The 288358-nt window shown below is 43.8% G+C and overlaps 3 protein-coding genes across 9 annotated transcripts in view; 1 reads left to right on the top strand and 2 right to left on the bottom strand.

Moving 5' to 3' along the window:
* THSD4 (thrombospondin type 1 domain containing 4) overlaps window positions 1-45625 on the bottom strand; it is a 698655-nt gene extending 653030 nt beyond the window's left edge. Inside the window, exons 1-2 of one of the 3 annotated variants that reach the window (XM_090028684.1) lie at window positions 45499-45625; window positions 1-65 (exon numbers count right to left, since the gene is read on the bottom strand). The exon at window positions 1-65 is cut by the window's left edge and continues 33 nt beyond it. The gene's annotated coding sequence lies outside the window, so the exon portion shown is untranslated. Of the gene's footprint in view, window positions 66-45078; window positions 45176-45498 lie in introns of those variants that run through there. The other 2 variants (XM_090028685.1, XM_090028683.1) reach the window with 2 other exon arrangements.
* Window positions 45626-117947: 72322 nt separating this feature from the next.
* On the bottom strand, window positions 117948-250384 carry LRRC49 (leucine rich repeat containing 49). 5 transcript variants are annotated; one of them, XM_090028492.1, is made up of 17 exons: window positions 250247-250384; window positions 249456-249518; window positions 248532-248619; window positions 247867-248058; window positions 240699-240801; window positions 234618-234821; window positions 223497-223563; window positions 202789-202932; window positions 198149-198210; window positions 189755-189902; window positions 169597-169680; window positions 158201-158355; window positions 143388-143625; window positions 132939-133124; window positions 125317-125426; window positions 122250-122403; window positions 117950-119357 (listed from the first exon to the last, which is right to left on the bottom strand). In XM_090028492.1, the coding sequence occupies exons 1-17, from the start codon at window positions 250298-250300 to the stop codon at window positions 119154-119156; spliced, it is 2256 nt and encodes a 751-aa protein (XP_089884618.1). In that variant the 5' UTR covers window positions 250301-250384; the 3' UTR covers window positions 117950-119153. The 5 variants fall into 5 exon arrangements, 4 of the variants coding, with proteins under 4 accessions (XP_089884620.1, XP_089884618.1, XP_089884619.1 ...); XM_090028493.1 differs by having other exon boundaries at window positions 250256-250315; XM_090028491.1 differs by having other exon boundaries at window positions 249456-250348.
* An 8056-nt stretch (window positions 250385-258440) lies between these two features.
* Window positions 258441-283913, top strand: LARP6 (La ribonucleoprotein 6, translational regulator). The gene is made up of 3 exons (XM_090029053.1): window positions 258441-259815; window positions 274396-274588; window positions 278164-283913. The coding sequence occupies exons 1-3, from the start codon at window positions 258914-258916 to the stop codon at window positions 279232-279234; spliced, it is 2166 nt and encodes a 721-aa protein (XP_089885179.1). The 5' UTR covers window positions 258441-258913; the 3' UTR covers window positions 279235-283913.
* Window positions 283914-288358: the final 4445 nt, after the last annotated feature.

Below are 288358 nucleotides of genomic sequence, written 5' to 3'. Positions count from 1 at the left end.
TTTTACTGTGAAGTGTCTTGAGGGGAAAAACTCTGTTAAAATACGATGCAGATTACACAAGAATCCTGCAGAATAAGAGAGAAAAACATCTGTCAGCATCTTCTACTGGCAATTTTCCAAGATGCCTATGAAACTAGAGATGGACCCACACCAAACATTTATAGCCAAACTCCCTTGAACTTTGCAACAGTTCAGGTTAGAACTTAAGTCTGTCCCTGTTCAGCAAAACATGAAACCTATGCTTACCGCCCACAGAAATCAATGGGTTTTAAGTGCTGAAGTGCTTTGCTTAACAAGAATGAACTGCTAACTCAGGAATAACCAGGTTCATATAACTGGTATTAATTTATATCTTTATTTCACATTCCCTTTTAATCCCTTTGAAAGCTTCAGGTCCTCTTTCTCCAACACATGCCTTACCATTATTTCATAACCCATAGCAAGCTGAGGCCCTGTGTGGTGACTTATTTTAGAATAGGACAGACATTTTTTTTTTAAAGGTTTCCAAATATTGGTACCAGCGCTCCACAGGAGTGTATGTTGCCTAAGCTTTTGGATACACGCAGCAGAAAATGCGTCTCTGAGTACAGCCAAAACACAACAGCCAATACATCCTTCTATGAATTCAACCTTCTATAGTTTACCTCTCCACGTTGCTCCAGTAATATCCGAGCACCTCCCAACGTTCCTGCTGGGCACCGCTGTTACCCTTGTAGACGGCAGCACTGAGGAACACTGAAAGCTCCTGGCAAAGCACTGAACCCAGAGTTCCCCAGTCCCAGCCAACCATCCTAACCATGAGTTTGGCCTTCCTCCCCTCGTAAGAGAATATTTTATATTTGTGATACTTAGTTCTGCAAATCCGTAGGTGATTTCTGTTACCCAAATGTAGCTTTATTGTGTGGTTAAATCCTAAATTGTTGAGAAACTAAAGGACTTATTTGCTTGGTAAAGTTTCAGACACTGGGAAAGCAAATTGAGATACTAATAAGAGCCCAAACAACTGATGTGGGAGAGCACAGTATTAACCTTAGGAAAAAATAATTTAGTTTCAGTTAAGGACTGAACCTACATCTACAGATCTCAGAGCTGAATCAACTCTGGCCTGTATTATGCCATTTACAAACAGTTATGTGTTGAAATGCAATGCAGTGAACAGAAACATTAGAGTATTGCTACTTGTAGATAAATAATTCTCAATTTTTGCCAGCCAGTCAGGCAATTACAAATTGGTTAGAAAAGAAAAAGGTTTATGAGAGCCTTTTAAAAAATATGTAGTTAGGTAACCTACACACACTGTTAGAAATACTTATCATTTATAAGTATCTAGACAACCTTCACATCCCACATAATCCAGGAAATTTCCACAGACAAATCTGAAAACAAAGTGTCCTTTTTGGCTTTCCTTTTTCTACAATCAGTTTAACAGAAAGGCAAGGAAGAAGAGAAATGTTGTGCCAAAACTGTGTGTGTTTGTGTATATATAAGCACAACAGGCTCAAATTGCTCATTAGGACGAAGCATTTCGGTTTAAAAAACCTACCCTGCTACCTTGTTGCTCTGCCTCCATTGAGATGATTCAAGGGCCTCTCTGTAAGAGTGCTTTCAAAGTATTCTCCTTCCTAAATACAAATGCCTACAGCTACATAATTTTGTTTTAGGAAGATATCCAGTACTTTGGGCTAGATCCTCTGCTGGTGTCAGTAGGCATGACTTTCTGCCAGAAATGTACCACTTCACACCATCAGCCCTGCTCCCCTTTAGATTCTTGCCAAACCTACAAAAAAAAATTTCTAAGCATTTTGACAGATGCCCTAAGAAGCTATTTACTAAAGACATTCTTGCAAAAACTGTTAAGGAGACAAAGACCTATTTTCCTGCTACCTGATATATAATTATCAAAAACTCCAAGGCCAACAATCTTGGATTCACGGTAGTAGAAGCTAGAGGATACATATGCAACATAGATTGCCACCAGCACAGTTTCAAATCCGATTTACCAGATGTACTTTCTTCCTCTGATTTTTTTTACTCATTCCAAGATAATCTTTTCTTTCCCCATGCTCCTATGGGAGGGGAAGGCAGGAGGAGGGGTAGAAGAATGTGATCCCAGTCGAAGATTGTGATACTAATTCAGACAAAAATAAATGTGTATCAACCTAATCTACTCTGCAAATGACACCTTGTTCTGAAAAACAAAGATGTTCTTATGGACACAGCAGGCATGTCTACATGACATATTTACTGCATGGTAGACTAATTAGCTGTGCAGTACATGTTGCATATCTACACGTGCACCCCTACTAAGCTAAACTAAGTAACTATGCAGCAGGGTAGTACTTGTAAATAAAAGCAATATCTTGCTGCAGAGTTTTTTTTTACTCCACAGCAGTGCACATATAGATGCTGCCCTGGCTGGCTGGCTGGGGCTCGAGGGTGCTTCAGTGCAAGGGGCTGTTTGCCGGCTAGCCCCACACTGAAGCACCCTCATGCCCCAGCCATCCCCTCCACAACACATTTAGCTGGGGGGAGCAGCACCAGGCTGGCAGACTGACTCCTCCCAGTCTCTGCCAGCAGAGTCTGCTCCAACCCAACTCAATTTGCTGCAGTCCCAGGCGCGTGTGAAGACACGGTGCCCAGGAACAATAAACTCCAGAGTTTCTTATGCACATTTTACCCAGAGTTTTTAATACAAAGTTCTGAAACTATGTCACTTATTTGCCCCCACTGGGATCTGAAGCACACAATGATATGTTAGATAGACAATTAATGTAAGGGCCACACATAACAGATTTTGAAACTTCTAAAAGTCTTACAAGCATTCTACAGCAGTTAATAGTTCTTGAGGTCTTGTAAATACTAAAACAAACATTTTTTTAAATTGAAGGAATCTGAAAGTATTGCAGATACATCTAGCAACGTGCAGTCCCATATACCCATGCACACCACAATGACTGCAGAAGGAATAACACACAGTGCATCTGGTCATGAACTGTGGTGTTGGGTGGTGCTGTTAAGCAGAGATGTATATGACACTTAACACAACATGAAAATTGTTGAAAGTTTCCAAGATATTCTATAGTCTACCCTGGGAAAAAGCCAAGACTTATGAAAGTTTTTCAAAAACCAGAAAGAAGATGCACTGAATTTGCATCTGCCCTATTACCACTAAGCTTGCTGGCTTTCAGGTCATAGAAATTTCTTAATCTCACTATAGCTTTTTCCTTTTATGTAATTAATTGGACCAGAGCAAGAGACAGTAGTGGCTAGGTCACTCACACGGGAAGGTTATCCTATTAAAAGGCCTGTATCTCCCACATCCCAGGTGAGTGTGCTAACCTCAGAACTATCCTGGTGGATAAGTACAAATTCAGGCTATTCTGAGGCAGTTCTATCATGCCCAGAGAAACTTTCTCTTCTGTTAAAAGTGATCTTTTCCACAAAAAGTTTGGTTTTTTTTACAAATCAAGCCTTTTATGACCAACCCCCTCCCCCCACCCACTAGGCTTACTAGACTTTACTTCTCCCCTCCTCAATTCTTGACCAAGTTTGCCTAGCCCTAGAGGGTATTACAACTGATTGTGGTCCCTACAGTCATACTACCTCTCACAATTTCCAGTACTCACACAGGATCACCCTTCCGTAGCTCTACTAGATGCCAACATTCGGCACTTTAAATGAATCAGAGCGTTACTAATAATAAAGGCAATGTCAAAATGGAGTGAAAAGGAGAATAACAGCTACTCAGAGAAGAAACATCTACTATAACTATGCTTGCCATTTTTTAGGAAGTTACACATAATATCTTAAGCACTGTTGAATGATACAATACACAAAAATATAAATCGCTGAGACAGATCTGATAGGGCACAGAGGTTAAGAAAAGAAGCTTTGCTGGGAAGCCACTAGTGAGCTAAAAACAATATCCATGGGCTAATCAAGTTAAATACATTTTCCTCCTTTAAGAAAGTTTCAAAAAAATATTCAGAGAGCTAATTAATTAGTTATCTTAACCTCTTAAATATCATGGGACCTATCACATGGAATTCTTCAAGTGACTGTACCCTTTGTTTATTGTGAACAGAAAGTATTTCACTTTCAGGAACTCCCATACAATCCTTAGGAAGCCTTTTAGCTCCTCATTCCTTTAATTCTGTCACTTCCTATTATCTATGCATTAGCTATAAACTTAGCAAAACCTTCTTAATCTGCCTGTGTTTACACATATGCAATGAAAAAATCTTATAAAACTATTTTAACCTGAATCAATGATGCTTCCATCATCTAGATATACCCAAACTCAATTATGTTCAAAATAGGTCAGAGCTGTATGACCTATTTGTCTTGTTGCCTTAAATACATGGCAAACCAAGTTAAATTTCCTTTGATATTTATCTTTCCAGTTAGATAGTATATCTCGCCAGCTATTGACAATGGCTATTTGAAGTAGCTATGAAACTTGAGTGGCTTTCTAAAGTAGTATTTTCCAGTGATTTACAGCTCACTTTTTTATTAGTTAAGAAAAGTTCAATGGCAAATAATGCTGAGTGAGATTTGCCTTTCAAAATTTTAGATAATCCTTTTAATAAAGCAAAGACAGTCTTTGACTATAACCTCCTACATACTGGAAGAACAGTTTACTACAGAGAGGCAGCTAATAACCATGTACATGAGCCCTTTGGATTGCCTCCAGTTCACTACATTGACAACACCTCCATACAGAGTTGCACAGTACAGTACATTAAACAAGCTGGATACATTTGTACAATCTCTGCACAAACTATGGGCAACCAAGGCAGGAAGGAGAACAGGGAAAGAGGGTGAGTCATATTGCATCTCTTGACGTACAAAGCCAAATTCATCTATGGAACCTGGGTTATAATGGGATGTCTAGATCCAAGAAGGACTTCATTGATTAAAGCATTACCTAAACAGACTTTAGGCACCTACATGCAAAATTGTGATCTATACACCTCCACTTAGCTGCTATTTAATTCTGGGAATGCAGAAATTCACTGGAGTCAGTTTAAACTCACTTTTTTACTTTAAAGGTCTCCAAGCACCAAGCACCTACAGTTCAGTTGCTGAGCCTGCTCTTAACAGCAGAGCACCTAGCTCCTTTGCCTAAGCCTGACTGGGATCCAGAAGCTAAGCCACTTAGGAGATGGAGGTGGAGGAAGCAGTCTGGTAGGTATGCTCTAGAAGCAGCTAACACACTGACAGAATTGGGCTTCCTACAAAATGCAGTAGTAGCCACCATTTAACCTTTTTTAAAAAAAACAACAGGGCCACTAGTAGAGAAGGAAGCGCTCTTACACCCAATGGAAAGAAGGGGTCATCACCAGGGAGGACTATTCTGCAGTTACTCGGGGATGTAGGGGGGTAGTTAGGAAGGCCAAGGCAGAGATGGAACTGGGACTAGCTTCCCAGATTAAGGACAATAAGAAGTCCTTTTTTAAATTCAAGGGGGTAAAAAGAAGGTCCCAGGTAATGTGGGGCCCTTGCAGGACGTGTTGGGAAATTTGGTCGTCACACCAGACGGCAAAGCCAACATGTTTAACAATTTCTTTGCCTCCATCTTCCTAAGTAGGGACCAGAACAGCCACTTCCCTGCTGGGCCCCCCTCGGGCCCCGGGGGAGGCACACCTGGGCCACGGGTTAGCAAGGATTTAGTTAGGGAGCTTCTGGATGGGCTGGACATATTCAAGTCAGCCGGTCCGGATGATCTCCATCCTAGAGTTCTAAAGGAACTGGCCGAGGTCATTGCAAGTCCCCTGGCACGGTTTTACGAGCAGTCATGGTGCTCAGGAGTGGTACTGGAGGACTGGAAGAGAGCCAATGTGGTTCCCATCTTCAAAAAAGGGAGGAAGGAGGACCCGGGAAACTATAGGCCAGTTAGTCTTACCTTGATCCTAGGCAAGCTGTTCGAGAAAATTATTCGGGCCAGCAGGGGACTGCATGCTTAGGGGCAACCAACATGGGTTCATCAGTGGCAGGTCCTGTCAGACCAACCTGGTGGCTTTTTACGATCAGATCACCAGATCATTAGATGCAGGGGTAGCACTGGACATAGTCTTCCTGGACTTCCGGAAGGCTTTCAACACTGTCTCTCACCCCGTTCGCATTAAGAAACTGGGGAACTGTGGTGTAGACACCCACACAGTCAAATGGGTCGCCAACTGGGTGGTGGGCTGCACCCAGAGGGTGGTGGTGGGTGGGTCCTTCTCAACCTGGAGGGACGTGGGCAGTGGGGTTCCGCAGGGTTCGGTCCTCGGGCCCGCACTGTTCAACATCTTCATCAGTGATTTGGACGAGGGGATAAAAAGCACCCTGTTCAAATTTGCTGATGACACTAAGATGTGGGGGGACGTGGGCACACTAGAAGGAAGCAACAGGCTACAATCAGACCTAGACAGGTTACAAGGGTGGGCGGATGAGAATAGGATGGGATTCAACACAGACAAGTGCAAGGTGATGCACCTCGGGAGGAACAACTGGCACCATACCTACAGGTTGGGGAACTCCCCTCTTGTCAGCACAGAGGCGGAAAAGGATCTTGGGGTCATCATTGACTCCAAGATGAACATGGGCCGGCAGTATGGGGAAGCAGTTAGGAAGGTGAACCGCACCTTGGCATGCATCCACAGATGCATCTCGAGAAGATCCAAAGAGGTGATCCTCCCCCTCTATGCGGCACTGGTCAGGCCGCAGTTGGAGTATTGCGTCTAGTTCTGGGTGCCACACTTCAAGAGGGATGTAGACAACATGGAGAGGGTCCAGAGGAGGGCCACTCGCATGATCAGGGGACAGCAGGGCAGGCCCTATGAGGAGAGGCTACAGGACCTGAACCTGTTCAGCCTCCAAAAGAGAAGGCTGAGGGGGGATCTTGTGGCCTGTTATAAACTAGTCAGGGGGATCAGCAGGCATTGGGGGAGTCACTGTTCCCCCGAGCACCGCCAGGAGTGACCAGGAATAACGGTCACAAGCTGGCAGAGGGCAGGTTTAGGTTAGATATCAAGAGGCGCTACTTCACAGTCAGGGCGGCTAGGGTCTGGAACCAGCTTCCAAGAGAAGTGGTGCAGGCTCCTACCCTGGGGGTTTTCAAGAGGAGGTTAGATGTACACGTTGCTGGGGTCGTTTGACCCCAGTACTCTTTCCTGCCATGGCAGGGGGTTGGACTAGATGATCTGCTCAGGACCCTTCCGACCCTAGAAACTATGAAACTCTCCCAGGAAGTAGGAGACCCTTGGCCAAATGCTTCCCTATACCAAGAAGTTCAAACTCCACCTTTCCTACCTTGCAGGGCTGTGTCCTAAATACTAGTCTATAAACTAGACTGAGTGGGGGCTCTCTCCATAACTGTTATTGAAGCTGTGCTACCATGCAAAAAAAGAATGCAAGCCTGACTGAACTAGAGAGAGCACAGCTCTTTAGGCTCTCATGTAGCTGATTTTTTATACAACACCGTAACTGCTTAGTGCGCAATGCAGAAGTAGCAAAGACCAGAACATTCAGAAGGATGTTTTCGGTGAAATAAAGTTAAGTGCCTACCTTTGGGAGAGGAGTCTAAATGCTGGACCCCAAACTGACAGGAATTTTCTGTGGAGTCCTGAGGGACCTAAACCCCAAGAGGCGAGGAATGCACAACCCTCTCATCAGCTGTCCCTACCACTTTAAGAAGCTCCTTACTCAATGAGCTGGATATTCTAACTATTCCCATGCACTTAGAGCAGCCGAGGCAGCTAACACTGGCTCTGGATTCCCCTTGGAGGGGACAGGGGGGATGTACCTAACATTTAGTTAATACAGCATCCAATCTTAATCTTCTCAGCCCTTTACTGGATCCAGACCCTAATTCCCACAAACCATTTGCAAATAAAGCTGTATTTTGTGCTGCAGATGGTCAATCTGTGGAGTGAATACATTAAAGAACAACCAGGATTATATGCATTGGTGGTGCACCCCCTGAGACTGACTATGGCTGACAGTGCCTGCGGGTGGTTGCCGCACCCCATCCACACTACCAGCGGTGTCTGCTGGCAGTTGACAATCACCACTGGCTGCCGCCACTGCTGCCGCTACCGGCAGTATCTCCGGGTGGTCACTGATCGCTGGCTGGTGCTCCCCACCTCGCCACCAACACCACCGCAGCTGCCTGTGGAAGCTCCCCACTTGCCACCACCACACCCCCACCACCACCCACCTGCCAGTGGTCAACATGCCCAGCCTCAGGAGGCATGCAACATTCAGAATTATATGATTTGTCTTGTAAACTGCAAGCACATGCCAATATTAAGACTGGGAACTGTCTATTGTGGTGGGGGCCAAACTTTTGGGCATGCATGCCACAAATAAGTCCTAAAGCCTCTCTAAGTGCCAGTACCATAGCAGGGAGGGGCCTATGGGGCTACTGCTCTGGGAGCTGAAGCAAAGGGGCACCGACAGGCACTGTCCAGCCAGGGCAGGGTGTAAGATGGAGCCTGTAAGTGGATCTATATGCAGGACGGGGGCAGGCTGCCACTGCAGGCTTTGCTGCAGGTGCCAAACTTCATTGCTACAGTACAGCTGAGTGCTACTCTGATCATCTTCACCTGTCCAATCTGCCACCTTTTTCTGCTCCCTGCCCTATCTGCCATTGTCCTACCTATCCCCTTAACTGGTCTGCCGTGTGCCACGAACAGAGGCTGCCTATGCCACTTACAGCACGTGTGCCACAGCTTGGCCACCCCTAATCTACTGGACATGATCTGTTGAATAAGCCCCTCAGTATTCATACAGCTTTCTTAACATTTGTTTTTTTGTTTATGCCAGCAGTTTACTCTAACTTCTATTGAATTACTGAACTTACATTTGTAATTGAAGACGATAATAACAAGGCCACTTAAATCTGCTGTAGAGTTTTTCAGTTCTATAAATATGTTATTTACTAAAACATGAGCTGGGGGAAGTGATCAGGTCCCTGAACATTTTCCCAGTTCCTGGTTGGGTTTCCCAGCTCCCCGATCTTTCCCCCAGCTCTTCCCAGGGGGCATGGGCCCCCGGATGACGTGGGATGACAGCAGGCTGCCGCTGCTGGTTGGCACCAGTGCCGAGTACTGCCTGCACCAAGTGCCAGGAAGACTGGTGCTGCTGCTAGCCCCAGCCAGCAGTGACAGCCTGCTGTCATCCCACACACAGATCTGGACAGGGCTGTGCAGGGCTGTGCTGGACTCTTCCTGGGGCGGGGGGCCACAGGCCCCTAGATCTGCATACACAATGACAGCATGCTGCTGGCTGGGGCCAGTCCCAGTACCCACGTCTGCCCAGTGCAGCCCACACTAAACACCAGGAAGAACCCAGTGCTGGCACCAGTCCCAGCTGGCAGCAGTAGTCTGCTGCCATCCCATGTGCAGGTCCAGGGGCCCATGCCCCCCCAGGAGGAGTCTAGCACAGCCCCACAGCCCCTCCCCGGGAGTGCGGGCCTGCAGATCTGCATGCAGGATTACAGCAGGCTGCCACTGCTGGCTGGGGCCAGCACCAGCACTTGGTGCCAGCACTTGGCATGGGCTGTGCTGGGAAGACTGGGGTGCTGGCCTGGTGCTGGCCCCAGCCAGCAGTGGCTGAACGCTGTCATCCTGCATACAGATCTGGGGGCCCACACCCCCCAGGAAGAGTCCAGCACAGCTCTTCAGTCCTCCCAGGGGGCACAGGCCCCCAGATCTGTGTGTGGCATGACAGCAGGCTGCCACTGCCAGCAAGTGATACGAGTTTTGCTTTGAACCATCTGAGGTGCAGTTTCCGAGAAACCCATGCACATACCTCCTTGAAACGTGGCAGGACTCATGCCCTGAGAAAGGGCTACCACTCCTGATATTTGCAGCAAAATCAGGCTTGAAATGAAAAAGTGATAGGTATTTTCATGATTCCCCATTATAGCCTATGGGCAAAACGTCAAAACAGCAAAACAGTTTTGACAAAACAAAATGGAATAGCACTTCAAAACAGAAAAACAAAACATTGTCCCTTCAAAACAGAAGTCAAAACAAAATGGTGCTGTTTTGCACAGCCCTAATATAATAGCTTATTGCTAGAGAAACTTTTTTGTTGAAGTACAAGGTAAAAAAACCAACACAAATATGTTGATAAAATCCCCAAACTAGTTGAGAGACTTCAGGGAAGGAGGAGAAGTACTAGAAATTACCATCTTTTCTCAAATAAAAGAGAAGGTTTTTCTACCCATTCAACATGGAGGGGAGAAACCCCTTCCTTTTATATTCACAAACAAGGAAACCTCATTAAATAAATACACTATCATTAAACTTCTGCCAAAAGCAGCATATGCTCAGTAATAGAAACCAACTACAAGTTTGATTAAATGCAGACCACACTGACTATAACTATAAGACACATGGCCCATATTGGGCAAACATGCCAATGGGAACCTACCACAAGCATAAGTTAGTGTAGCCCATCTGAGTAAAATACATAATAGTGCCATTAAGTGCAGTCCCCCTCAATATTGACTTTTTAAAGTCACTGTGAACCACCACATTGCATACATTTCAATTTCCTCTTCACTTCCACATTTGAGTTGTGCCTTTCTTTCCCCACTTACAATGATTCCAGTTTCTTCTCCAGCCTCAAACGTCTGGAAAACACGACTGAACAGAGCTGCAAAGAGTTCACCTAGAATCCCTCTGTTGCCCCTTTTCTCAGCTTGTTGCATACAATTAATGTGGCCCTGCCTTCCATGAGATGGAGCCAGACCAGGTTGCCCTATGCCTCATCTGAATATAAATTTTTGGGGGATCCCAGGACTCATGGCACAAACACCCAGTTCCAGCCATGAGTGGGGGGTCTAATTAGCATGTGGATCTTCTGTAGAGGGTATCTGGAGTACACACACTTACTAAGCAATGAGGTCACCATGGCTTGCAATGCTGTTGCCTCTGATGGGGCCCAGTCCGATGACCTTTAAGGTAAATCATGTGCCTTTTGACTAATATCACACATAGCTTGTACCATGTAGAAGGAAGTGCCAAAATACTGCTTAAAATTGTGGTTATAGAGTACCTGTGCTAAAACTTGCAGCAGTTTCAAAAAAGCTAAACTACATAAATTCTAGGTGAACTACGTCTACGGGAAATGCATCCAAATTTACCACAAGTGTATTTATTTCAAGGTCAGTGTTTTCAAATTTGCTTCTCACTTCATGTGCTCAGGGAGAGCAGGGTGTGAAAATAAGGGGAGCAGGAGAAGTGGCTGCCAGGGGAAGAAGTTGAGGGGGTCAGAGGGTAAGGGGCTACTTGATACCCCCCCAGATTTATTTTCCTTGCTATAGCAGTGGGAAGAGGGACAAATTCAAGGCAAAGCAATAATTAGATTCTACATCTGGAAAATTATAGTGAATTTATAATATTTTTCATATCTCAAATCTAATTATTGGAGGGTCATCTTATATTTGAGTAAATACAGTAGCATATCTCAAAAAAATTTTGCTGGCACTCAGTTTCCAATTGATAGCTCTCATCAGCCTTTAGCTAAGGAGAATTTTATTTTCTAACAATCATTTTAATTATTACCCTTCTCTTTTGAGCATGTTATTTTCTTACAAGGCTGAAATGTACTTACAACCTCATCTCCAGTTGAACAATGTTTGCTTGGTAATCTCAGTTTTGATTCATGTTAACGACTGATCCTAAATCTATGTTGTCCTCCATTGCATTTCTTTTAAAAAAGCTACTATAAAATTCAGAATTAGGATTCCATTATGCCTTTATCACATGACTGATCTTTCTGTAACTATTCTTTTCACAAAGGAACAATGGTCACAGTGTAACATTTTCCACAATTTTCTCTGAAGTAGGTAAGCTAAGCATTATATCCTATTATAAAAAGCTCTCATGCTTCAAAAGATCCTACAGGCAGAGAAAAAGCATATTAATAACACTACGCCAAATCAGGAAAGGCTTCTGCCTTCATTTAAAAGGCTGAAACTCTTCTGAAATGGTATCCATGTTATTTTTCTGTTCCTATTAGGAAGTAAAAATTATTTGTCATGAGAACCTTGCAAGTTTATCCAAAAATCCAGCCTTCTTGCCTTTGACTCTAGTATTGAAACAATCCCATCCAATGCCACTTTGGAAAAAGATATGTTAGACTGTCTTTTGCCAAAGAGAAGAAAAGAAAAAGAGCAATTTAGTTCTGTAAACTTAGTTCTGCCATGGCAGACAGAAAAATTCTTGTGAAGCATTCCCATCCAAAATGCGAGTAACAAATGATCAAGAACACATATAAACATTGTAAATAAGGGATGGTTAATACAATTCATGGGACGGTTAATACAATTCATTTATTGTCTTAAAAATATCAATACTTAACTTTATAATGATCGGGGATCCGGATTTTCTGTTTGCTGTGGAAAAATGAAGAAAAAAGCAAGGATTTTTCTCCTTCAGCAGAGAAAAATGTTGATTTTTCTCTTTTAAAGGAGAAAAAATGCAGGAAACCATGGGTTTTACTTTGCAGGTTGGCTGAGTTCCAGCCTGCAAGGGACTGCTTGGGCCTGGAAGGGAGTGGGAGAAGGGTAATCAAGGCAGAGGGCACCGCATGCACGTGCACATGCACATGTATGTGGAAGCCAAGCAGCAGTGGAAAGCAGCTCCCTCCAGGTAAATCTATGGGGGATAGAAGTGAAGGAAGGGGATGGGGCACAGGCCACATGTTCGGTGGGTGGGGGGCAAAACAGTACAGGCCACACAATGGAGGAGCAGGGGACACAGGTCACACAGCAGGCATGTAGGGGGGCACGTCCCCCTAAAATTTCTGTGCCTACAGTTGGGTGTGGGGCTGCAGCAGGACGAGAGCAGCTCTAGTCAGGAGCCACCTCCATGGCCATCGCCACAAAGATGAGGCACCTCCTGCCTGCCTGACAGTAGCAGGGGCACAACTCCATGCTACTGCCACCACACTGTGCACATCTCACCATGGTGGCATGGTGCTCCCTCACACACCGGGTCCCACCTGCTGGGCTGCAGAGGCAGCTCCTGCTCAGAGCTAGTTCCTGCTACAGCCCTGCAGCCTGCTGTTGGCACAGAAATCTCAGGGGACATGTGACCCCCCCACTGTCACCTGCACCACCCCCCAACTTTCCCACACACCCACTCCCTTCTTCACACACTGGGGTCTGGGGGCAGGGGGCAGTGAGTCAGGAGTGAAGGGCACTGGCAGGGCTGGGGAGCTGTGGGTTGGGAGCGAAGAGCACCAGCAGGGCCAGGGGGCTATGTGTCTGGAGTGAAGGACTCTGGCAAGGCCAGGGACCTGTGGATCAGGAGTGAGGGCCACCAGCAGAACAGGGGGGCTGTGGGTTGGGAAATACAGGGCAATGGCATGGGCAGGGCAATGGCATATCAGGGCTGCTCAGCGCCAGAAAGCAATGTGGGGGACAGCTGCAGTTGGACCCACATCCTAGTGAGCAAAGGGGGCAAGGGAAGCTCTAATTTTTCATGATAAAAAAAACAAAATCAAACACCAAAATGTATAAGTATTTAGAATTTATTTTATTATAGTGACTGAGGCACTATTGGGCTTTCAAACTGCTTTAAAAAGGTAAATGTATCAACAAAATATTGTGTTCAAGTGACACACACACACACACACACACACACACACACACAGAGTGACATTTCATTTCAATTGCAGAAAAACACAGATTTTGGGCATCTTAATCAGTGAATCTGAAATTTTTAAACAGAAACCCAGGATCCCTGATAAGGATTACCTAGGAAACTGGCAAAAGAAAGCCAGCAAGCTGTCTGGTTACACTAAGAAGCTATAAGCTATTTCTTGAGTTCCCTAGCATCTATCAGGAGTAAATCTACTGGAGTAAGTTTAGTTAATAGCAGTATATAACTGAGTAGAACTAGAGCATGCTCAGGTCCCAATATGCTGGAGACCACCTGGGGACTTCCTCAGCAATTCTCAAATAAATGAAAAAAGGCTCTGTAAGGCTATTTATTATATGGTTTATTCTAGGACTTAAAGCAAACAAGTACACTAGCCTGGAAGTATTAATTATAGCACATACTGGGAAAGAATGCAGCAAACAAGATGATCTTCATTTAATGGCTGAAGCTATTAAAGGGTCTTTGGCACATTTGCAGTTATGTGGAAAGCAGCCCATAAAATTCCAAGCCTCTCCCCTGTCTAATACTTTTTCAAATCCCCAAAGAGCAAGTGAGTCAATGAATTCCAAAAAAGTTTGCTTTTTTAGCAAAGTCATAGGAAAAAGAGTAAAAAAAACCAAAAACAAAAAGCACTAAACTAATGGATCATGTGCCATCCTGAGACTAAAAGAAAGCTTTTTGCAGCAAGTAATCTGAGCAGAGAGGAAAATAATAGACAGCTGCATCAATGGAGTGTACAGCACAACTCAAGAAGGCTTTCTTACGCTCCTTATCTTAACTCAGCTCTGTTCTGCACTACTCCCTGCAGCAAAAATCAATGCCTCAAGATGCCAACGGATGAGTACATGGAGGGGCAGTAAACTGCCATGCCATACCTCTTTCATTTCAATTAAGCCTCTGTACCATGGCTACACAAATGGGGGAGGAGAGCAGGAGACAATATACGAGATCTTCACCATTGGAAAAATCTCATTACCTACAGAAAACCTCCCAGGACAGCCACTAAAGTGCTAAAGTGACTGTGATGCAAACCAGAGTCTGGACCAAGCTATACATTGTCATTTGAAAGGAAGCACTAAAAAACTGAGAGAGAATATTACCAGGTGGGGGCATTTATGAGTTAACAAACATAGCATTCCAAATTCACAGATGAGCAGGGAGCGAAATAAAGAAGAGCAGCAGTGCTGACATCCTTAGTATGCTACTTAATGGAGAGGGGAAGTGGGGGTGGGGGGGCAGATATTGCCTTTTCTAATCAAGACACTTCCATAATCTAGATACTCCTTCACTTTTTACTTTGACAGATCACTTAAGATAACATAGAACAGCCCAGAACAATTACAAACACTCCAGAATCTGCATGCTGCCAGTGCATGGTTGTCATGGGAGACTTCAACTACCCTGACATCTCATGGGAAGAGCACACGGCCAAATCCAAATGGTTGCAAAGCTTCCTCGTGTGTGGACGAGCTCTATCTGACTCAAGAAGTCTATGGACCAACGAGAGGCAAAGCACTGCTCAGCCTGGTACTGGTAACCGGGGATGCCCTAATCAGCAACCTAACGATCAAAGAGAAGCTGGGAGATAGTGGCCATGAGCTGATCACCTTCACTGTCCACCATAAAGCTAGCAAGTCAGTCAGCAATACAGAAGTCCTCGACTTCAGGAAAGCTGACTTTGACAAGCTCAGGAGGCTTGTTGGTGAGGTTCTAAGGGACCACAACCCAAAGGGGAGGGGAGTTCAGGATGGTGGTTGCTTCTCAAGGGAGCAAGCCTGAAAGCACAACAATGTCTATCCCATCTCATAGGAAAGGCAGCAAAAGGGCACAGCAGCCCCCTTAGCTCTGCAGGGAACCTGTGGACCTCCTGTGACTAAAAAGAAAGACCTAAAAAGAATGGAAGACTGAATCCACCCCAAAGGAGGAGTATTCTTCAGTGGTCCGGACCTGTGGGGAGCGAACCAGGAAAGCCAAGGCTGTGACTGAACTCCAACTGGCTACATGTATCAAAGACAAGGAAAAGCAAGGGTAACATTGGACCCCAGCTAAATCATATGGGACAACTCACAACCAACGCCCAGGAAAAAGCCAACCTGTTTAATGGGTATTTTGCATCGGTTTTTCACCAGCCCCGAGGGCCAACCCTCCTCAATACAGTATGGGACGGCCAGGGTGAAGAAGAATTGTTGCCCTTCATCAATGTAGACCATGTGAAGGAACACCTTGAGAGGCTGGACACCTTCAAGTCAGCTGGCCCAGGCAGTTTACACTTGACCTCTATTCTGGGGAAGATCTTGGAAAAAATTATCAAAGACCATTCTTGACAAACTGGCTGATGGCAACATCCTGAGAGACAGCCAACACGGGTAGGTCTGTTGTGAGTAGGTCTTGCCTGACCAATCCCATCTCCTTCTATGACAAGGGGGAGCAGATTGACATTATATATCTTGATTTCAAAAAAAGCCTTTGATCTGGTGTCCCATGATCATCTCATGGAAAAATTGGCCAACTGTGGCCTTGGCTACAGGAATTGGCTCAGAGGTTGGACCCAGAGAGTGGTAGTCAACAAAAGTAAATCATCATGGTGCACTGTGACCAGCGGGGTCCCCCAAGGCTCCATCCTTAGACCTATACTCTTTAAAATCTTTATTAATGATGTGGATATTGGTTTCAGAAGCGGACTGGCCAAGTTCGCTGATGACACAAAACTTTGGGGTGAAGCATCCACACCTGAGAACAGGATGGTGATCCAGGACAACCTGGACAGGCTCAGAAAATGAGCAGACGAAAACCTGATGGCGTTCAACACTGAAAAATGCAAGGTATTCCATCTTGGGAAATAAAGCCTGCAGCACACTTATAGGCTACGAAGTGCTACGCTTGCTAGCACCACAGCTGAAAGGGACTTGGGGATCGTGATTGACCACAAGATGAATATGAACCACCAATGTGATGTCACAGCTGGTAAAGCGAGCAAAACTCTGGCTTGCATCCATAGATGCTTCTCAAGCAAATCCCAGGATGTCATCCTCCCTCTGTACTCGGCCTTGGTGAGGCCACAGCTGGAGTACTGTATCCAATTCTGGGCTCCACAATTCAAGGAGAATGTCAAGAAGCTTGCAAGAGTCCAAAGGAGAGCCACACACATAATCAGAGGGCAGAAGAACAGGCCTTATGATGAGAGGCTGAGAGCTATGGGACTCTTCAGCCTGGAAAAGCGCAGGCGCAGGGGGGACCTGGTGGCTGCCTCTAAGTATATAAGAGGTATACATCAGGATCTGGGGGAACGCCTGTTCACCAGAGAACCCCAAGGGATGACAAGGTCAAATGGTCACAAACTCCTCCAAGACTGTTTCAGGTTGGACATAAGGAAGAACTTCTTTACTATCCGAGCCCCAGAGGCCTGGAACAGACTGCCTGTAGACGTGGTACAAGCACCTACTCTGGACTCCTTTAAGAGACATTTGGACATTAATCTTGCTGGGATCCTTTGACCCCAGCTGACTTCCTGCCCCTGGGGAGGGGGCTGGACTCGATCTTCTGGGGTCCCTTCCAGCCCTAATGTCTATGAAATCTATGAAGAAGGTGCCATGAATGCTCCAAGTGGGAAGGAATGGAAATTTTTAGGATTATGTTTGTGAGGCCTTTTTCAGAAGACAAACTTCATTAACATTTTCATGAACCTAATTGGCATACTTATGATTATTAATACTGGAAGAGCAAAAAAAAGGAAATATCTAAGCAACAGTTGGTTAGTCTTACCTCTCTGTCTAGGCACAGGTTCAGTTTCTGGCAGAGGTGAGCGCACAACAGATGAAATGTGTTGCTTTCAATTTTACTGTTACTAAGAGAACCGTGGCCTTCCTAAAATGTGGACAGTAAGGGTAGGGGTTTGTACTTGACCAATAATTTCCCTCCCTCCACTAACAGAATATGTACCAGTTATCATTCTGACTGCTGCTCTGTACCACAGGTATAAATCGTGGTGTTTTAGGTGTGTAGTTCACAACCCACTCCGAAATCCTCCTTATAAAATAGCATTTTGGCAGATTAGTGGTATTAAAATAGGTTGCTTCTTTCTTGCGCTCTCTTTGTCAAGAATAAAAATGCCTTTTACATTACAGAAAAACAAGGCAACATTTCAAAGGAATTACACACACACATACACACACACACACACGAGCTTGTGAAGTAAGATAATGCAGGTTTGCCTATAGAACTAGTAGAAGATAAAAATGAGTTGCTATATAAGAACTTTCACAAACCGTTAACTTTCTTTATCCATACTTCTTTAATTTAATGCTCAATGCATATAAACAACTCACAGAAAATAGTCTTTATCTTATTCTCTCCTTTCACCACTTGCTAAATGAAGGCTAATTTTCACAAGGTAAGATTTCTTTTTGAAATCAGAGAAAATTACCATAGTTAACAACGCATGCAGCAATTAGCCCTACTATTTAATGACTGATAATGCTGGTGGTGACATTAAAAAAAGGAACAAATCATTCGGCAAAAGCTATAAGCTATAATACTTTGCCTGGTCGTGAATACCTTACTTTCACTGTTATATAGATCTGTTCCTATAGCAGAAAGCAGGATCACTGGCCTGCAGCCACTTTTCTTCAGCTTGATCCTTCCAGCAATAGACTAGAGGTAGCACATGAAAACTGATGCATAGTTTTCCTAGATTCTTTTTAATCTTGGAAAGCCACCAAATGAGATTATATGCCAACAAATAGAATGCTACCTCTGATGGGATTTTACTTTTTCTAGCCCCTCTTTTTTCAACACTTACTAATAAAACTTTGGATGGGGACAGATTTTAAAATGCCAACTGTTTTTGCCCAATTCACTCTGTGATGGAAACATGCCCTGAGTCACTTAGTTTCCTATCAGACAATGTGCTCTGAGATCAATAACCAACTAAAAATTTCCTTATCAATTGAAAACAGGCAGTGATATTTTGACACTCCAACAGCTTTTAATATGATTGTTTTCTCTTGTCAGAAAAGGTGCTAGGTGTCACTGTACCAGATCTGGAACACACTACTCTCAGCTTCCCTTGGGATGACCCCAAAGTATCCAAAACTCACAACCCATTTACCCTGTTTTCCTGAGCTACCTCCTAAAGTGGTAGGAATTACCACAGGTTTCCTTCAGCTGCATTAAGTCGACACAATGTCCTGTGATGGAACCTATACAAATTTATGAGGGTCAGACCTGGCATGTTACCTCCAAAATCCCATATTTTGTATCATAATACTTATGAACAATTGAGATAAAAGTTGCCAACACTCTCCAAAGCTAGGGACAGAAGTTGCACACAAACCAGTTTAAGTCTTCAGAAACTGGTTTAAACCCGTAACAGAAAAGAAGCTTAGTGCACATAAACCTATTTCAAAATGGCTGAAACTGGTTTAAGATAAACCTGGTTGAATATAGTATCAGACTTAACTAATTTGGGTCAAACTGGTTTATGAAACTTCTCTCTCAGACCCCTTCCTGGTTCAAGTTAAATCACAGTCCCCCAGCATCCCACCATAGACTGCGTGTTCACTTCCTCTTCCTGCTGCCCCCTGAGGCTTCTGGGATTTGCAGTCCAGAATCACAGAAGCAGGTCTATGCAGGGTTACTTATCACTTCCTCTTCCTGCTTCCAGGTGCCTCTAAGATTTGTAGTCCATGATCAAAGCCAGCAAGACTCTGCAGGGTTGTTCCTTTCTGTTCAATACATGCTCACTTCAGAGAAAGGACTGTTCCTGTTCAAGCTTTTATGAATTCAGTGCTACTACCTTTTTCCCCACCCCACCCACCTTTCTCAGCCTAGCAGACACTGTCCCTCTTCCCCCAGCCTTAACTCAGGTGTGGTAATATTAACTCACGTGTAGAAATGACTAATAGTGAAGTACTGGAAACACTGCCAAGACACTCAAGAAAGCAAGATTTTGTGATGTGAATTGGAATTGAGACGCATGTTTAACTACAGTGACTACAGGACTGATGAAATAATCTTTTGAATATTTTTTGCCTGGTTTGTTGTATTTTTTAAACTTCATATATAATCTACCAAATTAGTGCACATTTCAGTACTTATATTTATTTTTTGCTTTAATCTTAAACTGAATAATATAGCATAGACTCCCCTAGCATATTAATAAAACAAATTTCTGTTTAACTGAAGATTCAGTTGTTGTTATAAGTAATGATGTGTCACATCATCTGCACCCCCCTTCTCAAAATCCTAGATCCAACTATGCCCAGTGGTCCCTGAACAACTGCTGCTTATCTCGCCATAAAATCAGATTAGCAACAAGCACTCTCTTTATTCACACTTGGGAACACTGAAAGATGCCTTGTGTTTAACTGCTCAGTCAGTATGCAACTGTTAGCTAAAGCTTCAGAAACAAAGAATATTACTTTACAAGGCTTAATATATTTTAAATTAACATAAAACATTTTTAAATCAATGTGTTATTAATGAGTATCACTTACCAGTTTAAACAATTAGCCATTATGCTATGCTTGGTTACTCAATATTTGAGTAACATCCAGTACACAAATAGTCTAAGGATCATAAAAGCTCACTGCTTAACAGGGTACTAAGAATTTCAGGGAGAGATATATATCCATTTTAGACTGGGGAGGTTTGTTTCTGAATTCAACTTTTTACTTTGGGCAAAAGGGGCTTTTATATTATTATTACTATTGTTGCTGTTATAGAAACTAAATATAATAATTAAAATAATAAGTATTTTTATCTTTTACTGTAAACCACTACAACCTATTTTGGAAAGGGTGGCATATAAATCTGCTGGGGCATGAGGAGCAGCCATTACATTATTACATCAGCATGATCCTGTAGCAATACAAGTTAGTCAAGTACTCTAACGTTGACCCTGGATTAGCGCTGAAGTGGTTTTGTTGTATCTACTTTCCTTGGGGCTCATTACATGTAAAAGTTAGCATTTGTGCTGGTACCCTGTTTCCTCTGTCTATACACTCAGATACTCACAGATGTTTTCACTCAAAAACATTTCATGAAAACTAAATTCTTTATATAGAGCTTAACAGACACATTCAAGAATCTTAAATGCCCTGACTGATTAGAGGCAAGGATTCATTTATGTCAATATCTTTTATTGCACCAACTATGTAGCTGGGACAAAGTTACACGAGCTCTCGAATGGAACGCACGCTTCCTCATGTCTCTTGTATTCAAAAGGTTGTCTAACTATATCCCAACTACACAGTTGGCCCAATAAAAGATATCACCCTAAGAAAGCCTTGCCTCTTGCATAATTCTGGATCATCACAGCTACAGCATCACTCTTACTACCTGATTGATCTGGGCACTGGTCCTATGATCCTATGTTTCTTGATACTTGCAAGGAAGAGGAAAGGAAGACCAAAGAGGAGGATGGAGAATTAAAGGAGAGTGGTGGTTAAAAACGTTAGAATGGGAAACGGTAATTCAAACCAGAAAAGTTTTTTTCCTGGTGCAAAGTACAGATAACTCCATTTGTATCAACTTAGCTAAACTAGAATAAAATCATTGCAAACAAAATGCAAACAGGGCCTGTACAAGAGAAAGAAAGTAGATCAGATACACAGCACTCACTGAATCTAAATGCTTAACTGCCACGGGTGTGCAAAGCAGGCCGCATTTGATTTGAATTTAGATTTGGACCAATTCAGGGAAGAGTGATTCAATTAGTTGATTCAGATCAATGTCCAGATTCAATTCAGCCGAATCTGAAGATTTGATGCTGATTCAGAGAATCAGTGATTTAGCCGTCAAAACATATTTAAATGTTTTTTCAAAAGGTAGCATGGATGGAGCATTCCACAGGACCACCGGGGGGGTGGGGGGGCGCATGCTCAACAGCCGAGCATCCAAAGGATCCCCTTCATGCCCCCTAGGCTTGGCGATTGGCCACAAGGGGACCCCAGGTACCCCCCAGACCCAGGAGGCACCAGTCGCCAAGCCTGGGAGCAGTGGGGGGTTTCCCCCGCACACTCTGCAGTGGACCCGGAAGTGGACCTGCAGTGCTTCTGGTCTACTTCCAGTCTACCACCGAGCACACTGGGACCATCCACCCCACCATCTCAGCGTTCACGAGCCACCTGGTACCTTGAGGTATGTAGAAAAAGCACTTAAACCTGTATCTATGTCGGAATCATCAAATCTCTCCAAATCAATTCAGAGGGTTCCGATTCGATTCAGAGCGATTAAAAGGGTCTCCTGATTCAATTCAGATTCAGAGATTTGGCCGCAGCATTAAGCCGAATCTCCACCAAATCCAATCAGCAACCAAGGTTTTGCATAGTCCTACAACTATGCAATCACCACCTTTCAAGGCCAGGCTTCCTAAGCTTCATTACAAGACTTTATTAAAGGGGTAAATGCAAGCAACCTGACAGAAAAAGAAAGCCACAATATCAGATGATAAATGCCTATTCTATATCCTTAAGTGCCTCAACCAGAAAGCTTGAGCACCTGACAGCTGCAAGAACTTTTGATACAAGGGGATAAGTACAGACTCTGGTTAGTCCCTGCCTGGCTGGTTTCCCACTCCCTCTATGGGAAGGTAAGCACTGTAATCAATAAATTCATTGTTGAAGCTACTCAGTTCACCAGACGTACAGAGGGGTGCTTTGAGTCTAAAAAGGGTGAGAACTGCTAGCCTAGAGATTCAGCCCCTATAGGATCTCTTGTAATAAGATGCCCACCTTTGAAAAGAGAACCTTATGGTCAGCCTGCACACCATACATGTTTTTTAAAAGTGAAATAATTTGAATTCAGAAAGTCTCTCACTAAAAGTCTCACAAATATTCCCAAAACAGATCTTCTGCACACTTATGGCTTAATAAACATCTTGTGCTTCTTGATAAACACAAATGAAAACAACAGCATGCCCCATGTGCACACACAATGACTTCTTACACACCTAAAAATGGGGGCACTATGGATTCAGTTGCATCAGAATGACTCTGATGACAACTGGTTGTGTCTTTCCTTAAAAATCCCCTAGACAATATGATTAAACCTACCTCAAGTCCTCACTGGTGGCATTCTAGATGGGACATAAAATTTCCTTGAGATGTGTGTCATATGCTTTTTAATTATGGGCACTTCTTAGCTCTCCTAAGTAGCAATTGCCCATCTCTGACTCTTAGATCCCCCCTGCTGTTCTCCTGCTGGGCTGCAAACTATAGTCTGGGATGTAAGAATGGGTACCCCTTCTCTAGAAGATTCAAACGCAGTACTGTAGAGTGACCGGCAGCCAACAGCTCAGACTGTGATGAAGGCAGATGGGTTTTATTTTGGTTTCTCACCCTGATTAGTTCTAGTGCCATGTCTAAGTGGCAGAACCAGTACCATTCCTCAATACAACCGAACCACAAAGCACAGATGACTTAGTTAGTCTGGTTCTGCCTAGAGCACTTCTATAGTCACAGCTATTAATTGTTTCTAAGATTAAAAAGCCTTTTCCTGCACTCCCCTGGAATTAATCAAATAGATGTGGTGTGGTACAAACAAGGCAAGGTTAGGAGGTCTTCCATTCCCAACCTATCTCAGCCGGAGTCTCTCCAGAATACAGACTTGCCAACAGCAATTAGTCACATCAGTTTATATCATGAAGTAAATGATGGTTGTCAGAGGACCTAGGCTAAATTATCAAATTAGTATTTTGGATGGGAACCAAGGGCCTAACAGCCTTTCAAAAATTATGAATTATGAATCCTACTAGAAAGGCCTTAAGAAACAAATATTTCTGTGCAGTTAACTGGAGGCAGGCATACAGGGAAATTTAAGCACAATATATATCAGCTAATTCTTAAAAGTGGCAATATTCCTCATATCCAGTAAAATATAAAAGCTGTACAGGTGACCCCTGCCATTCGCGGAGGATATGTTCTCGTATCCCCCACAAATGGCGAAATCCACAAATAAGACACTGAGTTCATGAACGCCATCTGCATTCATGAACGCAGTGCCCCTGGTGGCTGGGAGGGGAGGGCACAGCTCCAGTGGCAACAGTGGGAGCACGGTGGCAGCAGGAGCCTGGCAGCGACAGCCCAGCAGCAGCAAGCGCAGAGCTCCCAGGGAGCTCCTGTAAGTGTATAAAGTGTATTTAAAATGCGGGTTCGGCATTCGCAAATATTTGAAACCGCGAATGCTGAACCCACCAATATCTCTGATGAAAGCCAAACTTTCTGCCTCAGGAAATACATTTTTTCTGCATTGCCTGCTTAATGATAATTCCTGCCAGACAAAAGATAAACTATATCTTAATTTTTTAAGCAAATTATGAGCACTCATACATAATGTCCAATCAGAATTTTATACACTTCTGAAAGGCCAGACCCTACCATCTTAGAAAGAAGGACTAACAGTAAAACAGGAGCCCAATTTGTTTAAGGGTTTGGGTAAGTGATTGCTTTGCTTACAGTTCTAGCCTTCTGTTGTTGCCACAGATTGGTGGCCTATATGAAGTCACTGAGGTCCCAGAGGGGAGGTATTTCTCTCAGAGCCACCACAACTTTAGGACTGTGAAAGAGAGACAGAAGAGACAATAATGCATGAAGCATCCAGAGTTCTCTCCTCCTAAATCAGGCTGATGCAGAATGGCTAGTGATGTCAAAATCCTCCACTTTCCAGGTAGCTTCTCAGATGAAGAAATTAAGTGAGAGTCAAATGACTAACTTCATGAGCGTCTTCAAGAATTCCATTCTTTGGAGCAGAGGATTTGATGCAAGCACACCCAAATGTTAGAATAGTGGCAGCATAAAGAGCTGTCACAAAGTCCTCCCCTTGCACAGACTCAGGAGTGGCCTTATGGCAGATCAAACCAGCAACTGCTTGGGACTTCAAGCTGATCTCAGGTCCCACATCCAGATAACTTCCTGGTGCAACTACTGGAGAGACCAACTGGGGCTGTACTCTTCTTGACCTACTACTTACAAACAGGGAAGAATTGGTGGGGGATGTAGAAGTGGATGGCAAGGTGGGCAGCAGTGACCACAAGATGACTGAATTTAGGATCCTGGAAAAATGAAGGAAGGAGAGCAGCAGAGTAAGGACCCTGGACTTCAGAAAAGCAGACTTTGACTCCCTCAAGCACCTCATGGGCAGGATCCCCTGGGATGCCAGTCTGCAGGGGAGAAGAGTCCAGAAGAGCTGGTTGTATTTAAAGAAACCTTACTGAGGGCACAGGAATAAACTATCTCAATGTGCAGGAAGAAGAGCAAATGTGGACCATCTTGGCTTAGCAGAGAACTCTTCAGTGAGCTTAACCACAAAAAGAAGGCTTACAAAAAGTGGAAACTTGGACAAACACCTAGGCAGGTGTATAAGAATATTGCTCAAGCATGCAGGGATGAAGTCAGGAAGACCAAAGCACAACTGGAGTTGCAGCTAGCAAAGGACATGAAGGGTAACAAGAAAGGTTTCTACAAGTATGTCGGTAGTAAGAGGAGCACCAGGGAAGGTGTAGGTCCCTTAGGGAATGGGGGAAGCAACCCAGGGACAGATGACGAGGAAAAGACTGAAGTATTCCATGCCTTTTTTTACCTCAATCTTCACAGGCAAAGGCAGCTCCCAGACAACTGTACCTGGCAGCACAGTTTGGAGAGAAGGTGAGCAGGCCTCAGTGGTGAAAGAACAAGTTAGGGGCTATTTAGAAAAGTTGAACGTGTACAAGGCCATGGGGCCGGATGCAGTGCATCCAAGGGTACTAAGGGAGTTGGCTGTTGCGATTGCAGAGCCACTGGCCACTATCTTTGAAAACTCATTGAAACAGCGGGAGGTCCCAGATGATTGGAAAAGGGCAGATATAGTGCCCATCTTTAAGAAAGGGAAGGAGGATTCAAGCAACTACAGACCAGTCAGTCTCACATCAGTCCCTGGAAGAATCGTGAAGTAGATCCTCAAAGAATCTATTTCTAAGCACTTGGAGAAGGTGATTAGGAACAGTCAGCATGGATTCACTAAGGGCAAATCATGCCTGACCATCTGATTGCTTTCTAGAACAAGGTCACTGGCTCTGTGGATGCACGGAAAGCAATGGACATAATATACCTTGACTTAGCAAGGTTTTTGATACCGTCTCCCACAGCATTCTTGCAAGCAAACTGAGGAAGTATGGGTTGGATGAATGGACTGTAAGGTGAACAGAAAGCTGGCTGGATTGTCAGGTTCAACAGGTAGCAAAATCAATGGCTCAACAATACTGGCTGCCTGCTAGACAAGGGAAGTGCCCCAGGAGTCAGTTCTGGGGCCACTTCTGTTCAAAATCTTCATTAATGAACAAAGGTAACACTAAATGGCATAAACTCCTGTTAAGAGCATTTTCTAGACATATTTGTCTTTTGTCCTGAGTGTTACAATTGGTAAGAGGATGCTAAGGCTGCATCTGAGAAGGGCGACTCCAACACATGCAATAAAACCAACCGTCCCTTCAGTCCTCTAGCAACATTTTAGCAGAGATCGTCCATGACATACACCTCCAGCTCTGCTTCCCTCTCATTTTTTAAAAGATCATCATGGTGAGCACAGGAAGGCACTCAAAAGAATAGTCATTAAGATTAAGCAATAAATAATATTTCAATTGAATTTCATATGAATTATCTAAATATCTATTAGTTATTGTTTCACTAGCTATAAGAATCCCCTCCTTTGTTATAGAAAAGCCCTATAGAATTAAATAATAATAAAACCAATAGAGGTCTATGAGTATCAAATCAAATTACCATTGAAGTTACTATAAAAATTTCTGGGGTTCAATTAACAGTACGCTCATGCATCTTCAATACAGTTATCCCAGCTTACACAAGTGTTAATGGAATAAGAATCAACCTCAAGGCTTTTCCTAGAGAATTACCTTCCCATTACAGAATTGCCTGGTTTGATTTAAACATTTTAAAGAAAGGTTGTCATTCTGTATAGGAGTGTAATAGGACTTTGTCATAAAAGCCATTCATGAAATAAGGAAACAAGGACAGTAAAACTTCTTCCTTTGTTATAATCAGGACTATTCAGTGTTTCATTATTTGCATATTTACCTACAGACAAAGAAAAATACATTTACAAATGGATAGCTCCAGACCACAGCCAAATAAACGTCCTGTTTCAATGTTTTCACAGTGCCAGAGCAATGCTCAGAGGTCCTCATACTCTGCTGCACAGTACAATGAGCATCTGCTGTGACTCAATGCAGTGCTGCATTACAGATCACTGGCTTCCTGTACTCTCACGAATGGAGATGAATGTGGGCATGCATCCCAAAATAACTCATCAAATCCTTTTCAACACAAGTTTTCAAGGACAAATGTTTTAACATACATTTCACTACTGCCATTACCAGGGAGAAAAACAGCAGCAAATATCTACTGACGTACATTTTGTACTAACTAATGTTCAGAAATGGTGAGCAGGGCTCAAGTGATAAACATTAAATATTGGGAACTCCTATTCCTTTTATTCCTCTCTCAGCAACTAACCCCAACTTCTTTGTTTTGGCAAGAGGAACCTATTTCCGTTATCAAGTCAAGCCTCACTTATACCAAATTAACTAGCACTGTTCAGGTGCTGCTCTAACTCAGCTGTCATTAAATGGCCACATTGTAGCTTTAAGCCCTAGTTCCATGCTTCAGCAATAGGGCACCAGCACACTCGGTTTGCACCACAATTTACTCCTAAAGATAACATACTAGATTCAGACACAGCACCATCAGATGTGCAAGAGAATTTGGGTCCCAAGTAATCTTTGAACAGAGGCAGAAGATGAGAGCACCCTGGGACACTAAAAGTCTCTCTGCCAATGGCGGGGAACGGATTATAAATAGCACATTTATGTAATCCAGGTAACCTAAGGCTGCAAAAAGGATGGCTAAATCATAGCTAAATCATAGGTAAGTCATTTAAAGTATAATGCAATAAATCAACATCCCAAGTCTGCTCCTAAAGAATTCAAATTCCCTAGTAATTTGACTTGTTTGTATTGCTTTTCATTTTAAAAAGTCAGTATACTGATAACAAATGATGGATCATGGGTAGAACTGCAGCCAGTATTTTAGTTGGTTCATTTCACGTGGCACATTTTGGAGGCTGGGTATGTCATTTCAAAACAGGCCAGTTGTTAAATATTATTTAAGTTACTTTGTTACGAAATATTGCACTAAGAACTCAACATGCATGAAAACTCAACACGCTTGATGAATTTCCAACTTATTTAAAAACTGTCTGATCAGGATCTCCACATGCTGGTACAGAATTACAACAATGAAAGCACTCTGAAGATTTATTACTTTCTTGCATATTCCTATATAATGATGAATAATAGGTCTAATTAGAGGTCTTAAGAGTGCTGTGAAACGAAATATTTCTGTCATATTTTTTAAACAGAATATCAGTTTCATAGTTTCTGGGGTCGGAAGGGACCTGAGCAGATCATCTAGTCTGACCCCCTGCCATGGCAGGAAAGAATACTGGGGTCAAATGACCCCAGCAAGATGTGCATCTAACCTCCTCTTAAACACCCCCAGGGTAGGAGCCTGCACCACTTCTCTTGGAAGCTGGTTCCAGACCCTAGCTGCCCTGACTGTGAAGTAGCGCCTCCTGATATCTAACCTAAACCTACCCTCTGTCAGCTTGTGACCATTATTCCTGGTCACTCCTGGCAGTGCTCAGGGGAACAGGGACTCCCCCAGTGCCTGCTGATCCCCCCTGACTAGTTTATAACAGGCCACAAGATCCCCCCTCAGCCTTCTCTTGTGGAGGCTGAACAGGTTCAGGTCCCGTCGCCTCTCCTCATAGGGCCTGCCCTGTTGTCCCCTGATCATGCGAGTGGCCTCCTCTGGACCCTCTCCATGCTGTCGACATCCCTCTTGAAGTGTGGCGCCCAGAACTGGATGCAATACTCCAGCTGCGGCCTGACCAGTGCCGCATAGAGGGGGAGGATCACCTCCTTGGACCTGCTCGAGATGCATCTGTGGATACATGACAAGGTGCGGTTGGCCTTCCCGACTGCATCCCCACACTGCCGGCCCATGTTCAACTTGGAGTCAGTGATAACCCCCAGATCCCTTTCCGCCTCCGTGCTGACAAGAGGGGAGTTCCCCAACCTGTAGGTATGGTGCCGGTTGTTCCTCCGGAGGTGCATCACTTTGCACTTGTCTGTGTTGAATCCCATCCTTTTCTCATCCGCCCACCCTTGTCAGTTCATTTAAGACCAACATGAAAGGCCAAATCCTGAATGGATCTCTTAGAATCAACCGTAAAAATGATAAGAAGCCTAGTAAATGCTTTTGCAAATACCAAATTGTGCATATGCACTTTTATTGTGCATGCAAACAAGTAATGTGGATGCAGTTACGAATCCTCACTGGTCCATACAGTTTTATTTACAAAGGGAGTGTTTCTCCCTCCATTTCGCTGAGCCTTTATCACCCAGGGAGGGAGCACTTATAGCTAAATTTTAATTCATCCCATAGTCATAAAATGAGCAAGTTGTAATAGAAAGAGAAATGAAGAAAGGTTACATTTTCTAGCTTCCCTAAGTAACAGGGATGGCAAAAAGATAACACAGCATATTTACTCAAATCTAAAATGAGGCTTTTATTCCTTTTGAAAATGGGGTTGGGGGGCTCATCTTGGATTCAAGTACATATTGGGAGGGACAGCAGCTGCCCCTTTGACTAACCCCAAGCCCAGGGTTGGAGTCAGAGCCATAGATACTGTTCCCCCAACCCCACCTGGTCCCTACAGCCTCTGCTCCCCATCACTTCTTATCTTCCCCTCGCAGCTGCCCCCTCTGCTGCAAAGGCTCACGCTATTCATTGCTGTTTTGTTAGAGCCTGGGAGGAATTTTAGGCATATTGCAGATCTTCGTTTATGTTTTGCCTCCTGTGCTCCGGTGGTCCAGATAACAGTTAGCATTTCAGTCCTTCTAATGTAAACTATACCAAGTGTTGTACTTCTACAAGTGATTCAAGGTCCAGACACACAAAACAGATAACCAAGCAGTAAGAGACTCTCAGGCTACCAAATCATCAGATAGGAAGGCTACAACATTTTACAAGCTGAACATTAAAATCTCCCTCTTCGGAAAGAAATTGTCTGAAGACTGCTGTGGAAAATCAGTTTATGAGTTTGGCATAGGTAGCAGGCAATTATCCACACCACAAAGGCACCACCAAACACTGGCACCTGCATTAGCAGGGGCAATGCATAGGGGGGTGCACACAGGTGCACGTGCACTGCCCGAGCATGACGGTGTACCCCCTACAAAAAGGTGCCACTCTCCCCCCTCCTCCCCACACTGCCGATACCACCAACGGCATCTGCAGGCAGTCAGCGATCCCCACTGGCCACTGCCAACGCCACCAGCAGCATCTGTGGGTGGTTGCCCCCTCCACTCCACCACCAACAGCTTACCACCGCCGTGCTCCTGCTGCCACCGTGCCCCACCAGCCACTGGGGGCACACATTGTTCAGTGCATTAGCTGTTCACTACAGAAGCCAGAACTCCCCTCCAACTCCCAACTGTCCTCCCTTCCTGGTCAGCTTTCAGGCCTAAGGTTTTCTTCAGTCTTTATACAAACTGCTTCAAGAGCTGTGTGCCTGACAATATGCCTAAGCTCCAATGGCAGCATTTGGCTAAATAGCAGCAGGTGATTCAAACTCACTCAGAGCCCACATCTGCAACTCTCAAGCTTCATGCTGAGTGTATGGAATCCATGTGATGAACTTGATGCAACAGACAGCTACGCTAAAGGAGGAAAATAATAAGTTCCTAGCTGAAACCCACAAAACATTTGCGATCAAATTTTGATTGCAAACTATGTCTTTAAATACCAGATTTTTAGTTATCCTTTGACCAAACAGTTTAACGGAATCACAACTTCTCACCCTTGAAAAGGCTACGTAAAGCTGTCCATGTGTAAGCACAGGCTTAGGAATAAAAATACATATTTTGTCAAAAGTCTGACCTAGTGACATGTTTATAGCCATAGACTAAGAGGGCACTCGTACACATGAGGAAATTGCCTCTTTTAGTGGTTTAATTGCCCTTTTTAATGATTTAATTGCATAACAGTATACACATTCGGTGGCATGTTACAATTAAATTTTGTAACAGTGTATACATTTGGTGGCATATTTCAATTTAAATGACTTTTTCACGTAGCAAATTAAAACACTTCCCATGTATTTTACTTTGCTATGTAACGAATTACAGTGATATTCCTCACGTGTACAAGGGCCCTATCCAGAGAAGGCAGCAGGAATGGTACACAGGGCACTGGAAGCTTCCCTGAGCCCGCCCGGCCTTCCATGCCAGACTTTTCCCTGCTGGAGTGCAAGGGGTATGGGCATGGACCACCAGGCTCAGGGGGTTAAAACCCCCTCTCCCATCAGCAAAGGCCCCCAAGCCAGGGTCTGCTTGACAGGAGTGGGGCAGCCCCTGCCAGGCTATTCCCCCCTCACGGCTACAGCAGAAGGCTCAGGGTGTCGGGTGGGGTGTGGGGTGGAGAGGGGAAGCCTAGGAGGGACTGACCCCCCCAGGTAAACCCAGGCTGTGGTCCGGATCCAGGGAGAAGGTTTACACCTCCTTCCCCAGCTCAGTGCGCTGGCCCTGGGCTGGGGCAAGGCCACACCCTTTATACTCTGCTTGAGCATGGAGCAAAGGGGGGCAACAGCCTGCCCCCAGACAAACAGTCCCAGGCACCCCTGTGTCCTGCTCCCCTCTCAAGTGAAGCCTGGGGCGTGGCCACTCCCCAGCACCAGGCCACTGCACTGAGCTGGGGAAGGGGGTTTAAACGCCCCCCCTGGCCCCAGGCCTCAGCCAGCGTTTACTTGGAGGGACAGTCTCTCCCAGGCTTCCCCCCCAACCCGGCTCCTCGCCCCATGTCCCCGCCCCCACCACTCCAGCAGCGAGTGGGGAATAGCCTGGCAGGGCCCGAGGGGCTGCCCTCCTCCCCACCTCGAGCGGTGAGCTGGGGGGCAAAAGGCTGGCAGGCGCTGCCTAGCCCCCACCCAGGTAGACCCAGGTTGGGGGTCTCATGCAAGCCATGAAGTGGGGTTTAAAGCACCGCCCCCCCTGGCCTCAGCATGCCAGCCCTAGGATGAAGCGTGGCCATGCCCCCCAGAGGGAAGGAGGAAAAGCCTCGGAGCTTCAGTCCATTCCCTCTGGCAGTGGCTGGCAGGCTGGGAAGCATGTTCTAGCACCCCCCTCCCCCCTCTTCTAGCCTGAGCCACTGCAGGCATGTGGCTGCATTTTCTGAATCAAAAGTTAATTTCTATTCACTTGCTTCTCAGTTTAATCTCTGCAGTTTACACTAACTTGCAAAGACTGAATCGATTTAGCCTCTGGCTTTTTGACTGTCTGTATTTAGCCCAGGTGAAAAGACAAGAGGGGGGGTTGATTTTGCTCATCTCATTCAACTTTATACCTAGCTTTCAACTAGATTTCTTTCCTTCTTACGCTATCCAGAGGGAAAAAACAGTTTCAATGCATTAATTTAAGCACTGTTGACTCATAGAAAATGCATCTGAATTACAGGATTACACCAGCACTTTCACAGGCAGAGGTTTTAAAAAAAGAATGTTCAGTAGTAATTTAAAGTCAGTTTACATGCAAAATCAGTCACTTGGAAACTTAACTACCTGCATTTTAAGGAAAGAAGAAACCAGTCATCTACTCTGACTTCATATATAACACATCCCAGGGATTTATTAGTATAGCTTTAATAAAAAGTATTAAAGCTGTATATATGTAAGCACTATCACCCCCAGAGTTTATCTTTCTTTAAAAAGAGGTAAATTTTGACAACCCTCTAAAGTTTTGGTCAAGCACAAAATGTGCTCTGGCCCCAGCCTCTCTTTTTATATCACACTAAATCCTAAAACTAAGCCTGATCTCCCAATTCATCCATAATGTAGTAGCTTCCACCCCCACCATAGAAAACTTGGGTCTTTTGCAGTGCTTCTTACTCAAGCAAGTCTTTTGAAATCCCTAGGAGTTTTGCATAAATAAAATGTGAGTGAAGAGTTCTGAATACGGTTTCTATTGTCAGGTTAAAAGAAATAAGAGGTCAGTCCTTGGCAGATAAAGGGTGAACTTATTTGTGCTCAAGGGCAAGTTATTATACAGAGCTGAGCTTCACCTGACACCAGCTGAAGCTGTTAGGCAAAACACCCATGTGTATACAAGTGAAAAACGGAGATTCACAACATACTGAAAGAAAAACTTAATGAATGTAAGAGAGAGTAGCAGAGCTTAGCACAGCTATAAAGTGCTGAGGCCAAGGTTTTGACTGCACTATAAGAAAATGACTGTAAGAAACGAACATTTTTCCAGTTTATGGTTCTTCATGCATCATCCAGCAGGTTGCTTGTTTTAAATATCCCCTGATGTCTCATATTAGACCCTCACAAAACTAAGACACCCAATATCTGAGCTAATCTTTCAACATACTTGTCAAGCTTTATGGACTCAAACTGTTGCTGTTTTTAAAGAAGCTTATTCATAGCATTTTACTGTAATTCTGCATAGCATTTAACACAATCAGAAGGCAAGGCAAGAGCTTTTACTTTGACCCATACAAAAGCAAATTGGGAAGGGAGCATGTAAAAGCAATAAGAAGCAGCACTGCCAGATCCTATGTGTTCACTGAAATTTTGGATTGTGGCTCACTGACCCTCTCTGATATCATAGCAGTTTGGGGGTTGTACTGGGTCATTTCATAATGAAAATACCCTTATGAAATTTCCATTTAGGGGAAAAAAACCTACTGAGTATTTCAAAACCGAGGGTTTAGAATAAAAGGTTTTGAAAACTTGTTGCGTTTAAACTAGTAAAATTAATGAAAGATTAACCACAAGTAAGTAATAAAACAAGTTTCAGATCCTGGGAGTAGAGAAATAGCATCACATATCCTAATAGCTGCCACATTGATTTCTTTTTTTTCCCCCAAAATTATGTTAAATGGCCTCAAACTGTGCTCCCAGGCTGAGCTGTACTGTGCCAAGTGTCAGCCAATGCCAGGTGTGGTCAGCCAGGATATAAACTCCACAAAAATGTTTAGAGACAATTTGAAAATTAACAGCATCAGCATAATAAATCAAAACCTGGTCTTGCAATATTTTTCACATCCTCTCAGCAGTGAAAAGTGCTTTCAGCTCCCCAGGCCCATCAAGAGTTCTGAGCACTCGGCTGGATTGGAACTCTAAACTGTGGGCCGGTAAACGCTAATGTGTTTCATCCTTTACCGAGCAATATAGGATATAATTTAAAAACAACACAGTACATAATGAAGAAATATAAGGTATTACATTTTACTAGTCAGTTATTAATGCAAAATCAAAATGGAGATTCAGCTTTAACCCTAGGGTTGCCACAAAAGCCTGAAGATTTCACAACAGTTCTTTTTCTGCTAAACCTTATCAGTTAATAGTTGATTTCCTTTATTTTCTTAAATCCTGTTCTCTGGGCTGCTCTGATAAAATGCTTGAGTTCGACACACAGCCCGAAAGGGTCTGCAAGCCGGTTTACCTGCTGTTCCATTTTCATTCCCCCCTACAGTCTTCCACAGGAGTAAGAAAATACAAGATACAGTTTTCACTGGTGCCACATTCAGCAATTTCATCTACCCAGCAGGACAGCTTGTCAGGGGATATCATGTTAATTTTATTTAATATCTTTGAGTAGGACTAGACATGTAAGTGTTTCTCTTTGCCAAATGGATGGACAGGAAATGTCTTGGACTTGGGTTAGGGGCAGACATTACACATAACCTGGTTTAAGTGATCAGAAACTGGTTTAAACCTGTAACAGAACAGATGTTCAGTGCATATAATGGCTGAAACCAGTTTGAAAGTGGCTGAAACCAGTTTGAGATAAATCTGGATGGGATCATCTGACCCCAGCAGTCTTCCCTGCCTGGGCAGGAGGTCAGACTCGATGATCTGTTGAGGTCCCTTCCAACCCTAGCATCTATGAATCTATTAATGTAGTTTTAGACTTAACTGATTTGGGTCAAACCAGTTTACGCAATGGCTGTTCCAGACCCCTTCCTGGTTTAAGTTAAATCAGAGTCCCCCAGCTTCCCAGCATGCTCTCTGCGCTGGGTGGGGTGCTTTGCTCCAGAACTGAGCTCGCTGCACTTACAGCGTAGTCTGCCTGTCTTCTTCCTCCTCTCCCCTCCCCCTGCTCAAGCAGGAATTCCCCCCTCCCCTCTACCTTACACAGATACCTCTCAGTATTAGCTAGCAGACCACGTACTGGTTACGGTCCATACTGTGGCAGACAGGACTGTGTCAGCTTAGAGCTTTTTCAAGCTAATCAACAGGTAGCTGGTAATTGTCCCTCCATTCCTTCCTTGAAAAGCTGTTTGAGAAGAGCTTGAACTAATGGAGAGGAGCTGTTTGTTTTCTTAATGAGCTAATAAACACTGAGTTAGGGGTGATAAACACTGTGTTAGCAACTCCCTGCTGGGTTGCTCAGGAGGGTGGGGGGAACCCCTCCCTATTCTGATCATCCTGCCAGGGCCTGGCCACGCCCTCCTCAACTCAGCACTCTTAAAGGGAAGGGAGGGCTGCTCTAGTGCCTCTCCTGCTCTTCTAGCCTGAGCCACTTCAGGCATGTTGATGCATGTTTTCAGTCCACAGGGGATGCCTGTATGGCTAGAAATCAGCTTAGCCTATCCAGGTTAAACTAACCTGCAGAGATTGAATCAATTCAGGCTCAGGCTTTTTGAATGTCTGTCCCTAGCCCTGGTGTCACATGAGGCTCTCAAGGTAAAACTAGGGAACTATGGGCTCAACAATTCAATAGAAGGATGGGTAAACTAACTGTGGGGTCAGTCTCAGAAAGTATTAATAAACAGGTCTGTGTCAACCTGGGAGAAGGTAGCCAGTGGGATCTCCCAGAGTTCACTACTTGGACCAGTGCTTTTCAACATCTTCATCAATGATCTGGATGTCAGGGTGAAAAAGCGCACTGGCAAAGTTCACTGATGACAGTAAGCTGTGGGGAAGCACGGCCATGCTTCAGGATAGGCTGACAATCCAGTCATACCTAGTCAGATTAGTTAGATAGGTGGATCAGAACTAGATGCTGTTCGACACTGAGAATATAAAGTGCTCCATCTGGAGACGAAAAATCTGCAACAAATTTACAGGCTCTGCAATGCTACACTAGCTAGCACCACATCTGAAAGAGACCTGGAGATCATAATTGACCATAAAATGAATATGAGCTACCAGTGTGATGCTACAGTTCACTGGCATGCATCAACCAATTCATCTCAAGCAAAACTAAGGAAGTTATTCTCCCACTCTACTCAGCATTGGAGCAGCCACAGCCGGAGTACTGCATCCAGTTCTGGCCACCATACTTCAAGAAGGATGTGGAAAAGCTTGTGAGAGTCCAGAGAAGAGCCACTCATATGACTAGAGGCCTGAAGAGCAAGCCACACAAGGAAAGGCTGACAGACATGGAACTGTTCAGCCTAGAAAAGAGAAGCTTTTGGGGGGATTTGGTGACAGCTTACAAATATATCAAGTGTGAGCATCAGGGGCTAGGTGAACAATTATTCACCAAAGCGCCCCAGGGGAAAACCAGGAGCAATGATCATAAACTCCTAGAAAAAGGTTTCAGACTGGATACAAGGAAAAACTTCTTCATGGTTCATGTGACCAGATGCTGGAATAGACTCCCAGTGGGGGTGGTGCAGGCATCCACCCTAGAGATCTTCAAAAGGAGACTGGACATGCATCTTACTGGGGTTATTTGACCCCAGCAGTCTTTCCAGCCCAGAGCAGGGGGGCTGGACCTGATGAACAGCATGGTGTCAGGCAGGCACCACTGCTGCTGCTGCTGTGCAGGAGCAAGGCTGATGGACTGGAGCAGGTGCCACCCTGTCTGCATGTCCCTGGCCTGGCTCCTCCTGAGCAGTGGCTGGAAGCAGGGGGGCTAGGCTGGGCTGGGCAATGCTTCTCCTACCAGGGAGGGGGAGGTGGGGATTGGGTGGGGGGGAGTGGTGCTGTAAGCATGAGCTGCTCACATGTGTGTGTATGTGCTCATGTACGTGTGTGTGGAAGCCTCCTAACCATCACGCCCTGGGCAGTTGCCCACGTTGACCAAACCTAAGGCTGGCTCTGTTGTTGGCTTCTCAGTCCCAGGACCAGGTAGTTTCAGGTGGTATTCTGTTGAATGCAATTGAAGGGCCAAGTCATGTTTGTTTCCCATTGGCCAGAGAAGTTGTGTTTGTGTTAGTGGGACAGAAAACTAGTCTTGTCTGACTTGTGTGGAGAAATGGCCAAATCTTAAACCTCTGAAAATAAAGTTTTGTAGAGAGGATGAGACTTAGCTCTGTAGGAGCTGAGGCTCGACAAGATTTGGTCCATGGTGCCAGCCCCAAACACTGAAGCGATGCCAACATTAACCATTCAAAAATCATGAGGTAGGCCCGCTTGAGAATCATGAGATTGGCTTACAAATTATGCAATTTTAAAATTAATGTGTTTTGTCCTAAGGTTGTTAAGCCCGTGAGGTTTACATTTTTAGCCTTTGCTGCAACTATGAGGGCTGGAAACTTATTTTTGTAATAAAAAATAGGATTGCTGTGTAATCCGTGGCTTCAGGATTGGAGTTTTCAGAATAATTGCAAAACTCAGGTTTAAACTGTCAGGAGCTGGTATCATTAAATAAAAGTCAGCTCAGAGTAGAGGACCAGAGCTGACTTGTTTACCACTTAAACTTTTATTTCATTTTCAAAGTCAATACCAGCATAACATGTCCAAGGCCCTAAGAAGGACTTGTAATGAAGATGCTTTTATGTGCGTGCTCTGCTGAGGCAAGTTTTACCATTTTGTAAAAAAAAAAAACAGGGGGGAAATTGCTGCCTTCTGTGATCTTTTTATAGTTCCCTGTAACCCAGGGCTGGGCAAAATACGGCCTGCGGGTTGGATCCGGCCCATGAGGCCATGCTATCTGGCCCGCGGGGCCCCTAAAAAACATAGAAAATGAATATTTCTCCGTCAAAAATGACAGGAACCAAGGGCAGTAGGACCCAGGGGAAGCCCAGCAGGCTCCAACAACAGTGGGGCCCACCTGGCCCCGCCCCCCAGCCGGAAGCCCCAGCCAGGGCTTCTGGCTTGGGAACACATGGCTGCCCCATGCTGGAACCACAGGTAAGTGGCAGGTGGAAGGGGAAGAAGGGCAAGGGGGACCCTGGGTAGGGAAGCAGTGTGGGTGGGGGGAAGCAGCCCCTTCCCTGCCACATGGCTGGCGCCCTGTGCTGCAGCTGCTCACAAGCCCATGTGGGGCTGCCTGTGCCTGCTCCAGACAGCCCTGTGTGGGCTGCGAGTGGCTGCAGCAGGGAGTGCCAGCCATGGGGTGGGAGAGGGGCCACTTTTTCCCCTGTGCTCAGCTTTTCCCTGGGCTCCTTCCATGCATGGAGAAAAGCAGCCCCTCGCCTACCCCATGGCTGGTGCTCCCTGCTGAAGGCACTTGCAGCCCACATGGGGCTGTCTGGAGCAGACACAGGCATCCCCAGGCCGGCTGCGAGCAGCTGCAATGTGGGGCACTGGGCATGGGGCAGGTGAGGGGCTGCTTTTCCCCCACTCCAAGCTCAGCACCTGCTTGTAACCCAGTCCCACTGCCAGGCTGGCAGCGGGGCCAGGTTACAAGCTGGTGCTGAGCATGGGGAAGAGCAGCCCCTCGCTTGCGATGTGGCTGGTGCCCTGTGCTGCAGCTGCTTGCAGTCTGCCTGGGACTGCTCCAGACAGCCCCGCGTGGGCTGCAAGCTCCTTCAGCAGGGAGTGGTGAGGGGCTGCTTTTCCCCATGCTCAGCACCAGTTTCTTCCCTGCTGGCAAGTAGGGGGTTGGGGCTGTACGCTGCTCCCTGCCTGTACTGCAGGGGTGGGGGGCCAGCAGGAGCACAGGGCCTGCCCCGGTGCCCCGGGGTCAGTGCCAGCGGAGCAGGGTGGCAGGAGCGCAGGGTCCCAGCTGGCAGAGGCTCTATGGAGCCAAGCCAGCTCCCCCTTGTCCCGGCTGGTGCTGCCCAGCCCGGCTCCACAGACCCCTGCCAACCCGTGCCCTGCTTTGGGTCCTACCAGTGCTGGCCCTGGGACATTGGTCCCAAGACATTGTGATATTGGTCTTAAGATGGTGACCAGGGGACGGGGCACTTGTCAAGGGGTGGGGCTACCCATGCGGCACTCAACAGCCTGCCAAAACTGGGTAAGCAGCCCTCTGCCTGAAATAATTGCCCACCCCGTGGGTTCACAAGTGCATAGCACAAAACTGTTTTATAAAGTGCTAAATTTTCTACTGCGTTTTTTATTTAGGTCACTATCATTTTGTTCGGTTCTTTTTTTGGATGTCTAAGAACTGCTCTGGTAAGACAAGACCGCTGGGTTTTTAATTTTAAAAAGTCTTTTGATAGCATGCTGTGATAATGCAATGCTAAACTTCTTCATTTGCTGAACCCACATCTCTGCTCATACCCTCTGCTCATAAAGAATCCAAACCAGCACCAAAACCTATGGAATTTTGTCTTAAAGCAAGAGAGCTCTGAAGAGAAAGAAGTGGCCTGGTGGGTCCGCCTGCCTGTAGGGCTATCTGTACAATTTTTTTCTTCAGTTCAGGAAGGATAAAATCCTGATACTCACTGCTTATGCCAAGGAGTGCCTTGTTTTGTAGGATTACAGTGATTCACAGTGAGTGTGGTTATCAATACAACATGACATACTAGTGACTGATGAGAGACAGGAGCCATTTAGCACAGATAGGACAAGTGTCTGTACATATTTTATTTTAAAAATTCTGTCACTGCAGACTTCTAAATGCACTATCACACTTCTAATATAGTCATAAGTAGTCCAACTGCTATCAACAGGTGTTTTGCCTGTGAGGACCATAGGAATGGGCTGTGGGATCTTAAAATGTCTCGCTAGGCTAAAGACTGGGTGTATATTTTATATTTTGTGCATATTTTAGAAAAAATACACAATTTCAGTACTCACTCACCATGCTGATCTGCATCCCACACCTGTGCCCACCTGTCTCTGCCTGCAGCAGCTTCACTGACTTTAGGGATGGCGGGAGAAGGTGCCCAAATACAAATTCACCCATAGTACTATTTTCCCTAAGGCGGTCTCTGGTCAACAACTACCACCACAGACACTCTCTGGGGTTGAGGTGACAGAATAAGAGGATGCTTTTGGAAAGAACAGTCCCTATTCCCAAGTTTCTTGGAACAGAAGAACCACATTTCTAGATGGAGAACTTGGCTCATTTACCTTCTGATCATAGTAACATTTTTCATTTTAGCATCGCAAAAACTAGTTGGAGCATTTTACACCAAGTGAAAATCTGGTCCAGTGCTTGAGAAGACCTCACTGTCTGCATCTGTTCTGCCAAGTCATTCTCCTAGTTTCCATTCCCCTATCAGTAATCACAGGGTACAGAGAGACACAAAAGATGCATTGATATGAAAGGATATGGATATAAGCTGTTACGAAGCAACTGTTACACTTGCATGATTCTGAAGAAATACAGGTATAGCAAAACCACTGTTGCTTTAACCCTGCTTCATGCAGGGTCAAAATAAGGGCAATTTAAGCTCACTTAGGTCACTACAGGAGCATGCATACTTAACCCTTAGAGCAAAACAGCTGATGTACATTCCTGAGCAGCACAAATTTAATTACTACCTTTAAGGACTCATAGAGACTAACAGACAATCTGTTGTCTAGAGGAGATGCCAGCAACATTAGCAAGACTCTGGATTAGACCCAGAGCTGGGGACTCTGGCAGCATTCAACTTCAGGGGCTTTGCCCACACCACAGCCTAGCCAGGTAGGGAGAAGCAGGAACAATGACCAAGTCCTAGCACTGGCAGCTGGGTCCTGGTGCCAGCCCACCTCCAGCCCAAGCTGCATCATTACAGCCTGCTGCTGGAAAAAACTTTATCAGCCATTGGTCTAGAGACCCATGCTTTGAAATTCTGATTGGTTTGTGGCCCAAATCAATGACTTCCTTTCAGTCACAGTCCTACATCCCAAATTTGGGTTTTTGATTCCAAACCTATTCATGTTAGTGGCAGCCTCTGCACTGATTTCAAAGGATAGAGTATCAGGTGTCTGAAGAAAACATACTGGCTCTTGTACTTGCTGAAACGGAAAAAAAAAAAAGAATCTACAGAACTGATAGAAAATGTGTAATTCAGGTTTTCCATATAAAGAGCATGGAATCTTCTTGTGAAATGAAGTTCCAAAGCCAGGATCAAAGTAAATACTGGCAGGAGATGCCAAAAAGTAGCAACCCAGGACTGTCACAAGCTGATAGAAAATAGCCAACAAGCAAGTGTTTGAGCCACAATTTGAAGACACACATTGACAAGTCTGAAAAAGCACAGACTGTATCATTTGATTTCTTTATGCATTAAAAGTGTTTTTATTACAGTTTTCATGCTTCCACTGCTTCTCTTGTGAGTTATCTTGAAGAATTTTCAAAAGTCAGTAAATGAATACCGTGTAAGGAACAGTATTATTATCCTCATTTTAGGGAGACAAAATGGAGAGAAGCTAGATGATTTGACCAAGATTACAGAGCAAGTCAGGAATAGTGTGAAGAAATAGAAACCTCTCCCAAATTCTCCCTAATCCCATACAATTGTAGATAATTTTATCTTTGATTTACAAGGGACAGTTGTGCTTTATTTACACCATCACATTTTAAGAACAGTATTTGCCCCTAAAATGTCAAACACTTGTCAATACTTACTACCTCTTAAAACAAACAAACAAAAAAGAATTACTAGCATCTTTCTGGGAGATATTGGCAAGCAGCCACTCAAAAGAGTATTTATACACATACTCCGGGAGGCGGGTTAGCGGGGAGGAGCCTTTAATTAGGCGCTCTATTTAAAGTGCCCAGAGCATCACATGTATTAGTGTCCTCACACTGAAAAATGGCAGCAGGGGCAGTTTAATTAAAGTTCAGACAAGTTTTAGTTAAAGCACCTCTGCAACCATTTTTCAGTGCAGGGACACTGATGCTGGAATTTGCTGGAGTGCAATAATTACCACACTCCAGCAGACGCAATTGTTCTGCAGTGCATTGGAGCAGCCTCAATTCACGTGTATAGGTGCTATTTGCTATATAGTTTTTAGCAGCAAGCATATCATGATTAAAAATATTGACCAAAGTTCCAGCAATGCCGAATCCACAACTGTGAAAAGCAAAGTAGAAATAGATCCCTGTCATGAAGTTCATGGGGCTCTCAATGAAAACTGGAGAGAACAGGACATTTCTATAGTTTGTAAGCACTTTTTATTTCAGTTATTATCACTTCCTGCAGGCCAGATGAGCTGCAGAGCCCTGGAGACTGAAGCTCCTTTTTAAATTTTGTTATCTTTCCTATCTTGCTTCTGCCGGAAGCAATAAAATACCTAGTGAGAAAAACATACTGAGACAGCTCTATGAGACCATGAGTGTATGAGGCCGTTCATAGGTAAGCTGGTAAATATAAATTAATCAATCAATCAATCAGGTAATGTCAATATAAAACAGGATCCAGGGCCAGATCCTGAAATAGTATGAAAAAGAAAAAATATTTTACTCCACTAAACTGAACCACACTGATTTACACCCTATTACAGGGGTGCAAAGATCCAGCCCACAGAGTCCTCTCAGCCAGGCCACAGTGCTGCCTGTGGGTCTCACACCAGCCCTAGGTGCCAGCCCCAGCCCTGAACACTGCACTGACAGAGTCATTCTGGCACATACTGTACATGGCAAGCAAAGCTATTTCAGAAAGCGTGCTACATATGGCACCAGTACCAAACTGGCCTTGCTTGCTGGATCCAGTCCCGGTCCATGTAAGACAGATCAGCCTTGCGTGCCAAATCACCACACAGGGCCCGTCTGGCACAGCTGGCATGTACAGCATGTTCCCTGGTCTGGCCCTGGCTGCATGCAGCATACAAGGCCAAGGCTGACATATACTGAATGTGGTACATGGGGCTGAAGCTGGCACCTGCACTGCACACAGGGCTGGTCTAGGGCAGGCATTGGCTCCAACTTGCAAGCCAGTCTGTGGGCTCAATCCAACATGCAAACTGGTCCCACACTCCCTTCAGCCCAGATAAGCTTAATACCTCTGCCTTATTAGAATGCGAGTTCAATACAAGACGTACATTATTTCTACTGCCTCACATATACCAGGAGAATTTTCTTGTCTCATGAACTACCTTGAATGTCACAGAAATCCAGAGTCTCCTTGAAGTGCCTTGAAGTCTCAGAACAGCAGAGACGCCCTATGCCTGAAGAAGGATGATTGCGCCCAAAAGCTTGCTAAGAACTTTTTTCCAACTACTCAGCTGGTGTAATAAAAGATATCACATCTGCCCAAAGAACCTTGCCTGACAGAAGTCCAGAGAAGTCACACAATTGATAAGTACACAACAGACTGCTCTTCCATAATATACTACAGGTTAAAAATGTAGCACAGGGTAATCAACTGACAGGTTTAGGCCACAAAAGTTCACAGTGAAGTTTGATTCACAATTATATTCCCTGGATTGCACTTGAGGCAGGGTGTGCTAGTCTATGAAAAGAAAATGCATTCATACCTATGAGACTAAAACATGTGTGAGATAAGTTTTCAAGCCAATTTCTGCATAGTGGTATATTATGACAAAGGAGGAGTTTTAGAAATATAAAGGGATAAAAATTTGCCAGATGCTAGGAGCATGCATCTATAATGACAGATAAGATACTGCCAACACAGAATACTAGACTAGACTTTCTGCTCTCCTATGGCAATCCTTATGTTCTGACACATGCTGCAGTATACTTTTTTTTCCTATATGGAAAAAGTAATGGCTTTATCAAATCAAAACCTTAAGATAATACACATGTTCAAGTGGACAAAGCTCAAGTCCTAATGCGTGGCTGATTTAGGTACTTAGCTATCTAGCTTAACTGTTCTCACAAAGCCTGATTCAAAGCCCGATTCACATCCAGCAAACAGCCAACTAAGTGTAGAAACAACAGAGCTACTGCTTGTCTGAGGGAACTACTCTAGATTTAAGTCAGTGTAAATAGGAGCAAGATCTGAACTACTCCTAAATTCAACTGAACTAGCTGAGGTCAGGGGCCAGAGTAAGGCAATGCTGCATTTGCCTACTGTGCTTAGACACCTTTACCCCTTGAGGAAAAGCAGCTAGTACAGTCCTTCTAGACAAATCTTAGGATGTGTCCTTCATGTGTGGTGTGTTTCCTCTCAAAGGCAATCTGTTTTCCTAGTCTCTTCTGTTTAATTCTGCTACGACACTAAATTATTCTGAAACTTTCACATAGCTTTACACACACACAAGAAAACAAAAATTGTGTAACGAGGTCAAGGATTAGAGGAATCTGTTCAATTCCACTGTCCGGCGTTTGCATGGTGAAACGGGGAGATTTGAGTGGTTTGGACTGTGCCCGCGTACCTTGTACCAGGCAGAAGTCTAAGCTGGTCGGATCCAGCTCCCAGAAGCAGATGGACAAGCTGTCACTGCACTGATGGTACCATGGTCAGCACTAGACCAAGGAAAGCGCTGGTTACCTCCAGTGTATTTTCTGGTTGTAAAACAGGAGTTGGGGACAGAAGCAACATGCCTGGGAACTGGTGGTAAATCTAAAGACATCAGGCACCAGCTTTTTTCCTCCACCGTGCAACGTTCGTGTCCTGAAGAAGCTCTGAGTGCGGCTCTGGCGACTGCAGTGGCTGCCCTGATCAGTACTGACAGCAAGTGTTGATGCAATATCTATTTTGCAGAGCTCTTCTGAGGAGATCTTGCGGGAGCCACAAACAGTGTTTAATTGTGAAGCTGGTAAATTAAACAGTGTTCTTTGACCCCCCGCCCCAATATCTCTCGCCCCTCAGCAGGGCTGCAAAATAAAGGTCTATCAATGCAAAGGATCGACCCTGAGCAGGGGCAGCTACTTCAGTCGCCAACGCCGCGCTCGGGGAAGTTCTTTGGAGCAAAGCAAAGCCCAGGGGCTCCCCCGAAAGCATCGCTGCACAAGACACCGCCTCGGCCCCGCTTCCGAAACGCGCAGCCCCGCGGCAAGGACCAGCCAGCCCCTCCGGTGCGGCTCCAAGGGCGGGCACGGCGGGCCCCACGAGCAGCCTCCACGTGCCGGAGCCGCCGCACGGCGCTGCGGGGCGGCCGGGCCATGCGCACCCGGGGCAGCAGGTGGGCTGCGGAGCCCTGCCTGCCCAGTGGGGTCGGGACGGGACGGGACGGGACGCGACGGGGGCCGCCCCCGAGCGCAGCCTTCTCGGCGCGGAGCCGCCCGCAGCCCGGTCCCGCGCCTCTCCCGCCCGGCCCGCGCGCCGGGCAGCGGGGTTACCTTGTCGGCGGCCACGCCGAGGAGCGGGCGGGCGGGCGGGGCCGAGCGCCGCCGCGGGGAGCTGCGAGCGGGCGCGGGAAGGCGCGTGTGTCCCGAGCGCGGCTTCCGCGGGGCAGCGGCGGCCCGTCCTGCCGCCCCCTCGCGGCTGCGCCGGGGAACGCCGCGCTGCGGGGCAGGGACCGGCCCGCGCCCCCGCCCCGCCCCGCCCCCGCGAGCCGCCCGGGGCTGCCCCGGCATTTCTTGCACGGGAGGGAAAGCTGCGGCGCTTGTTCCCCCAGCCAGGCACTCGCTGTTCAGGCTGTTTTCTAATTGCAGTGAGTGTTTCGGGAGACTCCTTTAGCCTTTCTTTTCTCATCTCCGTGGCTTGCCCTCCTGCAGACTGGCGTGGCCGTCTCCGGTCACCTTCCAGCCCGCCCTTACCTTGGGACACGTCGAGAGAGCAAGGCCGCTCGTTTTCTGGTTGCAGGCAGCATTTCAGGAGCCTCTTTAGCCTCTGTCTTTGCTCATCGTGAAAGATCCGCAGGGTTCTTCATCCACCCGTTTCACAGAAACACTGAACACGTTGAAAAGATTGTGTTCAGCTCGACACATTAGCCGCGAAGTTTGCAGCAATCCTCAAGTTGAAGCCAATCTGTGTTTTAAAGAAGGGTTGTGTGACCCAGCACGGGCAGGGGGCTGGTCGCATCAGGAACAGGAGGGTTTCTGTGCACTAATGGGATGAGTATCCCTCTGCTTCCAACACCAACATCAGCAAGGTTACGTTTGATTTCTGCTGGAATGCGCAAACTTGAATCTGCAGACAGCCTCCGAGGCTTGTGGAAAGTGAATCACAAAAGGCTCTACACCAGGAGCAAAGAGCTTTCCTTCTGACCTTCCAGGTAATAACGGAGAGAATTTATGTGGCACTTTCCAGCCTCCCTCCTTCATGTTAAATGTACTGAAACCTAAGCTATAATCAAGCTGTGGCTCCTACAGGTACTATGAATAACTCTTGAGTCCTATAGAGAGCTCTGAACCACATAAGCAGATAGCCACACAAAAAGGCTCACTGCAACATGAAGAGTTATGTTTTTTATTGCTATTAGCCAGGTGCAGGGCGGACACTGAGAACACAACCAAGCACGCTGCTTCTGCTGGCAAAAGTCTTGGGTTGGGAGTATCACATCTTACAGTAGTCCCTAGCAGACCCAATAAGAGCAGCTTCCCACTCTCTTACACATTGCACACACTAGCGTTCAAGGAAAGACTGTCCTCTCCCCAAACCGGGTAGATATAAACAGGAGAGGCATACAAAAAGAATGAGACCTAATAAGGCAGAAGTAAGAGTTGAGTAGCAAAGCAATGGTAGGAGGGTGGCTGCTTACATCCAGGCTGCTGCCGCCCAGCTCATTATTGGGACCAGCTGAAGGCCGTTGCGCAGCTTGGAGTCAAAACAGCCCACCAGCTCAGGGCTAGTCACTCCACCACCTTCTCCGATTCCTCACACCAGCATCCACATTCACTTCCTTCAGAGCAGTTGAATTTTAATGCAGTCAATAATTATGCTGCTCAGTCTAGTTTACGTGCCACACTGGTGTTTCAGGGGAACCTTCTCCCTTCTGAAAATCAGGTCAACGGCATCTCAAGTTTGGTCGTTCAAAAATTGGAGCTTCCAGAATGATGAGCCACATTCCTCAGACTACAGCTGTTTTAATAGTGGTCTGTAGTTCTCCAGGTGCATATGGTGAGCCTTGTAAAGAAAAGCTTAACATCAAACCTCCCAGAACCTGAGAGGTGGATTGACTTAAAAAATGCCTGTCTGATGACAGACAGACTATATCCACTATTATGCCAGGTCACTCTCCATTTATAAATATTAGAATGTATTATGGTTAGAGATACAAGAAGAAGTTTTAAAATTATACAGCTAAAACCCAACAAAAAGTATCAGCTAAACCAGCTCTCCCCGATTCTTGGAGCACATGAAAGCTCTCAAACTTACCAATAACAGTCTATCTGTGAGTGGGTTATTTCGAGGAGTCAATAGACCTTGCAATGTTCATGCCCTGCATTGCCTGAGGAAGGAGAATTAATTAGTTGCAAAACTGCAACAGTTTTGTTCTGAAGTTAATATATGGGTCAGCCCTCCTTGTTGCGTCTCTGATATTGCCAAAATCAGTAAAGAAGTTACATCTGTACAGCAGGGAAGATAGATGTTTTTCTTTGTCATCATTTGTATGCGCTTATAATACGACACCGGTGAACATTATACACCCAGATCATTGACTACCTCTGTGTTGCTACCTCCTACTGTTCTTCCCAGAAACCCCAACTCCATTCAAATTTCCCAACATTATTCCCTCAAATTATAATGCAGTAGTTTGTGAGACATCTGGTTGGGAACACCTTAAGTTGCTGCATGAGCAGAGAGGTTTTTTTCCAGGTGAACTTCAGAGGGAGGGGATGGGGACAACTCCCTCTGACAATTTCCCTTTACTTGATCCAAGCTTACCTACTCATAAAGATCTCCTCTTGTGATTTAAGGAATGGAGGAGGATGCTATAGAAGTGGCTCACCTGTTTTTCAGAACAAGTAGGTGAGATCCTTTATGCATGGAGCGGGGTGTGGAGAAGTTCCTAGGAATGTGCTGCCTTGTAAAGCACTTGCTTGTTGAGAGGTGGAAGCAGTGACAGGCTGTGGAACTCAAACAGCAAGGACTCCTCCCATAGCGGTTTGCAAATATTGACTCTGGATAAATCCTTTGAAAAACTTCTTATTTTTTTACTTCTCACTAGTAGATTCCCAGGGTTAATTTGCCTATGGCAATACACATGACAAACAAGAATAAGCCCTTTGAATACTGATGCAATTGCTTAGTCATGAAATAAAAAAGCTGACTTTTAATTGATAGTCTGATTTTCGGGTGCGTTTAACTTATTCTTGGTTCTTTGTCACCTCATTGCTATTCTTGCCAACATGTCAGAACTTTATTGAACATGGACTGAACTTCTATTCAAAAATCTTTTTCTGAGCTTTACACGTTATCCATTTTCTTATTTTCTTTTCCTATGGAAATTATACACTTTTACCTGTAAATCTTTTCCTTGCAGTCACTTTGTAAAGTATAGCCATCCACATGCAGTGGGCTTGACTATCCTCTCACCTGTAGCAATGTAAAAATCAAAGTAACTAGAGTGAAACTACTCTAATGTATTCCTGTATGAATGAACAGGATTAAGTCCAGTATAATTTAGAACAGGAGTATTGTTCCCACTGTGAAATAAGTGCACTTGTCTCAATCTAGTTCTCAGCAGACCAGTTCCTATCAATAATCCCTATCCCAATTTGTACATAATGCCCACCGAGGTACACCTACATAAACGTTTCACTTGAGTGTTAGTGATCCCAATGTAATTGCCTGTAAGCATCTCTTATGCCATGACACGCTTTCCGCAGAGATCTGTTAGTGAATCGGAAGTTATCAGAGAACATTAGTCTGTCAGATGCAAGTTCTGGACTAAGATACATTTTCTTTCAAATGTTTTTAGAACACTGCTTTTATTTTAGCACCCAAAGGTGCCTTATAGCCAAGGATCTGGGTTTTTAAAAAATAATTAAAGGGTTAATGAGAACAAAAATATTTAAAAAGTACCTTAGAATTTTGGAAGGGATATAAGCTTCCTTGCATATCCAGGCATAAAACAATCATCGACCGGAGTCGAAGCATTCAGTGTAGGAGGCTTAAACAGAGGGCTGCCTTCAGCAGGCTTTCTTGGGCCTTCCTCTGAGGCAGAGGGTATTGGCTAGATTGGAAGGAGGATAGATGGGCCCCTGATCTGATCCATATGTATTTGTCTGGGCGCTGCCAGTCACAGTCTCCAATAGGATCTGTCAGATCCTCTTCAGATGCTGACTTTCAAGGGACAAATCATTATCCCACTAATGGATACAACGTTGCCTGAGGCACTTAGCTCCATGTTTACAGTTTTGTCTGTTAGTAAAGCTGTAGATTTACAGATACATTTTATGAAAAAAAAGATGTCATATTTCTTTTTTCCTTAACCAGGCCTCATTAATAGAGGGCAAATTTAACAGATGTGCGTGCTCATTTATAAATTTGTGTATCTTGATAAAAATGCAGGATAAGTTTTATTTATCCAACTTTTTTTGCAAAACTTTATTTTTTTTAAGTAAAACACTTCCTTAGTTTTGCCTTTGTCATAGTAAGCATTGTACTATAGTGGATGCACTGAGATTGTTTTCGTCTTATTCAATTTCTGTGTCCCTTATTTGTTTCAGACGGATCTTGATTTTCCCAGTCAGTGCGCAGTAATTAGCAAGGAACGCTGTGGTCCAGTACTGCATAAGTGGAAACTAGCTGTCAATGCTGGTACAGTTAAGTCATAATCCTAGTGCTCTGCACTGAAGTGGAAGCAAGACCATCAATCCAGGACAGAACTTAAGCACATGCTCAACTCTAAACCACAGTTTATGGGCTTTGCTGACTTAGGCCTACATTTTCAACCCCTTATTCTCCTAAGCAGTTAAAACTAAGGGGACGTGCACAGACAATAGTTGCACCTGAGCAGACATGAGGTAAGCATAATCCTCAGCAAGGAATGAGGCACGTAGCGATGTACTCTCTCTGCAAGAGGCAGAGTAGCTGGGTAGCCTCCAGCAGTTTTCTCATTAATTTAGCTGGCTATTCCTTATTGCCCTGCTTATTCTTTTTTCACCTTGCACTTACATGTGGAACATTGTGCACCTGTGCCATGCAAGCTTAACCCCCTCAAAACTGAACTGAAATCCAATCTGAGAGCAAACTTCTATGTATATCAGAGGCTGCCTCTCATAAGGACAATTATAGATCGTCTCTCTCGGACTTGCTCACTTTCCCCAGTCTCCTGAGAAGACTGGTTGAAATCATCCAAAAACCATCAGGATCCAAAACTGATCAATTTTTCATCTGACTAGTCATGATAGTAATATAATCCATGTGACTACCTGGAGGGCAGAACCCCAGTACTCCTATCTCTCTGATACAGCTCTGCACACAGATATTGGATTATAATGAGCTGGATCAGCACTCCAACTCATCATGTTTCTTCATTCTGTATGCTGGCAATTTGTTGTTAAATAGTTTAACATTCAACAGGTCAATCGAGGTATTAATTTGAAGCAGAAGAAACTTGTTTACAAAAAAATAAATGAGAGGCTTGTGGGTGATGTAAGTGCAAAAATATGTGCCTGCTTTCCCATGCGCTGGACATGCCTAGATGTTTTACTCCTGATTCATTAAAACAGTTGGAGCCTAAGTGACCTGCATACCAAACTGCAGGCAAGTCTAATGTCAAAACATTGGTCTATACTGAAAATATTTTGACTTCATGAGGACCAGCATGAAACTAAACATTTTGGTGCACATCTCCCCTATAAGCATAGACTGCACCACTAGATCTTCCTCATTATCTGGAAGGCCTTAAAACTCACACAGTCACATCTGCCTCCTGTCTTGCAGGCAATGAAGATGCACACTTCCTACCATACTCATACTACAAAGTAATTAAGGAGAAAGTTAAGGGAAAATAGACCTGTGATTAACTAGAATTTTAAAATAGAAGGCGGAATAGGACAAGGCATCTTAAATGAAACATTACTATTATTCTGGCTTTAAACATTTGTCATGCTAGGCCAGAACAGAGATCATCATTTGTCTATCCCTTGCACATATGATAAAGACATCTGTCTAGTTGCTTCACATTCGCACACTGTTTAAGGTTATATTCTGAGCCCAAACCCTTCTATTCTAGAAGTCAGTTGGATTCCATGTGCAAATATAGTCAGCAAGATTTGACCTCCTCCTTTATACTGCAAAAGAGTCAATTCTGGCTAAGGGTACCAAGTCACATTACATATTTAGACAAGTACTTCAGCTGATGAGTTCTCAGGAAAAGATCCATAAGTATAGAATATGAGTTTTTATTCTTTGAAAAATAGACATGTTCTTGAAAAGTTCTTCAGGACAATAATTATATAGAACTAACCTAGTACTGTGTGTTGGAGATTCAGGTCAATTCAATTTTAAAAGGTGACTAGTGATTTTTAGGACATTCAGTTTTTGATTCTCCAACTTAAAGCACCATAAAAGAACTGATTTTCCAAAAATGCTCAGCATTTCCCTTATGAAAATCAGGCCCTCTCTTCTTTTCTTTCATATGACATTTTAGGATTACAACATTCATAGATTAATATCTAAATTTGATAACCATTTGACTGCTTCACAGGTAGCTGCATGGATTGATTTTAGATGGCTACCAAATGATCTAGTTGGACAATTGTTCACAATGTATTGTACCATCTGAAAAATTGCACCACAGTCATGACCCAGACTCTCTTTCATGCTCCATTTATGGAACCGATCCACATTTTCCATGAAGCATCCAGATACAATTTAAGAAGGACCAAATCTTTCTCAGTATGTCAAATCCTGGCTGAGGGATTGTACGGTCACTGATTTTGGCAGCAGGCTGGTATTTGCCCAGACTTCCCTCCATTTTTCTTCCATGCTCTTGTTATCATCATAGAGCTTCTTGGTCTATTTTCAGAGGGAATTTCTAGATTTGAGCCTATCTGACGGTGGCATGGTGATGTCCTTGTTGTTGGGAGGTTTGGGTTACTGATGGCCTTCTGGTATTCCCTCACGCATACGACATCATGCTTTTGTGTTTATAGCAACGTTCTGTAGATGTTCATGACAGGGGAGGCTGATTGAGAGTTACACTGAGATATTTTGGGAACTTCTCATGCTTAAATTCTTCTCCATAGTGACAGCAAGTGTCTGGTTGGTGTGGGCATTGTTTAAATGGAATGACATGACAACAGTTTTCCTTAGATTTGGGCAGTCTTCAACATGCAAACTATTCTTTTAAGTAACTTGAGGTCTTCACAAAGATCTGTCCAGACAAAGCAGTGAGACCACAGAAGAAAGAAACTTCCCTGTAGGACTGCAGAGCAGCAGAAGAGCTGTTATTCCAGAAGATCACAACTAGAGTTGACTCCACCATGTAAGCGCACCCCTTCATTCAGAGAAAAGATGGAAATCTGGGGGATTCATACAGAAGGCCCCACGTCTGGCCTTCTCACTGTCCTGGCCTAGTCTGGTCCCACATCTGCTGGAAACTCTGGCACCACATAGAAAAGTTTGGTAGAAGTGGTCTCTACACAACCCATAGGCAGATCTCCTATAGCATGCCCTCCCCTTTCTTACCCTTGTGCAGCAGCATTGCTCCAGTTCCACCTGCAAAAGTAAAGACAAGCTCCCTTTTCTCAAGAGCCTCTTTAATGCAGAAACAGGTAAACAGATTTAAGTTAATTTCAGCCAGATGATCAACAAATATTTCATATTGGGAACTAGCTTAGGCAAGCTACCAATGAATAACTGAAGTAGGGCTTTCAAATCTCCTCAGTCTAGACATTAGGGCTGTTCAAAGCTTCAGTCCCTGATTTGATTCGGCTGAGATTCAGCCTGACTTGGTGGCCAAATCTGTGAATCTGAATCGAATCAGAGGACCCTTTAATCTCTCTGAGTTGAATCGGAACACTCCAAATTGATTCAGAGAGATTTGGAGATTTGGACATAGAGACAGCTTTAAGTGTTTTTTCTACATACCTCTAGGTAGCAGGTCGCTCATGAATGCTGCGATGGTGGGGCAGATGGAGAATCCCACAGAAGTCTGGGGGGCTCCCCAGCATGCTCAGCAGCAGACCCAGAAGTAGACCAGAAGTACTTCTGGTCCACTTCTGGGTCCACTGGAGAACGTGTGGGGGGCCCCCTCACACCCCTCCCCCCGAGGTCACTGACTGGTGCCTCCTGGGTCTGGAGGAGCGCCTAGGGTTCCTCCACAGCTGATTGCCGAGCTGGGGGGGTACAGGAGGGCCCCCAAGTACACTCCCTGGCGGACCCAGAAGTGGACTGGAAGTACTTCCAGTGTGTTTGGTGGTGAGCCCAGAAGTGGACTGGAAGTACTTCCAGTCTACTTCTGGGCTCACCACCAAACATGCAGGGAGCCTCCTGCACTCCTGTGGGATGCTCTATCTGCCCCAGCATCGCAGCATTCATGAACCACGCTGGTACTTCAAGGTATGTAGGAAAAAACATTTAAAGCTGTGTCTATGTCCAAACTGCTGATTCTCTGAATTATCAAATCTTCAGATTTGGATTCGGCTCAATCAAATCAGGGACAGTGATCTGAATCAACTAATTGAATCACTGTCCCTGATTCGGGGCAAATCTGAATCGAATAGGGCCCACTTCACACACCCCTGCTAGACATGTTCTTGGGATACTTTTCATTGCACGTCATGCATTCAACCCATAGAACACCATCTTTTCCAGACTGCAAGACTTATAGCAGAGGTGTCAAGCTTGTCTGGCCATGTGGGCCAGATGAGTGGTGCGGGACTGGTCCACAGTCTAGATGGATGATGCAGGCCTGGCCCCATGCCCCTCCTCCCCTTGCTGAATTTAGTCAGCACTTCCGGCTCAGCACAGTCTGGGACCTGGGATTCAGGCCATACTCAGGCCATATTTGAATATTCAGGTTACATTATGACAGCAAGTTTCTACAATCGTGGAACATGTATTATATTGTTGTTTTTCTAATGAAATTTCTGCCTTGTATCCAAGGTAAACAAACAGGAAGATTCATTCACTTGAGCAAATTCTTCGGGCAGATTTGCTTCCTGCCCACTGAATATTGGTATCTGGGTTGAGATTCCTGACAGAGATGTTTGCTTATGTTCTGCCTGTGATGACTTTTTTTCCAGGATGGGCATATATAACGAAAAACTTACAGTAAGAAGTTTAAGTCCCACTGATTTATCCTCCAGCATCTTGGCATTTGCTAGTGTTCAACAGAGTGGCAATACTGTATGATAGCACTAGCTGTAGTACCTCTTCTTCACCCAGGTTGTTATTTTTGTAATTGCAGCGTTTGTTTATTTTTAAAGAACATAGCACAACATATCTAATATTTAATATCTAACTAGGAGTGAAAAAAAGGCAAGCATCAATATAATAATGACAATTGAACTGAATTCACTGCATCCAAAATGGAGCGGTACCAGTTTGTTATCTGAGAAGCAAAGTAATCCAGTCAATGGAAACCCCAAAAACGGTCAAGTGAAAAATAAGTTAAATAACCCACCTATGATTTTCTTCAGGTGGTATTCAGTGATTTTTAGAGGTTTAGAGTAGATAGGACCAGCCATTCTCGAGTTATAAGCAAACATAAAAACATACAGACATACACTTCAGTTTATATATTTAGATATATGTACAGCTCTAAATAGGTTAGATACTCTCCCACATTCACCAAAGGAGTAAGTAGTACTACTCACACCATGGCCCTGCCTGAAGTTTTGAAAGAAATTGCGCACTCCTTCCTGGAGAAAAAATGTGGAAAATTAATAGGTGTCAAGATAATTTATTATTTCAATCAACTTTAATTCCTAACTGTTCAGAGGTAAAAACTGCTTTCAAAAAGTCCAGCTCAGCTGCACAGAGAAGAAGAAATTGACTTGTGGCTTTGATCAGGTGCCATTGGTGGACAAGTTCAGTTATATAGAAAGAGCTCCATGTACAGCCCTCCTTGGAGTCTAAGTCCCAAGTTCTTGTAGCTTATAGATCTATTGCAGAGTTAAATAAAACCCAGTTATAAAATTAAATAGGCATGAGGAAAGCCAGAGTGGACATTTTATGTCAAAAGCATTTACCTCATATGCAAATGCTGCCAAGTATGCATGTGTATACATCTGAGCAAAGGTTATGCTTTGGCCAAAGCAGTCACTTATTAAATCCAAGTGGTGCGAGCTGGTCCTTTGGATAAGAGAGTTTTGTGCTGTTGTCCAAGCTTATGGCAAATAAGAAAAATTACAAGATGGCAAATAAGAAAAATTACAAAATGGCTATTCTAAACCACTGGATTTTATTAACATCAAACCCCGGAAGTCTTGAGTTCCTGTCCCCTGGACAAATAAGTCTTTCATATGGGTTTAGTGTTATATGCTCTGGTGTTTAAAACATAACCTCATCAATTTTGTGAGCAAGTATGTAAAATATAGTTAGAGCTTCCAACAAGAAAAATCTCATATATTCCTTACATTTCCTGTGACTCTTCAAAGCCAGTCATTGAAATCAGTCAGTAAAATCAACTCAAGACTCCTGTGGACTTCAGCAGGTTTGCACCAGACCTCCGAAAGCAACAGATGCTTACATTCAATTTCTAGGTAATCTTTTCATCCACAACTCTTCATGATTGTGGAAAGGGCAAGATCATTTCCTAACCCAAGTTTTTCTGCCTAGGAAACTGTCCTGTCTGACATAGGCAGAGGAAGAAAATATGATTTGGAGGGGCTGAGTATGTGCGCAAGCACGCCCTGCCCCAGCAAGTAAGTTTGTCATGGGGAACGGGTGTGGGGAGGCAGATCAGGGCCCCCACAGTGAGAGGAGGAGTGGGGCAGGGGCTGGGGTAAATGGGGCCCCAGGGCTGGGGCAGGTCATGGGAAGCTCAGAGCCCAGGCAGCTTGTCCAGGGGTGGTGGGGGGAGCTCCTGCTGCTACACGCACCCCCAGGGTAGGCACAGGGGACACATGCCCCCCGATCTGTGCATGGGATGGAGGCAGCTGCCACTGTGGGCCGCACTCTGCACCCCACTGCCAGTGCCCCAGCAGCCATGCGATACCATGTGCCTCCTGCGCACTGGCTGTGCTGCCTGCCCAGTGCTAGGAGGCACATGGCATCACGTGGCTGCCAGCGCACCAGCAGCAGGGTGTGGAGTGCAGCCCACGGTGGCAGTCACCTCTGCCCCACGCACAGCACAGATCAGGGAGGGGCACATATCTCCTGTGCCCGCCCTGGAGGTGCGTGCAGCAGTGAGAACTGCACGCCCCAGGCTATGAGCCTTCCACGACCTGCCCCAGGGCCCCATTCACCACCACCCCCTTCCCATCTACACATTTACCTGCTCATCTGCATGCTGCTCCATGCACAGCTGGGCCAGGCCAAGTTCCTGGCTGCTTGCAGGCTCTGGCTGCTCGTCTCTTTCTGTGTGCACCCCCCCAACCCCAGCAGCTGCCAGGAGCCCGCACCCAGGCTGCCTGCATTTGGGGGGGCTAAGCCCCCTTAACCCTGGCCTTCCACCACCTATATTGTCTGGTATTTCCAGGGCACCATTCACAATTGAGAAAGAATGCTATCCTTTTTGGAGAAAAGAAGATGTCTTGCATTGCTCAGTAAAAACCATGGGCGACCGGTGCCTCCTGGCCAGTCAGTGACAGGAGGGAGGGTCCCCTCACGGCTTATCATGCCAACCTGGAAGCACAAGTGGCACTTCTCCTGGCACCCACACACCCTGGCCAGTGCTTGTGCCTGCCCCCTTGCCCATTGCCTAACCAGGGAGCACTGACTGTCAGGGGGTGCACATGCACACCCATGCACCCCTATGCATCACTGCTGGTAAAACGTTGCTTTTCAGTGGGGCTCATGCCTCCACAGAGTGCTATGCTAACACTACAATGTTGCTTCCAGTACATGAGCCAGTTCATTTCTAGCCTGGGAATTTCTTCATAAGATTGAATTGTGCCACATAGCTATACCCTGACTTTCCAATGGGAATAAAAGGATCTGCCTTTCCAGGATACAAATAAACCTTGATGGAATAACAGAATACTGAATATACATAGTTCAGACAAACCAGTTTTATTCAAGTTACCCCATGTATTTTCTGCTGACAACATGAATTGCTATAATAACAGTTACTGAGCAAAAGTTTTATTACATTTAGATGCCTTCACCCAAAATCCAAACAGATATCTTTTGCTATTGTTGAAGGTTTCTGGAGAAGCTGGCTTTGACATCTTAGAATGGTCTTGCAACAGAACTTTGGAATTCCTCACATGTTTTCCAACAGATTTTAAAGTAGTGGTAACAGTGTATTCCAGTGCTACCTGCTAGCTGTCAGTAATCAGTGTTGTGTATGTATTCACTAATACAGTTTCCTATGCAGGTGCAACATTTCTTGGTTATTTATAAAACTACAGAAGTGTATGTAGCAAAACACTTTAATAGCTAATCAAAAAATGTGCCACAGGTTACTTGCATTTACCTCTACTATTACTATACCAAATGCAATCACTGAATATCCCAGAACATGTATAAGTTCAAAGGAATGATTTCCATACACTATACTGTACCACTGTAAATTTTGTAAATCTTTCCCATTTGGTATAACATTTTACCAAGGCCCTGGTGCTCATTTATAAAAATTTGTGTGATTATATATTATTTTTTCTTCAATTGCCCTTTCTTATGAAACGTCAAAAATAGGATTCCAGGTAAGGCTGCTGGGGCCAGCACTGTTGGCACAGGCACTCCCCAAGGACAAGTAGCAGCAGCACAATGTATGCTGCTGCTGCCTGTCCCTGGGGAAACACACGTCTCTGTTTATCTGGGTGCACCCTGTGAGAGCTGTTTAACCTGGAGTTTTCTGGTATACCCACAAAAACCCACAGAAGGGTTAGATGCCAGATAAGCATTGGGAAGAATATAAAGCTGTTTTTGGGATAAGAAGACCTTTCCGTGCTACAAGATTCATGGATTTTCTGATAGACCATAGGTCAGCCGTGTGGCCAGGACTTGTTGTCCATTCTGCAAGGAGGCAAACACCACTCTGAACAGGCATAGTTAGAAAGCCCTTTTTTCCCCCCCACAGTAAATTTTGTGCCAAAACAGTTAAATTTTTAAAACAAATTTTAATTTCATTTAATTTCTAAATAACAGTTTGAGTTTTCAGTTTAACGTATTGCTTTGGTCCACTTTTCAAAACTGAAAAGCGTTGCCTTTCTGGTTAAAGTTTTCTTGGATTTTTCTTTCCATTTTGTTCCTTTTGCCTCTGTCTTTTTCTCTGGACAATAGGGAAGGAGTCAAAAAATGAAAATGAAAAGGAAGAAAATCCTCTTTTCATAATCTTTTTAGTCTTATCCAGCTTAGAATTTGGAAATCAATAAGAAAGTGTCTGAAAATGGGGAATTTCCCAGTAGAAAAAATATGATTTGGCTTAAATCAGATTTATGCAAGTATAACTCTGTCTATTTTGGGAAAGTATTCCTGATTTACACTCAAATGTTCACACTCCGGGAACAGAATGTGATGTTTATTTGTGCCCTGGAAAGCCAAAGTCTTCTTTACATTCTGAGTACATTCAAACTCTCTGAATTTTTTTTCTGGCACAGTATCATCAGCTTCCCAGTCCTTATTAATCTACAGCTGTCCCTTCGTAAATTCAGTTTAAATATTAGAGTGACTCCAGCCACCCCTGCTTCTAGTTTTGTAAAAGTACCCAGAAGTAACCCAGAAGAATGTCTAAATACAAAATATAAAGTACCAGTATTATCAATTAAAGTTTGAAATACAAATAATTACAGTGTTTGGAATTCCAAGATTATTGTCATTACCAACTAAAGCCGAGCTCTAGGGTCGTTCTTAAGTACCAGATGTGGGGGAAAAAACACTATCATAAAGCTTTTGATAACTTGAAGAGATATAAGGTCTTCCTGACACCAGATGGAAAATATTGGGTAAAAAAAACAAACAAAAACACACATCTGATTTGGAAACATTCTGTTTATATTGTTTCAGAAAATATTATATCACTGGGGATTACTATAGTATGAACTGGGCATTTTGCCTTATCCCCCTTTATACGGTCTTGCTCTTGCTTTAATAAATTGGTCATTCAAAGTAACATTATGAGTTCAAGGAGGGAATAAACAGCAAAAGTACAATATTCCAAATAATAAAACATGCAGCAGGGAAAAACAAGCCAAGCACATGACAGGGGCAGAACCGTTTCCCTGTAGAGTGTTTGGAAACATTTTCTGTAAGGTGTCAGTTGCTCACTGGACCCTACATTTTTGCTCTGTGGGGTCAGGCCAACTCTCAGGATCTCAATATTGCACTGTTAGGCAGGAGGGTGTGACACAATTGCACATATACAAACACACAAATCAATTAGGTGCATACACACACACACTACCAGCTCAGGCACATACACATCCAAACCAGCCTAGGCACATGCATGCCTATCACCAATTCAAGCACATACACTATACACCCCAAAAGTTAGACACAGATCACTAATTCGTATATTATGCACACAATGCCATATATACACACACACACACACGCACACACCCTAAGTTGTAAGTTCCTAACTTGGATGGTACGGTATGTATGTGTGTGCTTGGGGTACCTGGGGGAAGGTTCAGGTGAGAGAGAGAGAGAGTTAAAGTGTAGGGAGTGAAAGTTGCCAGAACCAGGATTAGAAGCTGGCTGAGGAACTGAGGCTTTGGGTTTACTTAAGGTAGACTAGGGCTGGAAACCGAGGCAGACAGCTGGAATACTGGGGGAGGGGGCAGATAAGCGGTGGCAAGGAGGAGACAGCCAGGAAAGAAACTGAGGCAGAATCCTGGTTGCTCGAGGGAAAGGAAAAGGCAGTGGGGATAAGACAGTGGCAAAGAAACAGGGGGCTTGGAGGCAGAGAGGAGCTCAGGACAGGTGTTGGAGGTGGCGGTGAGCCAGAAGCAGGAGAGGGAGAAATGAGACAGAAGTTAGAGGGGCGAGGAGCAGAGATTGGAGCAGGGCCAAACCATAGTAAAGCAAAACCCAACTTAGGGGTCCCAATAACAGTTTTATTACACAGACAACACACTATACAGCCCCATGAAGTTATTGGTTCACACACGCATACACACACACTCACAATAGCAGCAGGAGAAAGAGACTCAGTGGAAGGGCTGGCGTCCAGGTAGGGAAGAGAAACAGAGTCCCAGTCCTTGGTTAAAGAGGGGGTGTGGGGTGATAGCTACCTATCCAGGCTGGAAAGGGGTCCTTGTCCAGTAGGTGTTGCCCAGAGGGGGGTTGCTGGCAGGGCCTCTGGGTGAATAGGTGGTGTGGCATGACGCTGGTCCAGATGAAAAGGGTGTCCCACTGGGTTTGTCTTCACTGCCCCTTTTTATAGGGACAGACCTTTTGTGATCCTAGTGACAGGAGACATGCCCAGACAAGGGTCAGCCCCTGGCATACTGATACGTGTGCTCCACTCAGGGATGTGCAGTTTCTGGTGTCTGTAATGGTGGGGTACAATGGTAGAGTTGCTGGTTCTGCAGAGTCGTTTGTCTTTCAAATGCCAGGTTCTTGTCTCTGTTCCTGGGTGAGGTTCTTGGTTCCTGGATGAATCAATGCAAGGTGATGGCCCAGTCGTTACACCAAACTTTGGGGCAAAGCATCCACACCAGAAGACAGGCGGGTGGATCCAGGCTGACCTGGACAGGTCCAGCAAATGGGTGGACAAGAACCTGATGGTGTTCAACACCGAAAAATGCCAGGTTCTCCACCTTGGGAGGAAAAACGTGCAGCATCCTTATAGCCTCGGCAGTGCTATGCTGACTAGCGCTATGGAAGAAAGAGACTTGGGGGTCATCATTGACCACAAGATGAACATGAGCCTGCAATGCAATGTTGCAGCTAGTAAAGCAACCAAAACGCTGGCTTGCATCCATAGATGCTTCGAGCAAATCCCGGGACGTCATTCTCCCCTTGTACTCGGCCTTGGTGAGGCCGCAGCTGGAGTACTGCGTCCAGTTTTGGGCTCCACAATTCAAAAAGGATGTGGAGAAGCTTGAGAGAGTCCAGAGGAGAGCCACACACATGATCGGAGGTCAGGAAAACAGACTTTACGACAACAGGCTGAGAGCCATGGGGCTCTTTAGTCTGGAAAAGCGCAGGCTCAGGGATGATCTGATGGCCTATAACTTATAGGTGGCCATCAGATCAGATGTATTAAAAAAGAAAAACTGGGAGTTTTGCTACAACATCAGGGCAGCAACACCGCAAAGTCAATCAATCTCATGCAAAACTGCAAAATAACTCCTGTTGAGGACACACATAGGCATGCTGCGCACTGGAGAAGAGGCAGAAGTTAGGCATCCTCAGGAAATTAGAGGAGAGGGACACAGAAAAGATTGGTTTGTAGTTTTTCTTGCCAAAATCATTCTATCTGATACTGTCATTTAGGGTACAGGAAACATGACAATGTCTCTAGGGAGCCCAGGTGCTCGGCCTTACTGCCAATAGCTCTCCCCTGGACTTCAGCCCCATTCAGCACCTTGCAGAGTTAAACATTAGGATGGACAGCTATGAATCCTCCTGACATGTTGAACCCAGCTTGTTTTTATCTTATCAGAAGAAAAATAAATTCTTTGTAGAATCAATCCTTCCCGGACACTGAAAGCTTTAGAAGATGGAATTAAATCTTGGTAACAAAAGATGTTGTGGGCTGCAGGAGGGATTTTTACCTGTACTCTCTGAGGGACAGAATGGCAGTGTTCTTCTTTAATAAAGCTGTAACCAGCCTGCACAAATTGTTTTGCTTCCCAGTAAGTGGAGTCTCACATTAACAAGGAAATTACATGCAAGTGTGACCTAGATTACACAAGTAATGATTTCCTGTCCCTGACTCCCTCTTCCTTATCCTACCAAAGCCTCTGAACCTTGGTACATTTATAACATTAATTACCCTTTGCATTGTTTAAGAAACATTCAAGTTAAATTAAATCCCCTTTCCTGATAGCAGTCATTTTTTTGAGAGCATCTCATCTGTCAAGGAGTACAATATCCTGGTCATTTCAAAAGAGTTACATTTATCTCAGCTATTGTGTGCACGTACTCCATGCAGAAGATAATAGATAGCACATGAATGCTTGTATGACACAAGGTTTAGTTTCTGCTTGTTTCAAATGACTTAACATAGCTCATTCTTTACCAATTGTAAATTATGTCCTCCAGGCCAAACTCATTTTACTGTTTATTTGTATTTAAGATATGAGTAGGATCAAAGCAAAGCAATAAATGTAATGGAAACAACTATAAAAACTCACAGGAGCATTACTATAAAACACTCAGTCAATATGAAGAGGTCCATCACTGAGATCCCCCAAACCCCACCTATATCACCTACACTTCAGCTTTTCTGAAAAAAGTTAGGCTTGCAACATGAAATTTGGGGTTATCTTAGACAGAGAGACAGGATCAAATGCAAAAATCAGATGCCCATATCAACAGCACCTCACTGCAGTTGTGACTGCATTACCTGGAAAGAGAAGTCAGATAAGGAGAACTTCAGTCATTCAGTTGTTGAAGGATAAATTAAACAGTAAGTCAAGTAAAACTGTCTGACAAAAAAAATGTGTCCCCGTTTCCTTCTCTGCTGCGTTCCCCATGGACATATGCTCATCCAGGGACTAATGATCCCTAGGAAGTCCTGGACATCTCATCTTAAACAACTATTATCCAGATTGAATGGAAAAAGAAATGGTTCTTGGGAGCTGAACTATTTCAAGAGGATTTACACTCTCGCTCTCCTCTCTCTCTCTCTTTCTCTCCCCGCTAATGCTGCAGTTGCTAAAGCCTTTTGGATTTGGAAAAAGACCTTCTGAAAATATTTTAATTAAAGAAAAGATTATTAGAGCTGCAGCAGGGCTATGAACTGTCATAAATTTGGACTGTTTTGTCATGTGTATGATAAATTGCTGTAATAGTTTCACCTACTGTGGCACTTTGCCGGTGCTGGCTTGCATTGCAAGGACAAGTGCCAACTCCAGCTCAGTCACTTTCCCATTGCTTACTTGTATGCCTTAATATACTTTTCCCTCATTGCTCTCATCTAGGAGTGCTCAAAAAAGGGTTCCTCTTGCATGTTTTAACAGAATGAAAACTTTTGAGTCTGCTGTTTCCATACTTGCCCAGCTTGCATATACCAAAGTTTGTTTTCAGTACATTCATTTTTACAAACTTATTGCTAATTCCCTCACCATCCATTAATAGTGAGATACTGCACTTCCGGGTACTTGGTTTGTCTTACAAGATTGCAGTGTGCTTCCTCCAGAAAACAGAAACAAAGGTAAGATTGATACTATTTCCCAGGATCGAGAGTGTCCTCTAACCATCAGTTACAGTTGCCCTGGGATATAAGCTGTATCCAAGAAATCTGGCCTGGAGCTTGCTGTCAGGAGATTCAGTTCCAGTAATACTTATGTAAATCAAACCCTGATTAATGTTGATTGGGTATGTGCATTTCCAGTTAGTCATGGTCTCTGACCTGTTACCCGGAACAGTAAAATATGGGGCATGAAGGTACATCAAATCCAAAGCTGTATATAGCTCTTACTCAAGGCAGTACACATGTCTGGGCAGGAGGGTTGTTTTTGATGGCTTTTCCTTCAAGCACTATAGTGTGGAAGCAAACTGAAAAATCACTTGGCCTAGGGACAAATAACACATAAATTGGTATAAGTGCACATAAACTGCTTTCAAAATGACCAAAATCAGTTTAAGATAAATCTGGATGGATGAGGTATCAGATTTAACTGATTTAGGTTATATTGGTTTATTGAACTTCTTTCAGATCCCCTCCAGATTCAAGCTGTCTGCTCCAGCAGAGCAGGGAGGCATACTCTAGCTTCTGGCCTGGGCTACTGCAGGCATTTGGCTGCATTTCTGGAATCAAAATTAATGCCTGTTCACTGGCTTATCAGTTCAATCTATGCAGCTTAAACTAACCAACAAAGATTGAATCAATTTAGCCTTAGGCTTTTTGACTCTCTGTACATAGCCCTGAAAAATGGGTAGACTTGAATGAAACCTTCTGAAAGTTATTTGGGTAAATTGCCTCCTGTTATATTTGCAACTTTCCTAAAATAAAACATACAATGTGTTCTAGGCCATGGTGATTGCAGTCTGGAGACCACCATGTATTTCTTATGCCATTAAATGATAAAAACAGAGACTGCAGAGACGAACTCTGACAACTAGCCCACCCTCTTGTCCAGGCAAGATTATTTCTCCATTCTACCTGTTCAATCCATTCTAGTTTTCAATGTTTTCTTTGATGGTCATCTCCCTTACTTTTTCCTGGAAAACTATGAGTAGATCCACAACTGAGTAGACCTCTGAATAAGCTAAAACTCTACCCTTCCTCAGCAAACTACACCAACCCCGGGGTAATGTCCAACCTCACCCTCTTCTTGGAGTTGCTTAGGTGCCAAAGAGACACTTACGTCCTTTATCTGTGACTGAAGTAAGAAGCATCCAGCTACCAGCATTCCTAGGGACTAGTTACCCCAAGGTTTAATGACTGATACATGAATCTAGATTGACTCACCAGAAAATTGCTGTATACAATCTGCCAGTCCTGCACACGTTCATTATCTGCCTGATCTTATCACATTTCCCATCATCATTATCTGCCTCCTGATGCGTATTGGTTATTTGGGTGGTTCTACTTTGTTTTGTTGTTGTTTTTTAATTATACTACATCATTTCCCAAACTATTCCATTTCAAGGGCAGGCCCAGTAACCAATCTCACAAAAAGGGAGCTTGGATCTTGCGATAAAGATGTGAATCTCCTTTGGACCATATATATTTAGCTACTGCTTCCTAATCACTCTTTTAATAGGATTGATAATAAGGAGCATGATTTTTTAGTGTTTAGTTTTTTGTAAATTTGCCCAGAGAGATTGTGATAGACAAAGTGCATAAACTGGGAAAATAAATTCATTTTAATACTATTTTTGGAAAGTTACTTCTGCATCACATCCTGCTTGTGAGCCTGCCAGGAACATTTTTTGGTCTTTTCACATGAAGGCATTCCTGTGGGGCAGTAGTTACAAAGGTTTTAATCTTAAGCAACATTAATCATACTGTATTTACCTGCCCGTTTAGAAAAAGGAGCCACAGAAACCATACCAACTGCTACCAGAGCTAACAAACAGACTTAGTGCTAAGCTTAGAAAAGACGCACACACCTTGAGATTTTATTTCTATTCTCCGACTTTGTCTTAAATCCATGAGCAGAGGGAGATGTAGGTCATGTTTGCATATTTGTACAGAAAGATCTTTGATTTCATGCAGTCAAATTTATTCTCTAAATTGGTTACATGATTTAAAATGACCAGAACCCTCCAAAGATGAGACCCACGGAATAACCTTTATTTGGGCCCGGAAAATCTTGCTCTAATTCTTAATGATCCACCTTCCTCTGTTGTAGGTTCTGATGCAGGGAAAGAATAAGCATGACTTAATTATCCTATGTTATTTGCCAGCATTTAGTATAAGGTCCATGTTTAAGAAGAGACATGCTGGCCCTAATTCTTGTCTGCACTTGACTGCACAGTGAGAAGGAGCATCTTTATGACTCTTCTGTGCTCCTCCTGTCCTGATTAGTATGTGTGTTGATTTTCTGACAAATCATAGCAGCCTATAGGATGTTACAAGTTTTTTCAGCTGTGACAGGTTCCAAGGTATGGATGAAGTACCTGAAGATCTCTACAGCACAGACATGCCTCACCCTGTGGGGTCGTTCCCTCTCTTCCCTTTCTATTCTGGCCACTGGTAGGTGGGGGGCAATGAACTCTCAACAAATGGAGGATCCTCCTATGCCAGAATACTTTTCCAATAGCCAGTCAGATTGGCTTCAGAACAACATTTGTCAGTGATGTAACACAGTACTCTTCATGCAGGGGTCTGCAAAAAGGATTAGAGATATTTTCTGTAACTGAAGAATTTAATTTGTTATTTTAATTCTTTTTGCTAATCTTGATATGCTGAGATCATCTAGTACATATAATACTCAGAATGGTAGTGGGAATCAAGGCTTTTGGGCTCCTAAATAGCAAAGACATTTTAGCTTGCTTATCTGTAATCCAGTGTATCATATGACAGCCCTCTGCAAATGCTGCAGTCTGGCTGTATCTGTTTATGAGCCATGCACAGCAGGTAACTTACATAATGAAACCCCCACCCAGCACTGAGGCACGCCAAGCTCAGATACTGTATTCTGTGAGCCTCTTACTAATATACATCCTCCGGCTTCTGTTTCTTGTTAACAAGACTGAGCATGTATTAGTGTGCTCAGGTAACCCTTAAAAAAAACGCATACACACCTACATTTGGAATAAAAGGCCCTTAACAGTACACTTGATTTACACACAAACCACTAAGTAGAACGGCAATAAACCAGTCTTTTCTCCACTGGGAATTTTGTCACTAACTTCAGTAAGAGCAGGATCCAGCCCTCAGAGAGACAGCAGAACCTACAGCCCACATTTACAAGCCTCCCAGTACTAAAGGACTATAGCTTTCTGCCCATTCTGTCATACGGTGGGGTCTAGCCTAATGAAGAAAATTAGGGGATAATTGATATGAGGGATTAATTGAAAAAAGTAGTATGCATTTTACTTCCAGATTGAATTATTACAAAGCTTTCAATAAGAGCTGATAGACTACAATGGGATTTGCTAATGTATTCTCTAGCTATAAATTTACCTATTTTATTAATCCATTTGGAACCAAATTAATCTCTACTATAACTCCACCAAAATTAATGGAGGGACAGCAGGAATGAATTTTGGTGTTTATAGCAAAGCAGTTGTTGTTTTTACCATGTCAACAGTTTTACTTGCAAAATAGATTTTGTTGATAGCCCATACTGTTTGCTATGACCGAATTGTAGTATTCTAGATTTCATTTTCTGTACCATTCTTTACACAACCAAATAGGCTGTTTGTGCTTGCTGGTTAAGACTGCCACTGCACATATAAAACCCAGGAACCGGTTTGACTAACTTAGATGATTCCTTTCATGTACATTACCTTGCATTTGTCAACGGTCCTATTTCATCTGTCGATGTGTTACCAGATCACATGGCTATGTTCTTTCCTCCTAAACTTTCTTGCAGCATTTGCTAACATTGAACATCCTAAATCATCTGTGCAAAAAGACAAATTCAAAACCTCCCTTTCAATGAGAAGAACAGCAGGACAGTTGTGATTCATGAGGTTAGCCATGGCAATAAACCAAAATACCAAATTCCAGAGTTAAACCAGGTCAACACATCTTCATAAACTCCTTTCTAAATGCTTCATAATCACCAATCAGTGAGAGTCATTATAGTACATATTGGGCTATGGATGCCTTGAAGTTAACCCACAAAGGTCATAGTAAGTGCTGTTATTGAATTAATAGAGATAAGCTATTTCTTTCTTTTATAGATATAGTGCAACAAAAGCTGCTTGATGCAATTAGTGATGCACTCTACAGTGAGGAGTACAGGACAGAAGATTAGAAAAGGCAATTAGGGCAGAAGACTAAGAACTCCTATAGACATGCAGGGAGCCTGCTCTGATGCACTGGAAATCCTATGTGTTGGAGCAGGCTTGATTCACCGAATCTACCAGAGCACAAAAATTGACATGCTCTGGCAACCTTCTGCATCACACTTATCAGTGTCCCTGTGTACCCCCATGCTGAAAAAATGGCGGTGGGGTGCTTTGAAATTAAACACGTTCTATGAGCTTTAGTTCACAGCGCCCTGCCACCATTTTTTCAGCATGGGGACACACAAGGATGCTGATACATGACACACAGGTGCTTTTAATTAGTGTGGCACACCAATTAAAGGACCCAACGCCACATCCTTCGGCACCTGTAAAATAGTTCTAAGTGATGGGAGTGGCAGAGTCAGCTTTGTTAGTAACCATCTCTGAAACACATCTGGAATTTGTTTTTGTTTAGTAACATAGAGCTGCTGTTTTTTTATTTGAAATGTCAGAGACTATTAATATCTCTGGAACTCTTCAACATCGCTCCAATACTTCTGATTAACTGTAACACTGAGAGTGATGGCCTCAATACTGCTCAGTGAACTACCTCATAAGGTGTAATGCCATCTGCAGATGCTTCAGAAAGCTGCTGTTAGGGTAATTACTCCCACTAACCTATCACAGCAAATCACTCCCACTGCAATTGCTTCATTAGCTTCCTATTAGGCAACCTATTGCCCAGAAAATTACTCTCAGGATGCATCAACAATTGTCCTGCATTACTCCTTTGGATTCACCAGATTTGCTTTTTCCCCTAAAATCCCTAGTAGATCTTTGTTTATGTCAACAGAAATGACCTATGACTGAAAATGGGTGAGTTACATGCGTGCTGAACATCATAAAATAAAGCTTGCTTGGCATCCTCGGGTTTAAACACAGTTTTTGACATGGTGCTGAACATTACTTGTTCTCGTGTCCCTTTGTGGTTACACCACATTCAGCTGCAATAGTACTGACCCCAGTATCAGCAATTGGTAGTTTTCTTAGTATAGTCACGGTGGTTTCTTCTGCTGGATGCTAAGCTTTGGACAATTCATTTATGGCCCTAAAGTTTTTGAGGTGGACTGCTGAGGCTCTGAACCAGTGGCAATGCATAGGGGGTGCACATGCACCCCCTGAGAGTGCTGGTGCACCCCCTGACAGGTTGCGCTCCCCACCTAGGTGACAGGCATGGGAGGCCAGCAGGAGCGCCGGTGCCCCCCCACTGCGAGCACTGGCCGGGGGGTGAGAACACCGGATGAAGAGCTGCAGCCGTTTCTGGGAGCACTGCAGCCACCTCCCAGTTGCCACGATCAGCTGCAGGGGGACCCCCCCAGTCACTAACTGGTCGCTTGGTGGGGGGAGGGTGCCCCTCCTAAGGTGGCACCAGTTGCCTATGCTCTGAACCACAGTTTGTTTTTCATTTAACAAGTTTTTAAATTATTTTCCAACTTAATTTTATATGCTTTGGTCTGATTCACAGCAAATACTGCGAAGTTCAATATACCTCACACATTACAGCGAAACCCTGCTCACAAGAAACCTAACAGGAATCAGGAGGAGAGTGAAGGAGCTTACACTAACAGTCTGCTCCTCTCCTCTTGCTCTGAGAGCAAGCATGGCAAATAGAAGCAAGCTTGCAAATCATTTGAGGCAAAACCCATTTCTACCTTTATGTTAAATTGGTGCCCCTCACAAGGCCCTAATCTTGATTTATTTCTCTAGATTCTGCCATGACAGGGTAAATAATCTGTTGTCTGTGGTGTACTGAACATTGAAAACTTGACTGTGAAACTATACTGAACTATGAAAAACGTTCTCTAGTTATCTCATACATCTTTGTTTCTTGACCCAAATATGAAACAAAGTCTGCATGCAGAGGTAGCTGCAATAACAGAATATTAAAATCAATGAGGGATTAATCCCCTTCTGATGAGCAGCATTTTTTACTCCCTCAGTGTCATGATTCAGCCTTTCCAATGCAAAATCTTTACCATAATGAAAAAAAAATAGTCACTTCAAAACAAACTCATTTCAGTCTAGAGTAAGAGACAGCTAGGAGAGGATACAGAAGTGGTGAGTCATAATATGAACATTATATTGGGGCATTTTATCGCTGCTGTTGGTAATCAAAAGATGTCCAGCTTAGACACTTCTACCCCCACTGATTTCAATGGCAATGTCAGAACCTAAATAAAAGCTTGATGCCAAATAGCTTTTTTGGATCTGGCCCAAAGTGTATCATCTCGGGTAAAAAGAGGTAAGAGTTTTGGTTCTCAACACCACTTCTAATTTTTAATCTTTGCCTGGGATGATCCTTGGAGTTAGCATTCTTCAATATTGGAATTAGTGCTAAATGGCTCCAGTTCTAAATTCCTTGGCTTCAAAATGGACAAACACATTTCTTAAGCTTTTTATGTCATTTCATATTCAAATTAATCTGTCTAGTTCCCATGAACTGAAGCCTTGAAACTAGCCTTAGTTTATTCTTAACTTCCAATATTCTTAACTTACTGAGTCATAGTTATGTTTCAGCTATGCTGGTTGCAGATTGTCAAAGAGATAGGAAAGGGACCCTGCTCTCCACCTCTTATAACAGAGATGCATTTGCCATCCAGTCTAGTTTAATCATTCATTTATGTGCACCTTTGATGTGACTAGAAGTCTTCAAACAAATGCTTTTTATAGCATTTCAAAAGAGAAATATGCATATAAGGACTGGGTAACCAAGACATTCAGTGCATTGTTCTTTAATCCATACTAGGAGAAACTTTCTGGGCTCCTAGAAGAGATAGCCCATCTCACAAGAAAGCTGCACACTTCAAAATAATAAGCTGCAGATGCTCTAAAGATTCCCCACTTTCAGGAAGAGATGTCTCTTAATTTTTTTACCCACTGCCCTGGGATAAAGGTTTAGGGACTTTCCCTGTGTAAAACTAACAGACAGGATTTGAAAGGGTCAGGTGGAGAGTGGAATATATTACTATGTCCCACAATTTGCATAAAATATTTTTTGTTAGAAAGTTAGAACTATCCTCTGCTTTAGTTGAACAAAATGCTGAACAAGAGGATAGTAATAAAGACCTATATGAGTGTTTCAGGGTGGGTGGGTTGGGGGCAGGGAGGAACTGTTTTAATTCAAGCAGCTCTCGGGAGCTGCTCTAATTAAAGTGCTGACATCATCTCGTGTATTCGGTGTCCCACATTTCAAAATGGCAACAGGGGCAATTCAACAAAAACTTGTTCAATGAGCTTTAGTTAAAGTACCCCCGTCACCATTTTGAAACATGGGACGCTGAATACATGAGACACTGCAGCATGCGGGAGCCTTCTGATTAAAATGCTCCAGCAGACTCATTTAATCAAGTCTGCTCCCATGCGTTCGAATCAGAATGTGTCGGAGCGCATATAAAAGTGCCCAAAGAAACCACAGCTCTCCACCAGCCTGAAACCTATAAACAATCCTAAATGATCAGTGGGAGTCTTCTATGAAATAGCTGGGAAACCTGAAGCTTGTCAAACTTGAAGCTTGATCTGGATAGTCTCATCACATAAAGCTTTATCTCCCTAGTACACAGCATTCTGTGAAGCAAGCCTCCAATGACAGAGATAAAAACAGCACTCGGTGAAGTCAGAACACACAAGGAGCGGGAAGGCATGCCAAGTTAGCTCCCTCATCCAAATTCTTCACAACTTCTTGGTTATTCTGAAATAGAGGGGCAACAAAAAGATATCTCACTGTAGTTTACAAAGCTGAGTTGTTAAATCACTAATAAGATAAATAGCAAAATGATATTTCCAGTAAGAAGAGCATTTGTAATAAGTCATGGAGCTTGGAATGAGTCAACCACCTTTTTACTGTCAACTTGAGCCTTATAAATAACCATGTATTTAAAAAAGCTTAAAGAAAAAATGATTTAAAAAATAGCATATGCACATTATATTATAATTACACTTCACTGAAGTTAACAAAAGAGAACAAAGTACATACAATGTGTCACGGTGCAATTCAGGTAAATGCTGTACAGTTAGTCTTCACTCAGATAAATTCTCTCCCTTTTTCTACCAATTGTCCCAGATTAAAGAGATGAGCATGTTTACATATGCTAATTAAAATCATTCTAATAATTCAAATTCCAATGGGTTCAATCAGTCACTTCCAAGTATTGATTTTTTGGGGGGGAAATATCACCAGCTACATCTGTAAGAATATTATTCTACCCAAGGGGTGCCAAGGATCACCTTCATGGGCCAATTCTGGCCTGTGGAGCCATCTCATCTGGCCTGCAGTACTGCCTGCCACTGTGCCACATGCAACACATGCTGGCCCCAGCACTGCATGCTGTATGCAGTGCACAGAGCCCATCTGTCATGGGCTGCACACAGCATGGCACTAGCTTAGAGCACGTTCTGCATGCAGCACCCATGCCAGACTGGCCCTGCATGCTGGATTTGGGTCCTTATACACCACATGCCCCACAGGTCTGGAGCCAGTGCATACTATAACCTAGGGGCTGGGCTGGCAAGTGTGCTGTGTATGGCACCCACACCAGACTGGCCCTGCATGTTGGACTTGGGACAAGTCTGAATTGGGTCCATAGATCTGCCCTGCCTGCTGCATCCAATGCACAAGGCCAGTCTAATGCGAGTGCCACAGGGTAGCACTTAGCCACACATTCAATTAATGGCATGTTTAGAACAAGCTATTAAGTTATTCCACATTTTTTGTGGATTAACTTCATAGCTTAGTGCTTGTTTTATCATGCCATTAATTGGTTGAATGTTTAGCTGGGTCACAACTTAAGATGTGATGACCTGGTTAATCATGCCTTAAGTGTAGTATGCAGACAGGCACTCAATGACGCATAAAGAAGTGTAACTTCCATCTTTGACACTTGCATATGGTCTGGGATTCTTGAAAACAGGTGGATGAAGAGGGAAGCCAAGAAAAGGAATATATAGGGCCAAGAGGAAAAGTACAAGCAAGAGGGTGTGTAGGTTAGTAAGATGGATACTTCCTTGGAAGGGAGGAGACCATAGATTTTAGCTTGAGACCCTGCTCCCAATGGAAAAGGAACTTTCCTAGTGATGTTTATCCAGTTTATCCAATTAAAATTAAAACTAAGATGCAATGGCCCAGTTTCAAGGGTCGTACTAGAGAATGGGTGATGCTTGGGCCCATGGCCTGGTAGTTCAGAGCGCTTTGCAGAGTAGTGCTCTAAGCTTATGTTTACCTAGATGATTTTACTTCCTAAGCTGGAGCATGATCCTGTTGTGAATATGTTCAATAGGCATGCTCAGGCAGTGCTGAATCACACACCGTGCAAATGTTAAAAACTGCAGTTACACAGCTACATATATGTCATTTAGGCACAACAAGTGACACAGGATAAAGCCATTAGAGAGCTAGAGGTCTGAAAAATCTAAAGGTCCAGTTCTATGGGCTTTGGATCAGATGCTATACACTTACACAGGTCATCAGATTATAGGAAAATAGAACTGGAAGGGACGTCACAGGGTCATCTAGTTCAACCCCCTGCTCAAGAAAAGATCAGCCATGGCTAAGCCATCCCAGCCAAGTATCTGTCTAACCTGCTTTTAAAAGTTTTCATGGGTGGAGATTCCACAATTTCCCTAGGTATCCTGTTCCAATGCCTGACTACCCTCATAGTCGGAGAGGTCCCCAAGCTATGGAGAAGCTCATGTGCCTAAGAGATCCTGTGCACTTCTTTCCCTGCAATAAGCACAACCCACCTCTAATGATAAACCTTCAAACTCTCCCTTGATACTTGCGTGCCAACAGTAATGTGGCCCACGGCTATCTCTCCCCACCCAGCTCCCCCACATGCAGCAACTACCTGCCCACCTGTAGCATGCCCTCCCAGGCCCCCATCACTATGCAGTTGCTGCCACAGGACACCAACAAGGGGCTCCAAGAGGCCACTGCTGGGGCTGCCGTTGCTCCAGCCCCACCGCCTCTGGGCCCACCATGCCAGCCAGCACTGGTGGTAGCATCTTGTCCAGCAGAACAGGAACAATAAGCAATGGCTGAACACCTTTTGGCTAACCTGGGCCACCTTCGGGGACCTGCTACACCAGCTCCAGCCACACCTGGATTGCCAGAATACCAACATGTGGTCACCCCTCCCCACCAACATGCACTTGGCCCTGGCACTGCTCAAGCTGGCTATGCTCACCAGCCGCTGGTATATGGGTGTCCTGTTCAGCATGGGCAAGGCCATTGCTGGGGAGGCCATTCTGGAGGTGTGCAGCAACCTCCATGACATGCTGGCAGACACCACCTTCTGTGTTCATGGCCCCCAGGCAGTGGCTTCAAGGTTGTATGCTCTCGGGTTCCCCCAGTGTATCAGGACCCTGGACAGGACCTACATACCAGCCACCTGCCCACTCCATGGAGACTGCCCCTATTATAGCCACAGGGGATTCCACTTCATGGTATTGCAGGCTGTCATAGAGCACTGGGGGATGTTCATGCATGTGAGCACCAAGCCAGTCTAGTGTGTGCAAGGGGCAGGCAACATGCACAACACCTGCATCTTTCAAAACTCCAGCCTGGATGCACTGCTGTGAGTGGGTGCTTCGCACAAAGGGTGGTGGACCTGCAACTGGGTGCCATCATCTTCCCATCCCTGCTCATTAGGGACCCTGCATACCTGCTCTTGCCCTGGCTGATGAGGACCTACACCAGCCCACTTTAACCAGTGTCTGGGCTGGACCCACACCCTGGTTGATTTAGCCTTTGGCTGCCTCAAGGACTGTAAGTGCTCTCTCACTGCCCGCCACAAAGTTGCCAAGCAGAACCTCACCTGGGTCATCATCACAGCCTATTTGCTGCATAGTATCTGCGAGGCCCAGGGAGAGCTGTTCTGCAAGGCCTATGCAAAGGAGGTGAGGCGGGTGGAGTTGAACTGGCAATGGGAGCACCAGCTGTGGCATCTCCCTCTGGTGAGGCCCCAGCAGACCCAAGCACCAGCCACTGGGGGCAGGGCACCAGGTGCAGGAGGTTCTGGCTGACCACCTTCTGGAGCACTCCTCTCTGTAGCCTGCCAGCCCTGCCACTCACAAATCCCCTGCCCCCTGCCCACCCCCAGGACTACTCTCATGCCAGACATGGATCCAAGGAAGACATCTTTATTCCCTCACTGTATGCACCCCCATCCCTCCCACATCAACCAAAAGAGCTACCTCCCTAACAAACAGAGCCCCTCCACCACTCTTCCCATCCACCAACAATAAAAAACCCTTTTCCAAATTTTAAAACTATGTAGAGAGTCTGTGTTTTTGTGCCCCAGAGTGGGGCCATAGGGCAGTGACACCTAAGCGACAGAGCCCAGGGCAGGTGGCTAGCACCCTGGCCTAAGGTTGTTCCCCCAGCAGTTCAGGACCTCATCCCAGGCCCAGGGGCTCAGGCAGGCTGCTCATAGTGGTATATATGGCCGGATTGCAGCCTGGATCCCAGGGCACCAAAATGCAGCTGCTGCATAAAGAGCATGGTCTTGTGGGTATGGCCAGACCAATGATTTTGATTGGTCACAGACACCCACTGTGCCCACAAGGCCTTGACCTTTATGCAGTACTGCTGCACCAATTGGGTGTGCCCTCACTCTCTCAACCCACCCAACAGAACCTCATAAATGTGGGCATTTAAGTGTCCACCCTGCTTGGACTGGCACATCACCTCTGCATCACCCCAGATTGTCACAAGGTCACCAACCTCCTCTGGGCTCCAGTTGGGACCCTGGGTGGACAACATGGGCATGCTCATGCGGGCAGTGGATGGCTTGGATGGGGAGGATGAAGATATCATGGGTCCTGCACCATCTCTCTGGGCCCCCATGTGGCTGTCCCACTGTTGCTGGTCCTGGGCAATTACCAGGAGTGCCCAGCGCAGGGGCACGGCATGGGACTGGGAGTTGTGCAGGTGAGGCTATGTCCTACAGCAGCTGCAGGCACAGGACAGGCTGCTGGGGGTGTGCAGCAGGCAGGTGGCTCTGGCCCTGCTGCCAGAATCTACCTACAAGCAGCTTTGGGGTACTGACAGGCTGACCGGGTGCTGCAGCAGTTGCTGTGCACTCATCTGCTGACAGCAGCAGTGCCCTGGCCATTGTAAGGCTGGGCAAGGCCAAGCAGGAACCAACACAGGCTCTAGAGAGGAAAGCACAACTGAGCTGTGACCTGCCCAGGGGGACACACAGGGCCTACAGTGCCCTCAGGCTGCCCGCGATGTGTGCCTCAGGGCACAAAATGGCTGCAAGCTTTTATAGCCTTCAGATAGGGGCAAAGAGTGAGGCAGCTGAGCCCTGGAGCAGGGGAAGCTCCCAACCACTAGCCCTGGGGCTGGCCGGGGGAGTTATGCCTACATGTGTGCTACTGCACAATTACTGATCACACTTAAATTTGCTACCACTTTTCCAGGTAACAAACTTAATGGTGATTAACAGTTTTCACAGTGCAGTAAGCACGTACGCTTCCTGCACAGTAAATTAGGCAACCATGCAGTAATGCGTCTCATCTAGATGCACCTAATGTTCCACAAAGCAAACTGTTGTTCACTAGGGGTGTGCGAAAAAGGCCATATTCAATTCAGATTTGGCCCGAATCGGGGACAGCGATTCGATTAATTGATTCAGATCACTGTCCTCAATTCAATTCAGCCAAATCCGAATCTGAAGATACAATGCTGATTCAGAGAATCAGCAATTTGGCCATAGACACTGCTTTAAATGTTTTTTGTACATACCTCGAGGTACTAGGCGTGGTTTGTGAATGCTGCAATGGTGGGGCAGATGGAGCATGCCACAGGAGCATGGGAGGGTGCCCCGCATAGATGGCAGCAAACCCAGAAGTGGACCAGAAGTGGACCAGAATTGGACTGGAAGCTCAGTGATTGGCTGCGGGGAGAACCCGGGTGCCCCCCAGACCCAGGAGGCACCAGTCACTGAGCCAGGGGACAAGGGGTCCCCCATGTGCTCCCCAACAGATCCAGAAGTGGACCAGAAGTGCTTCTGGTCTACTTCCAGGTCCACTACCAAGCATGTTTGGGGACACCCCGCCCTCCTGTGGGATGTTCCATCTGCCCCAGCATCTCAGCATTTACATGCTGCCTGGTACTTTGAGGTATGTAGAAAAAACATTTAAAGCTGGTCTATGTCCAAATCATTGAATCTTTCCAAATCTCTCCGAATTGCCAGACCAAACACCACCCACAACTACAGCCCAGCCCAGACCAATGAGCGAAGTGAATAAACAGGTAAGAGATAGGGGCCAGGGTAACGCTGGGACTAGGGGGTCAGTACACACATCCTCAGGAGGCCTTAAATGCACAGTACACACACACAAATGCACACACGCACAATGCACATACACAAATGCTCGTAGTATGGGTAACAAGCAGGAGGAACTCACCCTCCTGCTGGCTGACACCAGCCCGGACATAGTGGGGATTACGGAAACGTGGTGGGACGCAACACATGATTGGGCAGCGAATGTCAAGAGCTATAGGCTGTACAAGAGGGACAGGATAGGAAAGGGAGGTAGGGGCGTGGCACTCTATATTAATTTCATAGATTCATAGACATTAGGGCTGGAAGGGACCTCGGCAGATCATCGAGTCCAGCCAGGAAGTCAGCTGGGGTCATAGGATCCCAGCAAGATAAACATCCAATTTACTCTTGAAGGTGTTCAATGTAGGTGCTTGAACCACCTCCGCTGGCAGACTGTTCCAGACCTTGGGGGCTCGGACAGTAAAGAAATTCTTCCTTATGTCCAGCCTGAAACGGTCTTGCAGGAGTTTGTGACCGTTCGACCACGTCATCCCTTGGGGCGCTCTGGTGAACAAACGTTCCCCCAGATCCTGGTGGTCACCCTTGATAAACTTATAGGTGGCCATCAGATCACCCCTGAGCCTGCGCTTTTCCAGGCTAAAGAGTCCCATGGCTCTCAGCCTGTCATCATAAGATCTGTTTTCCTGACCTCTGATCATGCGCGTGGCTCTCCTCTGGACTCTCTCAAGCTTCTCCACATCCTTTTTGAATTGTGGAGCCCAAAACTGGACGCAGTACTGCAGCTGCGGCCTCACCAAGGCCAAGTCTAAGGGGAGAATGACGTCCCGGGATTTGCTCGAGAAGCATCTATGGATGCAAGCCAGCGTTTTGGTCGCTTTACTAGCCGCAGCATCACATTGGAGGCTCATGTTCATCTTGTGGTCAATGATGACCCCCAAGTCTCTTTCTTCTGTAGTGCTATCCAACGTAGCACTGCCGAGCCTATAAGGAAGCTGCAGGTTTTTCCTCCCAAGGTGGAGAACCTTGCATTTTTCGGTGTTAAACACCATCAGGTTCTCATCCATCCATTTGCTGAGCTTGTCCAGGTCAGCCTGGATCACCCGTCTATCTTCTGGCATGGATGCTTTGCCCCAAAGTTTGGTGTCATCGGCGAACTTGGCCAGTCCACTCCTGACTCCAATGTCCACATCATTAATGAAGATGTTGAAAAGGATGGGTCCCAGGACAGAGCCTTGAGGGACCCCACTGGTCACAGGGCACCATGATGAGTGACAGCCATCAGTTACAACCCTCTGGGTCCGACCACGGAGCCAGTTTCCCAGCCAGCGGATTGTGGTGGACCCAAGGCCACAACTGGCCAGTTTGGCCACGAGGTGATCATGGGATACCAGATCATAGGCTTTTTTGAAGTCAAGATATATGACATCAATCTCTTCTCCCTTGTCCAGGTGATAGGTCACCTGGTCATAGAAGGAAATGAGATTGGTCAAACAAGACCTACCCACAACAAACCCGTGCTGGCTATCCCTTAGGATGTTAGCCTGGGCTAGTCCCTCAAGGATGGCCTCCTTAATAAACTTTTCTAAGATCTTCCCCAGGATAGAAGTCAGGCTAATGGGCCTGTAGTTAGCCGGATCCACTCTCCTCCCTTTCTTGAAGATCGGCACCACATTGGCCTTCTTCCAGTCTTCAGGCACTACACCAGAGCGCCAGGAGTTTTCAAAGATCCGTGCCAGGGGCTGGGCTATGACGCTCGCCAGCTCCTTGAGTACCCTGGGGTGCAGATTGTCAGGGCCGGCTGACTTGAAGGTATCCAGCTTCTCAAGGTGTTCCTTCACGAGGTCAGCATTGATGGAGGGTAGGGGATCCCCATCACCCGGATCTCCCTGTCCCATAGCAGGCATGGGCGTCCCATGGGACTGATGAAAGACTGATGCAAAGTACCTATTTAATAGGTTGGCTTTTTCCTGGGCGTCAGCTGTCAGTTGCCCCATCTGGTTTAGCAGGGGTCCAGCATTGCCCTTGCTTTTCCTCTGGCTCCCCACATATCTGAAAAAGGACTTTTTGTTGTCCTTGATGCTTGAAGCTAGTTGGAGTTCAGTTGCAACCTTGGCTTTCCTGGTTTGCTCCCTGCAGGACCGGACCAGTGCAGAATAATCCTCCTTGGAGGTGAATCCCATCCTCCATCCTTTGTAGGCTTTCCTTTTTAGCCGCAGGAGATCCCCTAGGTCCCTAGAGAGCCAGGAGGGCTGCTGTGCCTTCTTGCTGTCTTTCCTCCGTGTTGGAATAGATTTAGCTTGTGCATTGAGGATCGCTTTCTTGAGAAGCAACCACTCTTTTTGAACTCCCATCTCCCTGGGGTCATGGGACCTGAGGGACCGACTAGCCTCTTGAACTTGTCAAAGTCAGCTTTTCTGAAGTCAAGGACTTCTGTGTTGCTGACTGACTTGCCAGCTTTACGGCGGATAGTGAAGGTGATCAGCTCGTGGTCGCTGTCACCCAGCTTCCCATCGATCACTAGGTCGCCGATTAGGTTGTCCCCCATAGCCAGTACCAGGTCAAGCAGCGCTTTGCCTCTTGTTGGCCCATAGACTTCTTGAGTCAGGTACAGGTCATCCACGCACGAGAGAAAGATTTGCGACCACTCGGATTTTGCTGAGTGATCTTCCCACGAGATGTCTGAGTAATTAAAGTCACCCATGACAACCAAGGTCCTGCAGCAAGCGGCCTCAGTCAGTTCCCGGGCGAACTCCTGGTCAAGCTCGGGACTTTGAGTGGGAGGTCTGTAGTAGACTCCCACCGTTGTGTCCCCTGTGCCGTTTTTCCCACGAATTTTTACCCAGAGGGTCTCTAGCTGTCCATGCTGGTTGCCAACATCAGCTTGCAGGGACATGTAGCTTTCCTTCACATAGACAGCTACACCCCCGCCCCTTTTGTCAACACGATCCCTCCTGTACAGGGTATAGCCCTCTATACCCATGGTCCAGTCATGGGTGGAGTCCCACCAGGTCTCCGTTATCCCAATGATGTCATAATTCTTTGCACTGAACAGGAGGACAAGCTCCTCCTGCTTGTTACCCAGGCTCCTGGCATTAGTGTACATGCAGGCAAGTGTGCCCTTGGGGCTCTTGCCTTACCCACAGATTGTGCCAGGGCTGGGGCAGGGGTGGGCTCCCTTAAGTGCCTTGGTCTGCTGGCTTTGCAAGGGTCACTCAGTGGGCCAGCAGTGGCAGTAGTCAATATTAGGGAGGAATACACATCCTCGTCAATTAGCAAGGAGTCAGGGGAGGGGCATTCTGAAGTGCTTTGGGTTAGAGTACAAGGCAGTCGAGGGGAAAGAGACTTAACGGTGGGAGTCTACTACAGACCTCCCAACCAGGGAGAAGAACTTGACCAGGAATTCTTGGGTCAGCTCACAGAGGTAGTGAAGGCCAAGGATGTGTAGTCATGGGGGACCTGAACTTCCCAGACATCTGCTGGGAAGAATAGTCAGCCAGGTCTGAATGCTCAAGTAGGTTCTTGGCCAGAGTGCAGGACCTCCATCTAACCCAGGAGGTGCACAGCCCCACCAGGGGAGACGCCTTGTTGGACCTAGTGCTGGCCACAGGTGATGACCTGGTGAGGGGGCTGCGGGTGCTCGACCACCTGGGCGACAGCGATCATCGCCTGCTGGAATTCACCATCCAGCGCAAGGTGGCAAAGGCATGCAGTAAGGCAGCGGCCCTAGATTTTAGGAGGGCAAACTTCAACGAGCTAAGGAGGACAGTTGGAGAAGCGTTGAGGTCCCGGAGGGGAGGGGAGCCAGGTGTCCAAGGAGAGTGGTCGCTCCTTAAGGAGACTATCCTCCAAGCCCAAAGGAAGGTAAATCCCAACGAGGATCAAAGGGAGCAGGGGAGCACACAAGCCTCCGTGGCTCACCAAAAGCATCTGGGAATGTCTTCTTGCTAAAAAGGAGGCTTACACCCAATGGAAAGAAGGGGTCATCACCAGGGAGGACTATTCTGTAGTTGCTCAGGGATGTAGGGGTTAGTTAGGAAGGCCAAGGCAGAGATGGAACTGGGACTAGCTTCCCAGATTAAGGACAATAAGAAGTCCTTTTTTAAATACGTAGGGGGTAAAAAGAAGGTCCCGGGTAATGTGGGGCCCTTGCAGGATGCCATGGGAAATTTGGTCATCACACCAGACGGCAAAGCTAACATGTTTAACGATTTCTTTGCCTCCGTCTTCGTAAGTAGGGACCAGAACAGCCACCTCCCTGCTGGGCCCCCCTCAGGCCCCGGGGGAGGCACACCTGGGCCACAGGTTAGCGAGGATTTAGTTAGGGAGCTTCTGGAGGGGTTGGACATATTCAAGTCAGCCGGTCCGGATGATCTCCACCCTAGAGTTCTAAAGGAACTGGCCGAGGTCATTGCAAGCCCCTTGGCACGGCTTTACGAGCACTCGTGGTGCTCTGGTGAGGTACTGGAGGACTGGAAGAGGGCCAACATGGTTCCCATCTTCAAAAAAGGGAGGAAGGAGGACCCAGGAAACTATAGGCCGGTTAGTCTTACCTCGATCCTAGGCAAGCTGTTTGAAAAAATTATGCTGGCACACATCCAGAAGGGGCCAGCAGAGTACTGCATGCTTAGGGGCAACCAACAGGGGTTCATCAGTGGCAGGTCCTGTCAGACCAACCTGGTGGCCTTTTACGATCAGATCACCAGATCATTAGATGCAGGGGTAGCAGTGGATATAGTCTTCCTGGACTTCCGGAAGGCTTTTGACACTGTCTCTCACCCCATTCTCATTAACAAACTGGGGGGCTGTGGTGTAGACACCCACACAGTCAAATGGGTCACCAACTGGGTGGAGGGCCGCACCCAGAGGGTGGTGGTGGATGGGTCCTTCTCAACCTGGAGGGACGTGGGCAGTGGGGTCCCACAGGGCTCGGTCCTTGGGCCCGCACTCTTCAACATCTTCATCAGTGATTTGGATGAGGGGGTAAAAAGCACCCTGTTCAAATTTGCTGATGACACTAAGAGGTGGGGGGACGTGGGCACACTGGAAGGATGCAACAGGCTACAATCAAACCTAGGCAGGTTACAAGGGTAGGCGGATGAGAATAGGATGGGTTTCAACACAGACGAGTGCAAGGTGATGCACCTGGGGAGGAATAACTGGCACCATGCCTACAGGTTAGGGAACTCCCCTCTTGTCAGCACGGAGGCGGAAAAGGATCTTGGGGTCATCATTGACTCCAAGATGAACATGGGCCAGCAGTGTGGGGAAGCAGTTAGGAAGGTGAACCGCACCTTGGCATGCATCCACAGATGCATCTCAAGAAGATCCAAAGAGGTGATCCTCCCCCTCTATGCGGCACTGGTCAGGCCGCAGTTGGAGTATTGCGTCCAGTTCTGGGCGCCACACTTCAAGAGGGATGTCGACAGCGTGGAGAGGGTCCAGAGGAGGCCACTCGTATGATCAGGGGACAACAGGGCAGGCCTTATAAGGAGAGGCGATGGGACCTGAACCTGTTCAGCCTCCACAAGAGAAGGCTGAGGGGGGATCTTGTGGCCTGTTATAAACTAGTCAGGGGGGATCAGCAGGCACTGGGGGAGTCACTGTTCCCCAGAGCACTGCCAGGAGTGACCAGGAATAACGTCACAAGCTGGCAGAGGGTAGGTTTAGGTTAGATATCAGGAGGTGCTACTTCACGGTCAGGGTGGCTAGGGTCTGGAACCAACTTCCAAGAGAAGTGGTGCTGGCTCCTACCCTGGGGGTGTTTAAGAGGAGGTCTTGCTGGGGTCGTTTGACCCCAGTATTCTTTCCTGCCATGGCAGGGGGTCGGACTAGATGATCTGCTCAGGTCCCTTCCGATCCTAGAAACTATGAAACTCTGAATTAATTTGGAGGGTTACAATTCAATTAGAGGAGATTAAAGGGTCTCCTAATTCAATTCAGATTCGAGGATTCAGCCACCAAATCAGGCCGAATCTCTGCCGAATCAAATCAGTGACTGAAGCTTCGCACAGCCATGCTGTTCATCTCTTGTGTTCATGGGATTTAGGCATGTTAAGGAACAAAGAGATATTTTTCATATTGTTCAATCTGAAACCTACTTGGAGTGTTTTCTAAGCACATACTAAACTTTTGAAATTATTCAGAGTAGGAGCGGAGCGTACGATAGTGTGAATTCACTCAAGAATTTCTAAATCTTAATTTATATATATATTTGCAAATGGGGTCTTGTTCACTAAAAGAATATGCTATAGAGGCCACTTTAATATTGATGGTCTCAAGCAAGCAATTAGATGCTTCCAGTCAAGCAGTTTTTTTACATTGTGTATCCTTTTGCAAGTTAGACTGTTGGACTGTTGGACTGTTAGACTGTTCAAACACCTCTTTTCTTCAACCTTTATGAGCTCTTAGTGTAATTCCTTATCTGGGTTAATTCAGCTTTTCTACTTTCTGCCAACAAGACTGGCAAGTATGCTTTGATGTTTTTGTTTTTATGGATGCCTATCAGTCAAAAGTGGACAAAAAAGTCACCAGTTCAAGGCACATAAGAATAATAATGCTAATTTAGTATTTACCAACCTAGACCAAAGCTAAATTAGTGACCCAGTAGATAAGTATTCTATAACCCATTACCAGTACTGAACCATCGTATTTATTAAAAAACAAAATACATTAACACCAAATATTTAAGTATACAATATATCTTTGCATCCCCCCCCCCCACTGCTTTTGTCCATCAGTGAAAGCAGTACTTCAAGCCACCTTTAAGCTCCAAACCCAAAGCTTGGAGCCTGTGAGCCCTTCCTAGGAAACCTCTCAAAGTACCAATGACTTTCCTCACAAACCTTTAAGCTCCATTTAGCACTGTAGTGTAGAAGTCCTTGGATGGCTTCCTCCTGAATTGAATCAAAACTCCCAGAGGACCTGCCATTGCCTATGCAGCATTCAGTGAAATCGCACAGGCACACATACCATTGAGCAATACGTTCCAAGCTAAAAACCTTCTGTTCTTTGCTTGAGTTCTTACTCCCTTTTTTCCTAATAAAATCCTTAAGTTTTATAAGATAGAGCTTATGGAAGAAGCTGGAAAAGACATTATTATTGAACATGTTACTCAGTACGTGTTTTTATTAAAGATAAGCTAAAGTAAGAATACTTTCAGAAGTATTTCTGCATTAACTCTTACTTTTTAGAACAAATAAGATCCCATTGCCCAAAAGATCTATGCACCCCTCCCCCATAAGTATTTCTTTTTCTTCTCTTCCTCTCCCTTATTATTCTTCTTAAAAAAAAGAAAGAAAGAAACTACTCAAGGTCCCCTAAGGCACAACGAAAGCAAATAAAACATACTTTCTCTTCATCCCTCCAAGGTATATATCTATATGAGAATGTGAACTTTTCTCTGTTCTTCATAAGTGAGGGAAAACAGGTTAAGAAATATTTGGATTAGTAAAACAAATATTTATTTACTACTATCATAATCATGTCCTTTAAAGGGGAAATATACAACACGTCTTGCCTGGAACTTGCTTATCAGCACAGAGAGAAAGAAAAGGGAAACTTGGATGGTAAGTACAAAGAAGTAGGGCTAGTATTTCTGAGTCATGCTTCAGGAGTGGGGAGTATTGCAGATTCTAATCTTAGAGCAAATCCAGAAAAATGTTATTTAAGTCAGCAGTATTATTGTTCCAGGAGCTTCTATCAGACTTTGTAACAGTGACTTTTCCCAGTAAGTACCTGTTTAGGCTGAGATTTGCATTGTGACCTTGTAAGAATCATGGGAATAATCTGTATTTATTTTTATTGTTATATATATATCTCTATACATCTGGAGGTCATTGTGGCTGCTTGTACATGCCATGAGGGTTTAATTCGGTTTAGTTCTCCCTAAATTGAAATGGTGGGTTTTTAAAAACTCTGCTCTGATTTAGGGAGAACTAAACTGAGCTAAACCCCCACTGTGTGTACACAACAGTGGGGGCCCAATCCTTACCTGCCTCCTCAGCAGCAAGGCGGGAGGCAGGGGTTGCTGGTGGGCAGAGCAGTCCCTGAGCTGTACTGGCATGTGGCCCAGACACTCCCAGAGGGTGCCACAGCTGCAAAGGGAAGCACGCCCCCCCACCCCCCGCAGCTTCAGAGGGAAGCACTAGACCCCATGCACAGCTCAAGCAGGCAGGCAGGCGCCAGGGAGGGGTGGGGGACTTTTTTTTTTTCTTTAGTGGAGCCTGCCTGCAGGGGCTGCCACCAGGTCCCAAAGCCCCTGAGCTGCACAGGGCCTACCAAGCCCCGAACACATTGGCTTTCAGCACCCCTTGAGTAGTATATAGAGTACACCTCTTCTCAAACTAACAAACCTTGCCCCCTGACAGGTACCTTGGCCCTAGCCCCACCCCTAGCCCTGCCTCTGACCATCATCTTGGCCACCATCTTGGGACCATAAGTCCTGACCCTAACCCCCATCCCTTGCCACCAGAAACCCTGCCCCTTCCCCCAGAAGTTCTCCATTTTGGGGTGTTTCTGGCCCTGAAACAGGAAGTCCTGCCCCATCACATGCCTTTATGACATCAGAAGGTCTGCCCCTAACCACCATGTTGGTGGCCATCTTGGCTGCCATGTTACATCCCAGAACACCCTGTTCCCATCACATGGTCTGTGACCTCATAAGGCCCAATCCCCTGGCCATCTGTAAGGAAAGAGAAGAGCCACTGGGGGCAAATATTAACTCACTGGAGGTGGAAACAGCTACACCAGCTCCAAGGTTAACTAAAGCCATTCAGGGATCTTTCTTCTCCCAGTGCTTTCAGAGGGGAGGTGGAGGGAACTTGAGCTTCAATATAAAAAGCGACCAAGAGCTGGCAGGAGAGGGCCGCCTGGAACTGGAAGTTCCTGAATCAGTCAGAGAGACAGCAAGGACTACTGAAGGCACACTGGGGGTGGTCAGGAAGGCTTTTCAGAGACTGAGGGGGCTGATAGAGAAGAAGCCCCAAACAAGCAGCTCTCAGGTAACCTGAAACTGCCACAGGGCAGCCTGGAGAGACAGGCTGGGAAGGAAGTACTGTAAAGACCCTAATAGCTGGTCTGAGAAGAAGTACCATAAAGACTGGACTAGAGGGGCAGAGAGAAGTCAAATTTTGGGTTTTTTTCTTTGAATTATTAGAAGATCCATCCCAAAGATAGCAAGATAGTGAGGTGCAACTATCCAGATAATAGGCCAGAAACTGGTAAAATATAAATCAGTTCCTTTTGTTTGTTCCAAGCCTGGTAGAAGATAACCAGGTCCAAAGCAGCAAATTGATTTTTCAGAGCCAGAGGCACAAGAAGAGGTGTCCAGCCAACTCTGAGGGTGACTATATGGACTGTGAATTAATGCCCGGTGGAAAAGGAGATGGTGTAGGGGTTGATGGAGCCCTCACTATGCTAAGCAGCTATCAAGACCAATGATGCAAGAAGCCACACACCCAGGTACTTCTTTTCTCCCTTAACATCAAGTCATACCAGGTGAGAGAACAGGTATGAAAGGTATCTCATCAAGATGTTGTGGCAGGCTTCAGCCAGTTGGCTGAAGGGATAAGACTCTCTTAGAGGAAAGAATAAAGGTGAGATAGAAGAAACCTTCTGAATAAGTTAATAACATCTAGAGACTGATTGAGTACAGAAAATTAAGGCAGGTGTCTAGACTAAAGACAGGTGGGGAGGCACAGGCTTAGGACCTCCTAGGACAGTGACCATCTTGGCTACCACGTTATGTCCCAGAATATCCTGTTCCCATCACATGGTCTGCGACTTCATAAGGCCCAACGCCTGGCTGCCATGTTGGTGGCTATCTTGGTCACCATGTTATGTCCCAGAAAACCCTGATTCCAATCACATACCCGTGACATCAAAAGGTCTTGTCTTTGACCAGGAAACATCTCCCCCAGAGGACAGTGCCAAACCAATCAGAGCAAGTATAGGGGGTGGGACATAGTTTGACAGTCCCTGGCCTGTCTCTTGTCTAAATCCTGGTGGGAAACCCTCCAAACCAGACCACATGTATTCTGAGACCATGCTAATGCAGACAGAAGCAAATATGGATTCTTATGCTTTGGAAGCCTCAGACAGTATTCAAACCTCTCAGCAGCACTACAGATGAGATCTTGGTGGTTGGGATAGATTCTCGGCCTCCCAAAACAGATGGCAAAGGTCAGAGGCTAGGGGTGGGACTTCTGGTCCCAAGATGGTGGCCAAGATGGCGGCCAGGGGCAAAGCATGGGGTGGGGCTTGTTGGTTTGACAAGAGGTGACCTCTATGTACTACTCCCACGCACTGTTGCACTTTATTACTTAGCAAACTAAAACGCCTCAGGTGTTTTATCTTGCGATGTACCAAAGTCATTTAAAACAGAATATGCCGCCAAGCATGCAAACAGCAACACCATTAAAGTGAATACACCACCGAACATGCAAACAGCAATGCCATTAAAGTTGTGCAAAAGGGCATTTAAGCTGTTTGAAAGGCCAATTTTGTGGCATGTACAAAGGCCCTGTTTTGCTAGTTAAATGGGAACTCTGAATTAAATCAGCCTTTCCTAACTTGGATCTCCAAGAATCTGGCAGTGGTTCTAATTAAATTGCCTGTGTTCAAATGGAATATACCAGATTCTACTGTTGGAAAACTCCTTCCAATTCCCTTTGGAGAAATGCATATGTCAGTTTGCTTGAACCCTCAGGAGACTGTCAAGAGCTTCATATAAGACAAGCTGTAACCTGAGGAACAGAGCATGAGACAAGGGTTAATATAACAGAAAGGGAGCAGTTGTAGGGATGTGGCATGTCTCAATCTGCTCAAAGGCCTGAGAAGCACCTGGGTCAGGCAGGACCAGAAACTGTTAAGGAAAAGTGAAAATTCAGTAACTATTTACTGTTATTATTTCTATTATCTTGTTCACTTGTTCTTCCCTGAACTACAGACACTTAAAGGTAGATGGGAGAGGAATGCCTCAATGTATCAGAGCATCTGTAAGGTTACCTGGAACTTCTAATTAATTGTGCAAATTTGCGGTCCCAAAGGGAAAAGAAATGGATTGGTGTTATGAGGGATATGAGGAATGCAAAACAATATTGGCCAACCTATCCTTTTCCTCTATAATATTCTATGACAAAATTGAAGTGGTTCCTTCAGGGGTATACAAAATGGTACGTTACAGACTTCTTTATACAAACCTCTTTGGCAGGGCTAACTGGACCTTGTCGTGCATCCACAGGTGCATCTCATTTAGGATCAAGGAGGTGATCCTCCCCCTCTACGCGAAACTGGTCAGGTCACAGCTGGAGTACTGTGTCCAGTTCTGTGTGCCTCACTTCAGGAGGGATGTGGACAACATTGAAAGGGTCCAGAGGAGGCCACTCGCATGATCCAGGGACAACAGGGCAGACCCTACAGTGAGAGACTGTGGGACCTGAACCTGTTCAGCCTTCACAAGAGAAGGCTGAGGGGGGACCTGGTGACCATCTATAAACTCACTAGGGAGGACCAGAAGGGTTTGGGAGTGATCTTGTTTCCCCTAGCGCCCCCTGGCATAACAAGAAACAACAGCCACAAGCTGTTGGAGAGTAGATTTAGATTAGACGTCCATAAGAACTACTTCAGTTAGGGCAGCTAGGATCTGGAACCAACTTCCAAGGGAAGTGGTGCTGGCTCCTATCCTGGGGGTCTTTAAGAAGAGGCTTGATGCCTACCTGGCTGGAGTCATTTGAGCCCAGTTTTTTCTCCTGCCCAGGCAGGGGGTCGGACTTGAAGATCTACAAGGTCCCTTCTGACCCAACTTCTATGATTCTATGATACTGTGTGGTCTCATGCCCCATGGTTAATCTCATTTTCCTCACACATTCCTTCTGTCACCAGCTGTTCTGGTTTTCTGAGACTGTTCCAAAGTCTTTTTGTAAGCCAGAGATACAGTGTGTCCTGCTTTGCTAAAATATACTGCTGGGCCTCTATATCCAAATAAAAAATTCTTCCTCAAGCACAGTAAATGACTGGTAGGAAGGCAAGCTGCACTCTGAACTAATGCCCAGTCTCTTCTTACATTTGCAGTTTTCAATGTGAAGATATTATGTCCAGGGCCAGAAGAAATCAATTTCATGCCACGTCTGGGAGGGATGGAGAATACAATCTCAGGGAGGGAAGCACTGAACATGGACACTGCCATCATTAGCATCTGTCAGCAGGTCAGCAAACACTTAACACATGCTTAACTGTAAATACTTGCAATGATGTTTCAGCACATTTTTTAAATTAAGCAGGTCCCTAAATCTTTTGTTGCCTACATTCTTTGATGGAGTGGGACTGAGACGGTGGCAAATGGCGCAGGGAGTTAAGAATGAACTACAGGAGCTTTGCATTTACTGGATTTTTCCTATGAAGACTAACATAATTAATAAAATAGTTTAATCCTTATATCTCCTGTATACAATAGTACAAAGAATTTAACTTAAAATCAGTAAATAAAAAGGATGTGATTATGCTATATAAAAACAGATGTGTATTTGTCCAATAACGCAACAAAGATAGAAAAAATATATTCCAAAGTGATTTCAGAAGAGTTTAAGAATAAATCTAGCATAATGGTTTGCATTTACACACTGGGATTATTTCAGAGTATAAAGACAGTTTTACAGACAAAAAAAAGTTCTCTTTAATTTTCATAATTAAATGACCCACGGTGTTCACAGCACCAAGAACAGCATCTTTCTTCTCTGAACCCCCACAAATCACCTTTGTTTCATTTGCTGAATGATACGGGACATCACAGAGTTGGTTTTCAACCTTTTTTTCATTTGGACCCCTAAAAATCTTGAATGGAGGTGTGGACCCTTTCGGAAATTTCAAATGGAGATACGGACATATTTCAATTGTAAACGCAAGTATTCACATGCTTTTGGTTGATCATAGTAATTTTTCATGGACTCCTTAGACATAGTCTGTGGACCCCAGAGGTCTGTGAGCCACAGGCTGAAAACAACTGCCATAGAGTGAAAAGGACAGAAGAGAGAAGTGTGATAAAAGAACATGACACAGCTATACCTTCTGCACTAAAACATTAATATAAAATAATAGAATTTGTAGTTTGCCTTTCAATGAGCATTATGGATCCTGTCTCTAAACCTATTGGGTTGGATGGCTGATAAGTCTACTCTCTTGTATTCTCAGGCTGTTGCCAACCCAAAGAAATCTTCATAATCCCCACTTCAAATCTTCCTCCCACTATGAGAAACAATGCCCAAAACACCAATAATATACTATAACAGGGGTGGGCAAAATACAGCCTGTGGGCTGAATCTGGCCCACAAGGCCATTCTATCCAGCCCTTGGGGCCCCTAAAAAATTAGAAAATTAATATTTCTCTGCCTTTGGTTCCTGTCAAAAATGACAGGAACCAAGGGCAGTAGGACCCGTGCGAAGCCCCGGTGGGCTCCCACAGCAGGGCCCACCCAGCTCTGCCCCCCCCCAGCTGGAAGCCCCAGCGGGGGCTTCTGGCCTGGAACCATGTGGCTGCTCCACGCCGGAACCTCAGGTTAGGAGGAAGTGAGGGGGAAGGACAGGAAAGAGCCTGGGGAAAAGCTGAGCATGGGGTGGGGGGGAGTGGCCCCTCCCCCACCCCATGCCTGGTGCCCCACGCTGCAGCTGCTTGCAGCCTGCATGAGGCTGCCTGTGCCTAATCAGGACAACCCTGCATGGGCTGCAAGTGGCTGCAGCAGGGAGCACTGGCCATGGGGTGGGCGAGGGGCCACTTTTCCCCACACTCAGCACCAGCTTCTTCCCTCACGGCAACCAGGGGGTCAGCGCTGTGCACTGCCCCCCACCTTTACCGTGGGCTGGGGGACACTGGAAGTGAGTGGGCAGGGAGCCAGCAGGAGCACAGGGCCCACACTGGTGTCCCACGGCCAGTGTCGGTGGGGCCCAGCGCTGGGTGGCAGGAGTGCAGGGTCCTGGCTGGCAGGGGCTTAATGGAGCTGGGCCAGCTCCCCCCTCTCCCTGCTGGTGCAGCCCAGCCTGGCTCCACAGACCCCTGTCGGTCTGTGCCCCACTTTGGGCCCCACTGGTGCTGGCCTTGGGACATAGGACCAATGACATTGGGACATTGGTCCCAAGATGGTGACCAGGGGGTGGGGTACCTGTCAAGGGGTGAGGCACCTGTCAAGGGGCGGGGCTACCCATGCAGCCGTCAAAAGCCTGCCAGAATTGGGTAAGCAGCCCTCTGCCCGAAATAATTGCCTGCCCCTGTCCTATAGCATGCCACAGGGAGACAAGGATGATGCCAGTGTCCTGCCACTGCAATGACAGGGAAGCAGTTGGTTAATATATGATCAAAAAATCCAAGGAAAAGGGCCAAGTCCCACACTACAAATGAAGACAACCTCCCCTCCCCCACATTGTTTGTGGCAATCTCCACAAGAAAAAAAAAATACTTCCTGACCTCACATTTTGCAATCACTTTGACCCTGAGAGAAAAACAAGGCCCTGTAGCCAGGAACATTGAAGCTGTTAAAATGTCAGCAGGCACTGGTCATGCATCCAAAACACCACTGACAATCCGTTTAGAAGTATAGAAAATATTTAAATATCATGACATTTGCAAGGTATTAAGGAACAACTTATAGCAATAGTGTTAAGAACAGTTTAGGTGACAGACCAATAAGAACTCGGGCTCCAGAATTCCCACGAAGGTTCTCTCCAGCCTGAAGCTTGCCATATAATGTCTCAGGACAATTTGTTTTTACCAAATGAAAAAACACTTTTATAGGCAGCTCATGTTACAGAGGTTAAAATACAATAGAAACTGTGGATTTCTAATATGGTCATTCACTTTAGATGAAACAGTGAAAAGACAGTAGTTTCTAACTACTCATGAGTAGTCAATGGAAAAAAAAAACAAATCTCATGCTAATTACCATTAATGCAGTCAAGTGCATAATGCTCCCTAATGTCCATGGAAAAACAGATTCAGCTATGCTTGTAGTAGATCTGAGTATAATGGCAGATTGGCTCAATCTGTAACGTTTTGCTGTCATGCCAGAATCACCAATTCAAGTGCCAAATCAGCAGCTGGACTTGTACCCATTAATCGGCTAGCGATGCCCTAATTTGAAAGACACGTTAAATAAAGGTTCCTTCTGCCTTTTACTATGATGCTTGGGGGGAGGGAGGTCAAAAATCCCATAACACTGTTCAAAAGAAACTTCCCTGTATGACAGATCCCACTATTCTAGGATGAATGCCATTGGCAATAAAAAAAGCACATCTTCATTTGCTAATAATTGCTTAGTAAAATTATTTGACATATATAGAATATTAGAGCATGTGCGCGCGCGCACACACACACACACACACACACACACACAGATACACACAAACACAACCCCTCTGCATTTCTATTACTTTTACCCATACCAACCAAGCTTGACAGTATATACCTAAGGATAGGCTGTCTGCCACCTTATAAAATTCTGGGTTTATCCCAAACCTTTATAATTTAAAGACTTCTTTAAGGTAGAGTCTGAGGTATGCAAACAAAATGAAAACTGCATACACTTTGCACAAGTATCTCCTTGTCTATTATTGAAAAACATGATCTTGCCTTTAAACCTTATGTAACCCGGGTGGTGGTCCAATAGTTGCCACCCCTGCCCAATATCAGGGATGCTGTGGTGAGAGTGGGCCAGCACCAATTTACTTTTCAGCTGGCCCCTGCTCCCCACAGAGCAACCCGTGGTCCCAAGAAGGTCCAGCACTTAACTGATTTAACTATTCATACTTTATTTACAAAACAAGAATAATAGGAAAGGTTATTTACAGCCCTTGACTCAAGAACCACAGGTAGGGTAACTGGCAGCTTTCAGCCACTACTGAGATGCTACCACAAAGAAGCAAGGTGGTCACTCCCAGCAGCTCCAACAGGCTTCCCAATAAGCGACAGACTGCAACAGGTTAAGCTCTTCTGGTCTGCAGCAATCAAATTGTATCAAACTCCAACCCCACAAAGAAGCTGAAGGGTGACCCTCCATGGTAACCAAAACGGCAAGCAACAAGCAACAGAGTGGGCTCCTGCAGCAATCAGCATGACCCAAGCACAAAACTCAGGGACTCCATCCAATGACAATCAGCTGCAGAATAAGGGACAGGACTGAGTCCCCACTGAGACAGTCAGTGGCAGAGGGTCAGCAGCACAGGCAGCTCCCAGGGGCCATTGCTCTAAACCCCTGCTCCAGATGACTGGTCAGGCACCCCACACACCTTGCTAATCCCTCTGAGTGCCAGCCTGTGCCCCAAGCTCCCTCATCCTGGCGCTCTGCTGCTACTCAGGATCCCACTGCCTTGACTACTGCTGTCCAGCTTCCCCAGGGGAGGTGAGGGGTTTCCTCAGCTCACTGGCCCAGCTCCCTGCTCTGGATAAGGATGCCGCCTCCGCTCCTGGCCACTGCTTCTTCTCCGCAGTGGAGTGGGGGGCCGACTGCCACCCCTAGCTTCCGGGATGCATGGCACATCTAGCACACCGCGATGGGGCCTTAGGGCACCAGCTTTCTGCCCCAAGCCCTGGCCACAGCTCCCTCTCTGCTGCAGGGCTGGAGGCATGGCCGACTGCCGCTGCCTTCTTCTCCCAGGGCCTTCGAGGCTCTTCAGAGGGGTCTCTCCGCTCCCTCTGCTGGGTCAGCTCACCCCAGCTCTTCTTAGGCCTCCTGCGTTGTTCCCCAAAGTCACTGTCAGCAACCCCCTGCCAGTTCGGCTGCTGCTTTTATCCCCTCCGGCAGTCCCTCCCTGGCTTGCAAACCGGCCAACCAGGGCTCAGGGTGGCTGGCCCCCAACCCCAGCCATCCCTCTTCCCTGCGAATGAGGGGATTGAAAACCCCTTCTTTTGATTGGCTTCTCCTTTTCCATAGGGCAGGGCAGGCTCCCCTGCTCCACCCTTGGGGTCGCTTAGACACTGATTCTAGCCCAGGATAAGTATCTCAAGCCAATCTGGTGAGCCTACATTGGCAGTCTGTTACACACACACACGGATTGTTTTGTTTTCCATACAGAGAATTTAATGTTATTCAAAGAAATGTTGAACCTGGGGATAATGGGCCTGATCCCAAACCCACTGGAGTCAACAGAAGTTTCTGCACTGATTTCAATGGGCTCTGGATCAGGTATCAGGGAAATGTATGTTCTGCCTGAAGCAACAGCTGTAGCATGGGAAGCAAGAGGTAAATATTTCTTTCACATTTTTTAACTTGTTGGATTTCTGATAAATGTTACAGAGTAAAGAAAGGTGGGGGAGAAGAAAGAAACATTTTATTTGTTCAAAATGAAACACTTAATAAAACACAGAATTAGATTCAGAGAAATTGGTTGATCCAGTTTAGCATACTATCTTTTCAAAAAGATAAAATGTTAAAAAAGATGGAGCTTACCAATAAATACCAGGATGAGACTAGTCCATCTTTGAGTGGAAACAACATGCCACAGAGTGTGTTCCATGAAGAACCGGTGTCACTTTGGTAGGGAGGCTTCATCATTTACTATTTTCAAAAAATAAACCAAATGATTCTGCAAGATCCCACCTAAATCAGTAGAATTCAAGAGAAGCATTCTCAAAGCATCCTAAAATTAAGTACTCAAGTGTGGTAATCCCTCCAGGTCTTGGAATATCAAGAATTGCCTGCAGGATACAGAGGTAGATTAAGGTGTACTGGCAAACACAACATTGGAGACCCCTTCCCCCTGTGGGAGCTGGGCTGCAAAGCAGGGAGAGGGGCCCTTTTATTGCTGGCACAGGAGGCTAGGTGGACCCTGCCGGGCTGTAGGGGGCACATGCCTACCTCTTCTCCCTGCTTCCTGTCTCCGCTACGGCCGAACATACACACACATATGCACACACAGAGACATGCACAGACACAGGCACACACTACTCTCTGCACATGGACACAGACACAAACATGCTCTCCCTGCCAAGAACAAACATGCACAAACATGCACAGATGCACACAGACAGACTTTCCCCTCACAGGACCTCCCCCTTCCCCACTCTCGATCACATGGAGGCAGTCCTCCCCCATGTCCCTGCCGTGAGCTGCCTGTTGCTCAGTCTGGCCCCTGTTACACTTACCTGCAGGGACTGCTGCCTGGCTGTCCTGTATGGCCACACAGATGCAGAGGGCCAGGCCAGGCTGAGCCAGGCCAAAAGCACCATGCCACGTCTCTGCAGATGGGTGGCAGCACTGGGAGGGGTGGCTGCAGTGAGGCTAAGATGAATTTTGGGGAGCTATAGCCCCCAAGGCCCTCCCAGTGCTGCCACCCACAAAGGTGCATTGTTACTTGGCATTCCTGGCCCCTCCCTGCTGGGTGGGGCACAGCTCTCTCAGCCTGGCTTGGTGCCCCCAGTCTGCCCCTCACCCCTGGCCTCCCCCATGAGCTGGCTCTCCTGACCCAGCCCCAGATCCAGCCCTGCCCCCCCCGCAGTCTCATTAGTGGAGGGTTCCCACTCCCATCTCCCAGAAAGCGAACGATGAAGCTGTAGTTTTAAACCTGGGGCCATTTTTGGCTCCCTAGTGGCTGAAAAAGATTGAAAAACCCAAACAAGTAAAGCAGTTCTGTAAGTTCCCTGGACTTGGAAGATATAAAAAATGAGAACAAGAAGTAAGAAAAAACAAGAGGACAACTTTCAAGTTCTGTGAGAATAAAAACATGTGGGGTCTGACTGATTCCCCTCTAATCTGATCCCATCAGACAAGTCACTTCTGCTTCAGACAAATGACTTCTACTTTACCTCAGGGCAAGAGTGGAATTAACTGTGGCTCTGTCTAAACTGCTGGGTAGGGCCATTTTAAATGATATTCAAGCTGCTTACAGATATGTAAAAAAACCCCAGTGCAACAGCTCTTTAATATAAGCTTGGTACACTCCGGTGCTGAGCCCAGCAAAGAGTCATCACATTAATTGGACTCCATTTGCCCATAGTCTGTATAGATTGGGTGCTTTAGTGAGGCTTTTTGATACTTTTATCTAATAGCTTATTGAATTAGATCAAATTCGATTCAATCAAAATTGATTGAATCAGCTATTAGAAAAAGGCACCAAAAAGCCCTGCTGAAGCACCTAATCTGTACAGATGCTGTGAAGCCAGGTCCAACCAACGCACTGCTTGTTCTGGTAAAGTGTGTGAGATTTTTTAAATGTCTGTAAACAGCCTCAGTGTGATGAGGATCCCAGTCTCAATCTAAGAGCTTTCCTGGACTCTCAGATCTGAAGCCAAATCCCTCTTCCAGCTACTTGTTCCTTCCAGGTTTGTGCTAGAGCCCTCCTGAGCACCACAAACCTGATGCCCAGAAAGCCCTCCAGCACCTATCCCACAAGCCCCTATTCCAGACTTCTAAGCCCTTCTGCAGACCAACGCCTGTCTCTACTGCCTGTGACTAAAACCATGCCCAGAAGGAGGGAGAACCCACCTACACAGAAAGATCCTGAACAATGAGATGGTTTGCTGTGGGCCTCGAGTTAGGGTGTAGATTGAAGGAAGGCCAATTCTGGGGCTAGAACTGCCTGAAGGTGAACTTCAGGTACAGATAGGTAGGGACCTACCCAAATCGAGGTGGTAGATGAGTGATTTTGTGGACTGATCAAGGTGCAGGCCACCATTTTTGTGATCTTTTCATGGTGAGCCCCTTCCCCACCTCCCTCCACTGCTGATTGGCCAAGGGACTCTGGCAGGCTTACTTGCCACTGATTGGCTGAAATCGCTGCCCTTCATGTGGCCCCACCATTCACTGGTGGAGAGGGGTGGGGCTGCACAAAAGGCAACCAATCAGTGGTGGAGGGAGGAGGGAGCAGCTGCCATATTGACTGTTTCCCTTCATTCTGGCAGCTTCCTCCTGTTGGGTGGACTGAAAGGCTGGGCTGCAGCAGATGTTGGTTCCCACTGGGGAACCAGCATTTTATTTTTAATAAGGGTTTTTTTTTCCCAGTGATTCTGTGCAAAATTGTAGAAACCACCATTTTCGTGGTGTTTGCAGAAACCACCATTTTTCATGGTTTCCATGAAAACTGCAAAATCACCACTTAAGTGGCTCTCTACAGATAGGACCCTCAATGCCTCTTGTTTCACATGGAAAACATTCTCTGTTTCAGTTGAGGAACACAACTCACCTTGCACCTCCTACACGGGCTCTTTCCATTCCCCCTGGGAGTGGACATGTGTGCACCCAGGCACCAGCATCTATTGTGGTGGTGCAGTAGAAAGAAAGGTAGGCTTGGGTGGGCATCTTGGTTGCAACAGCACATTGCAGAGAAACACTCCCTGAGAGGTGCTGGATTCTTGCTTGGACACCTGGTCATGCTGCTTTGCTCTGTCAGACCTCCAATCAGGCTCTGGCTGCTTAGTGTTTTTATGACAGCTAAATTTTTTACAGTCTTTATTGACGGCCAATTTTAGCTTGATTTTTTAATGACAGTTAGTAAATTTACTAACAGTTGGCAACCCTGACCCAAGAGTCCCTCCTACCAATAGCAGCAGCCAACTTGCTTACCTATACACCCTCTGATTTGCTCTTTTCCTCCTGGTCCCACATTGCTCTGTCTTTCAGCTGCCAAGGGAACCAGATTTAAGGGTCACTGTGCTGGACAGCAGGGCATTTCACTGGATCTCTCTCACTATTTAAGCATGTAAACTAAATAGGATCTCACCCTAAAAGTATAAGAAAGGTCACATAATTAAAACCCACAGGAAGTCAAAAAATACCCAAATTAAGCAGCTTTAGCTCAGCAACAGCATGCTTTTCTATTCTGATTTTTCTGGTTCAAGGCACTCTATGTGGTTCATGTCATAATATGTAACTTAGAGAACACAGAAGGTGTCTAATGCACCTGAATTAAAGCCACTATTTTTCTGAAGTGCTGAGCTTCTGTGCTTCCTGGCTTTTTTTAAATGTCTAATTATTCATCCTTAGTACTACATTGACAGATTTTGAATAGCTGACTGGCCACAATTATGTTTAAAACTTTTGGGCCACTATAAATTATCCTGAGTTATGCTGGGAAAAGAACAGGAAGAAAGAAATGCAGACCTATTTGGCTTACATCTGTTCTGCAGTTTACAAAGCCTTTGAAACCCCAAAGCTGCACCTAGGTATCTTTTCCATGCAGGTAACAATGACATGAACAGATTTACATTAGTTTAAAAATCAGTGGAGAGGTAATCAGAATCATGCCTTTAGGCTTAAAGGCAACTTGTTGTCATTAAGAAAGATTATATGACAGATTTTTGGCTAGTATAAACTGGAAGTCAATCCATTAATTTTGATGGACTGGAGAAGGGCAAACATAGTAGCATATTATCCTTAAAAAAAAAGGAAAGGAGGACCTGAGGAATTATGGACCAAACAGTCCTACTTCTATACTTGGAAAGGTATCTCAATATGTTATTAAACTATCAATTTTTAATGGGTTGGAAGATAATAAAGTGATAAAAACCAGCCACCAATCATGTGAAGTCAGTCTAGTTTTTGTCTTAGACAAGGTAACTAACCTAGTTGATGGAGGAAACAATATGTACATTGTAGCTTGACTTCCGTAAATTGACAGTCCCACATGACATTCTCAAAAATGAACTGAAGAAATATGCAATAGGATAAGTTAATATATGCTGAGTGCGCAGGCAGTTGAAGAGCCATACTCATAGAGGAGCTTTCAACAGTTCTCTCATCCTGGCACGAAATATCAAGTGGAGTCTTGATCCCCTACAGGGTCCAATTCTCAATATTTTAAAAATATTCAATATTTTTGTCAGCAACTTGAATGATAGAATACCAAGTATTATTATACAATTTGAAGATGACACAAGCTGAATTAATTTTCTTACAATTTCAGTAGATTTGAGAAATTATATAAAATCAACAAGATTGAATTCTAAAAACAAGTGCATGTTTCTATGCCTAGGAAGGAAAAATCAATGCACAAATATAAAATAGGGAATGACTGGCTAGGCAGAAGCACTCCACAAAAGATCCTGGACTTCACAGGACCATAAGACCAAGCATGAGTCTGTTGACTCATGTAATGCTCTCATGAAAAAGGTGAAGGTTATTTCAGGACTTATTAACAGTAATGTTGTATGGAAGAGGACACGTACTTATACTACTCTACTCAGCCCTGTTGACATCTGTTGAATTTGGGACATCACACTTTGAGAGATGTGTGAAGGTTGAAGGAAATTATTTTGTTTAATCTAACAAAGAGAAGGCAAATAACTCTTCACCTCTGTTAAATATTATTATAAAGAAGACAGTGATCAGTTGTTCTCCTGTCCAGTGAAGGTGGGAAAAGAAGAACATGCTTACTTTGCAACAAACGGGATTTAGGCTAGACATTAGCAAAAACCTTTCCTGAATAAGGATCGTTAAGCAGTGGAACTAGCCAGATAGGGAGGTGACAAAATATCCATCACTGGAGGTTTTAAAGAACAAGTTAGACAAATACATATTCCTGCCTCGGAGCAGGATCCTAACCTTTGCAATTAAGCTGTATATATTAATATTTGATCAAAGAAAGAAGGATAAACTTCCTTTTGTAGATCTTGCTGAAATGTTAAATGCTTACATGTGTGTGAGGAACATACTGTCCTAGGTAATCAGAGAATAGGGACCAAAATGAGCAAGATGCATAAAACTGAGACTCGCTACTGCATGGCGGTGGGGAGGGAGAGGGTGTTACTCCAGAATCTTGTAGCTCGTTCTGCTATTAACAATTGTGTATAATCCCCTCACATACTTTTCCCCAGCTCTCACCTCTTGGAGCCAATCTCTCTTTTGTTTCTTCATACAGCAGGCCATTGGGAGAGGCTGGGGTTCCCTCTCTGGGCTCTTCCTCCAATTTTCGTGGTTTCATTTTTCTCTCAGTCCATCACCCTGCTGTTTATTCCCTTCCCTAACACCCTTCCCTCTTTTTGACCTTTGACTCTGGGTAACCAAGAGACAGGGCCACTCACTAGACTTGTCACTAGACCTCTCTCCACTATACACTGCTACCCATCCCTGACTGAAATGGCAGTGAGACCTAGTGGATCAGCACTAACAAGTCTTGAGTTTTATTCCTGGTTTAGTAACTGGCCTTCTGGGTGACCACAGGAAAGTAAATTAAATGCTCCATGCTTTTCTTTTCCCCATCTGTAAGATAGGGAAAATGACACAGACCTCCTTTTAAAAGTGCTATGAGAACTAATGACAAAAGGTGTTATGCAAGACTTAGGTATTATTGGTGGTGGCAGTGTTGTTCCCATATTTACAATCCCCACATAATTTCCGGTGGCCTATAGCCAATCAAAATCCAAAATCTGTCCCTAGCTAAAAACTAATCTCCAGTGCAGTGCTTCTTAGCATGAAAATGTTCTTGAAAGCAGACCCAGTAAAATCTCTGTCTCACAATTAATCAGTGTCCAGGCTAGAGGAGATTCTTGGAAAATTGTTATTATTATTATTATAGAGTTTTTTACTGGTCACCTGTTAAGTATAACTAGAAATGAATGAGACAGTGGAGTCCCAGGCCACCCCAGAATGTCTCAGCTATTAAGGCTGATTTCACTAAAATAAAGATGATTGTTAAAATTTTCCAGCAGAACAAAATGTACAACTCAAGCACCATTCATATTGTACATCAATCAATCAATCAAGACTGTGATTTGCAGCAAATCTATTTTTTTCCTATCCAACTCCCCACAGAGCAATTGGTAGCTTCTCTAGTCAACTTGCTGGCCTATATACTTACCGAGTAATGTCTCTGTCCTTAATATTCAGTGTTGAGTTGAGTTTGTACCCAGCTATTGTCTGGGAGTGAATGACTGCAAATGTTCAGTGCATGGCTAATTAGAAGTTCTGCTTGGTTCTGTAAAATGAAAAAAAATCCTCCTTTTTGCTAATATAGCAAGTAATCCTGAGAAAAGACAAGTGATAGCAAAGAGTAGAGGGTGAAGAACAAAAGGGATATTCCATTTTGTGAGTGAAGCCTTAACACCTACACTCAGGTGTACACCAGGATGACTATGGCGAAGGAAGAGCTTGGAAATAGGGCACACATGCACTAGTAAGAAAAGTGTTGTCTATTTCAGAAAATATTCAGGAAGGAGTGGGCACCTGGCTTCATATTTCACTAGTTTGACTCTTACAAATACTTTTACTGGGCACATCTACACATGTAATTATGGCACCTGAATAAACAACAGAGCTTATTGCTCCAGAGTTAATTGCTCCTGGGTGTGTTGTTTGAACATGCGCCTGGGAGCAATTAACTCTGGATCAAAAAGCTCCACCGTTTATTCCGTTTACTCACCCTTCCATCATTACATTGCTGGGGCATGGGGGACTTGCTGGTGCTATAAGCTCTACTTCCGTAAGGCATGAGGATGACCACAAGTTCTCCATGGACTTGACTACTTAATACAGAGGTTGAGAGACTGGTGGAGGTAGCTTTCAAGGGTCACTCACTCGTGTCATCAAAAAGAGACATCACTCATAGAAAACTGGGTGGTTTTGTGACCCTATGTCCCCTTTCTGCTACAAGGAAGAAATGCTTCATGTTGATATTTAGATCACCCTGACTGAATATTTCAGCTCACAACTCATTGAGATGAAGGGTAAATTTGCACCTCTTTGAGCTGTTATTGCAGGCTCTCTACAGACTCATCTCTGCACAGGTTATGCTCAGTTCACATTTTTGAGGTTTCCTTTATCAACATAACAGCTAAAGACTTACTCTTTAAAAAAAAAGAAATATAATGTTAGCTGAGTTTGTGGCGAGCAAGATAGAAGCCTTGGGGAGTTGCCTGAATATGGGCCTCCTGCTCATTTCCAAGGCCAGATAACAGGGTAGGAAAGGGATAAGGGAGGTAAAGAAAAGTAGAAGTTCTCAGTAACAGTTTCCACACACAGGTTTTAGAGGAAATGTTCCAGCGTTACACTATTACTTCTATGCTAGTAACAACAGGTGCAGACAACTGAACCATTCCCTATTTTCACTGATTGGGAACCAGTTCAGAACTGGGAACACTACTACCTCCAGTGCTAGTAGCATCAAAAGCACCAGTATTACCTGCATTTTTTTCTGTATGTCATTTGACCAAACAAAAGAAGATCTAGATGACAGACTAAAGGCAAAGCAGCTAGTCTGTACCAAGGCTCACACAAGCTGTATTCTACCAGGACTACAGTAATGGGGATGTAGCCTCAGCATAGACAAAGTCAGTTAGAAGTAGCAATAACATATCTGAAGTAAATGGATGTAGTCCCCATTTTTTACCCCATTCCCTGTTCCATGCTGGCATGTTATGGAGCAAGATGATGGCTACAGTATAGCTAGTTGCAGGAAAGGCACAAACTTAATTGGTGCATTTACATCAGACACTTTCTACACATTAGCCTAATAACACTGCACAGTAGCGTGTTGTTTAAAAACTGATAATAGCCTACTGTGCAGTGTTATTAAGCTAATGTGCAGTTAAGTGTCACAAAATAACCATGCGCTGGTGCTACTGTGCATTAACTCTAGTTATTGTGCATTTAGTTAGTACTTCATTAAGCAAGTACTAAACTAAATATGCAGTAACTAAAGTGCATTAATGAACATCTAGACGTGCCCACTGTTACTCAGAGATAAGGAAAAAAAAACAATGGAGTTAATAGCAGTTAAATGCTTAGTATTTGAAATTTCCAAAAGAGTGAAATGGAAACACCTACATCATCTTGCAAGGGCTACCCCATGCTTCAAGATGAAAACATACATCTCTTTATTCTGGTTAAACAATACTACAGATTTTTGACTATATGTCAGGGCTCCTGGCCAGACCACATTGAAATATAATGCAAGTAGTTGTTGATGGGAATATAAAAAAAATCAATCAAAATAAATGGCCAAGAATGTTTGAACCTGTTTGATCTACAGCCTAAAGCTCAGATTCTGCCAGAGAAAATACATTTACATTTTTTTAAAAGGTCTGGGAGAAGGATAATGGAGTAGCAGTTCTTTTTTTGTAAAATAAATGGTCTCATTTAATAGAACTTTTGGACTAGTTTGGAGGCTCATTGCATGTTCATGTCTCTGGCTTTCCATGGCATCTAACGTTAATTCAGTAATCAAAAAACTGTTCTGAGACACACTGATTCTAGCCTTCCAACTGCACTGGTTCTGTAGGCTAGTGACTGCAATAGAAAATAATCCACATGGAGACCCCCAAAGAATGATGGATCCCCTTTATAAGGGAAAAAGACATTGGAGCGCTATTGTCAGTAGGGCAGATGATTATCATCTCCGACAGCATTAAAACTTCAACCCAGGTCTGCCTTGGGATACAATTTCCACTAAAAACACTATATTCTGCTAGCCTAATCCCCAATGAGTGAATACTAAATTATTCTGGAAGCCATCCCAATAGGGGACAATTTGGGATTATTACTGGATTGTTTAAAATCCTAAATGGTCTAGGCTTCATATATCTGAGGGACTGCCTTGTCCTTTATGCCCTACCATGATCCCTAAACTCAACCAAGAGCAACCTTTGGCAAGTACCATCAGTGCACCAAGTTCACTTGGTAGCAGCTTATTGCAATGACATGTAGCAAGTCACTCTCAGGCAAAATATCAGCCGATTCTGGACTCTCTGACACTCTGGCCTCTTTACAGTACAAGGAACCTAGTAATTTTACTTTGTCTTAAAAAAGCTTCAGTTAAACACCCGTGAAATCTTAAAGGAAATTATTATATTTTTCTAGGAGGCAGCTTGAATATCCTGAGAAACACTTGTGAAATTTCTGCCTGGCAATTCACAACTTAAGCTTTTGTGAAACTTGTTTTGATTGGAAGATTTAATTCCATTCTGTCTTCAAGATTTAAGAAAAGAATGAATTGACCTTATTGGCCCACCATCAATGGGTAACGTACAAGGAGGACATCAGATCGGTCTTGCAGAGTGCTAGAAGCTAGAGGATTCATTTTTCTCCAGGGTTGTTCTCTTTCTCAACAGATGCAGTTTGTCCTGGTGGAGGTAATGATCACAGTTTACAGTGCTGTGTTTGTCGCCAGACAGATGGTACACTGTTGTGGTTGAATGAAACAGACATTACAACTTTACAAGCTCCACCTTTCTCTGATTTAAGACTGATGCCATTAAACAATGCTAGAGGGGAAGAAAGTCAAACAGTGTCTTACATACCAAGCTGCTTTAGCTGCAGATGAAATCAAGCTTAGCTGGTAGGGCAGTCATCTTTATTTCTAGAAGACTGAATCATAGAGAGTTCTTTCAGAAAAAATACATGACCTGGCTTTAAATACATCACAGAACAGTCCATGAAAGGTTATGGAAACAAGCCTGTAGTAGAGCTTTGCCCAAAAATAGGTAAAAATTTCAGTTAAGGTATTGATGAAATCATTTTTAATTGAGCTGCTGAAGTCAATTTTCCACTAACATACTTAAAGAGTTACAAGATTATAGCTGTATAATAAATTGCCATAAAAATTAAAACACTGCAAGACTAAACACAAGGACCTGGCACCCCCATTTCAGGTTTTCAAATGTTTCAGATTAAAGATTGTCCAGTGAATTGAATTTGGAAGCAAAAAGGACTGAGTTAAAAAAAATACAATACTGGTGTGAAGAGAATCCATAGTACAAAACTTCCAACCTAAATCAAATAGAGCTTCAAAGTAACGTTAAATATTTCGCACGTTATACCAAATGTGCACATAAAGTGCTGTATTCCATGGCATTTCTTATACATATACAGTAACAAGGGATCAGTACAAGGACAGAGGCATCAATCCCACCTAGCCTGTACTTTAGATGGATGCCAAAAAATCCAGGTTATACTTTACCTGTGACTGTTACAGGTGAAAATGTTAAACTCTGTTAGTGGCAGGCAAATAATTTCATCTGCTGATTCACTTGAAATAAGAAGCAATCAAAAATGAAACTCTCAGTGCACCTCCCTCCACAACAGGATAGCGCCAGGAAAAATCCCACTGTAAGGACATGTGCTATAATCATTTCATTCAGCACTGACACAACTCCCTTTTCTCTAGCATTCATTCTCTAGTCCCCCCCAGGCAGTACAGCTATGCTGCTCCACATATGTGCCAGCAGCATCATTGTAGTTACAGGGATTTGTAAAAGAATAAAGTTGACTAGTCACCTATCACTGGCCAAACCCCTGACATTGCAAGCAACCTCAGTCTAGTTTGCTTTAATAAAATAAAATAAATTGAAGCTTGGAAGCAAGTGTTGGGAGCCTCATGGAAAGGCTAGACAATAGCAAGAGCCTGTAACAGGGAAACAAAGCAGGAGGAGGGTAGAAGGACGTGGCTCCCCTAGACAATTCTCACACTTCTAAAAATACACAAGGCTGCCACATGCTCCATAGCTTTCCAGAACACTATAAATGCTGCATATGGTACAGACAGAACCTGGCTTAACACCTTTGTCAGTCTGCACCAGATACATAGTTCAGATAACTTGGACATTTTTCCCCTCCCCATTATTAAACTTAAAACTCCACAGGGATCGTCCCCGCTTCAAGGCAATGCCTCCTGCCCTATGTCATAATGGACTGTACTTCAAGCAGCCCTTCTAAGTCGGCTCTGACACATGACTTCTGTAATAAAGTTGTCTCCTTTTTCACTAAACTGCATCTCTTAGTAGTGAGTGCAGAGCAGTTCATTAAACTTGTGTTCTACTACTAGAAAAATACTTTTCAATTTAATTATTTCATTTAATCTTAGAGGATCCAAAAGCAAGAACTTTACAGGCAATACATAATATAGGAATGCTGCCTGCCTGCACCAGTTATGCTATACTGGTTTTTCACAGTTGGGAACTATAGAATATCATCACCAGCTGAAAGCACAACTTGTTTTAGACAGACAAAAGGCATTGACCAAACTTGGAATTGCTAAAGGACTCAGTCACATAATACAATGAAACCAGAAGATGGTGTATGGCAGCAGTGTCTGCTGGCTCAATGCTGATTCAGAAGGAAGAGAATCACCAATATTACCTCTTTCAATAACTCAGATTACCTTTAAGTGCCCCTCTCCAACTATGTGCAAGGCCTAGCCACATTTAGCTAATCTGATCACAAGTTCTGATCACAGTATATGGGAGAGCTGTAGGAGCCTTTTAATTTCTAAGGCAGTGATCATCATTCAGGGTGCTGTGGTACCCTAGCATGCCTTGAGAACCTTTCAGGGGTGCCATGCAATGTTAGCTCTTTTAGGTGTGCAAATGTGATTCACAATATAAATCTAGATTTCAACTAGGAATCCATAGCATTAAAACCATTCTGTCCTGGTGTGGTCTTTCTAAGTTCTCTGCAACAGAAAAACTGCTGTAGTCAAAACAAATGAAAACTAGGACCTGGCATTTTCTGAGAGGTGTCTTGTATCTAAAAAGGTTGAAAACCACTGTTCTAAGGTCTTTAACTCACCTGACAGTATACCTTTAAAAGATAGTAATTAATTTCTAATTCCCTATTGCTATTACAGAATACACATAAAGAACTTGCCCCTAAAAGTTACTGGCAACTAAGAAAATACCAGTACTATTTGAAGTGAGGCATTCTTTGCAGATGGAGGTAATGCCAAAACACAAGAAAAGTACTTTAGACATATACAGATTAAACCCTGTATACTCAGTGCACTTTACACACATTCATTACAGCTTGCAATACAGCCATGAGCTAGGTATTACTGTATTTATTCGAATAAAAGACAAGGATTTCTCCCCAATTGGCATGGAGGGAAAAGCCCACCGCCCTATAATCAGCAACAAGGAAATCTCATTAGACACACTATCATTAAAATGCTTCCAAAAACAGCATGTGGTCAGCAACAGAAATCAGCTATGAAGTCAATTAAATTCAGCCAACACTGAGTATGACTATAAAACATGTGGCCTGCTTTAGGCAAATATGCTGATGAGAACCTACCACAAAAAATAGGTTAGTGTAGCCCATTTGAATAAGACTTATGGTAGCATCCAATAAGCACAGTCCCCTTCACCACTGGCTCTTTTTCAAGTCACAGTGAACCATGACATTGTATCCAGCTCAGTCAGAATCCCTCTCTTGACCCCTCCCAGCCTAACACATGATTAATGCCATGAGTGGGCGGCTAATTAGCACATATATCCTTTTTTTGTGGAGTGGTGGGGGAAGGAGGGGCATATCTGGAGTATACAGACACATACTGACCAGTGCTGAGCTGTGGGGTCACCATGACTTGAAATGCTGTCGATTGTGGTGGGGCCCAGCCCAGTGAACTATGTGGTCAATTGTAAGCCTTTGGCCTTGGACTAATATCATGCATAGTTTGTACTAAATGTATGTAGATACAAAAATGCTGCTTAAAAGTGCATTTTATATGTAGTAAAAACTATGCATGATATTAGTCCAAAGTCAAAGGCTCATGATTTACCACACAGTTCATTAAGCTAGGACCCACCATAGTCAACAGCATTTCAAGACAAACCTACAATAATTAGATTCAATGCCTGGAAAATTAGAATAAATGTATATAGAATCTAATTACTGGGGGAGTCGTCTTATAATCAGGGTTGTCTTGCATGCAAGGAAATACAATATTACATCCACTTCAGAGGGGAGGTAAACTGAGCCCATACAGGTTAAAAAAATTGTCTAAAAGTACACACTCTGATTGACAAACCTCTGTTTTGACAATAAGATGACATACGAGACAGTATTTTCTAAACTATGTGCCACAGTAAATGCAATTAACAATTAGAGAGGAAAGATGCAAGCCCCAATGGCCACATGTGCTTCTCTCACATTTGAAAATAGGACTTAGAAACCAACCTGTAATTGAGCAAATACTGGCTTGCTCTAAGTTGGACCAGCTGCATTAGATCTGACAAGCAGGCAAATCATACAGAAGACAGCTGCATCTAAGAGTAGTAGAAGAAAGTTTTTCCATGTCCATTAGAGATTGTAAGTGAAATCCTAACTATGAGAGTCAATTTTGCAATTGACTTCATTAAGACTAGGGTTCTACTCCATGACAGCTGTTTAGGGGTTACTTTGTGACTGGGGATGCCAAGTGATCATTTAAACAAATGCAAACTACTTTCTAAGGTCTTTTGAGGCATTTTAATTTGCATTAAACCTTCTGAGGATGCATTTGTGCAAGAACCAGGTGACAACTATAAACTAAACTAACAAATGGAAGATGGTTATAGAGTGTGTCAACAGTGGAGCTATGGAAATTATCCTTTGGCTCACAAAAACTGTTACCTTTAAGAAGAGACTGGATAGTCACCTTGCTGTGGTCATCTGACCCCAACTGTCTTGCCTGCCTGGTGCAGGGGGCTGGACCTGATGATCTTCTGAGGTCCCTTCCAGCCCCTTACAATCTATGAGTCTACCACAATTTCAGCCTGCAAACACATTGAATAATATTAGAATTAATCCACTGTATAGCAGATAAATGCCATGTTCCCCCAGAGGCTGGGGGGGCACAGCAACCACCCATAGGTGGCAGCAGTGGTGTCGGTGGTGGTGTGATGGAAGCGAGTGGGGAGCTCCCTCAGGCAGTCACGGCGGTATTGGCAGCAGGGGCGGGCTAAGTGCAGAGCTCCTGCAGGTGGCTACAGCGGTGTCCATGGCAGGGTGGGGAGGGGGTGAGCAGCGACAGCCTGCAGGCACCACCAGCAGTGCTTTTCACAGCGGGTGCACTGCCAATCTCAGGGAGTCCATGTGCACCTGCGTGCACCCCTATGCATTGCAAATGGTACAGCAGCACCTTCGAATATTACTCTGGGTATCCCAGTGTGCATTGCAATGGAACAAAGATATAACTATATTACAATATTAAAAATCTGCATTGAAGCTTTCAGTGGCTGATACTGTTGTTTTCTTTAGTTTTGTTTTTAAATATAGAAAACATTTCTGTGCCATACATTTTCAGTTTCAGCTGCAAGGTTTTTTTTTCCAAACAAAGTATATGGAACCTCTGATTCCATATATCATCACATGCTGCTTGTTTGATTAATTTTTTCCTTCTAATGTCAGCTACTTTGCATTTTGTCATCCAAGTTATAACAACAATTCATGGCAAAACTTCCTTTTTATAGTTCTCTATGTTTTTCAGGGCAGGGCTTGTCAAAATTTCCATTAATCAATGTGAATAAGCTAGTAATAAAAGGCTTGTTTTGCAGGAGCACCAATAGAACCCACTGTAGTATATATTAACTAAAAGATACCTGAGATTATGCTGAGGTTCTGCTTAGATGACAGTTTCACCTTTTAAATCACAGGTTTAAAATAAATAAATAAATCCTAAGGCTATCGATCTTAATAAAAGCACTCCCATTAACTTACAGAGTTTTGGATCAGACCCAAAATAAATACACAGTAGCTATAATAGACCCCAACCCCTGCAAGCATGTCAAGTCAATGGGAAAATTCATGCACTGCTTAAAGTTAAATAGGTGCTTAAGTGTTTTGTTGGGTCAGGGCCACACTGTTCTGGTGAACCTATGCAGCGCCTGCTTTGCACTTGTGAGTCTAGACAAATCACGCATAAAGGCCTGAAGAAACACAGAATCATGCATCAGAGATAAGAAACTGTGGACCTGGTTTCCTAAATGAAAACGGAATAAAATGCAAATCTTTTGAATGTACTGATTTCCTCTTCAGTGCTCTACTTGTGCTTGGAACAATGGAGATAATGCTGTGCTCTTGAAAAAGAAAAGATGCTCTAACTGTGAAACATGGCATCCGATGCTGCTGCTCTGTTAAGTCAATCTTACAATAAGAGCAAGGTAAACAGTGCAAGCAAGGAGTATAAATTAGGTCTCTGCAGACACAGTAAAAATGTTTATTGTCTTATTCTTGTTAGTTCTAACTGTTTAATGTGTAAAACCTATAGTGGTCAAAACATGATAGCACTGACTCTGCACAGATAGATTTTCTTCATAAACATGCCTGCCAAGGGGCAGTGCAATCATGTCAGAAGGTGTTTCCAAGCTCACATTTTTAAGTTGGCAGTTATGATTCACCTTATGTTCTGTGGGCCATAGTTCCTGTGAAATCATGCAGAAAAGAGGTCACACTCATGATTCAGTCAGTGACACAGTAGTGTCTGTGCCTTCCTTAGTCCTTTTCTCCAACACCCATTTCCCTCAAGTTGGCCAGCCAGCTCCCATCTTGTAGAAATGCAGATTCACATTCACTGAGAAAAATCCCATTTTACAATAATGATTGAATGTGATCTATGACTCCCAGAGGATTCTGGTCTATAGACCTATACACACAAGCTTCATAATCCTTGAGTGACCTGGACAGCCCTGCAATGTTTATTTTACTCAAAAAAGATAGTTGTTTGAAGTTTCTTGTTTCTTGTTGATCAGTAATAAATTAGTGGCTTGAAGAAAACTATATTCAGTCCTGTTTTTTTCATTACTTTTAAAATCCTTGTTTATCCCATTGGGAAAGGCAAAAATTATAGGATGATAGATTGGGGTACACATCTATAGGCTACAGTTTAATGCCTGCTGCTACAGATAAAGGGGAGCTCAAATGTTAGCTAAGAAGTCTGAATCTATACTATTTTAATATACTACCTAAGCAGCCAAAATGATCCATTATTGGAAGTCAGACCTTCTCTATATGCTGTCATGGTTTGTTTCTCTGAGTGTAAATTACATTAATACCATAAAGTTACTTGCATACCCAAATAGGATGTCTAGACTATGTGAGTATATACAAGTAATGCAAACATAACATTCATAGGCACAATTTCTCCACCACTGTAGTTTGAATTAACTTTACCATCACTGGTCTAATGGTATATTATAAATAGATGGAAACCATATGTGATTCTGGGCTATCCTCCCTTGTGCTTAAGTGTTAAAGGCATGGTATTACCCACAGAAAGGCTTTTTGTTATACTGATCCTCATAAAGGTACAGTTCTCACAGCTTTGAAAAAGTTAGTACTGTTTACATAAACCATGTGTAGTGTTCCAGAAAGAGAATGAGTTTGTTTATGATGTGTTCAGTGTTCATACGAAGCCCCAGATGTGTTAGGTGTAAAATGAAGTGTTGGTAATAATGGACCAGCATTTCACCTTTGGGATGCCCATATTAAATCAAGCTAAACTGGAGAGACTATTTTGTTTGAAACATAAAAGCTATCACATTTATAGATGTAGTAATTTACTGAGTGCTGGTAAAATACATCTGTAATTACATCTTGATTGACTGAGGATACACAATACGTAATAAGGGTAAAGATCACATACAAAACTAATTTTTCCTTAACATAAACAGGAGGAGGGGGGCTATGAGGTAGGGGAGAACATGGGTGGATCTAGGATTTTGAAAAGGGCAGTGCAGATCATGTAGCGCATTGTCACAAATAGCAACACATTTGTCTTCAGTTAAACAGAAACTAAATGCTTTACTAATATGCTAGGGATCTATGCTATATTATTCAGTTTAAGATCAAAGCAAAAAACAAATATAAATTTATTGCAATGTGCACTAATTTGCTAGTTGATATATTAAGTTTAAAAAATACAAAAACTAGCCAAAATAATAGTCAAAAGTCCTGTTGTTATAGTTAAATGCGTCTCTTATTCAGATTCATAAAACAAAATCTCTCCTTCTTGAGTGTTTTGACAGTGCCTCCAATATTTCACTGTCAGTCACATTTCTCATGAGGACAGTAGTAAAGCATTGAAACAGGATACCCAGAGGTGGTGGACTCTCCATCCTTGGAGGTTTTTAACCTAGCTAGACAAAGCCTTGGCTGGGATGATACAGTTGGGGGGTGGTCCTGTTTTGGGCAGAGGGTTGGACTAGATGATTTCCTGAAGTTTCTTCCAGCCCTACTTTTCTATGATTCTACGATCAACTACACCTAAGTTAATATTACTATATCAGAGTTAAGCTTTTTAGCTAGAGCTAAAAACAGTTTGCAAGGCTGTGAAATAGAAGAGAAACATTACCAGGAATGCTAACAGACAACAGAATTACAGGAAAAAGGTCAGTTTGAAAGGTTAACAGAACATCAAGACAGTTAAAAAGGAGAGAGGCCTGTTAACACTTGTATAGTGAAGAAAGATTAGCAGGAATCAGGTAGTTTATAATGAGTCAAGGGACTCCTCTCTGGGCTGCCTGAACAGAAATGCCAGTGCCACTGTCAGGCAATTGGTTTTAAAGTTGAGGCCAACCAAGAGTCAAAACAGATTGTGACTGCACCACTGCACACCCCTCTCTTTGCCCCCTCCCCCCACCCTGATCTGCCCCACGTAAGAACCAAAGAATAAGCAAACCAAGCAGGATTAAGCCCTGTTGCAATTCTGTTAACTAAGCCATGTGGTCACACCAGAAATTAACTTGATCCCACACTATTGGCAGTAGCTTTTTCACTGCGCCTAACCAGTCAATATTCAAAACTTGAAGGCACTGGGAGGCCTTAAATCAATGTAGATGCAGGCAGTCCCAATGTCTCGTGTGGAGGCATTTCTCGTCTGTGCTCATAATGTTAACGTCTTACTAAGGAATTCTAACTTGAGTTGTTGAAACGTTTAATCAACCAAGACGTTTCAGTCTGCAATATTTGGAGGTTCCTTTACAACCAGCAAAAATACAATACCCAGTGAGAAAATGATTGTTTTCCCCTTAAACATCTCTCTTTTGAGAGGAGGGGAGAGGAGGCGGGGGGGGGGGGGAGCTTTCCGATCCATTACACTGCAAGTGGTGGAGTCCATCCAACCCTTACTATAAAAAAATCATCACCTAAAAATAAAACATTTTCAATTAAACTGAACTCCAAGATTAAGCATAAGTTACCCAATAATGGAACAGAAACACACTCACAGATCCTATTAATCCAATCAAAACAATCTCCTACCACTCCATTTTGACCACTTCCACTGAGCTGCTCTTAAGTGCTCTACACACCAGTTCTTCAAACAACTAAAGTAGCGACAAGTTAAACAGCAAATACCTTGCTTTATTTTCTTTATGAGCTAGTTAGCTAAAAATATTTCAGTTTTGTGCAGCTATAGCAGGAAGAAGCAATGGTATCTGCCATTTTGATGACAACCGCATCTGATGAAAAATATAAACAATGAATACTTAGTTACTCTTGGTATTTGTAGTATACATCCTATGTTTAAAGACTCAATGTATTTTGCTCAGCATCCTAGGTATAACCCCCTCTATAGGAGTCAAGCATTTTAAGGGCTCAGGGGATTTTTATTATGAAAACGTGATTATACTTACAACTGTAAGCCAAGATGCTTCAGAATTATATCAGAGACTTGAATAGGAATTGGATCACGGAGTTGAGCTGTTTCAAGATACAAATCTAAACCCGCTGTCCTGGCAAGTGAAGCAGTTTTACTTACTTTACTGAACATATGTGAGAGAGTGAGTGAGCCCATGCCAAAGTCAGAAGCAGCTACCCTAGACCCACAGTCCCAAAGGACCTCGCTTAAACCCTTCATACCCAGGTGTTTCTGGAGGGGAGGAGCTGGGAACTCAAACCGCAGCACAAACAGGAGCCCAAAGCAGTCAAGAGGGGAGAGCGCAGGACCGGAAGCGAAGGAGCCAGGCCGAACAATGCTGGAGGAATCTGTGAGAGCCACGTGGAGGGCTGGCAGGAGGCTCCTGAAGAGAGGGAACTCCCTGGAGAAGCTCCAGAGGAAGGTACAGTGGACTGGGAGGGTCAGGAACTGCCTCCGATCTCCTCAGCAGCCGGCAGAGCCTGACAGAGAAAAAGGTACCATAAAGACTCTAATAGAGGGGTACTGTTAAAGCCTGGTACTGTAGTGACCCTAAAAGGAGTACAAGCAAAAATTATAAATGATGACCTCAGTGAGATGAGGGTACCGTGATGACCCCAATAGAAGGCACAAGATGCGCAATCCTATGGACATGCACAGGGGAAGGATAGAGTAGTCGCACTGACATTTTGTTTCTTTGTTTATTGGCAAAAGCTGGGCGACAATCCTCCAGGACAGGAGGGGTGAGTTCCTTTCATTTTTTTGTTAAGGTAAAGGCCCCGGGGAGGAACCTAGTGGCTGAATACAAACCCAAGGACACCTAGACAACTGGTGGACCAGGCAAGGGTGTAGGGGTGGTGGAGCCCTCAGTATCATAGGACAGCGGATGATGACTAAACGGAACTACCCATCCAGGTACTGAACATCTTCCTATAAACACCAAAGATGTGGCAGGCGAGAGCATGGGTGTGTGGATCTCTGCCTGAGACTCGTCCCTTATTTCAGCTGGTGGGCTGAGGTCCTATGAAAACACACATCTAGATCAGCTGTCTATATCTGTGCCTAGTTCTCGGAAAGAGGAGAAAACAAAGGAAAAGGTCACAAGGATGCTTGGGACTACCCTGTTGGCCACTCAACAACATAAATAAAATCTCTTCCCAGTACTTTTCTCCACAAAGCTGGCCAGATAATCTTGTGTTTTGCTTCACGTGAATCACCCCTCTTTTTGTTCTATAGAGACCATATATAAGAATGTATCTGTAGCTCTGTTCTTTTTAGGATCCTGTATCATAAACAGGGAGGAAACATTTCTACACAACTGAAACCTTGATCCTCAGTAAGGAAGCTGATGGACAACAAGCAATGAATCAAACCAGAAAAATTAAATATTTGAAATTATTTCAAGTAATATGGTCAAATTGATGCAGCAAATATAAACAAAAAATAGTCTCATCCATCAGTGTTTTTGTTCTCAATGGAATTATTTGTTTTGCTTCAAAAATACATGAAGCAAAAGCTACATAAATAATTTGAAACTAGGAAAGTGGGTTTACAAAAAATGTGAAAGCTGAGACTTTCCATTTTACAATAATTCAGATTAATCTATGCATGGTATTGTGATAGAAATATACACAAAGAAATCATTCTATAGAAAAAAAGCTTCTGAACCAAATCAGATGGAAGATTCATCATCACTTTTTATTTTTATTTTTAAATCAAGAGTTGAGGGCCTTTCAAACTTACCAAGCTTCATACTGTTGACCTAGTTTGGAAAAACAATTCTGTTCCTCCCACTATACTAAACATAAGATTAGACTAGATGATCACAATGGTCCCTTATGACCTGGAAATCGGTTAATCATTCTGAATATCAACCCTCATGTTTGTGTATTTATATATAAAAAGTGTCTTGACCTGAAGAATTGTTTCTCTCAGGACACAAGTCAACTCATTTTCCCAGGAAAGCCCATGGCCTTCACTGCTGCATATGCAGTTAGTTACTCGAGCAGGACTGTTGAGTTTAGATTTGGAACATCAGAAGACAATTTTATATATATGATTCTGAATTTTCAAAGGACCGCTTACAATGACTTAAAATAGAACAGTGGGTGCTCAGCAACTCAGGCTGCTATTAACTAGCACAGAGGCAACTGTTAATGCACCCTCATATTTCTGGGTGATCTAATTAAAGCAATGTCCATATCTAATAAATAAATAAATGTTACCATTCACACTGCATAATCTGCACAGGATTTTTAGACTGTACTACCATGTTAACATTATAACGCCCTTTCTTTCTAATGCCATGCTAATGCCCAACAGCATACGACACTTTGGGGGAAAGTTATAGAATAGATTGCTTGTATTAAATATTGATAACAACTATGAAAATGTCCAGCTCAAATGTTCTGTTCAGTAGGTAAGCTAATCAGCTACCATCATTTTAAACCAGTTAATTATCCTATTGTGAAATGTCTGCCATTGAAGAAAAAGAAATTGGGCAGTGGGGGCAATTTTACACATGCAAGTGCTGCAGTGCAGGCGCTGCATCACTTGCAGTTGTATATGTGGCAAAATGCATGTCAGCACACAAAAAAAATGACGGTGGTCCATTTTTATACTAAAACACACAAAAGGCATTTTAGTTCAAAAGTGCACTGCCACCATTTTCTCTGTGCTGACCACTTATACAACTGCCACCATTTTCTCTGTGCATTTCACCACTTATACAACTGCAAGCAATGCAACGCTGTGCGCGTCAGCTCATGTGCAGAGCAGACTCAATTAATCGAGTCTGCTCTGACCTGCCTGATTTTGGTGCGTTCGGGCACAAAAATGTATGTGTATAAATGCCCTGGGGCACTGAAGCATTCAGCCCCCATGTTGAATATACCACACGTATGGGTGAGATGTAGAAGCACTTCCCTTGAATCTTTGTCAGGATCCTTAATTCAAATTACAGAGCTCCTGAAGCAGGATCATGTTTCTAAAGGCCTTAATTTCCCATCTATGGCTCCCCTGGAATCCTCAGAACTCTCAGCCTTAGATTTACCCCTCCAAACCCAGGCCAAAAAAAAAAAAAAAAAAAGAGAGAGAGAAAGGTTTCAACCTGTTTTTTTTGCTTCTGAATGGGAATCAATGGGATTCATCAGCTCTGACTAGATCACTAGAAGAGCTTTGCACTTCAAAATAACAGCTGATGTTTCATCTCCCTTGCAGAAGCTGGAACTGGGTGTTGCAGGCTTGATGAGGGGGGAAGAGAGCGGCAGGCAGTGGTGCAGTCACACTCCCCTTTGACTCTTGGTCGGCCAAAACTGTAAAACCAATTGCCTGACAGTGGCACTGGCATTTCTAGTCAGGCAGCACTGACAGGAGTCCCTTGACTCCTGTAAATTTCCTTAGGATAGAGATGTTGAAACAAGACCTGATCTATCCAGAAAGCTTTGCATGACAGTTTTAAACAGTATTTCTGCAGTGTAAACTCCACTTCTCCCTACATGATTTTTCAGGGACTACAGTTGTCCCTTCAGGAAAGTATGATAGACCTTAATGGCACCCAACTTCTCTGCAAGTTTTTTGGATTACCCTACAGAACTCAATCCATAATATCCCTGGCTACAAATTCAAGAGAATGATTAAAAAAAAAAAAACTGTTGGAGAGATGGTTTTCTATCAAGCTTACTGACTTCAGCAGTTTTTACACAACTCATTCATTTTTTTAGTCACCTACCTCATTTACCATCTGTTAAATTCTGTAAAAGTTTACCATAAGACATGTATCAGGTTTCACAGCTATCCAGCAGAGGAACAAAGACAAGATACTAAATACCACTGAGCTAGTGGAATAAGCATTAAAAAAAAAACCTTTAAAAGTTCTGAGGTTGGGAAATAATAGCAATGCTGGCAAGTTAAAGTTCTCACAGACATTTGGTCTTTGGCCACCCACTGACTGTATTACTGTCATGTACTTTCCATGCAGGCCTCTTACAGACCATTTGAAATCTGTAGCGGGTGCAGCGTGGCATCCTGATTCGTGATGGAACTGTACGATGACAGTGCTTTTAAGCCTATGCTGTCTCCCACTGGGCACTGCCAGGCTCATTCCAAGGTGTCCGTACTTACGGTCTTATGCTCTAAATGTCTACTTGTGCCCTGGCAACTCAGGGCTTTCCACACAACTCATTTACAACTTTTAAAACTCGCTGTGTTAAAACATTATAAACTTCTATCTGGACTACTTTTGGTTATAGGGTACTGAATTCCAATTAATCTTAAACCAATTCCCAAAAAACTTAACCTGAAGTAAAATAAGCTTGGTTTCAAAATAGCATCCAGGAAGGGGAGGTATGGGGAGAGTGGAGGAGATTGCTGTTTTTTTATATTTTTTTAAAAATTATGTAGGGGTTTAAATCACACCTTGAATTCAAGTCCCAGAACCTTCTCATGTAGATGGGTCTTAACAGTGGAGACTAGCCAGGGAGCTCAAATCACCAGTCCCTAAGTTTCACGTGAGGGTTGGCAGCAGTTGGCTGAGCGTTTAAACTGGAGGCTCTCGAGTTTTGCCATTGGTTTCTTCCAGTGACTCATAAGAGCTCTATTCAGTGGACTTTCAAGGCAAGGTGCATAGCTCATCTGCTTATGCAAGGGTTTGACTGATAGGGCAGGATGGATTTGGCAGTGCCAAGGAAAAATGGCAGCTTTGTGTAAGTGGGTACAACTGGAGGAAGGTTAAAACACGAAACTGCACTTGTGCATGCATACACTTTGTTCTCATTGCAATCATTTAAAAAGTCTCCTTTAATTTTTTTCTTATCAGCAATAGACTCTGTGAGCACAGAGGATGTAATCACAGGTAGATACTCCTACTTTCAGAAAAATAGAAAGGGGAAAATTGATGCCTTCTCCCCCATCACAAAGCTCTTTGCCTCAAACCCTGGACTTGCCACAGGAGGCAGCATTTCTCCCAACAAAACAAAAAAAGAAGAAAAAAAACACTGAAGTAATATTTTTGGTCTTTATTCTACTACTCCCACAAAAGAAGGCCACTCCTGACTCCTCAGAAGGCAGGGCCAGTACTATAAAAAGAGTGCTAGTCAGCAAATGAGATGAGATGTTATGTTGTATATCTGATGGGAACATGGTTATCTATGATACGTTGTTACAGAACAGAAATCTAAAGGCATTTGGGTGAATAAATGTGTAATATTTTCAAAAAGTGCTTTAACAGGCTGGGTGCCCAACACCTACTAATTTGAAGTTGTACGCTTAATCTCTTTCAGTACTTTTGGAGAGTCTTATTAAACACCTCCCTGCATCTTTAAGATAAAATACCCTGGAAAATCTGGTCCTAAGAATTAATATGGAAATATCCTCTTTTCCCAATTAACTTTAATGATTTATCCACATTTTGTTTCATCAAAGTACAGTAAATGAATGAGAAATTCTGCATTTATTAGATGTTAGGCAAAAATAAACTGTATTTATATGAATATCGTGTGTGTTTTAATAAAATGAAGGTAAAATGTAGAAGTACACCTTACTTTACTTTGATCTGATATTTTACACATAACCAGAATTCATCTTTATAGTGCACCCAAAAGCAAAATGATGAAAACTACCTGAAAACAAAATGAGTGTAACAGTACATCTAGTTGAAGATGTTAGATTAGTTTAACCTTAGTAAAACACACTTTTACAACAGTATTGACCTGACAACATAGCATTTTGTATTCAATTTTATTAAATAATTCTTAAATAACCAGGTTTAGGGTGTATAAACAGAATAATCTGTTAACTTTGCTCATAAAAAAAATATTCTTGACTGAATTTTTTTTTAAACACAGCAGCAAATAGTCAAAAAGGAAACCATTTAAAAGTGTTTAGTAAAAAACATAAGGCAAGCAGAGTGTGAAACTGTTCCTTAAAATCAATGCTTTAACACTAGAGAAGCAGCAACCACAACAAAAAGCTGAGTAAAACATGGCATAGCAGTCAAGTTATTTCTGTATCACCACTTTAGCCTAGGAAGCATTGTTAGTTTTATACAAGAAAACTTTTGCTTTGGAAATGATAGAGAAACATTAGCTGTGAAAACAGCTCATTGAAATTTAAAGGCATCCTTCATAAAAAAAAAGGGCCTATGGTAATGGTAATTTTGTACGCTATTATTTTACGTCTTTGTGAACCACGACAAACAATACTGAAACCAAAACCTTGCAGAACATCAAACCTCGACTTTACTATTTTTGATCAGTGATCCGCTGTAAGCAGAGTCTCATGTAGGAATTTTTATTGCGTATTTCTATCACCGCATCCCTGACAAGCTCGATGAACATCTGAGGCCATAGCTTCTGTAAAGACTCATTTTTCATATTGATGTCAGCAGCTTCTTTCACTAAGTCCTGGATATATGTCTGGCAAAATTTCTCTCTCTCCTTGATTTCCTGAATGGGAGAACCATTATAGATTGCATAAGACAACATCAGAAGAAAAGCTGAAAAGCAGCAATCTTTTTATTGTAAGTGGCTACAGTAGTTTAATGAATTTTAAAAAAATGATGATTTGAATAAAGACAGGACACCCAACACTGTTCTCTAACAAATACAATTATTTAAAATTATACAGCCATTTATTTATGCTGTTATGAATAGTGCTACAGATCCAAAATTATAATGATTTAAACTACTCACATATTTCTCATATTCACTGTTGAAGTGTAAGTTAACTCCCTTTAAATAGCACTAGATTTTTATTGCCTCAGAGAAAATCAGTGGTAATAAATTACAGAAACTATGAAGTTATAAATTTATTTATTTAAAAAAAATTTAGAACTGAAACTGCAATGACAGAAATAATGCATCTTTGTCACTGGCTTTCTCAAACAGCAGCAAAGCACAATAAAATAGGGGGAAATGAGCTTGTGCACATCTTCTTCCAGAGTTTCTCTGATAGAGGCTGGTGCATTCACAATACACGAAACACAGAATGGTATGAACCAAAGTCATCTGAACTTCTTGAACCTGGTTTCATGATACAAACACTTTTTGTGTAATTATTGGCACTATATACAAGTCGCACTTCAATTACACTAATCCCTTTTTATGGACAGGTTTCCAAATTGCCATTATAAGTCTGAACAACTATACTGGTGCTAAGTATCTAATCAATTTGATTTACAGCATTGCTAAAAACATTAAGTCATGCACTGGCCCATCAAAGCAACACAGAACACTTTTAATGGATGAAAAAGGAGAACAAATACTTTCCAGCCGTCTAGTTTGAAAAACAAAATTCATCTATGATCCTAACCTGCCATCTTCAGTAATAAGGTCTGATTTAAGAACATTTGTTATGTCAGTTTATTGTTGATGGGAAGCAGAAATTATCAGTTACAGCCTATCTTACTTTTCCCTCATGATACCCAGTAAAATCTGCAGCCACATATGCAATACTATACTGAACAACAAGGTGTGAATAAGTACAATCTTAAGAGAAAAACAAATATTTTATGTAATTGTACAATCACAAAAATATTATTTTATTACATTGCCTTACTCTGGTAAGGGAACATGAGTACCTCACACATTTCATTCATTAATGTAATTAATTAATTAATTAATTAATTAATTAATTAATTAATTAATTAATTATCTCTACTATAAGACCACCATTACCCCTTTGAGACAACAGAGCTCTGCTCTTTTTGATCTCTCTCTACATATGGAGTCACCATCATAACACCATGCCATGTCTTCTCTAATACATCACTGGAAAAATCCAGTGTTTACAACTGATTGTCTGTGGCATCACAGTGACATTTATACACTCCATACACCTGCAGGACAAATGAGGCGACAGTCTTGCACCTAAAGCAAGACTGGCGAGATCTGATTTAGAGGCTGTCCCGCAGAAAGAAGATGGACAAACAGATGAAAAAGATGCTGTTCTCCCTGAAAACTCTTTCCCCCAGAAGAACAGCTTTTGGGTAAAAGAGCTGAAAGAAGATAGACTTTGGTTGGAACAAGCCAGCCTGCAATTTTACTACAATTTAATTTGGGCTCCATTAAGCCATTGTACATGTCTCTTCTTCTGCCTGGACATAACCACATTTAACCACCACTCTATTCAGTGCTGACCAATACTAAATCTAGTACCGATTCATAGGACACTTCGCTATCAACTTTTTCACAGAGGACTAAGAAATAGACTCAGAAAGCTATTTCCTGTCATCTTCCCTTCCCCACCACAAGTTCTGTATCAACTTTTTCTGACGATGTAAAGGATTTAAAGTTTTCTAGCACACAGAATATACATTTTTCTTGGAAAAGCTGTGCTAATTTATCCCTATCACATTCTATTCCTCTAGATACATTTCACTACCAAAGACTACACTTGTACACTCCATGTATAATCCTTCAACTTTTCTGCATGAGTAGCATTTTTTGTTTTATAAAGAGGCTCAGTGCTGGTAGCTTTATATACTGGTATAAATGCTGGTTTTACATTGATAAATTTGAACTGTTTAATATATGTTTGAAAATAAATATGATGAGCTGTTTTTTATATATATACATATACATATATATATATATATATATATATATATATATATACACACACACACATATATATATAATGTCTTCCTCTTCAGAAGAGCCAAACAGATATTTGATACAAATAAAGCAAGTCTTCCTTCTCTAATTTCACAGGTCATTATTGTACACAGAGTTAAAAGAAGAATACAGTTTTAGTGACCTTTCCTTAAAAAATGCTTGTGTCAAATTTTGAGAAAGGCTCTCTCATTAGAAAAACTGACATGCACTGAATTTGAATCAAATGTTGCAGTTTCACTGAAGTAGTAAACTCTTAATAGCAACCTGAAGAGGTTTAAACTGTAAAAAACATTTAGCTTGTCTCTTCTATGATAAAATTATTGTTCACAATACAAATGAGATCCATACATATAAATAAGATCGTCATATCTGCATATGTAAAGGGAAGGGTTATAAAGAAAACAAAGGGAAAGCCTGGTAAACAATTGGGCCAAAGACTGACCTTTGCTGAGATCAGAGATGGCTACGTCTTAACATGCGAGGTAGGAATTAATCTATGTTCTAACTCTGTTTACAATATATGCATTTCTTTTCATAGCCCTAATTGCTGATTGCTATAATTATAGATTCTAGTAAAGTTTAAAAATTGCTTCAGTTGGTGAAAGTGAAAAATGTTTTTTCAGCCAAAGAAAATATGAAAATTGTTTAAAATTAAACTAAGCCACCACCTAAAAATCTTGGCTGAAATGTTTCAGAATACAAGATTTGCACTAATACATTTACCTCAAGCTTTTCTGTATGCAAGTCCCTTGTGGTATAATTCAGTATAGCTCGGCTTGTATTTTCTCCTCCAAATCTTCTGTTATCACTACTTTCTTCACTGGCAGTCCCAGGTTTCTTTCCTTTTGCCTCCAGCAGATAACGCCATTGTTTCTTCCTGAAAGAGACAATAAAAAGATTTACAGTTTTAATTATTGGAAATTTTATTAAAGTACAGATGCTTTCATGTAATGTCATTTATTTTTGCTTTGATCATTTGGTTTATGTGGTTTTTGTTTATTGCGTCCGGAAGCCACGATATATACACGTGGAAGACCTGAGGGATAATCATTAGTTTGCCCAAGCACTGCAAAATGTTAATATACCAGTAAATGGTTTTTTTGGTTTTTCATGTTTTTCTGAACAAAGCTCAATCTGATAGATCCTAGCTGTTTTACATTTCCCTAAGAAATGTAGGGAATTGTGGACAACAGTACCATACAGTCCCTAACTCCTTTTCACTTGTACAGTGCTACTCCTCTTGCCTTATGGTGATCCTCACCTATGTTTTCCTGCTACTCACATCTCTTGCACTCTCCTCTTTTTCATGCTCTCCTCTGGGCCTTCCTTTCTTTCAGTTTCCTACCCTAAACCAATTTAAACATTTCCATTTATTTTTATGTTTACAAATATTTACATGAACATTACAAAATTTAGCATTTAGAAGCACCCCAGAGTACAGCACATGAGGGTTAAGGAGGAGGAGGAGGAACCTTGACAGAAGAGTGGTTACAAAAAAGTATGAGCACTGGTTTCCATGGAACAAGGGGGAAACTGAGCAAGGGAGTCTCATCCTCTCTCCAGGTCTGTTCTCCACCTTCCCTCCTGACATGCAGGAAGTTCTCAGGTGTCAGATACAGTAGGGGAGCTTTCTCTTATCTCACTATCACAAAGCTGGCAGTGAGATGAGCAGCAGCTCCCATGGCAATTAAACGCTGCTGCTGCTGCTTGCCCCACTAGTAAACTTTGGGCCCTGTGAGCCAGATGACATGACTCTGTGCTTTGGATCCTGCCCCTGGAGTTGGGCGAGTTTGACATCCTTGAGTAGGTACATAACTAGGTATGTATTACGAAGAACGGGGCAGGCAAAATGGCGGATCTGGCTGGCAGCTGGACTCCATTTCCCAGCAGACCCTGCTCATGTTGTTGCTGCTGGTTTCTATGGAGACCAGCTCCAGCAGTGCTGGCAGAATGCATGGCTGGAAGGGGAGCTGCTCCAGGGCCAGGATCTTGCAGCAATGACAGTGTGGTTTGGAGCTGGGGCAGAACTGTGATCCACTGCCTGCATGCTGCTGCCCAGGATACACGAGCAGTGGATCACACCTCTGTCCTGGCCCCAGACCACACTGTCACCACCACAAGATGCCAGCCCCAAAGCAACTCCCTGCCCAGCTGTGCACCCTGCCAGCACTACTGGGACTGGTCTCCATGGAAAACCAGGCCCCACGCTGTTACAGTGCTGCTGCTGCTGGGGTCCCCATGGAAACCAGCCACAGCAACACAGACAGGGGTTACTGGGAAATACAGTCCACCACAGGCTTGATCTGGCCCATAGGCTGAACTTAGCTTGCCCCAGTGTAGAGGTATCTCTACATACAGGCTATATGGGCTGAGATATGGACTTAGATGAGCCTTCTTACACTGCGGTTAAAGCAAGAAGACTGCATCTACACCTGCTGAGTAGTACTCAGCTAAGCATCCTAGAAAAAACAGCTTTCCAGTTTCACCAATGTGGTACCTGATGAGAGTTTTTTTATGATCTCTTAAATACAACTATGTTAGACCTACCTTTGTTTTAGGCAATCTCCTCTTGTACAAGCCAAAATAAAATGTATTTTTGCTCACCATATTAAACACAAAATATTTTCACTGTCTACACAAAGAGTTAATGCTGGCATGAATCAATGGAGAGTGATATCATAAGTGTTCCCCATGCAAACTGGAATTCAAAGCCTCTGACATTTAGCACCTACTCAAAGAACATTACTTTTCCAGCTTGCAAGTGTGGACATAGCTATACACACAAAACTACACCTGGTATGGGAAAGCCAAACTCAGAAACAAGAACAGGTTATGTTAGTAAAAGCACAGTTTTACCGTTAAAGCAGCACCTACACTGGGTGTTGTCTGTTAGACCTGTTACATCAATCAGGGCCATGCCACATGCTATACTTAAGACATTAACCAGTTAATCATGTCTTATGTTGTGACTGGCCACATGTTCAACCAATTCATGGCATTACAAAAGGAGGAATAAGCCAAAAATTATTCCACAAAAAATGTGTAATAAGTGTGGCAGGTTCCTATTATGCCATTAACTGAACATGGGAGCCCTGTTAACTGGGTGCCCCAAGCTTTAGGGATATATGTTATATCCCCACAGCTGGGAGCCTGGGTCAACTGAGGGGGTTCCCAGCCATGGGAGCTTGCTACTTGCCGGTGCAAAGGGAGCCCAGGATTATAAGCCCAGGCTCCCCCACTTAACCAGCAATAAGGTGTGATGGGAACTGATACATGAACCTACAATCATACCTCCTGCCATGCATGTGTGGCATGTCAAGAAGTGTAATTGTATGAATTATGTATCAGATCCCATCACGCCTTACCTGCACATCTGGCAGAGGTCTCAGTCATTGATAGGAAAAAGTGTGATCCCTGACACAGCTGTACCAGCAGAAATCTTAGGACCACCCTGACTTAGGAGCTACTGGAAACGTATGACAAAAAGAAATATATACAATGAAAGAAAATGTATCATGTACATGAAATATCACATACAAATCTAACTTCTGTGATTATTTCCTGTGTAATCAGACTCTTATCGACACAGATTTGGAATTGTACTACTTGTGTTTTCACTCTTAATTCTTTGATTTTATCCAAGAAATGCATCAAGCTTTTCTGGAATTTGCTGGTTGATACATTTAACACAACACATAAAAAAGGTCAGCTGACTTATCTATTATAATTAAAATAAAAATATTATTTCTATGATTAGTACATTTCTAATGTATATAATTAATAACATTACTTAGATTCTCCAAGCAATAAAAGCAGGCGATAATGTGGAAACTCAGAAGATGCTACATATGCCAGAATGCCAAAGAGTCTTTCAGCCATTACAATATCATTCTGAGTAACCTGCAAAAAAAAAAAAAAAAGAAAGAAAGAAAGGAAAGAAATGACTTATAAAAATCAATTACCACATGCAATGTATGATTTTACATACACACCTATCCCATGCATACTTAAGGCAACAAAAGAATTTTGATCTATTTAAAACTTGGACTTTCTCTGATAGGCATCTTAAATATAGACACACCAAATGAGTGACTTTTGCATGCGTTAACTATTGTCTTCCAGATTTGGAAAGTTTGAGGGATACAATATGGTAACCTAGGTTTCACGGTACCAGAAATAAAACGATCAATTTTAAAACCCTTTTTTCAGATTCCAAATTCTAATCTTCAGAGGCCTATTAGAAAAAATTCTGAACAAGTTGTAGTACAGAAGTGAAAAGGTAAGTTTTAGCATCTGACTTGGGCAGCAGTACTGTGGCTAGGCACTGTTGGTGCCTGCCACTTTAAGGGCTGGAGCAGGCAGCAGCCACATGCTTGAGTATGACAGCCATTTTGAGACCCTGGAGATATATATATATATATATATAGAGGGTGAAGCAGCAGCTTGGTGCTGGCAGCCATGAGAGAGACATCACCTGGCAGAGCTGAGGCTCAGAAACAGCTAGAAGGTAAGGGCAAGAGGTTATGGAGATGGTTAGGAGGCTCTTGGTCCTGGGCATGGCCTAAAACTGCACCCTGTCGGGGATGGGTGACCTGGTGGGGCTCCTGGTGTATATGAGCCCCCAGGAAATACCAGGCTAGTTTCCACCCCAGTGAAAGGTGGGTTGGTGCACCTTAATAACCATAGCTTCCACAACTAGGTGGGCAATCCCACAGTAGGGCCCAAGAAGGCGGAACCGTGTTAGAAAGTGGGCTTGATGCTCTGAAGCCTGATTTGAGACACCCTCAACTGGTCATTGCTGGGGCCAGGACCAGAAAGGTCAAAAGGGCCAGGGGCCCACCGCAAGGGACACCCAGAGCTGAGGGCCTGGGGTTCTGACTGGCCTTGGAGATGAGGCCAGGGCCTGTGTGGCCAAAGGTCTGGACACAACATACACACACACACACACACACACACACACACACACACACACACACACACACACACACACACACACACACACACACACACACACACACACACACACTCCCTTCCTCCCTCCCTCCCTGAGATGGGGAAAAAGTGCAGGGTGCTAAGCAGCCCAGAATGAGGGTGGAATATGCTGCCTGACCGGAGAGATCCAGTTGGAGTTCAGACTGGAGGGTTATGAGACCCAGTGTGGGGCCAGAGACATCAAGGACTTGGATGCCATCTGTGAAGCACAGGCTGCAGTATAAGGAAAATATGGAACCACAGATAATGCCCTCTGGCATCCGGGCAGAAAACAGACAGCCTCCCGCCTGGGTAACATCTTAATCATTTTCCATCAACGTGTGGCAGAAGAGAGAGGCAGGCAGTTGGCCCAGAAACAAGTGGGCGGGTCAACATCCAACTGGCCCCAGGACAGCCCCCTGTTACAAGTACAAAGTAGTCTTTACTGACTACAATTTTTTTTAAAGGTATAGGTGGGCTGCCTTCTCCAGCATAGGAAGATGAACTCTCCTGCAAGTACTTTACGTTCTTCAATGCAAACTATGCTGTTTCAGTATATATCTTCTTTAAATTAAATTCCAAGCTATTGATGAATTCGTACCATACACTTAAACATTTTTAGTTTCATCTTTAAAAAAAAAAATCTAGCATCTTCTTTAGAAGCTATGGTTTGTGATTCCCCTGCCCAGGTAACCAGATTACTGACTGACCTAAAATACCAGAAATGTTTGCACAACTTCAGGATAGCTGGATCGTCATTGATTTTTAAGGCCAGAATGGATCATGACCTGTATGACACCTAATGATTTTTTTTTTTTTAATCAGCTTCTGTTCATGCTACACTACATCTACTAGACAGACATCCAATCTTGAATAAGCTTCAAATGAGGCAGAATCCAATACACCCACACATAAATTGCCTCTAGGTTTATTTTTCCTTGCTGATAAAACTTGCATCTTGTCTGCATTAGTCTGGTTCCATCTTCCAACCACAGGATCTCGTTAGGTATTTCTGCCATCTTAAAGAGCAATACACTGGGAAATGTCTTCATTTTAGTATTAGCAGACAGTGATCAAGCCTTTTTATATATTTTTTTGTATAAACTAAAATAGATCAAGCTTTCTTAGCCTCTCAATATAAGGCATGTTTTCCAGAACTCTAGCCATGCTTGTAGTTACTTTCTGAATCCCTTCCAATATTTCAACAATGCTTTTAAATATAAGTCCATAAAAGCCACATGTACGAATGCTGTAATAAAAAGCCAAAATTCAGGATGAAGACATCTTTACTAAACAATTTCATACAACTTCTATGTTCTGTATTAGGTAAGTGTGTAAAATGAAATCTTGTTCCTTGTTTCACCCTTATTTAACCTTTTAGACAGACATTTCACCGAGGCATATGCTGTGCACTGTAGCATAACACAATGCAGGAAGAGAAGATAGAAAAACAAAATTAGGTTTCTAAATATTGGGCACTCTCACGATCTAGGAAACTTACATTTCACCCAATCCCACTTCCTCAGGAAGGGACTTGCAAGTTTCAGGAAATAAAGTGCTGCCTACACACATAGGCTAATAATCTGATCCTTAGAATACTCTATTGAATGTAGAAATTAGCTGCTGCCCAAAGAGAAGGGTAGTCCTTAGATGCAACAGTTATATATAATAGCACTATAATACTTTTGCTTCTGTTTTAAATGATGCAATGAATGTTGCATGGAGACTCACTAAAAGACAGCATGCACTGAAAAAACAAGTCATTTTTACAATCTATATTCAAAGTTGAAATGGTTGGATGCTTTTTTTGAATGGGATTGGAAATTTTTATCAGAATTCATGATCAGTTAAAATGGTCAAACTAGTACAGCCTGAGGTTATTTTAAACCTAAGGTTTAACCTAAGGTTATTTACAGTTTACTAAGAAAAAGGCCACGCAACAGTAATAACAGACGCTTAATGAGTTATTTTCTTTTTAAGATGATATATTGCTAAAGGGAGTTATTTCAGTTCTCTCCTTTCTTCCTTTGCAAGTTTTTAGCTCAGTTTAGCCCTTTAACCCACCTACGTTGCATGAGTTATGTGTACTGGGTAGAGCTAAAAACAGAATAAATCACAGGGTTCATACTTACATATACTTTAATAGTCATTAGATGCAGTTAACTTAAACAAATTACAATGGCCAATTTGAAATACTATAGTATTGCTCTAGGGCTCAAAATCCTAAGGAAAGGAAGGAAGGAAAGCAGCAGAATAAAGACTAAACTTCAGAAAAACAATCTATAGCATACTCAGAGAACTTGCCCGAGGCAAATTCTGGGGGGCAAGTCTGAGGGGAAAGGGAGTCCAGGAGAAGTAGTCTTATTCTAAGGAAGCTATTATAAGGATGCAAGAGCAATACAGCCCAATACAAAGAAAAATAGGAAGGGAAACAGGAGACTGACTTAACTCTTCAATGCACGGAACTCAAAAAGGAATTCTAGAGAAAGCCATATTAGCGGGGAAGGGTATAAGAATATTGAATGGGCATGCAGAGAGAAAATCAGGAAGGCCAACGTACAAGTAGAGATGCAATTAGCACATGATGGCAAAAGGCAAAAACAAAACAAAACAAACACTTTCTACCAGCATGTCAGAAGAGGAAGATCAAGGACAGTATAAATCCCTATGAAATAACATGGTCAGTCTAGTATTGGAGGATATGGGGAAGGCTGAAATATTTAATGCCTTTTTTACTTCAGTCTTCACAAAGACCATCAGCTATCCAATGACAAGAGCCTAGAGTTCTGAAGGAATTAGATGAGGTAATTTCAGAGCCATTGGCTATTATCTTTGAAAACTCATGGAGGTGAGGCAAGTTCCCAGATGACTGCAGGACGACAAATATAATGCCCTTCTTTAAGGCAGAGAAGGAAGAGGACCTGGAAAATTATAGCTCAGATAGTCTGACCTCAATACCTGGACACATTTTGGAGCAGGTCATGAAGAAGTCTATTTCTAAGGACCTGAAACAGAAAAAGATGATAGGGAACAGCCAGCATGGATGCATCAAAAGCAAGTCATGGCTGAACAACTTGATTTCCTTCTACGTATTCAATGAGTAGTCATCAATGAGTCTATCTTTAAGTGGGAGGAAGCATTGAGTGGGGTTTTGTAGTGGTATGTCCTGGGTCCAGGATTATTTAATATCTTCATTAATGATTTAGAGGATGAGACCAAGTGCATGCTTAACAAATTTGCAAATGACACAAAGTTAGGTGTTAGTGCAGATACTAGAGAGTAAGTTTAGGACCCAGAATGATCCTGATTAACTGGAATAACAGTCCAAAAAACAGATTAAATTCATCAAGGACAAGTGCCATGCCGTGCACTTGGGAGAGAATAATTGCATGCACCGATAGAGCAGGAGCAGGCAATTATTTTGAGCAGAGGGCCACTTAGTGAGTTTTGGCAACCTGTCAAGGGCTGCATGGGTAGCCCCACCCCTTGACAGGTGCCCCGCCCCCTGGTCACCATTTTGTGACTGGAAGTCCCGCCCCCTAACCCATTATCTTTACCACCATATTTGTTTTTGATCTTTCAGTTTGTATGCACAGGTGATTCAGGCATCGCCATGCTGACCAGTCTAGATCAACCCCTCTAGGAAGGTCCTCTTGGAGTTTCAGATCCATTTCAAAGCACTTGATTGCACATTACCTTTCCTTCCATAACCTCAGTCATACCCTGTCAGCCATTGTGTCCAATGGTGCAATACTGGTCACAAAACTCTTTCGCACTTTAAACTATTTAGTTACTTATGTCTGATCACAGAGTGGATTCCTAGGGTATTCCATCTGTCTTGATCTTTCTTTTTGGCTTGCTAGCTTTCTTCTGATATCAGGTGGCACAATACAAGCCAATAAGAACAAGCTGTCCTTTAGTGTTGACTTTAGATATCTTATTTCACAACAACTGTTTTTTTAAGAACTCAGTATAGGTTCTTGGCATGAACTGATTGTTCCCATACTAGACATACATACTCTGCAGTGGAATAACACAAGACAATAGTGGTGGTTCATAATGTAGCTGGGTTTGCCGCCCGGTTTGAGGTGACCAACTTTCAAAGTATGTTGTTGTGGGCACTGACTTTCCCTTTTTGTCTTCTCTGCTGCATGGGGGAGGGCACTGCAGGCCCTGGCCCTAATCCCATAGCCCTAGCAGCTGCGAGCCTCCTCTGGCAGGTCTAGGGAGGGGGCAATGGGCTGTGGATCAGGAGTAAGGCGCACCAGCAAGGCTGGGGAAATGGAGGGATGTGGGTCAGGAGTGAAGGGCACAAGCAAGGCCAGAGGGCTGTGGCTTGGGAATGAGGGGCACTGCATAGGCAGGGCAGGGTACCAGCATATCAGGACTGCTCAGCAAAACAAAGCGGGGGGGAGGGGGGGAAGGGGCAGGGGAGCTACACCTGCATCCAGGTGAGCAAAGTGGGCAGGGAAAGCCCCATTTTTTTATGATAAAAAAAAATCAAAATGAAAAGCCAAAATATATAGGCATTTAGAATGTATTTTATCATTTGCAAATGGTTAACCAGTCTTCTCTGCTAGTGTGGGTTATACCTATTCCTTCTATCATTTTTTTCCATTTCTATTACCTTTCTACTTGAAGCTTGTTGAAGCTGCTGCAATAATGTCTTCTGAGAGAGAATTTGTTTGAAACATTTGCTGGTATTTTTTGTATTTGGCTGCTAGCCTGGGAGTAAACCCTAGTATATACTTAGTTCTGCATGCTTGAAGCATACACTTCTTGGAGGTTTTGCACAGTGCATTCACGAAAAGGTCATAGTTATCAGAGACTGATTCGATGCGTGTCACTTTTTTGTCAAGGCCTTTGATACACTTGTACTATATTTGGAGTTATGGCTGCTGTGACATTGATAGCAATTGGCCTGTACTGTATGTGAGGAATGGGTTCCAATACGTCTTTTTGCACATAGCTTGTATATTGCTACCAATAAAGGTGAGGTCTCAATTATAGCTTCATCTCCACTGGAAGCTAGTCAAAGTCCCAGGTAGCTCTGTGTCATGGATTAGGCTTAGGTGGTATGTCTTCGTTCACATCTTAACCAAGCTGCCATTCTCACTGTTTTTACCGTAACCCCATGTGACCCTGTGGCTATTGTCACCAATGATTAGGCATGCTTTTTTGTGGTGTAGGTTTCCTGGGCTCACAAAAGCAAAAGACTTCTCTGGTAGCTTATAAATGGATGTTATTGAGGAGATGTCCATATTGATAGTCAAGATTTCAATGTTGTGTTGATGATGAGCTCTTGTTTTATGAAGATAGCACTGCCATATTTCTTGTGCTGCCTTTCGATGGCTAATCTCATCCCAGAGATCAATAACCATAAACTGAATCAGACCCATCAGTGTGCTCCTGTGGCACAAACAGACATAGCATAGTGGGCTACATTAATAGAAGCATCAACTGCAAGTCAAAGTGTAAGGATCATTCTTGTATTTGGCACTGGCGAGGCCTCACTTGGAGTACTATGTCCAGTTTGAAGCATGTACTACAACAAAGTTGTGAACAAACTATAAAGAGAGTGGAGGGGACAGCAACAAAAATAATTATGGAAAAAATGACTTAAAAACACAGGCTGAAAGAACTAGAATTATTTAGTTTTGGGAAGAGAAGACTGAGGAAGGATTTGATAACTGTCTTTAAATACCTTAAGAGTGGTTATATGGAGAATGGAGATAGACTATTTCTTGTAGCCACAGGAGACAGGACAAGGTATAATGGTGTTAAATTGCACCAAGGGAAATTTGTTTTGGCTATTATAGAAGCAACTTTCTCACTCTCATGAAGATGGTTAAACCCTGGAAAAGGCTATCCAGAGCTTGTGGAATCTCCATCTTTGGAAGTTAAAAAACATTCTGACCTGTTATGAACTTTGAGTTCTTTGCAACAGAAGAATTGTTTTATTTTTCTATAATCAAAAATGAGCGAAACCTAGGAGCTGTCATTTTTTGAGGGGTGCCGCAAATCTATCAAGATACTCCTTGATAGCTTTGTGCCACTTCCTGGAAAATGTCATTGAGTCTAAAAAGGTTGAGAACTACTGGATTACACAAATGTTTGTCTATTTGGTCTTTGTTCCTGGTACTTACTTTCCTAGTATTTTATCAAATTTTCTAGTTTAAATAAAAATAACAGGGTAAATTTGATCAATGCAAAACACAGAATAATACATAAGTCAGTACAGTTAGAGCTTTTCCTTTTGCATAATAATTAAAGGAGATTTTCTTCTCATGAAGGAACTCCACTAATTGTATTAACACTTGGCAACATGGGTTGATAAAACAGTTTGTCTTTTAAATTAATGGAAATTTATTTTATAGGACCAAGTTTAAGAAGGAAGTTACATACCCTTTTCACTCCTAAAAGAAAGTCACATTATCTTACCTTGGTTCCATTTATCTTCTGCAGATTAAAATGGTTGAGTCTAAACAGAACATAGTACTTCCACAGAGTGAAGTTGACAATTGGATTTCCTTGATGATCGACTGTCAGCTGTTCAATACGATGCACCTGGGATAATGCATTGAATTGCTGCAATGTCACAAGATTGGTCTCCTTAAACTTCAGGTGCTTTACGAAAAACAAGAGACACATGAACTATATTAAGCTTACAGAGAAAAACAGGACAAGGCAACACAACCATCCTAAAAGCATCAACCTCTGTGACATCATCTTCGTTCCATGCTACTTAACTTCTCCATACACTCAGGCCACTGACAGACATTCATTCAAGGGAATGATGGGATCTGATCTCCAATCCCAACAACTGCACTTCCTGCCAAGCCACACATGCATGGCAAGATGTGTGATTTTGGGATTGGTGATCAGATCCCAATTGCACCTTACTTATCATTGCAAGGAGAGCCTGGGATCATGTTCCTGGGCTTTCCCTCCACTGGATTTTTGAAAACCAGGTCCCAATAATCTGCTGTCAGCTGGTTCTGGGAACCATTCCAGGGTCAGTTTGAGCTGTAGCAGAAACTGAACTAATGTAGCTGATGTTAACATAGAGTGTAATAACAGTGAAATGTAACCATGTTAGTGTTGCCCTGTAAGCAACTTAAACTCCATTTTGTATCCTTCTGCTTGACATAAGTGAATGAATTCTACATGGCCTTTGTGTATGAGTGTGTGTGAAAGGGTGAATGGTGAAAGAATGGCGTAGAAACAGGAAAAAAAAATTAACTGTTTATGTAAGCAACAAGGCTCCAAATGTGTAAGTTACCAGTCAGTGAGCTAATTAATTGATGGCTGAATCCCTTTGAGGTCTAGGGCACAAAGGAAATAACAAGGAGGAGGAACGTACGCATCCTGTCCGATGGGAAGCAAGGACACTCCAGGACTGAGATACCAACTTTTACAAACAAACTGACCTCGGGCTGAGATAAACAGAAGATAGATGAGGAACAACTGCAAAAACAGAAACTGGGTATGGAAAAACCCCAAAGCACTGAAACAAAGGATGCCAACCCCTATAAAAAAGGACTTCGAAAATACCAAGTTGGGTGAGTCTCTCTCTCAGCTGCTTCTTCAGAGCACAGATGCAGCTTGGAGCGGGGTGAAGAGATACTATCTCCAGGATCTTTCTCTCTCCCAATAAGGCCTGGGCCGGCCACCCAGTGCTATTATGGAACAACTGCTGCTGGTAACTATAATGTCTGAATAGAATGGTTGTTTTGTGTTTGTGTGTGCCTGTGTGTAGTGATGTGCTGATGACCTGTGTGCGTCTATGAGCGGTGTGTCTGAACCTCTGTCTAATTATTGTGATCAATATATGCGGCATTTTGCCTTATCCCCCTTTATAAGGTCTTGCTCTTGATTTGACAATTGGAATTTAAAGTAACAGAGCCTCAGTGCAGGCGCCAGTGCCTGCTGATGAGGAACCCCAGCGTGGTGCCTACCAACAGATGGTCAGCTGATCACCCCCAGACGTTTGAGCTCTGGTGGAGTCCCTGCTGGCGCACAGCCATCTGATTGTCAGCTGGCAGGGATCACACTGGGGTTTGAGCCCCACAGCAGTCTCCAACCTGCAGGCAATCAGTTGATCATCTCCAAGCAGGGACCATACCAGGCTTGCCTTGTGCAATCCCAAACCAGCTGATGATCAACTGACTGTTTGCCAGCAGGGATCACACTAGGGCTTCTTAGTGCAGTCCCAATCCAGTTGATACTCAGCTGACTGTCAACAAGACTGGGACTGCACTGGGGCTCTAATGGGCCCCTGTGCACCCCTACTGGATGATGATCAGCTGATCTCTCTCTCTCTTTATGTAGCCAGTTATGCATAGTTCAGAGATCACTGGATACATGTACATTTTCAGAAGAACTACACAAATCAGATTTACAAGTCAGGCAAAAACCTCTGCCACATGTTCATTTGAAAGTGCAATGGAAACTAGCCAAAATGTTACTATGTATTTTTTGTGTAATACTTCTGTGGTTTATATCCTGTTTTACTGCACCATTAATTGCCTGAATGTGTGTCTAGGTTACACTTTAAGATGCAACTAACTTATCCTTTTTAAGACTAAGCTAGACAGCCTTGGATGAGATGATCTAGTTGGGAATGGTCCTGCTTTGAACAGGATATTAGACTAGATGACCTCCTGAGGTCCCTTCCACCCCTAATTTTTCTATGATTCTATGATAACTGGTTCATCATGTCTTAAGTGTAACGTCTGCCAGGGGCCTCACGTAACCAAATTCTGAGGTCCAGCTAAGCAGGTGAACTCACCTGACCAGTATTTTTAGCACTTCTTTAGTAATAAATAAGCTTATGAATGCTTTCAGCATTAAAAAGGAGCCTTCATCTTTTTAATTCAATAAATTAGATTTTAAAAACCCTTACTAGTCATGTCTTAGTGGGAAAACCTTATCACTTAGTCTTTCAAGAGATGTTTTCACATTTTAGAAGTGCACTCTCATAACATCCTTTAAGCAGATGAAAATTTCACAATGGGGTAATTAAAAGACAAATAATGTACAAGCAAACAAAGTTTTAGATTATTAGGTTTTCAGAAAGGTTGTCATATTTTTTTTCCAATATCATTTTCTAAAATTAAATTGAAGGCCTGTATGATCCAACTCATTAATATTTTGGTTAAATGGGTATTTATGATGCACTCATTGCAATAATTTATTTGTATCAATATTTTCTAATGAGGACTAAAAAGAATCATACATGCCTATGCAAAAAACACTATGTGAATAAAGTTCATGTGAAATCTGCATGAAAGAAAAGCGTTCCATATCTGGTTCATATACAAGGACTTAAGTGAAACATTTTGAAAAATGGAGCATTTCCTGTTTACAGCACCCATACAGTTCATTGCTCTGTCAATCCCTGCTGAAGAAGGGGCCCTATGACAAGGTCATGCTGAACCAGAGAACCATGAAATTTTGGCAGCTTAAAACCTCTGGAAGAATTTCATAGCCCCAGCCTGAGTATACATTCATCTGGGCTGAAGCAAGTGAGTTGCGTTAGATTCAGTATCTTAAAAAAGAGTTACATCAATCAGAGACTCCAACCTATGAGGATTGGAAGGTCCCATCTGCCAGCCTGACCCCATGGCGCGAGAGGTCTGCTTCATGCCTGGGGCTCGGGTTAGGGACATTATGGAGAGGATCCCAGTCTACATCCAACCTGCAGGCCAGTACCCCATGGCTGTCATCTATGTGGGAACGAATGACGCAGCCAGGTCCAACACTGGGGGACAAGCTTAAGGAGACGGGGACGCAGGTGATATTCTCCTCTCTTTTTCCAGTCAGTAGGCGGGGACGGTGACACCAGGCCTGCATTGGCGAGGTCAACCGGTGCTTACGCAGTTGGTGCCGCCAGGCAGGCCTTGGGGTTCCTAGATAATGAACCATGCTTTTGGGCAGGGGACTTGCTGGGGTGGTATGGGCTTCACCTCTCTCCTAAAGGCAAGCATGTCTTCTCTTCCAGGTTGGCTGATCTCACACAGTGAGCTTTAAACTAGCCTCGCCAGGGGAGGGGGCCACAGGAAGACAAGGAGACACCACCCAAGCAAGACAGGTGACAAATGCAAGGAGTGCCCAGGTAAGAAACAGGGATCCAGACAGTCTCCCAAATCGGGGGGTGGCACACGCAGCTATGCAAGGCCTTAAATGCCTATATACCAATGCTCCTAGTATGGGAAACAAACAGGAGGAACTCGCCCTCAGAATAGCCAGTTCAAACCCAAACATAATAGGCCTACAGAAACGTGGTGGAATTCATCCCACAACTGGGCAGTTAGCATTAGGGCTATAAGCTTTACAGGCGGGACAGACAAGAAAGGAAAGGTGAGGGTGCGGCACTCTATGTCAAGGAGCAATACACATCCTCTACCAGCAGAATGGGGTCAGAGGAGGGGCAAGCTGAAGTGCTCCAAAACAAGATACAAGGGGGCCATGAGAGGGATCTATCGGTGGGGGTCTACTACAGACCCCCCCGGCCAAGGGGAGGAGTTGAACCAGGAATTTTTGGACCAGCTTGCAGAGGCACTTAAGGCAAGGGATGTAGGTGTCATGGGTGATTTAAATTACCCGGGCATCTGCTGGGAGGAACAGTCAGCCAGGCTGGACCGTTCCAGGAGATTCCTGGCCAAGATACAGGGCCTCCACTTAATTCAGGAGGTGCACAGTCCCACCAGAGGAAATGCCCTGTTGGACCTGGTCCTGGCCACAGGCGACAACCTGGTAAGGGGCCTCCAGGTCCTTGACCACCTGAGTGATAGCGATCATCGCTTGCTGGAATTCACCATCCAGAACAGGGTGTCAAGGGCCTGCAGCAAGGCGGAAGCCCTAGACTTTAAGAGGGCCAACTTCAACGAGTTGAGATTAGTGGGAGAGGCACTGGGGTTCTCAAGAGCAGAAGAACCCAGTGCCCAAGATGAGTGGTCATTCCTTAAGGAGACAATACTTAGGGCCCATGGGGTGACCATCCCAACAAGATGCAAGGGGGGCAAGACTGCCCAAAAGCCCCCCTGGCTCACCAAGGGTGTCCAGGAATGCCTGATTGCGAAAAAAGGCGGCGTACACCCAGTAGAAGGGGATGCTATCTCCAAAGAGGAGTATACCTCCTTTGCTTGGGCCTGTAGGGGGGGCTGTCAGGAAAGCCAAGGCAGACAGAGCTAGGACTAGCGTCCAAGATCAAAGTCCTTTTTCAAATATATAGGGAGGATGAAGAAAGAACTGGGAAACATGGGGCCCCTGCAAGATACTCTGGGCAATCTGGTGGTTGCGCCAAACAAAGCAGACCCCTTTAACCAATTCTTCACCTCCGTTTTCTTGTGCAGGGACTGGGACTTCCCCACTGTGATGCAAGACGGACTCGAGGGGAATGCCTCCAGACCTCAGGTTGGGAAGGACTGGGTTAGAGAGCTTCTGGAGGGGTTGGACATGTTCCAATCAGCAGGTCCAGATGCTCTCCACCCCAGGGTGCTGAGGGAGCTAGCAGGGGTTATTGCAGGGCCCTTGGCACAGCTTTATGAGTGCTTGTGGTGCTTTACGAGCACTCAGGTGCCAGATGACTGGAAGACAGCAAACGTGGTCCCCATCTTTACAAAAGGGAGGAGGGAGGACCCAAGCAACTATAGGCCCATCAGTCTTATCTCAATCCTAGGGAAACTCTTTGAGAAGATCATCAAGAAGCACATCTGCAACGGACCAGCTTCAGGGATGATGCTCAAGGGCAACCAGCACGGTTTCGTTAGGGGCAGGCCATGTCAAACCAACCTAATTGCCTTTATGATCAGGTCACAAAAGCATTGCATGCAGGTGTCGCCATGGACATAGTCTTTCTGGACTTCAGCAAGGCCTTTGATACCATCTCCCACCCCATCCTCATTAAAAAACTAGGCGACTGTGGCACTGATGCCTGCACAGTCAGATAGATTGCAAATTGGCTGAAGGGTCGTACTCAGAGGGTGGTGGTGGTGGACATGTCATATTCGACCTGGGGGGAAGTGGGCAGTGGAGTCCCCCAGGGCTCGGTCCTTGGGCCCGTGCTGTTCAATTTCTTTATCAGCGACTTGGACGACGGGGTGAAAAACAACCTGTTTCAATTTGCTGACGATACCAAAATTTGGGGTGAGGTGAGCACACTAGTAGGGAGGGAAAGATTGCAGCAAGACCTGGATACGTTACAGGGGTGGACTAACAAAAACAGGATGCGTTTCAATAATGACAAGTGCAGGGTGCTGCACTTGGGCAGTAGTAACCAGCAGCACCTACAAGATGGGAATCTCCCTTCCTGAGAGCACGGAGGCAGAAAGGGATCTTGGAGTCATTATTGACTCCAAGATGAACACGGGCCGACAATGCAAGGTCACAGTTAGCAGGGCTAACTGGACCTTGTTGTGCATCCACAGGTGCATCTCAAGTAGGGCCAAGGAGGTGATCCTCCCCTTCTATGCGACACTGGTCAGGCCACAGCTGGAGCACTGTGTCCAGTTCTGGGCGCCGCACTTCAGGAGGGATGTGGACAATATTGAGAGGGTCCAGAGGAGGGCCACCCGCATGATCCGGGGACAACAGGACAGACCCTACAATGAGAGACTGCGGGACCTGAACCTGTTCGGCCTTCACAAGAGAAGGCTGAGCGGGGAACTGGTGACCGTCTATAAACTCACTAGGGGGGACCAGAAGGGTTTGGGAGAGACCTTGTTTCCCCTAGCACCCCCTGGCATAACAAGGAATAACAGCCACAAGTTGTTGGAGAGTAGGTTTAGATTAGACATCCGTAAGAACTACTTCACAGTTAGGGAGGCTAGGATCTGGAACCAACTTCCAAGAGAAGTGGTGCTGGCTTCTACCCTGGGGGTCTTTAAGAAGAGGCTTGATCCCTACCTGGCTGGAGTCATCTGAGCCCAGTTTTTCTTCTGCTCGGGGGGGGGAGGGGGGTCGGACTTGAAGATCTACAAGGCCCCTTCCAACCTTACTTCTATGATTCTATGATTATTACAAGGAAGACAGAAAAATATGCTGACCAGAAACCAAGACGGGAAACTGGAGAGGCACGAACTGACCTCTTATATACCATATTTACTTGAATCTAAAATGACCCTGAATTTAAGATGATCCCACAAAAATTACATTCTATATATGGAAACTTTATAAATGTATCACAATTTTCCATTTACAGAATCTAAGGTTGCCTTGAATTTGTCCCCCTCCTATTGCTACAGAAGGCAAAATAGTGGCTAGGTGGTCAGATAGTTGGGGGCGGGGACAGGGGGTCAGGTACCCTCTTGCCTTCTGCTCCCACTCCGTTTCCCTGTAGCTTTCCTGGCCCCGCCTGCCACTGGTACCCTGCCTCTCCCCCACCACTGCTAGCTCCTTGCAGCTTCTGCTCCTCTCCCTCAACTGCCCACAATCTCTACCCCTACCACCTGCTCCCTGAATTCTCTGCCTCTTCCCCCCTTAGTGTAAAACCCTGCTGAAGCTTGGTTCCCTCCCGAGTACAAAATGTGGACGAGCTTCAGGTGGTAGTAAGCAGGGGAGGGGGAAGAGCTGTGTGTTGACAGTAAAGGTGGGTGGGGCAGAAGCTGCAGAGGGCAAGCAAAGTAAGGGGACAGGAGTCTGCTGTGGATCTGACTCTGGCCCTAACCCAGATTGAGGGCCAGACTCAGAGCTCCCCTTCTGCCTTGTAAAGCAAAACCTTGTTAATTTGAAATACAAAGGACCAAAAAAAAAAGACTTTGAAATAAACATCCATGCATGTATGTAAATTGATACAGATACCTACAGAATTAGTTGCAGAATTAATATATTTTACCTTTCTGCAAACTGCTGCAAGCACAGGTACCCCATAAACACACTTTTGAGCAATGCTTTTGTACCTACTTATACGCAATATAAACTATGGATGATATTAGTCCAAAGGCCAAAGGCTCATAATTTACCATTTAGTTCATTGAGCTGGGTCCCAACAGAGTCAACAGCTTTTCAAGCCATAGTGACCCTACAGTCCAACACTGTTTAGTATATGTATGAACTCCAGATACCCCCAAAAAAGGATTCATGTTCTAATGACTGGAACTGGATGTTCCTGACATGAGTCCTGGGACCCTCCAAAAATGTATATGCAAATGAAGCATGGGGCCATCTGGTCTGGCTCCACCCACGAAGGGCTGTCACACCAGTTGCATGCGATAGGCCAAGAGGGGGAGTGACAGAGCCTCTCATCTACATAGAAGTTTGGTAATGTTTGCCAGACATTTAAGGCTGGTGAAGAACAAGGAACCACTAGAAAAAGGAAAGAAAGATGCAGGTCAAATATGGGAGTGAAGAGGAAGTTGAAATTTATGCAATGTAGTGGCTCACCATGACTTTGAAAAGAGTCAATATTGAGGGGGGCTGCCACTCAATCCATACTACCATACTATTTTTTTTTTTTTTTTTTTTGCAAAAAAGTTTTTATAGACAGATTACTAGATATCTAGATATACACCATTAAGCTTGCCAGTCTTCAAGACCCTAAACACAGTTTCAAAAACATGCACCCGTTACAAGACTCATCCCTGTGCACCCATTCACCCATTATAGTAGTCTCACCCATGCACCCACACACCTGTCCACATTTCTTTCACAGTTATATTTGCACTGTCACTTTGTTTCTACCTATGGTCGCTACTCTTTTTGCCCTTAGCTCATATAAGTCACGGGTACTGTCACTGTTAGTTTCATCATCTCTGTTGCTCTCTTCATCGTCACTGTCAACCTGGTCAATTCACTTTCTTAGTCTTTGTTGTGGCTGTCTTCCGGGAGGGGGGGCCGGGCGGGTTGAAAACCTTGTACCAGTGGTCTCTTTCCCAGACAATGTTGGCCACCTCTTCTCTGCCCTCTCCTTCTGTTTTCTGGTAGTAAGACTGCAGCTTGCTCAGTCCCAGTTTTTCAGTCCTTGGCTGAGAGCTCCATGTTCCTGTATATCAGGAGGTTCCTGGTCTTCTGCAGGGAACTCCTGACACAGGAAATGAACTGGTCAAAGCAGGCTGTCGGTGTCCCCTGGTGCTTGGTCAGGTACCTGTACAAAGCTGTTTCTCTTGTCATCAGCCTGACCCCCGTCACCACCCAGTATACTTCTTCCACACCTCCTTGGCATATAGACAGCCCCATAGGAGGTGTTTGATAATCTCTGCTCTGCTCTGCTTTGGCAGGTTGCCATGGGGCAGTTGGGCTGACATCTCTACCCCTCTGTGTGCCTCAGCATCCACACTAGGAATGCTCAGTGAGCTGCCAGTTCAGGTCTCTGTGATCATTTCATAGGCCCTTGTGAAAGATGCACTCCCAAATGGTCTGACAGCCACCACTGGGAAGCAACTCCACAGTTGACAGTCTGTCTCTGGCTCTTACTGACTCCTGCATCTTCCTGTGGCTGGACATGGTCACCAGGGCTTCTTTGTGTAGGTTGTATCTGCTCTAGAACTTGTCTAGGACCTTGTAGAACTACAGATGATCCATGGTTCACAGCCTCAGGAGGTGCCCTGCAAAGTACCTGATGAAGCAAGCTGTTTGGGACTCTGCTCCAGTCACCAGCTTGCAAATCTTGTTCACGAACATTGCCTGGGATGTCTGGAAGGATGTCTGGAATTCACCTGCCTCTGGCCCACTTTGTCTTGTACAGAGTCTTCCTCACCAACTTCTCCCATCTGGATCCTCAGAAGGCAGAATATCTCTGGATTCTGTGGGTGACATACTTCAGCAGAGGGTAGACCAGTGTGGCATACAGAAGCATTGGCAGCAACACTGCCTTCATGAATGCCATGCACCCCCTGCATGGAGAGGTGGTGCACATGCCACAGACCCAAAATCTGTTTGGCCTAGGCCTCCGTCTTTTCCCAGGCCTTCCTTCTGCTCAACTCAGGGTTGAACTCCACCCCAAGGATCCTTATCCCCTCACGGGAGACAGAGATCCCCGGGAACAACAGGTCCTTGAATTCACCCGCAGCCAGGAAGGTACTCTCACTCATGTTGAGGCTAGGCCCCAACTGCCACTTCGTAGACCTGCATGTGCTTCAGCATACATCTTAGTCAGATGGGCTGCACTAATCTACTGTTGTGGTAGGTTCCCATCTGTACGTTTACCCAATATAGGCTATGTGTTTTACAGGCATGCTCAACATTGGCTACATTTAATCAATTTCATAGTTGGTTTTCATGACTGAGCATATGCCGTTTCTGGAAGCAGTTTAAAATGATAAATAATGTATTTAATGAGGTTTTTCTGTGTGCAAATATAAGAGGAAGGATGTTTTTTCCCCATGCTGATTGGAGGAAAAAACAAATCTTACATTCAAGTAAATACAGTACGTTTCAGGGGAGATGTTTAGGAGGTACTTTTATATAATTTGTTTTGAGCTTACAGCTTTAAGTCATTAAGAGGACATGTGGCCAGACTTGTATATTTACATTAGCAAGAACTACAGAACTCCATAGAGGTTTCTCTTTAACCATGACTTCTTGTAAACTCTTCCCACTTCTCATATCTTGGCTATGCTATAGAAGGGAATACTTTCTGATACATGGAAATTATGGCTCAACACCACACCATTGTTATACATCTAAGTGTATAAGTACAGTTAATTTGTTTCTTGTATCAGAAATAATTTCTATCACTTCCCTTTGAAAACCGGGTGTTGGTCAAAGAAACCTCATCAGGCTATAGCACAATACAGTCAAAACCCCTTGGTTGTTCACATCACAGTTTTTTACATATAAATGACAAGCCTGAAAAACGAAGACGATAACTTCACTGAAAAAGGTGTAAACAAAGAACAGCCATATATTCTGGAACAATACAGAGCATTGAAATCTAAGGAAACTTCTTACCAGAGAATTAGGAAATTTGATCTTCAATTTAGTTAACACATGAACAAGTTCATCAAATTCTATAAATATAAAGGAGATTGTGGTGACAGCTCCAGCTGTTTGAACACTCCAATTTCGATCTAGGCAGTCCAGAGCTCCAGAACCATACAAGTAAAGAGTGTCGCCCTCCACTTCAACTAGGTGACAATCTAGGACAGATAGGCCTTGTACAGCATTGCTCAATATTGAATCGAGAGACCTAGCAGGGAGGAAAGGACAGATATCATTTAAAATAAAAACCTTTAGATATATTTGACTAAAATGAATGTCAGTCCTGCAATTCATCAAATGAATTAATTTTGAGTAATTTTGATACTCAAATGAGAAACCTATACACCGAAAGCTCCTCACTTTAATTAGTATCTTCAATATTTGATGACCTCTGAAAAAGGCCATAGATAAATATGTCAAGGTAGGCACCTAAAATATTGCAAGTAAACTAAGCACATTCTTTGATATTCTAGGGAGATATGTGATTACTAGCCAACTGCCCCACAAAGAATGATGGGGGGATGGGGGGGCTGAGATGGAGTGCCACCACCTAATGCCCCATGCTGCCACTGTTCTGCCTCTTGCAGGGAGCAGGATGGGGGAGCCGCGGCCAGCGCTGCTGGTCCTGGCTCCCCCAGCCCCTGACTGGTCCTTAGCACTGCTTGGAGGGGCTTTGGAATCATGGCAGTGCTCCCTCACACTTGGAGCATTCTGATTGGCTGTTTCTGTCAGCCAATTAGAGTGTGAATAGAGCATTAGGGACAGACAGGCAGACAGACTTAGGCTTTTATAATATTAGAACTGTGTGTTATTGTAGACTTCTAAAATCAAACCTTTAGTTTATTCAGGAAATAAAATTCTGCCCTGCAAAGGTTATTCAATATTATAAATTTACTCATGAAATTGCTCCCCTACATGTTACTCATCGGAATAAGAGTTTGCAGGATCAACCATCATTTCAAGACCAAAACACAGGGATTATAAAACAAAGAAATAAGGACAATAGTGAATGTTGTTACAGGCTGCCTCATTTACTACTTAAAGCTCATTCAGCATGTATTCTGTCTAACACACGCCCTCCTGGCCACATGCCTGTGCAGATGCACACCTTTCCCCCTTCTCCCCAGCTACACTCATGTGCTGGCTGCATGACCCATGGCCAGACACCTGCACTGGCTGCATGTCCCTCCCTCCAGCCCCTGACAAATCACATGCCTGCACCAAACATATGCCCCCCCAAACACACACTTGTGCCTACAGCATGTCTCTCCACCAGATTCCTGACATGCCCATAAGCAGGTGCCCTTCCAGCTACAGAGACTCCGGGCCTCCCGAACCATGGGCTCCCTGGGCACCGCAGCCTGGCATCACCCTATCCCCAAGGAAGGGGTTAAAAATAGAACCTGGATGAGGTAGGGGGAGCCCAGAGACCACTGAGACAGCGGCTGGAAAGCAATGGGAGACGTCCAACAGGCTACCATTTGGACAACCCTATATTAATTCATAACTATGCCTTAGTGTATTATTTGGTTATGCATACTGAATTATCTTCAAGGATAATTACATTACACTTCTGGAGTGTGAACAAGCATTTGCTGCACCTGTTTAACTGCAGGCAACTTACTTTAAGCCACCTCCACCTAGACAAGGAGCGGATCCATACAGCAGTTCACTGGTCTCAGGAGTGGCACGTACATGTATTCACCACCTGTGGGAGCCATGCAGGGAACCAGTGTAATGGTTAACTGCACAGTTACCTTGAGACCAGATACACATGCAAAGTAGCTATCATGCCATAAAAGGCTCCAACCAGCTATAAAAGTTAGACTTCAAAATGTGTACCAACATTTTAGCTGATTTCTATTAAACTTTAAAATTGCATATTTAGCAGGGTCTCCCATAACCACAGTCTGCAAGTCCCAAGTCCTGTAACAGTGGGGAACTTTCAGCGCTAGCAGCTATGGACTCTGGGGCCTGGAAGAACCCCACAGATGCTAGGACCCGGGGTCCCATAGCTACAGAGGCTGGGTCTCCACAACGTGCCTCCCGCTGCATCACCCAGCCACGGGTATACAGGGTGCCTCCACAGGTGGGTGCCTCTCAGCTGAGGGGGCTCCCAGTCACTAGAGCTTGCTTCATGCAGGCTCCCTACATCAGCAATAAGGTGCAATAGGATCTGATGTGCAATCCCACAATATTTTCTCTTGCCATGCATGCATGGCATGGCAGGAGGCGTGATTGTGTGAATCACGCATTAGATCCCATTGCACATTTACCTGCATGTGTAGAGGGGTATACAGACACACAAGTGTAGTTTCACCTTCTATGTCAGTAAAGAACATTAGAAATAACTTTTAGAGAAACAGCTCACTGAAGCCATGGATGTTCTAAGCCAACTACTATAGTTGATCATAGAGACAGTGATTCAGAAACATATTAAAGGGCAAAAAACCCAAAACAAAAAAACCTGTCACTAATTCAGTCTGAAATAATCTGTTGTCTTGTAAAGGGAGAGATCATTAAAATCTGTTAGAAATGTACAGGAAGTTTAGAAAGGGAAAAAGAGGACTGAAACACTGAAAACTTCTAAAAAAGGGAATCCCTTGTTAAGCCTACATAGAAGACTTACAGAGGTGATCAGGCTCATGTTAGCATTAGCTGACATGAGTAACTAGCTGACATGAGTAAAATAACAATGAAAATATGGAAGCATGAGGAGAGCGTATGAGAGAGGAACAGTGATAGAAATTGCACCAGGCCCCCAAACTTGAGGGCCTCTCCAAAATTATGAGAATTTTCTTTCTTAATAGACATTAAAATGAGTAAAATAATAATTGCAAGTAATGTGTGTACATAAAGCAGAAGTACGATCTCCAAAAATTTATTTCAAAACTTATGAATTCAAAACTCATGAACATAAGCAAAGAGATGATAAATACAAAAAAAGTTACAAATATATATCATAAATATAAGCAAAGACATCACTGTCAGCCACGTTGTGAAAAGGAAAAAGGCAAAAGCAGTCAAGATATGTGACAAATATAAAAGAATATTCCGTATAACTTAATTATATGGAGTTCAACTTTTTCCAGCAAATCAATCAACAATTTTACCAAAAAATGATAAATATCGTAAGGACATGTTCAATTGTAAGAGATGCTTTGCCCTCAACCTTGACTGATCCATTGTTGTACAGCACTAGTTCTTGACACATTTGAGCACACTAAATTATCTTTATGCACTGGCCACAGAGACTGGTATGCAGCAAAAACTGTGCAACAATTAGGCTGGGGAGAAGTTTTTGCAGAGAGACTTCATACTGTAATTTAATAAATGAAATGGTAATATTATTTGGGGGGCAATAAAGTCTTTGTAAATACGTTTAAGAACTATTACCTTATCTTTCTCATCACCGGTGATAACTTCAGTAGAACACAGATTAGAAAGTCATTGAGATCAGCATCATCCTTGTCAAGAAAGGTTCAAAGTTCAAATTTTTGACAGATACATACCATTACAGCAAGATTGTTTTTAAGTCTGCCTGTGACAGAGTCCATGATAGGAAAGGAAATACTGTCCTTAAGTTAGTGCTTTACATCATCAGGGTTATCTTGATCATTTGTATCACTGCATCTGCTTTTAGAAAGGGGTTTTGACCCTGGTACATCAATGCCAAATTTGTGGCAACATGCAGACATTCATCATAAATCTCTCTCAGTTGTGCCAGTTCAATGAAAAGACACTATGCTGCCTTTTTTAGCATCCAGGGTTGCATCTCTGAGCAGTAGGACAAGACTGGTGGGAATGGAAGTTTTCAGCTAAACTGAAGTAAGTAGAACATTTATATTCTGACGTGTATTTTATTAGTCCAGCAATCTTGCTTCTGATTTTGGCAGTCAGACTCAAGTAATCTAACTCATTCAATGCTACTAGAAAGCCTTTCAAAATCTTGACAAAAAACAGCAGGTACAGTCAAAACATGCAGCCCAACTATTAAACATAGAATGGACTGAATCTGGAATAGTTTTCTTCACAATTTCCCCTTGCTTGCGCTGAAAATATTATACAATAACTGAAGAGACCCAAGGAATGTAATATAATCAGTTGAAGACTCAGCTGAATTGGAACCAATGGAGTTCAACCTGTGGTATGGAGGTCTATTCTTTCCTAAACAGGTCCTATATAGTTCTCATAACTTATAATTAATATTAAATATGAACTTTGTGTATCAACTACAGACTTCTAGCAGTTGAGAAAAAGATCTGATTTACCTACTGAGACATGATTCTTCTCCTTATCCTCATATGTGATTATGAATTATATGAGTAATGATATAGTGATAAAACTGGCCTTCCTCTCTTAAAACACTTTAAAAGACTTTAAGAAATCAGAGAGTGCTTCATAGATTCATAGACTGGAAGGGGCCTCGCAAGATCATCGGGTCCAGCCCCCCTGCACTAGGCAGGAAAGACAACTGGGGTCAGGTGACCTCACCAATGCTGAGTAAAGCAGAAAAATTACTTCCTTGGGTTTGCTTCAGATGCATTGGTTGATGCATGCCAGAGTACTGTTTTTCCTGCTGGCTATAGCATCACACTGATGGCTCATGTTCACACTATGATCTAGTATTACCCCTAGGTCTCTTTCAGTCGTGGTACTAGTCAGTTTGGCGTTACTGAGCCTGTAAGTATGTTGGGGATTTTTCATCCCCAGATGGAGCACTTAACACTTCTCAATGTTGAACTTTATCTGGTTCTGATCTACCCAACGTGCCAGCTTATCTAGGTCCGCCTGTGTCTGCAGTCTATTTTCAAGTGTGACAATGCTCCCCCATAACTTGGTGATGTCCATGAACTTGGCCAGTGAGCTCTTCACCACCACATCCAAATCCCAATCCTGGGATGGAAGTTAGGCTAATTGGCCTATACTTGCTCAGGTCCTTTCTCCTCCCCTTTTTGAAGATGGGCACAACATTGGCCCTTTTCCAGTCTTCAGGGACCTCCCTCAAGAGCCACAAGTTTTGGAAGAGTTTCGCCAGAGGTCCTGCAATAACTTCAGCCAGCTACTTCAGCACTCTCCGATGAAGTTCATCCAGTCCTGCTAACTTATAAATGTCTGATTTTTCTAACTGATCACGTAGCAGCTCAACGTCAATGGTACGAAGGCGGTCATTCCCACCATGCCCATTCTTAACCTTATCTAGTATGATTTTCCCCTTAAACTGGTGAAATACCAAAGCAGTCGTCATTCAGGAGGTGAGTTTTCTCCTGAGCATCAGTAGCCAGTTATCCTGAGTTGTTAAGCCATGGCCCCATACTTGCACTTGTTTTCCTCCTGTTCCCTACATATCTAAAGAAGGACTTCTTATTGTCCTTGATTTCTGTTGCTAGTTTAAATCCAGTTGCATTACTCTGGTACAACTGGCCTCAAAAACTTCCTGTGTTCTGCATTATATTTCTCAACTGATCTCACCTGGGAAGTTGAAGGCCCCCACTTCCCTCATCTCAAAACAACTTACATACATCAAGTAGGGCATTTTTACACATGTGGGGGGGGAGGGAAGGCACTTTAATTAGTGGGCCACACTAATTAAAAGCACCTGAGCATCATGTGTATCAGTGTCCCCACAACAAAAAATGGTGGAAGGGTGCTTTGAACTAAATCTCAAACGAGCTTTAGTTCAAAGTGCCCCATTGCCATTTTTTGGTGTGGGGACACTGATGCATGATTGAGTCTGCTCCAATGCACCAGATTTCCACAGTAGCCCATAGTAGCCAAGGTAAAAATCGGAGAAGTCAACAACAAGCAACAAAGCTATGTCTTCTGTTAACTCAAAGAAGTATTATGACCTTTTTTTGGTTTCATTTATTTTTTAAATTGTATAAAAGGCCAGATACACTTGCACCAAAGTCTTTTCATCATCATAACATATGTCATAAAGGGAGTGTAATGGGTTCCCTTGGTAATCTCACATTATAAGATATTATAAGTGTTCCATAGTAATTCTATATTATGTTATACTGAAAGGGGATCATAACGTGAATTTCCTCAATCTCCTACTACAACATATTTTTAGTGTCTGGGTCTTAAGTTCATATTGTCTTTGTAATGAACTCAGTCACTGTAAGACAATACATGTACCATATTAAAATGTAAATTCTGCATATGCACATTTTTTTAAGTTTCAGGATCTGAAGTCTGCATTATTTTTCAAATTATGAAAAAGGCAGTAGACCTCTAAAACTGGAGTCTGTAATGAAGTAAGCTATTTTAAAATGGAATAACTTAAAATGCAGTAAGTTTTTATAGCCCTATAGCTGCACAACTAGCTTAAAGTTTATGAACAACATAATGGGATGCTTTGAACACATACACACACACACACACACACACACACACACATACACAGGTGTTTCAGAAAGTGTCAGCATTGTTGAAATAAAACCATTTTGTGTGCAATGATCATTTACTAGACCATATCACTTCTCTACATAGTAGTAAATAATGGGTGCATTTGACAATGCCACCAGTGTTCCCCACTGCTGTGTAGTTTTATTCACTGAATGCAACGGCTGTATTTTGAAACTGCTGTTACTTTATGAAACACACTTGTGTATTCATTACTGTTGCAAGACATATCTAGAGCATTACATTGAAAGGTTCTTTTGAAGAGATGTAATATTGTAAATTGCTGATAGATTAATACAAATGTTTGAACTTTAAGATGCCCAATCAGTTCACAGAAGGTTTTTAAAAACCACTTGCATCCAGACTGACTCCTATATTAAATTCTAGGTCTCTAAAGCATAAACAGATGAGGTAATAAGGCTAATCTTAGGTATGACACTGATGACAGCAGCGGAATCAGAGAGCACAATATATATTTTATTATCCGATTTTAAAAACTGTATTATGCATATCAGGGTTAGACACACCATTTCTGAATATATGACCTCATTAAATATTCAAAAGTAAAAAAATATATACTGGAGATAAAATACAAAAACAACTACTTCAATGGCACACCGTGCAGCTTTTTCCTACTTTTTAAGAATTTTTTTAAGATCAATATTAAACTTTTAAACTTCTCTTCAAGGTTTTTATTTGAAAGCTACAGGCAAAATAAAAGTGTTACTGAGAATAAAGCTGGACAAATATCCAACAATACCTTTATCAGTAACCCTCAGGAAAGTTACCTGCTTGATAATGAAGCAGACATTCAGAAATTGAAATACAATGCAGAGAAAAAAAGTCCAAATAATCCTTTTATATTTTGATTTAAATGTAACAAAGACTTTGCCCAGTTCAACACATTTTGAGCATGTAGAAAATGAAAAATTTTCTGATACTCAACTCAAACATTATTTTAGCCAGCTAAGCACAGGAAAAGCAAATGCAAGTCAACTATGACATACTGAGTCACTGAATGCATCTACACATGCGCTTTACTGAGGTGAGGGCTAATCAGCTCTGTAGTAATGTGTCATAGTCTACACAGGCACTGGTATTAGGGCATAGTAAACTAATTAACTCCACTATAGGGTAGTACTGTCAGGGACAGTACTATCTTACGGCAGAATCATTAAGCGTGATCAAATGCATGTGTAGATAGTGACCACGAGATGCAAATGTCTATGTCTTTATAAACCATCTGGACTCTGGAGTCAGCAGCGGACTGGCCAAGTTTGCCGATGACACCAAACTTTGGGGAAGAGTATCCACACTTGAGGATAGGTTGGTGATCCAGGCCAACCTCAACAGACTTGCAAGATGGGCAGATGAAAACATGATGGCATTCAATACGGAGAAATGCTCTGTGCTCCACCTCAGGGAAAACCCCCCACATCACACTTACAGGTTCGGCAGTGCTACACTCGCTAGCACCACAACCAAAAGGGACTTGGGGTTCATGATCAATCACAAGATGAACATGAGCCAGCAGTGCGATACTGCAGCCAGCAAAGCAAATAAAACTCTAGCTTGCATCTACTGATGCATCTCGAGCAAGACCCAGGATGTCATCCTCCCACTGTACTCTCCCTTGGTGAGGCTGCAACATCCAATTCTGGAGTACTGCATCCAATTCTGGGCTCTGCAATGCAGGAAGGACATGGAGAAGCTTGAAAGAGTCCAGAGGAGAACTACACGCATGACCAGAGGGCAGGAGAACAGGCTTTATGAAGAGAGGCTGCAAGCCATGGGACTCTTCAGCCTGGAGAAGCGCAGGCTCAGAGATGACCTGGTGGCAGCCTATAAATACATAAGGGGTGCGCATCAGGATCTGGGGGAACCCCTGTTCACCAGAGCACCCCAAGTGACGACAAGGTCCAACGGTTACAAACTCCTGCAAGATTGTTTTAGGCTGGACATAAGGAAAAGCTTCTTTACTGTCCAAACGCCCAATGCCTGGAATAGACTCCCCCCAGAGGTGTTGCAAGGACCTTCTCTGGACACTTCTAAGAAACGTTTGGATGCTCATCTTGCTGGGATCCTTTAACTCTGCCTTCCAGCTCTTTGGGCAGGGGGCTGGACCCGATGATTTTACGAGGGCCCTTCCAGCCCTAACATCTATGAACTCCATGAAATTGTGCCCAGTCAGCTGGGGGTCAGACATCTGGCTTCTGCTAGTCCCTGTCACCTGACACTGCCTCCCAGAGCTGACCCTCTGGGCCCCTACCAGCACAGGTCTGCTCCCTGCACTCAAATTGCTGCTGTCTGAGGCACATGCGTAGACACTGCATCCAAGAACAGTGTACTCCATCTCAAACGACTCTGGAGTTTATTGCATCATGTTATTTGCATGTGTAGATGTATCCATGAGTACTTTGGCTTTACAGGAAATACACTTCAAGTGTCTGAACAAAACCAAATTACCACCTTAGAGAATCACAGAAGGTAGAGCTGGAATCTATACAGATATCATCTAGTTCGTAGATGCTCAACCTCCAGCCCACAGGCAAAATTCATCCCATGGAGCCTTGGAATCCAGCCCATATGAATCCCTCTGGTTTGGGTGGTTTGGTGGCAGGGGACTAGTGGCAGTCAATACTGCCACCCCTCCTCAATGCCTAAATCCCAAGCCGTGTTGAGTTGATTGGAGCTAGGTCACTATACTATCCTCGCACAGCTAGACCGAAGCCAGGTCACACCTCCTTTTCTTTGCATAGCCAGGTTGCAGCCAGGCTCCCTCAAGGCCAGGCCATGTCCCCTCCCCCTGGGGCTGGGATATGCCCCCTTCCCTCTGCACAGTCAGGTTGGGGCTTGGTCATGCCCCCTTCCTCCCATGGATCTGGACCAGGCTCCCTCACCCTACACAGCTGTTAAAGCTGGGCCTGGGCCTGGGCCATGGCCTCTCACAGGGCTAGCCCATGCCTCCTTCCCTCCACCTGGTCAAACTGGGGCTGGGCCATGCCTGAATAGCTGGTTTGAGGCTACGCCATGCCCCTCCCCTCACACTGGGGCGAGCCCACACCCCCTTCCTTCCACCCAGCCAGGTTGGGGCTGGGCCATGCACCCTTCCTCCCATGGGGCCAGGGCTTCCTTCCATGGGGCTAGATGGGATCCATGCGGCAAGACAGGGCTTGTTGCCCTCCTCTACGTAGCTACAGGGTGCTCTGCTGGATCCAGCCTACAGAGGGATTAGGCAGTGCTCATTTGGCCCGCCAGCCAAAAAGATTGAGCGCCACAGATTTAAGCCAACACCCTACATTGAGGAAGAATAAAATATACCTTGATTATTTCCAACAGATATTGACCTAAACCTGTTTTAAAAAATAGCTAATGAAGAGATTTCTAGCACGTTCCTGAACAGCTTATTCCAGTTTTTTACCACCTTTACAGTTAAAAGATTTTTTTTCTTTCTGTGCTGTAAATTAAGTTGATTTTTCTTGTCCTGTCTGCAAAGATACAGAGAAGAAGAAATCATCTATTTTATCCATTACGCCGTCATCCATTTAAACGTTTACATATTTACAGACTTATTTCCCATACCATGAGTCTTTTTGCTAGAGAAAATAAATCCAATTCCTTCAGTTCTAGCCTTTATATTGCAGCCTGTTCTGTATCATATTCATTCCCCTACCCTGTTTAGCAATGGTTATATACTCACGCTTTGCTTTCCTTCTTCTAACATATTGATAGTACCCTTTTCTGCTGCTTTTTCTATTTCTTGATGAATGAAACTTATTACGAGCCCTTCTAGGTTAGCCTTGATGCTTATGCTCTCCTTGTTTGGAAATTTTGGAGGGCTATATGTTTTGAGACATTTTAGAAAACTGAATTTCTATTTATTTTCCCAAGAATAAATATCAGTGACTATGATTCCCATAAATATTTCATGTGCCTTCTCAAGACTACTTTTCAATTTTTTAAAACTGAAACACTGTTTCAGTTAGAGTGATTTTAAGGTACTGTTAATGGCAAAATCCTCTTCTGAAACCTTTGTGTTTTTCTCTAAGCTGCATGAGTTGGATCAGGAGCGAACAGAACATACGTTCGCCCTAGGGAGAGGAGGCAGGGGGGGAAATGGGTGGCATGCAGATGCCTGCACTAGCCGAGGTCAGAAGATGGAGGGCACTTCTGCACCCCTCTCAGCATGCTGGAGACTGCTGAGGGTATCTGAGAGGGGACCACCCCTTGTTTGGCTGCTGGGCACACAACCCCAACCCCCTGCTGTCCCTGCAGACTCTCCCCAGAACCCAGCCTAGACTTCCAGGAGAGCCCCAGAGTGGGTCATCATGGCACACCACCCCCCCACCAGGCATGCCATGGTGACCTGCTTTGACGCTCTCCTAGAAGGGGACTGGGGGCATGCACCCCTCAGGCAATCAGGGTTGTCCCAGCCACCCCACAGAACGAAGGAGTAGCACCCATGATCACCTCTTGGCAAAACTGGCCAACTGTGGCCTTGGGTCCACCATGATCCGCTGGCTGGGAAATTGACTCTGTGGTCGGACCCAGAGGGTTGTAATTGATGGCAGCCACTCATCATGGTGTCCTGTGACCAGTGGGGTCCCCCAAGGCTCTGTCCTTGGACCCATATTGTTCAACATCTTCATTAATGATGTGGACACTGGAGTCAGAAGAGGACTGGCCAAGTTCACCGATGACACCAAACTTTGGGGCAAAGCATCCACGCCAGAAGACAGGTGGGTGATCCAGGCTGACCTGGATAGGCTCAGCAAATGGGCAGACGAGAACCTGATGGTGTTTAACACCGAAAAATGCAAGGTTCTCCACCTTGGGAAGAAAAACCTGCAGCATCCTTATAGGCTCGGCAGCGCTACGCTGGCTAGCACTATGGAAGAAAGAGACTTGGGGGTCATCACTGACCACAAGATGAACACGAGCCTGCAATGCAATGTTGCAGCTACTAAAGCGACCAAAATATTGGCTTGCATCCATAGATGTTTCTCAAGCAAATCCCCAGACATCATCCTCCCCTTGTACGCGGCCTTGGTGAGGCCACAGCTGGAGTACTGCATCCAGTTTTGGGCTCCATAATTCAAAAAGGATGTGGAGAAGAGCCACACACATGATCAGAGGTCAGGAAAACAGACCTTATGACTACAGGCTGAGAGCCATGGGGCTCTTTAGCCTAGAAAAACACAGACTCAGGGGTGATCTGATGGCTACTTATAAGTTTATCAGGGGTGACCACCAGGATCTGGGGGAATGTTTGTTCACCAGAGCACCCCAAGGGTAGATGAGGTCAAATGGTCATAAACTCCTGCGAGACCGTTTCAAGCTGGACATAAGGAAGAATTTCTTTACTGTCTGAGCCCCCAAGGTCTGGAATAGCCTGCCATCAGAGGTGGTTCAAGCACCTACATTGAACACCTTCAAGAGCAAATTGGATGCTTATCTTGCTGGGATCCTATGACCCCAGCTGACTTCTTGCCCTTTGGGTGGGGGGCTGGACTTGATGATCTTCCAAGGTCCCTTCCACCCCTAATGTCTATGAAATCTATGAACCCCGGAGCTCAGCACCTGAGGCAGCTGAGGGGCCCAATCCTTCCTTCTATGGAGCACTCCTGTTCCTGCTGCCCAGTGAAAGTCTCCTGAGCTGTACTGGTGAGCTCTGAGGGACCCTATCTGAAAGACCCAATCCTTCCTTTTATAGAGCATGCCTTTCCCTGCTGCCTGGCAGAAGCCCCCTAGAACTTGGCACTAGTGGCAGTAGGCAGGATGCATCCAGCACAGCCCAGGAGGCTTGCACCAGGCAGCAAGGACAAGACTACCTAGAAAGAAGGATGAGGCCCCTCAGAGTTTGGTACCAGTGGCAGATGGCAGGACAGATCCAGCACAGCCTGGAAGGCTTGTGCTAGGCAGCAAGGACAGAGGCACTCTACAGAAGAGAGGACTGGGCCCCTCAGCTGCTGCTAGTGCTGATCTCCAAGGTGACTGAACCTTCCTTCTACAAACCATCACTGCCCCTGCAGCTCAGTGCAAGCCTCCCAGACTACACTGGTGCTGAACTCCAGCAGGACGCACCCAACACATCCCGGAAGGTTTGCACCACACAGTAGGGACAGGGTATTACGTAGAAGGAAGAATCAGGCCCCTTTAAACTCAGCTCGAGGCAGCCAGCAACACATGCCAGCGCAGCCTGGGAGGCTTACGTCAAGCAGCACTCTACAGAAGGAAGGACTGGGCCCTTCAGCTGCCACTGGTGCCAAGCTCTGAGAGGCTCAATCCTTCCTTCTACATCTGTTGCTAGTCTGTGCCTTGGTCTTCCTTGGCCGGTCTATTGAACTTCTGTACCAGATCCACTACTGATTCACATTAGGTCACTGACCCCAAGCATTCCAGGCACCTTTGTGTCTCCCTTCACTAGTCCTCCCTCGCAGGGAGACGTGCTAGCACTTGCTGGGTGCTTGGCTGCTCCAAGCTGTCACAGACCCAAGCCAGCACAGATGCAGGCAGAGGAAGGGGGCGGGCGGGGGGGGGGCAGTGGGGAAAGAGAGACTCATGCTGGCTAGGGGACAGGAGCACTGGAGCCCCAAGTCTTCCCTGGAGCTGGCTTTCCCCATTTATAGGGACAAACCCCAGAAGCATGTTTCTGGAAATAGAGAACACATTGTCATCGTCTGACACAATCAGAGGGTGGGAAAATGGATGATGCGTTTCACCCAATGAAGTGAATCAGCTGTACCAGGACACATCCTGGTTCTGTCTCACCTGGTGACATCTATTCCTAGCCTCAGAGAAGCTGGATGTTCTTAAGCCAGCAGGACTGAATGGGATCCTAGAGTACTGAAGGAACTTCTTGAGGTAATTTTATCGTTATTTTCTTGAGAACCTGTGAAGGACAGGTGAGTTCTCAGATGTCTAGAAAATGGCAATTAGAGTGCTTATCTTTAAAAAGGGAAAAAAGAGGATCAATAAAATTACAGACTAAATCAGTCTGACCTTGATACCAGGAAAGATTATGGATTAAGTCATTAAAGAATCTTTCTAAGAACCTGAAGGAGAACAAGTTGAGTTAAGTAGCCACTCTGGATTCATCAGGACCAACTGATTTCCTTCTGTGACAAGGTAACAGGCTCTGAGGTAGGGAAGAGCAGTGGCTGTAATATGCTTCGACTTTAGCAAAACTTTTGATGCTGTCTCTCACTGCGTTCTCTATAGTAAGCTGAGAAGATAAAAGCTTGATGAAAGTACTGTAAGGTAGCTGTATAACTGTTTGGATTAGTGGCTCAACGTCCAGTTGGGATAAGGAATAAACGGGGTTTACCAAGGACTCAGTCTTGAGTCTGGTATGGTTTAATATTTTCACTAAGGATTTGAAAAATGGGATTGAATACACACTTAGCAAATTTGCACATAAAACCATGTCGGGTGAGGCTGTAAGCATTCTGGAAGGCAAGGTTAGAATTCAGAACAACCTTGATAAACTAGAAAAATGGTCCCCCCCAAAAATAAAATAAAATCAATCCAGTTACTGACTGGAGTTCAATACCAACTTTTTAAAAGTAAGAGATGAATCCTTTCCATTTACAAAAAAAAAGCTCTTGGACAGTTATTTTTCCTTAGGAGTAAATTTAACTGCTGGTCTCAGCCCACTGTTGGGTGGACGAGTACCTACATCATAAATAACAGCCAACAAGTGGTAGACTAGACAAAAGTCTAAACACAAGAGGCAGACAAAGTACTTGGATCCTATATATCAGTTTAATCATTTCATTTCTATTTAGGTAGAAATAGTCATTCTAAAAAATGTAAAAATACAGTTATTACAGTCTGGAAAACCTTGCACCAGTTTCCTGTATTACTTTAACCTTTCTAATATAAATATTCTATTTTAAATTGAAGAACTTTTTTTAAATGCAAACTGCAATACTTAGAAGAAAGAGATTGATCTCATTCAAGAAGTAGGGGAAGGATGATTTGATTCTTCCATGTGACAGCAACTGTTGAAAAAGCAAAATTTTCAACCAAGAACCCCATCATTTTAAATCACAAAGAGAGTGACCTCTCAATCATGTAATGCCTTAAGGCAGCATTTTTATCATGACCCCAATAATTCAATGAAAAAATAAAGTTTAGTAGCAACAAACATCCCCCTCACCAGCCCCACAAACAAAGCACCTGAAGTGAGGTAAAATTGCAAAACAAATATCTAGCAACCACTATAGATCAAGGAGTTAGAAAGCGCTTTTAATATTTCAGATTGGAACAACTTAAAGAAAATACCTGCCAGAACAGAAGGGAGAGGTAATGAAGAAAAAATAGTTTTTCCTGTTTGAGCTAAAAGAAATATTTCCAGTAAAACACTTATATACCTGCTTTCTTCAGGAAAAACATAGGCTGTACTACCACTGATCTGAGACACTTCATCATCTTTTTTATCTTGTTCTGAAGCAGACAAAAGGGCAACTCGATTTTGCTGTCTCTCCCACTGACGAGCAATATTGCAAATTGTTAATCGTTTCTTTTCCTGGAACAAAATATAAAAACCATAAGAAATTATCTTAAGATGTAAACAACACACTGGAATATATTCTTTAATGAAGCCTTTTGGTTGAAGGATAGTACCATATTGGTCATCAGCTATATATTAAGATCAATATTGCTTCCTAATGCTTCAATGCATGTTTTCCACTGACTGATGTTTTAAAAAAAATAAGGGGTCACAGTAACAATAAAAGCTGCATAAAACAGTATGGAAAAATCAGGTGATACATTAAAAGCCTAGCTTTAAACCAGCTAGTTTGGGTACCAGCATGGTCATATCAACATGGAACTCAAAACGGACTGCTAAATCCACTCTGGAAACATGGTACAGTTTACCCCAAAGCCCTCTGAAATAAGTCACAACAAACATCTACAGCACTTCAGTAGTCCTGCATAGCTATTTGGGTTAAGTACAGACAGTTAAAAAGCCCAAGGCTGAAGCAATTCAGTCTTCACAGGTTAGGCTACACTTTGTAGACTGAACTAAAAAGGAAGTGAACAGACATTTACTTCTGATTCTGGAAATGCAGTCACGTGTCTACAGTGACCCAGACCAGAAATCTGGGAGCACTAGAGCACGCCTCCCTGCTTGGCTGGAGCAGACATCTTGGGCCAAGGATAGCCAGCCCACATTGTAAAGTAGGGAGGTACAGAGGAGGTGCAAAGCATCCTGGGATGCTGGGGGACTGTGAGTTAACTTGAATCTGGAGGGGATCTGGGACAGAGGTTCAATAAACCAATTTTACTTAAATCAGTTAAAATCTGATGCTACAGCCATCCAGGTTTACCTTAAACCACTTTCAAAATGGCCAAAACTGGTTTATGTGCACTGAACTTCTGTTGTTACAGATTTGAATCAGTTTCCAATCACTTATACTGGTCTTATGTGTAATTTCTGTCCCTAGCTTTGCCGTAGCTCTACACATTCCCAGTTACTTCACAAACCCTCGTCTTCACAGGGTGCAGAGAGGCATATTACTGTATGCATTCAAAAAATTAAGCCCACTGTGACCCTTCATGACACTGTGCCTAGACTACTACCAGTATCCAGGTTAACTGGGGTCTACCCACACTTCAGTCACAATAGCGATTGCCTTTTAAATGTACTCTAAAGGGTACAGGGGAAATGTTATTGTAAAAACAATAATGAAATTTGACAGCATTTTTCTTGTTATATAAACGACACAACTTGATAGGTTTAACACCCACGTCAAAACTCAGCCTAAGGCTGCTGGAAAGCAGAACATGCACAGTAAGCTCTGCACACAGCTTTTAACTCTGCATGTTTTGTTGGATATCTGGAATTTTGCACTGCACCTGGAACTTCAAGCTTACAGTTCAGAGGATTTCTGTTGTGTCAATTTTACATTAGTAAGTATAAATAATCTCTTTTTCAAATAGAAATCCATTACATTCATTTCACACAAGGCATTATCTTTACTAGCAACTATTTCCTTAATTCTAGACAAACCATCTTTTGTGACCTGTCATCAATATATTACATCTTATTAGCGTTTCAGCCCTTTGTAATGCTGGTATATTTTTGCTATATAAACAACAATTCAGTGCTACATTTTAAAATTCCTTTGAACTTTACACTGCTAGAAGTTTCTCATTTTAGTAAGTTGTACACAGTGCATTACAGGGCTGTAAAAATCAGCACGGGTGCCTGAAGGAACTTATTTTTCAATCCCTTAATAGCCATTATTGGAATGCCCATCATTATATCCTCTACTACAGTAAGGCACTATGCATTATCACTAAAACACTGAGATGAAAAATAGTAATTATATATATTTTGTCATAGTAGTATCATAGTACTTAGGGTCGGAAGGGACCTAAACAGATCATCAGGTCCGACTCCCTGCCCCGGGCAGGAATGGGTGCCAGGATCATTTCACCCCAGCCAAATATCTGTCCAGTCTCCGCTTGAAGTCCCCCAAATGTCTGTAGACATTTGGCATCTGTATTAATACTCCATTAAGTTTTAGAAGAAAGGGAGCAGTATGTACCTGTTTTAGAACTATTTTTTGAAAACGCATGTTTGCACATTCAGAAAGACAATAAATTATCAATTTAGATGTGGAAGGTTAATTTTTTTTTTATATATATATATATATATATATATATATATATATATATATATATAGCGCCTTAATCACTAGATTTTTTTAATTTCAAGTTGCATTTTTTGCAAGATGTGGATTCTGTCTCTTGCTCTGTACAATGTAGAACTAGCAACGTTATTCCAATATCCACAGACAAAAAAGCACTACAAAATACAACATTTTATTAGCCTTATTTTGCAAACAGAAAAAAATGAAAATGTGTTTAAGTGACTTTCTGTGTAGTGCTTGCAAACCAAAAGACCCAGGATCAACACTTACTGTATGTACTTGAATCCAAGACGAGGCCAAGTTGGCTGCTGGAGTGGGGGGAGGGGGAACAAGGTGGAAGGTGCACAGGGGAGACCCACAATAGGGATGGGGGGAGCAGGCAAGTCCATGCTGCCTGCCCTCCCCCTCCACCCCCCAGCTCCAGCCTCAACCCAGCCAGACCAAGACGTGATGTCACTGCTTCTGCCTGGCCAGACTGGACCAGTCTCCCCAAAGCTGGAACCAGAGCCACCCCAAAGGTCTGTAGTGGGGAGAATAGGAGGCAGGGAGGGAGCAACAGGGGGGCAAGTGGCACTGGGCACAGCAGAAAGGGGCAGGCACAGGGGGCCAGGGGGAAAGTGGTGTGGGGGGCGATAGGCAGCAGGAGGGTGGGGGCAGGCACAGGGAAGGGCAAGGGGTGGGGGTCTGGCTTATTGTTTCCTGCCACTGCTTTCCCTGTCAGTATTGTGAGCACAAATTTAAGACAATCCTCCAATAATTATTTATAATTTCCATGTGCAGATCCTAATTATTGAGGGGTCATCTTAAATTCTAAGTCATTTTGGATTGGATAAATTTAACATTAGATCTGTGATCTAGGCCAGCTACATTAAACCTCCTGTTTCCAGCTGCAGAATTAATCTTCATACCAATGGATTGCCTCTTATGGTTTAGTTGGATAATAACTACCACCATGGGGCCTGCCAGCACTACAGTAACACAAGCAAATAAGAATCTTCATACAGTACAGCTATTAAAGAGCACATCTTAATGAGTGAACAGTTCATTGAAAAGATGAAGTATATAAAACAGTAACTGACATCTCCAGACCTTTGTGTTCTTATCTACAGATCCTCAACATTCTCTTAACAAAGTCTTTCATATTCAATTTTTCTTCTTTTACTGACAAACTGGTAAACATTACAGCGGTGAAAGCTGACAACCATATTACTTCAAATTGTGCTGTATTCGCTACAGTGAAACATTATGGGTTCCCCCCCCCATGATAAACCAGAGATTAATCTACTGAACTTTAAACCCTGATAAGATCATCATAAAGATGCTTAAATAGAAAATGCCATTACAGTGAGATTAATGTATACAGAAAATACAGTAGATTAATCAAAGGTGTTGAACTTAAAATGGTTCTATTGGTTTCAGAGCCTTAACTAGTTAGTCTGAGATAGTCGACATATGTACAATGAAGAATACTCTTTAACCAGTAAGATCTTTAAATCGTAATGTTAAAATGCATTACACAGAGAGGAAGTTGATACATACAACTGTATACTGTAATGCCTAAATTGGACAGCAGAGTTACTCCTATCAAGAGTTTCAAGTAAATATAATTTCTTTAGAAATTAAATATGATTGAAAACAGGATTTGTTAACTGTGAAAGAGAAAAACAAGTGAGAGACAGCATACTTATCAGGCAGTGTAAAAATTCAGTCCAACTTAAATTTACCACACTAAAGCAATATCTTGACAACCTTCTGTAGAAAAGCTCTCTGAAAAGACACTTGTTTGTATAGCTAATTGTTTTCTTCACACTGAGCCATTCACACTAAAATTTCAAAAACAGTACTTTTTGAGGAGAGTTCCTGTTTTGTATGAATATTAGTAATTCAGAGCAGGAAACAGAATGAACTACCGTATTTCACAGTGTAAAAGTTGAGTTTTGAAGACAATTTTTAAAATTCAACCTCAATTTATATAACATCCCCCATCTCAGTGCGCAAGGCACTGAAAGCCCAGGTGAGCTTGTAGGAGAAGCATCGTGCTGGTAGTCTCCCGGGAAGTTGAACTGAGCTCCTGGTAGCTCAACCAGCACCCAGCTCACTGGCACCCTGCTTGCCCAGACCCAGGGTGAGCTGCTGCCACAGAAGTAAGGACCTGGGCCCCCCGCAGCTCAGGGGCTGCCCAGCCTGGCCGTTATCTCACTCCCCAGCCACAGGGCAGGCAGGAAGGCTCCTCTGGAAGCAGGACTGGGCTCCTCACCAATTCTCCCTTTAGCAGCAGCTGGCAAGACACCTGGTACTGCCTGGGAAGGGGCTGGCTTGTCCCAGGGGCAGCACAGGGTAGTGGGTATGGGTGGGGAAGACCGCATTGCCCCTGCCTGACACCCCACACTGCCCCTGGGGCAAGCCAGCCCCTTCCCAGGCTGCACCAGGTACCCTACTGGCCACCACTGAAGGCAGAAGTGGTGAGGGTCCTGATCCTGCTCTCAGCAGAGCCTTGCCACTTGCTCCATGGCCAGGGAGTGAGCTGCCACCAGGCCAGGCAGCTCCTGAGCTGTGGGGGCCCAGTCCTTCCCTCTGGGGTGGCAGCAGTCCCAGGGGACAGCCAGGCAGGCTGCCAGAAGGCTGTGTGCTGCCCAAGCTCCCAAGAACCAATCCAACATCCTGTGAGCCCACCAGTACGCCACCCCTCCCACAAAACCACCTGGGTGTCCATGCCTTGCACACCGAGGTGGGGTCAACTTATATACCAGACATACCTTTTTTTAAACAGAAATCTGGGGTCAACGTATACAATGTGTTGACCCATACACTGTAAAATATGGTACTTAGCTTTTTTTTTTTTGCTGCTGTGTACCTGGGTTTTTTTGGTCAGTTAGCATTTTGTAATCTGTCGATTTAATAACACTTTTGGCAAATCAGTAATGCAGCAGAGTCCCCACTTCTTTAGTTCAAAATGAGGCATACTGAAAGATACTGACAGATATTTGGCTGGGGTGATACGATTTAGCTGGGGTGACAACCGCAGCACCTGCTCCTGCCCAGGGCAGGGGGGGCGTACCCGTCGTTCTATTTAGGTCTCTTCCGACCCTAAGCACTATGAAACTATGAAAGAAGAAAAATCTTAAAACACAACGAATGTTGTTGAGAATACAAAGTATTGTAAAAATGCTGCAACAATTTGTTGCAAATATATCAATATTCTTACCAGACAATCTTGCCAGATAACAATATCAGATATTACGCATGCTTCATAATGCCATCCACTTCCTTAAAGTGGGTTTGGCATGAATTCTGAATTTAAAAAACATGTTTCACATTGTTTTCTACATTTGTATACCTTAAAATGGTGAAAACCCTTCACTTTGAAGATGTACTTAAAGATAATCTCTATTTAATCCTGGGGTTTCTCCATCTGCAGAGATGCATGCATCAGCAATCCAACTTGGGGCACATCTCTGCAAACAGGGGGACCTAGGCAGGTGCCCTTGGTTCTTCTGGGAGCCAATCCTGGGGAATTCCCAGCCACTTGAAACCCAGAAGCACCTGTACAAGATGGCTGGAGATCATGGGCAGCTCTGGTCTGCCTGCATTCTCCTGCCTTAAAAAGGAAACAGACATCTGCCATAAAACAGTGGCACAAACTCATACCATCTACATTATGTCCAGACATTCTGGGCATTTGTGGAGTGACAAAGGGCATGGACATCTGTTTGCTTCATCTTTGTGCTACCATAAAAATGTTTATGGTGGCAAAAAGCTACTTCTGTGTCCAGCCATATACATTACCTCACACCAAAAATAAGGGGCTTACAAGAATTCCTTTGTAGCGATTATAAAAACAATAACTGGGTTTTATTCCTATTTATTTTATTTATACCTGAATACATAACTTGCACTAATATTTGGAATGCTATTTTAATTGTAGTTTTCTGACCATTTCCTTATCACAACCAGTACAAAGTAAGGGGTTTTCACCATTTTAAGGTATACAGATGTAGAAAACAATTTGACGCACATTTGTTAAAGTCAGAATTCATGCCAGACCCACTTTAAGGAAGTGGAAGACCTTATGAAGAATGCATAATATTCGATATCATTGTCTGGTAAAAATATTGATATGTTTGCAACAAATTGTTGCAGAATTCTTATAATACCTTGTATTCTCAATAACATTCATTGTGTTTTAAGATTTTTCTTCTTTCAGTATGCCTCATTTTGAATTAAAGTAGTAGAGATTCTGCCACATTGTTGATTTAATAATACTTTTGGTAAATCAGTAAATTACAAAATATTAACTGACAAAAAACAGGTACACTAGGCAGCAAAAAGCTATGTAGTTCATTTGTCCCTCACTATGAGAAATAAGATAAACAAGTGCATCATACACACTTTTCAAAAACCAGTACGTATATAACAACAACTTACTGACCAGGCACTGCGAGTAAAAAAAAGAGTCAAAGGAAAAACTGCACCCAAGAATGGAAAGTGGCTTTTTGTTATGAAGTACCAGAACAGACCCCAGAGGTAACTGTACTGGTAGAGCCTGAATAATAAAAAGCTACGAGAATATTTTCATCAGCATAGCATTACATCCTATTATGATGGCAAACAGTACTGCATATGGCCATGAAATTTGATTCCTTTTGGAAAAGTAAGAAAAAGGAATATATCAAACAATATTAAAGGGTCACACAACACATCATGTGGAAATAATGTGGAGAGAAATTTGAAAATGCTTTCCAAAGGGAAAGAAAAAAAAAACACTTAACTCCTTGTTCTAGGACCTTAACAGAAAACCCTACATAAAGATACTGTGCAAGTGCTAACTTCCAACAGATCATAACTAGGTCAAATCCAAGGCAGTAAAACATTTGAAGGCACTTTGATCAATGAGGGTGTTTTTCACTCCAAATTTCTTCTTTCTACAATAGCCATTCTGGCTACAGAATAGCTAAGAAGTTACATGAGTTTTTGGAATTAGAATATATAGGGGGTTTTTATAATCCTCAAGTGAAAAAGCAATCTATATACAACTTTAATATATATAGCTTTGCTGCCACACACACACACACTGTCCATGATAAGGTTACAAAATTTTACCCAAAGATTGAAGGCTTCAAAAAGTCTTAAGTGCCTATAAACAGATGGAATTAAAAAAAGAACAACACAGCTCCTGAAACTTAATGGTCATTGCTGCTCCCATATGGAAATGAAGAGCATTACAAAAGATCATTACCAATCAAAGACTTTAGAGTACTGAAATCCAACTAATCTTCCTAACAAGACTCTATAGATACTGGGATCAAAGTCTTTAAAAAAAAAAATCTTTGAGTTTCCAGTCACAAGAAAGGTCCTATTTCATATTCCTTGCAACTACATCATAGAATTTTAAAGTGATTTTTTTTTAATCTCATGAGTTAATTCCCCAAAAATCAAACACAAGAAAGTCAAACAAAACAGCATTAAGGACAAAAACATTCTATTCACACAAAAGTGACTGAAAGACATTAAGAAGAAATCCTGAGGAAATAACCAGAGAGAAATAATAACTGAAGTATGCTTGAACGTTACTGTTTTTTCCTACTGTTCTAAAGATGAACTACTTGAAGATTCTGAATTCATTTAAATCTCTTCATTGCGAAAGGAAAATCTTGGACTTGGGAATCAGAACTTAAAATAATCTATTTCAATTTGGATTTAAAACAACAAGAATTTTCATTAAACAGGTTGTTTCTATGAAAGAAAAGGACTAAAGAAGAAAACAATTTTCTATTTTTTCAGAAATGTATTTAGATTACAAGCAAGCTGTAGTCTCCTCTGAAGATGCTTCTATGGGCTGGTTGTGTTTCTTTCTTTCGTTTGGAGGGTGGAGAGAGAGAGCTGTTCAGACACTGTTTCCAAGATGAACCATGGAGAAGGAGACGGCAATAAGGAAGAAAAGAAAATGACCAGCGTAAATTCTTTATTTAGGCCAATCATAGATGAGGAGCAGGCAAAAACTCGGAATAGAATGGCAGCTTCTTTCATAAAGACAAACACCCATGCTAAGAAATCAGACAAGAAACCCTGTCTAAGGACTCTGGAAAAGAGCTAAGGGCAAGCACCAAGGCCTGCCATGCCTCAATGAAGTTTGGTCCCTTCACTGTTGCACAGTAAGTGTTCATGAGTACTACATGCTGAATTTTGGGTCAGCAGAATGAAGTGGGTTGAAAACAGCATAGGTGTAGGCCTTGATGATGGATGACCTTCTACTGGCTTCAGAGCAGGGAAACTAGGGGGTGGAGGACATGCTAAGGAGTGAATGAGCGGCTTTAAGATTAGGAGACCTAGTTAACCTGCTACTCTTGAGGCATCCCAGCCACGTGGAGCTATGTTATGCTCTTCTACTTGATCTTCTGCACTGCTCTGCTATCTTCTTGAGGCCATGTACAGATGCTCCATTTCTAATGGAAGAACTACTGCTCTCCAACGAGAAACCGTAGCGTAGTGACATTCCAGCTTTTTCTCACAAAATAAAAATGGCAGCTCCGGCAGAAAAAATAACCCAACTCCAACAAGGTAAAAGTAACTCCCAGAAGAGTTTTTCCCTAGGAGAACGAACTTTTTTATATTTTATTTGAGGCTTAATTCCTTTCAGGGACTAGGAGGAGAGGAGCTGCAGGAAAAGGCTCCCAGACCTTCTGGAGTGGGGGTCACCCCAGTTTGGAAGAGGCATGGGGGGCAGCTGTTCCCACCCATTCTGTAGTGCAAGAGGGGAGGGTTGATGCAGTCACCAGCTGCTCCCAGACAGCTCCTCATACATCGAAGTCCCCAGGATGAGGAGTGGGTAATGGGCTTACAGTGCTACTCAGTTGCCTTGGTTGCTGGGCACCAGGAGCTGAACAGAGGGAGCATTGCTCTAATCCCCTATCCACTTCTCACGCCAGAATCCTTCAAAGTTAGAAGCAAGCAGGGGTCTTTCCCCTTCTGCTCCAGTCCCCCCCCACCCCGCGAGTAGGAAGACTGGAGCAGCCTACTCTTTCCCCAAACCAGAACCACCCCAGTCTCAGGTAAGCACAAAGGGATATGGGATTGTTCCACACTGAATGCCCATTCCTAGCGGTGTACGTTTTCCATCGCTGCAAATGAATGCTTGTACATAGCTTGAGACTCAGCTGTGAAGCTGTCCAACATAAAAACTAAGGTGTCCTAACAAAAGATTATATCTAGTTCATATATTTAAAGGCTTTGATGGCAATTAGTCATTTTATTTCAAGAAATACTCAGTTTAGTCCCTGCTGAAAGGGACCTCTTGCCTACACAAGCTTCTAGATCAGTGGTCCTCGACCTTTTCAAGACTCAAGGCATCCTTGAACAGACTCAAGGCACCCTTGGAAAATGACAAAAATAATACAGTAATTCTTCTGTTGCAAAAAACTCTAAGAAGTCATAATAGTTCAGGATGCCTTATTTCCTATCCGAAAATTCTGTGAATTTTGTGAATCATGTTTGTATACCTAACAGTGTTAAAATTGTATGGCATCCCACAAGACCTCTGAAAGGATCTCAAGGCACCCAAGTGCACCACAGCACCCTGATCAAGAAGTGGAGAATTCTGTGAGGCTTTCCAAGAAGACAGGAAACAGAAACTAGAATCTGAACATGCAAGGAAAGCATGGATATTTCCATAGGAGAGGGAAGAATCTTTTTTTTTTTTTTGAAACAACTAAAAGGTAACCACAGTTGGTTGTTATGCTGTTTTATCCTTTTAAAGAGAAGAAAGAAACCTCCACTAAAGTATAAAACCTTCAATTTCCTGTTCAAGCTTGAGTGAGCACAGCATTACACATGAATAATACATGCCCTCATTCCTCCAATGGGAATTTTCACTGGTAAAGTGGTTTGAGAAAGATCTAGGGCATCAAGACAAACAACAGTGTCTCCTACTACAAGGAAACATGCTTCAAAGCTTCAGGACCAGAAACAAAAGCAGATCACACTTCCATAAAAATGTCACAAATTTTTTTTCACTGAGTAGGAAGGCAAACATATCAGTCAGTTTTGTGGGCATCTGATCTGCATCTATGTCTCCACACTTTAATAAAAAGAACTAATATAAAACAATTTTAAAAACAAACTTAAATGAATATTTTCCACGGTACAAAGATAAATATAATAAGTATTGATTTTAAAGATAGAAACAACAGAATAAATACAGCATAGAATTTTTAAAAACTTAATTACTAAGCAATTAATCATCTAGTTGGTAAGATGTATACAAATAATATACATTTAATATATTCTTGGATTCCCATAAATTACAATTTCACCCCCATTCTTTTTTCTAGCCTATCAATTTCATTATGCAGTACCTACTGGCAAAATTCTTCATTTTCCCTCTTGCAGTTTCTTTAGGTTACAAACTGTTGGATTTTTGAACCCTCATACTTAAAGACAGTGCCATAGAGCACAGTCTACATTTTCTTCAGTCTGTGCTGAAGTAAATAAAAAATGTTTTGAGTCCCCTCAAAACCAAGTCATTTTGGTATTATCCCAAATTGTATCAAACCTTTCATTCAATCCATAACAAATCATTTTGTTTTCAAGTATATTCATAAAAAATAAATTAAATTTGAAAATACAGTTCTAAATTCAAAGAGGCACAGAATCATTCACAAAATAGAAAAGATAGCAGTGCCATTAAACCCTTGAATTTGGGTCTCACATGTGGAAGTAAGGGCTCAAATCACTGGCCTTAACAGTGTTCCTGAATCATCTCTCCTGCTGAAACTGTTCTACTTTGTTTAAATAAAATATTAATCGGGTTCAGCAGGAGGTGAATATAACTTGAAAGTAAAAGCATTCTCCTAGGACAGGGGGCACCAGAGTTCCCATCACACCTCCTATGAATTCTTTTTAACTATACATTGGAACAGTTTCAACAAAAAAGAAAAAAAAGAAAAACTGCAAAACACCCCCCAGTCTAGTGCTTAGTCCAAATGGGAAATAAATAAAAATGTATATATCTGTGAATAAATTACTGACAGACATTAACATGTTCAGTATTGCTATAAATTACATTAACAGTATTTTATCTAACCTCAATTACAGTTAGGACAATAAAATACCTTTAGCAAGGTCTGTCTGTGGCTTTCACGCTTCTTCTCTTCCTCTTTTCTTGCAGCGACAGATGCCACACGCCTTTCTTCTTCCTACAGGAAGAAATTAAGACAAGTTTACTATGCAAAATGAAATTGACAGGCTGATATAGTTATAAAAACAGAACATACATCCTGTTCAAAAACAAATATACTATATTTAATCCAAGATGAGCCCCCCCATTAACGGAGGGGGAAAACCCCTCACCTTGGATTCAAGTAGAAGGTGGTGGGGAAGCAGATGACCCCCCAGTAATTAGATTCTATACATGAAAAATGTATACATTTGTTATAATTTTCCATGTATAGCGTGTAATTTTTGGGAGCAGTCATCTTAAATTTGCTCCCGGCACTACTGAAGTGGGGAAGGCAGTGGCAAGGGGACAGGAGGTGGGAGAGGCAGTTGTGCAGCAGGTGGGGGGCAGAAGGTAGCAGCCTGATTCCTGATGCCTGCCTGTCCCCCATCCCACACACACATTTTGCCCCCTGCCAAAGGCATCTTAGATTTGCATAAATGCAATATTTATCCAGCCTGGGAAAAGAAAGCACTGAAAACACAGCAGCATAGGCTTCAGCAGAGCATATTCAAACCAAAGAAGGCTTGTTTTCTTATGTGTAGCCAGCTAGACTGAAGTGAAGCCATGCAAGTGTTATCCAAGCTAACTTGGGGATTTTCTTACTAAGGCTGCCACTGCTCTCCTCCTGATTATGTTCTACATACTTCTTATAATAGCCAGATTATTAGTCAATGGTTCTCTTGTATTTGTACACCCTGCTCCCTCCGCTCCTGCTTCCCAACTAAAGTACAAAAATATTTGCATTCAATATTATTTACTTACTGAAAGGAAATAATTTAAACTAGTGGGTAGGACAATGGCCTGGAATTCAAAAGATATGATGATTTCTATTCCTGGCCTGCCACTACCTTGCCACTTGGCCTTTGGCAAATTTCTTCCCTCTCTGTGTCTCAATTTCTCCATCAGTTAAATAGGAACAATGTTGTTGTTTTTATTTTAGTGATGTTTTTAAAGAGTTCTGAGCTCTACAGGTAGAAGGCATTGATTATCATCATTTGAATAGTTTACATTTTAAATAAAACCAAAGTATTATAAAACTTTCAACCCACTCTCTATCAGTTAAAGTAATACAACTGACAACAACCATGTTTTGGAGAACTCCCAATGGAGTTCCAATATTCAAGGAAGATTAGACTTCAACAATAGCATTACTAGGACCGAGTTATGAGGCAACTGCCCCAGTTGCCAACTGTGGGGTGGAAGACAGATTTGGAAAAAAAATGGCTACAGCCACACAATGGCAAGTCACAGAGCCTCACAGCAACCAGAAGCTGCCCTGCATGTGGCAGCTGCTCCAGGTGCACAACCACGTTGTTATTTATGCCTCTGGACTTCATCTTCCTGATTTTTCTTGAGGTTAAAATGAAAACCAAAACCACACATTTAAACTAAAAGAAAATAAATCTTTCACACTTTTCTATACCACAATGAAATAATAAAAAGGGAAAAACTCAGGTCTTAAACATTTGCGTGTATTTTTAAGCCCGATAATAGCAAAAGAAACACCATTTCCATTACCTACTGTTCTAAGCATTTTTTCTCCCTACTCACCCATGATTCTTTCCAGCCAAGAACTTCAGCAACACATAACATCCCCTAATTTTACCAGCTGCAACTGCTACAATGAATGTCTTTCAGTGCTAATTTTTACTATGGATTTTCATCTCTGTGACCAAATAAGTCAAATTAAAAATGGTTGTAGGTTGGGGTTCTTTTTCCTTAGACTTCAGGCTGCAGCATCAAGTGGAAATAATTTCAGAGTAAAGGGGAAATTCAGACTGCTATCCCAACAATTTTAGGCTGTTCTTAACTGAACGCACAGCATATATGCAGCTCACAGCATAAGGTGCAGGCCCTCAGAGTGCAAATTTTTCCATTGTCCTTCATGGGACTGTGATTACTTTAGCTGCTCACCAAATAAAGTTTTGGTAAAAAAAAAAAAATCCTCAAGAGCACAAGCCTAGAAAACAAAATGTCTGATGACTTCTTCCTCAACAAATACTGGCTCAAATATATTTTATTTGCAGACCAATTAAAGGTTGCTTTGCCTTTGATATATTAAGCTTGAGAAAAGAATACTAATTTTGTCTCTATCAACTGTTCTATTGCCTTATCTACCATGTCTCTCTCTCTCCTTTTTGATATTAAGATAACAATTGGCAATATTTAAATATTAAATGTTGTTGTATAGTTCTCAAGTTCATGCCAGCTATCATTAAAAATACTGAAGTACAAAACACAAAACTGATATTAAAAAGAAAAGCTAGGGGCAGAAATAGGCATTTCCTTGGTTGAAAATAATCAAAATGATAAATCACTATATCTGCTATGTTTAAAACATTCAAAATTTTTGAAGACCTTGTAGTATATGGTAAGTATTTTTCTTATACAGCATTTGTGTCATTTCATTACGTTTCAATATTACAACTAAAACATTGAAGTACTTCTTGTAAACAACTAATTTTGCCCTTATATTTTTATTACAAAAGACAAATAAGTACAGTGAGTCTGTGATAGCAAAGTCACGTTAGTCTCAGAAACCAAGATTTATATTAATCATTATAAACTGTTGCGTGCTTCCTGTTGCTTCAGTTATTTAACTATTTTTCTCAGTAATAGAAACTAATGGGAGACAGCAAAGGGTCTTTCCTGTAAAATATTAACTGCATTAGAATGCATTAGCTATATTTGTCAGACAACATTATTACTTAACACTGAAGAAAACAGATATTTGTACCTAAATAAAAGCATACAGTCAAGGATTTTTAAGTTTCTTGTCACAACAAACAATCTAATACAGAAGCATAGCCATATTTGGTTAAATGTACGCTGTTTACAAAAGTCCAAAAGTTCTCATAGCACAGTATTTTTAGAACACATATTTTCCAAGTAACAAAAAAATGTTCACTATGAACAGTTTCTCCAACACATATTTTGGAAAAACTTTTTAAAAACTTCATATACCTCATGAATATTTATATGATGCTAACTTCTAAAGACAAAGGATTTTTCTTCTCTCCCAAACTAGAAAGCTCTGGTTTAAAACAGTAAATGTTTCCCTTTTCACTTTTAAGAAACTTGCATGTTAAAAAAAAAAGTGCGGTCTCAAAAAATGGAAAATAAAACACCTCTTGCAAAAAAAAAAATTCTCAAAGAAAACCTTGATATATTAATTGCTGGCACATGGATGGAATTTTAAATGTCAAATGCAAGAAACAAAACAGAAACAGGATGTACTCTGTGTAACCATTACACTTCTCTACTTGTAAAAAGTTATTGTTACAGCATATGAGGATAACTGAGGCAGGTGTAGTATACTTTAAAATATGTTTGCATAGCAAAGGCTATTTTGCAAGATGATTCATGCATTGAACCTGACATAATTCAACAAATAAACTTAGAAATGATCTCTCTGTGCTTTTGATTATCTGTAATCAAAGACGGATTATGCCTGGTTGAGCACGGGGCTCTAAGTGAAGGCCCAGGCCTGGCAACTCTGGATTCATATTGATGAGCTCCTCTATTGTCCAGTTTTACCCTGCAAACCTCCTGTGGGGGAAAAAAAGCTTTTCTTTTTTTCCATTTTTTTTAAACTGTCCTACCAAGTTTTTATAGTCTGGAACCTCTTCTTAGCCTTCTTAGGCCCCTCAAGAATGAAGGTTTTAGCTCAAATTTGCATTGGCTTGCCTTGCTTCCTATGTACTTAATGTTCAAGAGACCAACAATGAAAGCAGGGAAGAGGGAAAGCTTCATAAACGCCATCACACATCTCCAAACAAAATAGTTTCATGCATGTATGCCATATGTGGCAGCACTGTCGGTGGTGGAAGCATGGCGGCAGCAAGCCATATGTGGCAGCACTGTCAGCGGTGGAAGGGATGGCGGGGGGGGGGTGCGCCAACCAGCAGTCAGCAACTACTGGCAGATGCCACCGGCAGCAGCTCGTATTCCACTGCTCATGGAAAGGCCTCTGCAAAATCCACAGTCCAAGGAAATCTGCTGCCGTTTCAGCAGTAGCTGTGACATGGTTAAAGCTTGAGTTCTGGCAAGTGCAGGAAGAGGGCGAGTGATGCTGAGAACAGTACTTTACTCCTCCTGCATCACCCAAGAGCATTCAGCTGTGGTAAGCCTATGCTACATGACAGAAGACCCTGGAAAAATCTTTTTCATTCCACCTTCCCAAAACAGGGTGCATGTCTTCTTTGAAGAAAATATGGCATATTGATTAGCTATAAAAAGTACAGAAGTCCTGTGGCAATTTGAAGAATATGATGAACCAGAGACTGTAAACACCCACAGTGTCCATCACAAGGCAGTAGTTCCATTGATTATGGATTGGCTCACCACAGAATAAAGAAGACATCTTCCAATAATTCTCTTTTGAGGAAACTGTGAAAGCACTGAACTGTCTGGAATCAGAAAAATCTTGTTGCCTGACATGATTTTACCAATAATGCTACACTTTGTAGCTCTTTCACAATTGCTATAATGGTCACAGAAAATAAGAAAACTAGTTTCAGGGCAACATGTAGCATAATACGCCACAACCAGGTACACGTGTGCATTCTTGCACTCTTTTCCAATGGTCCCCACCCTCACCTGTTCAAAGTGCACTTTACAATGTACAGAATCTAAGTGGCAAGGCAATACTAAGGAAAAGTACTACCAGTACCACCTGATTACTATATTTTCTCATATACAACAAATACCTTTTCCCTAAAAATTAGCCTGCTTCCCAAAAAAATTAGAGTATTTTAGGAAGGGAAACTTTACTTTGTTAGAAAAGGCACAAACCTAGAGATACTGAACAAGCCATACACATGGCAAGATGGTTGCAATTTGCATCTGCTCAGCAAACTGAAAGGCCAGTCTCAAGTTAACCATCTCACAACCATAGTTATTAACTAAGCACTGTAGCTAGTGCCGGAAGCATGAAGTGAGCTATTGGCTTAGTATCCTGATAAGGTCTGTGTGGAAGCTTTGCCGTGTACTCCTAAAGTAAAACTACTGTCTCTTTCATGCTGGACTGGATAGTCACCTTGAACTCACCCACAATGACTTAGATGGAAAAGAAAGGAACCAAAGATGGATACAGCCCTATGAAAGGCAGTTGACATTAGTTCTGTAACTTAGAAGGCTAGCTCTGCTTCCCAGGGCTCCACCATCCACATACCCTACCCTCGCCACACTTGATGTCATGATTTTACATGTATGTGGGAGTCTCAGCCCCTGGGGTGCCTTGATCAGCCTCTAGGTGGCTGGTTTCTTGATCCTGATAACTTGCCCTGTTCTTCCCCGCTTGGGTCCCAACCCGACTGTCCCATAAGTTCTCTGCTCATATCCTTCAGGGCAGTCACAGGAGGCCAGTGCCTCAAACTCACACAAACTCTCAGTCCCATCTCTCCTCCAGGTCCCTGGAGTGGCTGCCCACACCCACCAGACTCAGACTCACCGGCTTAGATGCTGCAATTGCTGCATCATCCTGCCTCCGCAGATAAGGCAATCTTTAGGACTCTCTCCCCCAAGCTCCCTTGGGTCGGTCCCTTGTCTCCGTCTCCCCGCATCCCCTTGGGTTTCTTCCTGGGTATTCTTCTCTTCCCGGCCAATGCCAACTGCCTGCTCAGCTCCCCTTTTAATTCCCCACGCCAATCAGCTATGAGGCTAACCACAGCATCCCATTTGCTGCCTAGCCAGCTCTCCCAGCTGATCAGGCTAATTACCATTCAGGGCTCTTGGCGCAGCTTTTCCCTGGGCCAGGCTCATTGGTGTGGCAAGTATTCCTTTGTTCTTTGAGTTTTTGCCGTTGCATTAACAGGGTGGACTTCTCACCCTGTCACAGTCTGCGATGTGGAAACAACCCTATATTTACAGCAACTTATATAAAGAACTACTTCCAGTGAGGAAGTAACAGTCTTGCTACTGCCCTCTGCAAGAGCCCAGGGCCTAACTGTGTGTGATATAGAGTAAGTCCTCCTGAAAACACAGAGCATCCAAGAAGTGCAGCATCCCAGGAAACAGTCTAGCATGTCAGCAAATTCCTGATGCTACACTTCCTAGACACTATGTTTGCAAGAGGACTTACTGCACGTCACACAGTTGGCCATGACTCAACAAACTTTAGTTCAAATGCCCCCCACCACCATTTTTAAGCACAGGGACACTGATACACAAGATGCAGGAGGGTGCTGGAGTACAACACTTGCCACGTTCCCGCGCACTCAATTAATCGAGTTAGAATGCTAGCATGTCGGAGCAGCCTCCATGCTCACGTATAAGTGCCTACATTCTGCTTTCCAAAAACAAGATGCGTGTTTTATTTGAGCAAGTATCATGTGAAAGAAAGTACAGAATTACATCCCACAGGAAGTGATGGTTTCTACAAACTTGGATCACCACAAGCCTCTCCTATCTTCAAGCATATATAGGCAAAGAGTGGATCCTGGAATGCAAGTCTTGTTGGTGGATATTTTCTATACATTGACCCAAGGGAGTCTGTGTCTGTACTTTGAAAATACAGCATAATAATCTCAAACAACCAGTCATAGGGACAGACTCCTATGCAAAACATGCAAATGACTGGAAACAGTACAATGTAGCTGGTAGGTCTTCTTGTTCCTCTACAGATACAAGTGTAATCAAAGCACTACAATTCTCACACTGTTTATTTCAGGGTTAAATTTAAGTGATGAAGTTCATTTGCTATAGGACCAGATAGAGATAACAGTTAAACCATAAACAGCTGATGCATGATCCCAAGCAGCTATTGACTCTCCCTTTTTAAAGCAGTGAAGTTACCTCTGTTTTGCCAGACATTGCATTTTAAAGTACTTTGTTAACATATATAGAAAGATAACACATGTAGAAAGATATTTTTCCAATCTCTAAGTAGCAAGAGATTTCTGAATTAAAAAGGAGAAAAAAAGTCTTTAGTGAAGGAATGAAACTGAACTAACAGAAACAACATGTAGCAACATACCATCGATTGGACATGTTATTGATTAGAGTGAGGCTGTTCAACATTATGCTCCTATACAGGGGTAAGCAACCCCTGGTACGCATGCCAGAGTATGGCATACAAAGGCATTTTGCTTGGCATGCATCTTTCGGGGGCACAGCAGGGAAGTGGCTGGGGCTGCACTGCCAAAACAAGGATCAGGTACCTTAGCTCCCCTGCCACCTGCCTCTGGCATGCCAGCATCTTATAAAAAGTTGAGGTTGTGGGTATTTTTGGCACTCTGCCCAAAAACATTGCTGACCCCTACACTTTAATATGTTTTCATTTTATTTCATAGATTTCATAGACATCAGGGCTGGAAGGGACCTCGGGAGATCATCAAGTCCAGCCCCTGCCTAACTTTTATAAAAGACACAACTCAGCTAAGAAAGTCCACATTTGTTTTACTGGAATAGGCATTTAAAGAGTCAAGTAAACTTTTTGATAAAGATCAAAAACAATTTTTTATTACTTTTTATGGAAATTCAAGTCCCAAACGTGTAAACATTTCTTGATTAATCTTATAGCGCACACACAACCAATATGGTGTGTTAATCCTGCAAAGCAAATAAGCATTGGTTCAAACAGACCTGCCCGTAAAAATTCTGCAGTCACCCTTACAGAATCTGCAGCTCCTTACAACAAACATAATTTATATTCATCATCTCCCCAAATTTGCAGCCAGGGGGACCGATATATACAGAGATCTCAGCATGCTCTGCAGAGGCCCATTTCCCAAAGTTCCCATAGATAGCTAAGCACATAGGAAAGCACTGATTGACAGGCCACCCAGGGACCCACACCCACCAGAAACTCCTCCCCCTTCTGCCCATCTCATGCTGCCAGTACAGAGCATCACAGCACACCCCTTCAGTTTCCACTGCCAAAAAGACATCTATTTCACTTCCAGCCCATAATGGATCCCTGCTATCTGCATGCTCTGTGGCTTCCGACCAATTTGATGTGGGCAGGTCCACAGTGGGAAAGGCAGTACAGGAAGACTATGTAAGTACTGGCACCATGATTCACCTGCCTCATCAATCTGCAGAAGGTCAGCAATAGGGGGAGGTTCAGATGCTGTCTCCATTTAAGGTGGGAGGGGGGGGCTGCAGAGACTTCCCTTCATTCCAGCCATTGCCTTTAGCTGTATTTTATGCAGTGACTAGCTGCTATAATTTTCATAGACTTCCAGGCTCTCCCATGACCCCAATGAGCTCTGACATGGCCTCTGTTTCAGGAGAGACCCTGAGTTTTCCTTTCATCCCAGCCATGGCCTTTATGAATTACAAAAGCTAGACTCTGCACCAAGCACACATGAACCCCCTAGCCAAGCTACTAGCCCATATGGCTCAAATGTTGCTTTCACTTCAGAAGTACTGAAGAGTTTCCCTTTCACCCCAACCACTGCATTTGCCACTTGTAAAAGGAATGACATAAGCACCCTTGAGTCAGGATGGGGCGGCAGGAGGGGGATAGCCTCTTGGGATGCCAGAGGACCAAGGCAGACCATCTGGAGCTTTGTGTAACTGGACATGTAGTGCTGCCAAGAAGTTGCTTTTGGAAAGAGTTAGTGTTTCTTTATAAAACCACAGGTTTTTTTCTCCCCCCCCACAAAAAAACTGCTAGAATAGCTGTATGTTTGCTTTTTGCGGCAGTGCAAGGGCATATTTAAATCACTAGACATGCAATGTCTGTCCAGGGTCAGAGATTTCATTATATTACATTCATTAAGGCAATACTGTTTTTTTCTGATCCAATGTTGTGTATGTTTATGATGCTCCCATTATCTTGCCAACTTTGATTTTGGTCATGTAGTAATATGATACAGGCATTGGTGATGTAAACATCAGTTGTACTTCCAATTCCTCCTACTTGGAAAACCAGGGCTTGAGTTTGACCAGAGTCAGATATCCAGTTCAAAAGGTTTCTTAACTAACATAAATATCAAAAAGAACCTGGCAGATCTTTTAGTCTGAGAATCTTCAAAAAAAAAAAAGAATGAGGAACTACAGATGACTATTTGAATTGCAATTTAAGGGCTGTAATATTAATATAGTATGCAGTTACCTTTTTACAAAAAGACATTCAAGATATAATGCCAAAACAACAACTCAACAGAATATTAAAAAATGTGATTTGTTGTCCATAGCTAATTGGGTTAAGACTACAAACATAATTGCCTTCAACACAAAACACCTTACTTGATTACAAACAGAATTAGAATTTTGAGTTGCCACTATTAATAACAAGGTGAGGCAAAAAATCACTAGCACAAAGATATCCAGATACTCAACTACTTAGCCATTTTAACCACATTCACTATCCAAATGCAGATTCTGGACAGGACATGACCTGAACTGGTTCCCAGATAGAACTGGATGGAGTCGACAGGCATCTAATGCAGAACTTTCCCATTGCATTTTAAAAATTAGAAGACCAGTTAGAATATTTGTTAAACTAAGTGTGTGTTTCATAATTTGATAAGTGCAGAAACAGTTTTAAAGTTTCTTTGTAGAAATGTGACTCTAAAATGTCTTGACTTACAGACATGTATACATGTTCAACAAAAAACCTCTTAGGAATACTACATTTTGAAAAAAAACTCCCTAAGCTCTGAACATCAGGAAATTTAGGGTTACCATTCTATAAACTATTTACTGTATTTACTTGTGTAAGATGGCCCTGAATTTAAGACAACCCCCATTATTAAACTGTAGACATGACAATTTATCATTCTGTTAATTTTCCAAGGCTAGAATCTATTTTTTGGAGGGTCTTCTTAAATTCATCCCTCCTGCCACTGCCACAGGGGAAGTAGTGGCAGAGGAAATGGTGGTTGGGGGCGGGGAGGGAGGAGTCAGGCAGCCTGCCCCACACGTCTTGTCTCCCTCTTGCCCCTTGCCCCCGGTTTCTGCCTCTCTGCCATCTACCCCCTCCTACCACTTGTTCCCCTCTTGTGCCTGTTCCCCCTTACCTTTGGAGACGCTCCTGTCCCGCCTCCTCTGGGGGCATGGAATACCTAGCCGGGCCAGGCAATAGTGGCAGCTTCAGCCCATCAGGGTCAGGGCCCAAACCCATAGCAGCTCTTCGCTGCTCCACATGCTCCTTCCCCCTGCACTGCTCCCTACTCTGTGCATCCCTTTCCCCATACACCCCCTACACCAGATGACCTTTCTCCGCACCCCTCTTGCTCTGCACTCCACTTCCCCTCCACCATTCCCCCATACACCTTTGCTCTGTTCATCCCTTCTTCATACCCCTCTGCGGGCCATATGCCCCTTCCCCATGCTCCCCTTGCTTCATGTGCCTTCCCCAGAAATCCTTCTGCTGCCCTTTCCCCCCATGCTTCCTCCACACCATGCCTAGAGTACGCTTCCCCACACTCTCCCATGCACCCCCTGCCACATTAGCCACCCTGGCCCCATCAGGAGCTTCCAGCTGTTTGCCTGACCTGTACTCAATTCTGTGACAAAAGGTTCTCTTCCCTATGCTGAATGGGGAACAAACTTGTCTAGACAAAAGAATCTTATGCTAGGTAAAACTATCATACAGATACGGGAATATGTTTAATTCCCATTTATTAAAGAAGAGAGGCATCTCAAAAGATCTACACATGATTGCAGGTCACAAGAGGCCCCCACTGTAAATAAATGAGAAGCATCAAAATCCATCTAATTTTCTTCTACAAAACACGTGCCACTTAATTCACAATACTGTACTTTCTTTGACAGTTTTGCTGAAAGAATCTCAGTCCACTGAAAACATATACATAATTTACAAGAACATTTTAATCTATACATTCACTACACACTTGTTTAAAAATTTCATACAGGAAAACAGAAATAGGGTGATAAGCCACCTCTCATTTGAATAAACCCTTAAATAAATGGGCTTCAGAAGCTTAAAAACTAGTGAGAGAGTTTCTAAAAAGGGCACTGAATATTTTCAAGTGCAGTACTTCAAAACAAATACATGGTAGCTGAATTTGGAATGTAAAAACTCTGTCATTTTAAATAAGCTCAACAAAGTAGGTGGAGCTTGAAGAAACATCTATAGAGCAAGAGGTTTTGAGTCACCTTTGCTTCAAAGCTGGGATAAAAGAGTTTCACAGTTCCAAGGGTAAAATACAGGCTTTGTATAAAGGGCAGATACAAAACAGGCTCTGTGCTGATCCACTGGATGGTAATGAATGACACGTTAAAATCAGGGCAACTTCCAGTATACAACACAGAATTTTTATTCCATGATTATAACAATATATTTATAATGATTTCTAAATACAAGATTTTTTGCCCCTTGTCTTTCCAGCTCCAACTCCTTGGGCACTCTCTGACCTCAATTTTTATCATCTTAAAATTCCCTATAAATAGCTGCTCTTTCATTATTCTTACTGTTGCTTTCTTTTATGGATTTGAAGTCTCCTCTTTGTTTTCTAGCCCAATATTTTGTTCTCCCAGACATATAAGGCATGACACAAAAGAGGTAGCTTAACTAGGTCAGAACTTTGATTTATCTGGGAAACTTCTAGTCGTAAGTCATACAAAGCAAATCATCTTCTATTCTTTCAAGAGGGCTCCTGATAGTCCCTCCATTCTCCACATTTGGTCCTATCCCATTAAACTCGACATCCTATCCTACCTATTAGATCCCTAAGCTGCTGTGAAAAAAAGCAAAAACACCACAACCCACCCTTGCCAGCCTGGCAATGAGGGGAAAGTCCATTCGGTTCCAATACAGACAAATAGCACAATACACATAACAGATTCGAAAGGCCAGGTCCACACTAATCTCAGAAGTGGAAAAGTACTTGTCAAGAAGGCAAAGGTGTTCATACCATGGGAAAAGGGTTATATACCCTCCCTCTGTTGCCTAGAAGCCAATACCCTTCATCTAAATCTGCAGTTCTCAACCTTTTCAGACTCAAAGCACCCTCCAAAAAGTGCCAGTTCTTAGTTTTCACTTCCTTTTTGACTACAGAAAAGAATAGAGCAATTTTCTGTTGCCAAGAACTAAGAAACACTGCAGTAGGTCAGAATGTGTTTAGCACTATGGATTCCTATTTGAAATCTCTGGGTTCACCTTATGAATCATATCTGCACACCTACCGGTGCTAATACGCATGGTACCCTATGACACCCTTGAAAGGATCTCAAGGACCCCCTAACCAGGTGCCGTGGCACCCTCGTTGAGAATCGCTGCTCTAAACATTTGCCTTATTACATCCTAACCACCCACCTCTCATTGTTAAGAAGCTGTTCTTGTAAAAAGGGGGAAAGGGATAATCCCTCTTAGAAGGGCAACACTCCCTCCCCTCATGGGCTCAGAAAATGCACTTTTTCACCTAGGAACAGCAATGGCGATTCCTTACTTTTACTTGTTTATTCCATATTGTATTCCTGTGTGCTTTTGCCACCTTTCCTGAATACTTTGTATTACAGTCCTCATGCAAACAACAAAGTGACTGTCTCAGTACTTCTAAGGTCCATGTCGCAAGAAGAGGCCCTTGTACACGTGACAGGGGTTTAGTCCTCCAGGGTTATATTCTATGCCCCCTAAATTGAAACAGTGGGTTTTGTTTTTTCATTACTGTTTACTTATCATGAGTCTTAAATCTTAAGAAATGCTCAGTGAGCTTTTCACAGTAAATTACTGCAGGGGGTGCTGCATAACAATCCACCCCACTGATCTCTACAACAGCCCTGCTGCTTACATTTTAATTCCTACACGCTTCCAGATCCTGTAACTGCCCCCTGCCCCTAAAAAGCTGGGGTGTGCAATGACCCCAGAAACCCATGATCTGCCCAGGGCTGCAGATAATAGTGCTTAGTGGAACAATGAACAGACCTGCCATGAAGCATCACCCCAGCAAACACCTGCAACCTAGCAGAAGCCAGGGAGGAAATGTGGATGTGAGGTCCCCATGCTCTTTTTGAATAGGTGCCATTAGCAGATCAAGTGCTATGCCAGGCATTGAAGTGCCAGAACCACCAACTAATCACAAATGTCCAAAATCTCCCTACACCCACTCTTCCATGACACCATGCTCAGCAGAAAAAAGGCAGGTGCTGAGCAGAATACTGAACACCCCCACCCTCTGACCACGAAGAATCGCAGGAACACACTGGAGTGACTGATAGGTCAGACAGGGTTGCCGGGGGGAGGGGTGGTGCTTGAAGGGCCTGCTGCAGTCCCTTCAAGCTGGATCACAAGTTTCTGGGCAAAGAATTTTGGGTGTGCAGCAGTGGGACATTAACAATTATCCTTCTGGACAATGGGGGATCTGGGGACAATTTGGGGCAGGCTATGGATGTTACAGTCGTTCTGTTAGGAAAAGTCACATGGGCAGATTTCTGGGAGTGCACATGGAAACCCCACATCAGGATGAGGATTAGCTTATGACAACACAAACTCACTTAATTGCCAAAAACGTGCATACGTGTACAGTGTGACACCATTAAGCCACACAAAAGGGCAATTTTCATCACCGTACATGCACCCAGGATGTGTTAACTGCACTTAAAATGCACGTTCACCCAGTAAAATGTGCGCTAAGTGTGATCATATCATAGCAAAGTTATGATTTTTCACAGGAGGAATATCTGCAGCTCATATTAAGCAACATGAGTAACACTAAGTCAGCTATTGTTCAACTACTCCATGGAGATAAAACAAGTTCAAAACTCAGTATGGTAGCAAGGCTGAGATAAACCGATTGTTGGTCTCAGCCCTGGCACTGCACCAGAGTTGATTCAAGACTCCCAGCAGCAGAGACCTGTCTTGCCCCCTGGATGCAGCAGCAGGTGCAGATGTAGGGAACCTGTCACAGATTCAGCTCCACATGCCTCTCTCCACCCACCTCCAGAAGCAGAGAGTCTGCTCATGCCAGTGTGTCAAAGACAGGTACTCCTGTGCTGGTCATATGGTGAGGAGGGTGCAGGCTCCAGGCATGCGGGTTACATATCCTCAGAGGTGGACATAAGAGTTTCAGCACCTGCTACTGGGGTCTGTGTTGAGGGGAGGGAAGGGAGGCAAAGGCATCTCCAGACCTGTCTAGAGTGAACTGAGATCATAGTAAGCATTACCATGTGACTGCTAGGAACATGGTTTTAACTTTTAATATGGCACAATGCTTACAATGATCTCAGATAAAAAAAAATAGAAGTGCCAAGTGTCCCATACAACAGTGTTAATAGCTCCTTTTGGTACTAAAGTAATACTACTGATACTCATCTCAGTCAGAACCACCATGTAACAGGTGAGCAATATCACCAAGATTGGAGCAGTTTAATTAATAAGCACACTAGGACTTTCAAATTGAGGTCTGTGTACCCCTAAGGGTACATGGCACTTTGCCAAGGAATATGTGCCTAAATTTTAATAATGGCAGGGGAGCTTCTGATTAGTCAATGCACAGTGAATAAAGGCATTGCCATGTGTTGATGCTGGTATTGACACTTTCTAAGGAACAAAACACACAGAGGTGCATTGGGTATAAGGGCTAAAGAGACATGTTCAAAAAAGCATGAGAACTCCTGCACTAGGATGCACATTCTATTTTTACATATTTTTTCAATAAAATAAAGTAATATTTACTTGATTATAACATGAGGTTCCCCTGCCATTCAACATGGTGGGGGTGGGGAATAAATAAAAAAAAAAATGAAAAAATAAAAAAATCAAGCCTCATCTTATGGTTAGGGACCTACCTAAACAACAGACAAAGGGCTTCTTGCAGCCCATTTGCAGTGCACGGAACCAATACAGCAGGCATTTCACAGTGGCCCCACCCTTCTGCACTGATTAGTAGAGAGGTCCTGCCCCTTGGCACTGATTGGCAAAGAGACCTGGAGGGAGGAGGAACATGGGGGCAGTCACCATGTTGACTGCTGGCTGTCCCACCCCGTTGGTGGCAATTGATGGAGAGGCCCTGGTGGGGGCAAGAGGGACAAGGGGGCAGCCGCCATCTTCTCTGCTGCCCTTCATGCCATGCCAACCAGCACCCTCCCCCCCGGCAGAGAGGACCACTGGGGAGCCGGAATTTTTTGTTGTTGTTGTTGATTCTGCAGACAATCCCAGATTTCGCAGTTTCCACAAAACCACGAATTAAGTAGGTCACTAGTTATGATTTCATACAACTTACCAGACCCCAGAAAACATCCATGGCCAGCCAGTAGAAGATGCCTGAGCTCCCATCGGTGTGCAGGTTTTTTGGCTGGCCACTTGAGAGTTACTCCAAGCTGCTGCCTACCAAGGTGTGCTGAGTTGCTTTCTGCATTCTCTGGCTGGAAACTCCACATGCCGCTCAAAATGACCCATCAGGTACCAGCCATGCACTGTCCCCGCAACGTGCAGAGTTTCTGGCCAGCTTGTGCCGAGTTGCTCTGAGCTGCTGCGTCAATGTGGGGGTGCTGGAGCAACTACTCATAAGCTGGCAGCTTGGGCAGATCCCTTTCCATATGCCAGGTTGCTGCAGCACCCACTGCTCCAGCAACAACTCAAAGCAACTCAGCATGTGCTGGCCAGAAAGCCTGAACACTGTAAGTACACTGCCTAGCCAGTGCCTGCCAGGTCATTCTGAGCTGTTCGCAAGGAGCCTGGCCAGTGCATGCTGAGATGTCTCTACACCTGCCAGCCAGACAGCAACTGGGAGTGACCCAAGTCGCCTGGGACCCAGTATACTGTGGGGAGAGGTTGGCCAGATACACCCCACAGGGGTGGGATCCTGCAGAAGCTGGCCTTCACACAGGGAGCAGGGACCCTGGCCAGCACACAACAGGGGGGGACCCCACAAGGGCTGGCAAGCACTCAAGAAGGAAGGATCTCCAGGGGCCAGCCAGGCACCCTACATGCTGCAGGGAGGGTCCTGGATGCAGTGACAAGGTACCGAACACTCATCAAGGGACCCAGCATGTGGCAAGGGACCCAATGAATGGCAAGGCTCCAGGCAGCAGTAGGGAGGGATTCGGCATGCAGTGAGACTCCTAGAAGTGACAGCAGTGCATTCATCACATGGCAAGGTTCCCAGCAGTGGTAGCAAGGGACTGAGCATGAGGCGAAGCACCCAACATGCAGTGGTGAAGGATCTGGCAGCAATGACATGGGACTCAGAATGCTGACAAGGGATCTAGCATGCAAAGGACCAAGAAGCAGTGACAAGGAACCCAGAATGAACATGCCAGTGAGGGATCTAGGACACAGCGAGATTCCAGTCAGTGGCAGTGAGGGAACCAGTATACAACAAGGCACCTGACAGCAATGAGGCAAGTGGCAGGAGGACACCAAGAAGAGGGACAGGTTGGCAGGGGAGCACTTGGTGGAGTAGCAGGGAAAGCAGCAGATTACAGGGCCTTATCACCACTGACTGACCAAAATTTAAAATCACAGAAGCCCATGGTAAATTCTGTAGGGTGAGTAGTGGCAGAGAAACCCCCATGACAGATCATTTAGAAAAAAGAGGACGTAGCAGTACAAATGTAAAAGATACCAAAACAGATGTGATACAAATTTTAAAATGAAAATTATAAATTAGGTTGAAAAAACAAAAATTGTGAGGCAGGAAAGAAATATAACAATATTGAAGCAAATGTGCGTTGATGGAGACAAAAGAAAACTCAAGAATGCCAAGTCCACACAGAAAACATTTGGGAGTCCAAAACAAGGTCGCTTTCAGTGAAATTGATAAGCAAGTTCTCAAGTATGTTCAAGAAAAGAGAAAGTAGGGAATGCCAGTAGCCCACAAAATCCTTTGACTCAAGGCATAAGAAATAGCAAAGGAATTGAACGTTCCCCTTCAAAATCCAAATCAAGTAGTGGGTAGTGTATCTGAATGATGCGACATAATGGCTTAGCTCCGAGACAAAGAACATCTCTTGCACAAAAAGGCTGGCATCAGACTGCAAAGGAAAGCTTGTTGAATTCCAGCAGTACATTATTGGTCTATACAAAACTCATGACTACCTGCCGGGCCAGATAAGTAATACTGATAAAACTCCAGTCTTTTCTGACACACCGAGCAATGTCACCATACATGCAAAAAGCGCTAAATCCATAATTATGAGAAATACAGGAAATGAAAAGTCGGGAATTCCAGTGATGTTACCAGTATTTGCAGATAGGAGAAAATTGCCACCCTATGTGATTTTGGAATGCATAACTGCCAAAATAAAAGTTGCCACCAGGAATAGCAGTCAGATGCCACAAACAAGAATGGATATCACGTGAACTGATGAATGACAGGCTGGATGTTGTGTGAAAATGGAGCTCTGGGGGACCTGCTAAAGAAAAGAGGAATGTTAGTACTAGATTCATTCAGAGGGCATTTAACACCAGATGTGAAAGCAAAAATGTGGTCAATAAATTGTGACCATGTAGTCATACCTGTTGGTTTGACATCTCAGCTTCAAGTATTGGATGTCATTGTGAATATGCCCTTTAAGGACCATTTACAGTGTCAGTAGTTAGACCGGATCTTGGCAGGGAACCATGCACTTACACCGGGTAAAAAGATTAAGCCAGCCATAACACTGGTTTGGCCAATGGATTATGACTTCTTGGGGAAGGATATCTTCAGAATACATTATTAAAGGCTTTAAGAAGTACTGTATAGATGGAACTGAAGACAATGTTTTGTGGGAAGATGAGGAAGAGGATGAGAACAGTGAAGATTGTGAGAGTGAGGATGCATTTATTTAATTTATGAGTTGCATTTAATTTACGACTTACCAGTATTCCTATAGTTTTTAAATCAGTAGTTCTGTTTATAAAAATAATACCAAGATAATTTTTTTTCTTGCATGGAATCTAATTATGCGGGGGTGGTCATCTTAAACGTACGGTCATATTAGATTCAAGTAAATACTGTATTACTAAAGGAATCTATTTTAGCAAATGATTTGACTGATCAGGTCACAGCTGTGAACTGTCATACTAATCCCTAGGAGGTCTGTCCTTAAAAGCTGCAAAGGAATTTTTGTTTAGAATTCTTTCACCACATTGCCCCATACAACTGGAACATTCTTCAAATGCCCTTTTCTTGCAAATGGAAAGAACTATAGTGGAAACTTTTTCAAGAAATAGGAGCTGTGCTCTTTTGAGTCCTAGAAGTCTGTAGAATTTCAAGAGAGAGATAAAGTTTTACTGGATAAATCTGTAGCTGTTTAGTTTGTATATGGAGCTTAGCACCATAATACAGTTATACACACACATTTTATGTTTATTTTATTCATATAAAGCCCCTGCACAGGAAAAGTTCAAAAGCCAGGTGCCACAGCCCCCCCACACGTGGGGTTGAAAATCAACTGATTTTTGGCTCCAATCAAACAGTCCTAGGTCTAGTTCAAGAGCCAGGGCTGTCTGGGGACCGAAGCTGACAATTAGCCCCAACCCTGGACAGTCACAGGCCCAGACCATCTGGGGCCGTTACGCAGACAATCAGCTGATCATTGGCTGATTCAAGAGTTAAAGACTCAGGGCTGTCTGGGCTAGGGCTGGCAATCGGCTTATTATTAAAACCCTACACCTGATAGCTCTGATAGAGCAGCTGGCTGGGCATAGGAGATATAAAGCTCCCACAAAGCCAGAGCTGCCAGGTATAGGGTTTAAAGTCCCCAGCAGGGCTCCCCACTGCCCTCTTCCAACCTTGGGCCAGAGTTGACAGTTAGCTGATTGCTGGCCTCAGCTACATGTTAATTGAGGGAATTTATTAACCATCCGTGAAAATATGCTACATTACACATGGAATATTTTTATAACTTGTTTCCCATTTTATAGTACCTTAAATTGGGCATGTGTGTAGTGCCCTTGACATTTATGCTGCATTGAGAAGTATTCCTGCTTCATTCACTTTCTTTGCCATTGAGGACTTTTATTTTTTATTTTTGGATCGCTATTAAACTGGGAACCTCACTCTTAACCTTGCAGCCCTAAATGACCCTACCAGGAGTACAAAGAGTACAAAATTCCAGGTAGCATCACTTTCTAGGTCACTGGTAGCACACAAAACTCTCCATCATATTAAGGCAGTGATCCATGGGAGGAGTAATAACCCATTACAAGTACTTTTCAGACGAAAGTCAGATTCTACAGTTCTCCTGCAGGCAAAGTAAGACCAGGGAGGAGGAAGAGAGTGAAATGGGCATGGGAATAAGGAAGATGAAAAACACCCCTATAATCTGATCAGTCTGACTTCCCTTTATTCATCAAGGGAAGTCAGACAAAAATCACCCATACTGAGCATGTGAATTAAGCTCACAAACACAAAAAAGACCAGCTTATACATAGTCTTGCAGTTAGTGACACTGATTTAGTGACAGTGTATGTTGCATTACCAGAATGCTTGGATTCAAAGTTGCCAGCTCTCAATTTGATCATGAGGCACGTGATTTTTTTTCTTAAATCCCCTGCTCCTGAAGTCATATGAATATGCAACTCCTAAGCTTTCAGTAATAAGTTAGTTTGTAGCTCTCCTATCTAATAAAGTATAAACACTTAAAATGAATCCTTAAGGATGCTGATTTTAAAACAACTATGTAATAGGGTTGACACATTTAGGAAGGTGCAGAGACTAGTTAGAAAGGTCTTAAAGAGGGACTGTTCTTTAAAGTAGAAGTAAGTGCCACCTATGTAACAGTTGCAAGGTAATATTTCATGTACTTGAAATTATAGAAAGAAGTCAGAAAAGACTATGATGAGGAAGGTTCTACAGAGCAGCTTTACAATGAAGCAAGAAATCAGTAGTTTTAGGAATAACAGTTCCCTTAAAACAAAACCCCAGTCCAGTGTCAAAAGCAAGTAACTCTGATATCCTTTACCACTTGTTATGACAGTGGTCATACAGAATAGGTAGTGAAAGCCATTTAAAATATTTTGCTCACCAAAAAGAGTAAACACTTGTGTGTAATGTGGAACAGAAAGTGACAAACTATAATTTACTGCAATGTCCAAGTTACATCTACTTCAGATTAAGTACAAGTTTTTCTATATGTACAACACAGAAATCCTATTTGCCAACGTCAATGTTTATACAATCAGATGAAAATATTTTGTAAAAGGTTCTTACCGTGATTCTCTTCATATCTAGCTGTCGGAGCTGCATCATATGATGGAGAACAGTGTGTTTGTACCATGACTCCTGAGCTATTGGATTGCCATCAAGGGTGATATCTGACAAAGACGAAGAATCAGCGAGGCACAGAATATCGTCAAAACTGCACACAAAAAAGGGAATAACTTTTAATACCACTAAATCGATCTTTTTTTTTCCATAAAAATATTAAAAATACAAGGGAGCACTCTATATATAACATCATACACTAAGTGTGCTACAAGCATTCCCTTCCCTCTCTGCCATCTAGTTGTAGTTTTTTAAAACGGGAAATCAAAATAAGTCAGTAGATCAAAAACTATTTCAAGCAAGATGCTAAAAAGAAATAAAAGTACAATAAAAATATTCTTGAAATTAGATTTAGTAATTTGATAACACTTGTGCTATATATATGGAAATTCTTAAATAAGGAAAATTACATATTTTAAATCTATATTTAATTACTGTCATACGCTAGAGAGTTCCATATTGCATCCAAGTCTTGGGAATCAGACCCTCCCCCCAAGATTACCATTTTTGGCTTAACTTCATGTGCAATACTTAATTCTATCTTGCTAGATCTCTACACTACCAGTTTTATACAACTATGTTATTTTTCCACATACTATGGAAGTTAATACAGGTACCGATAGACTCAGCTTATCAGAATTGATGCAGTTTCCCTCTTTTGAAAACGCAAGTTTTAGCATACATACTCCATAAACACACTGTTAAGCCGTACTTCCGTACCTGCTTGTATATAGTACAAACTATGCATGACGTGATTCCAAAGCCACAAGGCTCATGATTTACTACGTATCTCATTGAGCTGGGCCCCACCAGACACAACAGCATTTTAAGCCATTATGACCCCACAGCTCAGCACTGTTCAGTATGTGTGTGTACTTCAGATACCCTCCACAAACAATACATATGCTAATTAGCCCCTCACTCATGACTGGAGCTGGGTGTTCTTGTCACAAGTCCTAGGATCCTCCAAACATTGGTATTCAGATGAGGAACAGAGCAACCTGCTCCAGCTCCATCTCATGACAGGCAGGGCCACACTAATCATATGCTAACACAATGGCAAGCAAAATGACCATCCTGATAGTAAGGTGGCAAAAAAAAAGCGGCCTGGAAGATGTCCAAAAGAAGGCCTGAGCTATAGAAGGGTATTATTATGATCTTAGAGAGAAGTCAGCTCTCTAACTTGGCATGTTTAAGAATGTAAGAACATACAGAATAGCTCTCTCGTTTAACACGATACATCTTTTACATGGAAACATTCCTACACTGATCAAGAATTTCTTGCACCTCTGTTGAGAGCACTCTTGAGCAGTTCTATGCATTCTACCAGCCTCCAGGCTGCAGAGTGCAAAAATTGGTGGTCTGGAAGATGTACTGGCCCTTGCCAGGAGATACTGTATTCAACTAGTAGGTAAGGTACGTAGAAGGTTGGTGGGACACTTAGAAAATGTCTGATATCCAAAACTTTCTGCTTTTGGGCATCACCCTATTGTTCAGCAACTTGGTCACAGGGACTGGTGGGAAGGCACAGAGATGTCCAGAAATGCCTAAAACAGAAGGCCTTGCAATTAGCATTCTTCACGTTGGCAACTAAGCCTATGTCTGAAGTCCCCCACTGTCAGAATACTGAGTCTATGGTAGATTTCTGCAACAACCATTTGTGTTGGCTGCCATATTTCTATTCAAGAATGGTCACTGCTAGAAGGTAAAACAGAAAGACAGTTGCCCAAAATTCCCCAACTGGATGTCTTACTGACAACATCAGGACAAAACAAGTGCTTCCTTGTTTGCTATTGTAGTAAAAAGATGAATTGTTCATTAGGATTTCCCTACAGTGCTCTGCAGGAGAGCATAAATGCCATACAAACATTCCATAAAGGCATTTTGGGATATTTATGTGTAGCTTTAGACTGTTCTGCAGACAAATGCCTTATATTTGAAGTTGACTCACGTGTGTACTCCAAATTTACCCTGATACATAAGCAGGGGAAACATCCCTTTCATCAGCTGTCAGGAGTTTAGCCACCAACCAAGTTCTCCCAGGACTTGGGACAGCAACCAGCCTGTGTGTATTTCTTGGAAAGTGCATAATACCCTTAGTCATCATTTTACAGCTACAGGTCAAATCTAGCAAGTGACATCCCTCATAGGTCTGGGCCCAAAAACTTTGTAATTGATCTCATCTTTACATCATCAATCTGCATCTGTCCTTTGGTACAGTCATCAAGACCTAAAGTCATTTAAGGCCCCAGTGAATTCTCTCATTTACAATGGTATAAGAGATTTCTTGTAGGTCACCCAGAGCTCTAAATACAAGTAAAAGGACAGAACCCTACCTATGCCTCTCTTGCTTTCACCATGGGATCTGCGCCTGCTCAGCCAGTTGCTCCTTTTCTTTAGCTGTACCACTCTTGGGCAAGGAACTTTGTCAATGCTTCCCATGCTCTGGAGAATGTTGGCTAGAAATGGTGTATCTATTTTTGGAAATTAGCTTGTAAGGCAATATGCACTGGAACAATGGTCCAGGGCAATGGCAAGGGTTAATTGATTTCTAAAAGCCTGTTTGTGACAGTTTCTTCAAGGCTCACTGTGCCTGACACAGGCAAGCGGCAAGCAGACACACAGGCTGGAAAACTGATGACATAGAATCAATAAATCGGAAGGGACCTAGACAGATCATCAAGTCTGACCCCCCCACCATGGGCAGGAAGAAGCACTGGGGGTGGGAGGGGCCATAAGACCCCAGCCAGGTGCCTATCCAGTCTCCTCTTGAAGGTTTCCAGGGAAGGTGAGAGCACCACCTCTCTGGGAAGCCTATTCCAGGCTCTGGCCACCTTTACAGTGAAGTAGTTCTTTCTAATATCTAACCTAAACCTATCCTCCCTCAGCTTGTGGCCATTGTTCCTGGTGACTCCAAGGGGGGCCCTGGTGAACAGACTTTCCCCGAGTCCCTGCTGCTGGCCCCTGATAAGGTTGTAGGCAGCCACAAGATCCCCCCTTAGTCTCCTCTTGCGGAGACTGAAGAGATTCAGGTCTCTTAGCCTCTCCTCATAGGGCTGGCCACGGAGGCCCCCAACCATATAAGTGGCCTCCTCTGGACCCTCTTCAGGTTCTCCACGTCCTTCTTGAAGTGCGGCGCCCAGAACTGGACACAGTACTCCAGCTGCGGCCTGACCAGCGCCGCATAGAGGGGGAGCAAGACCTCCCTGGACCTGTTAGTGATGCCCCTGTTGATGCATGACAGGGTACGGTTGGCTCTGCATATTGCTTCGTCGCACTGGTGACTCATATTCATCCTGGAGTCAATCATGACTCCAAGATCCCTCTCTGCCTCTGTGCTGCTGAGAGGGTCAGCCCCTAACCTATAACCATAATGCTGGTTCCCTCTCCCCAGGTGCAGCACTCTGCACTTGTCCTTGTTGAACCGCATCCTATTCAGATCCGCCCACTTCTCTAACCTATCCAGGTCTGCCTGGATGCGGTCCCTGCCTGCCAGCATATTCACTCTACCCCAAAGCTTGATGTCATCAGCAAACTTGAACAGGGTGCTCTCCACACCCTCGTTCAGGTCGCTAACAAAGATGTTGAACAGCACCAGCCCAAGGACCGAGCCCCGGGGGACTCCGTTGCCCACACCCTCCCAGGTCGACATTGACCCGTCCACCACCACCCTCTGGGTTCGCCTCTGTACCCAGTTTGCCACCCATGTGACTGTGCATTTGCCAGTGCCGCAGTCCCTCAGCTTGCCCACCACAATTGGGTGGGACACTGTGTCGAAGCCTTCTGAAAGTCCAAGAAGATGACATCAACTTCCTCCTTCCCATCTAAACTCTTTGTTACCTGGTCATAGAAAGAGACCAGGTTAGTCAGGCAGGATCAGCCTTGCACGAACACATGCTGGTTACCCCTCAACATCACTTCCCCTCCAGGGCTCTCACAAATGTGGCTCTTGATAATTTTTTCAAAGACCTTCCCCAAGATAGAAGTGAGGCTGACTGGCCTGTAGCTGCCAGGCTCTTCCTTCCTCCTCTTCTTGAAAACGGGGACCACATTGGCCCTTTTCCAGTCCTCAGGGACTTGGCCCGAGCACCAGGAGTCCTCGAACAGCCATGCCAATGGCTCCGCAATGACACCAGCCAATTCCCTCAGCACCCACGGATGAAGGTCATCCAGGCCCGCTGACTTGGACACATCTAAGCCCTCCAGGTAGTCCTTAACTAGGTCTGAAACATGTACCACACTGTTCTATAACATGAGTTAAGGGACTCTACTGCATTGGCCAGGTCACAGTGCCCAGCTGCAGAGCCCTTGGGATTTCCGGTTTTGGTTTGTGAAACAAAGGAATATGCTGACAGAACAAAATGTGAACCTTATGACAAGCAGAGGGAGACCAATCAGCGACACCTAGAAATCAAGAGTCATCAGAAGAGGAAAAGAATACAAAAGGAGGGATTTCAGAGCAGCAAAGGGTCCTTGAGAGGTACACCACTAGCTTGTCTCACCCACTGTGCTGGGGGCGGGCTCAGACTCCAACCTCCAGGCTGCTGACATTTGACATTCAAGAGAACCTCAGAGTGAAGCTTACGTACTGACCAGATGTACCTTGACTCTGTGAACCCTGGGACTAGTAGATATAGAATTTTTGGCATTATTCTCTTCTGCTATCACCATGCATCAATAAAATTTGCCTATTATCAAATGTAGATGTCATGGTTCATCTGAGGGTTTGGGTCTGCTCGGAACAAAGTATCTGGGTTATAAATCCAGTGCCAACAGAGCAGAATCCTGTACTGAAAACAGATGGACTGCGTTGTGATTCTGGAGGTACTCCACAAGTATGGTGAATGGCAGTGTTCTACTTGACAAGTTGATAACTCAAAACTTTGAACCTGGAGTGACAGAATGGTTGAGGCAAGTGCTACTATTCTGACATGAGGTGGCATATTGCAGTCGTTAAGTCTCCTGAGGTTTAGTAAAGGACAAATTTCAGAATGAAGAAATACTAGGCATAGGACCCAATTCTCCTGTATTCCTGAGGAACTTATTCTGTGGCTCCTGAAAGTAGTACTGAGGCCAATCCTGTTTGCAAGAAGAGCTCTGGTAAGAAATGTCTCTGAAAAGGACATGGAAAGAGGGTAGAAGATGAATAGCAGGCATGGACTACACTGTTCAGCACCAACTTCTCAGCTATAACTTCTTATCATGTTTTATCATGGAATATGACAGTGACTTTCAAAAAAAGTGTTCCATAGACAGGTCCTGATGTTGAGCATGACTATGGTATCACACAAAACGTGTTTTTCAAATATCTACTCAGTACATCTCTAAATGAGAAATCAGGGCAATTGAGCAAGAAACTCAGAATTTTTCACTTGTTTAATGATCCTAAAGATTGTTAATAGGAGATCATCAAGATGTGAATGTAATCAACCTACCTGGTGTATGGTAAAGCCAAATAAATAAACAAACTGTAAGATATATTAAACATATAAAAAAGGTAACAGGAACTTTGTAGATGTTACTAAAGCAACACTAACTAATGTTAAAATTATGTCTAAATTACCAGTTTTCAGAGAGCTTAAGATAATTTAATCAACTTCAATTGCATTGAGTCAAATATTTGTATTCAAGCTGCCACCAGGCCTATCCTTTTTATTTAATCACTTTCTTGTAGAATAGCATGACAGTAAGAAAATTCAAAAAATTCATATTTAATTCTTTGCAAAATGTTGTCATTCTATAGAATCAACATTTCAGAAGCCCACAAATGACTCAAGTGGTATTATTATGGTGACCACCATGAAAGTGTTAAATTAGTTCACAGGGTTTACATAATATGAAGGTGCAATTTTTACCTGATAGTAAAATCAAATGAGCCACTTGGAAAGATAATTATATAAAAAGTATATACATGTCACATATAATCTCTAAGGATCTCTTTAATGCTCTGTCACTTTAAGGGCTGGAGCAGGCAGCCACCACGTGGCTGATGGCAGCAGCCATTTTCAAACATAGGCCAGAAAGGCAGCAGTCTGGTGTTGAGCAGCTAAGGAGGCTGAGGTGCTCCTGGAAAACTCGGAGGTAAAAGGGTGAGGCTATGGGGAAGGAGGCAGCTTCACTAGTCCTGCGCATGACCTGAAACTGCACCCTGCCAGGGAACGGCAGCCTGGTGGAGCTACCTGTGACAAAGCAGCTCCCCAGGACTGCCAGGCCAGTTACCTCCCTGGTGAAAGGCTAGGAGAGGCACCTAGAAACCCCAGCCCCCACATCCCTGGTGGTTTCAGTCTGCACAGGAGGAGCCCAGGCTCATGGGAGTCCTGAAGCAGGGCCCGGGTTGGAGGAGGGACCTGGAGCAGCGCCCAGGCTCTTTGTGAGTCCTGTGGTCACAGAGGCCCTGAGATGGGACTAGGCACAGCTGTGGCCACCTGAGCCCCACCGGGTGCAATACCTCAGGGTAGAGGGCCAGGCAGGACTATGGCCATCTGAGCTGGACGGGGTGGCAGACCCCAGTGAGGGGGCAGTGTGAGGGTGTAAGACCCTAGGGCCAGGCACAGCTGCAGCCACCTAAGCCCCAAGGAATGAATGACCCCAGTAGAACCCTAGTGAGGGGGCCGAGGGCTTGGAGCCCAGTATGCATTTGTTTGGGTGTATGTATTTGTGTGCATGTACGGGGTGGCTTGAGCATGTAAATATAGTCCCATTACAACTGGGGCACTCAAAGGGCAGCCTCCCACCTATTTAACATCTTGATTCTTTAACAAAGCGTGGCAGGACAGCAGGCAGGTGGTTTGTTCAGAGACAGCGATGTACCAGAGCTAACGTCAGGCCTGGAAGTCGCCCTTGTCACATTCATTAAGGCCCCAGTCAATGAGTTCTAACCAATGAGCCAGGTATTCCTTTACATAATCAGTAACTGATTATTCAAACAAGCAGATTTTTCAAGGATTCTCCCTCATCTTCTCTTTTCTTCCTTGCGTACTTTAAAAATAGGATAATTATTTTGCATAAAATAGTGTAGGAAAGGAAATAGTGTTGAATGGATTACATCAATTATTAAATATCATAAAGAGCTTCCCACCAACTGCAGTGATACTTCCTGATGACAGGAGAAACAACCACTGCAGTCCTCCCATTGCTAAACCCAGGCTAAGTCATTTATTACCAAAAGAGAAACAAACAACATAGTTAAAGTCAGAGAATTGGTCATTACTTAAACAGATATAAAACATAAATTTGTCCTGTATAATCTAAACTTAAAATATAAAGGAGGGGTTCTAGCAGATAAATTAAGGACAATGTAAATTCAGTATTATAAAAGTTCATATAGGATTTTTTAAATTTCTAAATATCCATAAGTATTTTCATATATATGTTCCACAACTACATAAGCAACATATTGATTACAGACAAGAATGATAGAATTCTTCCTAAGAAATATAATGCAGGTAACAAAATAGTCTAATTGTTATTCCAGTTAAAAGTTATGTTTATAATATACGTAATTATTAAGTTCCATCCCTACAGGGAAAATAAATAGAATGAAAAACAACAGTCTTCCCAGTAATGAAGAAAGGAAGTATATTTTCTGTCTCTAATAATAATAATTTGATTTTCCTAAATGGTGAAATCTTATGAGGATTAAAGAATAAAAGGGACAAGCAGTCTACAAGGAATACAGTACATATGCACTACTTTTTAAGATGAAAGGTTTTATAAATATCGACATGGAGTACAAATGCTGAGTCCATAGGCACATAGAAGTAAAACTGATGTAAAGAACAAACATTTTTATATATTTATAATAAAAATGCTTAGCATTCATTAAAATAACAATAACCTTGCTTTAAAAAGCCAAGTTACTCTGTTTTTATGGCCTGGTTTGAAAGTGAAACAATAATGAATACAGATTGCAGACTTCAATAACAAAAAGATATTCAGAAAGACAAACAAGTTTGAAAAAAAAAAAATCTAGTAACTTCAATAAAACAGGTTTTTATTCATCATTTTATGAAAAATGTGAATGAATACAGTAGGCTATATGTTAAATGTAATAACAATAATTTATGCAATGTTATTTAGATCAATTTAGTTTAATACTACACACAATATTTTAAAAGTATTTTCTATTTTTCAGTATTATAATGTATTTTTAAACAGAAGAGTAGAATTTTCACAAATACACAACGTATTTAAAAGGGTTTAGAACTTTGGTTTTACAGTTGGTATAAATCTCAGACATTGCATATTCCTTATCCAATATATCTTGCTAGAATAAAGTTTTTTTCAGGCTGCAATATACTTAAAATACTGATAAAAAGCAAACTGGCAAATCCACCTTACCTAGATATATTGTTGAAGCTGAGAAACAGACGTTGGAGGCAGGGCAAAGTATCCACATCTTTCTAGAAGGAAGAGAGAAGCATCAATTTCAGCAGCTGAAAGAGAACATCTTTTGAACCGTTCTACTTGGCCTTAAGATGAAATATACCCAATTTCTATTTACTGTAACCTTGCTGCAACATTGATTTCTGTTGAACATGCAGCTCCATTCCTCTCTGATACAGATTACAAGGGAGTGTTTCAGTGCAGATATCTACTCTGCAGAACATGCTGCACCACTTGCAAGGTAAATAGCATTACAGAGCAGAGCATGAGACTGTTTCTAGTCTCTCTGAACAGGCTTTCAGGAAAGGAGCCAAGATGCTGCCTCAGCATTTAAGCTGCAGGGTAAGTATACTGTAATCAAACTGCATAAACACAAATTTGATTTTTTTTGACGATACTGCACTACAGCCTTAAAGTGCAAACTCACGCAAATCAGCTTCCAAACTGCAGTCTGTACAGTCAGTAAAAGTTTTTTGTAAATTTTAATCTAAAGGCCACACTTAAATGCAAACTGGAGTCAGCCTCCAAACAGTATATAGTTTACATACATGTAATTGTTACTACTAGTGTTAAATGCTGCTACAAAGCTTGAAAAAGCATCCATTTACACACTGAACTAAATCAAGTAAGATGAAGCTGTATTTACAAAATACATCCACATTTATCAAGGATTATGGTTTACCACACCCCTTATACACGCTCAGATGGTTAGGATTGGAGACTCCAAACCCCTATAATAAGGTTTTCTCCAACTTGAGCTGTAAATATGAACTGCCAGCACCATCAGTATCTGAAAGGTAACACAGGGGCAGGCCACCTATATTTTCACCCAAAGGCTGCATCTACATTCTCTCCCTCCATCAGATTTAGACCCTGAGGTTTCTAGCTGAGTCAGTGGAGCAAAAGCAAGAACACTGGGAGGGAGGACATCAACATGCCTTAAGGCCTGACGTTATAGTTCTTATATGGAATTCTTCCCCAGATGCTCAGGGTTTAGTGATCATTCTGGGATGGGAAGGTATTTTTCCCTTGGCAGCAAATACCCACCAGGAATTAAAGTAAACTACCTTCTCAACCAGGATGCTGTGGCACCTTAGGGTACCATGAGATTGTTTTCAGGGTGCCACAAACTATAGCACTGTTAAGTAAGCAAACGCCTATACTTTATTCACAAGTTAAACCCAGAGATTTCAAATAGAATCCATAGTGTCAAAACCATTACTGTTGTGGTCTTTGAGTTCTCTGCAACAGAAAAATTGCTCTATTATTTTTCTGTAGTTAAAAAACAAGTGAAACCTTAGCACCCAAGGAGTGATTTGAGTCCACTGAGTGATGCCTTGTGTCTAGAAAGGTTGAGAACCACTGGGCACTGAAAGAAAGGTATACACTGTCTACTTTAGTACTTTTAGACCTAAAACACTATGAAGTGACCAAGACCGCAATGGGTGTTTTCACACGTAAGATGAGGGGACACTGTAATTAGAGCAGTTCTGAAAGGTGCTCTAATTAAAGTGTCTGCCAGCTTCTCGTGTATCAGCATCCCTGCACTTCAAAATTACAGCAAGCTCCAGGCACATCTATAGGCACCCTAAATGACTAAAAAAAGTTTAAATAAAGCAGTCTCAGATAGTGCTTTACATTTGTCAGTCATGACTGGGATACAGGTCATACATGAAATACTGAAAAACATATTTGTAAACACCAAATTAGAGCATCCTGAGCTGAGAAATAATATATCTTGGAATCTAAACCAACAATTACCAAATCTGGCACCCAATTTTAAAGTTTGCCATTAGAATTTTTTAACATGATTATGAAAGTTACAGTAAAATATATAACAAGACAAACATTCATTAATTGGTCAATGTCACAAAAATCAACTTGTAAAATGCTTGAATTAAAATAGGCCAAGGCAGAGCAACTTTGCTAAAAATATGATATAAAACTAATTTGGATTGAACACAAGGCTAATCCTTCTTTCATCAAACCAATCTGGACCAAGACAAAGCACTTCTTTCACAGACACAAATAATTTAAATATACTATTTAAAAAAAATACACATATTAACTTATTTGTGCTTTTAAAGAAAAAGCATACAAGTAATTCGCCTTATATGAGACAAATCACTGTTTCTATGTTCTTGTCATTTCAAGGAACAAAGCAGATTATAAACCTAGGAACAGTTAAACTCAGGAGATTCAAGACTATTCTTAATGGAACAACAGCAAGGCATAAGCATGAAGTTGAGGGACTATGTGACTTATGAAGCTTATGATTTTAGGATCTATGTAGTCTTTTAATATTTTTCCTGTGTAGGAGCTGGTGTTGTGGATTCTTTCTTCCAATGAATGATAGAAAGCAAATGCATCAATTGAACTCATGAAAGATGTTGAATGAATGCCTTGTTCCACTGGATTCAATGACAGACTTCACAGATATAGAAACCTCTGCACAAACCTTTGGTCCCAACTAAAATTTCAAATTTTGTACCAAGAGTTCTGAACATAGCTGTAGATAGCAAACATAAATCTTTTGGGAAAAAAGTCTACAATGTAAACTCTAAGGAAAGCTCTCACACATGACTAATACTATTCTCATGTTTCGTGTGAACAGAAGGATTAATGCATTAAATCTGCTTATTCCCTATACAATGAGAGATTTATTAAAAAGGACCAAGATGCTCAGCAAAGTCAAAGCTAAGGAAGATTGGGGGGGGGGAGGGGAGCGGCTTTGGCATTACAAAGAATCACAACAAAGGACCTCAAAGAGGCACTAGAGTCCAACCCTCTGCATATATGCGTGAAGCACTATTCCTAAATCATCTCGGAGTTGGCTATCAATCCCTTTTTAAAAAACAGTGAAGGTGGAGATTCAGCACTACCCCTTAATTTCTTCTACTGTCCTACTGTTTATACAGGTAGGGAGTTTTTCCTGACATTTAATCTGAATCAGTTTTTTACAGTTTAAACTCAGTCTCATGTACTACCTCTCTGACAAGGGAGAAGAGTTGTTTCCCTCCTCTTTATGGCACACTTTCAAATATTTGAAAACTACTATCATGTCTCCCCTCAAATCTCTTTTACCAGACTAAACATACCTTTCTTTCGGTCTTTCTTTGTATAACTTGCATTCTTTTATCCATTTTTCAACATGCCTTTGGATCCTCTCCAGTTTCTCTACATAATTCTTAAAATGAAGTGCCCAAAAGTGAAGTCCTAACCAACTTTGAGGGTTACTATCACCAGCCATCTCTTACATACAATACTTCTGTCAGTGAAGCCCAACATCCTCCTGTGCAGAAGAACTGAAGCCTCCACATTCTATCCAACAAAATTCAGTCACCTTTGATGAAAATCATATTCTAGAACCAGCCAAACAACACAGGCAAGGCCTACAATAAAAAAGAAATTGGAACTGGACTCACTAACCTCATGAATAACATTCCATTTCCTTCTTCACTATCTGTGGAATACTTTGTTCTAGGTATTTAGTACAACAACATTCTTTAATGCAATGTGTTTCTGTACTATATTACAAATCTGTTACAATTATTTTAGATCAAGGTTATGTAGTAAGAGACTGCAATAATTATTGCTCGTATGTTCTCACTGTCCCGCAAACAGTATTGGCAACTACTATTATGTTTCAGGCTACATAGCCTCAACTTATTCAAAGTGTCTGCTGATTGTAAATAAGACTGGCAGTTTTTAAACAAGATTTGTTTTATAGTTTAGTCTGACTTTCCTTGGCTTATTTCTAAAATATAAAGGGGAAACTTATGGATATTATTGATAACCAGGGTTTCCTAGGACCACCTGTTAAGATGCCTGAGGTAGGGGAAAAAGAGTGCATTAATTAGTGGCCCTTAGAATTAATCGAGTCTGCTCTGACTCGTACTAATTAGCAGGCGTCAGAGCAGGCATTGGACTTGTGTAGGTGCCCTTAAAGGCAAAATCAGTACAAAATTTATTGTATTTTAAGAAGTTACTTTATGCATTAAGTGAATTATACAACTTCAAGCTCTAACTACTTTTTAGCAACCTCAGTAACTATTATGTATGCCTCCCTATTGCAAGCAATACTTTAAATAGAACATCCCAAAATAAATAACATTAAATTTCCATTTCAGCCACTTATAAAATTAAGCATTCCAGCACCAAAACAAAGTCATAAGACAAAATGAATGACCATATTTTCAGAAATTTGTAACACAATATGTTTTAAAATCAGGACAGTCAAATTCAGCAGGCCCCGAGAGCTAAATGAGTGCTGCAGGGCCAGTCTACGGGCCAGGTCAGGTTCACAGTTGGGCCTAGCACACTGCATGCAGCACATGCACCAGAGGAGCCAAGCACACTGCATGTGGCACACAGGGCTGGCATGCAATGCTTATGGTACGTAAGGCAATCTGGGGCACACTGTAGTGTGCGGGTCCAAGCTCACAGGCTACATCTTTGACACCCTTAGAAAAGGTATGTTGTATCTTTTTTATACATCTTTTGTATCTTTGACACGCCTGGAAAAGATGTATTGTATTTTACTATCTTTTTGGCTGAAGAAAAACAACATATATTAATTCACTGTTATTACTTACTATGGATGTAATCTGATTATGACGAAGGTTAAGTTCTGTCAGTGAATGCAGTCCATTAAGGTTTTCTACAGATGCTAAAAGGTTTCTGGCAAGGTTCAACACTCTGAGCTGACCCAAATGACTGATATTTTCTATTTTAGCAACCTGAAAAAAGAAGTATAATAATTAGTATGCTTATTGTGTCCCGTTTGCTTAGATACATGTTAGATACACACTTAAAAGCAATCCAAACAGACACTGATACCATTATATTAATTTTTATTTTCATTTCTGATATTTATGTTTAAATTTGCTATTAACAAGTTTTTAGGGCCAAGTAGAAACTGGTAGTATTACTGAGTTAACTAATGTTCTTGCAGCAGAGTCAATAGTCCTTGTGCAGCAGAGTCAATAATCCTTGTTCTTTATAAGAGACTTAGCAATATGGGCACCAGTCTGTGCTTCTTATTAAATATCCTGTTGGAAAAACGGAATTCAAGCTAGTCTTGTTGTCCCACTTGCTTGCCTGAAACCAATACAGGGCTTTTTTGGGCAAGTGTGACCCTGGCCATCAACTGCTGTAGAATACAAGCTTTAGCTACATAAAATATATCTATCTACACATCTATAGTTGTGAAGAAAATCTTAAAAATATGAACACAGTACAACAATGCAGTTGCCCGGCAGTCAGATATTTCCGTTGTTACACTAGTAGACCTACTCAATTTAGTTAATTGAGTAGCTGTCTCGAAAATGATGTTGTTCAAAATAACCTACTTTACTGTGTAAGCTAGTTAAGGCTGTGTAACTTATCTGTCTGTATCATCATTGACTACTCTCCACCAATTTCTGATACCAGTCCCAGAGGATAACTTGAAATTTTGCCATCCTGGGGCAGGGTGCGACTGGGAAGGGAACGAGCACATACTGCAGTTGTAGCTGCTGCTGCCACCTCAACCGAAAGTCACTGAACAGGGAATAGCCATAACTATGAATCTATGAAAGCAGCAAAAGCAGCAGCACAGACATCCTGGAGGAAGCTGCACCCCCTCTGAATCAGCATCTGTGCCTAGTGCCCCACTTGCCTCTCCCAAGTTACACTAGTGATCATCCCCAGACCTTGTTCGTAACATTTATATTATTGATAAAGTGTCAGTCGGTTGGCTGAAGACAGGAAATAACACTTAGCAAAGCCAGGAGATATTAACCGAGAGTCCTTCTAGTAAACCTTAATGGGTCTGCATGGGGATGGAGGCAGCAGACCATGGGGATGTGCAAGACAGAGTGAGTAGGAGGTTGGACCAGAGTCAAGAAGCCAAATAGACAGCAAGCTGCCCAACTGAAGTTAGAAATAGTTCTGTAGTGCCTCCCTGTCCAGGCTGTCCTTATGACTGCACAGCTATTTCACATTACATCCCTGCTTGACCCTTTGTTCTCTAACATTAAAAGCCTCCTGTAAAGCCCGTAACTCCTCTGTACACTCAAAATGCAGGCCCTTTCCCTCAGTATGGTAACACTGATGGAAAAGGCCCCACTGTGATAGACTGTAAAGTTGCATCACTATGGGTCAACTCTAGCAAAGACAAGTAAAACCACTACGTATGTATTGAGTGGGAAACTACATAGCAGCCAGGTACACAGTCAACCAGAATGAGAAACAGTTATCAGGACAGAACTAGACATTTCTGATGCATCTAGAGCTACAAGCCGTTAAAGGGCCTGCCTCTTGCACCATTAGGCAGATGGAACATGGCAGGAGAAAGGCAGCTTCTAGATAATGTAAAGGGCTTTAAAGATATTATATGCTCCTATATTACAGATCTGAACTGAATGTACTGCTGTGAGAAATGTTCCAGAAATGGTATCAGGGTTTACTTCTTGGCAAAAGATTCCATATGAAAATATATACAGCACCAAAACAGATAACGAAGATAACCATTAATCACATCACATTCCGTAAACAAATTTGACTGCAATAACATGAGACAAGTAATAATAAACATGTCATTGGTAACGCATAATAATTTAATATTTCTGTTCTATAGAGAGAGAAATTAAAAAATCATAAGCAGAAGTGAAGAGCAATTCCCTATTTACTGGAATACCAAAATAATTGCAAAATGCACAGCAAATGCTATTGTTCAAAATCAGACATTTCAAAGATTTGTAAAAACAGTGCCTACAGCAGATGATTAACATGGAGTGCATAGCTTCCTGCAGATATCTGTCTAGATAAAACTACAGCAACCTGCACAAACTGTAAATGATCTAATTTTACTGCAAAAATCTGAATTTAATCAACAATTTAGAGAGATGTTATTTATAAAACTTTGCCTTTCATAAACCTCAGAAGTAGAATTCCCTCTGTCATTTTTTATTGCATGAAGCAGCACTGACTTACAGCGGCATACCCCCTCTCCTGCACAGCAGTTTGGGGCTGGACCAAACCCCTTCCTGTTCCCCCCACCCTGCCTGTGGGACTAGGCAATGCCCCTGGTCCTCTGCCAAGCCCTGTGGTGCTGAGCCATGCCTCCTTCCCCTTGCAAGCATGGACTGGGGCTGTGCTATAAACCCCTCCCCACTTAAGACTGGGGCCAGGCCAGGCCCAACCCATTTTCTACCACATGGCTGGATCAGGGCTGGGCTGCCCCCTCCCTCCACAGCTGAATGGGCCCCACTGGATCTCGCCCATGGAGAGATCCAGCACTGCCCACATCACCCACCAGCTAAAAAGGTTGAGCACCACTACCCTTAAACTGTCCAAAAATATTCCATCCTGAAACAGCATGCAGGGAATTAGTTTATGGAGATGATGGAAAATTTAAGCTTAAAATATGACTCTGAGTCCATCTCCAACATTAACTAATGCCTCTCCATAACAGATGTTTGTAGAAAGGAAGGACCTGGTGGTACTTCTAGCAAGAACAGACTGGTGATGTTAGGGCTCTGGCCAAATGTCATTTCCCTCAGATTTCTATTTTTCCCATCCAGCAACTGCCTAGAATAAGGATTTAACATACTTTGTGCCAGAACTTAACTGCATATCAACAACCTCTGAGTATACTTTGTGTATCAGTTCAAGTTTGTAAGTTGGAGTGGGTCCTTTGGGATCAAAGGCAATATATGAAAGATAGTGCCCATTACTGGTTTTAATAACTGGTTTTACCTTTGACAAAATTAAAATAATTACAATAAGCTTATAGTGTTCATACAGGGAAGGGTAATCTACTATGGTAAGTGATTTCCTCTTTCCCGAAAAGCAAATCTGAACCTTGAAGTTTAGTTATACATGTGTAATAAAAATCTCCTTTAATATAAATACATATGCACTATGTTCCACACAACTTATATACCAAAGAATAAGATTTAGTAGTCGTAATGCCAGATTTGTGATTATCTGTACACTTTCTTAAAACCATAAACATGTACAGAGAAGACTCTGGAATGCCATGTTCAGTGCAGAGCTATTCTGAAAACAGAATGACTTTCCAAGAGAGAATACGTGGCTGGAATGCTTTTCCTGTATTCATCAAAAAAACCATAATTACACACACAAGCTCCACTGATGAGGGAAATAATCTCCCTTTTATTTTTTAAATAATTATATCACAAAACTCCCTGTTACTTAGTATTTTGATGGAAGACAGAGCCATCCTCCAAAGACAAAACATGAAACAAAGGTTATAGAAAAACTATTTGAGTGTTGTATCATGTGTTGGTTATGCGATAGAAAATGGATCTCAAGTTATACACCTTGGGTATAAAATAGATGTCATTGTTTGGAATGGGATCAGCTGTGCTAGGGTGCATCCCACCACAGGTGACCCACTTCACTGGTATTTACAGATGTCACCAGGGCTGCTGACCCACAGGGCTAGCCCCAGCCAATCCTAGCACTTCAGGAGCCTGATCCTGCAGGACAACCACCATGAGCATGCATCTGCAAGCGGGAGGATCCTGGAAGTGTTTGCAGAAGTGTCCTCCAAGCTGGGGCATGACGGTGTGATATGTATGCCACAGGAATATCTTGCATGTCCTAGGAATCCTCTTGCCAGCTTGGGCTGCTAAAGCCCCAGAAACACTTGCCTGGGGTGTCTAGAAAGCACAGGCATCCTATGCTATAAGAAAACAGACACCAGCCAAAAAAAGGCAGCACAAACTAAGAGCAGGAATTGTTCCACTCAGACTTGGGCATTTGTGGTGCAAGCAAGGACTAGGACACCTGTTTGCTCAAGCTCCATACCACTGTAATTATTTTTATGGAGGCACAAACGTGATATCCATCTGGTGTCTTTGTGTATCACTACAAAGCACTGTTATACTTGTTCATTTATGGCTGCTTGCAGATGTTTAAAGAAAAAACAACAACACTGGCACTTTATACCCGACATGCTCCCATAACAACCCTAGTGGATGTCAAAAGAGGCAGCACATTAGCTGGACTTGGCTCCCACAACATCGATATAGATCAGGCACTTTAGTGGGGCTTTTTTGGCACTTTTATTTATCACTGATTAACTCAGCTTTAGATAAAAGCACCAAAAAGCCTTGCTGAAGTGCCCAATCTATACAGACGCTGTGGACCTGGGTCAAAACAACACACTACTTCTTCCAGTAAAGCACGATTTGTCTGTCTGGTGTTTTTTTTTTGTTTTTTGTTGTTTTTTTTTTAAACGCCCGCAAGCAGCCTATGCGACCTGCTCTAGATTAAAATAAAAAGTGTACACAGACAGTAGATTTCTCAAACAACCCAACACAGGTTTGTTGTGGGTAGGTCTAGCTTGACCAATCTCATTTCCTTTTATGATGAGGTGACATATCACCTGGACAAGGGGGAGAAAGAGATTGATGTCATATATCTTGACTTCAAAAAAGCCTTCGATCTTGGCAAAACTGGCTAGCTATGGCCTCGACCTCACCACGATCCACTGGCTGGGAAATTGGCTCTGCAGTAGGACCCAGAGGGTGGTGGTTGACGGAAGTCAATCATCATGGTGCCCTGTGACCAGTGGAGTCCCCTCAAGGCTCTGTCCTTGGACCTATACTATTTAACATCTTCATTAATGATGTAGACATTGGTGTCAGAAGCAGACTGGCCAAGTTCACTGATGACACCAAACTCTGGGGTAAAGCATCCACACCTGAGGACAGGAGGGTGATCCAGGCAGATCCTGACAGGCTCATGAAATGGGCGGATGAGAACCTGATGGTGTTTAACATCGAAAAATGCAAGGTCCTCCACCTTGAGAGGAAAAACCTGCAGCATCCTTATAGGCTCGGCAGTACTACATTGGCTAGCACTATGGCTAAAAGGAACTTGGGCATCATGATTGACCACAAGACAAACATGAGCCTTCAATGTGATGCTGCGGCTAGTAAACCGAGCAGAACGCTGGCTTGCATCTATAGATGCTTCTCAAGCAAATCCCGGGATATCATTCTCCCATCGTACTCGGACTTAGTGAGGCTGCAGCTGGAGTACTGCATCCAGTTTTGGGCTCCACAATTCAAAAAGGATGTGGAGAAGCTTGAGAGGGTGCAGAGAAGAGCCACGCACATGATCAGAGGTCAGGAAAACAGACCTTATGACGAGAGGCTGAGAGCCATGGGACTCTTCAGCCTGGAAAAGCGCAGGCTCAGGGGCAATCTGATGGCCACCTATAAGTTTAACAGGGGTGCTCACCAGGATCTGGGGGAACATCTATTCACTAGAGTGCCCCAAGGGATGACAAGATCAAACGGTCACAAAGTCTTCTGCAACTAATTCAGGCTGGACATAAGGAAGAACTTCTTTACTGTCCGAGCCCCCAAGGTTTGGAACAGACTGCCACCGGACGTGGTTCAAGCACCTACTTTGAACGCCTTCAAGACGCATTTGGATGTTTATCTTGCTGGGATCCTATGATCCCTGCTGACTTCCTGCCCCTGGGAAATCTATGAAACCCTCCTATGCAGTTGAAAGTGATGCCAGTTGTTAAGCAAGGTGGTATTCTTCCTAAGGCTTGGCCTTCATTAGGAAAAATTGCATATTCTTATCTTGCATTAGCTATCGTGGTAACTAGAGATAACATTGCAAGGAAAACAAAGCCATAGCAATATCTACAAAAAACACAGGTCAGAAAAAAAAACCCAACTTTTCACCTTGTGTTTACCTCAATTTGTAAAAAATACTACTAACCCCCTTACTTTCAGCAGGACTTTACCTCGTGTTAGTTATTCAAGGATCCTGGTTTTCTCCATTTAAAAACAGCAAATTCTCCAATTTAAAACAAAACCTCTAAATTCTCCGATTAAAAAAAACCCAAAATCCATGTTTTTCTGCAATTAAAATAAAACCATGGGAGGCAGCGGCTGCTGCAGCCCGAGTGCAATGCAGAGCCTAGCTCCCCTCCTTCATGGGTGGCACGGCTGGAGCGGAGTCTGTGTGGGGCAGGTGTATGCAAGTTAGTGGCTGTGGGCTCAGGGCTCCCCGCCCTGCTGCTGTCCTCCTGGGCAGCCCCATGGCATAGCAGGTGAGACCCAGCATGACAAGGCACAGCAGGGCAGGGAGGCTCGGTGCCAATGCTGGGAACCCCATGCCACCATGGCAAGGCACTTCCTGACCATCTGGCAGCAGCAGGGGGCACAATTCAGGCAGGGGGTGCCTCACCATGGCAACACAGGGCTCCTGGCAACAGCTCTAAGCCTCTCTGCCCTGCCATGCCAGGTCCCATCCACTGGGCCACAAAAGCCCTGGGGGGAGAGCCCCAAGGCTGCAGCAAGCAGCCCACATCTGGCCCCACCCCACACAAATCTGGGGGGCACATGCCCCAATGCCCCCACCCCCAGGAGTGTGCGCAGTGGCAGGAAGCCAGCCCCCACCCCTGGATGAGTGACCCTTGGCTCTGTCCCACAAACCCACTCAGGCCCTGCAGCCTCACATTCCTTCCCAGGGCAACAGGACGCAAGCACCACCCTGGCTGCTCAACTCCTTCCCATCCTAACCTCATTATGGAAGACTTAACCCCGCTCCAACCCTCAGACTTGCCTGTGGGAACCTGCGGGAGCTTATGCTGCTTGGCTGCCACATGGCAGCCCCTGCCTGATCAGCCTCCTCCTGCTCCCCCAGCCCCTTGCAGGCTGGAATTCTGCCAGACTACAAGGAGGAATCTACTGTTTCCTGTGTTTTTCTCCTTGAAAAGGATAAAATCCACATTTTTCTCCTTAAAATGATAACCTCTGCATTTTTGCTTGGCAAATGGGAAGCACAAATCCCTGGTTATTATGCATTAAAACCACACTTTTTGTTCTACAGGTAGAGGTAGATGTACTCCAAGTCAGAAATTATTAAAGTCCCTAGAATTTGGATAAAACATTTTTTACCAAGATTTTAATGTCACTTATCACCAGGGTTCCAGGTTTTCCAGTCACAACAGGAAAACAGGGTAAAACCCAGATTTTCTCATTTTAAGGAGAACAACACAGAAAACAACATGTTTGTCCTTGCAGGTTGGTGAAGTTCCAGCCTGCAAGGGGCTGCAGGGAGCAGGAGGGCAAATCAGCAAGGGATGCCATGTGCATGTGCACATGTACATATGTACATAGTTGCCCCACAGCCTGGAGAGCAGCTCCCCACAGGTAAGTTGGAGGGGGATGGAATTGAGGCCGCCCCCCATAGTGAGGACGGGAGGGATGGAGTTGGATGGGGGTAGGCAGGGACTGGCTCCCCGCTGCAGTATGCACTCCAGGGGGGGTATGTGCTCATCAGATTTGGAGTGAGGGGCAGGAGCGGGTGAGGGCTACAGGCTCAGGCTCCCCACCCTACTACCCTCCTCCTAGGGCCACTAGGGCCCAGTGCATCAGGGCGGAACAGGGCCAAGCAGAGAAGCTCAGTGCCACTGCTGTGAGCCTGGCACTGCCCTGGTGAGGCATCCCCTGCCTACCCAGCAGCAGCAGGGGTTGGGGCACAAAGCTGCGTTCACTTCTGCCAGGCGGGCAGAGGGTGCCTTGAGAGTTCAGTGCAGAGTTCCTAAAAGCAGTATCAAGCTTTCCCATCCAGCCCCACTCAGCCCTTCTGTGCCAGGTCCCACCCACTGGCCCACAGAGGCCCTGGGGGGAGGGCAGCAGGGCAGAGAGCCAGAACCTGCAGTGGCCAACCCACAGCTCCCCCCACCCCAACGTGCTCCACTTCAACCGTACCGCCTGTTGGGGGAGGGGGAGCCAGGCTCCGTGCTATGCCACAGCAGCCACCACCTCCCACATGCAACAGCCAGGGCTCGGGCACTGCTGCAGGAGGGACAGAGGGCTGCAGACCCAGGTCCCTGGCCCCGTACCCCTGGCAGCCAGGGGACCCCTCTGCCAGAACTGGGAGGGAGGCAGGGAGATTGCAAGTGGGGAGTGAGGGGCATTGGCACCAGCTCATCAGGGCTGCTCAGCACCACAAAGCAGTGGGGGGAGCTCCGATTTTCCATGATTAAAAAAACGCCAACTCAAATGCCAACATTTATAGATATTTAGAATTTATTTTATTACAGTGATTGAGGCACCAGTAGGCTTTCACAATGCTTTAACATTGTAAATATATCAATCAAACATTGTATTCAATTGATACCTAATATACAGTGGCATTTCATTTGAATCACATGAAAATGAAGATTTTGGGGGTTTAAATCAGATAATGTATGTTTTTATCAGAGTGTGTACAATTTTTAAACAGTAAACAGAGAAAAACAGGATCCCTGCTTATAACCTACTGTCTGCTATTCATGTTTCTCCCTTATACCACCTCTTTTTACCAATACCTGAACACCAAACTATTTTATTCTCTCTCAAATCCCTCCACTTAAAATCTCACTTCTTTCCAGAGCCTTTCTACCAATAACTTCCCCTTACTGTTTATTGTGCTATATGTACTTGTTCATATGTCTGACCACATACTTATTTAAACACCAAACAAACAAACAAACCAAACAAACAAAGCCAAAAGAAAAACTATTTAAATATCATATGATCTGATTTAGTGGAAAAATAATGTTCCTCCAAGATCCGGCCATTTTACCTTGTTTTCTCTTCTCTCCCCCATCCCTACCTTTTCCTAGCCACAAGAGTCTTTTCATTCCTTATTTACATTTCAGATTTTGATTTTAAGTCCTTCTGGTATAGACTCTGAAGCACAGTTGTCACATATTACACAGATACACCTGTAACTATGTGAAAAGTTCAAGATAATGAACAGTTTCAGTCAGTAAGATCATATATTCTTTTCCTCCCAAGTGTAGGAATGATAACCCTCAGTGAAAATACCCAAATTTCAATTCCATGAACTAAATTCAATCTACATAAATCCTCTCTATGAGTTTCTGTATAAAATGTATCCCTCTTCACTTCCTACACCAGCTTGTTATATATTGTATGTTTGGACCATTACACATCTGGTGAATTCTACTGCAGAGTTGGCTATAGTTTAATGGAGGGAAACTGTTCTTTATTAGTAGCTGTAACTGCTCTTGGCGATTCTTAAAGAGGAAGGATTTAATGCTAATATAAAAATAAAAAAGAATGCCGATTCAAACAAATATGAACCACAAAGGGAGAGAATGTTGTAACAAGTGTGAAAAGATAGACAAGTCAACTGGTGGGACTGACTGAAATTAGATTGTGCTTGTGCATTTCTCAATAAATAAATCAAACTGCTGTATAAAGAGGGTCACAATCAACTTGTACTCAAATGCAGTAATAGATTTGATGAATAGGAACATTCAGAGCACACACTACAGGAAACACACCAGAGAGCAATAGATTTGTTCCGTAACTCCCTCATATCTGTGGGATTTACACATACCAAAAACCACAAGAACAATTTTGCCCTGATCCCAAAAAACAGAGTACCATTCAATAGACAGTGTAACATGATGCTGATCTGGTGCACTGCACTTCATTTGACTGCCACCAAAGTCTTCATTTTACAAAGGATTTACTGAATCCATACCTTTAAGCAATGGAAATGACCATTTGTCATGTTACTAATTCTCTGCAAATTATTTATCTGTGAACACACTTTTGCTTCTGTAGTGTTCCTTTGGCCTTGAAAAAGGTCAATAAAGGAAATTTAAACTATACTGAAGCACATTTAAAGAAGCCCTAGTAATTTTATGACTTCCTATTAAAGGTTCTGACATACAAATGGCCCAGGCTAATTATTTTCTCAAGGAAAAGTTTCTTGTTGAGTACACAGCATTTAAGAAAAATCTGCAGTGAAGTTTTACCTTATTGATTATATATTCCTACAAGAATTAACATATTTTGTTAAAGATGTCTACATGGTTCAGGGCAGCATTGTGTAGTGACACCCTGATCTACCTGCTCAAGTGCTAATTCCAGAACTGAAAGCAGTTTAGTTCAGCACTCCATGCCCTCTAATTAGATGAGAAAGAAGACTTAATAGCAAAGGCACTGCTGTGCCACTGTGGATATCAGGCCTGTACAAAGCAGCTAGTATTCACTTCAGATTTGGCCAATTCGGTGGACAGCAATTAGATTCAGTGATTCAGATCACTGTCCCGAATAGATTTGACTGAATCTGACTTGGAGATTCAGCTGCTGCATAATCTCTGAATCACACAGGCCCATCCCCCACCCACTCTCTCCCAGTACAGCAATGGCTGCCCCCACCTGCCCCAGCTCCCAGCACTTCGGGGAAAAAAAGCACCAATTCACTGGGTGCTGCTGGGCTGGGGGGGGGATCCCTGCTGCCCCCCACTGCATGCGGTGCTCTGCCACAAGACCCCGACCCCCCCCCACACTGTCCCAGCCCTGCTATGGCTGCCCTATCAGCCCCAGATCCAGCCCTTTAAGAAAAAAACGAAAAACAAAAAAAACCCTATATCCCTGGCTGCCCTGAACTATATAAAAATAACCTTAGCATTAGACCAAAAGAAGAGTCCATAACTATAATCTGAGTATTTATGAACATAAATAAAACCATACATATATGATGCAGTCTCTTTACCTCTCTAAAGACTAACTTTTTATAGATCTGTATTATGGCCCTGCAAATTTATATTTAAAAAAAGCTCAAAATAATCTTGGCAATGAGACGGAAGAGATGCAATCAAGACACACCTATTGTTTACAAAAGTTATCCTTGGAACTCCCATTCACGATCAAAAATAGTTCAGCCTCCCATGGATGGTTCATTTCTGCATCAAAGCTTGCTCAACTAAAAAAAAAAAGAAATGCCACAAATACCCTTGAAATATCTTCCAACAGATATAAAGCAAGAAACAAAATAGAAGTGCAAAGACGAAAAGCATGTCAGCTAAACTGTATGGAATGCTTCGTGACGAGAAAGAACAGACCAGAAACAGTCACCATGGACCAAGGGCAAGTCATGCCTGACCAACCTGACTACCTTCTATGATGAGATGACTGGCTCTGTGGATGCAGGGAGAGTGGTGGACTTGATGTACCTTGATTTTATCGAGGCTTTTGATGCCATCTCTCACAGAATTCTTGTAAGCAAGCTAAGGAAGTATGGGCTGGATGAATGGACTGTAAGGTGGATGGAAAGCTGGCTGACTCATTGGGCTCAACAGGTAGCAATCAATGGCTCAAAGCCTAGTTGGCAGCCAGTATCAAGTGGAGTACCCCAAGGTTTGGTCCTCGGACCAGTTTTGTTCAGTATCTTCCTTAACCATCTGGAAGACAGGATGGAGCACACCTTAAGCAAGTCTGTAGGTGACAACAAGTTGAGAGGTGTAGTAGATACGCTGGAGGGTAGACCTAGGATTCAGAGTGACCTAGACAAATTGGAGGATTGGACCAAAAACAAATCAAATGCAGTCCTGAGCTTAGGAAGAATCTCAGGCTTGGGACCAACTGGCTAAGCAGTAGCTCTGCAAAAATGGATCTGGGGGTTACAGTTGACAATAAGCTGGATACAAGTCAGCAGTGTGCCCTTGCTGCTACGAAGGTAAACAACATACTGGGCTACAATAGTAGGAGCATTGCCATCAGATCAAGGGTAGTAATTATTCCACCTCCCCTGCATTGGTGAGGCCATATCTGGAGTGCTGTGTCCAGTTTTGGACCCCCACTACAGAAAGGATGTAGACAAGTTGGAAAGAGTCCAGCAGAGGGCAATGACAATGACAATGGTTAGGAGGCTGGGCTACATAACTTCTGAGGAGAGGCTGAGAGAACTGGGCTTATTTAGTCTGCAGAAAAGAAGACTGAAGGGAGATTTGCAGCCTACAACTACCTGAAGGGTGGTTCCAAAGAGGATGGAACTAGACTGTTCTCAGTAGTGGCAGATGACAGAACAAGGAACAATGGATTCAAGTTGAAGCAAGGGATGTTTAGATTGGATATTAGGAAAAACCTCTCTCACTAGGAGGGTGGTGAAGCACTGGAACACATTACCTAGAGAGGTGGTGGAATCTCCAACCTTGGAGGTTTTTAAGGCCCGGCTTGACAGAGCCCTAGCTGGAATGATCTAGTTGGAAACGGTCCTGCTTTGAGCAGGGGTTTGGACTAGATAACCTCCTGATGTCCCTTCCAACTCTAACTTTCCATGATTCTGTGGCTGCAAAAAGATATATGCAGAAAATGTGAAAAAAGCGATATAAAAGTATGCTGCACACAGTCAGCCACACTGAACTGGTAACATGGGAGTCTCACTGCCAATCAGTAATTACTTTATGCATCTTCCTCAGATGCAAGAAAGAGAACACTTGTATCTGTGCTTAGTCGTGGATCATAGCAAGGTGGAGCTGGAAAGGACCTCACCTAATCCAGCACCCTGCTCAAGGCAGGAGTATCCCTGACTACATCAAAGTGTCTAACTTGTTCTTAAATACTTCCAAGGATAGAGATTCCACAGCTTCTCTAGGTAGCCAATGCCCCAATGCTTGACCACCCTCAGTCAGAAAGTTCCTCCTAAACTTCAACCTGAATTTCCCCACTGCAGTTTAAAGCCATTGCTCCTAGTCCTGTCCCCTATGGTCATGGAGAAAAGCCTATCACCATTCAAGTATTTGAAGGCTGTTATCAAATCCCCTGTCTTCTCTTCTCCAAGCTAAACAACCAACATTCTTTTAGCCTCTCCTAAATCAGTTTAACCTCCCAGGCCTCTAGTCACGTTTGTTGCTCTCTTCTGGACTCTGTCTACGTCCTTCTTAAAGCATGCGGCCCAAAACACTGGACATAGTAGTCTAAGTCAGTATTCACCACTGCTGAACAGAGCAAAAATATAGCTGTCCTTGATCTGCAAGTGACACTTCTGTTACTACAATTCAGTACGCTGTTGGCCTTGCATGTGTGCACGCATGCACGTGCATGCCAACAAAAGCACACTGTTGACTCATATTCAGTTTATGGTCTACTACAGTGGTGCTCAACCTTTTGATCCTGCAGGCCAAGTAAGAGGCACAGAGTCTCTGTGTCCATTTCAGCCAGGCCTGAGACCCCTGGGGAAGCCATTTCCCAGGTATATGCCTCCCTCCCGTTCTCCCACCTGGCTACTGTTCCCATACCCCCACTCACCAGGCCCTCTAGTGATAAGTCACCATCTTGCATGTCTGAAACAACATGAAGCCTTCACTTGTGTCTGGTCTAAAATCCAACACAACTTTATGACATCACAGCATTCCACAGATTTTTGGTGTTATACACATAACCTGTGCTAAAGCCCTAAGCCTATCCCAACCATTTAGTTGGTGCAATAAAAGTTATCATCCCCCAAAATACTTGCCTCTCTCATTTCCTGGACCATCACAGCTATAAATAGCACTCCAACCTACCAAAGTACGGCTGGAAATATTGAACAAAAACTACGGAACTAAGTTTCCACCAACCTTCAGTATTTGTCACCTTACTGAACAGGCATAAAGGACAGAAAGAAAAACGCAAAAGCTGATAATCATGCCTGAAATAGCCATCAAAAGCAAACGGTTTCAGTAAGAAGAAAGTTTAAGTTAAAAATGACAATGAAGTACCCCTTCCTATAGAATTAAAGATTCACAGAAGTAGGGTTGGAAGGGACCTTGTAGATCTTCAAGTCCGACTCCCTGCCTGGGCAGGAGAAAAACTGGGCTCAAATGACTCCAGCCAGGTAGGCATCAAGCGAAAAAACAAACATGAAAAATCTTGTGATACATCCTTGTAATAAACTGTCTATAACTCAAAAGGTAATTTAGGGCGTGTTTTATAAAGCCAAATTTAACAGAATTGTTCTACATATTAAACACTGTACAACACATTGCAACTCTGGAATGAGGCAATAAAAAAAAAAAGTAGCAAAATTCTGGCAAACAGGCTTCCCCAAAACTTCTCATAAATAGTATGTAATTTTCAGGATAATAATCAGTCTCTCTCAAATGATTCTATTATGATTTTTAAGTCACAATAGTGACAGCAAAAACACACAAGCAAAAAAAGTGCTGAGCACACATGGATCAAGCCACAAATATCCAGATTTTTTATTCATTGCTTATTTGCTAATTTGTTTGCTTTGTTTTTAAAGAGACATTTATTTTTAATGGGACAACTTAACCTTCTTCAAAGCTTATAAACAAAAAGCACACCCGTAGGGCAGCTATCACATGCCTGTCAACCAGATCCATCTATCCCCCTGACAATAATATACTCAGTGTCCTGGCCAGGTAATCATGCCCCAGGCAACTTAAATCGCTGCCTAAAAAGATGCAGACACAACAATAAACTAATTAGGTATTTATGCAATTAAATTTTCCTCTACGTTTCAATTTTAACCAAGTCACTCTACCGCAGTGGTGCTCAACCTTTTGGCCTCACAACCCATAATTAGCACAGAGCCAAGTCAGGTCCCGCACACATTGCATGCTGGGATTGGTCCCTGGGAGCCCAGCACCACCCCCTGCATGCTGGGATTGGTCCCTGGGAGCCCAGCACCACTCCCTGCATGCTGGGATTGGATCCTGGGGGCCCAGCACTGCCCCCTCCCATCAGAATTGGGCCTGGGGAGCCCGATTCTGCTCCTTTCCACCTTTGCATGCCAGGATTCAGCCCTGAGAGCTTAACACCACCCACTTCCTGCTGGGATTGTGGACCCTGTGAGCTCAATGCCACCCTCTCCTGTCCCCTGCATGCCAAAATTGGGCCCCAGGGGCCCAGCACCATTCTCTTTGGGGCCCCCACACTGGAATTGGATCCTGCTAGCCCAACACTGCCCCCACCCAGCCCTGTGCACTGGGATCAGGTATGTAACAGGGAACCCTAGCCCTGTCACCAGAAAACAAGTCCACCCCTTTCAGGCCAGAACTTTCTGGGCATAGAGTGATGGTAAGGAAGGAGTTACATGTTGAGTCTGGCCAGCTAGTCAGCTGACCAAAAGGGGCAGGACTATAAAAAACCCTGGGCAGAGTGGCAGTAAGGGGGTGGGGACAGCAGCTGAAGAGGAAGGAGTATCTCTGAGAGCTCCACACAGAAGCTGGATGAGTGGTCCAAAGGCAGGAACTATGGAAGCCGTGGGGAGACCACAGCTGCACCACAGCCAAAATTGCAGCCGACGAAAGGCAACTGAGGCATGAACCCTGCGAAAGTAAGTGAACCTGCTGCTTTGCTTGATCATATTGGTTAGTGACCGGTATTATTTTTCCTTCTTTTTTTATTATTGAATAACACTGGTGACTTGGGTGAGGCTGTTAGGGGAAGACAGAGGCCTCATTTTGGGTACCCATGACAGAGTGGGGACCCTGGTGCCAGCAAGGGCACAGCTTTTGGGGGGCAGACCCCATCACCTGAAGGGGTGCAATCTTAAAAAGACCAGGGAGGTCTGCCACACCTGGGGTGCAATTTTGTTTTGTTTTTTTTGGACTGAGAAGGTGCGAGTTCAGGGTCGTCCCCCAGGTTTTGAACTTGTGACCCCCTAGCTATGGGGCTGGCACCCAGACCTCCGGGTCGGGGGGCCAGGCTCCAGATTTGGAGCAGGAAAGGGGGTCACGAGTCTCAAAACACCAGCAAAGGCTAGAGCTGTAAAGTCAAACCCTGTGTAGTGGTTTTAGATGGGGAGGCCTAGCTAGAGAAAAACAGGGGTCAGGCCTGCGTAGGTGAAAGGCCCCAACACACACAATACAAGAGGCAGACTCCCACTTGCAAGAACATTATCATAATTATTTCCATCAAGACATGCCAGGAGAGTATAGGGTGGGACATAACTCCCAAGAAGGCTCCAAGGGTGCCCCACATAAAGCACGGATTACCAGGGAAGATGGCGCTGGGGAGGGTGACCTGTTACAAGGTGCCAGATTCAAAGCACAGGGTCCAAGGCTCCCTATGAGTCTGGAGATTAGGCAGGACAGGAGTGGCAACACCGCTCCCCTGCTGCCAAGTTTCTAGGCCTTGGGGAGCCCTGCAGGATGGATGACATGGTGCTGCAGGCCATATCTAGCCCATGGGCCAGAGATTGAGCACACTTTCTCTAATGAATGGTAATTTTGGTTTCTGACATTAGAAATGAAAGGATTGCTGGGATATAAAAGGATTGCTGGCCTAATCCTGCTACCCCAACACATTTGAAATTGATGCGAGTACTTGGACAGGAAGGTACTTAATATTACTAAGAATAGCAGAACCGGGCACATAATATTTGCTGTTTTTATAAATACAAAGCAAATTTCATAAGCATTTTTCACATTGTTAGCAAGTCCAGTTCATTTAAGTTCTCTAGAACTCAACTGGGAGATAAAAATAGCTCTCTCTTTAAAAGGTATTGTGTATGATTGCTAAAGATGCTATTCCACAAAGAATTTGTACCTACATTTGGAAAAATTTCCAGTTATTAAATCACTGTAAGGGTAAAAAAAATCATCATATTCAATCCCATTGGAAAAGCTACACACTCACAACTCAGATTAAAAGTTTGGATCACATAGTTATGTTTGACTTTGGACCCCACTGATCAGCTGTTGTAGTTAATACATTCTGGAATCCTAAACTGCCTCTTTTGATGTTCTGAAACTTAATTCTGTGGTTGAAAGGGAAAGCTTAGGGTGTGTTTGATTTGGAAAGGTACATTTTGAGTGCCAACAGAAAAATGAAAGCCTGCTGTACAGAAGGGTCCTGAGAATCTCAAAAAGAAACGGAAGACACATACAAGTAAAACACGAATAAAACTAGTGTCACATTTGTTCAGGTTATAAGCACATCTTCCTAATAATCCACAAATGTATTTTATATACCTTGAACAGTTTGTGTTTAAAAAGCATCTACTAGACTTTAGCAAAAGTGTGTGCACACACATGCAAGCAAAAATAAAAATTAAGAAATATAGATAATATACAGGATTTTTAAAACTTGAGGATGCCTTGAAAAAAAAAAAAACTCTGGCAAAACCAAACATAAAACGATATGATGCCAGAAATCAAACCTCATGCATTACAGGAAGCAGGCATGAGGAAGATGCATATTCACGAACGGATTATAAGGGTTTTTTTCATATTGACAATTCAGTGAAAACTATTCAGCACCTACAAAACAAAAGCAGCAAAACTAAAAATCCCATTTGTAGGCCCCAAACATCTATCAACTTCACATTTTTTGGCTCTTTAAACTTTCTAAAAGGCAAATATGAATTAAATTCAGGAGGTTGAATATTGCCCTGCCAAAAAACTGGAAGTATCTGATCCTGGTACACAACAGTGACTAAAACTGTGGGCAAAGATCTGCCTAAAGTTATATAGATATGATCTAATGGCAGCTAAATTATATACTATGTGTACAGTTCTTAATGAAATCAGTGAAGTACCAATGAATTCAAAGAGTTACACAAATAAGTTTGAGGAGAAAAACATCCAATTCTATAAACATGTATGTCATTTGTTAATTTTATAAGATATACAGCAGAAAGCCAAACTATTACAGCCCAATTAACCATATGTGGTAACTCTTTGTCCTATGATGTGTAGTTAATCAAAAAAATTATTAGTGACTACTTTATTTTAAGTCATGTACAGGCATTACATTTTTATTAGAAGTATAACCACTCTCCCAGAAAAACTAAAATGCACAAGCATTCATTCAGTTTCTCCTAGAAACATGCCCTGTCTGAGAGAAAAATCTTCCAGGTTGATACGTGGAAGATCACCCATGTGAGACAGTTTCTCTAGCAAGAATGAATACCTGTATGCTTCTGATAGACTCCTCTGTGATTGGGAGATTTCTAGCAGTGGAAAAATTCCTAGCAATTCCCAGGAGAAACTTCCACTGCTAGAAATGAACATTTGTTTATACCCTTAGTCATCCACACCAACTATATCTATGCTCAAAAGTCAACCTTCAATTTACAATACAAAAACATTATTAACCAAGTAATTTGCAATGTCATTTTGTTATGCTGTATTTTCAGTCTTGCAAAAAAAATAATAATAATAATAAATAAATCAACAAATCCATTTATTAGTTTATTATATCTTGTTTATAATTGATATCACTTAAGTGTACTAACACAGCACTGTATTTCATTTCAGGTTTATGCAAGATATTAGTTAACAGGCCACTTTTGAGGAGTTTTACACTCAAACTGAAAGTTTTCATAACTACATAGAGGTTAGTCCAAAATAGTGCAGTTGTTCAGGATACTACTTTACTCCCAATGACTTTTCCCCAATTGTTGAATTTCCATTTTTGCTCATAAAGTCTTGTGCCTGCACACTACAACTATGAAGCCAAAGTTGCAAAAAACTTGTGTATGAATTCTTCACAAAAAAAAATATATATATGTATCTGTATGTTTATCTTGCATGAGCATTTACTGCAACCATGTAACTAGTGAAGAGGGATCCTGGCTTTCTGTTTAAAAGTCACAAATTCTCTGATTAAAAAAACCCTGCAAATTCTCCAATTTAAAACCCCCAAAATCTGCATTTTTCCATGATAAAAATGAAACACCACATATACACATACAAAATTGAACACAACAACACTTTATTGATACATTTCCTAATTGTTTTAAAATGGTAAGTCTACCAGTGCCCCATATCTCTACAAGAAAATAAATTCTAAATACCTATACATTTTGGCATTTGATTTTGGGTTTATCATGGAAAAATCAGAACTCCCCCAGCCCCATTTGCTCACCAGGACACAGGTTCAGCCATGGCTATGCCCCGACCATCGCTGTCAGGAGCTGAGCAGCCCCGATATGCCAGTGCCCTGCCAATGCCATTGCCCCATATCCCTGCTGGTGCCCCTCACTCCCCATCCCCACAAGCCACCAGGGCTACAGGGCTAGGGACTCAGGTGAGCAGCCCCCTGCCACACCCCCGTAGCAGTGCCCAAGCGCTGGTTGCCACCCACGGGAAGTAGCGACTGCTGCGGCAAAGCAGAGAACGGAGCCTGGCTCCCCCTCCCCATGGGTGACACAGCCAGAGCAGAGCCTGTGGTGATGGGGTAGATGCAGTCTTCCTGCAGCGGGCTCAAGGCTCCCCACCCTGCTGCCCTCCCCCAAGGCTTCCATGGCCCAGTGAGCAAGACCTGGTGCAGCAGGGCAGAGCTGGGCCAGGTGGGGAAGCTCGGTGCTGCTGTTAGGAGCTCTGCACCACCATGGCAATGCACCGCCTGCCCACCCGGCAGGAACGACGGGCACAACTCTGCACCACCACCCCCAATGTTGTCAGGAGGGCAGGGGGCGCCTCACCATGGCGATGCGGACCTCAGGGCGACGACACCAAGCTTCTCTGCCTGGCCCTAGTCTGCCCTGCTGCGCTGGGTCCTGTCCGCTGGGCCACACCCACCTCACATACAAATCTGGGGGACGCACCCCCCCATACCCCTCCTGGGAGCATGCATATTACTCTGCCCAATCTTCTGAATCAAGCAGTAACATAAGCAGCAAAAATCAGTGCATAGCCTAAGCAGATCTGGAGTCCAGGGCATTTACACACTACCTTTTATGTTCAGGAAGACCATGCATCCCTGACCATAAATTGATTTAAGCACTTCAGCTATTTTATACATGTTTTCCATTTATTTTACAACTAAATATTTTATCTGAACTCCCTTTAGCCTCTTCTGCACTGCATGCAAAGTGCATCAGGAATATAACAACCCCGTTTGACCCCTTTTGTCTAACATATATATTACAATTAAAACTTTGCACTTAAATGGTGCCTCAGAAGTTCTAGATCCATTAACGATAATCATTATTATTTGTCCATTTTAGAAAATGGGCAAACAAACAGAATAAATTACTCGTCTATGGAAAGGTCTACGTTATTAGAAAGCTAGGAACAAAGAGCACACATAATAACATCATTACCTCCTTTTATGCTTTCTTCTCTGTACACACATCTAGAACTATTGTACATATTTAAGGAATCTACTTGTACCAGCACTTACAAATAGATTCCTTAATACAATAAAAGCTATTCAACATTTATTGTATATTATAACATTTTGACTCTTCTGACAATATAATTAAAAATATGCTAAACAAGCTTGTTGTTTTACATGATTTGGTGCTGTTATCCAAATATTTAGTCATTTCAACTTTTAAATAAGCTTCTGACAGTGTAAGAAAACAGAAAAAACAAGATCAAACTTAGCATTATTCCCCTTTTGATTTATTTTTAGGTCTGTAAACTTAACAAAAGAGCAGTTGTGAGACACCTTCTAAATCCCCTTCCCAAAAGCCAGCAATAGAGGAAAACAGATGCATCTGAATCAATTTTATTCGCAAGTGACTTAAAATACAAATTGCATTTACTATCCATTACCTGATTTCCATGAAGATCCAAAACATCGAGGTTCTTTAAATTTTCCAAATTTGAGATTTTCTTTATTCTGAAATATTTAAATGAAGATATTTTAGGTAATATTATTATTTCAACATTTTAGTTAAATCATTTAGTCTATCATTTATTCCTGAAAAAGTATAATGCAAGAAATAAGGTACCAACAAACTGAAATAAACATTTGTATTCCACGCAAGCTCAGAACATATTAGGACTCTATAATCATTATAACTATTAAATAAAAGCTAAAAATCGTAACACCAGCATGTTTCTGCCACTGGGAAAAAAAAGGAAACAAAATGTCTTTCCCTTTACAAATAAGGTACTGATAGCTCTATTGTTAACAGAAGAATATTGCCATTGAAAGTTCTAAGTGATTATCTCTGCAGGAATTACAAAATGAACAGGTTATTTTGGGAAATATTAAATGAACCTAGGTAACTATAATAAAAGATAGTCTTTGGGCACCACAGCTGCAGTTTCCGTAACATTTTCTACTTCCAATGTGGGCTGTAAGTACATAATCCTGTATTAGCCTTCGGTGTCCATCAAGAGTTCAGTACAGAAATAGGTATGTAATATAGGTCTAATTATTTGGTACCACATTCAGAACGGACTTGCATTCCCCAGCAAGTTAAAATGCTGATAGAAAAAAAAATATTTGGCTTAACTTAGTCCATAAGATATGTGAGCTGCATCTATAGAACAGAATTTGATTTTTCCTTGATACTTTAATATTAAATATGATAAATTATGCAACTTTGAGGGAAATTAGTAATCTTTTAACTAGAATTAAGGATTTTATGTGACTGGACTAACAATGAAGGTGCGAGAACTGTTGGACAAGCTTTCCAGGACACCTGAAACCCAAATGTTCTCGCAACTATACAGATACTACAAAAAAAAAACCCTTGCCTTGGACATTTCCTAGACCAGGAGTGCCCAACATGCAGCCCACAGGCAGTATTTGGCTGCTGGAGCCTCTTCATCAGGCCCCCAATGCTGCCCCTGGGCCTGGTTAGATTCACACAGAACACAGTGCACACCCACAGCACTGACCCAGTCTGTGGGCAGGAGCTGGCCCACGGAACCCTTCCTCTTCTCCTCCAGCATACCCAGTGGCTGCTCCAACCAGCCTGGGACCAGTGCTGTGCTGATCTTGACCAGCTAAAACACGCACTGCATGTAGCACAGTCCGGCCTGAGGTGCAGCCATGCTTCACACCATGGCCCCCGGCCAGATTGTGCCACACATGGCACCCATTATGGGACATGTGCTGCCCATGATGCATGCTCCAGCTGGTCTAAAATGCAGAGCTGCATGCAATGTGGGTCCTGGACTTGCTGGAACATACCGCATGTGGCGCAACCCCAGAGCTGCTGGCATGCAGTGCAGTCCAGCCAGGGAGGACACTACATGCAGCATGACTGCAGCTATGGTCAGACTGTGCCACACACGGAGCCCATTTCAGCCACTCCAGGATCTGCACCACACACAGCACAGGTCCCAGACTGGCTGGAGCAACCACCAGATACCTAGGAGAGAAGGAGAGCAAGAAGGGGAGGGAGTCCGTGGGTCTGATCCAACCTGTGGGCTAGATGAGTTTGACATCCCAGTCCTAGACCATCACAGCTACAAGAATACTCTAACTCTATTAGGCCTTTAACAAAACTTATACGGAGTGGGATTCAAAAGAACGTTTGTTCAATTGTCCAAAGGCAGGAATTAAATTTATCAAGAGGGATATAAAAGTAATTAGGAGCACTTTTCCCCAAACCACTTTCCTGAAATCACCACCTTGTTTCAGTGACCATATTTCTATTCTAAAAGTATTGTTCCTTGAACCAAGTATTACTGATACAAAGAAGATCCTTCATGTCTAAAACCTTAAAAGGGCCAGTATATCTTTAAACAAGCACTAATAAAAACCCAGTTACATTTGCTGGAATGCTTCAAGAAAATTATATTTATCCCTAATTCTATAATAACAATACAATTTGTGCACCTCTTGAATGCAAGACAAAATTTACTTAAAATCACCAATTTTGCCATAAGACAATCTCTATATATACTGTGAAGGACTGAGAAAGTAGATTTTTTTCATTATTATACATCAGGTCTGCATTTACCAGTATACACAAAATACTACTGCGCCATGGAGGGCTATTTTCTAAAACTAAACTTTAAGCCACTTCGGCTGTGTACAACATGCAAATAATCTGTAAGGGTTCTCCCAGCTTCATTCTCCTAGTAGAAAAACTTATCAAGAGCCATACGTACAGATATTTGAATTCCAAAGCCCTAAAGAGTGGAGAGCTTGCAGTGCTGACACTATTTAATCAAAGCAGGCCCCTGTGCGCACAGCTCTGCTCAGCTCTGCTCTGCTGAGCTTAGTTTACCTGGCAGCAGTACACAACAGCCCTGATTGGCTGACCATGACTGCCCGTGGTCAGTATGTGGTTCCCTGCAGCACAAGGTGGGGATTGCAACGGGGGCATGTTCTGCTCCCTACTGCAGCAGCAGGGTCCAGCAAGCAATACAGTCTCCTGGAGGGGTAGGAGTGGACATGGGGGTGGAAGAAGGGAATGCTGAAGGATCATGTTCTCTTCTGAGAGAACCACAGCGTATACATTCACTTTCACAAGAGAAACTCTCTTGGGAGTGATTTAACCCAGGTTATTTCTCCTGGAGTAGCCATTTTTACTTGGGAGAAAAAGCCTGAACATCTGTATATTTATAGTTTCTCCTGGGAGAGCAGCGACTCAGGAGAAACTAAATGTCTGTATGATAAACCAGTTTATATTCATATTTATTCTGTAGCTGCTGTTAGAGGAAAAGTTAACTTTTGTTCTTCCTTCCTGTTATATTCTATCCACTCTTTTCTTGTTTTAATTTTTCTTCCACTGCTATGCTAGTTCTCTTCTCTCCCACTACTCCCCTTCCTCCCATCTTCAGGTTTCCAAGCTCTCTTGTTCCACCTTTTTCTTGCTTGTAGATGCTGTTACTACATCCAGCTTCACAACTCAGTTCATTACTAACACTATTTTCCACGTCTGATAGAAAACACTAGTTTCAGCCATATGGAAAGTCTACGTAACCCTAAGCCAAAAAGTATGTAGTAAAACTGTGCATCAACTTTCCAGTATCTTGCTGGCTGTGACCAAAAGTACACTTAGTTTCAAAACATACCTAATTCACCCACCGCTGACATGCCATCAAGGAGCCTGTTTCATCTGACCTAAGATATAATGGGATCTGGGAAAAAAAAAAAAACTAATGCCCATTCAGTCTAATGCCACTAAATCAATAAGTGCATTAACTACAATATTACAGACCAACATAAGATTGATATTTTAGTACATGGCATATGGTAGGAACAAACAGCTTAAGTTTAAGGAAAAAAAATCATAAATGCAAAATACCTCAATACCATTTTATCCTATATATACACAGAGTGTATTTGTAATGTAAACGTTACCTATAAACTTAGAAGAGAACTAGCCTACCAGTCTAATGGCAAAAATGGAACATTGCTCTTTGGGGGGTAGGAAATAACTGTGACCTAGTTCTTGCCTTTGCTCCTGAAGCCAATAATACAGAGGCAGCGTGCCCAACATTCAAGCCTGGGAACAATGAGAAGAGAACAGTGGCCCCATAAAAAAGCCACAGTAGCTGACATAGAACACACTGGACAAAGACCTGATCTCACCATTTTCAGCTACAAAAAGTGATAGGTTTTTAAGACTTCATGAGACAGGAGGTTCAGGGGTGGGGGAAGGAGTCAGGATACTAGCCTAGAAACACTGGCTTCTTGCACGTATCACAGATGTTACAGGTAAAGAAAAAAAAAAAAAGTGCAATAAAGCAAGGGAAGAATGATTTCTGGGCCTGACAACATCTTTTCTCAAGCCAAGGCCTAACAGACCCTGAGGGGTTGTGCTCCTCTAATGTTTTTTCTGTTCTGTTCTAACTGCTGAGTCAAAGATTAAGTCATTATATATTATAAAGCCAACAGCATCACCTACTGGTTGACTACTTAACACCACATATATTATGCACATTCTGCAAAAACAAGTTATAAAATTTAAGAAACCCACAAGTTAAAAACAAAATAGTATTCATAAAACCAGTGTCTTCATGCAGCCATTTAATCAAAATGCAGCTCTTTACTGGTTCTCTCCCCAAAATACAGCTTTTGTATACAGCAAAATATATCAGTACTTCAGTGTTTAAAAACCATAAATTTTGTAGCATTTTAAGTGAGGTTTAAAATTTCCAGGTTAGATACTTAGTGCAACAATGCAAAAAAACACTTATGGACACATAATCTAAATCCCCCAGTAATCTATATTTCATTATTGTAATTCTTCATTATTGAGGGCTATCAAAGGAGAGGTGGGGGGGAAATGGAATGGCAAGGGGTTAAAATAAAACACTTCCTTAATAATCCACCTGATGAGCTACCTAAAAAAATTTTTCAAAGCAAGGCTAAAAAAGGTTTTTGCTGAAGGCAGTAAAGGCAAGTAAGCTGAACAGAGCCAAATCCTCTAGTTCTTAGTCATAACAAGTATTTCTACTTAAGTAATAACAGTATTTGGTAGTTCGGGGTTCCTTCCAACACTAAAGAACCAGAAAAATCAGTAGAAAAGTCTGTCTGCTATCTTCCCCTCAAGAAACTGGAAGCACATAAAGGAACTGGTTAATTGCCTAGTTTGTGTTATAAATCAGACAGATTACAAAGCTAATTTTGTGCTGTAAACGCAGGCCTTAAATAACGTATCCTTTCTATTAATACATTTTTATAGTCAATCATCATTAGGAGACAAAATTACATTGTTCTTGCATGTATATTTAAAAAGAAAACTTCATGGAGTTTTCCCTAAGTTTCAGGTAAAAGGCAAGGTTTTGTTGCATTTCATTTGGTAGAGTGGTGCAGGAAAAGCATTCTGCGCGAGCTACAATTATCTCTTGTGACATCTTCAGCATTTACTAGCTGAAGGTGATAAACTGATGTACAGGCAAAAAAAAAAAAGACAGAAGAAATGTGTGATGACTGGAGATGGATTACCTGAGACTAAAAGGCTAAACTGAAAAGGAAAATGCAAGCATGTTTCTGTAAATCAGTTTTTCAGTCATAAACAAAAATGTGTTTTGTGTAAAATGCTTTCTGGCCTGTTTAAAGAAATCAAACTGAAGAAATGGGCTAAAAAAAATGAGAACCTTTCAGTAGAAGTGGAAGGGCCCACACACACAGCAATTACAGAGTTCTGGTTGGTAACAAATCAGTCAGAAGAACTTCATCACATGCAGTTTATTGACACTGTCTTGATTTTGGCAAGATCAGCTTTTTATGCACACACATACACAAACCTCTAACAAGTTTAAAATCATAGTTATAGAAGTGCAATACCAAAGGAAAGTATTTTACAATATGAAAGGAAATGCAGAGTAGTTTAGAAAAAGCAGCTCAAAAAGATTTAAAAACTTTAACATATGAACATGGACCCAATGACTGTTTAGAACAGAAATGACTAACACATGAAGCATATTAAGAGTATTTTTCCAATAGTTCCTAAGAATGAACACCAGGACACATTCAGCTATACCTTTTACTTCAGGTCTTGTCCTCTTTTAATTGAAGCCCCAAGTTTGAAGGGGCGGGGAAAAAAAACAGTTCTGACTCTTGGTCAATCTTAAAAAGAATATAGATTGTTCTATTTATTCTAACAAATGTTGGTATCAATGTGGGAAAATGGGAACACTCATGTAGTTGGTGAGACTGTTTAGTTTCCTTGAGCTTTCTGAATGTAAGCCTCCTCCTAATTTTTCTTATTAAACAAGGGGCTTGTTCCCACAGACTCTTTCAGTTGAGGAAACCCAATTATGAAAATGAATTCCAGCAAAAATGAAACATTTTCTTGCCATGATGTGTTTATTTTGGGAGGCATATATAGTCTGCTCCCAACCTTACTAAGGCTGACTAAAATGTAGAATGCAATTCTTTTGAAAAGCTTCCTTCCTGTTAAATACAATAAACTCATGCATATTTAAAAACGGTTCATATTTCTGAATACCAGAACAAATGAAGGACATTCTCCATGCAAAAATCTATTTACTACTAAAACCCACCCTACCTATTTTTCATTATTAAAAGTATCAAAAATACCGTACTCTGGATCATTTCAGCCTATCTTCAAATTTGATTAAGTTCCTTTAAAGCAATAAAAAAGTAACATGCAAATAGTTCAAGTTTTGTTTAAAATTTAACCTTAAAATACAATCCTGTCCCAAATATTTTTAGTTTAATATTTAACATATCAGAATTTCAATGTAATGTTTACCTTGTTACCCATATAAAAAAAAAGAAACCTTTACCAAGCCATTTGCAATATATTTGGTACCCTATTAAGTTTGCATTATTAATACCAGTACTGCAAAACAAAAAAAGTTTTAAAAAATTTAAGTCTAATATTTTAACTTAATAGGTCAAACCTTTTTTATTTCTTGTGGAGTCATTAATATATCTCAGTGGAACCAGTTCTTCCTTGTTATAACTTGTAGCAACAAGGGAAAAAAAAAGTTTTTTTAATTGCTGTACACAAAACGTTCGTAACATTTCTGTAGTTAAAGTCGTCATGCTCACAGGAATAACTGGCAATCCCTGAAAGAAAGGGGTTAAATCTACTGCTTCTTTTTTGAGTTTTTTGAAGTCTTTTAAACCAATAAGTGAAGCTGAGGGCAAGACAGATAAGACACCTGTGTTTTAACGCATGTTTCTATGGAAACTCTTTGGACTGGTGCCTGGTATCTTATAACCCAAGGCTGTTCTTCATTTTTATTCTTTTCAAACTAAATTGATTCAAGTTCATGTAGATTCCATTCTACCCTTGTCAGTTAAGTAAAAAAGCACCCCGATCACAGGCAAGGGTTTGATCAAACAGAACGTAAGCTTGAAAAAGGAGAAGTTTGCTATAAAATCCAGAATCAAGCCGAAAGAAAGCAGTCATAACAAGGAATTCTTAGGAACAGTATAGCAAGCCTGATGTTTGAGAGGGAAACGTTCAGTAGTACCCAATTTGTGGCTTATTTCAGTAAAATGTAGTTCAGGAACAAAACACCAGGAAAAATCTCCTGCACCAAAGATGATTTATGAAGTACCTAAGGAATCAGTTCCTGTAAAGCCAACAGCCAATGCTCCTTGAAAAGTTACTGTGTCTACTTTTCTAATCAAAAATAAGAAAGTGTGATTTTGGTGGACTAAATCCAAGATTATGGGGGATCTGAGAGATACTTCCACAAAAGATGAGAGATCAACTTATCCAGAAAATTCATACCGGTTTTAATAATTATATTTTAGTTATACAAGACAAGACCTTGAACCTTAATGTTCTAATGAAACCTGCTATCTAGCCATCTGTAAAGTACTAGTGAGGGAAATGTAATTACACAATCCACAAACTATAGGACACATTTACTTAAATCTTCATATTTATGACTTTGTATATATGTTCTGATATCCCGGTGTTTATTTTGAAACAAGATATGATGATGGGCAAAAATCCTTATCAGTTATATCAACACAAACCACTTAAAATCTACTACATAACTCAGACTTTTCACAAACGTTATGATCAGAATCTAACAATTTATGCTCTGTTGTTCAACAATACTGAGCATTAAAACAATATTAAAACACCTAGAGCTATGTGCAGCTTTAGTCCCAAGTTTGATTCGGCCCAATTCAGTGGACAAATCTCTGAATCCAAATCAAGTCAGGAGACCCTGTAATTTCTCCGAATTGAATCGGAACCCTCTAAACCGATTCAGCGATTCGGACATAGACACAACTTTAAATGTTTCATCTACATAATTCAAGATACAATCCATGAATGCTGAAATGTTGGGACAGATGGAGTCCCACAGGAGTGTAGGGGGGGGTCCCGACCACACTCAGCAGCAGACCCAGAAGTGGACCAGAAGGGGCACCTCCGGGTCCACCAGGGAGCATGCTGGGGGGGGGGGGGGGGGGGGGGGGGGGGGGGCCTGCACCGCCCCAGCTCAGCAACTAGTGCCTGCTGGGTTGGCGGGGGGGGGGGTGTCCCACCACAGCTGATTGCCAAGCCAAGGGAGTGCAGGGGGGCCTCAGTGTGCTTGGTGGTGGACCCAGAAGTGGACCAGAACTGCTTCCAGTCCACTTCTGAGTTCACGGCCGAGAACACGGGCCCCCTCTCCCCCCCCCGACACTCCTGTGGGACACTCCATCCACTCTAGCATTGCAGCGTTCGAGTCACACCTGGTATCTCAAGGTACGCAAAATAACATTTAAAGCTGTGCCTATGGTCAAGTCACTGATTCTCTGAATTGGCATCCAATCTTCAGATTCGGATTCAGCCGAATTGAAAATTGGGGACAGTGATCAGAATCAATTAATCGAATCACTGTTCCCAATTCAGGACGAATTCAAATTGAATACTGCCCATTTCACACACATCTACAAGTGACTGCTACCTCCCACACATGGCAGCCAAGGATCGGGAGCCCACAGAGCAAGAAGCGTGCCAGATGCAGTCACTAGGTCCCACAGCCCTAGGTATGGGGACACGGGTTGGGAGTGAGGGGCACCAGGACGGTGCAGCGGGAGAGAACCAGCATATTAGACCTGCTCAGTGCCACAAAGCAGCGAGGGTGGACAGCCACAGCTGGATCCATATCCTGGTGAATGAAGGGGCAGGGGAAGCTCTGATTTCTCGTGACAAAAAATAATAAAAATCAAATGCCAAAATATATAGATATTTAGGATTTATTTTATTATAACATTTGAGGCACTGGTAGGCTTCCAAAGTGCTTTAAAACTGTAAATATCAATAAAACATTGCATTCAACTGATACCTATATATCTATATAGTAGTGTTTTATTTTAATTGCAGACAAACATGGATTTTAAATCAGACATTTTGGGATATTTAAAACAGAGAAAACCAGGATCTCTGAATTTGTAACTCCGCTTTCTGACTTTAGAACTAGTGAATATTTACTTCCAGAACAAGTGAGCATTAGCCTGAACCTAAAATTGGGAACCCTACAAATCTTTAAGGATTGTATTCTGGATGTCTTTTTATGCTTTAGAAAATGTATTGTACAGTTATAATCTTAAAATTCGTAGATTAATATTGCCAGCTAACATATAAAATAACATATTTAGACAACCTGGTGTGTAGGAGATGTGCTGAGGTCATCATAAAGATTTCTGAGAGAGGTTGGATAGCAAAGCTATTCAGATATCAAAACAAATTTTCACTATTACACTATTTCCTTTGCTTTGGCTTGGTAGTTTTTTTCCAGCCATGACATTGCATGACCAAAAAGAGAGATGTTTGAGTACTTAGTATTCATTTCTTAATTTCAATTCTTCAATGCATGTTCTCACTGTGTTAAATGAAACCATAGCAGACAAAGAGAAGTATGAACCCAAGGCAAAAGATGGACAAGATCATGAAGAGCCCTAAATAACAACAGACAGAACTGCCCAACTTCCAATACAGTATTTCACTTTCCAAGACAAACTCTTTCTCTCAGAGAATATAACTACAGATTACACAGCCCTAGCAAATATAAACAGATGTTTAAAAGATGTCACCAAATACAGCCAAAGCCAATGCTACTATCCTATAATTTTTTTCAGCATACAACAATGTCACCCTTCTAGCATCACGTCTACACATGCAATTAGTATACATGAATAAACTCCAAGGAGGCTTATCACTCCAAAGTTTTTTGTTCCCAGACATGCCATTTAAACATGTGCCCAGGAGCAATTATCTTCAGAGCAATCAGCTCCGGAGTTTACTCGTGCACAGCATGTGTGGTAGGAGCAACTGCGGCTGGCACAGAGCCCCAGGGGTCAGTCTGCCAGATGAGGGCTGCTCCAACCAGGCTCAGTATACTGAGGAGGGGCTGGCTGGGGCATGAGGGTGCTTCAGTCCACAGCTGGCCCCTGCCCTGAACCACCCTTGTGCCCCAGCTTGCTGAATCAGCATCTACACACGTAGTGCTGCGCGGAGAAAAAACAAACAAACGAACAAAAAAAAACACCACACCCTCGGCATCAGGGTAGTACTTGTATTTACCTGCTGCAGAGTCCATTAAGTTTCCTATTAAGGGTGCAAGTGTTGACACTGTGACATTTTACTGCTGAGCTAATTAGTCAGCTCTGCAGTAAATGCCACATGTAGCCATGCCCTGTGTGTTTTACTGTTTGACAAAGCAGATAATCAGCAATTAGTTAGCCTTCTGAGATGTTTAACAGCAGTAAACATGAAGACTGATGCAATGAAGTTATTAAAATAAAATAAGGTTAAGATGCACTGTCATCAGGTTTGGAAAGCAATAATACCTGCCCTTGGCACAGCACAACATGCACCCCCCCACCTTGCAATCTTTGTTTCACTTCCCTTACTTCAGCGTCCATTTCTCCAACAGAAACTAGGGAAACAGGGATCCCCAGATAACTTTGGAAGTTCATTTTCCCAGGTCAAAGGTTCATAGATGTAGGGTCAGAGGGAACCTGAGCACATCATCAATTCTGACCCCCTGCCCTGGGCAGGAATGAATACTGGGCTCATATGACCCCTGATAAGTTTAAGCTCATATGACCTCAGTTAGGTAGTTATCAAGCCTCCTTTTAAAGACCCCTAAGGTCGCTTCCCTTGGAAGCTGGTCCCCAATTTTAATTACTGTTCCGGTCCCCATGGAGTACACTTATACTTCTAGTTGAGAATATGGACTCCAGTTCTTGGAATAATGTAACGAATTCCACTTTGTAGGGGAAGAAAGACAGAAACAGGCATAAGCAAGAAGACCATTACCACACTAGGAGACAACAGTTGTAGATGCCTGGTCACACAAAATGGCAAGTTCCAAAGCAAAAACACTGAATTTCCACACATGCTAGAAATGATGCACCATGGAATCATAGTATCCATAAGATGCTGACTGATAGGAGTCAACATGTAGCTCCTGTGGGCAATGTCCCAACCTGGAACTTGGCATGCAACAGCTATTACACAATAATGTATATTTGCCAGTACAATTCTTTCTTTTTACCTGTTTTTCCCCAACAAGAGGACACGTAGAGCTCTCAGTGTTGAAAGTCCACTTATTTCCTCTATCTGATTATCATATAAATCTAAGAAAACAAGATGCTGCAAATTAGAAATATTCTGGATGCGAGTTATAAAATTATGCTGGAAGTTCAAAAGACGAAGATGCTCTTCTCCATCAATAATTGGGCAAGCTGTCAGTTTTTGCCTGAAAAAATAAAAAACTTCAGTAACAATTTAATCCACAAGTGCAAATTAAGTGATTATATTTTCTTCATTCAAAAATAAAGTACCTAATTAATCAAAGCACACTTTACAAAGAATTAAATATATTTGTAAAAAATATTATACAAACAAGAATTCTATTTAAAAATATCCAGCAAACATGTTTTATATTTCACTTTAATTTTGTTTTCCTTGTTTTTCTTGAATATTGTTTTCTGCACTGATTAACAACATGTAGCAAAACAATCATTTAATTTACTTCAAAAACTTGGAAATAAAGGATGGTAACAATGCTTCATATATTTGATATAAAATATATATATTGAGTTGTTTGAATCTTCCAGACATTTAACAGTATTTAGTCACTGTTTACTACCTCAAATTAATTTATTTAATTTTTACTGAACTTCTCCTTTATTAAAAAAATAAATAAATGAAGACCATGTTAAAACATGAAAATGCTGTACATAAAAGAAATACAAACTATAGGCCTTGATTATATCCCATCTAAAAATTCTTTCATGCAATCCACAAAAAACTGCCAACTCTATATACTCCAAAGGCTGGTAGCACAATCATCAGTGTTAGGACCTGGTGGCACTCTACTGTGTTACCACTGCCATTGCCTAACACCTCAGCTCCTTTAATTCTTCAGACAAATGATATTCAGAAAGTTAGCTGACTGTGCTATTAACATTAAAGAAGAAATCTTTTCATACAAATCAAGAGAAACAATGAGCTCTAAGGAAGAAAGATGATCTTGGGGTCAGTACTTCAAAAGAAGACCGAGTTTAATTTCTGAATTTCCACAGACTTCATAGATTTCATAGACATTAGGGCTGGAAGGGACCTCGGGAGATCATCGAGTCCAGCCCCCTGCCCAAAGGGCAGGAAGTCAGCTGGGGTCATAGGATCCCAGCAAGATAAGCATCCAATTTACTCTTGAAGGTGTTCAATGTAGGTGCTTGAACCACCTCCGCTGGCAGACTGTTCCAGACCTTGGGGGCTCGGACAGTAAAGAAATTCTTCCTTATGTCCAGCCTGAAACGGTCTTGCAGGAGTTTGTGACCATTCGACCTCGTCATCCCTTGGGGCGCTCTGGTGAACAAACGTTCCCCCAGATCCTGGTGGTCACCCTTGATAAATTTATAGGTGGCCATCAGATCACCCCTAAGCCTACGCTTTTCCAGGCTAAAGAGTCCCGTGGCTCTCAGCCTGTCATCGTAAGATCTGTTTTCCTGACCTCTGATCATGCACGTGGCTCTCCTCTGGACTCTCTCAAGCTTCTCCACATCCTTTTTGAATTGTGGAGCCCAAAACTGGACGCAGTACTCCAGCTGCGGCCTCACCAAGGCCGAGTACAAGGGGAGAATGACGTCCCGGGATTTGCTCGAGAAGCATCTATGGATGCAAGCCAGTGTTTTGGTCGCTTTACTAGCCGCAGCATCGCATTGGAGGCTCATGTTCATCTTGTGGTCAGCGATGACCCCCAAGTCTCTTTCTTCTGTAGTGCTAACCAACGTAGCACTGCCGAGCCTATAAGGGTGCTGCAGGTTTTTCCTCCCAAGGTGGAGAACCTGGCATTTTTCGGTGTTAAACACCATCAGGTTCTTGTCTGCCTATCTGCTGAGCTTGTCCAGGTCAGCCTGGATCACCCGCCTGTCCTCTGGCGTGGATACTTTGCCCCAGAGTTTGGTGTCATCGGCGAACTTGGCCAGTCCACTCCTGACTCCAATGTCCACATCGTTAATGAAGATGTTGAACAGGATGGGTCCCAGGACAGAGCCTTGAGGGACCCCACTGGTCACAGGGCACCACGATGAGTGACTGCCATCAATCACAACCCTCTGGGTCCGACCACAGAGCCAATTTCCCAGCCAGCGGATCGTGGTGGAGCCAAGGCCACAACTGGGCAGTTTGGCCAAGAGGTGATCATGGGATACCAGATCAAAAGCTTTTTTGAAGTCAAGATATATGACATCAACCTCTTCTCCCTTGTCCAGGTGATAGGTCACCTGGTCATAGAAGGAAATGAGATTGGTCAAACAAGACCTACCCACAACAAACCCATGCTGGCTGTCCCTTAGGATGTTAGCCTGGGCCAGTCCCTCAAGGATGGCCTCCTTAATAAACTTTTCTAAGATCTTCCCCAGGATAGAAGTCAGGCTAATGGGCCTGTAGTTAGCCGGATCCACTCTCCTCCCTTTCTTGAAGATCGGCACCACATTGGCCTTCTTCCAGTCTTCGGGCACTACACCAGAGCGCCAGGAGTTTTCAAAGATCCGTGCCAGGGGCTGGGCTATGACGCTCGCCAGCTCCTTGAGTACCCTGGGGTGCAGATTGTCAGGGCCAGCTGACTTGAAGGTATCCAGCTTCTCAAGGTGTTCCTTTACGAGGTCAGCATTGATGGAGGGTAGGGGATCCCCCTCACCCAGATTTCCCTGTCCCATAGCAGGCATGGGCATCCCGTGTGACTGATGAAAGACTGACGCAAAGTACCTATTTAATAGGTTGGCTTTTTCCTGGGCATCAGTTGTCAGTTGCCCCATCTGGTTTAGCAGGGGTCCAACATTGCCCTTGCTTTTCCTCCAGCTCCCCACATATCTGAAAAAGGACTTTTTGTTGTCCTTGATGCCTGAAGCTAGTTGGAGTTCAGTTGCAGCCTTGGCTTTCCTGGTTTGCTCCCTGCAGGACCGGACCAGCACGGAGTAATCCTCCTTGGAGGTGAATCCCGTCCTCCATCCTTTGTAGGCTTTCCTTTTTAGCCGCAGGAGGTCCGCTAGGTCCCTGGAGTGCCGGGGGGCTGCTGTGCCTTCTTGTTGCCTTTCCTCCGTGTTGGAATAGATTTAGCTTGTGCACTGAGGATCACTTCCTTGAGAAGCAACCACTCTTCTTGAACTCCCATCTCCCTGGGGTCATGGTCCCTGAGGGCCTGACTGACTAGCCTCTTGAGCTTGTCAAAGTCGGCTTTTCTGAAGTCAAGGACTTCTGTGTTGCTGACTGACTTGACAGCTTTACGGCAGATGGTGAAGGTGATCAGCTCGTGGTCGCTGTCACCCAGCTTCCCATCGATCACTAGGTCGCCGATTAGGTCGTCCCCCGTAGCCAGTACCAGGTCGAGCAGCGCTTTGCCTCTCGTTGGCCCATAGACTTCTTGAGTCAGGTACAGGTCATCCACGCACGAGAGAAAGCTTTGCGACCGCTTGGATTTTGCTGAGTGATCTTCCCAGGAGACGTCCGGGTAATTGAAGTCACCCATGACAACCAAGGTCCTGCAGCAAGCGGCCTCAGTCAGTTCCCGGGCAAACTCCTGGTCAAGCTCAGGACTTTGAGTGGGAGGTCTGTAGTAGACTCCCACCATTGTGTCCCCTGTGCCGTATTCCCCACGAATTTTAACCCAGAGGGTCTCTAGCTGTCCATGCCGGTCGCCAACATCAGCTTGCAGGGACATGTAGCTTTCCTTCACATAGAGAGCTACACCCCCGCCCCTTTTGTCAACACGATCCCTCTTGTACAGGGTATAGCCCTCGATACCCGTGGTCCAGTCATGGGTGGAGTCCCACTAGGTCTCCGTTATCCCAATGACGTCATATTTCTTTGCACTGAGCAGGAGGACGAGCTCGTCCTGCTTGTTGCCCAGGCTCCTGGCATTAGTGTACAGGCAGGCAAGTGTGCCCTTGGGGGCTCTTGCCTTGCCCACAGATTGTGCCAGGGCTGGGGCAGGGGTGGTCTCCCTTAAGTGCCATGGTCCACTGGCTTTGCAAGGGTCGCTCTGCAGGCCAGCAGTGGCAGTAGTCCCCCCATCCCCCAGCGGGCTTAGTTTAAAGCCCAGTGGAGCAGGTCAGCCACCCTGGCTGAGAAGAGCCTCCTCAACAGGGGAGAGAGGTGGAGGCCATCTCTTCCCAGCAGCTCGCTGCCTCTCTCGCCAAAGAGCGGGCTATGGTCATGGAGGCCAAAGCCTTCCCGATGACACCAGCGCTGCAGTCTCTGGTTGACTGCGTGGATCCTCCTCTCCCTCCTCAGCCCACAGCCCGAGGCTGGGAGGATCGACGAAAACACCACCTGAGCTCCCAGACCCCTAAGCCCCGCTCCCAACTCCCCATAGCACCTCATGACCCGGTCATTGGTGCCCACGTGAATAAGGAGCATGGGGTAGTGGTCTGTGGGCCAGAGGAGCTGCGGGATCCTCTCCGCAATCTCGGATGTGGGCCCCTGGGAAGCAGCAGACTTCCCGGGCTAAGGGGTCGGGGCGGCAGATTGCTCCCTCAGTGCCCCACAGGATGGAGTCTCCCACAACAAACACCTTTCGCTTTGTCTTGGGGAGAGCGGGGGCAGTAGCTGCGGTCGAGCCTGGGTTGCCTGCGGGAGCTGGCAACTGAGCAGGCTCTGCCGGGGCTGCAAGAGGTGCGAACCTGTTGCTAAGCTCCGGCGAGGGAGGGGCCTTGGTGCGGCGGGCCTTGGGGCCCTTGACCACCTTGGTCTGTGCCCCTGACTGGGCAGAGCGGGAGGTCCCAGAGTCCTCCTTAGTCGTGGAGGGAGACGGAGCTCTCCCCTGCGGCTCCCGGGGGAGAAGGGCCTGGCAGTAGGAGTCTGTCTCCTGCTCGCAGTCCCTGATGGCACACAATCTCTGGACTGTGGCCTGGAGCTCCTCCAGCTGGCGCGCCAGAGACCCCAGTAGGGAGCAGACCCCGCAAGGGGAGGTGGCCATGCTCCCGGGCCCCAAAGCCTGAAAAAGGGACAGGCAGCCCCCGCAGCCAAGAGCCAGGGGCTCCGTCTGCGTGGAGCCTGGAACCATGGGCTCCGTCTGGGTGGCTGTCTCTGAGGTGGCCAATGAAGGGGCCACAGAGCCTGAGGGGACCCTCGGGGTGCGGCGCGTGCCCATCCGTGTCATGCCTCTGGTAGGCTGGCTATGGCTGGGGCTGGCTATGGCTGGGGGGTGGGGGTCGCAGGCAGGGTCTCGTGCCCTCCCGCGCCCTCCCCTGCGCGAACTCCACACTAACTCAGGCGCCTGTTTGCACAGCCTGTTCGCGCGGCTCCCTGGGGGACTGGGCCAAGTAGGGGCCTGGGCGGGGGCTTGACCCGCCCGGCACCAGGCAGCGGCCTCCTCCCAGGGAGCGAGGAGTTAACCCTTTCCCACCACGAGCCCGCTTACCTCCAGCTGTGCTGGTGGTCAGCAGGGGGCTCGGCGGCTGCTGAGGGGGTGTCTGGGGGGCTTTGGGGGAGCAGGGGCGCAGCAGACTTCACCCGCGTGTCTCTCACCACTCCAGAGCCTACCTGAGTGGTTGGTTTTTTTTGTTGTTGTTTTTTTTGGGGGGGGTTTCCCTGTTTGGCGGGCCCTTTTAAACTACGCGCATCCTTCCTATGTAACCTCAAGTAACACAGTTAACCTGTCGGGCCATACCTTAGCATTACAATGGAAATGATACTTCTCATCTTAAGAATACTGCAAAGGTAAATTCTGAGTAGAGTTCAGACATTATGGCGATGGTAGATGGCACAAATTAGGGCTCCTGAGCATTACAATAATTTACACCGTGTATTACTATTACTATATTTTGGGCATGTCAGACTTCAGATCATAAATACAATAGAGGCTAAAGTGCAAAAAAGTGTGCCCATTCAATTACAACCAAAACAATAGTATCAAACACGAAAAAAAAGTTGGCTTCCAAACTGAGACCACGTATGGAATGGAATAATTGCAAATATTCTGACATCTTGACGGTCTATTCAGGAATGTGAACTATTCTGACACACTGTTAACACAACCCAAGCCTCTTAAAATAGTCTGTATTTTCCTTACGGAAAAAACATGATAGTTGCACTCACCCCATCAATATCCTATCAGAACACTGCTCACCTTTCAAAGGTTAGTCTGTCAGAGTTCAGTATTTTTTCTTCAGCAGTGCGTTGCAAAATGGAAAGTGCTGTTATTGATGAATTACTCCCAAAGTTTGTATTATCTATTGGAACATTAAAGTAGAAATTTCAAAATTTTAAATTACAAAATAAAGATGGAATATTTCTAGTTGTTAAAAATAAAGATATGCATTACATGTATGTACAGTGTGACCCCCATCATTGCACTTAACTGGCACCATCCAACATTTTATTAAAACATTCACACATCTTATCTGCTATTTTTAAACGTGCAACCATCCCACATATCCATTTTTAGAAATATGCCCAAAAATGTTAATGAATTTAAGTAATTTCACACCAACTGACTTCGTAAGTTTGCTACATGATTGAGCACTCGGTGTCATTCAGACATCAGACTACTACTGGCTGATTTGATAGATTTAACTTCAATATCTGAAGTGCAAAGAACAGAGCCAGCCTTAGGGATGGGCAGCATGAGTAAGCCCCATGACCAGGGCTTCCTGGGCAATGTCTTGGTCAGGGGGATGTCAGTGGCATTATGCAGCTCAGCAAGGGAGGGGTAGCAAGTGCAGCTCTAGTATTACTGTTTAGTGGAGCCAAAATTAGGACACTCATTTAACTTTTCACTGGCCATGACCCTTGCAAGTGTGTGTCAATGTGCTGGAACATTCATTTTCATTTTCACTGGCTGTGAAACTTGGAAGGAAACAAAGTGTCATAAGTACGTAAGAAGAGAGTGTCAGGAGTACAGAACAGGAAATAAAAAGCTCAGTTAATGACTGCAATTAAAAAAAATATGGAGACACAATGAAAGAAACAAAAACAAAAAATCTGAAATCTGTTAATGACAACAGTCACAACAGAAACGCCAGATGAAACATGCTTGTATGATCCACAATTCAATTTCCAAGAATCAACACAAGAGAAGGAAAGAAGCCAGAAATGAAACAGAAATTCTTCATCTGAACCAAAACAGTGATGATGCCACTAGTGATAGAGATGAAGCTATTCCCGTTATAGGCACTGGCAATGCCATTTCTGACCAAAAATTCTAGATCTGCTCAAGACCAATAGTTCATCAAAAGTAAAAAAAGACATGGTTTTTCCTCCGGATGAACAGAATAGACATTTTTCTATGATGTTTTCATAAAAAAATCTTGAAAATGGCAAAGTTCTGAAGCAGTGCTGGCTGCGTTTGACTCAGAGGCCGTTAACAAGGTCTTCCGTTTCTGATGCAAGCTCTTGGACTTGAATCCAAAATCATCCCTAGCTTTTGAGGGGTTAAATGATTGGAAGCACATCTCAGATTCCTGTACATCATGAAAAGTTGTCTAGCAATTTCAGCTCCTGCCGAACATGGGTCTAAGCAAAGCAAAGGATAAAACAGAATAACTACACAACCTTCATGTTAATCTAGGGTTTAAACCAGCCCCACACACTCATTATAAAAAGTGTCAAATCAGTGATGAATGTGAAGATTATGAAAGTCAAAAATCCAGAAGTCAAGTTCAAAAATTAATTTTTCAGCCAGCTTACAGACATGGTGAGCATGTCCATGAAAGAACACTTCGAGCAAATGAATCACATGCAAATCTTTGCGGTTTTCTATATAATGTAATACGACTCCCAGACAAAGAAACTTTGAGGCAGCACTGTAAGGGCCTTCATTGCGAATTGACATATGAAGAGAGCGGACCTTGACAGTGTGAACCCCTACAAAGAACTTGGCTATCTCCAAAGTTTACTTCCAACGAAGTGTAGTGTTTCCCAAGAAGTTCTACAATTTATTTATGATGAATTTTGCAACCACTTCCAAACACATGGACAGCACTCAGGATCTGGTTCACCATGTCCATATGGTGGTGAGCAGTGAATGGAGCTTCTTGAAGTTGAATCTCAAAAACATGTTTGCAATCGAGAGATAACAGGCTATCTTTGCTGGCCATTCTATCTAGGGAATGTTGTGGCTCAAGACAGGGACCTGTCATAAGCAATTTGAGAGTTAGCAGCAGCAAAGACATGCAGAGTTGCCTTCTGAGCCCTGGAATCTTAATGAACAAAGTTTAATTTGTTATAGTTATTTAATCAGTTTAGTGTTTAATTTAATGTTTAGTATATTTGTCATAGCTATGAAGTTATATTTATGACACATCATTTATTATTTGAATAAAATTGAATTTAATTGGACTGACTTGTGTCATTTCCTAGATTTTATAGACATTTGGGCTGGAAGGGACCCCAGAGGATCATCGAGTCTAGCCCCCTGCCCCAGGGACAGGAAGTCAGCAGGGATCATAGGATCCCAGTAAGATAAGCATCCAAATGTGTCTTGAAGGCGTTCAAAGTGGGTGCTTGAACCGCCTCTGGCAGCAGTTCATTCTAAACCTTGGGGGCTTGGACAGTGAAGAAATTCTTTCTTATCTCCAGCCTGAATAGGTCACGGCGGAGTTTATCACCGTTCAATTTTGTCATCCCTTAGGGTGCTCTGGTGAACAGACGTTCCCCCAGATCCTGATGAGTACCCCTGATAAACTTATAGGTGGCCACCAGATCACCCCTGAGCCTGCGCTTTTCCAGGCTGAAGAGCCCCATGTCTCTCAGCCTCTCATCATAAGGTCTGTTTTCCTGACCTCTTATCATGTGCATGGCTCTTTTCTACACCCTCTCAAGATTCTTCCTCTTCTGTTTTCTTTAGTAAATTATTTAAATTTAAAAAAAAACAAACTTTTGAGATTAAACCCTTATTTCTAAATTGGGGGAGGGAGTGGGGAGAGGATGCCAAAACACAAGCTCACCCAGGGCATCACTTTCCCTAAGGCTGGTTCTGTTGCGAGAGAGGAAGAACAATTGTATTTTACTTTTCTTTCCCCTACCGTGAGCCTAACTGGCTATGCCTGAAATTAGACCTTTTTAAGAAACAGAAACATGCGAGGTAAGTGGGGAGCATTTAAAAGTAACAAAGTAAAACAAACAAAAGTACCATAATAACATAAGCTCCAATTAAGCAAGTGCTGAACATAATTCCTCCTAAACATGACTGTTCTTACCACCTGCTAGTAATTGGCCCCATATTTTGGGAAGGTGGTGGTGACTATTTGGACTGTGGATCACAACACAGATTGTGACTCTTGATTCCACAGTTAATAATTAAATAATATGAAACCAAAAAAGCCTTCAATTTCAGCAAATTATATACAAAATCCAAACAGTACCCAACCCTTAAACTTGCTTGGAGAGCAGTCTACTTAAAAATATTTTTCTCAATAATATTCTTCATAAATAGGTCATGATGATGCACATATCCCAACATAAGAACCTGAAGTAGTAAGTGTCCACAAACTCACCCTGCCCTTCAATTAAAATTAAATGTAAGTTGTACCTGGGAAAGGCAGACGGTTTGAAATACTTTCCCCTGAGCCGCAGGGGCTCCGCGAAGCAACAACAGCTTGTTCGTGTTTATCACCACGAAAAATAAATTCTTATCTTAAATTGAGCATCCTTATAGTATCCATGTATCTGCATGGATACTGAGATTAGGTTGGGTTCACTTTTTGTATTGTAACCAGGGATCTGAGTTTCCGTTTGCTATGGAAAATGGCAATTTTCTCCTTTAAACTGAGAAACCCACATATTTTCTCTTTTAAAAGACAGAAAACCATGGATTTTCTCCTTTAAAAGGAAAAAAACCATGGGAAATGGTGGGTTCCCTTTGCAGGCTGGTAGAGTTCTAGTCTACATGGTGCTGCTTGGAGCTGAGAGGCAGGGGGGGCACCATGTGCATATGCACTCTCACGCATACACATGGCAGCCAGGAAGCAATGGAAAGCAGCTCCTGAGCTCCCTACAGGTAACTCTACAGGCGCAGGGGCACAGGCTACACACTGAGGGGCGAGGGGGGTATGTGCCTCCCAAGATTTTTGCACACACAGCAGGGCTGCAGCTGGGCCAGGCCAACTCCAGAGGAACTACCTCTGCAGCCCAACACACAGGACCCTGTGTGGGAAGAAGCGCTGCGCCGCCATGGCCAAGGTGAGGCATGGCAATGGCAGAGGTGTGCTCCCACTGCTGCTGGGCAGACAGGGGGTACCTCACCTTGGTGGCCATAGCAGCACTGCATTCCCTCCTGAGCCGGGTCCCACCCATTAGGTTGCAGAGGCAGCTCCTGTCTGAAGCTGGTCCAGCCCTGCTGCAGCCCGCATGCCCCACTGTGGGTGCAGAAAATCTCAGGGGACATGTGCCCCCCATCCCACACATTTACTGTGCCCATACCCCCCTTTCCCACACACTCACTCCCTTGTTCACACACTGGGGGCAGGGGGAAGCCACTGACTTATCAGGGCTGCTCAGCACCACAAAGCAGTGGAGGGGAGGGTAGCCACAGCTGGATCTGCGTCCTAGTGAGCAAAGGAGGCAGGGGGAGCTCTGATTTCCCATGATTAAAAAGCCAGCCCCTCCCCCTACTCCCCCAAAAAAGTAAAAATAAAAATCAAATGTCAACATTTATAGGTATTTAGAACGTATTATAACGATTGAGGCACTGATGGGCTTCCAAACTACTTTAAAATTGTAAATATATTAATACAACATTGTGTTCAACTGATACATACTATACACATGTATGTACAGTAAAAGCTTTGTTATCCAGCACCCGTGGGGAATGGAGAGTGCCAGATAAAATATGCCAGATAACTGAGCAGCCCAAACAAGCGTCTTTGCCTGTTCAGGCCGCCACCTGTCCCGCCACATCTGGGGTGCTGCCGCCCCTCCTGCCACATCGCCACCAGTCCCATGGGCCCTGTGGGCTCCGAGGGACAGGGAGGAGGGACCCACGCAATCTGCTATGCCATGGGGGCTTGGCAGCCCAGGCTGCTTTCCCCCAGGCCACAGGGGCTCCGCAAAACCCTTTTCCTTTTTCACTTACAAGCTGTCATGCTGGTTAACAGAACATGCCAGCTTGCAAGGTGCCGGTTAACACAACTTTTGCTGTATACATATACATATAGTCTAATATAATAAAAGCCTTAGTCTGTCTGTCTGTCTATAATGCTGCAGGCTAAGTGCATATGTGCCGCCCAGAGGGCACACACCAATTGGCTGCGAGGGCCCAGAGCCTTATGGACAGAGGGAGCGAGGCAGCCACCACCCCCCACCCAAAAACAGCTAGCAAGGAAGGGGAGGGGGAGGGGACCAGGAAGGGAAAAGGGAAGGGGGGTTACAGTGGCAGTGCCTCCACTGCTACAGCCCACCCATCTGCTGCTGCTGCCGCTACCCAGCCCCAACAACAGCCAGCAGAGAGGGGGAGGCAGCAGGGACAGAGGGGAGGGAAAGGAGGCAGGGATGCAGGGGGTGGGGGGAACATTGTGTGCAGCTGCATGCAGAGTGGCGGCAGCCACTTGCAAGCTCTCCTCCCCTCTGACCCTGGGAGCCAGCAGCAGCACAGAGTACTTCAGCAAGAGCCTACAGTATTTAATATCTTTATTTTCATCATTCCTCCAAACTCAGCCAGCTATTCCAAACTCAGGCAGAGTTAGCACTTATCTGTTGCACATTTTTTTCCTCCTTTTTTGAAAACTTAACAATGACTTCAGCAAAGCTGAGAGAATAATACCCCAAATAAATAGACTATGACAATCAAACGTGCTGAACTGCTGCTACAAAGAATGGCTGTTAGAGTTGAAACCGAGTGCCTTCTAGGAGGGAGGGAGGGTGGCCAAGAGCCAGGCTGTGCTGCCCAGCAAGGCAGGCAGTGGCACTGGGCGGGAAGAGGGAGAGGCAGAGCCCTCAACATTCTCCTTACCCCCACACCACAGCCGCCTTTCCCAGCGCTGCCACGCACATGAGAGGGGGCACAGAGTTCCCAGCCCGAGCCAACCCAGCCCAGGCATGTGCGCAGCTGGAGGGACACAGCTGGGCAGCAGCTCCCTGCCGGGCAGGGCACAAGGAGCCAGGGGGACCAAGACAGAGCTGCAGGTGGCTGCCTCATTGTGATGGAAAGTGGAGGGGGGGGAGGGTGCACATGCGTCTCTGTTCATGGCAGGGAGAGTGCATTTCTGTCTGTGTACACATGCAGAGTAAGTAAAGTGCATGCCCATCTGCATGTGTATGCATATATGCTCATGGCAGGAGGGAGAGTGTATGCGTCTCTGTGTGTCCATGTGCAGAGTGAGTGAATAGAATGCATGCCCATCTGCATGTGTGCATGCATGCGTCTGTGTTCACAGCAGGGAAAGTATGTTTGTGTCTGCATCCATGTGCAGAGAATGAGTGAGGAGAGTGCATGCCCACCTGCGTGCGTGCGTACATGCATGCACATGGGTCTGTGTTCCTAGCAAGGAGAGTATGTTTGTGTCTGTGTGTCCATGTGTACAGAGAGTAAAAATAGTGTGCACTGGTCTGTGCATGCATGTTTGGCCATAGCAGGAGGGATGGGGATGCAGGGAGCAGGGAGAAGAGTCAGCATGTGCTCCCTCATCCTCTGCCCCCCTGCCCACAGCCCAGACCATAGAGGGAGGGGACCTCCAATTTTGTGTTTGGCCAGGGCCCCAGTACACATTAATCCTCCTCTGGCCATGAAGCCAGATGCGGAGTGGCGGGGTGTGGGGGCAGTGCATGGGGCCCCCATCCCCACCCCCACCCCCCCGTTTCCACCACATCATTCTTGATGGGCAATTGGCTAGATGTTTCATTTTAAATCATGGATGAATGCAGATTTGGGGGTGTTAAATCAGAGAATTGGAGATTTTTAAATAAAGAAAGCCAGGATTCCCCAGTATAGCCTTTTTAAGCACCCCGCTCCTTTTGGCCAATTACTGTAGCCACCCTGGTATTAAGAAAATAATTGCTACAACAAAATAACTATTGATAAAAAATATAATTAATTAATAGGATGCCAGAGAAATTCTATTAAATAAGTTTCACCACAGACGTTCAGGCCAATACACACAAGATAAAATAAAACTTTAAAATAAAACTGACCCCGAGCAGAAAGCATGAGCATAGATTTAAAAAATACATATATATAGTTTTTACCAACATGTGATGAAACGAAACATCTCTCTCATAACCTTTCAATAAGACACACAATACATACAATTCGCAAGTATTTAGGCCAATGTGTATCAGAGCAAACAAGTGCTCAAGGTTACCTGAAATATGAGAACCAAGAGTATGGCTCTCCTGCCGGGGTCTGGATTTTGCAGTTGTGTAACCAGAAGAATCTCCAAATGCAGAAAGTGTTCCTGTACTTTCTTTGAATTCCAGAGCAACAGGGTCTGGAAGATTGGCTGCTACATACACTTGTTTATTACGTACCAAAGGACTTAAAATTCTTCCATCTCCTGGAGGAAAAAAACAACATAAATCTGCAACTGACTGCGTAAAATCAACTGTATAAGGCACAAAGAAGTTTCTTGTACACAGAACACTCTTACTGAAGAGCTGTTTAGGGATGGTGGAGGTTGTTTCTTTGTTTTGAGTCTGCTCCACCATATATTTTTTAATTTTCTTATAACTCACAGTAAAAGTTACAAAGTGTTCAAGAAACTGCTATTCAGCTAATTCAATTGCTGAAGAAATGCAATAAATTGAGAAGGAAGAAAAATCTTAATATCTGGAAGGGCTTAAAAATAGCCTTCTTCTATGAATGCTGGATGTACCACTTCTAAAGTCTCTATCAATGCAGAACTACAGCACAGATAGTGACAAATTATTTCCAACAAATTCTAAATAATTACTTCTAATTTACATCTATAATTAACACAGTTTAGCTAAAGAAGAAAAGACAGATTGATTTGAGGTCTTCCAACATTACCTTGTCTTCCTGCATAGTTTTTTTCTAAGTCATGTTGCAAGAGCCTACTGTGGAAAGATGACTGTTCTTTATTTATTCTGAGTTCAAACTGTAATACAATATTAAAATGAGATATACATGAAACATTCTACTTAATGCAAATAACGTATTGTCTTTAAATATAAATTGGTTATTAGTTATAGATTTTCGTTAAGATAGCTATCTGTGTGTTCCGGAAAATTATGAATAGTAGAATTACTTTACTCAATAACATAATTCCTAACTTTCACCATTTGGTTTAAAAAAGAATACACAATCATCACTTTCTAAAATTAAAACATATTCTAAATATCTAAAATAGATTAAAGTCTCATTCATTCAAAATGATTTCATCATCAACAAAAAGTGGGCAGAAAATACAAATAATATTGCAGTTAGGGCAAAATGTTCAAAGCTGCCCAAAGAATCCAAACACTAAAATCCATCAAAATTACCAGCAGCTGGATGTCCAAATCTTTCCTGTAGCTTTGAAAAAAAATCTCAGCCTAAATTTTGATATGTAAAACAGATATCCATTAGAAAAGTTACCATACCTAACATCTTTACTTTGAAAATGTACATTTATGATTCAATAGATGGTACCGTACAGCTGTATGAGGTACAGAGTCCAGGAAAAACAGAAGCAAAGCACAGCAAAGTGCTGACGCTTATTTTGGACTTGCAATAAAACAGGCTAGCTGCAGTGCTTCTGTTTTATAAAACACCTTCCCCCAGTGGTGAAAAATTCATACTACCAACCAAACAAAACATTAACAGGTCAAAGTGGTACATATTAAAAAAAGAATCTATTTTAACTACAAGGGTATGGTGTCTATTATCCACAACAGTTTGATTATCCAATGTAGTCCATTTTCAATAGTGAGTAATATCATATTCAATTCTCACTGGTTTGTTTCTTTCTGCCACTGAGGAGGTCTGAATAACCAGCTGAAGCCCGCAACTGTTAACCTGCAAATTGAAAAAGCAGAAGAGACAGACAGCCTCAAAAATCTGCACAAGGTTAGACATGCTGCTGTTATTCACGAGCAAAGTTCTCCAGCTCCAGTCATTTATCCGGTAGAGCAGCGATGCCCAACCTTTTCCCACTGTGAGCAGATCCAGTCCTCGGGGCACTAAAACAGGACCCGATGCAGCAGCGTGGGGGAGAGGAAGAGGGGGAATGGGGCAGCCGCCCAGCCTGGCATTGGAAGGAGTCATGGCCTGGCCCCAACCCCAACCCCTCATGGCAGGTGGGGAGAGGGGGCAAGACCCAGCCCGGGCCGGCTCCAGCTGTGCAGCACTTGGGAATCGGCTCCCACACCAGCCGACTCCCCGACCCGTGGGGAGCCCAGCGGGCCGCATGCCATTGCTCGGTGGGCCGAGGTCCCACAACCCTGTGCTGGGACCAGACTGGCAAGCGCGGCAGGACCACGAGCGGGCGGGACGGGCAGAGCGGTGCCCAGAAGCCCGTCTACGTCCCCCAACTGCACCGTGGGTGCGAGGCGGAGATGACACTAACGAAACCCTCGCGCCTCCGGCCTGGGCCCATCCCGGCCCGCAGCACGCGGGCACCTGCTCCGAGCTGTGCCCAGGGCTGCTCGGCTGCCTCCCGCCCGGCCCCGCCAAGGGCCCCCCCCGCAGCGCTGCCCGAGCCCCGCGGCTCGGGGGGCCCAGCACACCCCCTCCGCAGCACCTACGGGGCTGACCCCGGCCCTGGTGCCCCGGCCGGGCCGGCACTTGCTGGGCACCATGGAGCCCGCTCAACCGGGCACCGCCCCGCGCCGCCGGAAATGGCTCCGCGGTTGCCTGGCAACCGCCGCTTCCGGTCAGCATCTCCCTGTCCCCGGGGGGCGGCCTTGCGGGGCGCTCCGTGGAGCCGGAGGGAAGTGGGCGAGGCGAGAGGCGGCTTTCAATGGGTTGTAGTAGCAACCTGTAAGTAGAAGCTGCCCCCGCCCCCAGGTCTCGTAACTCGGCATAGCCCGACTGACTGCCTCTCCTAAGGAAAACTAGCGGACGGCGGGGGGGGGGGGCAGTTGTTCCTGGGTTTTAATTGTTGTAGTAGGACGATTCCTAGAGGCCTCGCGCCACAGGAGACCGCTGGGTGGTTTGCAGCAGCCAATGGCAAACTGGATCGTGAAAATGCCCGAACTGATAAACCCAAAGGCACTGCACTGTTTTACCTCAGGTTGGAAAGTGACAAATGAGTGAAGTTTTCCTTGTGTTCGTATCTAGTCAGGTTCTCCTTGATGGCCTGTTTGAGCTGTATGCACAAGGAGATATTCTCTTAAGTCTTAAAAACAACTCTGGTTTTCAAAGCAGCATACCTTAGTACTTTGATTTTTATAAAAACACGTTCGCTAAATCTATCATTTGGCTCAAATTTAATTCATCCGTTCAGAGAATAGATTATATTCTTATCATTCTATTAATAAGTTGGTGTAGGACTGCTATCAAGTTGGAAGCTTTGGCATATAAAACCATATATGCACTTCTGTGATTTATTCATTTCAGAATTTTTTTTATTTAACTTGTATCTGAGACCAAAGTAGCCAAAATTAACTCCAAATTCAAGAGCCCAGAACCATAAGTGGCCCTACTACCGACAAGCATCTTCTACCTGCACCTGGGGCTTCAGATGTTTCCAAAACCTTTGATCAGCATCCTACTTACAGTCCCAAATCCAGAGGCTTAGGGTTCAGATGCATTTCAGATCATGCGTGAGTTTGAAACACAAGTATGGTTAGATGCTGACCAGTCTAATGAGCTTGTGCCTGCATCTGCTTACAACCAAAAAACTTCAGTATATTATCACCAACTGATACTAAAGGAGCACAAAACCTCCTAGAAACGTCTACCCCCCAGAAGTCTAGGTGGGTCTGTTTATTGTTCCTCACGTTTCTATTGAACAATATAAATATCTTGCAGTTATACTAATGTGTAACCAACTTGCTCTACATTTGCTTCCTACCCCTTGCTTCCCATCAGGAATTATGCAAAAGTGACAGTGTGCAATTAAGAACTCCATGATGTAGGCACTCAAATGGATATACTGAAAAGTCCATCTTAAAATTATGTAATAGTCTGTAGGGCTAATTTTAAAATACTTGCACTCTCTTTTAATCTCATCATTCTGTTTTGATGTGGATGTTTCAGCCCAGTACTTCTTTAGGGCTATGCAGCAAGTGCAGGTGAAGGACCACCTGCTAACATAGGATGCTCCTCTAAAAGCACATACAAAAGCAATTTTGACTCCTTTGCCAAGTTGAAAATGCATTATCCCCTCAAGCAATAGCAAAAAAATAATTTATTTGAAATAGAATGTAGTCCTACAATCTATTTGGCATGCAGAATTCAAAGCAGAGTTGCCAGCTGTGTTAAAGCCAACTCAGACTATCCTGGTTTAAAATCACCAGGTCTTCAGCCAAGAAACATTCAGAGTAGAATAGTTACAATTAAAGTCTGCCAGTTTAAATGGCCATTGTGACACAGAAATATATAATTATGATCAAGATAAAGCTAGATACTAGTTCTGCCAGTTGAAGTCCCACTGACTGCAGTGGCTTCTGAGTTATAATCTATTACAGGGATATTTTACGCCACACCTCAGTCAGATGGCATGGGCTGCTGCAGAGGAGTACTTTCACTGGCATGCTGCAACGGGGTGGCAGAAAAAAGCAGCAGCTAGGTCTTAGTGCCCATTTGGTTCCAACCCAATCTGGATCATTCTGGGTCCCTCCACCCCATCCTGAAAATATTGCCAACCCACTGTGCCCTTAATGGTACAGTGTATCTGCCTTGGAGGGGTGATGTTTTTCATTAAAAATATGACACCCCTTCTCTATGAATCTCACTATAATTATTAATTATTCCAACTCAACGTGAAAATTAGAGCTTAGCTTCATTACAGTATGTTTCGACCAATGTAGCAGACCTTTTCATTGGAAAATAATTTCTAGAACTTTTTAAAAACTATTTTATGGAAATTTTGCTGCTGCACTTGAATTTGCTTTTCCATTTTCCTTCATTTTTCTTTAGTCTTCCTTTTTTGTATCAGACACCATCTCTGATGACCATGTAACCTACCATGATGAAAACTGTACAAGTTTGGTTTCTTTCCATTATCCAGAAAACTTCCATGATGTTACTGTAAGCTAGCTTTAAGTTTCTGAATGAGTTTCTGAAAAATATCAGTCTACTAATATTCTACAGTGACTAAATTTAAAGCAAACAAGGTTCAACATTTCACCTAGCACACATTACACCTGACATTTAAGCTGATAAAATTGTCCTTAATGCTAATATAAGAAAAGAGCAAGCATACAACATACCATCAATGCTGCTTGAATTTACTCGAATCTGGCATAGCATTTTTCTAAAAAAATCAGGAGTACAAGTTTCCCTCACTTTATGCAGTATGTGCATTCCTGGAAAACAGTGTATAACTTGCATTCACATAAAGGGAACCCACTTTACAATGTAACAAATAGAGATACATTCCAAGACCTTGACTGTACTAACTCCCAGACCCATTTCTACCACTTTTACATGACAATTTAGGTACTCACCAGCAGCAGACAGTTGGAGATAAGCTAGCAGGATGCTTAGAAGCCATAATGGGGATGGCAACAACAGAAACATGTGTCACAGACAGCAAGTGAGGAGCACACATCCACACAGGAGATTATATTTTGTTGTGCATCACTCCCATGATGCACTGCACAAAGCAGCTGACTGCAGGCTTCCACCACACCGATCACGTAAGACTGAACTGACCTCGCATATAACGAATTTTTGGTATAAAAATGGTCATCACATAAGAGGGAATCTGTACATACAGAACCCACGGAAAGCTTGGGAAACCTGTAGAAGATAAAATGTTAACTGACTGTGCTTAGAGCCTGGTGTGATATGTCCGCCAACACCTTTTGTTTCTAATTAGCTAATCAAGCAATACAAAGAAGTGTGCTCTCCTGCCTGCCTTCCGCATTATTTCAGACTAACACAGCTACCTATCTGTCTCATGACCTGGCATATGACTAAGGTCTTCATAGGTCCATTTCTTCAAATGTATGCTGCAGCCAACCCTACAAAGGAAGCTGCCATAGATACACCAAGGGATGTGGAAAGTATGACACCATCTTCAATATATAAAATAGCAGTGAAACCTCTACAATAGACAAGGCTTTTGTTGTCAGAAGAGTAAGATTGTGGAGCTATGTTATTTGGGGAGGTGGCATAGCTAGGCAGATAGAAAAAAATCCTTCTGCAGCATACACTGCCTGTCCACTAGGAGGCTCTCCTGTCATTGTTAGACCTTTAGAGGCTATTCCAGCATGGCTAAACTTTAAAAGCTGCATGTTACTAAGCAATCAAAAAACAGATCAGTATTTCCTTGTCTTTCCTCAAAATTGTTGTAAAGGTTTGGTGTAAAATTATAATCAGGCATCACCACTGAAACTGCTCTATAGTGAAGAAATCAGAAGGATTTATTTTATTAAAAAATAATTTTTACATTTGAAGTTAACAGAATGCCTACACAAATGGTCTGATTTGGCATACATGTATTTAACATAAGGGGCAACCTATGGTTAAAATATCACTTCATTACAAGCATAGGCATGTGAAGGCAAATGAGGGTGGAGGTTTACCGTGCATGAAGTAGTGCACAATAACTCCAGGAAGAGCACACATGGTCTATTCATTCCATCCAGGAAGAGCACACACCAACTACAAATGCTTCCTCAGCCTGATGAAGGGTTTTGAAACCCAAAAGCTTGCTAAGAAAATTATTTTTCCAACTATTTAAGTTGATCTAATAAAAGATATCAGATTCACCCAAAGCACAATGACTCCTTCATTTTCACATTTCTCCCAATGTATGATAAATTATCAGATTTAATATCTGCATAAGTTCTTTCTTTACAAGTATGGTCTCTGATTGTCTTCAAAAAACTCTTAAGTAAATGCTTCTTGTAGAGTTTTATTGGCATGTAAGAAGGTATTAAAACAGAAAATAAAAAACAAAAGCAGAAAGAAACTCCAAACATAAGCAGGATGAATATGAGTCACCAATGCGACGAAGCAATAGGCAGAGCCAACCGCCCCCTGTCCTGCATCAACAGGGGCATCATTAACAGGTCCAGAGAGGTCTTGCTCCCCCTCTATGCGGCGTTGGTCAGGCCGCAGCTGGAGTACTGTGTCCAGTTCTGGGCGCCGCACTTCAAGAAGGACGTGGAGAACCTGAAGAGGGTCCAGAGGAGGCCACTCGTATGGTTGGGGGCCCCCGTGGCCAGCCCTATGAGGAGAGGCTGAGGGACCTGAATCTCTTCAGTCTCCACAAGAGGAGACTAAGGGGGGATCTTGTGGCTGCCTACAACCATATCAGGGGCCACCAGCAGGGACTTGGGGAAAGTCTGTTCACCAGGGTCCCCCTTGGAGTCACCAGGAACAATGGCCACAAGCTGAGGGAGGAGAGGTTTAGGTTAGATATTAGGAAGAACTACTTCACTGTAAAGGTGGCCAGAGCCTGGAATAGGCTTCCCAGAGAGGTGGTGCTCTCACCTTCCCTGGAGATCTTCAAGAGGAGACTGGATAGGCACCTGGCTGGGGTCTTATGACCCTCCCACCCCCAGTGCTCCTTCCTGCCCATAGCAGGGGGTCAGACTCAATGATCTGTCTAGGTCCCTCCCAATTTACTGATTCTATGATTCTATAACAAGGGTGATCAACCTGTGGCATGAGTGACCTAAGTAGCATGGGCAGCCTACGTGTGTGACACAGCAAATCAGGCAGGGAACAGGCAGTACAGCAGCATATAGCACAGGAAGCAGAAGATAGATGGTCAGGCAGGAAGTACAGGGCAGAAAGCAAGGTAGAGCAAGGGAGCAGGCTGGAAGCACAGAGGAGGGAGCAGAAAGCAAAGCAGATCTGGTAGAGGAGGAGAATCAAAGTGACATTCAAGGAGTACATCCAGATGAGCAAGAACGTGCAACCCCAGGGAACGCCTGTGCCTTGTGCATTCTGGTGTGTGCAGGGGCAATGCATAGGAGCTGCACACAGGTACACGTGCACCCTCTGAGCGTGGTGGTGCACCCCCTGCAAAAAGGCACCATTGACACTGTCGGCAGCACCTGCAGGTGGTCGCTGCTCGCCACCCCCGCCACCAACACCACCAGCAGCGTCTGCAAGTGGTCCGCGATCCCCACTGGCTGCTGGTGACGCTGCCAGCGGCAGCTGCAGGTGGTCACCGACCCTTGGTCAGTGCTTGCCGCCCCCCCGGCGCTGGTGGCGTCTGTGGGAGCTCCCCCACTTACCACTGCTGCACTCCTCCCGCCATCGTGCCCCCCCAGCCACCGGGGGCACACACCATTCATGGGTCTGTGGCAGGTTACCCTGGCTGTAGTGGGGAGGCTGGGGTCAGCAGCTGTGCTGGTCCCAGCAGCCTTTCCTGTGGGCCTCCAGGAGCCAGCCATAATAGACCCTGAATCAAATAAGGAAGTTATAAACTAAAAGTATGTTTTTTGGGGAGCACAAAAATGTATTTATCATAGATAACTCAGACAATAAACTATAGTGGGAAAGTTTACCCAAGTGAGATTCATACAATTCGACCTTGGGTGAGGACCAGAGATTTATGCTGGACAGATGCTGTCCTCTAAGGACTTGCCTATATTACCCTTACCTGGAGATTCTCCCACCTTGGCAAACACTGGTTAACTTCTACCGGTAGCATCACAGCTCCTACTGGTACTGGCATCAATACAGTATTTAAAATGGCTTTGGCTCACACCTGCACTAAATCTTCCAATATTACAATATTTCTGGAGCAGAACTGGTAGTAGCAACAGCAGGCGCGTTTAGAGAAATGTAGCCAAATGCAGATAAGGTCTAACGCTATACTATGCAATGAACAACAACAGATTACAGGCAGTCTTCGACTTGCAACTGGAGAACATCTGTCCAAAATTCCTTGGACACTTTCTTCAACAAAGCAGACAAGACTCCAGAGAAAGCTGCAGCCAAGACTTCTGACAAGATTCCAGCCAAGAGCCCTTCAAAAAGTCCAGCAAAGCCACATCAAAAAAGTCCTTCCAAATCAATGATTGCTATTTACAATATAAATACATTAATGTAGCTACATTATTCATCTATAATTGATCAAGTGCAAAGTTCTGGGGTATTTTTGGTGAAAATAGGGTATTGGGCCTTGGTTCAGGAACCAATCCTCCATTTATAACATTGTTTCTTATGAGAAAATTGGTTCCAACTTACAATGTTTCAACTTAAGACCTGGTTTTCAGGAACTAATTGTGTCATTTGTCTGAAGACTGCCTGTATAAAGTAAACCAGCAGACCTTCTCTCATTCCTATGAGATCAGGCTTGAGATGTTGCTGCCAACACAGGACTGGTTTCATTTCCATCCAAAAGATGAAGTTCTCTGGTGACTCCACTTTCTCTCCACAAATATTAGACTGGAAAACTACATTATTTAATAGTTTCCAATTCATCGGGCCTGATCTTTTCCCCATTTAAGTCCATGGAACACTCCCATTGACTTCACTGATGCATACTCAGACCCACAATGCCCAGCATCCAGTCTCCCCTGAAACGGATTTTATGGTTAATTCTTTTCTTGCTGAAGTCTGTAGCAAAACTTCATCATCTACAGTGGTACAAAAGGAAGCTTACCCAAGAAAACTCATTACAGTGTCATTCTGCTAGTTGACAAAGACCTCTAGTTAATTGCATAGCAGGGCAAGTACGTCACCTCTGTAGAGAACCTCTCTAAGCACCAAGTAAGCTAAAAAAAATACAAAAATTCAAAAAATCATCCCATCATAGCAAAGCTGTATTTTTGTTCTGTTTTGATGGTGACAGACCTGCCTGTAGAAAACTTCTGAAGTGCTAAAAAATAAATCCCACCCCCACCCAGCCTGTCTCTCACCCATTGACTCCTCAATCTACATCTTCACTGACTGCCTGTCTTGCATGCAGACCAGCCCAGCCTCTGGCTTCTTTACTTTTCATTCCATCCGGGAAGAGCACACACCAACTGCAGAAACTTCCTTAGCCTGACAAAGGGGTTTTGAACCCGAAAGCTTGCTTAAATTTTTTTTCCCCAACTACTTAAGTTGGTCTAATCAAAGATATCAGATTCATCCAAAGAACCTTGTCTCCAAAAATAAAAAATGGAGTCCAATGGACATGTCTGCTAATTCATATTTTTAATACTGAACATCATTGAAATTGTTCAATAATATTGAAAAATGAAAACTTTCCATTGAAAATACTGAACAGATGCACTTAAGTGAAGACAATTGTCCCCATAAAGTTGAAGGTGCCAAGGAGGCTACTACAACATAAGGACTAACCCAAAATATGGACTGAAGTATTAATTACAAATTCATCTCCTACCTTGTGATCCACATGTGAACAGTAATGAAAGAGGCCTCTCTCAAGGCTCTTCCCAAATTAAGGAATAAGGACTCACATAGTAAATGCTGTCCTGATCCTGTAAATGTTATGCATGCTTTGCTTTTATGCATGGAAACAGTCCTGTGAAATCTGTTGGCTGAAAATTATCACATGCAAGGGGGCTCTTCAGGGGTTATACATTTCTTCTGTTTGTCTGTAAAGTACCACACAGTTCTATGATGTATCATCATCAAATTATAAATATGTGCACTCAAGTCTTTGTCTCTTCATGTTTCTTAGCCTCCAATAGCTGTTGAATTAAATTTTTACATTTAGATACGGCTCTATGAGAATGCAAACCCATCAAGAGTCTTTCTGATAAGTCTTTATTTTCTAAAATGAAAAATGAACAGAAATTCACTTTTAAAGAAAAGGAAAATCCTACAATTTAGTGTTGCCAAGTTAATGTTCTCAATTTGCTCGGATGTAGTCCTGAAATAAGAGAGCAGCAAGGTCTCCCTGGATTCCAGGCATCTCACTGGGGTGCTGATCCTGAAACCTAACAACTACTTCAAAAACAACCTGGTTAGCCTGTTTGCTGGGTTTTGCAGGTAACTGAGTAAAGGACCACCCCTGTGCCTGCCCTCCCAAACTGCCTCCAATGCCTGGTATTTACTGAACACCTTGAATGAAGGGTTGTCCCTGGCCTGCCCCCAGCACCAGTCACACTGCTGGGACTGGCCAGGAGGCTTGGGAAGCTATAGGACAAACTCCGCTCCCCGGTCAGCCTGGAGTGAGACCCCCCCAGCAGCAATGTCCCCTCTTCCCGGCCTTCTGACTAAGATCAAGGGGGGCACCCGAATCCCAAGACCTCTGGGCTTGCGCATAGGATGCCTGCCAATGGATCTGGGAGTATGTGAAGCCCCCAGCTGAGAACCTGGGACATCGGATGCTCGCTGGTTGTAGCCAGCCATGGTGTTTAGCCGAGTGGCGACACGTAGCGGGTGGACGTGCACCGCCTGACCGGACATGCTGGCCCTGCTCAATCAGTATGGTTTGGGGAAGACTGAGCTCTACTCGGTCTTGTGCTTTGGCCGAGGCCCACTTTGCTGGGGTGGCCCACTTTGCTGGGGTTATTTCACCCCTGCAGTCTTCCCTGCCCAGAGCAGGGGCTGGATCTCACGAGGTCCCTTCCAGCCCTAAACTCCTGTGCATCCCTGAATCGGATTTGACCTGCAACACGAAATATGTGAAGAAGAATAACTTTGAAATAGCCCTGCCCGAAACAGGGCGAGAGCGTGTCTCCGGGGCGGGGGCGGGGGCAGGGGAACCCGACCCGACCCCGCGCCCCGGCTCACAGGACAACAGCCCCGAGCGGGCGGGCGGGCGGCCTCCCCGGCGCCGGGCCGGGCCGGGCCGGGGGCGGGGATGTGCTGGCGCCTGGCTGCGCGGCCTCCTCCCCCTCCTGCTCGCGCTGCCCCCGCGGAGCGCGCAGGCGGGCGGGAGCGGGCGCCGGGAGGCGGAAGGCGGAGGGTGCAGCCGGGCCGAGGACGCCGCTCGCCGGGCTCCGGCGGCTGTGGCAGCGCGGTCCCTGCCGCCCGACCCCATGGCCGCGCCGCGCCCGGGCGGCCCCTTGGCGGAGGAGCCCGAGGCCGGCAGCCCCGCGCCGGGGCGGCGGGAGGCCGTGGGGGCAGGCGCCGGCCCGGTGCGGATCCGTGTAGCCATCGAGGCGGCGGCGGAGGAGGAGGAGGAGGAGGGCGGCGGCGACGGCGCGGCCCCGGCCCCGACGCCGGGCTCCCTGGGCGGCGGCAGCTGCAGCGAGGACGACGCGGGCAGGCACGGGAAGTCGAGGTAGGGGCCGGGCGGGGAGCTGGGCTGGCGCCTGCTGACCTGGCAGCGCGGGGGCGGCCCGAGGGCCCCGCCGGGGGAGCGCCGCGCCGGGGCAGGCGACGTGGGCCTCGGAGAAGCCGGCGCCTCCCTCGGTCCTTCCCCTCGGGATCCGCCGGCGCCGCGGGGCGCTGCTCTACCCGAGGGGCCGGGCCGCCTGGAGCCTCGTGCCCTCCTCGCCGACCCACCTGTCCGCACAGACCTTTCCTTGAGAGCTGCCTGCCTATCTCCAGGCCTGGGGCCAGCTGCTTTGGGGCGCTATTTGCAGTAGCAGCAGCAGCGTTCATGAGCACCCGCTGGTCCACAGCCCCTCTCCACAAGGAGTTGTCTTTCAAATCCATGAATCTGAGGCCTCAACGCAGTTCAGTCCAACGGGACAACTTCAGAGCCAAAGTGGGCTGGGGCCTTCCTGCCCAGAACCGGTGCTGGACACGGCCCCCTCTCCCAGCGGTCTGGGCTGGAGGCCAAGGGCTCAGGGCTGCAGCTTGCTGCCCTGTCTGACACAAGGCCATGCCGCGTCACGCAATAGAAACGTTCGTGCGATAGAAACGTTCACCAGCCCTATCCCATTCTGGGGATTGGGGCTGATAATGTAAAACTGCTGCTGTGACAACCTGACTGCTTTCAGGAGGTGTTTATTCTGTGCCCATCATTACAAGGTTCCTCCACTTTGTGTAGAGCTTATTGATCCATCACTGTGCTTTTAAAGGTGACTTTAAAAAGGTGTGCTTTTGAAGTCAAAGCCAGTGGGGGTCGATTTGCACCTTGGAGACCAACTAAATTAAGAAGTGTAGAGCATAAGCTTTTTGTGGGCCTGAGCTCACTTCAGCGTGCTATGAAAGGACCTGCACGAAGTGGTGTATAGATGGGAGAGGAGAGTGATTTGAATGCAAGGGACTGGGAAGAGAAAGGCAAACAGTAAACCCATCCAGACAAAGGGCATGGGATAAGAATCTCTAATCCCTGTTTCAGACCATACTTAACACTTAGAGGGGCTGCCTATAACCCAGGAAAGATTTGACCCCTCATGGCTACTTTGAAAGTTTGTCCTTTTCCAGTCTGTGGATGCTGTTCCAGTTTCCCATTCAAGTTCATTTGTAAAGTGTGTAGCTGCTCCTAGGCAGCAAAGGAGGTCAGAGGGAATCTCGAGGGAGGCTGAAGCTTTCTGTCGCTAGGTTGCGTGTCTCTAGAGCTGAAGTCAAATTGGTGTTTGTTAGGGGTGCAGTGATAGAGATTTTGGGAGCTGATACCAACAGCCGGTTTTTAAAGGAGACATATTGGCCAATACCAGTCCGATTTCTGATGCAGCGTGTAGCTGCTAAGTCTGTTGTGGTGGAAGGGGATTGGGGAGGGAAGGGGGGCAGATCAATGCCTGCCCGCAGTGAGGGAGGGAGTGGGGCAGGTTATGGCAAGCACTGCCCAGCCAGGGCGAGGCGGGGTGGGGCAGGCGTTGGATGGAGCCACGGCTCATCCAGGGGACACGGGCTCCCACTGCTGTGCCTCCCTGGGAGGGCGTGGAGGGGTGTCCCTGGGTCTGCGCTGGGCAAGGCAGGCAGGGCTGCACCAGCCTCTTCTCAGCAGGGCCTGGGCGTAGGGCGAGCAGTGGTGGCACTAGGAGGGAGGCTATGGGGGGCTGAAGCCACCCCAAATTTCGCTGTAGCCCCCCAGTGTCCCCCTTCCCAGCACCTGCTGCCTACTCTGAGCCCAGCCTCTGCAGAGAAGAACCCCCCCCAATGCAGATTTGGGGGCACACGCCCCTTCCCCCTGCGCCCACCAGACAAGCCATGGCTCTGTCCTGTACCCCCTCCCATCCCAGCTGCAGTGGTGTACTAACAGGGGAACTGGGGGTGGGCTATGGCCCCTGGGCACAGGGCTGCAGGGGGATACCGACAGGCCACATAACTGGAAACAGTGGCAGCAGCATGGGAAGCAGTTCCCGTTTTACCCCGCCTCCAATTTCCTGCTGTAGGGGGTGCACACGAGATTGGATGGTGCTGGCGGTGTCTGCCAATCGCCGCTCAGTGCTCCAGTTCCCCCCCACCTCCGCTCTTGACACTGCCACTGGAATCTGCAGGGGGTGTGGCCAGGCGGGGGGAATGTAAGCATTGGTCCCTCAGTACCCGAGACCCTCAGTACACCACTGCAAGTTTGGGCAGTGTCTGCCCTGCCCTACTCCCTCCCTTCCTCACCACAGGGAGCATTGTTCTGCCCCCCCATGCCCCTTCCCTCCCCTTCCACCACAACAGACTTACCAGTTGCACGCAGCTCTTCAGCTGCTTGCTGCCTGTGTGCTGTGCTGCAGCTATGCACACATACGGGTGTTTATCAGCCACTTTAGACAGGTTTCTTATGCAGCCAATTTTCTTTATATCAGTGCTCATGAACGATGTGTGCGCCCAGCAGCTGGGGGGGCAGAGCAGTGGTAAGCAGAGAACTCCCGCAGATGCTACTGGTGCTGCCAGCAGTGGGGTGGGGGGGGTGATGAGCACTGACCAGGTATTGGCGACCACGCGCAGATGCCACTGGCAGCAGTGGCCAGCAGTGATCACTGACCAGACGCTGCTGGCGGTGTCAGCAGTAGGGAGGGAGGAGCGTGACAAGCAGCAACCACTTGCAGGTGCTGCCGACTGTCTTGGCAGTGCCTTTTTGTAGGGGGTGCACATACACCCATGTGTACCCCCTATGCGTCGCTCGTATCAGTGCCAATCTGGTATCTTACCAATGTATCGGTGCACCTTTAGTGTTCGTTCATTCTTGTGTGTAAGGATTGCCTACCTGTTCAATGTAGACAGCTGAGGGGCACATAGCAGGGGGTGGCACACATAACATTGGTAGACTTGGAGGTAGGCAAACCTCAGATGTTACAGTCAACGTAAAAGTGATGTAGTAAGGGGACACAGCTGGCATCTGGGTCCATTACAAGGCCTCATGCCTCTGTGAGATGGGATTTGATAGGCTCTTGCTAGAGAGATGTTGTTTAAGGTTGGAGGTATTTGTTCCTCCATGGCTGCTTCAAGGCGGTTGTCCTTTTATCAGGAGCAGTTGGAGGTCACTCGTGTTCAGACTGGGGACTGTAGGTGACAACCAGAGGGATTCTGTTGCCCTTTTCTTGGGGTAGGTATTGTAGCAGGTTGAACCAATGTCTGAATCTGCATTTGTTGATCTGAGTGGCTACAGTTTGGGGATTGTACAGGCAGTCCTTGGACTTCCGACACAATTGGTTCCTCAAACCACGTCTTAAGTTGGAACCAACTTTCACATAAGAAACAATCTTATAAATGGGGGATTGGTTCCTGAACCAAGGCCTGATACCTTATTTTCACTAAAAATACCCCAGAATTTTGTACTCGATCAATTATAGATGAGCAATATAGCTACATTAATGTATTTATATTGTAAATAGCAATCATTGATTTGGAAGGACTTCTTTGAGATGACTTTGCTGGACTCTTTGGAAAGGCTCTTGGTTAGACATTTTGAAGGGTTCTTGGCTGGCATCTTCTCAGGTGTCCTGGCTGCAGCTCTCTCTGGAGTCTTGTCTGCTTTGTTAAAGAAAGCGTCCAAAGAAGTTTGCACAGAGGTTCTCCAGAGACATGAACGACACAACGAACTTGTTCGCTGGCATGGCGTCGCATCTGTGGAAGAAATCATACTTCGCGTTGTGTTTTGGTATTAGAATTAACAGACCCAGTCCTGAGTTAGTTGGAGCTCATACAAGTGATCACGGGGAGGGTTCTAAACAGAACTCCTCCCTTGTACAAGTTAACATACATTTTTATACCTAAGACTGTGAAAAGAGACACATGATTTAAACAAAGCAACCTTGAAAGAAAGGAAGAGGTAGATCATTCGGTTGTTACACATAACAGTTGCTTGCTCAGCAATACATTTTGACATTTTGTTTTGAGAACTGTTATCACCTTCTTGTTGATTTTAGGAAAGAAACATTTTTCCCAAAGAACTGTAAAAGACATAATAAAGCAGAAGGGTTTTTCTTATCTTAGAATATTCTTAAACATACAGTATCAGCATCTTTTTCAATTTTTTTTTCTTCACTCTCTTTTCTTAGTCAAGTTAGAGGCCTGGATTAATGTATTTCTGCACATCAGATCAAGTGTTGTAAAGTCGAAACTGACATCATAAGGTTGAAACAGGGTGTCAATTTATAAACGTTGTAACTCCAAACATAAGTCGAGGACTGCCTGTATTGTAATTGTAGGAATCCCTGTGGTATTTAACTATATATTTAATCAAAGTATGTTCTGACATTTTTCTAAGGCCTGGTCTAAGCAATGCTTTTAGTTTTTTCTTGGTTTTTTGTTGTTTTTTTAAGTACCTGAATAACTGTCAGTTAGGGGAGTCTTTTTACTTAAATATGGGCACTGATAGATGTGAAACCCCCCCACAAAAATAGCTCTTTACTGGAAGAAGCAGGGTGTTAGTTCAGCCTGGCTCTGCAGCATTTGTAGACATAAAAGTGCCAAAAAACCCTGCTGAAGCACTTGATCTAATAGCTGATTCAATCTGAGTTATACAGATGTTGGGTGAGCTGGGTCCAACCAACATGACGCCTCTTCTGGGCAGGTGCTGAGCTCAGTGCAGGGGCACGCTGACCTTAAAGTAAAGCACTATTGTTGGGTTTTTTTGTGGGGGGGTATTCTATGTCTGTAAGCAGGCTATGTGACTAGTGCAATTCTGAGTGTGGAAGTAGCTACATGGCATAAAAATGTCATTCCTGTGTAGTTTTGAAGGTGTTGGTCATACCTATATAGTTTGTGCTTTTCATAGATTGTAAGGGGCTGGAAGGGACCTCAGATCATTGGGTCCAGCCCCCCTACTCTAGGCAGGAAGGTGACTGTCCAGTCTCATCTTGAAGATTTCCAGGGTAAGTGATTGCACCACCTCTGGAGGGAGCTTGTTCCAGTCCGGACACCCTGACTGTGAAGTTTTTCCTAATGTTGAGCCTGAAACAGCCTTCCAGAAGTTTGTGGTTGTTACTCCTGGTTAGAGAGTGATGCCTGGACAACTGCTTCCAGTCTGGGACTATTTAAGAGTACTTTTATATCACTTTTTTATAAATCACTTTAAGAGTGATTAAAGCTTAATCACTTATATGCAGGTAGTAACACAGTTGTCATCTTCAGAATAAATAAAGTCTATCTTGCTGTAGATCAGTTCTGCCTGAGTACAGTAGGAACAAGGCTGGGGGAAAGCAGCCTTGATACACTTACAGTAGTACAAACTTACCCTGTCTGCACTAGGATTTTATTATGGCTTTTATTTTTATTTTTTTCCTAGAAGAGCCAAAGTCTGTGCAGTCCACCACAGGAAAAACAAATAAGTTTTTTTTGTTGTTCCCAGATGAGCTGCTTTTGAAAGCTGTCTGGAGCAGCTCCCGGAGCAATGGCATGCAGTGGAGGGAGGTGCTCCTCCGTGCCCTGCTTGGGCAGCGCTTGTCCCAGCCCCTGTCCTAGCCCCAATCCCTCCTTCGCTGCGAGGACATTGATCTGTGCCCTCACACCCCTTCCCTCCCCTTCCAGACTTACCAGCTGGATGCAGCTGTATTGAGCAGTGTGAGGGGGCCAGGACCCCGCGGGGCCCGGCCCGAGAGAAGAGCCCCGGAGTTCCGCCCCGTTTCCGGGTCCGGACCCGGAAGCCCGCCGGGGAACTTAATGTTTCCCGGAACCTGAACCGCACCGGCGCGGGAGGATAAAAAGGAAATGCTTACCCGCAGAAGGGGACGGAGGCTCCACCCGGAGCCTACTCCAGGAGCCGCGGAGCCATGACCTGCCGAGCCGGACGCGACGGATCCAGGAGCGGCGGACCCACGTGCGGTGAGGCCGGGAGGCACGCGGCGGGAGTCGGCGGCAGCGGAGCTAGGAGCCGCGGATCCGGGGACGGTGAGTCGGGGAGCGGCAGAGCCGGGAGCCCCGCAGCAGGGGCCGGACGCGGAGCAGCCGGCGGAGACGGAGCCGGGAGCCGCGTGGCGGGAGACAGCAGTGGCATCCCGGAGGGCGGTGAAGCCCCACACGGCCCTAGAGGGACCAGTGACGCAGGAAACTGCGGAGCCAGCGATGGCAGGAGGCCGCGAGGACCTGAAGGTAACACAGACCCCGGGGGCAACCGGGAAGGGGGCCACCGACGGGGGAACCCTTCTACAGAGACTTCGGGACACGTGGTCGCGCAGGACGACCCGCGGGCGGGGAAGGCCGGCCGTGTAAAACCCGCCCGGCGGGAGACTTACGTACGGGGGTTGGGATAACCCCAGACCATAGGAGCCAGCGGCACCAGGGGGACTAGGTGCCGCGGGAACACCGGTGAGGGTCCGGCCGGGGAAGGGACCCCCCCTTTTCCGCCGGACTGGGACTCTATCAAGGGAGCCCCTCACGGAGGCTCACCCCGGAGGACCGGGCGAGGGTGTAGGGGAGGAGGAGTCCTCAGGACCCCTGGACCTTGGAGGTACCGTACCCCACGTGGACTGCCAGCTTCCCGGCACGGGTGAACCCCATATTTTCCATCAAGTCGTGGCAGGCGAGAGCGGCGAAGCGGGACGGTCCACCGAGTACCCCTCCTCTCCAGGGGACATCCGGGGTTCGGGGTCCCACGGTACGTGGTACACCCCCAACCCCTTACAAGCATCATAAATAAAGTTGAAACCTGCGTTGGAACCTCAAAACATGGTGTCCATTTATAAAGGTCGTAAGTGCTGTTCGTTGCAAGTCAAGGACTGCCTGTATTTCAAATGATGGTTCCCAGCATTATTTGGCATTTGTCAACTATAATTTAAGTATGAATAGCGCAGGGAATGTATTGCTTCATTTAAAAAAAAAAAAAAAAAAGAGGCTGATTTTCATTAGTCACAAACAAGGTGACCCATAATTTGAAATGCAGTATTGAACAGGTTATTAGATTACAAGTTTTTCTGTTGGATCTTTTAAAAAGTGAACGTTTGAGCTGTATTAGTCCTAAGATTTTGCATTGTAATGAAACCCAAGTTAGTTCTTGGCTGAGCTGCCTCCAGATGTGGAAGTGGAAAGCAGAGATCACTAATGCTCCAAGTTGTATATATATAAGCATGCAGTGGTGGAGTGCTGGTGCACTGTGTTGGGAGTCCCAACAGTGGGTAAGGATTTTATGGGTATCTTCTGGAGGAACACCCTATTACCTCTAAGCTGAAAATACAAAACTTTATTTTTTTTATTTATTTTTTTTACCAATATAGCTGCTGTTTAGGCATGTGATAACCCTGCCCCACCCCCCTACGCCCACCCCAAACCACATTTTTGTATGGATAAAGCCCCTAGGTACAAGAGCAGTTAAACTAGTTGTACAGGTGATTATCCCAGTATTAAATGTACCCATGTGAGGAGTGCCATTCCTTTAATAGTAAAACTTCTGAGTTGACATGATTTAGGGTTCAGTTCCTCTGGATCCCACTAGAAAAGTACACTATAGCAGCTATGGATACAAATGGAGTTAAGGAGGAAATTTCAGGAGCAAAACACTACCCACAAAGCTGCAAAACCAACATATGGGACTTTGAAGGATGACTTGTTCTCAGGCTGGTACCCAGTCAGAGATGAACTGCTGTCCGTTTTATATTTCTTCAACAGTAGAAACACAGTTGTTGCTAAGGAACAGTAATCAGATTAGACATTTCTGAGTACCGGTGTGTAATCTTGTTTCAGATTAGTCTGTAGCTATTAAAATGATGCAACCTAGGATTACCTCTTCATTATTTAATTTGTGAGGAGAGAGACTCTTCCCAAAACACATAATTTATAGAACTAATTCAGTAACTTGATCTAATTAAAACATTTGTTTTGTGCTTTTTTGGTAAACAATTTAAAGTTTTCCAATAAATGGTAACACAAATTAGACATAATTTAAACATCAGCATTTGTATTAGCTTTTCCTTGGTGCTTTTTTTGTAGGGGTGCACCAATAAAGACATTTTTTGGCTGATACCGATCGCCAATTATTAACCAGTCATATGGCCGATATCAATCCATTAGCCAATATGCAGCACAGCAGCTTGGAGAGCAGCATCTGGCTGGCAAGTCTGTGGTGGGGGGAAGGGGAAGAGATGTCAGGGGGCAGGTCAAGGCCCCGACAGTCGGGGAGGGAGTAGGGCTGGGGCAGGGGCAGGGGCAGGTGGTGAATGTGACCCTGGGAGCAAGGCAGAGCCGCAGGTGGATTGTCTGGGAGTGTTGGGGGGAGGGGGGCGACTCCCTGCTGCTGCGCACACCATGTGCCCCCTGGATTTGTGCACGGGGTGAAGGCTGGCTGCAGGCTCAGGGCCAGGGGCTGTGCCAGCCTCTTCCTGGTGGGAACTGGGCCAGGGCTGGGCTCCAAGCAGGCAGGGGTGGGGCAGGTAGCAGCAGTACTGGGAAGGGTGGCTATGAGGTGTGCTATGGCCACCCCAAAATTTGCCATAGCCACCACTCTCAGCGCTGCCCCCCATTTGCTCAGAGCCCAGCCCCACCTCTGGGAATAGGTCAGCACAGCCCCTGGCCCCAAGCCTGCAATAGGTAGCCCACCCTCATCCTGTGCACAAATCCAGGAGACATGTGCACCCCTCTTCCCCACCCCGCCCAGTGCCCCCCGGACAAGCCACCAGCAGCTCCGTCCCACTTCTAGGATTGCATTCACTGGCCTGGCTGGGTAGCACCTGCCCCTGCCCCTGCTCCAGTCCCTCCCTCACTGTGGGGGCCTCTATCTGCCCCCTTCCCACTCCCGGTCCCTCCCTCCCCCACAGACTTGGCGGCCAGATGCTGCTCTGCAAGTTATGGGGCTGCATTCCTGGCCTCCTGCATGCCATGACTGCACATATACATGTGGTGTTTATCGGTGACATTATTGGCTACACCTGCCAAAAAAAAACTGATTGCTCATGTCAATTTTCCTTTTATTAGTGCCAATCCAATATGGACCAATATATTGGTACATCTCTACCTTTTGATATAGTAACAAGATAATACCTGTAACTTAATAACAGATTATGGGGTATCAACTGGTTTTACCTACAATCACTGTCACTGCAAGTGGTTACAGGGGGAAAGATTTTTTTTTCTTTCTACTTTATCTTGTATATTTACTAGATTGCATATTTAGTTCCCATTTCTATGAAACGCTTATTTAAAAAAATAGTTAACTAACTTCAAGGGAGTATCAACTTGGAAATAGAGTTAATTTCACATTGCAATTCTAATTCTAAGATGAATAAAAGCATTTTACAATTAAAAAATGGACCTTTTGGAAATAATGGGTAGTTACAAAAGCCATTTGATGTAATTTTAAAAAAATGAATGTTGATTGTTCCAAGAGAAAAATGGAGGGCACTGCTGAGCACTCAAAGCTCAAGTGCCTAAACTAAGGTAGAGTATGTTCCTTGTGCTGATTCCTACAGTCTTTGTCATTCTGAGAGAGCATTATATAACTATGTAAAGGAAAAACTGCTTACCTTAAACACAGAGCATCCTGTAGAACCTGGTACTATGTTTTCTGATTTCAAAGTATTTGTGCAACTTTTCCTTTCTGCGAAAGTAATATTTCATAAAAACAAGTACACACCCCTTAGAGCAGGGGTACCCAACCTGTGACACATGTTCCCACTTCTTCCCATTTTCTGTATGCAGTTTCTGTACAGTTTCTCAAATTTTACTGCTCAGTGGGTACGTCTAAACTTGCAATTAATGCACTCCCCTGCAGCAGCCTGGGGTACCCACTTCTCTTTTTCCCCACCCCAGTCCCTGTGCTGCTCAGCTCCCACCTCCCCTCAGCACTGAGCAGGAGCTGCGGTGTGGGCTAGGAGATCCCAGCTCATCACTGCCCTCCCTCCAGTTAAGTGCAGAGCAGCCCCATGATACAGAGTACAGCACTTGCCAAAAGCTTGCCCTGGAGACTAGAGTAGGATCCAAGGCCACCAGGTAGGCTAATGCCTCCATACCTTTTTTTGATGACTAACTGATCCAGCAAGTTCATCCTGGACTCCTCTGCCACCTGCAAGCAAAGCAAGGAGAGAGATCAGGGTGCTGTTGTTACTTGAGCACAAGGCATTGCCCCAAGCAGCTGTTTTGCTCCCACCTCCCCCTGAAACTAAGCAGGAGCCGAGCAGCATTGGGACTGGACAGAGGCATGGGGCTGTTGTGGCCCCCTGCTGCCTGGGCTGACCAGGACCAGTTTGGTCCTGGTTGGCATCTACACATGTGCTTCAGCACCATAGTTTAAAGTAACATTTCCCAATACCTTTATTTGTGAGTAGTAGCAAATGGGGCTTTAAATTTAATTTGCTGAACACATGTAGATGGTGATACTTCACTGCGCATTAGATTAGTTTAATGCATAGTAAAGCATCTTGTGTAGATGCACCCAGCTGGGATGAAAGGCCTGCTCCAATGTAGATTTATGTAGTAGTATATGGGTGACTTCTACTGCTATAGCTAGATAGGACACCTTTACAACAGTGAAAATGCATCCACCCTAGGGGATCCTAGACTGTAATATAACTGTTGTATAGACACAACAGCTAATGCTTCTAAAAAAACATTTAGTTAGTACACAGTATAGAAATGGTTTAATGGTGTTAACCTGTTAGCTGGCCACAAACTCCTGATCAGTACTTGGTAAGTGATACTGTCTAACCTAAAAACAAAAAGCACAGTATAGATATCACCTACAGTGCTGAAATGGAGGAAATCTGTGAAGGTTACATTGCAAGGAAGATAAGAAAACAATTTGCATGCAACAATTTGCATCCTCTCAGGTTCATGTTTTGCACGCTGCCTCACCTTACCTTAAGGTGAAGAAAGCAGCAGCGAATTTGGGGTTATCCAGCACACTGGGGCCAACCTTTTTGGTAGGCATGCTACAAATTAGCCCTGCACCCATGTGCTTGATCTGCTCTGCTTCCTAACCTGTGCTTCTTACCTGATCTCCCTGTTCTGTCTTCTTCATGGCCTGTCTGCAGCTGTGCTGCCTGTCCCCTCCTTGGTTACTTGTCTGAGCCAGACATTGCCCAACCTTTCAGGAAATTGTTGCAGCCAGTCTGAAGCCCCTGGGGTAAATGGTCAGTTGACTGAACAGCTAAGGTAGGTCTCTCCCAACTTTACAGTTGTTCCAACAAAAGATCATACCAAAAAACTGGCTTCTCTCATTTGTTTGGACCATTGCTGTAACGACAGTACTCCAGCCCTACTAAGTGCCCAATTAGTCATTTTTAGACATTTAAAACAGTTTCCTTTGGGCCAAGGCAGCAAACACTTCTGAGGACTCTTCAAGCAAATGGCAACTTCCAGTCCCCAACTGTTTTGGCTACTAGGTAGTTCAGACAATATTACAAAAGTTTCTACTGGAAAAGGTGTTGTTTTTAATCTTTTCACACATTAATCTTTCTTTCTCTTTCTTTTTTCACCCTCAAACTGAAATCCCTCTTGGATAGATTAAGACTGGAAAATCTCAGTCAGAAGGATTTTTTTTTTTGAGGGGCGGGTGGGAGGTTACTTTTTAACTGTCTAAATAATGCATCTCAAGTTACCGATTCTTATTTTAAAGCAACAATTGCTGCTGATGATCTTCTTTTTTAAGGGCCCTGTCCTTTATCCACATATTTATATCAAAATCCCATTGCCATCTGGCTGCAGCTCTGCTTCAGTGCTGCTAATTTTGCTCTACCATACAAGATTGTAGTCTCATTTTATTTTGGAAATGAGTTGGTCAGAAAGTTAAATGTATCCAAACAACTCAATATCTTGATATTTATAATCCTACAGGCTTTGATATCCAAAGTAAAAATTATGCTGTTGGTGCACACATGCATTTGGTTTCCTGTGCAAGTAATAGCCAAATGAGTCATAACCTAAAAAAGATTGTTTTTCAGTCTATCCAAGCAGTTTTGACAAAGACATTCTTACAAAGATCCAAGGAGAAAGAAATACTAAATGCAAGGTGTAGACAGCTTTTACTAACACCAAAGTCAGTCAGATGGTGAGAAATAAATGATGAATAATGAAAATAATCTTTGTATTAGTTTTGTGATTTTTTTTCGATGATAGATCATTTTTGCGATATGATCACTACAGCCACTTCTAAAAATACTGTATGTTGGCCTTTCTAAGAGAAGTCTAAATTTTTACGGAGTTGAGATGGGGAAAACACCACTGTCAGTGCTGTCGTCCCAAAAGTAGGCTGAATTAGTACCATATTGGCTTGACCTATAGACCTGGAAAGATGCATATATTTAATATGTTACCGGAAAAGCAGATTTAGGACCTTTTAAAACATTTATTTAGTGCTAACACCATAGGGAAAGTATTGATGTTTGGCAAAAGAAAGGCTCTTTTTAAGCATTAATCTTATACAGGAATTAAATGGAACCCAAGTCAATGGCCACAAATGTCCATGCTGAAAAATAAACAAACACATACTTTACCTACAAGTTCTGCACTTAAATTTCAGGTATACTTCTCCCTGGTGTTAGCCTGAATGAGAATGTGAACATACTTAAAATGAATATTCTACCTTACATTACCATTGTCTCCATAGTTGTTTACTTCACAGGTGTTTGTTGCTGAATTTCTGTGCTAAAGTGAAGTGGGATAATAAGAATCTAAACTTAAAGCAGCTCTGTATTAGCAGGCCACTAACTTAATCATGTGTCTGCGTGTAAAACCTATTAACACAGTCATTGCACACAACTACCACCTGCACGTGCAATGATGAAATCCTTCTATCTGCCTATGCACGAGTAGAGGTGCTTAGAGAATGCATGTCCAAGTAATGGTGTATAAAGATTATGCTTACCTGACAGACAGCTTCTCTAAGACCGTAGAACAGACAGGATTTTTCCATAAGAACAGGCCACTAGCACAAACTCTGGAAGTTGCCTGCACACTGGTTACGTTATCAATATGTGGTCTGCAGGCTTTTGGGGGAGAAAAGTTGCAAACTTCACTACATTCCAGGATGAGACTCTACTCCATTACTCTTCTTTAACGGGTTTGACAAATGGCTATCCATGGATATCCCATTTAGAACTGCATAAGCTTCTGACAACCTCTCTGAATATAAGCCTTGAGTGAAGTGTCTGCCATAGCGCTACGTGATCATTTTAATTTCTCCGGGGGTTGTACCTCGAAGTACAAGTACTGAGAACTGTAGGAGGGCAGAGGCCCATCTGCATGTGTGTGGGTGGATTAAAAGACTCTTCTCGACAGGATTCTCGACAGGATTTTCTGAAGATGTGATGCTTTTGTAAATAGAGCTTCAGGCAAAGATATCCAGATCCAAAATTATATTTTTGAAGGTCTCTCAGAACTGCTCTTCTCTTCCCCCTCCCCCTCCCTCTGCCCCTGCTTCTTTAAAATTATTTCCCAAACACTTTAATGGATTCATACATTCCTGGGTTAAGATGCGTTCTCATTTACCTCCGCAAAGGCTGAAATTTACTGTTCTATCCTCTCTCATTGCATTTCAAGCATAACTATGAATACCCTCATTCCTATGGAACAGGCACTCAAAAACCCTCTTCAACCCTATTCTGACATTCTGATGTTTCAGTCTGAAGACTAGCTTTTAATGCTAGACACATTTTTGCAATTCAGATTGTTCCGGACACAGCTTCCTGGCCTAGCAGTGTGCTCTTTCCTCGTTCTGTAACTTTACTTATGAGAAAAATAGCTTAAAGTATTTTCAGGGACAAGTAAAGCTATGATAGGTAGATGAGTATTATGTAGCATCAGGCATTTGTGGATCTGTGTTTCTTATTTTGGTAAAAGCTGATTTATGAGTTGAATTCATAGTGTGGCGTTCATACATTCAGCTTCTGCAGTGAACTCGGGAATTTGGCTCCCAAGGGCTGACTGGAAAGACTCAGTCTATGAACAGGCACCCTCCTGTAGAGGGAGGGCTCACTGCACCTATTAGTTCAGTATCTGTGTTGAGGTTTTTTGTTTTGTTTTTCAAACTGAGTAAAAGCACCAGTAATTCTTTAGGAAGGATGTAGTTTTGAACATCAGTGCCTCTGTCCTTCTACTTTGGGAATTGTTGTTATAAATGTAAATAATAATATCCTACTCTGTCCAGAAAAGCTGAACCATAGGTCACAAATCTAAATCTGCTTGAGCTGGTTCTAGGCCCTACGGAGTAGCTGTCCTTATCAAAGAATTCGGGTTTCTTACTGTTTCTGATCAAGGGTGCCACTAGATGAGATTACTTAACTAGTTTTGGGGTTGTAGTGGAAAAAAGGCAAATGCACTGTTCATCAGTACCCTTCAGTTTTTTTCATTTAACAGTGTTTTCCCCATTTCTCTCCTCAGATTAATATTTTGCATTTATTCTGTACTTCGAATAGTATAGAATCTAAGACCAGCTGTTGTCTTACTAAAAAGGGAATCTCGGGTTTAAAACGCTTTGATTTAGTGACTAAACTAGTTCAGAAAACTTCCAGCAAACTTAATTTGCTTCACTAGTAAATCTAGTGAAACCTAGGGTGACACACACCTGGTTACGCTCAGTTAATAATATTATTTCATTGTCCTGTTCTAGTGGAGGCGAGAATGATGAAGACTTTGACCAAGACTGGAAGCCTCCAGAAAATGACCTCATCCAGAAGTTAATAGAACAAATTGAGTATTACTTTTCAGATGAGAACCTTGAGAAAGATGCCTTCCTCTTAAAACACGTGAGAAGAAATAAGATGGGCTATGTCAGTGTTAAGCTACTTACTTCTTTCAAAAAGGTAGGTTGGGCTTTGTTTTTGTTTTTTTTAATACCTCTTTCTATTCAGTTCAGAGAAGGGTAGGAAAAACTTTCTAGTTAATGAAGACAAGTATTTTTCTGGGTGCTATTACTTATGGATCAGCTGTGTGATTGGGATAGACAAGCTCTAGAATCCAATACATTTTTGAGCTATAGAAGTTTTGACACTCAGCTTATGCCTGTGTTAAGGGTTGATGCTATTTAATAGTCAGCCTTCAGTTAAAGCTTTCCTTGCATATAGTCTCTTCATGACTCATCTAAGAAATCATGTGGGTTCATGTAGGTCTAGGGCAGGGGTGGGCTATTATTTGGGCCTGCAGACCACATAGGGGGTTTTGGTGAGCTGTCATGGGCCAGGTCAGCACATCCCTCCCTTTCCTTCCACACACAACAACCAGCTCACCAAAACTCCTTGAGCAGCCCCATCTCATCGGCTTGCTCCCCACAGATCCCAGCTAGTCTCCATGTAGGCCCTGGGATTGTGAGGCGGTGAGAGCATGAGGCTGGAACCCGATGCAGAGCCACAATCTGCTCCCCACGCATCCCTGCTCACAAAACCAGCACCTATTGCAGGAGCATGTGGGCAGCAGATCATGGCTCTGCTCTATGCTTAGCCAGGATGGAGCTGTGGGTGGGTGGGAAGCAGCATCCGAGAGCAGGACAGGCAAGCAGGACGGTGACAGCACGGGGCCTGGGGCAGAGTCATGATCTGCTCCCCACATGCCTCTGCAACAGGCAGCAGTTCTGTGGGCAGGGGTGTGTGGGGCACAGATTGGAGTTCTGCCCCATGCACCAGCCCCACACTGTCATCAACCCATAATCCCAGGGTCTCTGTGGAGACCAGCTGAGGCCCGCAGGCAGGGCATCTAACTGGATGGACAGGATGGGGCCATGGGTGGGCAGGGAGCTGCGTTTGGGGCCAAGTCTGGGATCTTGGGACAATAGCAGGGCCAGGCCTGGGGAAGAGCCAGGATCTACTCCCCATGCCCTGCCTGCAGAATCCGCACCCGTTTCAGGGTTGTGCAGCAGGGTGGATATGATTTAAATCAAATCAATTTTAAATCGCTGGTCAGGAAGCCTCGATTTAATCATTGTTTTCTACTAAAAGTGCATTCTTTGATATCCTTTATTCATTTAACTTCTTGAAACTGCACTTTCAGAGAAAGGTAAGGGCTTGACTCTGTACACAAACTTACAGAGGGATAAGAGGGGTGATGGGTGGGTAATCCAGTCTGTTATCTCTCATCTCCATATACTGCTGCTTACAAGAATGTTATCTCTGGAGACTACAAACTCTCCCTATGCCCAAAAACTTATAGTGAACAATTTTTCCAAATATTTAGTTGGTCTAATACAGGGGTAGGCAACATTTTTTGGCCAGAGTGCTGAAAAATGCCACAATGCCTACCTTTGAAGGTACTGGAATGCAAAATGGCCTTGCTTGGTATGCGTGCCAGGGGTTGCGAACCCCTGGTCTAATAAAAGATATCACATCTACTCAAAGAACCTTGTCTGCCTATGATCTCTGGAGACTCAAATCTATAGTTTGAGAACTGAAACTAAGCATCACAGAGATGCTAAATGGGATCTTGTAGGCTGAGCCCCAAGGCCCATTGGGTAGAGTGGTTTTCTTTAATCTTCACTAATCTATAAAGGAACCTCTGGGAGAGCCATAAGATTGGGTCTCTAATATAGTCTGTGGCCTGTTGTGACTTATATATAAAACTTCTAAAAAGGTTTCATGAATATATTGCCTCAAATAATATATAATTGGAAGTTATAATCTCTATTCCATGATGAGATCTTTGAGCTTTAATGTATCTTTATATAAGATTTAAAAAAACCCAAAACAATCTTAACAAAAAACCCTCAACTAAATAAAAAAAAATCTGATTTGAATAAAAACAACTTGGTTTTAATCATTGATTTTTATGCACCCTGCTGTGTAGGCAGCAAATCACAGCTCTGCCTGGGCCCACACTGTCACCTAAATCCCCATCCCATCCATCCAGTCATGCGTCCTGCCTACAGGTCCCACCCATGGCGGTGGGTATGTAGTGGATGGACCAGGGTGCCTGGGTAGCAGGGCTGGGTCCAGTGGAGGTGGCAGTCAAAAGCAGCTACCAGTGCCAGGAGGTGAGGCCAGCTGCCAAGCCAGCCCAGCCCTGCTGTACGCCACGGGGCAGCAGGACTGGCTGCACACACCATGGCCTGGGCTACTCCCTGCACCTGGGCTGAGCTGGGAGAGACTGAAGGATCCTTGTGGTGGTGTACAAATTCATAAGGGGAGACCAACATGAAGTAGGCAACGATCTGTTCACCAGGGCACTCACTGGAACGACAAGGAACAATGGCCATAAGCTACTAGAAACGAGGTTTAGGCTGGACATTAGGAAAAAGCTCTTCACAGTCAGGGTTGCCAGAATTTGGAACGGGCTCCCAAGGGAGGTGGTGCTCGCCCCACCCTTGAGGGTCTTCAGGAAGAAACTGGACAGACACCTGCCTGGGATCACATGACCCAGGGTTGGTTACTCTTTTCTTGCCTGCCAGGGGCAGGGGGTCGGACTAGATGGCCCACTGACGTCCCTTCTGACTCTATGAATCTATGACCTACCACAAACTGGACAAAATCCTTCAGCAGGCTGAATCCGGCTTGCAGGAGATATTTTGGCCATTCCTGGTCTAGTAAATCAGCATCTAGAAAAAACATGTTGAAATGCAGAAGAGTGAACTGGGTATGGCAGGAACAGGTATGTGAAGCCTGGATGCAGCCTCTGTCACTGTCCTGAGTGACTTTGGGCAAGTTACTGCCCTCCTTTGTTCATTAAAGTCCATGCATGAAATGGACTTGACCTCCTTTGCAAAACTGTTTTTTTTTTCAGATTTAAAGAGTGAAATGAGAGCAATATATTCATGAGATCCTATCAGAATTTGAAATGGGCCTTTTTCAGTAGGAACTCCTAGTTTGAAGAATGTGATTTATAAAGGATGCGAGCTATTCTGACCCCTGATTAGGAACTGCTCACCTGTTCCAGAATGATCTAAGAACTTGCCTAGTCTGGGAGTTAGTGCCTTCGGAGTCCAGAGCCAGAGGGAAAAAATTGTCCACGCTATGAGCGGGATGCTCAGCCCCAGAAATGGAACACAAGCCTCCAGGGCTGCTGGCTTCCTCGCTGCTCCGGCCCCAGCGGTCTCGGCTGCCCCAAAATTGAAAAGCGGGGGAAAAAAGCATTTTGGCTGCACCAAGTTCCACTTCCTCAGAGACATTCAGAGTGCCCCAATTCAAGCACAGGCCTAAAGTCTGGGGCTCATTGTGACAAATTTAGTCAGGAGCATATCTGCAGTGGGTGGGATGTTGACACATCTAGAGAGAATTTAATGAGGTTTATAGCTGCTTATTGATGCTCATTATTACAGTAGGACATTTTCACTAACCAGAGAGGCTGCTACAGTAGATGACTGTAAATCTGAGCCGGGTTGTCCTGTAACTGTAGAATTATAATTCTGGTGACTCTTATCAGCTGCATTCAGCTTGCCTTTACTATTTTTTTAAAGGTAAAACACCTTACCCGTGACTGGAGAACCACAGCTCATGCCTTGAAGTATTCCAGTATACTGGAGCTGAATGAAGACAATAAAAAAGTGAGAAGAAATACCCCAGTTCCAGTGTTTCCCAGTGAGAACCTTCCTACCAAGATGCTGCTTGTGTATGATATCCACTTGATTTCTGAGCTACCAGCTCTGAACAAAGAGCAAGAGAATGGCTGCATGCAAGAAAAGGTTATGGAGCATCTTCTCAAGGCCTTTGTAATATTTGGTGTCATCTCATCTGTTCGTATTCTCAAGCCTGGGAGGGATCTGCCACCTGACATTAAACGATTCAGCAGTCGATACACCCAAGTTGGAACACAGGAATGTGCAATAGTAGAATTTGAAGAAGTTGATGCTGCAATAAAAGCTCATGAGTCCATGTCCATTGAAAAGAATGAAGAAGCGGGGATGAAGGTTGTCTTGATAGGAATGAAGCCACCAAAGAAAAAAGTTTTAAAAGATAAAAACCATGATGAAGATCCCAACAAGGGTCTTAATAAAATTAAATCCCTAAATAAGAGAGTTGAGGAACTTCAGTATGTTGGTGATGAATCTTCAGCAAACAGTTCTTCAGATCCAGAGAGTAACCCTACATCTCCATTGTCTGGACGCAAGAGTGATGCTATGAGCAAGTTGAGCCCTACCATGTATCAAAACAGCCATCTCAGCCCTAATGTGTCACCTCGGTCAAGTCCCTGGAACAGCCCATCCTCACTGCGCAAAGTGTCCAGGAAGTCTCCACTGGCTGAAGAGGGCAAACTCAACCCTGCCACTAGTCCTGAAATCCCAAGAAAGTGTGCAGATTATTCTTCAGATAGCAGCATCACTCCTTCTAGTAGTCCCTGGGTACAAAGGAGAAGACTAGCTCAAACTGCAACACAGGAAAAAAGTCCAGTAGGTAGCCCTATGCTAGCCCGGAAAATACAAAATGCAGGTGGGCTACCTGTGGGAGTGCTGAGGTTACCTAAAGGCCCTGATGGTACCAAGGGATTCCATAATGGATGTGAAAGGAATAAACCTAAGAAGAAGGAATAAACTTAGAGTGTATTTACATTTATTTTATTTTTTTTAAACCAGTTTCCTAAATCCATTTTTGTTCAAGTCTGGTGAAGACTGTCACTTGAATGACTGAATTAAGTCAGTATTTAATTTTTAAAGAATTTGTATTCATGCATAGACTTATCATTTGTATTTTTGTATTTGCACTTAATCTGCATTATTTTTATACTTTTGTTTTTTAGTTTCAAATGCCTGAACATTGGAACATATTACTTTTTTATGCCAGGTACTTAAAACTATTAATGTGACTGCATTCATTGATAAAGATATGCTTCTGCACAGACAGCAATGTGTAAACGTGATACAGAGTATTTAGTCATTGTATTTTCCTAAGCTATGGTACTTTACCATTCTGTTCATTTAAGACCTATTGGAGGATTGAAGACTTCCTGTTTTTCTATATTGAAGGAAACTCTAAAAATCTGTTTTGTTATGTCAGGCATTTTGCTACTTGCCAAACCTTCCAAAGACCTGGTTATACATTTTGGTCCCAATATATAATATTTTCTGTGATGTGAATAAAATGCTAAGCATTAAAATGTTTTCATGGGTTTAACTGCAATGTCAAGTGATCAAACGGGAAGGTTCTAAACAGTTTTTGCATATCTTTTAGTATGAAATAGTCCTCTTTTTGGAACTTATCAGTATCTGTCTAACTCTGAAGGCTTAGGTCATGCATTATTTGTTCTCCCTGTCTTTTGGAATCCGTTGTGGCTTATTTTAAATGGCAAAACTGCTTCTGCTTTTGAAAAACTGTCAGGTAGCTTTTTGTTGAAAACTGTGCATGGCAGTACATGTGATTTTTATCTTTTTTTTTTTTTGAGGGTGGGGGAGAGCAGGAGGCTAAGGAGAGGGATCAGCCCACAATCATGTCCGACTTGACAGCAGTGCAGGAGGAGCCCAGGATTAGCTGATTGTTGGCTGGCTTCCAGAACCCACTACGGCCAATTCAGGCTCCACTGCAGTTTCTGGAACCAGCCAACAACCTGGTGGTTGGTTGGACCACAGTACAGTTCCTGCCAGCTGACAGTCAGCTGACGGTTGGTTGGCAGGGACCACCACACTGGGCTGACTGGAGACCTCAGTGCAGTCCATCCTGTCTCATCTTCACTTTAAAGCACAGCAGAAATCAGCCACACAACTATTACACTTTTTGTGTATGTCTGTAATTTTTGTGGCTGGCTTTGTGTTTTCTTGCCCCATTTAACACCCTGAATGTGTGGCCAGGTCATGTTTTGATTCAGTTAACTGGTTAATTGCATCTTGCATGTAATGTCTGCCAGGGGCCTAACACACCAGTAGAATGAAGTAACATTTCTTGAGTTGCACTTGTTTTAGAGCAACTCAACAGAAGGAAAATCACTCTAACTGTCCTTGTGATGTTTTGTACTTAGTTAAGTGTTGTTTTGGGGGGTTTTGGAAACTCAATTTGTATGGTACAATAAGAGATGCTTTGATTTTTTTTTTTAATTTGATTTTTTTTTTAAGAAAAAGCTTGTCAAATGCTTCACTAATCTAGACAAAAAAACAAAGCTGCATCTTGTGCACCTAGGTACCTGTGCTGCATGATAGTCTCAAATTTGAGTTCCATCTTTTAAAATGTGACATTACCCCCAACTTCTTTCCTCCTCTTCCCCCCCCTCCCCTTTCTTTGACAGGAGTAGCAAATTGGACAGGAAATAGAAAATCTTTTCTGAGCACTGTTGCTGTGACTTCAAGGCTCCACAGGGCATAAGGATAGTAGAGCTCAGCACGTGCATTACACAGGGAGGGTACCAAGCTCTCTTTTGCTTGAATGATGGGATGGAAAGTAACAGTATTTAAATAGATAATCTGTCACTGTCAGAGGACAGACAGCTATGCTATAATGGAGAAAGCCTAGTGTAGGTTACAAAATGCTTTTGATAACCTTCTAAAGAGGATTATGGCACAGGATTTTTTTTAAATCCTAAAGCCCCACTGATTTGAAAAGAAACTGTAAAAACAGAAGGAAAAAGTGCAAAGTAAACCAAACAATGAAGAGATGAGCAACCACCACTATACTTCTAGAAATAGATTAGTGATTTGCCAATAATGCAATTGCCTATATTTTTACAGGTGTTCAGACATAACATGTTAAAACAAATGTATTGAAATTTCAATTATTCTGTTAGTTTAAATGACTGTTGCAGGATGGTGACACTTAGTTTCAGCTAATGATTTTAACGTTCAGGAAGCAACAATCTTAATTATCAAGTATCTGTCACTAAAGCAGTTTTATACTACATTGCCAGTTACATGAGTAATGTTAGCCTCAGTATTGCCCCCTAATCTAGTAGTACTTAGAGTCAGCAGCAGGTGTCCAGCTACTACTGTAATCTCACTAATTAATATTAGAACTGCATCTGTTTTAATAAAACAGCCCCAAGATATGAGGAAAATGGATGATGCATTAATTTTCCTCGCATCCCGAACAGGTGTTTAAAGATGATTAGATACCTTTCAAGTGTATTGTAACTCAAATAACTTAAATCAATGCAACTACAACCAAAGCAGTGGGCCTTGGAAATGAAAGAAGGAAAGGGGATTCGTTTTTACAGAAAAAGAAGCCACAGGTATTCTTTTGAATACATTGGAATATATCTTAGCAAAAATCTGAGCTGGAATAAAGACCTTGAAAATAGAAACGTTAGAGCAAAACAAGCTTTGAGTGGAGTTTTATCTTTCTACAATATGGTGGGCTGATGAGTGTTTCTGGAAGCATCATGGGGCTATAGATCCATTGTGTTGTACAGAGCAGAACTCTGAGGTGCTGACCCTATTGTCTACCTGACAACTGAAAAGATTCTAATTACTTTTTAATAGCGGTGCACCAGTACATCTGCCCGTATCGTACTGGCACCAATAAAAGGAAATTTGACATTATCACCCATCGTCTTTTTTTGACTGATGTGGCCAGTAATGTCACTGATAAAGGCCACGTGCATGTGCGGCCAGGAGTACAGCCTGGCAACTTGGGACCGTAGTGTCTGGCCAGTAAGTCTGTGCAGCGGGGGAAAGGGGGCAGCATCAAGGCCCTCACACTGAAGGAGGGAGTGGGGCTGGGGCTGGGGCAGGTGCTACCCAGCCGGGACTAAGCCAGCAGCTCATCGGGGGAGGGGAGTAGGGTGGCTCCAGGCACTGCATGCACCCCTGAGGAGGGACAGAGGGCATGTTCCCCCTGGATTTTTGCACAGGGCAAGGGCAGGCTGCTGCTGAGGGATCAGGGCCAGGGGCTGCACCGAGCTCTTCCCAGCAGCTGTGCAGCAGCAGCACTGGGAGAGGGGCTGTGGGGGAGGTTATAGTCACCCCAAAATTGATCATGGTCTCCCCTCCAGTGCCACTGCCACCTGCCCCACCCACCCCAGACCAAGGACAACCACCAAGAAGAGTACAGTGTAGCTCCTAGCCCCAACCCCATACAGCAGCAGCCCAGCCTCACCCTCATGCACAGATCCAGGGGGCACATGCCATCTACCCCCTTCTCCCCACACCCCCCCAGCTGAGCTGGCTGCTCTTGTCCCATACCCCGCCCTGCCCCAGCTAGGCAGCACTGGCCCCAGCCACAGTCCCACTCACTCACTGCAGGACCTCCATCTGCATACACACCCCATGCCCCTTACCACCCCTCACACCCCTTCCCCCCAACAGGGTTACTGGCTGGATGCTGCTCTCCAAACGGCCAGGCAGCACATCGGCAATAAGATCAGTATCAGCCAGTATGGCTGCTCAATAATTGGCCATCAGTATCAGCCCAAAAAATTTTATTGGTGCACCCCACTTTTTAAGGCAGCTTTTATCTACCTAATTCTACAACAGGGGGGCTCATGCTGAAATCAGGCTGATAAATATGAGCACTTTATCCCAAGTAAGACCCCTAAATTACTGGATGAAAGAAGTCTTTTACACCTACCAGATACCCCAAGCAGTGCATTTAAGAAGACTCTGCCAAATAAATCCTGGTTTGGATGGCTAAAGAAAATCTATTCTCTCCTCCAGATAAATGGCCTGAGCACTGTACTAACTGACTCAATATTTCTGTTGTATTTAAAACATGGCATAAATTTAAGAATTAAGGATGCCACTATGCAAATAGACATGCTGGCAGTGAAACTGTCTCAAACTTCCCCTTTTTTTAAGATTAATAAAACATTCCTTTGACCCAGAAACTTATCTGTCTGTGGTGCAAAGCTTCAAACAGTGGGAGGCCATCACTAGATTGAGATTTATGCTAAAGAAGTCTGCAGTTGTCACGGGCAGGTGGTTTGGATTCTATATTCAGTAGGATATGCTCTTGTGGGAAGAATGAGATTGATGACGTAAATGATGATTTGTGGGCTTGTATGTTCTCTGAAGAAATAAGAGGGAAATTAACTCCAATGGAAAAAACTAAATCCTGGGCTAATGCGGAAAAAATCTGGCTTTCTTCAGAACTTGTCTAGGTGTATTTGTACTACTTTCACAAAGAATAAGGGCCAAAATCAAATGGAATTTTCCTGTTCTGTTTTATTGTGCATTGCTTCATTTTATCTCCTTTTTTTAGCTCATTAGTATGTTCTATGTTAGTTTTGTGTAAACTGGTAGAATGTAATCTTATTGTATGATTTTAGTAAAAATTATGATTTGTATAAATGCTATTTCAGTGTGTGTGTGTTCATTTTATTATACCGCTTCAGGAAAAACCGTCAAAATACTACTATTAGTTTCATAGTATGGTTAGTGTCCAACAGCATGAATCTATGCGATCCTGAGGCTAACATTAAGTGTCTGATAACCTAAATAAAGTAAGCCTGGAACCGAGAGAAACAGGTACAGAATTAACTAATTTGAAAAATACTTTCTTGTGATAGGCACTGGCAATAGAAAATTGAAGATAAAACTATGTATTTTAAAATTTTAAAACAATTAGAGTTGCCAGTGAGCTGTCTTCCAAATAGTTAATTTCCTTAAGTAAAAACAGAGCAAGAATAAGTTTATCATTTTGCTGCACTATCCATAAAAACCCATGAAGCAATCAAGTATTCCTTGATTTCTGGGTTTCTAGTCTCTTTTCAAGGCAGCTTTTAGAAAGATGATATATCAGATTTTGATTTTGCTGCTTCATACCTCATAGCATCATAGATTCCAAGATAGGCACATTATGAACTCATTACTTGAAGCCAGTTGATTAGAAAGTACGTGGCACCTAGTCTGACCCAACACATGGCCTAATCACATCCTATCTATTACAATTATTTTCTTTGTTTTGAGAGGCCAGTTTTAACTACTATACAAATAAGCTTTTCAGATCATGCAATGAAATCAAATGTGTATGCTGCTGATCAAGTGTGTGCTCCTCTTAAAAATACAAATATTTAGAAATGACCTGGGAGCTAATTGTTCAGCCCCTGACTTTGTTGAAGTACCATATTTACTCAAATATAAGATGATCCTGATTATAAGACAACCCCCAATAATTAGATTCTATATATGGAACATTTATAAATCTGTTATAATTTTCAGGGTATAAAATTAATTATTGGAGGTTTGTCTTGCATTTATTTCCCTCCTCCCCCTTCCCCCCTGCTTCAACAGGGAAAATAAATCTGGGAGGTCAAGTGGCTCCTTACCCTCTGCCCCATCCCCCACCCCATGTCTTCTTCCTTCTTGCAATACAGCTGTAGCTCACTTCCATTGTGACACAATCCTTGACTGGGAGGTTCATGCATCTGCACATGAGCAGGTTTCTGGTCTTCCACAGGGTGTTCCTGAAGCAGGAGATGAACTGGTTGAAGCAGGCTGTCCCTTGCTGTGTGGTCAAGTGGCTGAACAGCACTGCCTTTCTTGTCAGAACCTTGACCCCTGTCACCATCTAAAGGAGTTCTCTTACTCTCTCCTACTCCTCCTTGCATACTGGCAGCTCCAAAGAAAGTGGTCAATTGCTTTCTCCTTCCACTGGCAGGTTTCCTTGGGACAGTTCAATCGACTTCTTTGCCCCTCTCTCTCCACGCCCACACAGGGAGTGCCTGGTGGGCTATGTGCCAATTCAAATCTCTGTGCTCCTTCTGGAGGTCTGCATGGATGATTTGCTCCCACACAACCTGGCAGCTCTCATAGTGTAGTACATCCACAGGTGACAGTCTATCCCTTGTCCTTACCACCTCCTGCATCTTGCAGTGGTTTGTCAATGTCACCAGGGCTTCATTGTGTAGTTTGTATCTGTTCCAGAAGTGCTTCAGGACCCTGTAGAACCACAGTGGTTCCCAGGTCCACAGGTGTGTGTCAGCATTACAGCAAGATCCCTGCACAGTATCTCATAAATCAGGCTGTTGTAGAGCCTGCCCTAGTTACCAGTTTGCAGATCTGGCTCATGTATTTAGCCCAAAGGAACAGCAGAATGTCCAGCGTTCCTCAGCCCCTGGTCATCTTCTTCTGGTGCAGTGTGGTCCTTGCTACTTTCTCCCATCTGGAGCCCCAGAAGAAGACATGCATGGCCCTCTGGACTCTGTGGATGGCTTTCTCTGAGGGGGCAGAAGACCAATGTGGTGTACAGAAGCACTGGTAGCAACACCACCCTCATGAGCACTATGTGCCCTGCATCATCAGGCAACGTGTGTTCCACAGTCCCAGTCTCTGTTTTACCTTGACCTTGGTCTTCTCCCAAACTTTTTGTTCAGTCAGCTCCAGTTTGAACTCCATCCCAAGGATCTTAATCTCCTCATGGGGGACAGAGACTCCTAGGGTTGACAGATCCCTGAGTTCACCTAGTGCTAGGCAAGTGCTTTTGCTCACATTGAGCACATTGGCCCCTGAAGCTGCCCTGTACATTTCAGTGTGTTGTAGCAGCCTTTCAACTGAACACTTGTCTCTCTGCAGGACATTGAAGTTGTCCATGTATGCCACGACTTTTAACTTTGCTTCACTTTCCATGGGACTCTCCACTCCACAGACTCTGGGGTCTACCCTGAGCCCCTGGACTAGCGATTCCATCACGCAGATGAACAGCTGGTGAGTGGGCAGCCCTGCCCAATGCCCAACTCCCCCATGATCAGGGAGGTCAGGAATCCATTCACCAGAACTCTGCTGCTCTCAGTCTACTACAGCATCTTTATCAGGTGACAAAGGTCAGCCGGACACCCATCTTCTTCAGTGTCTTGAAGAGGAACTGGTGGGATACTTGTTCATAGGCCTTCTCTAGGTCAAGGTTCAGTATGGTGACATTCAACCCTCTCCCCCGTTGGTATTGCAGTGCCTATCACAACTGCAGCAGGACTCCGGATCTGTGAGCCCAGCATTGTGCATGACTGGTACTCATGGATCACTGCACAATAAACTTAAAGTGCTTAGCCTTGACTTTGGCCATCAGTTTATAGTCAAAGTTCAGGAGCATTATGGGTCTCCAGTGCTTCAACTCCTCCCTCACCCCCTTCTTGTACAGAAGGGTTATGAGGCCCTGACCCTGGGTGGCCCTCCTGCAGTTGCTCCCTATATACCTCCAGCAGATCTGGGCCCACCTTATCCCATAAGGTGACATACAACTCCTTAGGTAGACTGTCTGCCCCAGAAGTCTTACTGTGCTTGAAACAATGAAGAGTCTTGGTGGTCTCTCAGTGTCCACTTCTCCACCAGCTTCAGGCCCTTTTCCCCCCTGAGGACCAAAGTGAACTTTTGCAGGCAGTTCTGCATGGCCTCCAGGTCCTCTGGGCATGCCTCGTAGAAGGCCACTGCCATCTCCAGCATCCCTTTTGTTAACCAGCGACTCAATCACACTCCATCTACCAACATGGTCGTGGCCTCCCAAGTAGGCAGACCACTCCTATTCCTCTACGGAGGATCTTCTTCCTGGCCTGTTCCCTTTACCAGGCTCCAATCTGGGTCTTCACCTCCTGCATGACCTTCCTTACATCCCAACACACCTGATTGTTCAGGCTGTGCAACTTGAGGTTTAGGCATTCACGGTGTATTCTTTAGATCCAGGGTCCCATTGGAAGAAGTCTCTTGCTCTCTCTTTTACACCACTGTATGGGGTTCTGGTACCTGATGCTCAGGGTTTTCCACCCTGTGTAGCACTGTTTGAACTCCCACTGGATCTTTTCATCATCCAGGAGGCTCATATTCAGCTTCCACACACCTCTGCCTCTGTCTCGGGCCAGCCCTCCACCCCATCTCTACCTTCACTGTCAGAAGGCAGTGGTGCAAGAAGTGGACAGGCATAGATTTGGCTTTCACTACCATCTACCCTTCAGGCAGGAGGATGAAGTCTATACAAAACTTCATCTGCCCAAGGGATTTTACCAGGATTAAGTTTCCCCCAGGTCTTTGGGCTCCTTTGCCACATCCATCAGATTGTGGTCAGAGACATGTCATTTCAGTAGCCTGGAGGATCTGTTCAGGGCCATCTTTTGGTCTCCACTTATTCTATCTCCCTCATCGATGATGCAGTTAAAGTCTCCTGCAATCACCACTGACCAGGTACTGAGACATTGCCATAGTCATGTTTTCCAGGAAAGTGTACCTCCTCACTTCCTTATTGGCTCACACACAAATGTTTAGGAGGTCAAATCTCCCTCCCTCTGTTTTGAAGATAGCTTATAGTAACCTATCTACAATAAGCTCTCTGTACTGTAGGGGTTTCATTTTGTCTCCTTTCAGCAGGATGTCCTGCCCCGTCCCACAACCCCCCAGGTGATCTGATTCATACTCAACCACATGGATTGTAACCAGCCATTCCCTTTGTGCCTCCCCCAACACTTTCAAAAGCCTGTAGGTGGGGATTGCCCCTGGCCATTTTAAGTTGCTGCTAGAAATCTAATCTGATCTTGGAATCCCTGAAGCCAAGTTCCCATTCCACCCCTCCTGGCATACAAATAAGCCAATGCAAATTCATCAGCTTTAACTTCAGCAGGTCTTGCAAAATCTTGGTTAAGAAATCTCTCTTTCCATCCATAACTTTTCTGGAATGCAGATGTTCTGTCTTTACCCAGAACCTCACTACTTAAATTTTACTAGAGTAACCAAGAGAGGAAGCCATTTCCACTCACTTCCATTTTTGAAGTATCTCCCATCCTGAGATCCAGTGACTCGAGGGTTTGGGGTCCTTGTT

The sequence above is a fragment of the Crocodylus siamensis genome, chromosome 15 (assembly GCF_052110815.1).
Source record: "Crocodylus siamensis isolate JL-2025a chromosome 15, ASM5211081v1, whole genome shotgun sequence".
NCBI lineage: Eukaryota > Metazoa > Chordata > Crocodylia > Crocodylidae > Crocodylus > Crocodylus siamensis.
The sequence above is the reverse complement of the archived record's forward strand: the minus strand, read 5'-3'. Positions and strand labels throughout refer to the sequence as shown.

Bases quoted from the DNA above. Each gene is read 5' to 3' on its own strand.
- LRRC49 (XM_090028491.1), bottom strand. From the start codon at position 249,911: ATGCGGCCCGCTGGGCTCCCCACGGGTCGGGGAGTCGGCTGGTGTGGG. The intron at 240,802-247,866 runs GTAACCTTGAGC...ATGTTCCAATAG, and splicing joins TCTTGGTTCTCATATTTCAG to ATAATACAAACTTTGGGAGT. The intron at 198,211-202,788 runs GTAAGTAATAAC...TCTTCCTTCTAG, and splicing joins ATAATCAGATTACATCCATA to AAAGATGTGGATACTTTGCC.
- LARP6 (XM_090029053.1), top strand. From the start codon at position 258,914: ATGCTCGCTGGTTGTAGCCAGCCATGGTGTTTAGCCGAGTGGCGACAC. The intron at 259,816-274,395 runs GTAGGGGCCGGG...GTCCTGTTCTAG, and splicing joins GGCAGGCACGGGAAGTCGAG to TGGAGGCGAGAATGATGAAG. The intron at 274,589-278,163 runs GTAGGTTGGGCT...ATTTTTTTAAAG, and splicing joins TACTTACTTCTTTCAAAAAG to GTAAAACACCTTACCCGTGA.